At 46.9% G+C, this 284,147-nt stretch overlaps 2 long non-coding RNA genes and 1 pseudogene across 25 annotated transcripts; all 3 read left to right on the top strand.

The window, feature by feature from the left end:
- The first annotated feature begins 99,216 nt into the window (after window positions 1-99,216).
- On the top strand, window positions 99,217-101,779 carry Pcdha13-ps1 (protocadherin alpha 13, pseudogene 1; annotated as a pseudogene).
- A 47,103-nt stretch (window positions 101,780-148,882) lies between these two features.
- LOC120099204 (uncharacterized) lies at window positions 148,883-199,494 on the top strand. Of its 6 annotated transcripts, none has more exons than XR_010061371.1 (3): window positions 148,883-150,045; window positions 169,885-192,968; window positions 193,374-199,494. It is a non-coding gene; the product is annotated as an uncharacterized LOC120099204 (long non-coding RNA). The 6 variants fall into 6 exon arrangements; XR_010061366.1 differs by having other exon boundaries at window positions 169,885-193,535; window positions 196,629-199,494; XR_010061367.1 differs by having other exon boundaries at window positions 148,885-150,045; window positions 169,885-187,849; window positions 192,672-199,494.
- Window positions 199,495-212,761: 13,267 nt separating this feature from the next.
- LOC102551428 (uncharacterized) lies at window positions 212,762-278,360 on the top strand. Of its 19 annotated transcripts, none has more exons than XR_010061332.1 (45): window positions 212,762-215,966; window positions 220,954-221,100; window positions 221,505-221,658; window positions 221,885-223,779; window positions 223,873-223,982; window positions 224,234-224,336; window positions 224,623-224,684; window positions 224,936-225,062; window positions 225,501-225,606; window positions 225,873-226,020; window positions 226,342-226,389; window positions 226,464-226,494; window positions 227,135-227,216; window positions 227,675-227,790; window positions 227,890-228,608; window positions 228,706-229,342; window positions 229,440-229,594; window positions 231,403-231,450; window positions 231,626-231,783; window positions 232,223-232,338; window positions 232,611-232,716; window positions 232,970-233,095; window positions 234,087-234,819; window positions 235,046-235,155; window positions 235,248-236,179; window positions 236,275-236,491; window positions 238,015-238,141; window positions 239,128-240,182; window positions 240,843-247,219; window positions 247,303-253,835; window positions 254,125-254,233; window positions 254,486-254,614; window positions 254,688-254,796; window positions 254,893-257,774; window positions 258,016-259,981; window positions 260,080-260,590; window positions 260,701-260,794; window positions 261,036-261,134; window positions 261,228-261,360; window positions 262,220-262,297; window positions 262,378-263,636; window positions 263,869-268,783; window positions 274,928-275,049; window positions 276,021-276,209; window positions 277,350-278,360. It is a non-coding gene; the product is annotated as an uncharacterized LOC102551428 (long non-coding RNA). The 19 variants fall into 19 exon arrangements; XR_010061320.1 differs by having other exon boundaries at window positions 226,342-227,216; window positions 239,128-239,237; window positions 239,534-239,617; window positions 240,063-240,182; XR_010061331.1 differs by having other exon boundaries at window positions 226,464-227,216.
- Window positions 278,361-284,147: the final 5,787 nt, after the last annotated feature.

Below are 284,147 nucleotides of genomic sequence, written 5' to 3'. Positions count from 1 at the left end.
GTGACCACCAGTACTGCTCACTTTCCTGACCAAGAGGAAACGGCCTTGAGCCTTCTGGAATCAGGAACCTAGAAGCAGTCAGGGACATGATCCTACCGGTATTTGCCTGTAAAAGGAGTTGAAAGCCAGTCTCCAAAAGCAATGACAAACCTGAGTGCAGACATAAGACCACAATTTCTGCTTTGGGATATATTCCTGGAGTCCTCAGGACATAGGAAACCAGGAGCCATCTGGGAGAAGATCCGTCTTGTTCCTGCCTGTGCCTGGAACTTACCTGGTCCCACAGATCTCTGTATCCAGTTCCCCTGGAAAGAGATCGTGACTCTGAGAAGTGTGGACAATCCTGAGGGGACAGGAGAGACTACCTCCTCTGTTCATATACCTAGCCCAAGAGGAACCCACCTGGATCCCTCTGAAAACAGGGACCGAAGAGAAGACATGGACAGGATCCTTCTGGTTTCCAGCTGTGCCCTATGCTGACACATGCCCAAAGTTCTCTGTTAACAGATCTCTTGGGGAGAGCAATGGACACTCAGAAGTGATTCAATCAGTAGAGGACAGGGGAGGCCTCTTCTTGCTTCCCCTTTCAGGCCCAAGTTGAATCCACCTGAAGCCCTATGGACACAGGAAACTAAGAGCAGACTTGGACAAGATCCTTCTCGATTCCGGCTGTGTGTAGTGCTGACACAGGCACAAATCTCTGTTTCCAAATCCCCTTCAGTGAGACTGGGACTGTCAGAAGTGCGTTCAATCCTGAAATCTCAAGGAAGATCGCCAATACACTTCATATCCATGCCCCAAGAGGTACCAGTCTAGAGCCCTCTGGACACGGGGAACTAGGAGCTGTCAGGGACATGATCCTTCCAGTCTCTGCCTGTACTCATAGGTGAAAGCCAGTGTCCAGTATACATGACGCACATGAAAGCATAGGTAAGACCACCACTTCAACCCACTGCGCCAGTCCCACAGCTCTCTGTACTAAGATCCTGAGGGGAAAGAGCTGTACTCTCAGTAGTGCAGACAATCCTGAGAACACAGGGGGAGACCACAACATGTGCTCACACTCCTCGCCCAGAGGAACCCATCTGGAGTCCTCTGGACACATGAAAATAGGAGCAGACTGGGACAGGATTCTTCTGGATCTGCCTGGGCCTGTCACTACACACAAATCCCACAGGAGGGAGAGCTGGACTCTCAGAAATGCAGACAATCCTGAAAGCACAGGGGAGACCAACACTTCTGTCCATATCTGAGGCCCAAGACAAACCCACTTGGAGACCTGTGGTCACAAGAACCTAGGAGCACTCAGGGACAGGATCCTTCAGGACGTTGACTGTTTGTTGCACTGAAAGTAGATTGTGAATGGATCCTTCTGCATTCTATCTGTGCCCAGAGCTGACCCAGTCCCACAGCACTCAGTACACAGATCCCATGGGGTAGAGAAATGAACTCTCAGAAGTGCAGACAATCGTGAGAGTACAGAGGAAAAAACCACATTTGCTCACATCCTCGCCAAGAGGAACCCAATTGGAGTCCTCTGTACACAGGAACATCGGGGTTGTCTGGGACTGGATCCGTCTTGATTCTTCATGCACCTGCAGCTGACCCATTTCCACAGCCCTCTGTACCCACATGCTGTTGAAGACAGAGGTGAATTCTCAAATGTGCAGACAATCCTGTGAGAGTACAGAGGAGACCACCACTTCTGCTAAAATCCCTGGCCCAAAAGGAAACTGCCTGGAGCCCTCTGGACATAGGAACCTAAGAAAAAACTGGGTCATTATCCTTCTGGTTCTGCCAGTGCCCAGAGCTGACCAGGGTCCATTGCTCTCTGTACCCAGAAGCTCTGAGGAGAAAGCTGGACTCTCAGAAGTTGTGAAAATGCTGAGGGAACAGGGGAGAACACCTCCTCTGCTCGCAGGTCTGGTCTGTACACCTGAGAGCAGATGTAAGACCACCATTTCTGTGCCGAGGGACCAACCTGGAGCCCTCAGCACATAGGAAAACAGCATCCATCTGGGTCAGGATCCTTCTGGGTTCTGCTTGTGCCTGGAGCTGTTCTTGTCCAAGAGCTCACTGTACCCATGGGTGGTGAGTAATCATGATGCTAAGAAGTGTGGACAATCCTGTGAGCTCTGGTGACACCACCACTTCTGCTCAAATTCCTGGCCCAAGAGGAACCTACCTGGAGCCCTGTGGACACAAGAACCTAGAAGCATATTGTGAATAGATGCGCCATAATCCTGCCTGTGCCTGGAGGTAATCCAGTCCCACAGCTTTCTGTACACAGATCCTGTGAGGGATAGAGCTGGACTCTCAGAAGTGCATTCAATCCTGTTAGCTCAAGGAAGACCCCTGCTGCTGCTCACATACCTGGCCAAAGTGGTACCAGCCTGGAGCCCTCGAGACCCAGGAACCTAAGTACAGACTTGGACAGGATCCGTTTGATTTCTGGCTGTGTACAGCGCTGATTCGGACCCAAAGCTCTCTGTACTCAGATCCCCTGGTTAGAGAGAAAAAGAGATTAAGACAAGTGTGTTCAATCCTGAGAGTGCAGGGGAGACCACCACTTCCAGTATACCAGACACACCTGAAAGCAGAGGTAAGACCTCCACTTCTACTCCCAAGGGCCTGCCTGGAGATCTGACAACATAGGAAACAGGAGCCATCTGGGACAGGATCATTCTAGTTTCTGCCCATGCCCAGAGCTGACCCAGTCCCACATATTTCTGTACACAGATCACTTGGAGAGAGAGCAGGACTCTCAGTAGCACATTCACCACTTCTCCTGACATTCCTGGTCCAAGAGTAGAGTCTGGAGCCTTCTGGACATAGGCACACTGGAGCAGACTGGGACTGGATCCTTCTGGTTTCCATTTGCTGTCAGGGCTGAACTTACAGTTGCCATGAGGAACAGAGCTAGACTCACAGAAATGCTGACTATCCTGAGAGCTCGGGGGAGAACAACACTTCTGCTAACATTCCTGACCAAGTGGAACCCACCTGGAGCCCTCAGAACACGGGATCATAGGAGCAGTCAGGAACAAGATCCTTGTGGTCTTTGCTTGTGCATGGAGCTGAAAGCCAGTCTCCAAAAGCACTGACACACCTGAGAGAAGACGTAAGACCACAATTTTTACTCTGAGGTACCCTACTGGAGCCCTCAGGACATAGTAAACCAGGAGAAGAAAGGGACAGGTTCATTCTGTTCCTGCCCGTGCCTGGAATTGAACTGGTCCCAGGGCTCTCTGTACACAGATCCCCTGAGGGGAGAATAGGACTCTCTGAAGTGCGAACAATCCTGAGAGTACAGGGGAGCCCACCTCATGCTAACAAAACTGGCCAAGGAGGAACCTGCCTGGACCCTCAAGACACAGGAACCTAAGAGAAGTCTGGAACAGGTCCCTTCTGTTTTCTCCTTGTGCCTGGAGCTGACCCGGGCCCACAACTCTCTGTAACCCTGGGGAAAGCATGGGATTCTCAGATTGAGAACAATCCTGACAGCACACGGGAGACCACTACTAGGGCTCACATAACTGGCTTCCGAGGAACCCACCTGGAGCACTCTGGATTCAGGAAGCTAAGTGCAGACTTGTACAGGATCCTTCTGGTTTCTGGCTGTGCCCAGGGCTGACACAGGCCCAAAGTTCTCTGTACTCAGATGCCCTGGGGATAGAGTGGGACTCTCAGAAGTGCATTCAATCCTGAGAGCACAGGGGAGACCACCTCTTCTGCTCACATCCCTGACCCAAGAGTTGCCAGTCTCTGGAGCCTTCTGGAAACAGGAAGCTGACAGGGACATGATCCTTCCTGACTCTGTCAGTGCTCCTACCTTAAAGCCAGTCTCCAGTATATCTGACACAACTGAAGCCAGAGGTATGACAACCACTTCTACTCCAAGGGACCCACCTGGAAATCTCACAACATAGGAAATCAGGAGCCATCTGGGACAGGATCCTTCTGGCTTCTGCCTGTGCCTGAAATTGACCTGGTCCCACAGCTCTCTGTACCTTGACCCCCTTGGGAGTAAGCATGACTCTATGAAGTGTGAACAATCCTGATACCACAGGGGAGACCACCACTTTGGGTCACCTCCTGGCACAAGGAACCCCCATGCAACCCTCTGGACACCGGAACCTAGGAGCAGTCAATGATAGGATCCTTCTGGCCTTTGCCCATGCACAGACCTGAAAGCCACTACACAAAAGCACTGAAACACCTGAGAGCAGTGGTAAGACCACAACTTCTGCTACGAGGGACCTTCCTGGAGGCCTTACTAAATAGGAAACCAGGAGCCATCTGGGACAGCATAGTGCTGGTTTATTATTGCACCTGGAGCTGACCTGGTCCCTAGGTTCTTGGTACCCAGATCACCTGGGGAGAAAATGTGACCCTCATAAATTCGGAAAGTGATGAGAGAACAGGAGAGACCTCCTCTTGCCTCATCCTCCTTGCCCAAGTTGAACCTACCTGGAGCCCTCTGGACCCAGGAATCTAAGAAAATATATGGACAGGGTACTTCTGGTTTCCAGCTGTGTGCGGTGCTGACACAGGCACAAAGTTCTCCGAACCCAGATCCCCTTGGGAGAGAGAGGGACTCTCAGAAGTGCATAGAATCCTGAGAGTACTGGGGAGATCACCTCTTCTGCTCAACTTAGTGGCCCAAGAGGAACACACTGGAGCCTTCTGGCCACAGGATATTAGGAGCAGTCAGAGGCATGATCCTTCAGGTCGTTGCCTATGCAGAGAGTTGGAAGCCAGTCTCCGAAAGCACTGACACACCTGACAGAAGACGTAAGACCACAGTTGCTGCTAGGATATACATTCCTGGAGACCTCAGGACATAGGAAACGAGGAGTCATCTGGGACAGCATCCTTGTTTCTGCCAATGCCTGGAACAGAACTGGTCCCACAGCTCCCTGTACCCAGATTCTCTGGGAAGAGACCGTGACTCTCATAAGATTGGCAAATCCTGAGATTACTGTGGAGGCCTCCTCTTGACTCACCTTTAAGGCCCAACTTTAACCCACCTGCAGCCCTCTGGACATAGGAACCTAGGATCAGACTGGGATAGGTTCCTAGTAGTTTTTGCCTGCACTCTGAGTTGAAAAGATCATACAGCTCTCTGTATCTAGATTCTGTGAGGTATAGAGCTGGACTCTCTATACTCTATAAGGATAGACAATCCAGAGAGCTCAAGGGAGACAATGACTACTGCTCACATACCTGACACAAGAGGAACCTGTCAGGAACATTCTGGACACAGCAAACTAATAGAAGACTTGAACAGGATCCTTCTGGTTGCTGGCTATGGCCACTGCTGTCACAGGCCCAAAGTTCTCTGTACCCAGATCCGCTGGATAGAGAGGGTGAATGGAAGAACAATGGACAATCCTGAGAGGACAGGAGAGAGCACCTCTGAAGCTCTGTCCGTGGCCCAAGAGGAAACTGCCTGGAACCTTCTGAATACAGGATCCAAAGGTAGTCAGGGACAGTGACTTTACCTGTGCACTGAGCTGAAAGCCAGTCGCAAAAAGCACTGATATACCTGAGAGCAGATGTAAGACCACGATTTCTGCTCAGAGATACATTCCTGGATCCCTCAGGACATAGGAAACCAGTAGCCATCTGGGACAGAATTCTTCTTGTTTCTACATGTGCCTGGAACTGACCTGGTCCCACAGCTCTCTGTACCGTGATCCCCTGGGGAGAGAGCATGATTCTCAAAAGACTGTACCATCCTTCGAGGCCAGTGGAGACCACCACTTCTGTTCAGATTCCTCTCCCAAAAGGATCTGGTTTGGAGCCTTCTGGACCCAGGATCTTAGGGCAGTCAGGGACACAATCCTTCTGGTCTTTGCCTGTGCATGGAGTTGAAGGCCAGACACCAACAGCACTGAAACATTGAGAGCAGAGGTAACACCGCAATTTATGCTCAAAATACGTTCCTGGAGCCCTGAGGACATATATATCCAAGAGCCATCTGAGACAGGATCCTTCTTGTTTCTGCCTGTTCCCAGAACACAACTGGACCCACAAATCTCTGTATCCAGACTCCTTGGGGAGAAAGCATGACTCCAAGAATTACTGACCATCCTGAGCGGACAAGGGAGATCACCTCTTCTGCTCACATACATGTCCCAAGAGGTACCAATCAGGAGCCCTCAGGACACAGGAACCTAAGAGCAGACTTGAACAGGATCCTTCTAGTTTCCAAGTGTGCTCACTGCTGACACAGGCACAAAGATCTCTACACAGATCTGTCGGGAAGAGAGAATGACTGTCAGAACTGCATCCGATCCTGAGAGCACAGGGGAGACCACCAATTCTTCTTACATCCCTGCCCTAAGAGGTACCAGGCTGGGGCTTTCTGGACAGAGGCAATGAGGAGCTCTCAGGGACATAATGCTTCCAGACTCCTACAATGATTGTAGCTGAAAGCTAGTCTCCAGTATACCTTACAGACCTGAAATCAGAGTTATGTCCACCACTTCTACTACGAGGGACCCCTCTGGACATCCGACAACATAGGAAACCAGGAGTCGTCTGAGACAGGATCATTCTGGTTTCTGCCTGTACCCGGAGCTACCCCAATACCACAGATATTGGTGCCTAGATTCCTTGGGGAGGGAACAGGACTCTCAGAAATGTTTTCAGTACTGAGTACAGGGGAGACCACCACTTCTGCTCACATTCTTGACCCAATAGTAAACAGTCTGAAGCATTCTGGACACAAGAACCCAGGAAAAACCTGGGCCAGGATCCTTCTGATCTTTGTGCACTGGTCTGAAATCTAGACTCCAAAAGTGCTAACACATTTAAGAGTAGAGGTAAAACCACCATTCCTGCTCCAAGGGACCTCCTAGACTCCTCAGGACATAGGAAACCAAGAACGATCTGGAATAGGTTACTTCTGGTTTCTGCCTGTGACTGGAAATGATGCTGTCCCACAGTTTTCTGTACCCTGATCCCACGGGGACATAGCGTGACTCCCAGAAGTGCAGGCATTCCTGAAAGCTCTGGGTGGGGGGGAAGGGGAACCACCACACCTCACATTTCCCACCAAGTAGAACTGATGTGGAACCTTTTGGACACAGGATCATAGGAGCAGTCATGGACACGAAACTTCTGGACTTTGCCTGTTAAAGGAGCTGAAATTCAATCTCCACAAGTGCTGACAAATCTGAGAGCAGAGGTACCACCACAATTTCTGCTCGGAGATACACTCTTGTAGTCCTCAGGACACAAGAAACCAGGAGCCTTCTTGTTTCTGGAACTGAACTAGTCCTACAGCTCTCTGTATCCAGAACCCTGGGGAGAAAGCATGACTCTAAGAAGTATGGGCAATCCTGGGGGGCAGGGGAGGTCACCTCTTCTGCTCACATAACTGGCCCAAGAGGAACCCACCTGCATCACTCTGAAAATAGGGACCCAAGAGCCGACTTGGACAGGATCCTTCTGCTTTCTGGCTGTGCCCAGTACATACACAGGCCCAAAGCTCTCTGTAACCAGAAGCCCCAGGGAGAGATCATGACACTCGGAAGCTTAGACCATCATGAGAGGTTAAGGGAGATCACTGCTACTGTTCACATCCTTGCCCCAGTAGTTAGCATTCTAGAGCCCTCTGGACACAGGAAACTAAGAGCAGACCAGGACAGGATCCTTCTGGTTTCCTGGTGTGCCCACTGCTGACAAAGGCCCTAAGATATCTGTACCTTGATCTACTGGGGAAAGAAGTGGACTGTCAGAAATCTATTCAATCTTCACACTACAGGGGAGACCACCACTTCTGCTCAAAATCCCTTCCCTACTAGGTACAAGTCTGGAGCCTTGTGGACACAGGGAATGAGGAGCTGTCAGGGACATGATCCGTCCAGTCTCCGACTGTGATTGTAGCTGCAAGCTAGATTCCAGTATACCCGATAAACTTGAAAGCAGAGAGAAGACCACCACTTCTACTCTGAAGGACCCCCCTGTAGGTCTCAAAATATAGGAAACTAGGAGCTATCTGGGACAGGATCATTCTAGTCTCTGCCTGTGCCCTGAGCAGACCAGGTCCCACAGATTGAGATCCTTTGGGGAGAGAGCAGGAAAGTCAGAAGCGTGTTCAATCCTGAGAGCACAGGAGAGACACCACTGCTGCTCACATACCTGTCCGAAGTGGAACCTGCCTGGAGCACTCTGGATACAGGAACGTAGTGCAGACTTGGACAGGATCCTTCTGGTTTCCATCTGTGTGCAGTGCTCACACAGACCCAAAGTTCTGTACCCAGATCCTCTTCAGAGAGAGTGGGACTCTCAGATGTGGGGACAATCCTGAGAGCACAGGGGAGTCCTCCTCTTCTGCTCAACTTCCTGGCCCACGGGGAACCGTCAAGGAGCCTTCTGGACACAGGATGTTAGGGGCAGTCAGAGACACAATACTTCTGGTCTTTGCCTGTGCATAGAGCTGAACGCCAGTGTCCAAAAGCACTGACACACCTGAGAGCAGAGATATTAATAAGAATTATGTTCGAATGGCCCCTTCTGGAGCTTTCAGGACATAGGAAACCAGGAGCCATCTGGGACAGGATACTCCTGGTTTCTGCCTGTGCCCCAGAGCTGACCCAGTCCCTCAGTTCTTGGTACAAAGATTCTCTGGAGGAGAAACTGTGACTCTCATAAATTCAGAAAATCATGAGAGAATGGGGGAGGCCTCCTCTGGTCTCACCTTTCAGGCCCAAGTTGAACCCACCTGGAGCCCTCTGGAAACAGAAACCTAAGAGCAGACCTGGACAGGATCCTTCTGGTTTCCGGCTGTGTGCAGTGCTGACAAAGACCCAAAATTCTGTACCCAGAACCCTTTGGGAGAGAACTGGTCTCTCAGATGTGGGGACAATCCTGAGAGCACAGTGGAGTCCTCCACTTCTATTTACCTTCCTGGCCTATGAGGAACCCTCCTGGAGCCTTCTGGACACAGGATGTTAGGAGCAATCAGAAACACAGGTCTTTTCCTGTGTATGGAGCTGAAAGCCAGTCTCCAAAAGCGCTGATACCTGAGAGCAGACATAAGGCCACAATTTCTGCTAGGAGATACACTCCTGGAGCCCTCAGGACATAGGAAACAAGGAGCCATCTAGGACAGCATCCTTCTTGTTTCTGCCTGTGCCCAGAACTGAACTGGTCTCTGTACCCAGATTCTCTGGGGGAGAGACCACGACTCTCACAAGTTTGGGAAATCCTGAGATAACTTCGGAGGTCTCCTCTTGGCTTACCTTTTAGGACCAAGTTTAAGCCACCTGGAACACTCTGGACACAGGAACCTAGGGTCACACTGGGATAGGTTCCTAGTAGTTTTTGCCTGGACTCTGAGGTGACAAGATCGTACAGCTGTGTCCAGATCCTGTGAGGTATAGAGCTGGACTCTCAGAAATGCAGACAATCCAGAGAGTTCAGGGGAGACAATGACTACTGCTCACATACCTGGCATGAGAGAAACCCGCCAGGATCCCTCTAGACACAGGAAACTAAGAACAGACTTGGACGGGATCCTTCTGGGTTCTGACATTATGCAGTGCTGTCACAGGCCCAAAGCTCTCTGTACACAGATCCCCTGGGTAGAGAGGGTGAATTGAAGAACAATGGACAATCCTGAGAGGACAGGGGAGAGCACCTCTGCTGCTCTATTCCTGGCCATAAACATAACTGCTTGGAGCCTCTGCACACTGAAAACTAAGAGGAGACTTGGACAAGAACTTTCTGCTTTCTGGATAAGTGCAGTGCTGACACAGGACCAAAGCTCCGTGTACTCAGATCCCCTTGAGTGAGAGTGGGACTCTCAGAAGTGAAGACAATCCTGAGAGGACAGGGGAGACCACCACTTCTTTTCACCATCCTGGCCCAAGAGGAACCTGCCTGGAACCTTCTGGATTCAGGATCCAAAGGAAGTCAGGGACACTAGCTTTTGCCTGTGCACTGACCTGAAAGCCAGTCTCAAAAAGTGCTGATATACCTGAGAGCAGATGTAAGACCACAATTTCTGCTCAGAGATACTTTTATTGAGCCTTCAGGACATAGAAAACCAGGAGCCATAGACAGAATCATTCTTGTTTCTACTTATGCCTGGAACTGAACTGGTCCCACAGCTCTCTGTGCACAGATACTGAGGAGACAGCATGACTCTCAGAAAACTGGATAATCCTGAGAGGACAGCAGGGGCCACCTCTTCTGCTCACCTTCCTGGCCCAAGAGGATCCTGCTTGGAGCATTGTAGACACACGATCCAAGGACAGTCAGGGACTCGATCCTTCTGGTCTTTTCTTGTGCACAGAATTGAAAGCCAATTTCAAACAGCACTGACAAACCTGAGAGCAGAGTTAAGATCTGCTCAGGGATATACTCCTCGAGCCCTCATGCCATAGGAAACCAGGAGCCATCTGGGACAGGATCCTTCTAGTTTCTGCCTGTGCCTGGAACTCACACTCTCCCACAGCTCTCTGTACCCAGATCCTATTGGGAGAGAGTGTGATTCTCATAGGTGTTGACAATCCCGAGGGGACATGGGAGATCACTTCTTCTACTCACATACTAGGCCCATGAGGAACCCATCTGGATCCTTCTGAAAACAGAGACCTAAGAGCAGACTTGGACAGGATCCTTCTGGTTTCCAGCTGTGCCCACTACTGACACCAGTGCAATGCTCTCTGTAAACAGATATCTTGGGAGAGAGCAGGACACTCAGAAGTGATTTCAAATTTGAGAGGTCATGGGATGTCTCTTCTTGGCTCACCTTTCAAGTCCAAGTTGAACTCACCTGGAGCCCTCTGGACACATGAACCTAAGAGCAGACTTGGACAGGATCCTTCTGGTTTCCAGCTGTGTGCAGTACTGACACAGGGCAAAGCTATCAGTACCTATATCCCCTAAGGAGAGAGCATGACTCTCAGAACTGTGGACAATCCTGAGGGCTCAAGGGAGACCACCAATACTGCTCACATTCTTGACCAAGTGGAACCTGCCTAGAGCCTTCAAGACACAGGATCCTCGGAGCAGTTAGGAACACGATCCATCTGGTCTTTGTCTTTGCACAGAGTTGAAAGCCAGTCTCCACCAGTGCTGACACACCTGAGGACAGAAGTAAGACCACAATTACTGCTTGGAGATACATTCCTGGAACCCTCACGACTTAGGAAACCAGAAGCAAACTGTGGCAGGATCCTTCTGGTTTTTGCCTGTTCCCGAACTTAACTTGTCCCACAGCTCTCTGTATCCAGATCCCCTTGGGAGAGAGAGAGTGTGACTCTCAGAAATACTGACAATCATGAGAGGTCAGAGAAGGTCACCTCTTCTGTTCACGTAGGCCTGTGAGGAACCCACCTGGATCCTGTGAACACAGGAACCTAAGAGCAGACCTAGATAGGATCCTTCTGTTTTCTCAGTGTGCCCACTGCTGACACAGGCCCAAAGCTCTCTGTACATAGATTCCCTGGAGAGAGAGCAAAACTGTCAAAAGTGCAGACAATCCTTAGAGTACTGGGGAGGCCACCACTTCTGCTCATATACCTGGCCAAACATGAACTAGCCTAGAGCCCTCTGGATACAGGTTACTAAGAGCAGACTTGGACAGGTTCCTTCTGGTTTACATCTTTGTCCAGTACTGACAAAAGCTGAAAGCATGCCCTACCAAGATCCCCTGGGGAGACAGCATGACTCTCAGAAATGCAGACATTCTTGAGAGCTCAGGAGAGACCGCCAATGCAGCTCACATTACTGACCAAGTGGAAACCGCCTGGAGCATTCAGGACACAGGATCCTATGAGCAGTCAGGGACATGATCCTTCCAGTCTTTGCCTTTGCACGGAGTTGGAATCCAGTCTCCAAAAGCACTGACACATCTGAGAGCAGAGGTAACACCACAATTTCTGCTTGGAGATACATTCCTGGAGCACTCAGGACAAAGGAAATGAGGAGCCATCTGGGACAGCATCCTTCTTGTTTCTGCCAATGCCCAGAACTGAACTGGGCCCACAGCTCCCTGTACCTACATCCCCTGGGAAGAAAGCATGACTCAGAGAAGTGTAGACAATCCTCAGTGTTCACAGGAACCACTACTGTGACTCACATTCCTGGCCTACAAAGAATCAGCCTGGTACCCTTATGGAGTCATGTTACAAAGAGCAAATTTCAACAGGAACCTTCTGGTTTAAGTCTCTGTCCAGTACTGACAAAGAGGGAAAGCTCTCTCTACCAAGATCCCCTGACAAGAGAGCATGACATTCCTGAGAGCTCTGGGTGGGGGGAGGGATGAATGGCCAACACTACTCACATTCCTGACCAATTAGACCTATCTGGATCCTTCTGTACACAGGATCTTAGGGGCAGGCAGAGACACAGTACTTCCGGTTTTTGCCCATGAAACAAGCAGAAAGCCAGTCTCCAAAAGCACTGACAAACATGAGTGTAGAGCTATCACCAGTATTTCTACTCAAAGAAACTCTCCTGGAGCCCTCAGGACCTACAAAACCAGGAGCCATCAGGGACAGGATCGTTTTGGTTTCTGCCTGTTCCCGAACTTAACTGGTCCCACAGCTCTCTGTATTGAGATTTCCTGGGGAGAGAGCGTGACTCTCAGAAGTGCTGACAATCCTGAGGGGGACAGATGAGACCACCTCTTCTGCTCACATACCTGACCCAAGAGGAACCCACCTGGATCCCGCTGAAAAAAGGGACCTAAGAGCAGACTTTGACAGGATCCTTCTCGTCTCCGACTGTGCCCACTGCTGAAACAAGCCCAAAATTCTCCATACCCAGATCCCCTGGGCAGAGAACATGGCTCACAGAAGGGTGGACAATTCTGAAAGCTCAAGGGAGACCACCACTACTACTCATAGCCCTGCCCCAAGTGTTACCAGTTTGGAGCCCTCTGGACAAAGGAAACTAAGAGCAGACCTGGAGAGGATGTTTCTGGTTCCAGGTGTGCCCACTGAAGACACAGGCCCAAATTTCTCTTTTCCAGATCGCCTGGGCAAAGATCAGGACTGTCCGAAATGTGTTCAAACGTGAGAGCACAAGGGAGACCACCACTTCTGCCCATACCTTCCATAAGAGGTACCCATTCTGGTATTTGCCCATGCATGGAACTGAAAGCCAGTATCCAGTAGCACTGACACAACAAAGAGCAGAGGTTTGACCACCATTTCTGATCTGAGGGACCCTCCTGGAGCCTGTAGGACATAGGAAGCCAGGAGCTGTCTCGGACAGGATGCTTGTGGTTTGTGCCTCTGCCCGGATTTGACCTGATCCCACAGATCTCTGTACCCAGATCCCCTGGGGAGCAAGTGTGACTCTCAGTAGTGCACAAAATCCTGAGAAGACAGGAGAGGCCTCCTCTTGGCTCAGCTTTCTGAACCAAGTTGAATCTACCTGCTGTCCTCTGGACACAGGAACCAAGGAGCAGACCGGGATAGGTTCCTTGCAGTTTCTGCCTGCTCCCTGAGCTGACCTTGTCCTACAGCTTTCTATAGCCAGATACCCTGTGGTATAGAGCTGGACTCTCAGAAGTGCAGACAATCCTGAGAGCTCAGTGGAGACCACCAATACTGCTCACATACCTGGCCCAAGAGGAACCCGCCTGGAGCCTTGTGGACAAAGGAGACTTAGAGCAGACTTAGACAGAATTCTTCTGTTTTCCGTTTGTTCTGTGTTGACACAGGCCCAAAGCACACTGTACCCAGATCCCCTGGACAGAGAGTGATACTCTCAAAAGTGCAAACCAGCTTGAGAGCTCAGGGGAGTCCACCCTACTACTGTTCACATAGCTGGCACAAGAGGAATCCATCTGGAGCCTTCTGGACACAGGATCCTAAGAGCAGACTTGGATAGGATCATTCTGGATTACAGCTGTGACTAGTGCTGACTCAGGCCCAGAGCTCTCTGTACTCAGACCTCTGGGGAGAGAGAGGGACTATCAGAAGTACATTAAATCCTGAGAGCACTGTGGAGAACAAGAAACCTGCTAACATTCCTGCCCCAAGAGGAACCTGTCTAAAGCCTTCTGGTCACAGGAACCTAGGAGCAGACAGAGACAGGATCCTCTGGTCTTTGCCCATGCTAGAGCTGAAAGCCAGTCTCCAGGAGCACTGACACATTTGAAAGCAGAGGTAAGACCACCGTTTCTCCTCTGAGGGACACTCCTGGAGATGGAGACCTCAGGACATAGGAGACCAGGAGCCATCTGTAACAGGATAATTCTGGTTTTCACCTGTGTCCAGAGCTGACTGGGTTCCAGAGCTCTCTGTACCCAGATCCCATGAGAGACAGTGTGACTCTCAAAAGTGCAGACAATTCTGAGAGCACAGGAGATACCCCGACTTCTGCTCGCCTTCCTGGTCCAAGAAAAAGCTGCCTGGACCCCTGTGGACCCAAGAATATAGGAGCAGAATGGGACAGGATCCTTGCGGTTTCTGCCTGCTCCTGGAGCTCACCCGGTCACCCAGCGTTCTGTATCCAGATCACATGGGGGAGAAACTTGAACTTTCAGAAGTGTGGACAATCTTGAGAGCTCAGGGGAGAAAATATCTTCTGCTCACAGCTCTGTCCCGAGACGAACCTCCCTGGAGCCCTCTGGACAAATGAACCTAAGAGAATTCTGTGACTGGAGGCTTAAGGTCTCTGCCTGCATCCAGAGCTGACCCAGGTCCACAAATCTCTGTGCCCAGATTCCCTGCAGAGAGAGCAGGACTCTCAAAATGTGGACAGTCCTGAGAGCACAGGGGAGGGAAGAGCTTCTGCTCACATCCCCGACCCAAGAGGTACCTGCCTAGAGCACTCTGGGCACAGGAACCTAGGAGCAGTCAGACACAGGAACCTGATGGCCTGCACCTGCATTTAGAGCTTAAAGCCAGTCTCCATGATCCCTGAAACACATGTGAGCAGTTGTAAGACCACAACTTCTGCTCTGATGGGCCCGCCTGGGTCCCGCAGGACTTAGGAAACCAGGAGGAAGGAGTCTGGGACAGGATCTTTCTGGTTTCTATCTTTGCCCAGAACTGTCCTGATCCACAGCTCTCTGTACCCAGAACCCCTGGAAGAGAAATCTGGACTTTCAGAAATTGGGACAATCCTGAGTGCATAGGAGAAACCCCCATTTCTGCTCACATTCCTGTCCCAAGAAGAAACATTCTGGAGCATTCGGGACACAGGGAGCTAGGAGCAGTCTCACACATGATCCTTCTGGTTTCCATCTGCTCCCAGAGCTGACCTAATCCCATAACTTCCTGTACCCAGGTTCTGGGAGAGGTAGGACTGGGCTCTCCAAAGTGCATGCAATCCTTATATCACAGGGGAGATCACCAATTCTGCTCACATCCCTGGCCCAGTTAGAACCTCTCTGAAGCCCTCTGGACACAGGAACCTAAGAGCATTCTGGTACAGGATTCTTCTGGTTTCCAGCTGTGCACAGTATTGACACAAGTCCACAGCTCTCTGTACCCAGATCCCATGGGGAGATAGTGGGACTCTGAGAAGTGTGTTCAATCCAGAGAACACAGAGGAGACCACCACTTCTGCTGACATTCTTGGCCCAAGAAGAACCAGTCTGGATCCTTCTGGACACAGGGAACTAGGGAGCTGTCAGGGACGTGATCCTTCCAGTCTCTGCCTGTGCTCATAGTTTAAGGTCAGTCTCCAGTATACCTGACACGCCTGAAAGCAGAGTTAAGACCACCACTTCTATTCTGAAGGACCACCCTGGAGATCTCACAACATAGGAAACCAGGAGCCATATCGGACAGGATCATGCTAGTTTCTGTCTGTGTCTGGAGCTAACACAATACCACAGATTTTTGTACTGAGATCCCTTGGGGAGGGAATGGGACTCTCAGAAATGTCTTCAATCCTGAGAGCACAGGGGAGACCACCACTTCTAATCACATTCCTGACCCAGTCTGGAGCATTGTGGATACAGGAACCCAGGAGCTGCCTGGGACAGGATCCTTCTGGTCTTTGCCTGTGCACTGTGCTGAAAGCTCGTCTCCAAAGGTACTGACACATTTAAGAGCAGAGGTAAAAACTACCACTCCTTCTACAATGGACCCTCCTGGAATCCTCAGGACATAGGAAACCAAGAGCCATCTAGGACAGGTTAGTTCTGGTTTCTGCCCAGGCCCTGAGCTGACCCATTCCCTCAGTTCTTGGTACCCAGATCCCCCAGGGAGAAACTGTGACGCTCATAAATTCGGAAAATCATGAGTGAAAAGGGGAGGCCTCTTCTTGGCTCGACTTTCAGGCCCATGTTGAAACCACCTGGATCCCTCTGGACCCAGGAATTTAAGAGCAGACTTGGACAAGTTGCTTCTCATTTCCAGCTGTGTGCAGTGCTGACAAAGGCACAAAGCTCTCTGTACTCAGATCCCCTTGGGAGAGAGTGGGACTCTCAGAAATGCATACAATTCTGAGAAGACAGGGGAGACCACCTCTTCTGCTTTTCTTCCTGGCCCAAAAGGAACCCACATGGACACATTTGGACACAGGATATTAGGATTAGGAACAGTCATAGACAACATCCTTCAGGTCTTTGCCTGTGCTTGGAGATGAAAGACAGTCTCCTAAAGTGCTAACACACCTGAGAGAAGCCTTCCGACCATAATTTCTGTTCAGAGATACATTCCTGGAGCCCTCAGGACATAGGAAACTAGGAGGCATCTGGGACAGCATCCTTCTGTTTCGGCCTGTGCCCAGAACTGAATGATCCCACAGCTCTCAGTACCTAGATCCACTGGGAAAAGAGCTTGACTCCGAGAAGTGTGGACAATCCCGAGAGCTCAGGGGAACCACCACTAAGGCTTACATACCTGGCCAAAGAGCAACCAGCCTGGCACCCTTATGGAGTTACGTTACTAAGAGCAAACTTGGAGAGGATCCTTCCGGCTTATGTCTGTGTCCAGTATTGATAAAGACTGAAAGCTCTCTCTGCCAAGATCCACAGGGGACAGAGCATCACTCTCAGAAGTGTAGACATTCCTGAGAGCTCTGGGTGGGGGGAGGGATGAATGGCCAATACTACTCACATTCCTGACCAATTAGACCGATCTGGATCCTTCTGTACACAGGATCCTAGGGGCAGGCAGAGACACACTACTTCCGGGTTTTGCCCATGAAACAAGCAGAAAGCCAGTCTCCAAAAGCACTGACAAACCTGAAAGCAGATATAGCACCACAATTTCTGCCCAGAAATACACTCTTGTAGCCCTCAGGACATGAGAAACCAGGAGCCATGTAGGACAGGATCCTTCTTGTTTCTGCCTGTTCCAGAACTTACCTGGTCCCACAGCTCTCTGTATTCAGAACCCTGGAAAGAGAGTGTGACTACAAGAAATATGGGCAATCCTGAGGGACAGGGGAGATCAGTTCTTCAGGTCACATACCTGGCCCAAGAGGAACCTACCTGGATCCCCCAGAAAATGGGGACCTAAGAACTGACTTGGACAGGATCTTTCTCATTTCCAGCTGTGTGCCATGCTGAGAAAGGTCCAAAGCTCTCTGTACCCAGAATCCCCAGGGAGAGAACATGACGCTCAGAAGTGTAGACAATCACGAGACCTAAAGTCAGACCACCACTACTTCACACATCCCTGACCAAGAGTTCCCAGTCTGGAGCCCTCTGGATACAGGAACCTAAGAGCAGACCTGGAAAAGGTCCTGATTTCCGGGTATGCCCACTGCTGACACTGGCCCAAAGATATCTGTACCTTGATCTCCTGGGGAGAGAGGTGAATTGTCAGAAATCTATTCAATCTTGGCACCACAGGGGAGACTACCACTTCTGCTCACATCCCTGCCCAAGAAATACCAATCTGGAGACTTCCGGACACAGGGAACTAGGAGCTGTCAGGGACATGATCCTTCCAGTCTCTGCCTGTGCTCATAGCTCAAGGCCAGTCTCCAGTACACCTGACACACATGAAAGCAGAGTTAAGACCACCATTTCGACTCTGAAGGACCCCCATGGAGATCTCAAAATATAGGAAAAGTGGAGCCATCTGGGACAGGATTGTTCTAGTTTCTGCCTATGCCCAGAGCAGAGCAGATCCCACAGATTTCTATACTGAAATCCTTTGGGGACAGATCAGGACTGTCAGAAGTTCATTCAATCCTGAGAGTGCAGGGGAGTCCACCACTGCTGCTCACATATCCAGTCAAAGTGGAACCCTCCTGGAGCCCTCTGGACATAGGAACCTTAGTGCAGACTTGGACAGGATTCTTCTGGTTTCTGGCTATGACCAATTCTGACACAAGCTCAAAGCTCTGTGTGCCCAGATCCCCTGAGGAGAGAGAGGGACTGTCAGAAGTGTGTTCAATCCTGAGAGCACTAGGGCGACCACCACTTTCAGTATATCTGACATACCTTTAAGCAGATGTAAGACCACCACTTCTGCTCCAAGGGACTTGCCTGGTGATCTCAACATAGGAAACTAGGAGCTGTCTGGGACAAGTTCATTCTAGTTTCTGCCTGTGTCCTGAGCTGACCCAGTCCCAAAGTTTTCTCTACTGAGATCTCTTGGGGAGAGAGTAGGACTGTCAGAATTGTGTTCAATCCTGACAGCACAGGGGAGATTCTTCTGTTTTCTGACTCTGTGCAGTGCTGACAGAGGCCCCAAACTCTCTGTACCCAGATCCCCATGGAAGAAAGTGGGACTGTCAGAAGTGCAAGGGAGACCACCTCTTCGGCTTATTTTCCTGGCCCAAGAGGAACCAGACTGTAGCATTCTGGACACAGGATATTAGGAGCAGTCAGAGACACCATCCTTCTGGTGTTTGCCTGTGCATGGAGCTGAAAGCCAGTCTCCAAAAGCTTTGACACAGCTGAGAGCAGAGGTAACACGACAATTTCTGCTTGGAGATACACTCCTCAAGCCCTCAGGACACAAGAAACCAGGAGCCATTTGGAACAGGAACCTTCTTGTTTCTGCCTGATCCCAACAGAATTGTTCCCAGAACTCTCTGTATCCAAAACCCCTTGGGAGAGAGCATGACTATCAGAAGTGTGGAGAATCTTGAGGGGACAGGGGAGATCACTTGTTCTGGTCAGATACCTGGCCCGAGGAACCTACTTGGAGCACTCTGAAAACAGGAACGTAACAACCGACTTGGACAGGACCCTTCTGGTTTCTGGCTGTGCCCTCTGTTGACACAGGCCCAAAGCTCTCTGTACCCAGATCCACTGGGGAGAGAGCAGGAGTCTCAGAAGTGCATTCAATCCTGAGACCACAGGGGAAACCACCACTTCTGCTCATATCTCTGGCCCAAGAGGAACCCCACGTGGAGCCTTCAAAATACAGGATACTAGGAGCAATCAGGGACAGGATCCTTCTTGTGTTTGTTCTTCCATGCTTGAGAGCAGTGGTAAGAACAACACTTCAACTCTGACAAACTCTCCTGGAGCCCTCAGGACTTAAGAAACCGGAAGCCATCTGGGACAGGATACTTCTGGTTTCTGACTGCACCCAGAACTGATCCCTTCCCATAATTCTCTATACACAGATCACCTGAAGAGATAGTGAGACTCTCAGAGTGCGGAAGATCCTGAGAGAAGTGGGGAGGCCTCCTCTTGTCTCACCTTTCTGACCCAGGTTTAACCCATCTGGATCCTTTTGGACACAGGAACCTAGGAGCAGACTGGGATTGGTTCCTAGCAGGTTCTGCCTGCACCCTGAGCTGACCCAGTCCTACAGCGTTCTGTATCCAGATCCCGTGATTAGAACTGGACTCTCAGAAGTGCAGACAATCCTGAGAGCCCAGGGGAGACCACCACTGCTGCTCACATTCCTGGCCCAAGAGGAACCGGCCTGGAGCCCTCGGGACACAGGAAGTTAAGAGCAGTCTTGGACAGGATTCTTCTGGTTTCTGACTGTGGCCAGTGGGGACACAGGCCCAAAGATCCCATGGGGCGAAAGCTGGACTGTCAGAAATGCTTTTAATTCTGAGAGCACTGTGGAGACCAACACTTCTGCTCACATCCTTGCCCCAAGAGGTGCCTGTCTGGAGCCTTCTGGACACATGATCCTAGGAGCAGTCTGAACAGGATCCTTCTGCTCTTTATCTGTGCATGGAGCTGAAAGGCACTATCCAGGAGCTCTGACTCACCAGAGAACATAGGTAAGACCACAATTTCGGATAGGAAGGACCCACCTGGAGCCCTCAAGTCATAGGAAACCAGGAGCGGTCTTGGTCAGGATACTTCTGGTTTCTGCCTGTGCTTGGAGTTCACACGGTCCAACAGTTCTCTATTGACTCCTGGGTCAAAAGATCACCAGGGGAGAGAACATGACTCTTAGAAGAACAGAAAATCCTGAGAGAACAGGGGAGGCCTCCTCTTGACTCACCTTTCTGGTCCAAGTTCAAGCTGCCTGGAGGGCTCTAAACACAGGAAGTTAGGAACAGACTTGGATAGGATCCTTGCAGTTTGACCCTGCTACCTCAGCTGACCCCATCCAACAGCTTTCTTTACTCAGATGCTGTGAGGTATAGAGCTGGACTCTCAGAAGTGTACACAGTCCTGAGAGCACAGGGGAGGACTCCACTTCTGCTCACATCCCTGCCCTAAGAGATGCCAGTCTTGAGACTTCTTAACACAGGGACCAAGGACCTGTCGGGGACATGATCATTCCGGTCTCCACCTGACCTCAAAGCTAAAGCCAGACTCCAGTGTCCATGACACACCTGAGAGCAGAGGTAAGAGCACCACTTCTCCTCCAAGGAACCTGCCCGGAGCCTCATGAAAAAGGAAACCAGGATCCTTCTGTGAGGGAATCATTCTGGTTTCTATCTGTGCCCGGAGCTGTCACATCCCATAGATTTATGTGCCATGATCCCATTCGAGAAATCAGAACTCTCAGGAGTCAGTTCAATCCTGAGAGCACAGGGGAGACCAACACTTCTGCTCACATTTTTGTCCCAAGAAGTACCACTCTGGAACCTTCTGGACACAGAAACTCAGGAGCAGACCGGTTTCCCTCTGCTCTTGAATTGAGCCTGTCTAACACAATTCTGTACCAAGTTCTAATGAGGAATAGAGCTAAAGTCACAGAAATGCTGACTATACTGAGAGCTCAGGGGAGAACACCACTTCTACTCACATTCCTGTCCCAAGGGGATCCCTCCTGAAGTCCTCAGACTACAGGATCCTAGAACCAATCAGGGACAGGACACTTCCTGTCATTGCCTGTGTACAGAGTTGAAAGCCAGGCTCCATAAACACTGACACACTTGAGAGCAGAGGGAAGACCACACCTGCTTCAAGGGACCATCCTGGATCTCTCAGGACAATGGAAACCATGAGCTAGCTGGAACAGGATACTTCTGGTTACTGCCTGTGCCTGAAACTGACCTGGTCCCACAGCTCTCAGTATGCAGATCCCCTAGGGAGAGAGCTTGACTTTCAGAAGTGTGGATAATCCTGAGAGACAGGGAAGTCCACCACTTTGACTCACATTCCTGGACCAAGAGGAACCTGCCTGGATCCCTCTGGACACAGATATTAAGGGAAAGTCAGGGACAGGATCCTTCTGATCTTTGCCCATGCACGAAGCTGAAAACCAATGTCCAGGAATGGTGTGAAATTTCAGAGCAGAGGTAAGACCACCATTTCTACCATAGAGACCCTCCTGGATGACTCAGGATACAGGAAACCTTGAGCCAACTGGGAAAGGATACTTCTGGTTTCAGCCTGTGCCTGGTGCTCACCTGTTCCCACAGTTCTCTGTACAAAAATCCCCTGGAAAGGGAGTGGGACTGTCACAAGTGCATTCAGTCCTAAGTGCACATGGGAGACCACCACTTCTGCTCACATCCCTGTCACAAAAGGTACCTGACTGGAGCCTTCTGCACACAGGAAGCTATAAGCTGTCAGGACATGATCTTTCTGGTCTCAGCCTGTGCTCATAACTGAAAACCAGTCTGCAATATACCTGATACACCTCAAAGCAGAGGTAAGATCACAGTTTCTGCTCCAATGTACCCTACTGGAGTTCTAAGGACATAGCAAAGCAGGAGCCATCTGGGACAGAATCCTTCTGGTTTCTGCCTGTGCCAGGAACTGACCTTGTCCCACAGCTCTCAGTACCCAGATCTCCTGGGGAGAGAGCATGCCTCTCAGAAGACTGGACAATCCTGAAATGGCAGGGGACACCATCTCTTCTGGTCCCATTCCTGGCACAATGGAACCTGCATGAAGCCCTCTAGACACAGGAACTTAGGAGCGCTCAGAGACAGGATCATGCTGGTCTTTGCCAGTGCACAGAGCTTAAAGCGGGTATCCAGCAGCACTTACACAACTGAGAGCAGAGTTCAGACTACAGTAACTGCTCTAAGGGACCCTTCTGGAGCCCATAGGACATAGGAAACCAGGAGCTATTCTTGGACAGGATGCTTTTGGTTTCTGCTTCTGCTCAGATTTGACCCAGTCCCACAGTTTTCTGTACCCAAATCCCCTGTGGAGAGAATGAGACACTCAAATGTGGAGAAAATTCTGAGAGAACAGCATAGGCCGTCTCTTGGCTCAACTTTCTCAACCAAGTTGAATCCACCTGCATCCCTCTGGACACGGGATACTAGGAGCAGACCGGGATAGGTTCCTTGCAGTTTATGCCTGCACTCTGAGCTGGTCCTGTCCTACAGAGTTTTGTATCCAGATCCATGAAGTATAGTTCTGGACTCTCAGAAGTTCAGACCATCCTGAGAGCTCAGGGGAGACCTCCACTACTGCTCACATACCTGGTCCAAGAGAAACCCCAATGGAGTGCTCTGGACACAGGCAACTTAAAGCAGACTTCCACAAGATACTTCTGGTTTTCAGATGCGGCCAGTGCTGACTCAGGCCCAAAGCTTTCTGTACGCAGATCCCCTGTGGATAGAGCAGGACTGTTAGAAGTGCGTTCAATCCTGAGAGCATAGTGAATACCACCACTTTTGCTCCCATCCCTGCCTCAAGAAGTACCAGTCTGGATCCTTGTGGACACAAGATTCTAGGAGCTGTCAGGGACATGATCCTTCAGGTCTCTGCTTGATATTGGAGCTGAAAGCCAATCTCCAATATGCCTGACACATCTGAAAGCAGGTGTAAGACCATCACTTCTACTCTGAGTGACCCAGTCAGGTATCTCACAACAGAGGAAACCAGGAACCACTGGGACGAGATCCTTCTGGTTTCTGACTGTGCCTGGAACTGACCTGCTCCCACAGTTCTCTGTACCGAGATCCCCTGGGGGAAAGAACATGATGCTTGGAAGTGTGGACAAATCTGGAAGGACAGGGGAGACCTTTCCTTGTGCTTACATTCCTGGCCCAAGAAGTACCAGTCTGGAGCCTTCTGGACAAAAGAACTTAGGAGCAGACTTAGAGTGGATCATGTTGGTTTCTGTCTCTCTCAGAGCTGACCCGGTCTTATACCAAACCTTTCCTAGATCCCATGAACATTTGAGCTACACTCAAAGAAGTCAGGACAATCCTCAGAGCTCAGGGGGGACAACCACTTCTGCTCACATCCCTGACCCAAGAGGTACCACTCTGGAACCTTCTAGACACAGGAGCCTAGGAGCTGTCAGGACATGATCCTTCCTGTCTCGGACTGTGCTCATAGCTGAATGCCAGTCTCCAATATACCTAACACACCTGAAAGCAGAAGTAAGACCACAATTTCTGTTGCAATGTACCCTTCTGGGGCCCTCAGGTCATTGGATACCATGCCCCATCTGGAACAGATTACTTCGGCTTTCTGCCTGCAACCAGATGTGACCTGGTCCCAGAGATCTTTGTAACCAGTTCCCGTGGTGAGAGAGCATGGCTCTCAGAAGTGCGTTCAATCCTAAGAGTAGAGGGGAGACTACCAATTCTGTTCAAAGTCCTGGTACAAGCTGTCCCAGTCTGGAGCCTTCTGGATACAGGAACATAGGAGTAGACCGGGACAGAATACTGAATTCTGCCTAGACCTGGAGATGACTGGGGCCCTCAGCACTCTTTACCCTGATCCCCTGGGGAGAGAGCAGGACTCTCAGAAGTGGGCACAATCCTGAGAGCTCAGGGGAGACCACCACTACTGTTTGCATACCTGGCCCAAGAGGAACCCACCTGTACCCTCTGGACAAAGCAGACTTTGACACAAACCTTCTGGTTTCTGGCTGTGACCAATGCTGACACAGGCCCAAAGCTCTCCGTACACAGATGCCCAGAAAAGAGACCGGGACTCTCAGAAATGCTGACAATCCTGAGAGTTCAGAGGACAAGACCAATGCTGCTCACAGTTTTGGTGCAGGTAGAATCTGCCTGGAGCCTTCTGGAAGCAGGTTCCTAGGAGCATTCAGGAACATGATCCTTCCGGTCTCTGCCTGTTCACTAGGCTGAAAGCCAGTCTCCAAAAGTGCTGACAAAACTGAGAGCTGATATAAGAACACAATTTCTACACCAAGGTACCATTCTGGAGCCCTCAGGATGTAGTAAACCAGAAAGCCCCCTGGGACATGAAACCTCTTGTTTCTGCCTGTGCCCAGAACTGGCCTGGTCCCACAGCTCTCTGTACCCAGATCACCTGGGGAGAGAGTGTGACTCTCAGAAGCGTGGAGAATCCTGTGAGTGCTGGGGAGACCACCTCTTCTGTTCAAATATTGGCCCATGGGGAACCCACCTGGAGCCCTCTGAACACAGGAAACTAGGAGCAGTCAGGGACAGCATCATTCTGGTCTTTACCCATGTACGGAGCTGAAAGTCAGCACTCAGGAGCACGGACAAAACTGAGAGCAGAGGTTAGGCCACCATTTATGCCTGTTGGACCCTCCTGCACCCCTAGGACATAGGAAACCAGGCACCATTTGGGACAGGATACTTCTGCTTTCTGCCTGTGCCTGGAGCTTACCCAGCCCCACAGTTCTCTGTACACAGATCCCCAGGGGAGAGAGCATGACTCTCAGAAGTGGGGACAATCCTCTGAGCACAGGAGAAACCTCCTCTATGCTCAATTTCCTGGCCCAAGAGGAGCCCATATCGAGTACTCTGGACAAAGGAACCTAGGAACAGACTGGGATAGGAGCCTTTTGGATTCTGGATGAACACAGTGCTGTCACAGCCCAAAGCTATACAGGATCCAAAGACAGTCAGGGACACGATCTTTCCGGTCTTTGACTGTACATGGAGTTAAAGCCAGTCTCCAACAGTGCTGACACATCTGAGAGCAGAGTTAAGACCACAATTTCTGCTCAGAGATATATTCCTGGAGCCCTCAGGACATAGGAACCCTGAAGCCATCTGGGACAGCATCTTTCTTGTTTCTGCAAGTGCCTGGAACTGACTTGGTTCTACAGCTTTCTTTACCCAGATCCCCCAGGGAGAGAACATGACTCACAAAAGACTGAGCAATTGTGAGAGGACAGGGTAGACTACCTCTTCTGCTCACCTTCCTAGCCATAAAGGATCCCAGGTGGAGCCTTCTAGACACAGGATCCAAGGCCAGTCAGGAACACGATCTTTCTGGTCTTTGCCTGTGCATCAAGCTGACTGCCACTTTCCAACGGCACTGACAAACATGAGAGCAGTGGTAAGAACACAATTTCTGCTCAGACATACATTCCTCGAGCCCTCAGGACAATACGAAACCAGGAGCCATCTGGGACAGGATGCTTCTAGTTTCTGCCTGTGCCTGTAACTGAACTGGTCCCACAGCTCTCTGTACCCAGATCACCTGAGAGTGTGACTCTCAGAATTTTGGACTATCCTGAGAGCTCAGGGAAGACCACCACTACTGCTCACATATCTTGCCAAAGAGAAACACTCATGGAGTGCTCTGGACACAGGGAAATAAAAGCAGACTTGGACAGGATCCTTCTGGTATATGTCTGTGCCCAGTACTGACAAAGCCCGAAAGCTCTTTCTACCAAGATCCCCTGGGGAGAAAGTGCAACTCTCAGAATTAAGGACATTCCTGAGATCTCGGGGTGACAACCAATACTGCTCACATTCTTAAAAAGTGTAATCAGACTGGAGCCTTCTGGAACCAGGTTCCTAGGAGCAGTCAGGGACATCATACTACTGGTTTTTGCCTATGAAAGGAGTTGAAAATCAGCCCCCCAAATCGCTGACAAACCTGAGAGCAGAGGTAACTTCAAAACTTCTGCTCAGAAATATACTTCTGGAGCCCTCAGGACACAAGAAATCAGGTGCCATGTGGGACCTGATCTTTCTGGTTTCTGCTAGTTCCCGGAACTGAACTTGTCCCACAGCTCTCTGTATCCAGGTCCCCTGGAACAGGAGCATGACTCTAAAATTTATGGAAAATCCTGAGGAAAGATGGGAGATCACCTCTTCTGCTTACATACCTGGCCCAAGAGGAACCCACCTGGATCCCTCTAAAAACAGGGACCTAAGAGCAGACGTGGATAGGATCCTTCTGGTTTCCAACTGTGCTGTCTGCTGACACAGACCCAAAGCTCTCTGCTCCCAGATCCCCTTGGGTCAGAGTGGGACTGTCAGAAGTGCCATTCAATCCTAAGAGCCAAGGGAGACCACCATTTCTGCTCACATCCATGCCCTAAGAGGTACCATTCTGGGATAACTGGAACACAGGGAACTAGGAACTGTCAGGGATATGATCCTTCCAGTCCCTGTCTACCCTCATAGCTTAAGGCCAGTGTCCAGTACACCTGATATCTCTGACAGCAGAGGTAAGACCACCACTTCTACTCTGAAGGACTGCCCCCCTGGGGATCTCACAATATAGGAAACCAGGATCCATCTGGGACAGGATCATTCTAGATTCTGCCTGTGCCCATAGGTGACCTGGACCCACAGATTTCTGTTCCAAGATCCCTTGAGGGAGAGAGCAGGACTCTCAGAAGTGTGGACATTCCTGAGAGCTAAGGGGAGACCACCAATACTGCTTATATTGATGACCAAGTAGAACCCATGGAGAGCCTTTTGGACACGGGATCATATGAGAAGTCAGGGACACAATCGTTCTGGACTTTGTCTGTGGACCAAGTTGAAAGCCAGTTTCCAAATGCATGGAAAAATATGAGAGTAGAGCTATTGCCCCAATTTGAAATTGGAGATACATTGCTGGAAACATCAGTACATAGGAAACCAGGAGCCATCAGGGACAGCAACCTTCTTGTTTCTGCCTGTGCCCAGAACTGACCTGGTCCCACAGCTCTCTGTACCCAGGTCCCCTGGGAAGAGAGTGTAACTATCAGAAGACTGGACAATCCTGAGAGGACAGGGGAGACCACTTCTGCTCACCTTCCTGGCCAAAGAAGATCCCATTTTGAGCCTTCTGGACACAGGATCCAAGGGCAGTCAGGGACACCTCTTTCAGGTTTTTGCCTTTGCACAGAGTTGAAAGCCAGTCTCTACCAGAGCTGACACACCTGAGACAGAAGTAAGACCACAATTACTGCTCGAAGATAAAGTCCTGGAGTCATGATCACTTAGGAAACCAGGAGCGATCTGGGAAGGAATCATTCTGGTTTCTGCCTGTGCCTAGAACTGAACAGGTCCCACAGCTCTCTGTATCCAGGGCCCCTGGAAAGAGAGTGTGACACTCAGAAATACTGACAATCCTGAGGGGAGAGGGGGGATGACCACTTCAGTTCACATACATGGCCCATGAGGAACCTACCTGGATCCTCTGGACATAGGAACCTAAGAGCAGACCTGGAAAGGATCTTTCTGTTTTCCCTGTGTGTCCACTGCTGACACAGGCCTAAAGCTCTCTGTACAAAGATTCCCTGGGGAAAGAGCAGGATTGTCAGAAGTTCCTTCAATCCTGAGACCACAGGGGAGACCACCACTTCTGCTTACATTCCTGGCCCAATAGGTACCAGTCTGGTGCTTTCTGGACACAGGAACCCAGGAGCAGCCTGGGACAGGATCCTTCTGGTCTTTCCCTGTGCACTGTGCTGAAAGTTAGTCTCCAAACATGCTAACACACTTAATAGCAGGGGTAAAACCACAACACCTGCACCAAAGGAACCTCCTGGAATCCTCAGAACATAGGAAACCAGGACCCATCTGGCATAGTTTACTTCTGGTAACCTGTGACTGGAAATGAAACTCTCCCACGGCTCTCTGTTCACAGATCCCATTGGGAGAGAGTGTGATCCTCAGAGGGGTCAACAATCCTGAAAGGACTGGGGGACCAGCTTTCTGCACAACTTCCTGGCCAAAGAGGAACCTGCATGGTTCCTCTGGACACAGGATCCAGGGAGGAAATAGAAACATATCCTACTGGTCTTTGCCTGTGCATGGAGCTGAAGCCAAGTCTCCAAAATTACTGACACACTTGAGAGCAGATATAAGAATATAACTTCTGCTCATAGGGACCCTCCTGTGTTGTGCCCAACCTCGACCAGCAAGGAAGACACAACCAACGAAGATCTTCTTCAAGCAGTTTTACTCAAGAACCTTGATTCAATCTTCTGACCCTGGGGAGCCCCCGCACCACACTTAAATAGCTAGCGCTGGTCAATCCTAGCAAGCCACGTGGGTCATGCAGATAGGCTGTCACTATGCGGAAGCTAGCAGGCCAGGCAGGCATAGCCAAATAAGGACTTGTTTACTACAAGGAGCGCTCACTGTTGGGAGGGTGGAAGGCGGAAACTAGCGCCATCTTTGAGGCGTTGGGAGGGTGGAAGGCAGAAACCAGCGCCATCTTTGAGGCGCGGCACGTCGCAGCTCCCTACACTCCTGGAGCCTTCAGGACATAGGAAACCAGGAGCCATCTGGAACAAGATACTTCTGCTTTCTGCCTGTGCCCTGAGCTGATCATGTCCTGGGTTCTCAGTAAACTGATCCCCTGGGGAGAAACCATGACTCTCAGAAATTCAGAAAATCATGAGAGAAAAGGAGAGGCATACTCTTGGCTCAACTTCCAGGCCCAAGTTGAACCCACCTGGAGTCCACTGGACATAGGAACTTAAGAACAGACTTGAACAGGATCCTTCTCATTTCCTGCCGTGTGCAGTGCTGACAAAGGCCCGAAGTTCTCTGTATTCAGATCCCCTTGGGAGAGAGTGGGACTATCAGAAGTGCATACAATCCTGAGAGGACAGGGAAGACCACCTCTTCTGCTCACCTTCCTGGGTCAAGAAGAACCCACCTGGAGACTTCTGGAAACAGGATATTAGGAGCAGTCAAAGACATGATCCTTCCTGTCTTTGACTGTACACAGAGTTGAAAGACAGTCCCAAAAGCATTGACACACCTGAGAGAAGTCTTAAAACCACAAATTCTGTTCAGCGATACAGTCCCAGAGCCTTCAGGATACAGGAAACCAGGAGACACCTGGGACAGGATCCTTCTGTTTGCTGCCTGTGCCTGGAACTGAACTGGTCCCACAGCTCTCTGTACCAAGAGCTCCTGGGGAGAGAGGATGATTCTGAGAAGTGCAGATAATCCTGAGAGCTCAGGGGAAACCACCATTACTGTTCACCTACCTGACCAAAGAGAAACCAGCCTACAGCCCTCTGGATACAGGTTACTAAGAGCAGATTTGTATAGGATCCTTCTGGTTTATGTCTGTGCCCAGTACAGACAAAGACTGAGAGCTCTCACTACAAGATCTCCTCTGGAGAGACCATGACACTCACAAGTGTGGTCATTCCTGAGAGTTCTGGTGAGGTAGATAAGGAACCGCCAAAACTGCTCACATTCCTGAACAAGTAGAACCGAGCTGGGGCCTTCTGGAAACAAGATCTTAGGAGCGGTCAGGGACTTGATCCAACTGGTCTTTGCCCATGAAACGAGCTGAAATGTAGTCTCCAAAAGTACTGACACACCTGAGAGAAGTCTTAAGAACATAATTTCTGCTTGGAGATACACTCCTGGAGACCTCAGGACATAGGAAACCAGGAGCCATCTGGGACAGGATCCTTCCTTGTTTCTCCCTGTTCTGGGAACTGAACTGGTCCCACAGATCTCTGTACCCATATCCCCAGTGGAGAGAGCATGACTCTAAAAAAGTATGGACAATCCTGAGGGAACAGGGGAGATCACCTGTTCTGGTAACATACCTGGCCCAAGAGGAACCCACCTGAATCCCTCTGAAAGCAGGGACTTAAGAGCAGACAGGTTCCTTCTGGTTTCTGGCTGTGCCCAATGCTTACACAGGCCCAAAGCTCTCTGGATCCAGAACCCCTGGGGAGAGAGCATGACACTCAGAAGTATGAACAATCCTGAGAGACAGGGAAGACCACCTCTTCTGTTCACATTCCTGGCCCAAGAGGTACCTGCCTGGATCCATCTGGATGCAGGAATTTAGGAGCTGTCAGGGACAGGATATGTCCAGTCTCTGCCTATGCTCATAGCTTAAGGTCAGTCTCCAGTATACCTGACACACCTGAAAGCAGAGGTAAGACCACCACTTTCACTCTGAAGGACACCCCCTGGAGATCTCACAATTCAGCAAACCAGGAGTCATCTGGGACAGCATACTTCTAGTTTCTGCCTGTTCCCAAACTTGAACTGGTCCCACAGGTATCTATATCCAGATTCTGAGAGTAAAAATCTGAGAAATGTGGATAATCCTGAGATCTCAGAGGAGACCACAACTACTGCTCACATACCTGGCCCAAGAGGAACCCCAATGGAGAGCTCTGGACACACGAAACTTAGAGGAGACTTGGACAGAATTCTTCTGGTTTCCAGATGGGGCCAGTGCTGACCTTGTTTCACAGATTTCTATACTTAGATCCCATGGGGAGAGAGAGGGACTTTCAGAAATGCATTCAATCCTGAGAGCACAGGGGAAGCCACCACTTCTGTTCACATTCCTGGCCCACGAGGAACCACACTAGAACCTATGGCCACAGGAACCTAGGAGCAGACTGGGACAGGTTGCTTCTGCTTTTCATCTTTGCACAGAGCTGATGAGGTCTTATACCATACTGTGCCCAGATCTCATGAGGAAGTGAGCTGGACACACAGAAGTTCAGACAATCCTGAATCCTCAATGGAGACCACTACTTCTGCTAATATTTCTGGCCCAAGGGGAAACCACCTGGAGTCTTCTGGTCACAGGAACCTAGGAACAGTCAGGGACAGGAGCCATCTGGTCTTGACCTGTGTACGGAGCTGAAAGCCAGTCTCCAAAAGTGCTGACACACCAGAGAGCAGAGGTAAAATCACAATTTCTTTACCAAGATACCCTCCTGGAGATGTCAAGACATAGGAAACCAGGAGACAGCTGGGACTGGAGCCTTCTGGATTCTGCTTGTGCCAGGGATTGACCTTGATCCACCATTCTGTGTACCCAGATCCGCTTAGGTGAAAGCAGTACTCTAAGAAGTGTGGACAGTCCTGAAAGGACAGGGGAGACCACCTTTTCTGTTCACATTCCTGGCCCAAGAGGAATCCCCCTGGAGCCCTCTGGACAAAGGAACCTAGATGCCATCATGGACAGGATCCTTCTGATCTTTGCCCATGCACAGAGTTGAAATCCAGTATCCAGGAGCACTCACCCACCTCAGAGCAGAGGTAATATGACCATTTAGGCCAGAGGTACCCTCCTGGACCCCTGGGGACACAGGAAACCAGGAACCGTCTAGTACAGGACACTTATGGTTTCCGCATGGACCTCGAGCAGATCCCACAGTACTCTATGCAAAGGACCCATGGGGACAGAACAGGACTCTCAGAAGTGTGTTCAGTCCTGAGATTACAGGGGAGGCCACCACTTCGGTTCACATTCCTGTTCCAAGAAAAATCAGTCTGGAGCCCTGTGAACACAGGAACCTAAGAGAAGACTGGGGCAGGATTCTGGTCTTCGTCTGTGCCTGCAGCTGACCAGGTCTTACATCATATTCTACACAGACCCTGTGAGGAATAGAGCTTGACTCTCACAAGTGCATTCAATCCTGAGAGCACAGGAGAGACCACCACTTCCTGGCCCAAGAGGAACCTGCTTAGAGCCCTCTGTACACAGGAACCTAGGAGCAGCCTGGCATAGGAACATTTTGGTTTCTGGCTGAACCCAGTGCTGACACAGGTCCAAAGCTCTCAGTACACAGATCCCATGGGGAAGAGAGATGAACTCTCAGTATTTGGGACAGTCCTGTGAGCACAGGGGAGACCACCACTTCTGCTCACATCCCTGTCCCAACAGGAACGTTTCTAGAGTCTCTTGTCCAAGGAATACAAGAGCAGTGTGATATTTATGGTTTCTGTCTGAGCCCAGAGCTGACCCAGGCCCACAATATTTTTACCCAGATCCCATGAGGGTTAGAGTTGGACTCAGAGAAGTGCAGATAACCCTGAGGGCTCATGGGAGACAACTACTCCTGAACATATACCTGGCCCTAGAGGGACCCACGTGGATCCCTCTGCACACAGGAACCGAGGAGCAGCCAGGTACAGGATTCTTCCAGTCTTTGCTTGTGCACAGAGTTTAAAGTCAGTCTCCAACAGCACTGATACACCTGAGAACAGAGGTAAGACCACCACTTTTGCTCTGAGGGCCCCTGCTGGAGCCCTTGGGACATAAGAAACCAGGAGCATTCTGGCACAGGGTCATTCTGCTTTCTTCCTGGGTCGAGAGCTGACCCAGTCCCACAGCTCTCTGTACCCAGATCCAATGGCAGAGAGTGTGACTGTCAGAAGTGCAAACAGTCCTGAGAGCACAGGAGATACCCCTCCCCCACTTCTGCTCACATCCCTGTCCCAAGAGGAGCCTACCTGGAGCCCTCTGGACCCAGGAACCTAAGAGCAGTGTGGAACAGAATCCTTCCAGTTTCCACCTGAGCCTAGAGCTGACCAGGCCCAAGCAATCTGCTCCTAGATCCTGAAAGAGATAGAGCTGTATTCACAGAAGTGTGGACAATCATGAGAGAACAGGAGAAACCACCACTTCTGCTCACTTTCTGGGTCTGAGAGGAACCTGTCTGGAGCATTCTGGAAACATGAACATAGGAGCAAACAGGGGCAGGAACCTTCTGGTTTATATCTGCTCTGAGCTGCCCTGGTCCCACAGCTCTCTGTACCCAGGTCCCATGACTGACTCTCAGAAATACATTCAGGCCTGAGGGCACAGGGAACACCACCACTTCTGCTCACATTTCTGGCCCAAGAGGAACCAGTTTGTAGGCTTCTGGACATCCTAGAAGCAGACTGGGACAAGATCCTTGGGTTTTCCATCTTCTGGTGCTGACAGGGCCCACAGGTTTCTGGACCTAGATCCCATGAGGGATAGAGCTGGACTCCTCAAAGTTCAGACAATCCTGAGAGTTCAGGGGACCCACCACTTCTGCTCACATACCTGGCCCCAGAGGAACCCACCTGCAGCCCTCTGGACACGGGAACCTAGCAACAGTCAGGGACAGGAACTTTCCTGTCTTTGCCTGTGCTGGGCACTAGCTAACCTAAAAGCATAGGTAAGACTAACACTTCTGCTCCAAGGGACCCTCCTGGATACCCCAGGACTTAGGAAACAGGAGCACTTTGGGACAGGATCCATCTGGTTTCTGCCTGTGCCCAGAGCTGACAATAACCCACACCTCTGTGTACCCAGATCGCCTGGCAAGAGAGCGTGACTCTAAGAAGCCTGGATTATCTTGAGTGTACAGGGGAGACCACCCCTTCAGGTCACCTCCTGGCACAAGTGGATCTCACCTGGAGCCCTCTGGACACAGGAACCTAGGAGCAGTCATGGACAGGATCCTTTTGGTATTTGCCCGTGCATGGAACTGAAAGCCAGTATACAGTAGGGCTGACACAACTGAAAGCAAAGGTTAGCCCACAATTTCTGGTCCAAGGGACCCTCCTGGAGGCTGCAGGACATAGGAAACCAGGAACTGTCTCAGACAGGATACTTGTGGTTTCTGCCTCTGACCAGATTTGACCCAGTCCCACAGTTCTCTGTACCCAGGTCACCTGGGAAGAAACTGTGACTCTCAGTAGTGCACAAAATCCTGAGAAGACATGGGAGGCCTCCTCTTGACTGACCTTTCTGGACCAAATTGAATCCACCTGCCACCACCTGGACACACGAACCTAGGTGCAAATTGGGAGAGGTTCCTTGTTTCTGTCTGCACCCTGAGCTGATCCAGTCCTACAGTTTTCTGTATCCAGCTCACCTGTGGTATAGAACTGAACTCCCAGAAGTGGGGACAATCTTGAGAGCTCATGGGAAACTGCCATTAGTGCCCACACACCTGGCCCTAGAGGAACCTGCCTGGCACCCTGTGGATAAAGGAATCTTGGAGCAGACTTAGACAGAATTCTTCTGTTTTCCGGTTATTCAGTGTTGACACAGGCCCAAAGCACACTGTACCCATATCCCCTGGACAGAGAGTGAGACTCTCAAAAGTGCAAACTGGCGTTGAGACCTCAGGGGAGACCACCCTACTACTGTTCACATAGCCGGCACAAGAGGAACCCGGCTGGAGCCCTCTGGACACAGGAACCTAAGAGAAAACTTAGAGAGGATCCTTCTGGTTTCTGGTTTTGGCCAGTGCTGACTGATGCCCAAAGTTCTCTGTACTCAGATCCCCTGGTTAGAGAGAGGGACTGCAATAAGTGCATTCAATCCTGAAGGCACAGAGGAGAAAAACAATTCTGCGCACATCTCTGCCCAAAGAGGTACTATACTAGTCTGGAGCCTTGCAGACTTAGTAATTTAGTAGCTGTCATAGACAGGATCCTTCAGGTCTCTGCATGCAATTGGGGCTCAAAGTCAGTCTCCACTACACCTCACACATCTGAAACAGAGGTAAGACCATCACTTCTCCAAAGGACTCAATTGGAGATCTCACAACAGCGGAAACCAGAAACCACCTGGGACATGATCATTCTGGTTTCTGCCTATGCCCGGATCCGACCTACTCCCACAGCTCTTTGTACCCAGATCCCCTTGGGGGAAAGCGTGCCTCTCAGAAGAATGGGCAATCATGAGAGGACATGGGAAACCATCTCTTCTACTCACCTTCCTGGCACAGGTGGAACCTGCCAAGAGCCATCTTGATATAGGAACCTAGGAGGAATCATGGACAGGAATCTTCTGGCCTTAGCCAGTTCTTGGATCTGAAAGCCAGTATCCAAGAATGCTGACCCAACTGAAAGCAGAGGTAGGAACAAAATTTCTGATCAGAGAAACACTCCTGTAGCCTTCTTGGACAGCATCCTTCTGGTTCTGCCTGTGCCTGGAACTAAACTGGTCCCACAGCTCTCTGTAACCAGATCCCCTGGGGAGAGAGATTGACCCTCAGAAGTGTGGAGAATCCTGACAAGACAGGGGAGACCACCTATTCTGCTGAACTTTCAGGCCAAGAGGAACCCATCTGGAGCTCTCTGGACACAGGAACCTAAGGCAGACATGGTCAGGACACTTCTAGTTTCCTGCTGTGCCCAGTGATGACATAGGCCCAATGCTCTCTGTACCCACCCATATACTCTGGGGAAACAGCAGGACAGTCAGAGGTGCATTTAATCCTGATAGCACAGAGGAGACCACTCTTCTGTGCACCTTTCGGGTCCAAGAGGAACCCCACTGGAGTCCTCTGGACTCAGGAACCTAAGTGTAGACATGGACAGGATCCTTCTGGTGTCCAGCTGTGCCCAGTGCTGACACAGGCCCATAGCTCTCTGTACTCAGATCCCCTTGGGATACAGCGGGATTGTCAAAAGTATGTTGAATACTGAGAGCACAGGGGAGAGCACCACTTCTGCTCACATCTCTGACCCACCAGATACCACTCTGGAGCCTTCTAGGCACAGAAACCTAGGAGCTGCCAGGACATGACCCTGCCAGTCTTGGACTGTGGTCATAGCTGAAAGCCAGTCTCCAATATACCTGACACACCTGAATGTAGAGGGAAGACCACAATTTCGGCGCCAATGCACACCCCTGGTGTCTTCAGGACATAGGAAATCAGAAGCCATCTGGGACAGGATCTAACTGGTTTCTGCCTGTGACTGAAGCTGACCTGGTCCCACAGCTCTCTGTACCCAGATACACTGTGGAAAGAGCGTGCCTCTCAGAAGACTGAACAATCCTGAAAGGACTAGGGAGAAAACCTCTTCTGCTCACCTTCCTGGTACATGAGGAACCAACCTGAAGCCCTCTGGACACTGGAACATAGGAGGAGACACGGACAGGATCCTTCTGGACTTAGCCAGGTCACAGAGCTGGAAGCCAGTATTCAAAGGCACACAACTGAGAGCAGAGGTAAGACCACAATCTCTGAACTCCTAGAGACCTATGAACATAGGAAACCAGGAGCCATCTGGGACAGCATACTTCTGGTTTCTGCCTGTGCCCAGAACTGAACTGTTCCCATAGTGCTTTATACTCAGATTCCTTGGGGAGAGAGCTTGAATCTCAGAAGTGCTGACAATCCTGACAGGACAGGGGAAACCACCTATACTTCTCACCTTTCTTGCCCAAAAGGAACCCATCTGGAGCCCTCTTGACACAGAAACCTAAGAGCAGTCTCAGACAGGATGCTGGTTTCTGGCTGTGCCCAGTGCTATCTCAGGTCCAAAGCTCTCTTTACCTAGTTCCCCTGTGGAGAAACCATGACTTTCAGAAGTGCAGATAATCCTAATAGCTCAGGGATACCTGGCCAAAGAGAAACCCGCCTGAAGTGCTCTGGACACAAGAACTTTAGAGCAGACTTGGACAGGATCCTTCTTGTTTCCGGCTGTCGCCAGTGCTGACTCATGCCCAAAGCTCTCTGTGCACAGATCCTCTGGGGAGAGACCATGACTCTCAGAAGTGTGAACAATCCTAAGAGCTCAAGGGAGACCAGCACTGCTGCTCACATCCCTTCCCCTAGAAGTACCTACCAGCCTGGAGGCTTCTGGACACAGGAACCTAGGAGCAGACTTAGACTGGGTCCTTCTAGTTTCCATCTCTCTCAGAGCTGACCCAGTCTTACACCAGTCTTTACCCAGATCCCACGATGAACTGAGCTGTACTCAAAGAAGTGAGGACAATCCTGAGAGCTAAGTGGGAACCACCACTTCTGCTCACATTCCTGGCCCAAGAGGAACCCACCTGGGACACTCAGAACACAGGATCCTAGGAGCCCTCAGGGACAAAATCCTTCCAGTCTTTGCCTGTGCACAGAGTTGAAGGCCACTCTCCAAAAGCAGCAACAAACCTGAGAGCAGAGGTAGAACCAACATTTGTCCTTGGGCATACATGCCTTTAGCCCTCAGGATATAGGAAACCAGGAGTTCTCTGGGTCAAGATCCTTCTGGTTTATACCTGTGACTATAGCTGACCTGGTCCCACAGATCTCTGTACACAGATCCCCTGGGGAAAGAGCTTGACTCTCAGAAGTGTGGACAATCCTAACAGGACAGGGGAGATGACCTATTCTGCTGACCTTTCTAGCCCAAGAGGAGCCCATCTGGAGCCCTCTGGACACAGGATCCTAAGAGCAGGCTTGGACAGGATCTTTTGTGTTTCCATCCGTGCCAAGTGTTGACACAGGCCGGAAGCTATCTGTACACAGATCACCTGGGGACAAGGGGGGACTTTCAGAAGTGCATTCAATCCTGAGAGCACAGGGGAGACCACCTCTTCTGCCCACATACCTGACCAAAGAGGTACCAGTCTGGGGCCTTTTAGACACTTAGGAACCTAGGAACTGTCAGGACATGATCGTTCTGGTTGTGGCCTGTGCACATAGCAGAAATCCAATCTTCAGTATACCTGACACACCTGAAAGCAGAGGAAAGACCACAATTTCTGCTCCAATGTACCCTTCTGGTGCCCTCAGGACATAGGAAACAGGGAGTCATCGGTCGGGATCCTTCTGGTTTCTGCCTGTGCCAGAAATTGAACTGGTTCCACAGCTCTCTGTACCCAGATCCCCTGAGGAGAGAGCGTGCTTCTCAGAAGACTGGACCATCCTGAGAGGACAGGAGAGACCATCTCTGTTGCTCACAATCCCTGGCACAAGAGAAACCCACCTGGAACACTCTGGATACAGGAACCTAGGAGCAGTCATGGGCAGACTACTTCTGGTCATTTCCTGTGCACAGAGAGGAAAGCCAATAGCTAGTATCGCTGACACACCTGACAGCAGACTTTAAGACCACAATTTCTTCTTGAAGGTACCCTTGCATAACCCTCAGGACACAGGAAACCCGGACACTTCTGGAATAGGAGAACCTTGGTACCTGTGACTGGTACCTTCCCAGAGTTCTTTCTCACCAGATACCATGGTGAGAAAGCATGGTTCTCAAAGCTACATTCAATCTTGAGATCTCAGGGGAGCCCACCAACACGGATCACATTACTGACCAAGTGGAACCCACCTAGGTTCAGGACACAGGATCCTATGAGCAGTCAAGGACATGATCCTTTCTTTCTTTGCCTTTGCGTGGAGTTGAAAGCCAGTCTCCAAAAGCACTGACACACCTGAAAGCAGAGGTAACGCCACAATTTCTGCTCAAAAATACCCTCCTGGATTCCTCAGGACATAAGAAACCAGGAGCCGTCTGCTACAGGAACCTTCTGTTTTCTGTCTGTTCCCAAAATTAACTGTTTCCACAGCTCTGTGTGCCCAGATCCCACGGGGAGACAGTGTGGAGCTCAGAAGTATTGACCATCCTGAGGGGACAGGGGAGATCATTGGATCTGAACAAATAACTGGCACAAGAGGAACCAACCTGGATCCCTCTGAAAACAAGGAGGTAAGACCAGACTTAGACAGGATCCTTCTGGTTTCTGTCTGGGCCCAGTGCTGACACGGGCCCAAAGTTCTCCATACCCAGATGCCCTGGACAGAGAGCAGAACTGTCAGAAATGCAATTGATCCTGAGATCACAAAGGAGACCACCACTTCTGCTCACATGCCTGCCTTAAGATTTACCAGTCTGGAGACTACTAGACACGGGGACCTAGTAGCTGTCAGGGACATGATCCTTCCTGTCTCTTCTTGTGCTCACAGTTGAAAGCCAGTCTCCAGTATACCTGCCACATTTGAAAGGAGACGTAAGACCACCACGTCTCCTCTGAGAGATTCCCATGGAGACCTCAAAACATAGGATACCAGGAGCCTTTTGAGACAGGATCATTTTAGTCTCTGCCTGTGCCTAGAGCAGAACAGGTCATGGATATTTCTGTACCAAGATCATTTATGGAGAGACCAGGACTGTCAGAAGTGCATTCAGTCCTGAGAACACAGGAGAAACCATCACTTTTGCTCACATCCCTGCCCAATGAGTTCCCAATCTGGAGGCTTCTGGATCCAAGAACCAAGGTACTGTCAGGGACATGATACTTCCAGTCTCTGCCTGCACTCTGAGCTGAAAGCCAGTCTCCAGTATACTAGACACACCTGAAAGCAGAGGTAAGACCACCACTCCTACTCTGAGGGACCTTCCTGGTGATCTCACAACACAGGAAGCCATGAGCCTCTGGGACAGGATCATTCTAATTTCTGCCTGTGACCTGAGATGACATGGTCCCACAGATTTCTGTACCAGGACCCCTTGGGAAGAGAGAAGGACTCTCAGAAGTGTGTTCATTCCTGAGGGCACAAAGGAGACCACCACTTCTGCACACATTCCTGGCCCAAGAGAACCCTCCCTTCAGTCCTCAAAATACAGGATCCTAGGAGCAACCAAGGATGGGATCCTTCTTGTCTTTGCTCTTGCATGGAGCTGAAAGCCAGTATCCAGGAGCACTGACACACTTGAGAGCAGTGCTAAGAACAACACTTCTGCTCTGACAAATGCTCATGGAGCCCTCAGAACTTAGGAAACCAGGAGTCGGCTGGGACAGGATAACTCTGGTTTGTGACTGAGCCCAGAACTGATTTAGTCCCATAATTTTCTATACACAGATCCCCTGTGGAAATAGTGCACTCTCAGAAGTGCAGAAAATCCTGAAAGAAGAGGGGAGGCCTCCTCTTGTCTCTCATTCCTGGCCCAAGGTAAACCCATCTGGATCCTTCCTGACACAGGAACTTAGGAGCAGACTGGTATAGGTCCCTTGCACGTTCTGTCTGAACCCTGAGGTGGCCCAGTCCTATAGCTTTCTGTATCCAGATCCTATGAAATATAGAGGTGGACTGTAAGAAGTACGGACACTCCTGAGATCTCTGGGGAGACCACCACTACTGCACATTCCTGGCCCAAGAAGAACCTGCCTGGAGCACTCTGGACACAGGAATCTTAGAGCAGTCTTGGACAGGATACTTCTGGTTTCCCAACTGTGGCCAGGGCGACACAGGCCCAAAGCGCTCAGCACCACGATTCCCATGGGAAGAGAGCTGGACAGTCAGAAATGCTTTTAATCCTGAGAGCACTGTGGAGACAAACACTTGTGCTCACATCCTTGCCCCAAGAGGTGCCTGTCTGGAGCCTTCTGGACACATGATCCTAGGAGCAGTCCGAACAGGATCCTTCTGCTCTTTATCTGTGCACGGAGCAGAAAGCCACTATCCAGGAGCTCTGACTCACCAGAGAACATAGGTAAGACCACAATTTCTGATAGGAAGGACCCGACTGGAGCCGTCAAGTCATAGGAATCCAGGAGCGGTCTTGTTCAGGATACTTCTGGTTTCTGCCTGTGCTTGGAGCCCACATGGTCCAACACTTCTCTATTGACTCCTGGGTCAAAAGATCACCAGGGGAGAGAACATGACTCTTAGAAGAGCAAACAATCCTGAGACAACCAGGTAGGCTTCCTCTTGACTCACCTTTCTGGTCCAAGTTGAAGCTGCCTGTAGGGTCTTTTTTTTTTCTTTCATCGGTGACTCTATTGAAAACAAAACATTTTTTTAAAATTTTTCAGTTTGTTCCGTCTTTTTTTTTATATTAACTTGAGTATTTCTTATATACGTTTCGAGTGTTACTCCCCTTCCTGGTTTCCGGGCAAACATCCCCTCCCCCCTCCCCTTCTTCATGGGTGTTCCCCTCCCCACCCTCCCCCCATTGCCGCCCTCCCCCCATAGTCTAGTTCACTGGGGGTTCAGTCTTAGCAGGACCTAGGGCTTCCCCTTCCACTGGTGCTCTTACTAGGATATTCATTGCTACCTATGAGGTCAGAGTCCAGGGTCAGTCCATGTATAGCCTTTAGGTAGTGGCTTAGTCCCTGGAAGCTCTGGTTGCTTGGCATTGTTGTACATATGGGGTCTCAAGCTCCTTCTAGCTCTTCCAGTTCTTTCTCTGATTCCTTCAACGGGGGTCCTGCTCTCAGTTCAGTGGTTTGCTGCTGGCATTCGCCTCTGTATTTGCTGTATTCTGGCTGTGTCTCTCAGGAGCGATCTACATCCGGCTCCTGTCGGTCTGCACTTCTTTGCTTCATCCATCTTGTCTAATTGGGTGGCTGTATATGTATGGGCCACATGTGGGGCAGGCTCTGAATGGGTGTTCCTTCAGTCTCTGTTTTAATCTTTGCCTCTCTTCCCTGCCAAGGGTATTCTTGTTCCCCTTTTAAAGAAGGAGTGAAGCATTCACATTTTGATCATCCGTCTTGAGTTTCATGTGTTCTATGCATCTAGGGTAATTCAAGCATTTGGGCTAATAGCCACTTATCAATGAGTGCATACCATGTGTGTTTTTCTGTGATTGGGTTACCTCACTCAGGATGATATTTTCCAGTTCCAACCATTTGTCTATGAATTTCATAAAGTCATTGTTTTGATAGCTGAGTAATATTCCATTGTGTAGATGTACCACATTTTCTGTATCCATTCCTCTGTTGAAGGGCATCTGGGTTCTTTCCAGCTTCTGGCTATTATAAATAAGGCTGCAATGAACATAGTGGAGCACGTGTCTTTTTTATATATATGGGGGCATCTTTTGGGTATATGCCCAAGAGAGGTATAGCTGGATCCTCAGGCAGTTCAATGTCCAATTTTCTGAGGAAACTCCAGACTGATTTCCAGAATGGTTGTACCAGTCTGCAATCCCACCAACAATGGAGGAGTGTTCCTCTTTCTCCGCATCCTCGCCAGCATCTGCTGTCACCTGAGTTTTTGATCTTAGCCATTCTCACTGGTGTGAGGTGAAATCTCAGGGTTGTTTTGATTTGCATTTCCTTTATGACTAAAGATGTTGAACATTTCTTTAGGTGTTTCTCGGCCATTCAGCATTCCTCAGCTGTGAATTCTTTGTTTAGCTCTGAACCCCATTTTTAATAGGGTTATTTGTTTCGCTGCGGTCTAACTTCTTGAGTTCTTTGTATATTTTGGATTTAAGGCCTCTATCTGTTGTAGGATTGGTAAAGATCTTTTCCCAATCTGTTGGTTGCCGTTTTGTCCTAACCACAGTGTCCTTTGCCTTACAGAAGCTTTGCAGTTTTATGAGATCCCATTTGTCGATTCTTGATCTTAGAGGTGTTTTGTTTAGGAAATTTTTTCCAGTGCCCATGTGTTCCAGATGCTTCCCTAGTTTTTCTTCTATTAGTTTGAGTGTATCTGGTTTGATGTGGAGGTCCTTGATCCACTTGGACTTAAGCTTTGTACAGGGTGATAAGCATGGATCGATCTGCATTCTTCTACATGTTGACCTCCAGTTGAACCAGCACCATTTGTTGAAAATGCTATCTTTTTTCCATTTGATGGTTTTGGCTCCTTTGTCAAAAATCAAGTGCCCATAGGTGTGTGGGTTCATTTCTGGGTCTTCAATTCTGTTCCATTGGTCTATCTGTCTGTCTCTGTACCAATACCATGCAGTTTTTATCACTATTGCTCTGTAATATTGCTTGAGTTCAGGGATAGTGATTCCCCCTGAAGTCCTTTTATTGTTGAGAATAGTTTTAGCTATCCTGGGTTTTTTGTTATTCCAGATGAATTTGCAAATTGTTCTGTCTAACTCTTTGAAGAATTGGATTGGTATTTTGATGGGGATTGCATTGAATCTGTAGATCGCTTTTGGTAAAATGGCCATTTTTACTATATTAATCCTGCCAATCCATGAGCATGGGAGATCTTTCCATCTTCTGAGGTCTTCTTCAATTTCTTTCTTCAGAGTCTTGAAGTTCTTTTTGTACAGATCTTTTACTTGCTTGGTTAAAGTAACACCGACGTACTTTATATTGTTTGGGTCTATTATGAAGGGTGTCATTTCCCTAATTTCTTTCTCGGCTTGTTTCTCTTTTGTGTAGAGGAAGGCTACTGATTTATTTGAGTTAATTTTATACCCAGCCACTTTGCTGAAGCTGTTTATCAGCTTTAGTAGTTCTCTGGTGGAACTTTTGGGATCACTTAAATATACTAGCATATCATCTGCAAATAGTGATATTTTGACTTCTTCTTTACCAATCTGTATCCCCTTGATCTCCTTTTGTTGTCTGATTGCTCTGGCCAGAACTTCAAGAACTATATTGAATAAGTAGGGAGAGAGCAGGCAGCCTTGTCTAGTCCCTGATTTTAGTGGGATTGCTTCAAGTTTCTCTCCATTTAGTTTAATGTTAGCAACTGGTTTGCTGTATATGGCTTTTACTATGTTTAGGTATGGGCCTTGTATTCCTATTCTTTCTAGGACTTTTATCATGAAGGGGTGTTGAATTTTGTCAAATGCTTTCTCAGCATCTAATGAAATGATCATGTGGTTTTGTTCTTTCAGTTTGTTTATATAATGGATCACGTTGATGGTTTTCCGTATATTAAACCATCCCTGCATGCCTGGGATGAAGCCTACTTGATTGTGGTGGATATTTGTTTTGATGTGCTCTTGGATTCGGTTTGCCAGAATTTTATTGAGTATTTTTGTGTCGATATTCATAAGGGGAATTGGTCTGAAGTTCTCTTTCTTTGTTGGGTCTTTGTGTTGTTTAGGTATAAGAGTAATTGTGGCTTCATAGAAGGAATTCGGTAGTGCTCCATCTGTTTCAATTTTGTGGAATAGTTTGGATAATATTGGTATGAGGTCTTCTATGAGGGTTTGATAGAATTCTGCACTAAACCCGTCTGGACCTGGGCTCTTTTTGGTTGGGAGACCTTTAATGACTGCTTCTATTTCCTTAGGAGTTATGGGGTTGTTTAACTGGTTTATCTGTTCCTGATTTAACTTCGGTACCTGGTATCTGTCTAGGAAATTGTCCATTTCCTGCAGATTTTCAAGTTTTGTTGAATATAGGCTTTTATAGTAAGATCTGATGATTTTTTGAATTTCCTCTGAATCTGTAGTTATGTCTCCCTTTTCATTTCTGATTTTGTTAATTTGGACACACTCTCTGTGTCCTCTCATTAGTCTGGCTAAGGGTTTATCTATCTTGTTGATTTTTCTCAAAGAACCAACTTTTGGTTCTGTTGATTCTTTCTATGGTCCTTTTTGTTTCTACTTGGCTGATTTCAGCTCTGAGTTTGATTATTTCCTGTCTTCTACGTCTCCTGGGTGTATTTGCTTCTTTTTGTTCTAGAGCTTTAAGGTGTGCTGTCAAGCTTCTGACATATGCTCTCTCCTGTTTCTTTCTGCAGGCACTCAGATCTATGCGTTTTCCTCTTAGCACAGCTTTCATTGTGTCCCATAAGTTTGGGTATGTTGTACCTTCATTTTCATTAAATCCTAAGAAGTCTTTAATTTCTTTCTTTATTTCTTCCTTGACCAGGTTATCATTGAGTAGAGCACTGTTCAATTTCCACGTATATGTGGGCATTCTTCCCTTATTGTTATTGAAGATCAGCTTTAGGCCATGGTGGTCTGATAGCACGCATGGGATTATTTCTATCTTTCTGTATCTATTGAGGCCAGTTTTTTGACCAATTATATGGTCAATTTTGGAGAAAGTACCATGAGGAGCTGAGAAGAAGGTATATCCTTTTGCTTTAGGATAGAATGTTCTATAAATATCCGTTAAGTCCATTTGGCTCATGACTTCTCTTAGTCTGTCGACATCACTGTTTAATTTCTGTTTCCATGATCTGTCCATTGATGAGAGTGGGGTGTTGAAATCTCCTACTATTATTGTGTGAGGTGCAATGTGTGTTTTGAGCTTTAGTAAGGTTTCTTTTACGTATGTAGGTGCCCTTGTATTTGGGGCATAAATATTTAGGATTGAGAGTTCATCTTGGTGGATTTTTCCTTTGATGAATATGAAGTGTCCTTCCTTATCTTTTTTGATGACTTTTAGTTGAAAATTGATTTTATTTTATATTAGAATGGCTACTCCAGCTTGCTTCTTCTGACCATTTGCTTGGAAGTTTGATTTCCAGCCTTTCACTCTGAGGTAGTGTCTGTCTTTGTCTCTGAGGTGTGTTTCCTTTAGGCAGCAGAATGCAGGGTCCTCATTGAGTATCCAGTTTGTTAATCTATGTCTTTTTATTGGGGAGTTGAGACCATTAATGTTGAGAGATATTAAGGAATAGTGATTATTGCTTCCTGTTATATTCATATTTGGATGTGAGGTTATGTTTGTGTGCTTTTCTTCTCTTTGTTTTGTTGCCAAGATGATTAGTTTCTTGCTTTTTCTAGGGTGTAGCTTGCCTCCTTATGTTGGGCTTTCCATTTATTATCCTTTGGAGTACTGGATTTGTAGAAACATATTGTGTAAATTTGGTTTTGTCATGGAATATCTTGGTTTCTCCATCTATGTTAATTGAGAGTTTTGCAGGATATAGTAACCTGGGCTGACATTTGTGTTCTCTTAGGGTCTGTATGACATCTGTCCAGGATCTTCTGGCTTTCATAGTCTCTGGCGAAAAGTCTGGTGTGATTCTGATAGGTCTGCCTTTATATGTTACTTGACCTTTTCCCCTTACTGCTTTTAATATTCTTTCTTTATTTTGTGCATTTGGTGTTTTGACTATTATGTGACGGGAGGTGTTTCTTTTCTGGTCCAATCTATTTGGAGTTCTGTAGGCTTCTTGTATGCCTATGGGTATCTCTTTTTTAAGGTTAGGGAAGTTTTCTTCTATGATTTTGTTGAAGATATTTACTGCTCCTTTGAGCTGGGAGTCTTCACTCTCTTATATACCTATTATCCTTAAGTTTGATCTTCTCATTGAGTCCTGGATTTCCTGTATGTTTTGGACCAGTAGCTTTTTCTGCTTTACATTATCTTTGACTGTTGAGTCGATGATTTCTATGGAATCTTCTGCTCCTGAGATTCTCTCTTCTATCTCTTGTATTCTGTTGGTGATGCTTGTATTTACGGTTCCTTGTCTCTTCCTTTGGTTTTCTATATCCAGGGTTGTATCCATGTGTTCTTTCTTGATTGCTTCTATTTCCCTTTTTAATTCCTGCAACTGTTTGATTGTGTTTTCCTGGAATTCTTTCAGGGATTTTTGTGATTCCTCTCTGTAGGCTTCTACTTTTTTTTTTTTTTTTTTTGGAGCTGGGGACAGAACCCAGGGCCTTGCGCTTGCTAGGCAAGCACTCTACCACTGAGCCAAATCCCTACCCCAGCTTATACTTTTTTATTTATTTTTTCCTGTCTTTCTCTAAGGGCGTTCTTCATGTCTTTCTTGATGTCCTCCAGCATCATGATCAAATATGATTTTGAAACTAGATCTTGCTTTTCTGGTGTGTTTGGATATTCCGTGTTTGCTTTGTTTGGAGAATTGGGCTCTGATGATGCCATGCAGTCTTGGTTTCTGTTGCTTGGGTTCCTGTGCTTGCCTCTCGCCATCAGATTATCTCTAGTGTTACTTTGTTCTACTATTTCTGACAGTGGCTAGACTGTTCTATAAGCCTGTGTGTCAGGAGTGCTGTAGACCTGTTTTCCTGTTTTCTTTCAGCCAGTTATGGGGACAGAGTGTTCTGCTTTCGGGCGTGTAGTTTTTCCTATCTTCAGGTCTTCATCTATTCCTGTGGGCCTGTGTCTTGAGTTCACCAGGCAGGTCGCTTGGAGCAGGAAGGTTTGTCTTACCTGTGGTCCTGAGGCTCAAGTTTGCTCGTTGGGTGTTGCTTATGAGCTCTCCGCGGGGGCAGCAACCAGGAAGATCTTTGCTGCCCTTTCCCGGAGCTTCTGTGTACCAGGATTCCAGATGGCGTTTGGTGTTTTCCTCTGGCGTCAGAGATGTGGGCAGAGTGTAGTCTCTTCTGGTTTCCCAGGCGTGTCTGCCTCTCTGAAGGTTTAGCTCTCCCTCCCACGGTATTTGGTTGCAGAGAACTGTTTATCTGGTCGGTCCCTTCCGGCTCTGGCGGTGTCTCAGACGCAGTGGATTTGCTGTTCCTGTGCCCTTATCCAAGGGAACCCAGAGGCCATATACAGTTTCCTCTTGGGCCAGGGATGTGGGCAGGGGTAGGCAGTGTTGGTGGTCTCTTCTGCTCTGCAGTCTCAGGAGTGCCCATCTGTCTTGGCGGTGAGGTCTCTCTCCCACGGGTTTTGGGAGCAGTGAGCTGGAGGCAGGGAGCGTGAGCATGACTACCATTTCTTTACTGAAGTTCCCTGTTGGAACCCTCAGGACATAGGAAACCAGGAACAGTCTGGGACAGGATACTTCTTGTTTTCGCATGTGCCTGAAACTGACCCAGTCCCACTGCTCTCTACACCCGGATCCAATAAGGAGAGACCATGCCTCTAAGAAGTGTGGACGGTCCTGAGAGGACAGGGAAACTTCCTCTTCTGTTCACCTTCCTGGTTCACGAGGAACCTGTCTGGAGCCCTCTGGATACAGGAACCTTGGAGCAGTCAGGAACAGGATCCATTTGGCCATGCATGGACCTGAAAGCTGATATGCAGGAAAGATATCACGCCTGAGAGCAGAGGTAAGACCACCATTTCTGCCGGAGAGACCCTCCTGGACCCCTCAGGATGTAGGAAACCAGGAGCCGACTGGGACAGGATACTTCTGGTTTCTGCCTGTGCATGGAGCTACCCCTGCCTACAGGTCTCTGTATGCAGATCCCCTGGTGAGAGAGTGAGACTCTCAGAAGTGTAGCCAATCATGAGAGCACAGGAGCAACCTCCTTTTGGCTCACCTTCCTGACCTAAGAATAACCCACCTGGAGCCCTCTGGAAACAGGAACCTAGGAGCAGACTGGGATAAGAACCTTTTGGTTACTGCCTGTGCCCAGAACTGACCAGGGATACAGAACACTGTATCCAGATCCCCTGCAGGATGAGCAGGACTCATAGAAGTGTGGACAATCCTGAGAACTCAGGGGAGACCACCACTTCTGCTCATATCCCTGTCCCAAGAGGAAATAACCTGTAGCCCTCTGGACACAGTAACCTAAAAGCAGTTTGGGAAAGACACTTTCGGTTTCCTCGTGTGTCCCAACTGACCTGGTCCCATAAATCTTTGTACCCAGAACCAGAGGAAGAGAGCAGGAGTCTCTGAAATGTGGACAATCCTGAGAGCACAGGGAAGACCACCACTTCTTTTCACATCCCTGGCTCCAGAAGAAAATTCCGGGAGCCCTCTGGACACAGGAACCTAAGAGCACTCTGGGACAGGATTCCTCGGTTTTCCAGCTGTGCCCATTTCTGATCTGAGCCCACAGCTCTCTGTACCTTAATCTCTTGGGGGAGAGATTGGGACTCTCAAAAATGCATTCAATCCTGAGAGCAAAGGGGACACCACCACTTCTGCTCACATTCCTGCCTCAAGAGGAATGCACCTAGATCCCTCTGGGCACACGAACCTAGGAGCATCAGAGACAGGAATATTACACTCTCCAACTGTGCTTGGAACGGAAAGTCAGTCTCCAGGAGCACTGACACACCTGAGAGCAGAGGTAAGACCTCCAGCTCTGCTCAGCAGGACATGCCTGGATCCCCCAGGAAATAGAAAACCAGGAGACATGTGGGACCGTATCATTCTTGCTTCCACCTGTGCCTAAATCTGACCTGGTCCCACAGCACTCTGTTCACAGATCCTGTGGGTGAAAGAGCAGGACATTCTTGAGAGCACAAGGGAGACCACCACTTCTGCTCACATTCCTGGCCCAAGTGGAACCTTCCTGTAGCCTTCTGTACACAGGAACCAAGGAGCAGTCGGATGTGATTCTTCTTGTTTTCGGCTGTGCTCTGTGCTGACCAGAGCTCACAGCTCTCTATACATAGATAACCTGGGGAGAGAGTGGGACTCTCAGAAGTGCTTCAATCTTGAAAGCTAAAGGGAGACCACCATTTCCACTCACATTCCTGGCCCAAGAAGAACCAGTCTGGAGCCTTCTAGACACACGGTCCTAGGAGCAGGCTGAGACAGGATCCTTTTGGTTTCTATTTGCTCATGAAGCTGATTGGGTCCCACAACCGTCTGTATCTAGAGCCCATGAGGGGTAGAGCTGGATGCACAGATGTGCAGACAATCCTGACCCCTTAGGGGAGACCACCACTTCTGCTCACATAGCTGGCCATAGATGAATCCACCTGGAGCCCTCTGGATAAAGGAACCTAGGAGCAGCTATGGGCAGGAAGTTTCCGGTCTTTACCTGTGCAGGGAACTGAAGATCTGTCTCTAGTAGCACTGACACATCTGAGAGCAGAGGTAAGAGCACAGTTTCTGCTCGGAAGGACCCTCCTATAGCACCCAAGACATAAGAAACCAGGAGCCTTCTGGGACAAGATCATTCTGGTTTCTGCCTGTACCCAGAGCTGACCAGGTCCAACAGTTCTCTGTACCCAGATACAGTGGAAAAGAGCATGACTCTTAGAAGTGTGAAGAATCCTGAGAGCACAGGAGAGACCACCACTTCTGCTCATCTTCCTGGCCAAAGAGGAAGTCGCCTGGAGCCTCTGGATGCTGCAGTCTAGAAGACTGGGATAGTTTCCCTGCATTTTGCCTGCTCCTGGAGCTGAACCGATTCCCTGGCATTCTGTATCTAGATCCTTTGCGGGAGAAAGCTTGACTTCCAGAAGTGCAGAAAATCCTGAGAGCTCAGGGGAGAAAACATCTTCTTCCCCAGCGGGACCGTTATGCCTGGAGCCCTCTGGACAAATGAACCAAAGAGAATTCTGTGACTGGAGGCTTAAGGTCTCTGCCTGCATCCAGAGCTGACCCAGGTCCACAAATCTCTGTACCCAGATTCCCTGCAGAGAGAGCGAGACTCTCAAAGTGTGGACAGTCCTGAGAGACTAGGGGAGGGAACAGCTTCTGCTCACATCCCCGACCCTAGAGGTACCTGCCTAGATCACGCTGGGCAAAGGAACCTAGGAGCAGTCAGACACAGGACCCTGATGGTCTGCACCATCTAGTCTGAGTAGTTGTAAGAACAACACTTCTGCTCCGAGGTCCCAGCCTGGGTTCTGCAGGACTTAGGAAAGCAGCAGCAGTCTGGGACAGGATCTATCTGGTTTCTCCCTGTACCCAGAACTGACCTGATCCCACAGCTCTCTGTGCACAGATCCCCTGGGAAGACATCATGACTCTCAGAAGTCTGGACAATCCTGAGAGCTCAAGGGAGACCAGCACTGCTGCTCACATCCCTTCACCTAGAAGTACCAGTCTGGAGGCTGTGGACACAGAAAACTAGGAGCTGTCAGGGACATTATCCCTCAGGTCTCTGCATGCGAAAGGAGCTGAAGGGCAGTCTCCAGTATTCCTCACATCTGAGAGGAGTATCCTCCAATGGACCTGTGTGGAGATCTCACAACAGCAGAAACACTGAACCATCTGGGACAGGGTCCTTCTGGTTTCTGCCTATGCCCTGAATCAATCTGGCCTGAAAGCACTCTGTACCAGATACACTATGGAAAGTGTGTGACTCTCAGAAGACTGGACAGTCCTGAGAGGACAGGGGAGAAAACCTCTTCTGGTCACCTTCCTGGCAGAAGTGGAACCTGCATGGGGAACTTTGGACACTGGAACCTAGGACAGTCAGAGACAGGACCATTTGTGTCTTTGCCCGTGCATGGAGCTGAAAGCCAATATCGAGTAGTGCTGACACAATTGAGAGCAGAGGTTAGACCACTGCATCTGCTCCAAGGGACCCTTCTGGAGCCCACAGGACATAGGAAACGTGGAGCTGTCTTGGACAGAATACTTGTGGTTTCTGCCTCTGCTTGGATTTGACCAAGTCCCACTGTTCTCTGTACCCAGATCCTCTGGGAAGAGAGAGTGGGACACTGAAACATGCAGAAAATCCAGAAAGAACAGCAGAGGCCTTCTCTTGGCTCAACTTTCTGAACAAAGTTGAATCCACCTGCAGTCCTCTGGACACAGGCACCTAGGAGCAGACTGGGATGGGTTCTTGCAGTTTATGTCTGCAGGTTGAGCTGGCCCTGTCCTACCGCATTTGTTCCAAGATCCATGAAGTATAGTGCAGGATTCTGAGAAGTGCAGACCATCCTGAGAACTCAGGGGAGACCAACACTCCTGCTCACATACTGGCCCAAGAGGAATCTGCATGGAGAGCTCTGGACACATGAAATTTAGAGCAGACTTGGACAGGATTCTTCTGGTTTCCAGATGGAGCCAGTGCTGACCTTGTTTCACAGATTTCTATACTGAGATTCCATGGGGAGAGAGAGGGACTTTCAGAAATGCATTCAATCCTGAGAGCACAGGGGAAGCCACCACTTCTGTTCACATTCCTGGCCCATGAGGAACCACACTAGAGCCTATGGCCACAGGAACCTAGGAGCAGACTGGGACAGGTTGCTTCTCCTTTTCATCTTTGCACAGAGCTGATGAGGTCTTATACCATACTGTACCCAGATCCCATGAGGAATAGAGCTGGACACACAGAAGTTCAGACACTCCTGAATCCTCAGTGGAAACCACTACTTCTGCTCACACTCCTGGGCCAAGGGGAAACCACCTGGAGCCCTCAGAACACATAATTCTAGGAGCAGTAAGGGACAGGATCCTTCTGGTCTTTGCCTGAGCAGGGAGCTGAAAGCCAGGTGCCAAAAGCACCGCTACACCTCGTAGCAGAGGTACGACGAAAATTTCTTTATTGAGGTACCCTCCTGGGACCATCAGGACATAGGAAACCAGGAAAAGGCTGACACAAAATCCTTCTGGTTTCTGCCTATGCCTGAAACTGACCTGGTCACACTGTTCTGTACATCCAAATCCAATAAGGAGAGACAATGCCTCTAAGGAGTGTGGACAGTCCTGAGAGGACAGGGGAGACCACCTCTTCTGTTCACCTTCCTGGCTCAAGAGGAACCAGTTTGGAACCCTCTAGACAGGAACCTTGGACCTGTCAGGGACAGGATCTGTTTGCCCATGCATGGAGCTGAAAGCCAATATGCTGGAAAGCTATCACAGCTGAGAGCAGAGGTAAGAGCACCATTTCTGCAGGAGGAACCCTCCTGAACACCTCAGGACATAGCAAACCAGGAGCCCACTGGGACAGGATATTTCTGGTTTCAGCCTGTACCTGGAGCCACACAGTTCTCAGCATATAGATCCCCTGTGGGGAGAGCATGACTCTCAGAAGTGCAGACAATCAGGAGAGCCCAGGAGATACCTACTCTTGGCTCACATTCCTGGCCCAAGAGGAACCTGCCTGGAGCCCTCTGGACCCAGGAACCTAGGAGCAGTGTAGGACAGGATCCATCTGGTCTCTGGCTGAGCCTAGAGCTGACCCAGGCACAAGCAATCTGTTCCTAGATCCCGAGAGGGACAGAGCTGTCCTCAGAGAAATACACACAAGCATGAGAGAACAGGGGAAACCACCACTTCTGCTCACATTCTGGGTCCAAGAGACCTGTCTAGAGCATTCTGGAAACATGAACCTAGGAGAAGATTAGGACAGGATCTTTCTGGTTTATATCTGGTCCAGGAGCTATTGCGGTCGCACAAGCTCTCTGTACCCTGGTCCTGTGAGAAATAAAACTGGACTCTCAGAAATATGTTCAAGCCTGAGGGCACACGGGAGACCACCACTTCTGCTCACATTCCTGGCCCAAGAGGGACAAGCCTGGAGTCTTCTGGTCATGGAAACCTAGGAGCAATCAGGGACAGGATTCCTTGCTTCTTTGCCAGTGGTCAGAGCTGAAAGTCAGGCTCCAGGGGCAAAGACACATTTGAAAGCAGAGGTGGGACAATGACTTCTCCTCTGAGGGAAACCAGGACCTCAGGACATAGGAAACCAGGAGCCATCTGTAACAGGAAAAATTCTGGTTTTCACCTGTGTCCAGAGTTGCCCGGTCCCAAAGCTCTCTGTACCCAGATCCCATGAGAGACAGTGTGACTCTCAGAAGTGCGGACAATCCTGAGAGCACAGGAGAGACCCCGACTTCTGCTTGCCTTCCTGGCACAAGAAGAACCTGCCTGGACCCCTGTGCACAAGAATATAAGAGCAGAATGTGACTGAATCCTTGCGGTTTCTGCCTGCTCCCGGAGCTCATCTGGTCACCCAGCATTCAGTGTCCAGATCCCATAGAGGAGAGACATGAACTTTCTAAAGTGCGGACAATCCTGAGAGCTCAGGAGAGAAAACAACTTCTACTCACATGCCTGCCACAAGAAGAACCCACCTGGAGCCCTCTAAACAATGGGAACTAGGAGAAGTCTGGGACAGGAGCCTTGTGGTACCTGCCTGGGCCCAGAGCTGATCCAATTCCACAGTCCTCTGTACACAGATCCCATGGAGGAGAGAGCTGAACTCTCAGTATTTGGGACAGTCCTGGGAGCACAGGGGAAGCCACCACTTTCGCTCACACCCCTGTCCCTAGAGGAACGTTTCTGGAGCCCTCTTGCCAGAGGAGCTTAAGAGCAGTGTGGGACATGATCCTTCTTGTTTCTGTCTGAGCCCAGAGCTGACTCAGGCCCACAATTTTCTTTACCCAGATCCCATGAGGGTTAGAGTTGGACTCAGAGAAGTGCAGATAACCCTGAGGGCTCATGGGTGACAACTACTCCTGAACATATACCTGGCCCTAGAGGGACCCACGTGGATCCCTTTGTACACAGGAACCGAGGAGCAGCCAGGTACAGGATTCTTCTAGTCTTTGTCTGTGCACAGAGTTTAAAGTCAGTCTCCAGGAGTGCTGACACATCTGAGAGCAGAGGTAAGAACAGGACTTTTGCTCTGAGGGCCCCTACTAGAGCCCTCAGGACATAAGAAACCAGGAGCGTTCTGGGACAGGATCATTCTGGTTTCCTTCTGTTTCTGGAGCTGACCCGGTCCCACAGCTCTCTGTACTCAGATCCAATGGTAGAGAGAGTAACTTTCAGATGTGCATGGAATCCTGAGAGTACAGGAGAGACTACCTCTTCTGCTGACATCCCTGTCCCAAGGGGAGCCTACCTGTGGTCCTCTGGACCTAGGAACCTAAGAGCAGTGTGGGACAGGATCCTTGCAGTTTCTGCCAGAGCCTAGAGCTGACCCAGGCCAAAGCAATCTGCTCCTAGTTTCCGAGAGGGATAGAGCTGTACTCAAAGAAGTGCGGACAATCATAAGAGAACATGGGAAACCACCACTTCTGCTCACATTCTGTGTCCAAGAGGAACCTGTCTAGAGCATTCTGGAAAGATGAACCTAGGAGCAGACTGGGACAGGATCCCTCTGGTTATATCTGCTCCGGGAGCTGTTCTGGTCCCACAGCTTTCTGTACCCAGGTCCCATGAGGAATAGAACTGGACTCTCAGAAATATGTTCAAGCCTGAGGGCACAGAGGAGACCACCACTTCTGCTCACATTCTGGGACCAGGAGGAACCAGTCTGGAGCCTTCTGGTCACAGGATCCTAGGAGCAGACTGGGACAAGATCCTTGGGTTTGCCATCTGCTCCTGGCGCTGACAGGTCCCACAGCTTTCTGGACCTAGCTCCTGTGAGGGACAGAGATGGACTCCTAAAAGTTCAGACAACCCTGAGAGTTCAGGGGACCCAACACTTCTGCTCACATTCCTGGCCCTAGATGAACCCACATGCAGCCCTCTGGACACAGGAACCTAGGAGCAGTCATGGACAGAAACTTTCTGGTCTTTGCCTGTGCAGGGAGCTGAAGGTCAGTCTTTAGGGTGCTGACACATCTGAGAGCAGAGGTAAGAGCACAACTTCTGCACTGAAGGACCCTCCTATAGCACCCAAGACATAAGAAACCAGGAGCCCTTCTGGGTCAAGATCATTCTGGTTTCTGCCTGTGCCCAGAGCAGACCAGGTCCAACAGATCTCTGTACCCAGATACAATGGAAAAGATCATGACTCTTAGAAGTGCGAAGAATCCTGAGAGCACAGGAGAGACCACTATTTCTGCTCATCTTCCTGGTCAAAGAGGAATCCACCGGGAGTCCTCTGGATGCAGGAATCGAGGAGAAGACTGGGAAAGGATCCTGCATTTCGCCTGCTCCCAGAGCTGACCCGATTCCCTGGCATTCTGTATCCAGATCCTACGGGGGAGAGAGCTGGACTTTCAGAAGTGTGGAAAATCCTGGGAGCTCAGGAGAGACTATCACTTCTGCTCACATACCTGACCCTAGAGAAACTCACCTGGAGCCTCCTGGGCACAGGAACCTAAGAGCAATGTGGGATACGATCCTTTCATTTTCTGCCTGAGCCCAGATCTGACCAGGTCTCACAGCTTTCTGTTCCCATAGCCAGTGAGAAATAGAGCTGGACTGACAAAATTGTGGACAATCCTGAGAGCTCAGGGGAGACCACCTCTTCTGCTCATATTTCTGGCCCAAGAGGAACCCACCTGGAACCCTCTGGGCACAGTAACAGAAGAGCAGTTTGGGACAGGAGACTTCAGGTTTTCACCTGTGCCCAGATCTGACCATGTGACATAGCTCTCTTAACCCAGATCCCACTGTGAGAAAACCAGTCTCCCGGAGTGCTGATACACAGGATTACAGGACAGTCAAGCCACTGTCAGAGGCAGTAAGATGAGCTAAATCCAGAGACAATCAGATGGCGAGAGGCAAGCACAGGACCCTAAGCAACAGAAACCAAGACTATTTGGCATCATCAGAGCCCAGTTCTCCCAGCAAAGCAAATACTGTATATCCGAACACACCAGAAATGCAAGATTTGGATTAAAATCACATCTTATGATGATGATAGAGAACTTTAAGAAGGACATAAATAACTCCCTTACAGAAATACAGGAAACACAGATAAACAAGTAGACGCCCTTAAAGAGGAAACACAAAAATCCCTTAAAGAATTACAGGAAAACACAACCAACCAGGTGAAGGAATTGAAAAAAAAACATCCAGGATCTAAAAATGGAAATAGAAACAATAATCACAAAGGGAGACAACCCTGGAGATAGAAAACCTAGGAAAGAGTTCAGGGGTCATAGGTGCAAGCATCACCAATAGAATACAAGAGATTGAAGGGAGAATCTCAGTGGCAGAACATATCATAGAAAACATTGACACAACCATCAATGATAACGTAAAATGAAAACAGCTCCTAGCCCAAAACATCCAGGAAATCCAGGACACAGTGAGAAGATGAAACCTAAGGATAATAGGTATAGAAGAGAGCAGAGATTCCCAACTTAAAGGTCCAGTAAATATCTTCAACAAAATTATAGAAGAAAACTCCCCTAACCTGATGAAAGACAGGAAGATACAAGAAGTCTTCTGAACTCCAAATAGACTGGACTAGAAAAGAAATTCCACCCATCACATAATAGCCAAAACACCAAATGCACAAAACAAAGAAAGAATATTAAAAACAATAAAGGGAATGGGTCAAGTAGCACATAAAGGCAGACCAGTCAAATTTATCTGAGACTATGAAAGCTAGAAGATTCTGGGCAGATATCACACAGATCCTAAGAGAACACAAATGCCAGCCCAGGCTACTATATCCAGCAAAACTCTCAATTAACATAGATGGAGAAACCAAGATATTCCATGACAAAACCAAATTTACAGAATATATTCCCACAAATCCTGCCTTACAAAGGCTAATAGAGAGAAAACTTAAACACAAGGAGGGACATTACACCCTAGAAAAAGCAAGGAAGTACTCTAATTTCAACAAACCCAAAAGAAGGTAGCAACACAAACATAAGACCACTTCTAACAACAAAAATAACAGGAAGCAACAACCACTATTCCTTAATATCTCTTAGTATCAGTGGACAAAATTCTCCAATAAAAAGACATAGACTGACAGACTAGATACACAAACAGGACCAAACATTTTGTTGCATACAGGGAATGGAACTCAGTGACAAAGACAGACACTTCCTCAGAGTAAAAGGTTAGAAAAAAATTTCTAAGCAAATGGTCCCAAGATACAAGCTGGAGTAGCCATTCTAGTAGTTAATAAAATCGACTTTCAAACAAAAGTCATCCAAAAAGACAAGGAAGGACAAACACTTCATAACCATCAAAAGAAAAAATTTACCAAGATAAACTCTCAATTCTGAACACCTGAGCTCCAAATGCAAACCCACATTGATAAAGAAAACTTTAATAAAGATCAAAGCACACATGCACGCATTGCACCACAAACAGTAATAGTGGGGGACTTCAATACTCCATTCTCATCAATGGACAGATCATGAAAAAAACAGAAGCTAAACCGAGAAACTAACCGAAGTTATGAGTCAAATGGATTTAACAGATATTTATAGAACATTTCATCCTAAAACAAAAGAATATACCTTCTTCTCAGCACCTCATTGCAACTTGTCCAAAATTGATCATATAATCAGTCACAAAACAGGCCTAAACAGATACAAGAAGATTTAAATAATCCCATGCATCCTATCAGATCACCATGGACTAAGATTGGTCTTCAATAACATCAAAAATGAGAGAAAAATCCACATATACATGGAAGCTGGACAATGATCTGATCAATGATAACTTGGTCAAGGAGGAAATAAGGAAAGAAATTAAAGACTTTTAGAATTCAATGAAAATGAAGGCACAACATACCCAAACTTACGGGGCACAATGAAAGCAGTGCTAATAGGAAAATACATAGCTCTGGATGCCTCCAAAAGGAAACTGGAGGGAGCATACACTAACAACTTGACAGCACACCTAAAAGCTCTAGAACAAACAGAAGCAAATATACCCAAGAGGAGTAGAAGACAGGAAATAATCAAACTCAGGGCTGAAATCAACCAAGTAGAAACAAAAAGGACATACAAAGAATCAACAAAACCAGAAGCTGGTTCTTTGAGAAAATCAACAAAATAGATAAACCCTAAGCCAGACTAAACAGAAGGCAGAGGGAGAGAGTATCCAAATTAAGAAATCAAAAATGAAAAGGGAGACATAACATCAGAATCTGAGGAAATTAAAAAAAAATCATCAGATCCTACTACAAAAGCCTATATTCAACATAACTGGAAAATCTGGATGAAATGGACAATTTTCTAGACAGATACCAGGTACAAAAGTTAAATCAGGATCAGAGAAACCATCTAAACAGTCACATAACTCCTAAAGAAATAGAAGCAGTCGTTAAAAGTCTCCCAAACAAAGAAAGTCCAGGGCCAGGGTTTAGTGCAGGATTCTATCAGACCTGTGAAGAAAAACCTTATACCAACACTCTTCAAAAATATTTCACAAAATAAAAACAGAAAGAACACTATCCAACTAGTTCTTTGAATCCACAATTACACTTATACCTAAACCACACAGAGACCCTACAAAGAAAGAGAACTTCAGACCAATTTCCCTTATGAAGATCGATGCAAAATTACTCATTTCTCGCAAACTGAATCCAAGAACACATCAAAACCATCATTCACCATGATCAAGTAGTCTTCATCCCAGGGATGCGGGGATGGTTACATATACAGAAATCTATCAACATAATCCATTATATAAACAAACTCAAAGATAAAAACCACATGATCTCATTAGATCCTGAGAAATCATTTGACAAAATTCAACACCCTTTTATGATAAAAGTCTTGGAAAAAATCAGGTATTCAAGGCCCATACCTAAACATAGTAAAAGCCATATACAGCAAACCAGTAGCTAACATTAAACTAAATGGGGAGAAACTTGAAGCAATCCCACTAAAATCAGGGACTAGACAAGGCTGCCCACTCTCTCCCTACTTATTCAATATAGTTCTCAAAGTCCTAGCCAGAGCAATGGGACAACAAAAGGAGGTCAAAGGGATACAAAGTAGAAAGGAAGAAGTCAAAATATCACTATTTGCAGATGATATGATAGTATACTTAAGTGACTCCAAAAATTCCACCAGAGAACGCCTAAATCTGATAAACAACTTCAGCAAAGTGACTGGATATAAAATTAACTGAAACAAATCAGAAGCCTTCCTCTACTCAAAGGATAAACAGGCTGAGAAAAAAATTAGGGAAATGACACCTTTCCCAATAGTCACAAGTACTATAAAATTGATTGGTGTGACTTTGACCAAGCAAATGAAAGATCTGTATGACAAGAACTTCAAGTCTCTGAAGAAAGAAATTGAGGAAGATCTCAGAAGATGGAAAGATCTCCCATGTTCATGGATGGGCAGGATTAGTGCAGTAAAAAATGGCCATCTTGGCAAAAGCAATCTACAGATTCAATGCAATCCCCATTAAAATTCCAAGTCAATTCTTCACAGAGTTAGAAAAAGCAATTTGCAAAAAACTCAGGATAGCGAAAAATATTCTCAACAATAAAAGAACATTTCAGGGAATCACCATCCCTGACCTCAAGCTGAATCACAGACCAATATTGGTAAAAAACTGTATGGTATTGGTACAGAGACAGGCGGGTAGATCAAGGGAATAGAATTGAAGACCCAGAAATGAAACCACCTATGATCATTTTATCTTTGAGAAAGGAGCTTAAAACAAACAAACAAACAAACAAACAACAACAAAAACCCCAGCATTTTCGATGAGTAGTGCTGGTGGTCAGCATGTAGAAGAATGCAAATTGATCTGTATTTATCTTCTTGTACTAAGCTCAAGTCCAAGTGAATTAAGCACCTCCACATAAAGCCAAATCCACTGAACCTAATAGAAGAGATAGTGGGGAAGAGCTTTGAAAACATGGGCATAGGGGAAATTTTCCTGAACAGAACACCAATGGCTTATGCTCTAAGATCAATAATTGACAGATGGTACCTCATAAAACTGCAAAGCTTCTGTAAGGCAAAGGTCACTGTCAATAGGACAAAATGGCAACCAACAGATTGGGAAAAGATCTTTACCAATCCTACATCGGATGCAGAGCTAATATGTAATATATACAAAGAACTCAAGATGTTCTACTTCAGAAAACCAAATAACCCTATTATATATGGGGTATAGAGCAAACAAAGAATTTTCAACTGAGGAATACTGAATGACTGAGAAGCATCTAAAGAAATATTCAAGACACTTAGTTATCAGGGAAATGCAAATCAAATCAAGTCTGAGATTCCACCTCACACCAGTCAGAATGGCTAAGATCAAAAACTCAGTAGTAGATGTTGGTGCGGATGTGAAGAAGGAGGAACATTCCTCCATTGTTGGTGGAATTGCAAATTGGTACAACCACTCTGGAAATCAGTCTGGTGGTTCCTCAAATATTTGGACATAGTGCTACCTGAGGACAGAGCTATACCACTCCTGGGCATATGCCCAAAAGATGCTCTGACATATAACAAGGACACATGCTCCACTATGTTCGTAGCAGAGTTATTTATAATAGCTGGGAAAAAAACAGATGTCCATCAACAGAGGAATGGATACAGAAAATGTGGTACATTTATACAATGGAGTACTATTCAGCTATCAAAAACAACGACTTCATGAAATTCTCAGGCAAATGGATGCAACTAGTAATTATCTTGCTGAATTAGGTAATCCTGTCGCAAAAGAACACGCATGGTATGCACTCATTGTTAAGTAGATATTAGCCCAAAAGCCCAGAATACCCAATGTAGTATTCACAGACCATATGAAGCTCAAGAAGAAGGAAGACCAAAATTTGGATGCTTCAGTCCTTAGAAGGGGTAACAAAATACTCACTGGAGGGAATATTGGGACAAAGAGTAGGGCAAAGACTGAAGGAAAAGCCACCCAGAGACTGTCCCGCACTGGCCCACATGGGGATCCATCCCATATGCAGCTATCAAACCCAGTCACTATAGCTGATGCCAAGAAGTGCTTGCTGACAGGAGCCTGATATGGATGTCTCCTTAGAATCTTTGCCAGGGCCTTACTGATATTGATGAGGATGCTATCTGCCAACCATTGGACTGAGAATGGGGACCCCAGTGGAGGAGTTAGATAAAGGTCTGAAGGAGCTGAAGGGGTTTGCAATCCCATAGGAAGAACAACTATATCAATCGATCAGACTCCCCAGAGTTCCCAGGGACTGAATCACCAACCAAAGAGTACACATGGGGGGACCCATGGCTCCAGCTTCATATGTAGCAGAGGATGGACTTGTTGGGCACCAATGGGAGGAGAATCACCAACCAAAGAGTAGACATGGGGGGACCCATGGCTCCAGCTTCATATGTAGCAGAGGATGGACTTGTTGGGCACCAATGGGAGGAGAGGCCATTGGTCCTGTGAAGGCTCATTTCCTCAGTGTAGGGGAATGCCAGGGTGTTGAGGTGGGAGTGGGAACATCCTCATAGAAGCAGGGGTAAGGGCCTGGCAGAGGGGGTAACCAGGAAAAGTGATAACATTTGAAATGTAAATAAATAAAATATCCAATAAAATCATAAAAAGAAATGATGTTTAATAAAAGTTTAAAATTTTTTGAATAAGATAATCAAAATGAAGCAGAGACTTTGCTAAGTGTGAAGTTTAGAAATAGGTAGAGAGACAAACAATACCATGGGCACACTTAGTATACATAATCGGATTTCATAAATAAGATGAAAGAGACTTCACAAAAGCAATATAGTAAAGTTCTTCAAAATTTGGTAGAAGAATTTTATTAATCAGTTCTTCATGAGAAGGTGATGCAATCTCTCAGGATATGATAGTCAAGAAGATTTCCTTCCTGTGTTAGTTGCTGTGACGAAATACCCTGACAAAAGGAACTCTCAGAAAGAGAGTTTCTTTACAGTTCCAGGTTCCAGTCCATCATGGCAGGTAACTCCTGATGGCAGGGATTTCAGCTGTTCGCATTCCATCCACAATCAGGAAGCAGAAACTAATGATGACTATTCATGCTTAGCTTGTTTTCTCCTTTTTTATTCAGCCAAGGACCCCAGCACATGGAATGGTGCCACTCACCGCAGTCAACATAATACAATGGTCCCTCCCAGGCATATCTACCTAATGGCTTATCTACAGGTGATTCTACATCCTGTCAAATTGATGATGTTTAGCTGTAACAGTAATAATGATATAATGATGTGTGTGTGTGTGTGTGTGTGTGTGTGTGTGTGTGTGTGTGTGTGTTTGGGGGGGTTGTGGTTATATGAGGTTTACAAACAATAGTACATACAGAAACTTGTTCTCCTTTTTCCTTTCAATATCCATGCCCTAGCCCAGTATACATAGTGTCTTACAGAGGCTCTTTGTCACCCTTATTTTAGGTGGTAGTGTAATCAATTGGTTCCCATATTTCAATGATGCAAAAACTGATAGGCCTTTTGTATATCAAGTGATATACTTTAGGCTCCATGGCTATTACATTTCTGTAGATCATTAAACTACAGGTTCAAACAGTCTCACTAATGTATTGGATCAATGTAATAATAATGCACAACTATTAGACATGAGGAACTCCTTTCTCAAAACTGCTATGAGGAGCTCCTTGTTCTTTAATTCAGTTTCATTTCTATCCATGCTATCAATGTACATTTTCCTTGTGTGTGATTTCCAAAGCTATAATAACATGTCAGATGACTCTAAGCTTTATTATCATAGAGATTAAGTGTCCCACCAGACACCTTCATTTCCTGGCCTTCCACCTACATTTCATTCTCTGGTGATGAAATAAGTAGTAGTGATATAATTTCATGCAGTGAGTATCTTGTACTAAGTTTCTATTTAAAAAAAAGAATAGTGGTCAGAATGGCTAATGTGTGTAATACCAGCAATAGGGAGACCGAAGCAAAGGAATTGTCATGAATTTGAGAACAGCCTGGGCTATATAATGTGTTCTAGTACAGCCTGAGCTACTTAGTTAATATTATCTCAAGGAAACCAAAACCATATATAATATATGAACAAACCAATTTTAGACTTTATTCTGAGGGTCCACGTCCTTGGATTAGTCAGGGTTCTCCAAAGGAACAGAAATAATAGGACATAGGAATAGTGAACTTTGTCAGGGAATGTAACAAATTCAAGTGGTTTTCAACAAAAGTAACCAGAAAATTATGCATTTGGGATTAATACAAGTTGTTTATAGGAGGTAGTGCAACAATGGCTGTCTTCTGTCCTAAAGAAGAGTTATTCTGCAGTTGTTCATTTCATTAGACTGGAAGTCTTAGCTGCTCTGCAGTCTGCACCGAGATGTTCTTGGAAGAAGTAAGTTCTAATACAAGCAGAGGAATACCCTGAAGCAGGAGAGAAAAGCTTGCCCGTGAGAGTGGAACTGGATTGCTGAAAATAAAACCTGTCTTTTCCATGTCCTCTATGTGAGTTGCCACCAGAAGATGTGGGTTCCAGAAGATTTAAGGCGGAAATCCTTATCTCAAGTGTAAAAAAATGTAGCATGGTGAGTCTTCTCATGTCAAGTGATCCAGTCAAGAAAACCTCTCATAGGTATGTCCAGCTGCTTGGGTTTTAGTTGATTCTATATGTAGTCAAGTTAACAACCAAGATTAGCTGTCACAGAGCTACTAAAATCATACAAGTCAAGGGCTCAACAATGTATAGCTTGCCTAGCATGTACACTTCACTAAGTTCAATCTCAAGTAACAGAGAGAGAGAGAGAGAGAGAGAGAGAGAGAGAGAGAGAGAGAGAGAGAGGGAGGGAGTGAGAGGGAGAAGGAGAGGGAGAGAGAGAGAGAGCAAACATAGATAATTATTCTAAAATAGAGAGTAGTGCAGACTGGTTAGAGACAAAAAGTATAGTATAAATTAATCTGTATTAATGATCCCCCAAAACCCCTAAGAACCCCAAATGAAATGACTAAAATAAAACATATATTTGCACATTATAGTAAAGGAAAAATAAAAGGAAATGAAAAATCATAAAAGCATGCACTCAAAACAAGCTACTTCAATTACCTTTGAATCCTTTGAAGATTGAAACGTGAAGACTGTTTGACTTCCCACACAAACCACGTATTGGATTTCAAAAACTCCTTCGAAACGCAGAAACTTAGAATATTGATCTAGCAAACATATCCTTAAAATAAATATTAAATAAAAATTGTATGTAAGAAAACATGGAGAACATCAATTATAAGCAAGAATACTCTTCAAGGAACACCAAAATTTATGCTCTTGTCAAAAGCCAAATGATCCTAAGTAGAAATTTGAGCTACATAAAAACTGAGCAGCGAAAGAAGAAGGGGTAAATCTTTATATAAACAAATACCTTATAAAATATGAGTTTATAGTGTATACTAAACTAAAACACAGAAAAATAGAGCTTAGAAGTTGATACACAGATACATTGAATTAAATTATTGAATACCTTTTTCTTTATCCAGGAAATGGACAAAACTACCATACAATATTCAACCATGATTAGATAAAGGTATTTTAGGCAGGATAATCACCAGTGGGAAATAAGTGTCTAGCTACCTCAATAACAAAGTATGCAAATATAATGTTAAAAATACCCAACTGAGAAAAAGCCCCAAACACAGGTGGGGAGGAGCATAGGAAGCATAATACATGGGGAAATAATAGGTGGGTGTCTAATCTCAAGTATTATAATAATAATAAATACACACAGGTCATATGTTCCACTTACATGACCAAGGGCAGAACAAAAGCTATCCAGATATATGTAATTTATAAAAGTCACACACACACACACACACACACACACACACTAAAAATCAAGGCTGCAGAAAAATTAAAATGAAAGCCACAAAAAGATAAACCACTCCATTTATTTAAAGCTGCAGTATAACCGCACTTTTAGCTACTTTATTTGGTTCTTCTATGTACCTCTTTACTCCACTCTTATCCCTTCCAACTCCACATATTGGGTGGGAGAGAAAGAAGGTTAGAGGAGAAAGGCAGCATAGATCTCATTAGGCTACTTCCTATTAATTAGGGCCATGTCCCTTGTACCTTGGGGCAAGTGCAATATTTTTTAATTTATTTATTTATTTTTATACTCCAGATTTTATTCCCCTCCTGGTCCGCCCCCCTCCATCAATTCCACATCCCATACCTCCTGACCACCCCCTGCCACCTCCTCCAAGTCTCCATGAGGATGTTCCCACTCTACCCACCCCACCAGACCTCTAAACTGCCTGGGGCCTCCAGTGTCTTGAGGGTTAGGTGCATCTTCTCTGACTGAACCTAGACTCAGGAGTCCTCTGCTGTATATGTGTTGGAGGCCTCACCTCAGCCTGATGTATGCTGCCTGGTTGGTGGTCGAATGTCTGAGAGATCTCAGGGGTCCAGGTTAATTGAGACTGCTGGTCCTCCTACTCTCCTACTGGGTTGCCCTTCTCCTCAGCTTCCTCCAGTTTTCCCCTAATTCAACCAGAGGGGTCAGCAGCTGCTGTCCATTGGCTGATGCACATATCTGCATCTGACTCTTTCAGCTGCTTGCTGGGTCTTTTGGAGGGCAGTCATGATAGGTCCCTTTTTGTGAGTGCCCCATAGCCTCAGTAATGGTGTCAGGTCTTGGGGCCTCCCCTTGAGCTGGAACCCACTTTGGGCCTGTCACTGGACCTCCTTTCCTCAGGCTCTTCTCCATTTTCATCCCTGCAGTTTTTTCAGACAGGAAGAATTATGGGTCAGAATTTGACTGTGGGATAGCAACCCCATCCCTCACTTGGGCTCAATAAATTCAATCTTAATTGTCAAATTATCTCCAACCAGGACTCCAGCAACCCAGCGACTCAGCAAATCAACATCCTAGCAACCCAGCAACAGCAACAACAGAAAAAACAGCAGTGTGTGTGTGTGTGTGTGTGTGTGTGTGTGTGTGTGTGTGTGTGTAGGGGGGGTGGGGCAATGCAGCAACAGCAATAGTAGCAGCCTCTTGGGGGCTTTGGCAGTTTTATACCCTCAAGAGTCCCCAGAAGTCCAAACAAACAAGTTCAGTTGGCAAAGTCATGTCCCTGCCAGAGCATGAGAAATACAGTCAGCTGCTGTGGACAATCTGAAGCAACTCCAGACCCCACACTCAGGATTAAACAAAAACATTCACATAACATTTCTGTGTTTTTAAAGAAACCAAAACTCTGACTACACTGTAGGACAAAACTAGAAATAAACAAAAAACAACTACAGGAAAAGAGACGGGTTTTGTAATAATGTTTCAGTTCATTAGGTGGAAGTAATAGCCTCAAATTTTTGGTACGTAATGTGCTTCAAATTACGAGAAGTAGAAAGTAATAGAATCAAAAACCAAAATTGATAAATTCACAGTATTATGAGTCTTTTGGGGGAATAATTTTGCATATTATGAATTTCTTAATAAGCTTTTAAAAATAAGAGCCAACAAGAAATACTTCTTGATTACTTGAACTTGTATTCATGTCATAGTGTACGTGTGAAAATCAGAGGACAACTTGAGGGTGTTAGTTCTCTTTCCACCACGTGGGTTCCAGAGCTAAAACAAGGGTAGTGTCAAGTAATTTTACCTGATGAGCCATCTCACCAGTTCTAGTATGAGATGTTTTTAGTGACCTAATCTTAACAGGTAACAAAACAAGCAAGCCAAAATACATCAGAAAAAAATAAAGATTTGATCAGCATGATCATCAGATTTTATTTGACATGTAGAACTATGGATACAACAAAAGAAAACATATTTTTGAAGTACTAAAAGTTGTGCGAACTAGATTATCTTGCTAGAGAATTTAACCAGCTTTATTTTTATAAACATTTTCAATATAGTGGTAGGTAAGGCATTTGTTTTGTAGCCTTTCATTGTCAAACTATAAACATGTACATATTCCCATGCAAAATACAAAAAATATTCATTTTGCCTCAAGACTAGACATATTTTTTGTTTTAAATTTCTCAGAGCATTTCATACATTTGTACACTGTGTTTACCTCGTTTCTTTCCCTTCCTTTCTCCTTATAACTCTTCCATATCATCCCCTCTTTAGCTCATGACCTCTTCTATGATTATATTTGATGTTTACACAATAAACTAATAAGCTTCGTTTTTATTTGCATGTGGTCAGGGCTGACCACTTAGCATTGGTCATTGCTCCTAAGATAATTCTCCCCGCCTCAGCAGCTAGTGACTACTTGTAGCTGTGCTTCTCAGCCTTCCTAATGCTGAGGCCCTTTAATACAGTTCTGCATGTTGTGGCGATCCAACCATGAAATTACTTTCGTTGCTATTTCATAACTGTAATTTTTCTATATTTTTGGAGATGGAGGTTTGCCAAGGGGGTCACAAACCACATTTTGAGACCTGCTAACTGATAGCTACCCGACTATGCTGGGACCTTGTGAAAAGTTTCTCCATCCATATTGACCTGTTGACTGGTGTGATCCTTGCAGGTCTTATGCAATCAACATTGTCACTCAGAATTCAGGAGTACATCAACTCTGCCCTATTCAGAACAGTCTTCAGGCTGTTACGATGTTTTCACCTTCTCTTCCCTGATGTTCTCTGAGTTGTGGGTGCAGGAACTATGTTAGAGATGTCCCATTTGAGACTGGGCAACTTCACAGTCTCGCAGTCTCTGCATTTTGACCAGCTATTGTTCTCTCTAATAGGCTACCTCTGCTACAAAACTAACTTCTCTTATGAGAGAGAAAACAGCACTTATCCATGGCTATAAGGTTAAATACTTTCAAGGCAGTTAGAAAGCACACTACTTTAATAACATGGCAGTAGTGTATTCTGTTTTAAGGCCTATGACCTCTCTGGAGGGTAAGGGAAGGTAACAAAGAGGGAAAGAGAATGAATAAATAACACTGCGGATGTTTGAAAAAGTAATAGAGAAATCTATCATTTTTATGAGCTTTCTTATATATGTATATACTATATACATAAATATGTACATATATGAATATATTACATATGTAATTAACCTGATTTATTAACCTAAATGATGGAATAATGCCTGTACCAGAAATCATGGACTAGGGAATAGGTAAGGGATATTAGCCTTCAGGTTGTTGGTCAGATGTTCCAGGAGACCCCCAAGTAATTCTATTACCATTGCTCTTCGTTGCCTGCCACAACCTAAAGACAGCACATCCTTCAGTTCGAGGACTTGGAGTAACCACTGTGGTAACTTCTCATGGTGTTGGGAGGTGCTACCCAGCTATAAAGCCCAAGAACCACAACAATAATCCCACCGGCATGATAACCAATGATCTGGGGTTTTTGAGATAGGGTGTTATAGTGTAATAGCAGCCGGCCTGGAACTCAGAGTACATTCCAGGTTTGCTCCAGACTCATGTTAATCTCCCTACCTCAGCTCCCAAAGACCTGGAACACCAATGTGATCTACCATGCCCAAGTGGGACTCTTTATCTTTGAGAACATGGGTTCATTTATCAAGATACAAGGTACAATTTAAATAACTTGGGGTGTATTGTAGTTTGTTTTCTAGGTTTAGGGTTTTTGTTGTTACATTGGATTTTTTTAGGAAAGAATTTAAAGTTTTGTGGGTAGGAAGGAAGAGAGGATTTGGAAGGGCTTTGGGGAAGGGAAGAATACAATGAAAATACATTTAATTTAAAATATGCTTTAAATAACAAAACTGTAACAATAAAAAGAAATAAAAACATCCTATATTTGAGTGATATCCTTAAACTGTCACCACTCAGTTGGCCAAGGGGTCAACTTTATTTAGGCAGAACAAGCAGTTTAATTTGACTATTTTAGTTCCCTATCTGGCTGTATGCTTGTCTATCTATTTTGTATCTGTCTGTCTATCTGCCTATCTATCTGTCTGCCTGTCTGTCTGCCTGCCTATCTATCTATCTATCTATCTATCTATCTATCTATCTATCTATCTATCTATCTATCTATCTATCCATCCATCTATCCATCTATCCATCTCTATCTATCTATCTATCTATCTATCTATCTATCTATCTATCTATCCATCCATCCATCCATCCATCTATCTATCTATCTATCTATCTATCTATCTATCTATCTATCTATCTATCTATGTATCTATCTATCTGAGAGCATTGACCCTGAAATCTTGTCTGCTTTTGTGGAACTCTTCTGGCAACTGGGCCTGATGCTTTTCTTCTCTGTCTCCATACACCTTAAAAAATCATCTCTCTGGTCTTTCTACTTTTGCTTCCTCTTGTCCTGGCCACTCAAACACTGTTGAGTTGACTACAGTTGTGAGGCAGCTGGGGACTGATGTATTCCCCTATGCAGTGGCCACTAGGAGGAGAGCTTGGGATAGCTGCTCCTGTCATGAAAAGAGATGATGAGTTAAGGTGTGAACTGAGACACCTGTCAAGCTGCTCAGAAACTGGGCACCCAGAAGTGGCGGGCATCGCCTCAGCACAGGTGCCCATTAACTTGGTGGGATTGTCTGGGGACTGGTGGATACTCATGTGCTGATGGGATTCCTAGCAGGTACGTGATCCACAGGTAAAGGTTTTTTAATTGCCAAGCACCAGTTACCAACAGACTAGATGTTCAGAATCTGGGAAATAGGCTGGAAAACTGAATGCCTGGGGATGGTGATATAGTCCAGTTGATCAGTAATTCCTTAGCATGCATTGTAGTCTGCATCAACTGGGAGTGGTGGCACACACTAGTAACCCCAGCATTTGGGAGGTGGAAGCAGGTAGACCATGAGTTCAAGGTTCTCATCAGCCATGTAGAACTATAGAGTTAGAGAATATACTGGATTACACGAGATCCTTCCCTATTCTTGTGCCCTACTGCCACCACAAAAAAAGGAAAATAAGAGAAAAAGCAAACCTGAGTGCTGGAGGAAAGCGGTGATATTAGGGAGTACAGTGTGAGAGGGATTGGGAGGCAGGAGCAGGCCACATGTACCCTCTTCTGTTGCTAAGTAGCCAAAACCCAGACATTATTGGCAATGCCTATAACCATCAGCATTCTCTGCTACTTCTAGCATTTCTTTCTTTCTTTTGTTGGCTCCTTCTTACTACTGAAAGTGGTAGAGAAAAGATGATCACCCTACAGACGCCTTTATGGGGCCAACACCAGCAAATGTAGCATAGACGTGTGTCTCCTAGATCATTCTGAGTGTGAATAATGTGCTTATATGTCCAGGGAAGGACCATTTAAACCAGTAATGGCTATCTGTTTGGGCTAACAACAGTTTACTTGTTTCAGCTGATCACAGCCTTGCCTTGTGAACTAATCTGGGTCATTGAGGTTTGAGTTTTGGACCGATCATAGCCTTGCCACTTAACAGCCATAACAATCCCTCTGCTAAGCCCCGTGCCCATACCCAGCAGTTGATAGATAGAACACTAAGCTCAATGGTAAGTTTTAGAGGGTTTATTTATTTATTTTTTTGGTCTCACATTACTTTGGGCATTTAAAAGTCTTATTGGTCCTTTGCTTGTATATTATGATTTCTGATTTTGTGTTTTCATGGTGTGTGTATGTGTGCTTCTTGTTTTAAAATTCTAGTGTGTTTTATTTGCATGTTTGTTTCCTAATAGAGAGCAACAGCATAGAATTTGATTGGGGAGGTGGAGAGAATCTAGCAGGAGATGATGCAGGGGAAACTGTGTTCAGAATACAGAATATATTTTATGAGAAAATTTTATTTTCAATAAAAATACACTTAGTACGAAAACAAAACAAAACTGTTTCTCTACTAGAACCCTGGAGGAAATGCTCCCTCTCTGGACAAGCTAGAAACAGCAGGGTCATCTAGAGTTCACTATAGACCCATAGCAAGCACTCTGGTAGGAAGAGCTTCTAATAACCCTGGCTGGAGCTGTGCCTTCAGAGGCCCAGCAAATCAACTGCAGTCTTTTGCATATTTGTCTCAAAGAGTCCTTGGAGTGTTCAAGATGATTGATACTGGCATAAGGGTAGTCCAGCTGGCTGTTAGATTGATAGTCCTTTTGCTCAAGGCAGCCGAGGCAGCAAGAGAATTCAGTTGCTGCTAATTAGAAAAACAGGTTGCTTCATCCCTAGCTCCTTTGCAGGAATACAAGTACCAGACATGAGCTTACAATATAGACCTTAAAAGATTATCATTAATACTGACAGTGATTTCTTTTTACAAAGAACTGATGTGTGTGGATATTTTGCCTACATGTAGGTCTGTGAACAGATATACCTTTGCATGCATATCTCATGCCAGAAGAGGTTAAAAGATGGCATTGGATGACCTGGATTGCAAGTAGAAGTGATTGTGAGCTGCCAAGTAGGTTCTGGAATTGAACTTAAGTCCTCTGGAAAACCAACCAATACTTTTCAACCATGGAGCCATGTCTCCAGCCTCACTGGCAGTTATTTTAACAGTACTGAACATTGACCCAATGACCAAGAGGAGATGGGTCGCCTTTTTTGTCTTCAACTAGCAGTTATTAATTTAGTAGACTATCACATATTATGTCAATATTGATATTTTTCCAGTTTTAAATTCTATTATTTCCCTACAGGTTATGGCTCAGGTTGTCAGATTCTATAATCCTCCTGCTCTTTGGGTATTGGCTACTGTACTCAAGCCTTGCAGAGTATCACTGAGAGGCCAAACCTACTCCAGCTTGGAACCAGCCTCTATCTTAAAAGAAAAAGGAAGCCTGAGAACTTGACCTGCAGCAGAACCCAAGTTGCATTCAAGTACCAGGAAGGATCCCACGGCTTGTTCTTGGCCAGAGTCACTCCCTAGTTACTTCCTAGCAACAGTCAATCAAAGATTAGTTGACTGTTTCAGATGTACTTTCCGACCACTTGCAATTGTTCACTGTCTTGCTTCAGAGCACCCACCTGTGGGCTGACAATAGACATTCAGTTAGATGCTTGCCAGGCTGGACACCCCCTCACTTGCTTCTATTTTCTATAAAACCTTGTCCTGATGAGAGTTCAGGGCTGCTTCACCAAACCGTCCTGTGGGTCGGCCTTGAGTAAGCCCAGACTTCAGTTTGTAATAAAGAGACCCTAATGTGATTACATTCAAGTTGGCTCCTTGGTGGTCTCTAGGGGTTTACAAATGCTTCCTGGCACAACAATACCTCCACACCTTTCAAATATCTGGTCCCAATATGACAGAATGAGGTTTTTCCACTGCGCATAATCATTATTATAGAAGAGTTGCAAAGTCATGCAATTTTTCTAATACTCAAACCAATTATCAAGAGCAGAACACCAATTTCTAAATTGCCTGACTTAAGGAGAGCATGACTGAACAATGGAGAAGGAAGTAGAGGATATACATGGAACAGGAAGAAGCTATGCTGAGATGGGTTTTCTTCCATTTCTAAATGGCTAATCACTAATGGCAGTGTGGGAGGAGAAATGCCCTGACAATGAGTATTGCTGTGCTGCAGAATTAGTCTTTGGGGTACTGAGAAGAAAAAGATTGTAACCTTGACTGTAAACTGGAGTCAGGAGAGTTTTTTTGCAGGTCTATTCTAGGGATGAAGAGATGGCTCAGTGTTTAAGAGCACTTGATTCTCTAGCCAAGGACACAGGTTCCTAGTACCCAAATGTACCTTACTTCATAACAGACTGTTTCCGCTACCAGGGGAACAGAGACACTTTTATTTTTTTGCCTCTAGTGGCATCAGCATACACATGGTCCACAGACAAACATGGGGGCTAAACACCCACACATAAAATACAATAACTATTTAAGAGCTATTCGAAATCCTAGTTCCTAAGATTCTCTATCAGTAGTTTATTTTTATTATTATCTTCCCTGAATGAGTGATTATATATGCAGTCAGGGTTGAGACTCCTTGCTTATAATGAAACTTTTAAAGCATCTTTAGGGGAGACATTGGTGTTCAAAGCTGTATGAATAGTGGTGAACAAAAAACTATATAGGATATTTAGATCAAGATCCAAACGAAATCAAAGAAATAAAATAACTGAAACAATGGTTTAGAGGAAAGGAGTAAGGGCAAGAATGTTTGATGATTGAAAATGAAATGCTTTTGAGGTCAACATGTCAGGCAGGTGTTAGTCAACTTCTATTATTATTATTATTATTATTATTATTATTATATTTGTCTTCATGTCTTCTGTGGCTCTTTACTTTATGTTTTGATATGAGGGAGCAGAGACAGGTGAGTTCAAAGCCTAGCGTAAGATGGCATGCTTGGCATATCAGGTAAGAGAAGTTAAGTAGACACTGAGGGTTGCGGGGAGGGGGGGTGGAGGAAGAGAAGTTTCCCACCTAGGTTGATCCTTTCCCTTGAGTCTCAGGAGACATCTATCTGTATCCTTTCCTGTCCTCTTCTCTGCCATAAATTTTACTGTGACTTAGTATTTGTTCATGTAGGAAGGGGTGAAAGGACATTTCTGCCTCCAGCAAATTCTGCATGTTCACACAGTATAAATACATGATAAAAATAATAAGCATATCTTTAGCTAAGGTTTAGAGCTTTACCCAAATCATCATTTGTGTATATCTTTGTCCCTCATGCTTCTAATTTTTCTAAAAATAAAAAGTAAAAAAAGCTTTTTAAATTATAATTAAAATATCTTATAGCTATTATATGCTCTATCTCATACATACATTATATATTTTAAATGAATATCAAGACTCAGAGTATTTTTTCCTTTGAAGAAATAAAAACCTCCCCTTTCTATTTAGTGTCTGATTTTGAGTGGCAAGAAATGCTTTGACTCAGACTATACAAGCTGACCCCATTTGGCTATGATAGTTCTACATCATCCTGAATGGAACCACAAACCAATTGAAAAAAAATAAGTGTGCTGTATGAATCAGTTCAGTACTCTTCTGGGAAAAAGAACAGGTGCAAGGAGAACCATTTAGCCTCGCTCAGCACTTAATTTTTGTGATTCTTCCACCAAGCCTCATGAAGGACAATTTTTGGTCTTTTGGAAGAGATGGAGCAACGTATTTACAAGGATAAAATGGGTTCATTAAGTTGAATCATTCTGCTCATCAGAAATCTGCAGCTTTATGAGAGGAAATCAGTTACTGTCCAAGTTTATATGCTAATGACCCTCTTCATAGTCAAAGCACACTTAAAATACTTATTCATAGGCCAGATGAGGACTTAGAAACACTGAATTTTAAAACAAAGTGCCTTTTCCCCTCTTTTTTTGATGGGGATAAAAAGACTGAATTTGAACAAAATGAGCATTTCTGTCATGGTCTCCATACAATGGAAGCCCAGCCTTAATCATATATGCTTCTATAATACAGGCTGTAGCACTAGTTTCAAAATGCATAATCAAAGAGAAGCATACATCGATTGACCTCAGTTTATGTTAATGGGCTTCGTAGATTTCCATCCTAACAAGCATCATTGTGCCCTGTGTTCCATAGATAATGAATAGATACTGACTCACATGCTGAGGAAGCATGCTTAAACACTTCTGATTTCTAAATAAACCATTGTAAGATAAAATTTGGGGATGTGTGTTTACTGAAATGCTTGTCACCAAGGATCTTCCACACATAGACATAGAGAGGACTTGAAAAATAATACAAGTTCTTTAGGAGGTCTTTTCTGTCCAGTATAGCAATATGAGTCTGATCTCTACTTTTATCCCCCATTAATTCTTGGTGTAATGGAGGAGTTAGACTCTTGAGATTGCCAGGTATAGTTGCTCTTCACTGGGATCACCTCTTTTAGACTCATTGCCCTTTATTGGCTATTTTTTAGGAATCACTATAAAATGTGGAAAGGTAAAGACTTTCTGATTTGGGGAAAAAAATAGCCCTTCTGTGAGGCTTCTACTGGTCTCCATCTCCAGTGAGGTTCTTGGGGAATATGGGGTTACCTGATGATTAACTGATTAACTCATCTCTAATTTGTAGCCTTTTCAAATGCTCATTTATTTTTACAGCCCTTTAGCTCTAAAACATTCTTGTCACAATCAACCTATACCTTTCACTTTACCCAGAAACTGAACCTAACACATGTGGACTCTTGACTATCCTGTTTATGTTAACACAGAAGTGGCAATACTACAAATTATTTGACACCTATGCTTCCCCTCTCACCCAGAAAACAATACCAATTATTTTCCATCTTATTGCAAGGCAGCTCCTCCAGAGAACAGTGGAAAGTCTTTACTTGCATCAACAAATCTCTGATGCTACCAGCAGATTTGTTTGCATTTGCTTAACCATTCAAAGAGAGTTTATCTTGAGCGACTTGAAAGTGCCTAGGGACTGAGTGAAACATCTTTGAGCACATCTAGCCATGATGGCTTTTGAGGACAAGATTGATTTAGGAAGGAAGACTAGTCTTGCATGTGAGTGACCCTATCCCATCCACCAATGGCCCAAGTGAAGGAAAGGGGGAAGAGGAAAGACCCCAGAAGGAAAACTATTTTCTTTCACTCACAGCAGGTAATGAGGTGTGAGCTGTTTTGATTTAATATGCCCTCTCTCCATACTGAACCTAGTGAAGGAAATTGTTTGGGCTATGAACAAAAGAAATAATTTCCCCCTCTGCATTATTTCTTAGTTTATAGCTCTGGTCCCAAGTCTGATTAACATAATTCCAAACTCAATGCCTAGTCTATAGCTTCAAGTAGCGGTCAAGTTGAGGATCCTATTGCCAAGGGACTGCTAATGTGAAAATAATCTCTTTACTATGATATGTATCAGAGAGTTAAATATTAAAATAATTTTAAAAGGAAACTGTATAGGGAAAATTTCAATAGACTTTGGCTTACTCTATGTCATATATTGGAGCTTCCCTTTGTATATGTTAGTTGATGTAGATGTGGTTGAATTTAGGATGTTTTTGCAAAAGTGAAAGAATGCAACTGTTGATATAATAAATCAAAGTGTTGATATAATAAATCAAAGTGAACTAAGAAGGGGTCACCCCACAAGCCGTATCATATGCTTAGGCGGTAAAAGGCAAATTTAAGGTTCATCCTTCAGAGATTATATTTCAGGTTCATATTAAATTAATCATTCATTTTCAGATGGAACATATTATGTTATGACTCCTTCCTGACGAGGAACAGGAGGAAGAAGCAGTATAAAATCTGACCCTGTGTCACCTATTTACAGAGTCTGAAACGAATTTCAGTGTGACTGTTCAGTACACTAACCTTTACTGGCACAAAGTTGAACGTATGATAAACTTATTGAAAAATTCATTTCAGTACCTGATTTTGGTGGCCTGCTATGTTCTCTCTGTACTCTAGATTTTAAAAAATGGGAGGAGTTAGGAGGGGATGTTGGCATGGGCTGAATCTTGGAGGAAGGACAGGATAGTAACCAGAGTAAGGAAGGCAGAACTGCACAGAAGGGTAGCAATAGGAGCGAGTGTATGTAGCAATGAGAAGGTCCAGCATGTGTGAACGAGTGCGGCTGCTTCAGCCTGACATGGTGGCACATGCTTGAAGTCCTCAGAAAAGCAGGAGAATTGTTAGAGCCCAGGAGGAACATAGCGAGATTCTATCTACAAGAGTGAGGGAATATTTCATATTTTTCTAAAGTAAGGGATGGTAGTTATGAAGATTTAAATTGGGACACACACACACGCGCGCGCGCACACACACACGTTTCCACATATTCTAGACACAGAAATACACAGATAAAATAATTTACAAAGAGTTATAAACATAATGGCTGCCAGGAGGGGAAAAGATAGGTTTGTTTTGTTCCTGAGAACTAAGCAACACCAGATTGTAAATTTGTTGTGGTGAGTACTGAAACTTGCACGATTTCTCTACAAAGGCCTCATGATTCCTGCATTGAGGTAGGTGGAGAGTGGATGCTTTTCAGTGTGGAATGCTTCCATGCAGTGTGATGGACTGAAGGCCAAAGATAGTGAAAACCAAAGGACCACTCCAGGAAGAAGATGTGTGACTGCAGCTGGACAGACCAGCTATGGGCAGCAGAAAACCTTGCCATATAGATTTAAATAAGAGTTCAGTAGCCTTCCTTTATATAAACGATATACTGGCTGAGAAAGAAATTAGGGAAACAATTCTGTTCACAATAGTCACAGATAAAATATCTTAGGGTAACTCTAGCCAAACAAGTGAACGATCTTTATGATAAGAACTTCAAGTCTCTCAAGAAAGAAATCAAAGAAGACCTTAGAAAATGGAGAGATCTCCCATACTCATGGATTGGTAAAATTAACATAATAAGAATGGCCATCCTACCAAAGGCAATCTATAGATTCAGTGCAGTCACCATCAAAATCCCCACACAATTCTTCAAAGACATGGAAATAGCAATCTCAAATGCATCTGGAAAGGCAAAAAACCCAGATTGGCAAAAGGAATTCTTTTTTTAAAATTTATTTACTTATTTTACATATATGTATACTTTATGTATATGAGCACAATTCTTAACAATAAAAGAGCAGCTGGGGGAATCACCATGCCTGACCTCAAGCTCTACTACAGAGCAATAGTGATTAAAAACTGCATGGTATGGTACAGAGACAGACTGGTTGATCAATGGAATAAAATTGAAGACCCAGAAATAAAGCCACACATGTATGCACACTCGATCTTTAAGAAGCCAAAAATATACAATGGAAAAAAGAAAGCATCTTCAGTAAATGGTGCTGGTCTAACTGGATGTCTGTATGTATAAAAATGAAAATAGTCCCATATTTGTCACCATGCACAAATCTCAAGTCCAAGTGGATCAAGGACCTCAAAATAAAACCAGACACACTGAATCTAATAGAAGAAAAGGTTGGAAAGAAGCTTGAACTTATTGGCATAGGGGGAAATTTCCTAAACAGAACTCCAATGGCTCATGCTCTAAGGTCAAGCATTGACACATGGAACGTCATGAAACTTCTTCATGAGAAATCTTCACTAACCCCACATCCAATAGAGGGCTAATATCCAAAATATATAAAGAATTCAAGAAGCTAACCACCATAAAAACCAAACAACCCAATCAAACAATGGGGTATAGAACTAAACCAAGAATTCACAATAGAGGAATCTTGAATGGCTGAGAAGCACCTAAAGAAGTCCTTAGTGATCAGAGAAATGCAAATTAAAATAACCCCGAGATTCCACCTTATAACAGTCAGAATGGCTAAGATCAAACCCTCAGGTGACAACACAGGCTGGGTAGTATGTGGAGAAAGAGGAACACTCCTCCATTGCTGGTGGAATTGCAAACTGATACAACTACTCTGGAGATCAATTTGGAGATTCCTCAGAAAATTGGAGATAGACCTACCTGAGGACCCAGCAATACTACTCTTGGGAATATAGCCAAAAGATGCCCCACATGCCACAGGGGCACATATTCTACTGTGTTCATAACAGCCTTATTTGTGATAGCCAGAAGCTGGAAACAATCCAAATGTCCCATGGCAGAAGAATGGATACAGAAAATGTGGTTCATTTACACAATGGAATACTACTCAGCTATTAAGAATGAGGACATCCTGAGTTTTGCAGGCAAATGGATGGAACTAGAAAATATCATCCTGACTGAGGTAACTCAGATCCAAAAGGACGTGCACGGTATGTACTCACTAATAAGTGGTACAAAAAGGTACAGAATACCCAGGACACAACTCATAGGACTTAAGAAGGTTAACAAGTTTAAGGACTCAAGAGAGGATGCCTCAGTCACACTTGGGAGGGAGAAGAAAGTAACCACAAAGTGGGAGGGAGGGGGGGACAGGGAAGGGAGAGGAGATGGGGGTGGGGGAGGGAGGAACATGATCTGGTATTGGGTGGGGGGAAAAGGACTGAAGCCCTGAGGGCCAGCAGAAAGAATGGACACAGGAGACCTGGTGGGGGGAGGTTGAGAGGACCCTCTAGAATGTACCAGAGACATGGGGAGTGAGAGATCCTCAGGACTGAAAGGGGAGGTAGCCTAGATGAAATGCCCTACAGTGGAGAGAGGTAACTTATTGAACCCATCTCTAGCTGAAAGACAGGGCATCAAGTGAGGGATGGGGTTGCCATCCCACAGTCAAATTCTGACCCATAATTCTTCCTGTCTGAAAAAACTGCAGGGATGAAAATGGAGAAGAGCCTGAGGAAAGGAGGTCCAGTGACAGGCCCAAAGTGGGATCCAGCTCAAGGGGAGGCCCCAAGACCTGACACCATTACTGAGGCTATGGGGCACTCACAAAAGGACCTATCATGACTGCCCTCCAAAAGACCCAACAAGCAGCTGAAAGAGTCAGATGCAGATATGTGCACCAACCAATGAACAGAAGCTGCTGAACCCTCTGGTTGAATTAGGGAAAAGCTAGAGGAAGCTGAGGAGGAGGGCAACCCTGTAGGAGGACCAGCAGTCTCAATTAACCTGGACCCCCGAGATCTCTCAGACACTGGATCACCAACCAGGCAGCATACACCAGCTGAGACGAGGCCTCCAACACATAGCAGAGGACTCCTGGGTCTGGGTTCAGTCAGAGAAGACTCACCTAACCCTCAAGAGACTGAAGGCCCCAGGAAGTTTAGAGATCTGGTGGGGTGGGTGAGGTGAGGACATCCTTGTGGAGACGGGTGGCGGGATGGGGGCAAGGAGGTATGGGATGTGGAACAGTCAGGGGGTAGACCAGGAGAAGAATAAAATCTGGAGTGTAAAAATAAATAAATAAATAAATAAATAAATAAATAAATAAATAAATAAAATTTGAAAAATAAAAGTTGGTTTTTGTCATATGACAAAAATCCTGAAAAAGGGATGGATCTAGGTCATGTTGCAACTCTGTGATGTATTATTGTTACATCACTATGTCATCCTTCCTCCTCCTCCTTGTTATGTGCCTTGGATATTTGTTGTTGCATTACAAGCTCCTGGACAAGGGCATCCTCCCGCTGAGTTCTGAGAAGGAAGGAGGGAGGAGGATTCTAGGGCTTTCTCTTAAGAGGAAGGGGAGCCTTTCACAGGTGTTTCCCTAACCTCTTTTGACAGAGCCATGTCATATCACCTCTCTTGTTGCAAAAGAGAAATTCAGGTTTTATGTTTCTAGATACTCTAGTAAAGGGATACCAGAAAGGAAGTTGAGCAATGGGGTTAATAGCACAGTGACTGTTATAGAAGTGACTCCAAGGAATTGACATTTCAAGAAAAGGAGGAACTGTTACTAAAAGTAAATTTGGGGCTTATGTTATAGTCATGGAAAAAGTTAGTGCTATTAAGAAGCAGTAAGTCTTGTCACAGCTTATATGAATAGTGAAAGACAGTCCTGTTGCATATACTTAAAACCTGAAAAGGAAAAGAAATCAGGAAAGCTCCAGATGAAATTAGGCAACAGGTTCAAGAGAAAACAGTAACTGAATATCATTCATATATATATATATATATATATATATATATATATATATATATATCTGATCCTAAAATATCATGCCTCTAGTAACTACCATTTGTAAATTCTTCTGAGAAAGCTCTTAGTTGACTGGGTTTTCTGGGTTTTGCTAGTAGCTCTAGGCTCTGCTGACATCATGCAATTGATGTCAGCTGGCTAGTTATCTGGTGATGGTTGGTCTAAGACATTCTTGGTCTTTTAACATGGTCCCAGAATTCTAGGTTGAATTTCTTGTAATCTACAGGAAGGCATCCTAGTCATGCAAAATCTCTTGTAATCTAGGCATTGTAATAGAATTGAAACAATATAATAGCTTATACTTTGCTATTTGAGCAAAGCAAGTTATAAGGCTAGCCCAAATGCTAAAAGGAAGCAAAGGGACTCTGGTTGTTTGAAGAAGGAATAAATTTGAGTTATAGACACAAAGGGGGAAAATTGGAACCTTTTACTTATAATCTATCATATTGTCTGTTTCTTGAATAATTATTCAAATCATGATTATAGAAAGTCTGTCTGCTTCTTATAGATGGGTAATTAATGTCCGCAGCTCAACTTATCTTAAATCAGTTAAAATAAATGATTAAAAATATCAGGGATACTGGTAACTTTTCATCCTAGCACTTGGAAGGCAAAGGCCAGTGGGTTGTTGCAAGTTCAAGACCAGCCTTGTCTATAGCTTGAATTTCAGGGCAGCCTGGACTACATAGTGAGACTCTGTCTTAAAAATAGTGTCAGGCATAGGGTATGGAGAGGCATATTGTTTGGTGATTAAGAATACGTGTTGCGTTTGCAGAGGACACAGTTCCCAGCATCCATAAGACAATTAACAGTCATCTGGAGTTCCAGAGTATCTGAGGCCTTAGTCTGGCTTCCAAATGGCACTACAAATACACAGCTCATAGACAGGCAAAATACCCGGGCACATAAAATAAAAATCAAATTTAATAAGAGGTCATTGATCATAGTTGTAAATATGGGTGAACATAGGACACTTAGAATTTCATATGGTTCAATTCTTTTTTCATGTTGACATGCTAACTCTAGTATCACTGAGTTCTTGTCCTTTATTTGATGTTAATTTCCCCCACCTCTCCCTAGTCACATACCAAGGTACAAAGTACCAATTCATAATTGAATTGTTTGGTTCCGTGTGCCTTGTTTATCAAACAACAGAGAGCTCTGGTAAAGCTCAGGCATACGGTGATGTAGTTGAGTGTTGAGAGCTTTTTCGCGCATCCAATGCTCCTTAACACAGCTAAAACAAATAACATCAAATCTAGTTCTCAAAGCTGTGACTGTCAGTGCTTCTCCTGACTGGTTGTCCACATCCAGAGCACGCATCTCTCCATTTGTGGCAGCATAGATCATCTTCTTCCCTCTGCCCTTTCTAGTTACCTTTATATGAATGTACGATTAGAGGAGGGGAAAATGGGAACTCTAAACCTATGGTCTGAATGAGGACGTTTCTCAAACAATAATGTTCTCAAATACCACAATGACGCTATTATCAAGTTATGACATCTGAAGAACACATCTAACTCCCTTACCAGCTGTTCAGGAATGAGCCAGCACAGAAGCCATGAAACAAGCAGTTTAACTTTAAACTGCTCTTCATGCAGCTTAACAAATTATCCTTTGAATGTTGCTTCCTTTCCAGTGACACTTCTCATGCTAGTGTGTTAAAAAATGCCACCGACTCAGGCTTTTTATTAACTTGTCAATGCATCCAAAGTGTTTCACAGAACCCCCATGGGGATTTTTCTTGTCTATTAAGCCTCCATGGTACCACATAGGCCTTTCTCCCTAATTAACAGTGACAGGTTCTTTTTAGTGGAAATACCCAACTCGCACAGTACAAGAGGGAGCACGTGGGTGGAAATGGATTTGGATCATTTGCTACACAACCAAATGGAAGCCAGCAGTGCTAACAACCATAGGACTGCAGAGGGGGTATTGAGCAAAGGGCCCCAAACAGTGAAGTCAGACAAATCAACAGTGAATTGAAGTGACACAGACTGCTCGCTCTTAAGGAACTGAGCTATCTCAGAGTGAGTTTTTTCTCTACCTTGAGACCACATTACTGAGTCCACAATGCCAATCTGTCTATATTTCTGGTATGTGAGACTGTTCTGGGAGCTTTGGCATTGCCCTGTGGATCCATTCCCCATACCATAGGAGTCTTTGTTAGACAGAAGTTTTTTGTTTGTTTTTAAACTACCCCATAGTGTTTTTCTTCCTAGATTCCATTGGTCTGTATAGTTATGAACTGAACTGTAGATACCATTTTAGTTCCTGTCCACTTCACCATGGCAATAAATTCAGATTCCAGGGGAGCATAAATCTGTCTTAAGTTCACTACAAATCTACGAATATAACCAAAGATATGGCTCAGATTCATACAGCATCCATAAAAGGATGCCAAAAATTGCAGAGTGACTGTAGCAAGCCTTGAGAGGACACACCCTATCATCCAGATATTTATATGAAAATCTTGTTAAAACATCAGAAGTTCATACTTTACTCCAATAGGAGTAAAGAATTTGTTGGCAAATTCCAAGGTTCAAATAAAAGAATCCTTTGCAACTTTCATTGAAAGTTTCAATGGCATGCAATCATAATATTCAAGCATTGAGTGCTTTTGGACTTCCAGTTTTTTTATGTGGCATGTGTAGATCTTGGAAGTTTCCAGACCCATCTTTATGACAAGAAAATACAACCCGAAAAAAAAAGCCCCACAATCTTCTTTGATCTATTACAGAGCTGAGATGCTAGGGGAAGTGATATTGTGAGACTTGGAGAGTCACAGTCCAGCTTTGCTTATATGCAACAGAAACAAGCTGGCCATGCACTGGGAAGAACATTTAAATAGGGATTTTGAGAACTTGCTGGAAGCTGGCTGTAGACTAGGACGGAGAGAGAGAGAGAGAGAGAGAGAGAGAGAGAGAGAGAGAGAGAGAGAGAGAGAGAGTGTCTTCTGAGAAGGTATGTTAGTGAGGACACTTGTATTTTCTTTTTTAAAATTAATGTATTTATTTATATAACTTTTCTATTTGTGTGTATGTCTACATTATACAGAAGGACCTCAGATCCCATTACAGGTGGTTGTGAGCCACCATGTGGTTGCTAGGAATTGAACTTAGGACCCCTGGAAGACCAGCCAGTACTCTTAACTGCTGAGCCATCTCTCCAGCCCAACTCTTGTATTTTCTTAGAAGGCAAAAATAAATACAGGCAAGGCTTAGTGTATAACTCAGCGATAGTGTACTTACCTCATATGCATGAAACCCCAGGTTTCATCCCGAGCACTGCAAACATTAAATAAGTAAATAAATACCTTAAAAGATTTCATAAGCTCTGATACCCACAGTTATAGATAATATCAAACACAACTCAACTCCTAGCCAGATTAACATGGGATTTATAACAAAGGCCCATGTTTCTTTTAGCTAATATAGTGTGTTTGACTTTAAATAGATACTTTGAACCATTTTTAAAAGACATAAAAATCAGTACAGACCCTGGCTGTGGTAGCGTCTTGGGCTCAGACATGGGCCTCAGTGGCAGCTAAAACCTGTGGTCTACCAGAGCAGCCAGGGTGTGTGTTAATGTCTGTGCCCTATGTTGCTAAAAGATCATGTGGATTTCTGTGACATGTTGATGTCCATGGGGGGCCAAATTGATGTGAATAGCCTACACTGTGACCCGAGGTCATGGTGACGTCTGTGGTCCAGGCTGCTTTCAAGGGTCTTATCTGGGTCTGTGGTCCTATTGCAGCTGGAGGTTGTGTTCATGGTCTGTATTCTGTTGCCAGGAAGCATGTGGAAGCCCTCGTTCCCACTGACTGTAAAGAGCAAGGAAGCCAACTTCATAGTGACATCGATGACTTCAGTTGCACAGTTGAGAAACAAGGACATAAAGAGCTTCTGTGACAACCTTTATTCCCACGCCTCCCATCCCCAACAGTAGCAGTCTAAATAGGAAGCCACTGAAGAGAACTCTTTAGAAGCATGATGAAGATACTGAAGTTAGCTCTCTACAATTGGTGGCTTCTGGCAAGGTTGCAGGAGGGGAAGGAAGGGCTCAGTTCTATCTAAGAGCCAGGTCACTCAGAGTGTGGCCATGCTCCAGTGAGTCTAAAGGAAACATAAATTGGACTTGCTTTTTAATTTTTTTAATTTTAATTTTTATTCTTGTAGTTTTTGTGGGGTTCAACAAAGGGTTGGAAAATGGACATGGAAAGACTGAGAAATGAGTGCACGCAGGGCGAATGATATGAAATTCTCAAAGAATCAATAAAAGTCAGCAAAATAATAGTACAGGACTGGGAATGTATCTAAAGGGGTGGAATACATACTTAGAATGCGTGAGGCTTCATGTCTGTTTCCCAGCATTGCATAAACCTGATGTGGTGGATCATATCCATCTTGCAATCTTGACATTCAGGAGAAAAGGCAAGAGGATCAGAAGTTTAAGGTTATCAAGTATACAGGATTCCAATTCAGATTGGGTTTTAAGAGACCTGCGTTTAAAAAAAAAGGACAAAAGAAAGAAATGAAGAAAGAAAAGAAGAAGGAAGACAAAAGAAAAAAGGAAAGAATGAAATTAAACCTAGAAACCATTGTGGCAATTATGAAAAGTAGAGTTAAAGTAACTCTAAGTAGGTGACTGGAGAGATCAGTAGAGTAGTTGTTGCTCTTCCTGAGGTCCTGGGTTGGACTCCAACTACTTCCAAGTGGCTCACAACTACCAACAACTCTAGTTTTGGGAGATCTGTTCTGACCTCTGTGGGCACCAGGCACACATACGTGTGTTACATATGCACTCATGTAGGAAAAACATGCACATGCATACAATTAAAATCAGTAAATCTTCAAAAACTAGCTATTTAATGTATTAAGGACTGTAGTATCTAAAACAGACAGCATGTAAAAACAGATGAGAGTGGGAATTCTTCAAAAATAAAGAAATAATAGGAGTTAAAAAGTAAGTTCAACAAAAGTAAAACATACCTTTGATGGGATCATCATTGTACTGGACATGGCTAGGAAAAGAATCAGTGACCTAGAAGGCAAGTTGGTTGAAACTTTCCAAAATGAAATGAAAAGATAGAATATCAACAACAGCTTTCCAACAAGTGAAATAATAATTTTACTGTAATTCCCACAACTAAAACAGTATTTGGGGAGAGATATGAGATTGCATAAAAGATACAGATTTTTTTTCTGGAAAAAATCACACTGTTCTATAAAATGTTTCAACAAACTCCTTACTTGCAATCGATTTAATTCTGAAGGAGAGACTTTCTAGCAATGATATTGTTATCTTATTTAAAACTACTGGAATTAGTAAGGAATCAACATATGTACATTGATAAAGCTGTTTGAGGAAGATTTATTTCTCTTGCACAAGAAGGTTCAAGCTGCTGGTAGAAAGAGAAAGGTACCTGGACCCATAAAAATCACTAGAAGAACCGCACTCCTTTGTTCTTGTAATTTTGCCATCTTCTCTGGTATTTTGCTCATCTTCTGAGTCATAGTTGACTCATCGCCAGCATGTCTGTGCTAACAAATAAGGGAATGAGGGAAAGGAAATAAAGCCCACAGTTTGTCCTTTTAAGAATGAATAAATGATTGAACACATCACTGGCATGTGTTAGGTTTGTCAACATGCTCTTTTACTGAGTAACATTTGTGCTCAGTCCTTGTCTTTCCCCCCAGTTTTCTTTCCTGTGCATCCAAGAGTAACAGTGACTAACCTGAAGAACTGAAAACAGTGAGTTTTAGAGGGAAGGCAAAGCTTTTGTCTGAGCCTTTGTGCTGGTCTGGTCCTTGCAAGGTGGTCAAGAAAAATTATGTAAAATAGCCCTGAGAAAGACCTGATAGGCATTGGTACTACATGCCTGTAATTCTAGCTATTTAGAGGACTGAGGCAAAAGGATAGTAAGTTCAAAGCCTGTTTGGTTTATAGGGTAAAACTTAGAGCTACTGTTTTATCTACAGTGCAGAGAATATCAGTATTTTTGCTTATTTCACAAGTGCTAAAGAAATAACTCAGTATTTCTTGTATTAATTCAGACTCACTTCTGAGGGCAAATTCAATGTTGGCTTATTCAAATGTACTATCTAAAATTATGCACAATAAATATAAGGTTATGGGTATACCTTATGGAGGAAGCAGCAGGTTTTGTAGAGTCAGAAGACCAGGAAGTTGGCTGTAATAAGATCTCCTATAAACAAGGAAGCTATACCCATGATATCTCAACAATATGGCCACTTAAACAAGACTTGAAAAATGATAATAGCAATAGACATGTTAACATGGAAGGAGGAAATCTCACAGGGTCCCACTCATAGACAAAGAACTATGGGAGTGGGGGTTAGCTTTTCTTAGGGATGAGCTCCCTAAATGATTGTCCAATTCAAACTGGTAAACACTAAAATCATATGCACACAAACTACACTCAGTAGAATTAGCAACTTATATTTATATATTTATGTTATATGTTGCAAATAAAATTTATGTCACATACACACAAACACACACATTATATGTTACAACAATAATCAAAATGAGGGCACCATTTTGAGAAAGAGTAGGGTGCATTGAAGACTTTGGAGGAAAGGGGCATGAGTTAGGTTGGAGGGACAGTAAGGAAATGTAGAGGTGATATAATTATGTTTTGATTTATTTTTAATAAAAACGAAAATAATTTCTTGAAAGATAGTCAATTTCTTTTTTTCCTCGCAGACAAGCCTAGTTTGGGAGGCAGAAAGACATGTAGGACAACACGTTACAGAAGTCATCTGGTTTTCATCTCTCTTGTTGGCTAGACTGTTTCCTTCTCTGTTGTGTTAAAGATGCTCATTAAGATTTTATCTTCTTTTTTATTTGTTATTTTGTTTATTTACCATTCAAATGCTACCCCCTCTCCTGGATTCCTCCCAGAAAACCACCTACTCCATCTCCCCTCCCCCTGCCTCCACTAGGGTGCTCTTCCACCCAGTCGCCCACCCACTCTGGCCCCACAGCCCTAGCATTCCCCTCACTCTACATGTTACAGCTTTCTAAAACAATTTGTACATATCTTGAAGATTATTTTCTAGGTGTTAGTCTTAGTCTTCAATGGATAAACTTTTGAATAATAAAAACTTACTCGTTAATGGGAAATTTTTTTTATCTTCTGCATTCCAGAAACAATGTAAGTAGAAGGCAAGAGCATTCTTTCTAAGAATGCGGCATGAATTTTCCACTTAGAGGTATGCAGAATTTTCATTTATCAACTCTCTGAAGCATTTTTTCCATGTTCAAAGACCTGTGTGAGTGGATTAAATAAAGCCATTTCAAAACTAAATTCTATAAAATCATCATGGAACACATTTATCCTAAAAATGGGATAAACATTTGATATGTCTTTAAATTATTTTAGTTGTTTTTACTATTTATGCTACTGAGGGCATTTCCGTGTCTGTGGTCTGTATGGAAGGACTAGCATGTAATAGTATGCTGCTGGAAATCTCTTTCCAAGACTATATTCAGTGACATGGTTGCTTAAAAACAGAAATACCTGCATTATTTATGTCACAGAAACTGACAAGAAACTAGAAATCGTGCACCTAGTCCTGAGAATTGAGTGTTAACTCTAATTTCCATTGTATCCCATTGGCCAGAATTTGCCCCCATAGTCATACCTAGTTTCAGGAGAAGCTAGATTATGTAGTCTTTAGCTTAGGTAGAGATAGCTTATGTAGGGATAAAGTTAAAGATTGTGTTATCAAGAGCAAGGGGACTATGCACATTGCTAGATGATTAGCAGTACCGTGTTTAATATAAAGTTGATGAGTTTCTATCCCTGTGGATTTGCTCTGTATCTAGTTTATTAAGAGAGAGGACAATAAACTCAAACTACACATTTAGAAGCCTGCTCAATCTACAATCACAAAGTTGGTAAAATTTGGAGAATTTAGTTTATTATTCTCTAAATAGAACAACCTTCCATTCCTTGTGTTTATGCTTAGAAAATGCAAACACATAGAGATAAACCAACGGATGTGATGGAAAAAAGAAAGAGATATCTTTGTAGGTGAAATACAATGAAAAACCATCATGGAAAAACAAAGGAGATAGAATTTAAGAATATTGCAAAACAAAATGTTCCCAGAAGGATAGTGGAACCACAAAGGAAGACTCCATACCAGGCTCAACTTTCAGAGGGACTCAAGTAAATGTCTTGAATATATACACATGTAAAAGAATGTGTTGGAAACCCGCGGATCCCTGCCCGCAGCAGCTCGCTGCTCCCAAACCCCGTGGGAGAGAGCCCTCATCGCCTGGACAGGTGGGCACTCCTGAGACTGCAGAGCAGAACAGACCATCAACACTGCCCACCCCTGCCCACATCCCTGGCCCAAGAGGAAACTGTATACGGCCTCTGGGTTCTGAGACACCGCCCGAACCTGAAGGGACCTACCTGATAAACAGTTCTCTGCACCCAAATCCCGTGGGAGGGAGAGCTAAACCTTCAGAGAGGCAGACACGCCTGGGAAACCAGAAGAGACTGCACTCTGCACACACTACTGATTCCAGAGGAAAACACCAAACGCCATCTGGAACCCTGGTACACGGAAGCTCCCGGAAAGGGCGGCATAGATCTTCCTGGTTGCTGCCCCGACGGAGAGCTCATAAGCAACACCCCACAAGCAAACTTGAGCCTCGGGACCACAGGTAAGACCAACTTTTCTGCTCCAAGAGACCTGCCTGGTGAACTCAAGACACAGGCCCACAGGAACAGCTGAAGACTTGTAGATAGGAAAAACTACACGCCCGAAAGCAGAACACTCTGTTCCCATAACTGGCTGAAAGAAAACAGGAAAACAGGTCTACAGCACCCCTGACACACAGGCTTATAGGACAGTCTAGCCACTGTCAGAAATAGCAGAACAAAGTAACACTAGAGATAATCTGATGACGAGAGGCAAATGCAGGAATCCAAGCAACAGAAACCAAGACTACATGGCATCATCGGAGCCCAATTCTCCCACCAAAGCAAACATGGAATATCCAAACACACCAGAAAAGCAAGATCTAGTTTCAAAATCATATTTGATCATGATGCTGGAGGACTTCAAGAAAGACATGAAGAACTCACTTAGAGAAACACAGGAAAACATTAATAAACAAGTGGAAGCCTACAGAGAGGAATCGCAAAAATCCCTGAAAGAATTCCAGGAAAACATAAATAAACAAGTAGAAGCCCATAGAGAGGAGTCACAAAAATCCATGAAAGAATTCCAGGAAAACACAATCAAACAGTTGAAGGAATTAAAAATGGAAATAGAAGCACTCAAGAAAGAACACATGGAAACAATCCTGGATATAGAAAACCAAAAGAAGAGACAAGGAGCCGTAGATACGAGCTTCACCAACAGAATACAAAAGATGGAAGAGAGAATCTCAGGAGCAGAAGATTCCATAGAAATCATCGACTCAACTGTCAAAAATAATGTACAGTGGAAAAAGCTACTGGTCCAAAACATACAGGAAATCCAGGACTCAGTGAGAAGATCAAACCTAAGGATAATAGGTATAGAAGAGAGTGAAGACTCCCAGCTCAAAGGACCAGTAAATATCTTCAACAAAATCATAGAAGAAAACTTCCCTAACCTAAAGAAAGAGATACCCATAAGCATAAAAGAAGCCTACAGAACTCCAAATAGATTGGACCAGAAAAGAAACTCCTCCTGTCACATAATAGTCAAAACACCAAACGCACAAAATAAAGAAAGAATATTAAAAGCAGTAAGGGAAAAAGGTCAAGTAACATATAAAGGCAGACCTATCAGAATCACACCAGACTTTTTGCCAGAGACTAAGAAAGCCAGAAGATCCTGGACAGATGTCATACAGACCCTGAGAGAACACAAATGCCAGCCCAGGTTACTGTATCCTGCATAACTCTCAATTAACATAGATGGAGAAACCAAGATATTCCATGACAAAACCAAATTTACACAATATCTTTCTACAAATCCAGCACTCCAAAGGATAATAAATGGTAAAGCCCAACATAAGGAGGCAAGCTATACCCTAGAAGAAGCAAGAAACTAATCGTCTTGGCAACAAAACAAAGAGAAGAAAAGCACACAAACATAACCTCATATCCAAATATGAATATAACAGGAAACAATAATCACTATTCCTTAATATCTCTCAACATCAATGGCCTCAACTCCCCAATAAAAAGACATAGATTAACAAACTGGATATGCAACGAGGACCCTGCATTCTGCTGCCTACAGGAAACACAATTCAGAGACAAAGACAGACACTACCTCAGAGTGAAAGGCTGGAAAACAACTTTCCAAGCAAATGGTCAGAAGAAGCAAGCTGGAGTAGCCATTCTAATATCAAATAAAATCAATTTTCAACTAAAACTCATCAAAAAGATAAGGAAGGACACTTCATATTCATTAAAGGAAAAATCCCCCAAGATGAACTCTCAATCCTAAATATCTATGCGCCAAATACAAGGGCACCTACATACATAAAAGAAACCTTACTAAAGCTCAAAACACACATTGCACCTCACACAATAATAGTAGGAGATTTCAACACCCCACTCTCATCAATGGACAGATCATGGAAACAGAAGTTAAACAGAGACGTAGACAGACTAAGAGAAGTCATGAGCCAAATGGACTTAACAGATACTTATAGAACATTCTATCCTAAAGCAAAAGGATATACCTTCTTCTCAGCTCCTCATGGTACTTTCTCCAAAATTGACCATATAATTGGTCAAGAAATGGGCCTCAACAGGTACAGAAAGATAGAAATAATCCCATGCGTGCTATCAGATCACCACAGCCTAAAGCTGGTCTTCAATAACAATAAGGGAAGAACGCCCACATAAACGTGGAAATTGAACAATGCTCTATTCAATGATAACCTGGTCAAGGAAGAAATAAAGAAAGAAATTAAAGACTTCATAGAATTTAATGAAAATGAAGGTACAACATACCCAAACTTATGGAACACAATGAAACCTGTGCTAAGAGGAAAACTCATAGCTCCGAGTGCCTGCAGAAAGAAACAGGAAAGAGCATATGTCAGCAGCTTGACAGCACACCTTAAAGCTCTAGAACAAAAAGAAGCAAATACACCCAGGAGGAGTAGAAGGCAGGAAATAATCAAACTCAGAGCTGAAATCAACCAAGTAGAAATAAAAAGGACCATAGAAAGAATCAACAGAACCAAAAGTTGGTTCTTTGAGAAAAATCAACAAGATAGATAAACCCTTAGCCAGACTAACGAGAGGACACAGAGAGTGTGTCCAAATTAACAAAATCAGAAATGAAAAGGGAGACATAACTACAGATTCAGAGGAAATTCAAAAAATCATCAGATCTTACTATAAAAGCCTATATTCAACAAAACTTGAAGTTCTGCAGGAAATGGACAATTTCCTAGACAGATACCAGGTACCGAAGTTAAATCAGGAACAGATAAACCAGATAAACAACCCCATAACTCCTAAGGAAATAGAAGCAGTCATTAAAGGTCTCCCAACCAAAAAGAGCCCAGGTCCAGACGGGTTTAGTGCAAAATTCTATCAGACCTTCATAGAAGACCTCATACCAATACTATCCAGACTATTCCACAAAATTGAAACAGATGGATCACTACCGAATTCCTTCTATGAAGCCACAATTACTCTTATACCTAAACAACACAAAGACCCAACAAAGAAAGAGAACTTCAGACCAATTTCCCTTATGAATATCGACACAAAAATACTCAATAAAATCCTGGCAAACCGAATCCAAGAGCACATTAAAACAATCATCCCCAATGATCAAGTAGGTTTCATCCCATGCATGCAGGGATGGTTTAATATACGGAAAACCATCAACGTGATCCATTATATAAACAAACTGAAAGAATAAAACCACATGATCATTTCATTAGATGCTGAGAAAGCATTTGACAAAATTCAACACCCCTTCATGATGAAAGTCCTGGAAAGAATAGGAATTCAAGGCCCATACCTAAACATAGTAAACGCCATATACAGCAAACCAGTTGCTAACATTAAACTAAATGGAGAGAAACTTGAAGCGATCCCACTAAAATCAGGGACTAGACAAGGCTGCCCACTCTCTCCCTACTTATTCAATATAGTTCTTGAAGTTCTGGCCAGAGCAATCAGACAACAAAAGGAGGTCAAGAAGATCGGAAAAGAAGAAGTCAAAATATCACTATTTGCAGATGATATGCTAGTATATTTAAGTGATCCTAAAAGTTCCACCAGAGAACTACTAAAGCTGATAAACAACTTCAGCAAAGTGGCTGGGTATAAAATTAACTCAAATAAATCAGTAGCCTTCCTCTACAAAAAAGAGAAACAAGCTGAGGAAGAAATTAGGGAAACGACACCCTTCATAATAGACCCAAATAATATAAAGTACCTCGGTGTGACTTTAACCAAGCAAGTAAAAGATCTGTACAATAAGAACTTCAAGACTCTGAAGAAAGAAATTGAAGAAGACCTCAGAAATGGAAAGATCTCCCATGCTCATGGATTGGCAGGATTAATATAGTAAAAATGGCCATTTTACCAAAAGCGATCTACAGATTCAATGAAATCCACATAAAATACCAATCCATTTCTTCAAAGAGTTAGACAGAAAAAATTGCAAATTCATCTGGAATAACATAAAACCCAGGATAGCTAAAACTACCCTCAACAATAAAAGGACTTCAGGGGGAATCACTATCCCTGAACTCAAGCAGTATTACAGAGCAATAGTAATAAAAACTGCATGGTATTGGTACAGAGACAGACAGATAGAACAATGGTACAGAATTGAAGACCCAGAAATGAACCCATACACTTATGGGCACTTGATTTTTGACAAAGGAGCCAAAACCATCCAATGGAAAAAAGATAGCCTTTTCAGCAAATGGTGCTGGTTCAACTGGAGGTCAACATGTAGAAGAATGCAGATCATTCCATGCTTATCACCCTGTACAAAGTTTAAGTCCAAGTGGATCAAGGACCTCCACATCAAACCAGATGCACTCAAACTAATAGAAGAAAAAGTGGGGAAGAATCTCGAACACATGGGCACTGGAGAAATTTTCCTGAACAAAACACCAATGGCTTATGTTCTAAGATCAAGAATCGACAAATGGGATCTGATAAAACTCAAAGCTTCTGTAAGGCAAAGGACACTGTGGTTAGGACAAAATGGCAACCAACAGATTGGGAAAAGATCTTTACAAATCCTACAACAGATAGAGGCCTTATATCCAAAATACACAAAGAACTCAAGAAGTTAGACTGCAGGGAGACAAATAACCCTATTAAAAATGGGGTTCAGAGCTAAACAAAGGATTCACAGCTGAGGAATGCCGAATGGCTGAGAAACACCTAAAGAAATGTTCAACATCTTTAGTCATAAGGGAAATGCAAATCAAAACAACCCTGAGATTTCACCTCACACCAGTGAGAATGGCTAAGATCAAAAACTCAGGGGACAGCAGATGCTGGCGAGGATGTGGAGAAAGAGGAACACTCCTCCATTGTTGGTGGGATTGCAGACTGGTAAAACCATTCTGGAAATCAGTCTGGAGGTTCCTCAGAAAATTGGACATTGAACTGCCTGAGGACCCAGCTATACCTCTCTTGGGCATATACCCAAAAGATGCCCCAACATATAAAAAAGACACATGCTATGGTCATATCAGCCTTATTTATAATAGCCAGAAGCTGGAAAGAACCCAGATGCCCTTCAACAGAGGAATGGATACAGAAAATGTGGTACATCTACACAATGGAATATTACTCAGCTATCAAAAACAATGACTTTATGAAATTCGTAGGCAAATGGTCAGAACTGGAAAATATCATCCTGAGTGAGCTAACCCAATCACAGAAAGACACACATGGTATGCACTCATTGATAAGTGGCTATTAGCCCAAATGCTTGACTTACCCTAGATCCCTAGAACAAATGAAACTCAAGACGGATGATCAAAATGTGAATGCTTCACTCCTTCTTTAAAAGGGGAACAAGAATACCCTTGGCAGGGAAGGGAGAGGCAAAGATTAAAACAGACACAGAAGGAACACCCATTCAGAGCCTGCCCCACATGTGGCCCATACATATACAGCCACCCAATTAGACAAGATGGATGAAGCAAAGAAGTGCAGACCGACAGGAGCCGGATGTAGATAGCTCCTGAGAGACACAGCCAGAATACAGCAAATACAGAGGCGAATGCCAGCAGCAAACCACTGAACTGAGAATAGGACCCCCGTTGAAGGAATCAGAGAAAGAACTGGAAGAGCTTGAAGGGGCTCGAGACCCCATATGTACAACAATGCCAAGCAACCAGAGCTTCCAGGGACTAAGCCACTGCCTAAAGACTATACATGGACTGACCCTGGACTCTGACCTCATAGGTAGCAATGAATATCCTAGTAAGATCACCAGTGGAAGGGGAAGCCCTGGGTCCTGCTAAGACTGAACCCCCAGTGAACTAGACTGTTGGAGTGGAGGGCGGCAATGGGGGGAGGATGGCGAGGGGAACACCTATAAAGAAGGGGAGGGGGAGGGATTAGGGGAATGTTTGCCCGGAAACCAGGAAAGGGAATAACACTCGAAATGTAAATAAGAAACACTCAAGTTAATAAAAAAAAATGTGTTGACGGTGAGTGGATAATCCAGACCATTAATTTGGGGAGGAAGAGGCCAACAGATCTTTGAAAGTTTGAGGTTAGCATGAGCTACATAGTGAGGACATGTCTAAAAATAAAGTCTATAGTTATTCAAATGAATGGAAGTAGAAAATATCATCCTGAGTGAGGTAACCTAATCACAAAAATCCATACATGGTATGCACTCACTGGTAAGTGGATAGTAGTCCAAAAGCGCAGAATACCCAAGATACAATCCACAGACCACATGAAGCTCAAGAAGAAGGACTACTAAAAAGTGGATGCTTCAGTCTTTCTAAAAAGGGGGTTACAAAAATATTCATAGGAGGTGTCTTAGTTAGGGTTATTGCTGTGTACAGACATCATGACTAATGTAAGTTTTATAAAGGACAACATTTAATTGGGGCTAGTTCAGAGGTTCAGTCCAGTATCAACAAGACAGCAGCATAGCAGCATCACAGCATCCAAGCAGGCATGATGCAGGAGGAGCTGAGTTCTACATCTTCACCCAAAGGAAGCCAGGAACAGACTGATCATCCTCAGGCAGCTAGGAGAAAGGTCTCCAAGCCCACCCTCACAGTGGCACACTTCCTCCAACAAGGCCACACCTTCTAATAGTGCCACTCCCTGGGACAAGCATATGCAATCCATCACAGGAGGAGATATGGAGACAACATTTGGAATAGAGCCTGAAGGAATGGTCACTCAGAGCCTGCCCCATCTGGGTATCCAGCCCATATACATCCAGCCACCAAACCCAGACAATATTGCTGATGCCAAGAAGTGCATGCTGACAGGAGCCTGATATAGCTGTCTCCTGAGAGGCTCTGCCAGAGCATGACAAATACAGAGGCGAACGCTCACAGCCAGCCATTGAATTGAGAATCGGGTCACCATTGGAGGAGTTAGAGAAAGGATTGAGGAGCTGAAGGAGTTTGCAACCCCATAAGAAAAATAATATCAACTAACCAGAACTGTCAGGGTAAACCACTATCCAAAGGCTACAGATGGAAGGCCCATGGCTCCAGCTGCATATATAGCAGAGGATGGCCTTGTTGGGCACCAATGGGAGGAGAAGCCCTTGGTCCTGCCAAAGTTGGAGGGCCGAGTGTATCGGAATGTCAGGTCGGGGAGGTAGGAAGGAGTGGGTGGTTGGGGAGGAACACCCTCATAGAAGAAGGGGGAGGGGGATGGGATAGGGGGTTTATGGATGTGAAACTGGGAAAGGGGATAACATTTGAAATGTAAATAAAATATATCCAATGAATAAAAGTCAGTCATTAAAAAATAAAGACCTCTGAAGAAAAAAAAGTAAAGTCTATGGTTTTGATTTGATAAGAAACTTGATAATGCATGTAGGTCTTACTAAAAATAATGTCGCTTTAAGCTTTAGCTTCTTGAGCACTTTTTACCTGATAAATCAATCTTTGTAATTTAATACAATAGAGATAGTGAGGCAAGCAAAAATATGGCTAGGAACTAGATTTAATGTTTGAGAACTTGGTTGTAATATCAACGTTCAAGCTATCTTTTGTTCATCCCACGTTAGAATACAGTGATGTTTCCAGCATGTAATATGACCAGGGACTTGTTTTATGCATATATAATTATATGAAATGGGCAATGTGTCCAAATATTTTATCTTTCAAAATTATATCAGAACATTGAATAAAAATGCCAGAAGGAAAAATATTTGCAGTATGATACATGTTAAACCGCTTACATTCTTCTTAAAAAGTAAAATGGTACATTCTATTTTCATCGACATTTTTGTTCAGGATATCAAGAAAGCCATTAGAGAGTTATGGATGCAGATTTAGGGTTGGTGATATGAATGACTGATGTTTCTGTGTATTTAACATAGCTGGGGACTGCTGTGGAGATAAAAGATTCTTTAAGATGCTGGATATTTGACTTCCACAAACAAATACAACAAAAAGCAATGTTATATTTGAACTAGGTATGGTGGCACACTCCTATAATGCCAACATTCAGGAGACTGAGTAGGGTAAGTATAAATTCAAGGCCAGGCTAATAATTTGAGTTTCAGGCCAACCAGAGCTACAGAGGGAGCTCTTGTCTCAAGAAAATAACAACAAAAATTCTTAAATAATCTATATCTCATTTTTTGATAATTGGACACAAGTCTTAAATACTGTGTGTAAAATGCCACAAAATCCTAAAGCAAATACAATGCTGCCTACATACATGTCTGTGTAACATGTATACATGTATTACCTTCAGAGGTCAGAACATGTAATTGGATCTCTGTAACTGGAGTTAAGTTTGTTGTGAACTTCCATATAGGTGCTAAGAATCAAACTTGGGTCATCTGGAAAAACAAACAACCAAAAACCAACCAAACAAAGAACAAGTGCTCTTGTCTGCTGAGCCAAGCCACCTCTCCTTGCCTTATTTACTATTATTAACATCCTTGTTTGAATGTTGTGGTTGTTTAAATGAAAATGGCCCTCATAGGCTCATAGGGAGTAGCACTATAAGGAAGTGTGGCCCTGTTGAATAGGTATGGCCTCGATGGAGGAAGTTTGTCACTGAGGGTGGGCTTTGGAGTTTCAAATGCTCAAGCCAGACCCATTCTCCATCTCTCTGTCTCTCTCTCGTCTGCTGATCTAGATGCAGAAGTCTCAGCTATCTCTCCAGCACCACGTCTACCTAATGTTACCATGCCTCCTGCCGTGATAATAACGGACTCACCATCTGAAACTGTAAGTCAGCCTCAATTAAATGTTTTGTTTTATATGAGTTGTCCTGGTCATGGTCTCCCTTTACATTGAGAAAACCCTAACCAACACAAATGTCTTTAGGAAAATACTTTCCATTAGGCAATTTTGGCTTCATCAGTTGTGTTTAAATTTATAATTCTTCAGCAGGAAAGGCACCAGGAGACTTCCTTCTTTCTCGTGTATCCTTCATTTTAAAGCTGTTGTTGTTTATTTTAATCCTCCCTTTGTAATACAGAGGGAAATGAGAGAATTAATGCAACTGTTTTTAAAATGCCAAGGCATAGTATAGGTTTAGTGTTCTGTCTTTAAAACAGATTCTGTTACTCTTCCCAAATTGGTAACACTAGACAGGGGATCGGTAACTTTTCATTTCACTTCAGAATACATAGGGCATCATTTAAATACCATAGTGTAGAAGGGGATGATAACTCCATGATAACCCCATTTTCTCTCCACAGAGGCTGTCAGCAGAAAAGGAAGCCAGAATGAGACAAAGTTGCTAATTTTCCACAAATAACTTGCAATCCTGCTTTTCACTGTGGCAGGGACCAATGATAATGAGTCTTATTCCCAGCCCCTCTCCTTCTTTCACTGTTTGAAAATTTCAAGTCATGGAAGGTTCATGAGCAGGCGTTAAGTGGAGAGGAAAACGAGAGGCTGCAGAGGCAGCGTGTTAATTTACATATGAAAAGCCTATAGTGAGCTAGTCTCAGAAAAGAAACAAATTTGGAAAGGCTGCAGATTTATGTGAGAAGTACCAGGGAGAATTTTCAGAGAGGGGGGGGGCGTGGTTAAGGAAAGTTCCACAAATGAATGGCCTAGTGATGCAAAAGAGAGAATGCTAGACAAGTCTTGCTGAATGATCAGATGAACTTTAAAAAGCCCTTTTCATATTTGTAAATCGTGTGTGTGTGTGCGCGCGCGTGCGTGCGTGCGTGCGTGTGTGTGTGTGTGTGTGTGTGTGTGTGTGTGTGTGTGTGTGTGTGTTTTGCTTATCTGTTGGATACCACTCCACTCTACTATGGTCCTTAACTTTAACCAAAGGGCATGAACAGTCATGTTAATCCCCAAGTCATCCTGCCAGCACCCACCCCCAGTCTTTACCCTTTAAAATCATGTTTTCTTGCAGGTAAAACAGAAGAGTTTAACCTGTCTATGTAATCTAGGAGTTGCTACTAGGGCCTTGCATCAAGATGAATTCTGCAATCCCCCCCAAACACTCAGTGAACTTATTAATATTCCTTCCCAGTTTGTTTCCTGCTTGAAATAGAGTAGACCACAAAGTATGAGTTGTAGAACCAATCATATAAACACTCCTAAGGCACATCACGCCCACCAAGGGGCAAATCCAAGGCTTGAAGTTAGGTCTGACAGGACCATTTCATTTGGCACTTAACACCTCCTTGATCTCAAAGTCTTGGAAGATAAATCTGGGAAAGGTCTATTCCTGACCATTTCAGGGAACATTTGTATGCTTTCAGAAGCAGTTTCAGCATAGGTAAAAAGGCCACGACAGGAAGTGTGGGCCCAGTAAAAGGAATGGAGTCATGAAATTGGACTCTGAAGGTCTAGTAGAGGAAAATACGCACAGTACCATAAGTGAATGCATGAGAGACTTGATGGATGGGTGGGTTGGTGAGTGTACAAATGGATGGATGGACAGACAGACAGATGGATTCACGGAATTTCATTGCTTTGTCAGTACTGTCTTGAGGGGAACTTCAAATGACCTGGTTGACAAAGACAAGACCTTAAGCTGCCAGAAGACACTAAATTAATCACAGCAAAAGAGTAATAAGCAGCTGTCTCATGGCTGAACTATTTCTGTCTAGTTAATAAGTGAAGCTGCAGGTAACCCAGAAGCCACTCACTGTGGAGTGCTGAGAAAACTCTCCAGCTCTGTGTGACATCACATTGTAGCATTTTTTTTTCTTGCTGGAGAAATTTTAATGGGGTTAGACTCCCATGTGTTGTGTGGAATTATACTTCTCTGTAGAAGTCTTGGTACAGGAGAGGCATTTTCACGTTTGGAAACCGATGAAAAGCTATGAAGCAGTCCAGTGCAAACTTTGGGGGTCCTTTTGGAGGCTCATATTAATAAAGAAAAAGTTGACTTTGCTGATCTAGATATAAAACCTTGAAATATTTTATATATATTCGAGCATATGTTTTGTTGTTGGTACGGGTTGTTTGTTATTATTATTGTTGTTGACAAGGTTTCATTATATATTCCTAAGTGAATTAACTCTGTAGACCAGGCTGGCCTCAAATTCACAGAGATCTACCTGGTCTTTGCCTTCTAACTGCTGGAATTAAAGGTATGTGCCAGAAGGTCTTGATTTGATATAAAGGTTTTAATATTTCTGTAATGAAATCATATCAAGCCATATAAGTCTTCTTTGGGGGATGAGTTTCTATTCAGGCATAATTATACAATCATTAAGAAAAGATTTACTTATTTTTATGTATATTTATGTTTTGCTTGCACATATGCCTGTGCATCATCTGCATACACAGGATAGAGAAAACTATCCTCAACAGTAAAAGAATTTCTGGGGGAATCACCATCCCTAATCCCAAACAGTATTACAGAGCAATAGTGATAAAAACTGCATGGTATTGGTACAGAGACAGACAGATAGACCAATGGAACAGAATTGAAGACCCAGAAATGAACCCACACACCTATGGGCACTTGATTTTTGACAAAGGAGCCAAAACCATCCAATGGAAAAAAGATAGCATTTTCAGCAAATGGTGCTGGTTCAACTGGAGGTCAACATGTAGAAGAATGCAGATCGATCCATTGTTACTGTGCTGCCAGACTTCTTTTTTTTTTTTTTCAGGAACACAGTTTATTACTAACAGCTAGTGATGGAGGCAAACCGGAACTGACTGGCACAGTTCAGCTGCTGATCACCATCCTCGACGTGAACGACTGTGCTCCAGAGTTTGATAGGTTCGTTTATAGAGTTAGAGTGTTAGAGGATGCATTTAATGGAACATTGGTGATTAACTTAAACGCCACAGATCCCGACGAGGGTACAAATGGAGATATAATCTTACTCCTTCAGGCGGCCTGTATCCCCTGCGGTAGTGCATGCATTTAATATAGATCCCAACAGTGGAGAAGTTAGGACAAAAGGCCTACTGGATTTTGAAGAAATTAAACTGTATGAAATACCCGTGGAGGCAGTGGATAAAGGGAAGATCCCAATGACAGGCCATTGTACCCTTCTGGTGGAAGTACTAGATGTAAACGACAATGCACCAGAGGTCACGATCACTTCCCTGTCACTACCAGTCAGAGAAGATGCTCAGCCAAGCACTGTCATAGCTCTGGTCAGCGTGTCTGACCGAGACTCTGGTGACAACGGGCAGGTGACTTGTTCTTTGACACCGCACCTCCCCTTCAAGCTGGTGTCCACTTTCAAGAATTACTATTCATTAGTGTTGGACAGCGCCCTGGACCGTGAGACCACCGCTGACTATAAGGTGGTGGTGGTCGTGACAGCCCGAGACTGGGGCTCACCCTCTCTGTGGGCCTCAGCCAGCGTGTCCGTTGAGGTGGCTGACGTGAACGACAACGTGCCTGTTTTCCCGCAGCCTGAATACACGGTGTTCGTGAAGGAGAACAACCCGCTCGGCGCGCACATCTTTATGGTGTCTGCAGTGGACACAGATGCGCAGGAGAACGCGCTGGTGTCCTACTCGCTAGTGGAGCGGAGGGTATGCGAGCGCTTGTTGTCAAGCTATGTGTCTGTGCACGCTGAAAGCGGCAAGGTATTTGCTCTGCAGCCTCTGGACCATGAGGAACTGGAGCTGCTGCAGTTCCAGGTGAGCGCGCGGGATGCTGGTGTGCCAGCCCTGGGCAGCAATGTGACTCTGCAGGTGTTTGTGCTGGATGAGAACGACAATGTTCCCACGCTGCTGCCTCACAGAGCTGTCGGAGCTGGGAGCGCAGTGAGTGGGCTTGTGCCTAGGTCAGTGGGTTCAGGGCATGTAGTGGCGAAGGTGCGCGCAGTAGATGCAGCCTCTGGTTACAATGCGTGGCTGTCTTATGAGCTGCAGTTGCTGCCAGACTTCTTAACCACTGAGCCCTCTCTCTAGCTCTCCTGGGGAACATGCTCATAGAAGGGGGAGGGGATAGGGGATAGGAGGTTTATGGACTGGAAATTGGGAAAGGGTATAACATTTGAAATGTAAATTAAAAATTGAAAAGGAAAGTACAGGTTTCCCAAGAGCCCGCCCACTGGGAAAGAATTACTTTACCTTTCCCTGCTTACTTTAATCTTAGTCTTGACAAAATGAAGGCATTTTTTGGCAACTTAACAGCTCCTTAGCTTTTATCTGAAGGAAAGTTAATTAAATGGAATTCTGCTAATACTTAAGGAAAATGTGCATTCTTGTAGGACTGGAGTTAACTTGTTTTCCACATAGATAATGGTACAGCAAATGGGGAGTTGGGGTGGGGAGGTGGCTCATCAGATAAAAGTACTGGTTCCTTTTCTAGAGGACCTGGGTTCAATTCTCTCAGCACCTACACAGAAGCTCACAACTTCTGTAACTCCAGCTGCAGGGGATCCTAAGCCCTTTTCTGGCCTCCAAGGCACCAGGCACAACAGTGGAACACAGACATACATACCACAAAACACACATACAAATTAATAAATAAATAAATAGCACATGACTACATCTCTGAGGTTGCATTGTTATGGCTTTGTTCATGTTATGCTGATGCTTGAGAGCCCTAGATTTACTTCAATATTTGCTGTGACACCAGAGAAGTCTGAAATGGCCCTTTATCTCCTGTAAGTTTTACAGTTGTGTTTTGCTTTGTCTAAGGTTCATGCAAACACTGTGCAACTAAAAATGAGCACACCACTCCCTGAAGCTTTATAGACAGTTAACAGTTGCTGGGGGAGAGGGAAGAGGGAAACCGTTTTTTTTTCTGGTGCTAAAACCTTGTTCCAATAAAATCCCTTCACTACATTAATTAAGCAACAATATTAAAGTCTCTGGTTCTCTCTGTCTCTGTCTCTCTTTCACACACGCACGCACACACACACACACACATACACACACACACACACACACACACACACACACACACACACACGAAATTAGAAGAGGTACTAGTTAAGGAGAGGAAGGGAATCAGTGAGCCTGCAACAGAAACAAGACAGGTAATGGTAAATATGGTCAAATTATACTTATGCAAGAATATGTCATAGTAAAAGCCATTATTATGCATGATTAATGCATGCCAGTACAAAAGCATTAAAATAAAATATAACTTGCAACAAATAAGCATATCTAGGCAGGGTAACTTGTGCCTGTGGTCCCAGTGCTACAGAGGTCAGGAGTTCAAGGCCATTTTTGAAGGCCAAGTAAGACCGAGGGTAGCCTGGGCTTTGTGAAAGCATTAAAAACGTCAAACTCCAAATCGAATCAAAAGGAAAAGCATGAGCACTGAATCCAAGGCCTTTCTCTTAAGGAGCTGTATCTGTAGTCAAGAAATACATGAAAATTTGAAAAACTACAAATCAAAACTGCAATGATAACTGGGCAGAGTAGCACATGCCTTTAATCTCAGTGCTCATGGGATAGAGGCTGGCAGAGAGACATCTGTAAGTCTGAAACCTATCTGGTCTATGTTACAAGTTCCAAGTCAGCCAGGGCTACAGAATAAGGCCCTGTTGTGAAAAATTATAATATACAGCTTCATGTCAATACGAGCCCACACTACTAATAGAAACAAATGGGTTCTAGTATCTGTTGGTAAGCACCGGGGCAAACTGGAATCTTCACTGTCTAAACACAGGTACTCATATAATTCTGCAATTCTGCTCTTAAAAGTATGTCTAAGAAAATGAAAACATATTCACACAAAACTGTTGACTTAACAGTCATAGAAGCATTATTTAAAATAGCTAAAAAGGTAACACCATTAAATTGCATCAGGGAACAAATAAATGTGCTGGGCGGACACAATGGAATGTTGCTCAATGAAATTAATGTACAAAAATATGGTAATATACTAAATGTAAAAGCTAGTCACAAAGGCCACACACTGTACTATTCCATCTGTATGAAATGTCCAGGAGAAAAAAAATTCTGTAAGAGCAGAAAATAGATTAGTACTTGACTCAGCTGGAGTGTTGGGAAATAACGAGAAGTGATTACAGATGGTTATCTGGTTTCTTTTGGGAGAAGCTTCAGTGATCAAAATGTCCCTAAATTAATTGTAGTAATGATTGCACAACTAAGAACATTTCTAAATACCATTGAGTTGTGTACTTAAAATGCCCGAATTGCATGATATATCTCAGTGAGGCTGATATGCACACAGATATGATATGATATACGATATGGCCATGTGTATATATTCTAAAGGATTATTTTATGAGCGAATGTGACTTAAGACAAATGTCTGAGGTTTATCTGTGAAGAATATTGGTGGGATTCTCCTTATCTTTTCTGGGATGCTTAGCAATGCTTTCCATGTGTCATATGCCATTTTGTGGTCATTGAGTAGATGTAGGGAAAAGTGATGCAGGGAGCAGAGAATGCTTAGGGGAAAGAACATACATGCTAAACCTGCCTGCACTCTTCATTCTTTAAATAGATAAGGTCTATAGGAAATGTATAAAGAAACGTAGACTCCAGTTTAACTCCATACTTAGGTTTGAACTCCTTAATTATGTTTGAGGCAGGAACTAGGATAAAGCAAAGCTCTGTTGGAGAGAGGAATGGCTGTTAACCTGATTATCACTGCATAGATGATGGGAGGTCAGCTACTAATGTTCTCTATAAATCACAGATATGCCGCGGGTGAAGCAAACCTGTCAGCAGAGCAGTAAAGACCTTTTGGCTAAGTACACAACAATAAATGTATGTAAACTTATTTCATGAATGTAAGGATCCAGACACGTGAGAGAGCAATTTCTTATTCAAATCGATTTCCGGTATGCCTTGAAGGTTTGTTTAAACTTGTAGCAAGTGAAGGCAAACCATTTTCCTTCAATAAAAATTTTAAATATTTTTTGTTGTCTAGCATACATGTAATCCAACACATTACTCTTAACTATTATATACCTTAATAGAATTTGAGACCCTCACAATCCCAAGCCAGGTCACAGAGAATTCTTCCTACTTCAGACAGTCTTTCTTGCTGTCCCCTCAGAGATGTCCCTTTATCTCACACTGGTACCCACTAATGAATTTTACATCTTGAACTTCTTATAAATGAAAACACATCTTTCATCATCTTCTCACCCAGCCCTTTGATTGTCTTATACTCTACAGAACGAGCAAAGATGTCTTAGGGCATCATCTTGACGTTTTTACATAACAATAGAGCATTCTTCTTTCTTGTTCTTCAGTAATCCTTTGATTAAATACATTGAAATATACATGTACAGTCTGCAGGCAACAGATGTGGAGAGTTTTCAGCATCTATATTTTTGTAAGGCGATCCCTAAACATCACTTTCTCTGGGCTTCCATTTCTTTAGGTGTCCTTGTGCTTTTGTTACTCTGGAAAACCAAATATAGTGCTCCAAATCTTGTCAATGTCACCAGAAAAAAATGGCCAAACAATAATGCCACTTTCCAGAAGTTGCAAATAATATTCTCAAAAGTTTTGGCCCTAGTCCATATTTGCTAAGACTTGAGAAATTTTCTATTCTCTCAAACCTGGAGTCAATATGAAATAACACTTAATAACCTCTTGATCCTCGGTAAAGGATTTTCTTTTTTTCTTTGATGTTAGGTGAGAATAATGGCTTATACTCCATGGGACAAGCCTGTGGGTTTAATAATTGCTATACAGCAGCTAGTCAATAACTCTTAATGTACCTTTTCTTCTTTCTAGCTCCCTCTCTTTCTCTTTCTCCTCCCATTTTTCCTCCTTCTTATTTTCTTTCATACTGCCCCTTCCTTTCTTCCTATCTTTGACTCCCGTTCTCTTTTATATTTTTAGTGAATTTTTTATTTACATTTTAAATGTTAGCCCCTTACTCAGTTTCCCATCCATAATCCCCCTATCCCATTCCCCTCCACTTCTTCTATAAGGGTGTTTCCCCACCTAACCACCCACCCCTTCCCACCTCCCCACCCTCACATTCCCCTACACTGGGGGGAGTCCAGCCTTGATAGGACAAAGAGTTTTTTCCTCCCATTGATGCTCAACAAGGCCATCCTCTGCTACATAAGCAGCTGGAGCAATGGGTTTGTCCATGTGTACTCTTTGGATGGTGGTTTAGTCTCTGGGAGCTCTGGTTGGTGGTGTTGTTGTTCTTATGGGATTACAAATCCCTTCAGCTCCTTCAATCCTTTCTCTAACTCCTCCAATGGGGACCCTATTCTCAGTATAATCATTGGCTACGAGCATTCTCCATATCTCCTCCAGTGAATATTTTGTTCCCCCTTCTAGAAGGACTGAAACATCAGTACTTTGGTCCTTCTAATTCTTGAGCTTCATGTGGTCTCTTGGTTGTATCTTGGGTAGTATAAGCTTATGGGCTAATATCCACTTATCAGTGGTTGCATACCATGTGTATATTTTTGTGACTGGGTTACCTCATCAGGACATTTTTTAGTTCCATCCATTTGCCTATGAATTTCATTAAGTCATTTTTTAATAGCTGAATAGTACTCCATTGTGTAAATGTACCACATTTTCTGTATCCATTCTTCTGTTGAGGGAAGCCTGTTTTCTTTCCAGCTTCTGCCTATTATTATAAATAAGGCTGCTATGAACATAGTGGAGCATGTGTCTTTGTTATATGTTGGGGCATCTTTTGGGTATATGCTGGGTATAGCTGGGTCCTCAGGTAGTGCAATGTCCAATTTTCTGGGGAATCTCCAGACTGATTTCCAGAGTGGTTGTACCAGTTTGCAATCCCACCAAAAATGGAGAAGTGTTCCTCTTTCTCCACATACTTGCCAGCATCTGTTGTCACCTGAGTTTTTGATCCTAGCCATTCTGACTTGTGTGAGGTGGAATCTAGGTGGTGTTTTGATTTGCATTTCCCTTATGACTAAGGATGTTGAATAACTCTTTAGCCACTTCTCAACCATTCAATATACCTCAGCTGAGAATTATTTGTTTAGCTCTAGACCCCATTTCTTAATAGGATTATTTGATTTTCTGGAGTCTAATTTCTTGAGTTATTTATATATATATATATATATATATATATATATATATGATATTAGATCTCTATCAGATGTAGGATTGTCTTTGCCTTACAGAAGCTTTGCAATTTTATGAAGTCCCATTTGTCGTTTCTTGATCTTAGAGGATAAGCCATTAGTGTTTCGTTCAGGAACTTTTTCCCAGTGCCCATGTGTTCAAGGCTCTTCCCCACTCTTTCTTTTATTAGTTGAGTGTATCAGGTTTTATGTGGATGTTCTTGATCCACTTGGACTTGAGCTTTGTACAGGGAGATAAGAATGGGTCGATCTGCATTCTTCTACATGCTGACCTCCAGTTGAACCAGCACCATTTGTTGAAAATGTTATCTTTTTCCACTAGATGGTTTTAATTCCTTTGACCAAGATCAAGTGACAATAGGTATGTTGGTTAATTTCTGGATCTTTAATTCTATTATTCTATTTCATTGATCTATCTGTCTGTCTCTGTACCAATACCATACAGTTTTTATCACTACTGTTCGGTAATACAGCTTGAGGTCAGGAATGGTGATTTTCCCCAGAAGCTCTTTTATTTTTGAGGATAGTTTTGGCTATCCTGGGTTTTTGTTATTCCAAATGAATTTGCAAATTGCTCTTTCCAACTCTATGAAGAATTGAGTTGGAATTTTGATGGGGATTGCATTGAATTCATAGATTGCTTTTGGCAAGATGACTATTTTTACTATATCAATCCTGCCAATACATGAGCATGGGAGATCTTTCCATTTCTGAGATCTTCCTCAATTTCTTTCTTCAGAGACTTGAAGTTCTTATCATATAGATCTTTCACTTGCTTGGTTAAAGTCACACCAAAGTGTTTTATATTATTTCATTCATTTCTTTCTCAGCCTCTTTATGTTTGAGTAGAGGAAGGCTACTGATTTGTTTGAGTTAATTTTATATCCAGTCATTTTGCTGAAGTTGTTTATCAGGGTTAGTAGTTCTCTAGTGGAACTTTTGGGGTCATTTAAGTATACTATCGTATCATCTGCAAATAGTGATATTTTTACTTCTTCCCTTCCAATTTGTATCCCCTCGACCTTCTTTCGCTGTCTGATTGCTCTGGCTAGGACTTCGAGTACTATATTGATTAAGTAGGGAGAGAGTGGGCAGCCTTGTCTAGTCCCTGATTTCAGTGGGATTGCTTCAAGTTTCTCTCCATTTAGTTTAATGTTGGATACTGGTTTGCTGAATATGGCTTTTACTATGTTTAGGTATGGGCCTTGAATTCCAGATCTTTCCAAGACTTTTATTATGAAGGGGTGTTGAATATTGTCAAGTGCTTTCTCAGCATTAATTAAATCATGTGGTTTTTTTTCTTTGAATTTGTTTATATAGTGGATTACCTTGATGGATTTCAATATGTTGAATCATCTCTGCATCCCTGGGATGAAGCCTACGTGATCATGATGGATGATCATTTTGATGTGTTTTTGGAATCAGTTTGGAAGAACTTTATTGAGTTTTATTGCATTGATAATCATGAGGGAAATTGGTCTGAAGTGTCTTTCTTTGTTGGGTCTTTATGTGTTTAGGTATAAGTGTAATTCTGGCTTCATAAAAAGGAATTCGGTAGTACTCCATCTGTTTCTATTTTGTGGAATTCTTTGGACTGTATTTGTATGAGGTCTTCTATGAAGGTCTGATAGAATTCTGCACTGAACCCATCTGGACCTGGGCTCTTTTTGGTTGGGAGACTTTTAATGACTGCTTCTATTTCTTTAGGAGTTAAGGGACTGTTTAGATGAATTGTCTGATCCTGATTTAACTTTGGTACCTGTTATCTGTCTAGAAAATTGTCCATTTACTCCAGATTTCCCATTTTTATTGAATATAGACTTTTGTAGTAGGATCTGATGTTTTCTTTTTCTTTTTCTTTTTCTTTTTTTCTTTCCTCAGATTCTGTTGTTATGTCTCTCTCTTCATTTCTGATTTTGTTAATTTGGATATTCTCTCTGTGCCCTCTGGTTAGTCTGACTAAGGTTTTATTTATTTTGTTGATTTTCTCAAAGAACCAGCTTTTGGTTTTGTTGATTCTTTGTATAGTCCATTTTGCTTCTAATTCTTTGATTTCAGCCCTGAGTTTGATTATTTCCTGCCTTCTACTCCTCTTGGGTGTATTTGCTTCTTTTTGTTCTAGAGCTTTTAGGTGTGCTGTCAAGCTGTTAGTGTATGCTCTCCCCAGTTTCATTTTGGAGGTATTCAGAAATATGAGTTTTCATTTTAGCACTGCTTTCCTTGTGTCCCCTAAGTTTGGGTATGTTGTGCCTTCATTTTCATTAAACAAAAGTCTTTAATTTCTTTATTTCTTCCTTAAAATGTTATTGAGTGCAGCGTTGTTCAGCTTCCAAATGTATATGGGCTTCCTGTCATTTTTGTTGTTATTGAAGAGGCCTGTTTTGTTACCAATTATATGGTCAATTTTGGAGAAGGTAACCATGACGTGTTAAGAAGAAAGTACGTTCTTTCGTTTTAGGATGAAATGTTCTATAGATGTCTGTTAAATCCATTTGGTTCATAACTTCTGTTAATTTCTCTGTCTGTGTTTATTTTTTGTTTCCATGATCTGTCCATTGATGAGAGTGAGGTGTTGAAGTCTCCCACTATTATCGTGTGAGGTGCAATGTGTGCTTTGAGCTTTAGTAAGGTTTCTTTTATGGATGTAGGTGCCCTTGTATTTGGACGGTAGATATTCAGGATTGAGAGTTCATCTAGGGGGATTTTTTTGATGAATATGAAATGTTTTTCCTCATCTTTCTCAATAACTTTTGTTTGAAAGTTGATTTTATTTGATATTAGGATGGCTACTCCAGTTAGTTTACTGGGACCATTTGCATGGAAAATTGTTTTCCAGCCATTTACTCTGAGACTGTGTCTGTGTTTGTAACTGAGGTACGTTTCCTGTATGCAGCAAGATGCTGGGTCCTCTTTACCTATCCAGTCTGTTTGTCTATGTGTTTTTATTGGGGAATTGAGTCCATTCCTGTTAAGAGATATTAATGAACAGTGATTGTTGCTTCCTGTTATTTTTGTTGTTAGATGTGGAATTATCTTTGTGTGGCTCTTTTCTTTGGGATTTGTTGCAAGGAGATTACTTTTTTCCTTTATTTAGGGAATAATTTCCCTCCCTGTGTTAAAATTTCCTATTATCCTTTGTAGGGCAGGATTAGTAGAAAGCTATTGTGTAAATTTGGTTTTGTCGTGGAATATCTTGGTTTCTCCATCTATGTTAATTGAGCGTTTTGCTGGATACAGTAACCTGGGCTGGCATTTGTGTTCTCTTAGGGTCTGTATGACATCTGTCCAGGATCTTCTGGCTTTATAGTCTCTGGTGAGAAGTCTGGTGTAATTCTGATAGGTCTGCCTTTATATGTTACTTGACCTTTTTCCTTTACTGCTATTAATATTCTTTCTTTGTTTTGTGCATTTGGTGTTTTGACTATTATGTGATGGGAGGAGTTTCTTTTCTGTTCCAGTCTATTTGGAGTTCTGCAGGCTTCTTGTATGTTTATGGGCATTTCTTTCTTTTGCTTAGGGAAGTTTTCTTCTATGATTTTGTTGAAGATACTTACTAGCCCTTTAAGTTGGGAATCTCTGCTCTCTTCTATATCTATTATCCTTAGGTTTGATTTTCTCATTGTGTCCTGGATTTCCTGGATGTTTTGGGTTAGGGATTTTTTGCCTTTTACATTTTCTTTGACGTTTTTGTCAATGTTTTCTATGGTATCTTCTACCCCGGAGATTCTCTCTTCAATCTTTTGCATTCTGTTGCTGAGGCTTATGTCTATGACTCCTGATCTCTTTCCTAGATTTTCTATCTCCAGGGTTGTCTCCCTTTGTGATTTCTTCATTGTGTCTATTTCCATTTTTAAATTCTGGACAGTTTTGTTCAATTCCTTCACCTCTTTGGTTGTGTTTTCCTGTAATTCTTTAAGGGATTTTTGTGTTTCCTCTTTAAGTGCTTCTACTTGTTTACCTGTGTTGTCCTGTATTTCTTTAAGGAAGATATTTATGTCCTTCTTAAAGTTCTCTATCATCATCATAAGATGTGATTTTAAATCCAAATCTTGCTTTTCTGGTGTGTTCGGATATACAGTATTTGCTTTGCTGGGAGAACTGGGCTCTGATGATGCCAAATAGTCTTGGTTTCTGTTGCTTAGGGTCCTGTGCTTGCCTCTCGCCATCTGATTATCTCTGGATTTAGCTCATCTTGCTGTCTCTGACAGTGGCTTGACCATCCTGTAATTCTGTGTAACAGCACTCCAAAGACTGGGTTTCTCACAGTGATGGGAAGGATCCTGTCACTGACTGCTCTTATATTCCTGTGTCCAGAGGACTTTAGGCTGGTTTCCTCATCAGTCAGGGATGTAAGCAGACGTGATGGTCTTCCCTGTGTCTCAGGATTGTCACCATTTCTTGGAGTCCAGCTTTCTACCCCATGAGATCTGTGTACAGAGAGCTGTGGATCTGAGTCAGCTCCAGGAACAGGCACTGCTCCTAGGTTCCTGTACCCAGAGGGCTCCAGGTGAGTTTCTCTAGGGTCAGGAATGTGAGCAGAAGTGGTGGTGTCCCCTTCGTTCACAGGATTGTTTGCATCTCAGTGAGTCCAGCTCTATTCCTCATGGGATTTGGGTACAGAAAGTTGGGGGAGTAGGACAGCTCCAGGGGCAGATGGAAAATAGAAAGATCCTTTCTCAGTCTGCTCCTAGGTTCCTGTGTCCAGAAGGCTCCAGACTGGTTCTTCTTGGGATAGAAATGTGAGCAGAGGTGATGGTCTCCCCTGTGATCTCAGGATTGAATCCACTTCTGAGAGTTCCACTTTTTCCCCAGGGAATCTGTGTACAGAGAACTGTGGGCTCCTGTCAACACTGGGCACAGCCAGAAACCAGAAGAACCTTATCCCAGTCTGCTCTTAGGTTCCTGGGACCAGTGGGCTCTTCTAGGGTCAGGTATGTGAGCAGAAGTGGTGGACTCCCCTGAACTCTCAGTGTTTTCTACACTTGTGTGAGTCCAGATTCGGGTATAGAAAGACCGTGGGACCTGGTCAGCTCTGGGTGCATATGAAAACCAGAAGGATCCTGTCACACTCTGCTCCTATGTTCCTGTGTCCAGAAGGCTACAGACAGGTTCCTCTAGGGCAAAGAAAATGAGCAGAACTGTTGGTTTCCTTTGTTCTCTCAGGATTCTCCACACTTCTGAAAGTCCCACTCTCTCCCCAGGGGATCTGGGTACAGAGAGCTATGGGATTAGGTGAGTTCTGGGTACAGGCAGAAACCAGATAGATCCTGTCCCAGACTGTTCCTGGTTTCCTAAGTCCTGCAGGACCCAGACAGGCCATCAGAGCAGAAGTGGTGGTCTTAAAATTGCTCATATGTGTGTCAGCGATCATGGAGACTGGCTTTAAGCTCTGAATGCAGGGTCCTGTGTCTGACTGCTCCTAGGTTCCTGTGTCCAGAGTGCTCTAGGCAGATTCCTCTTGGGCCGGGGATGTGAGCAGAAGCTGTTCCCTCCCCTGTGCTCTCAGGACTTTTGACATTTTGAGAGTCCCCCTCTCTCTGCAGGGGATCTGGGTACAGAGATCTGTGGGCCTGGGTCAGCTCTGGATGCAGGCAGAAACCTTAAGCCTCCAGTCACAGAATTCTCTTAGGCTCATTAGTCCAGAGGGCTCCAGGCAGGTTCCACTTGGGGAAGAGATGTGAGCAGAAGATGTTTTCTCCCCTGAGCTCTCAGGATTTTCTGCACTTCTGAAAGTCCAGCTTTCTTCCCCAAAGGATCTGGATACAGAATGACAGGGAATCCTGTCAGCTCTGGGAGCAGGCAAAACCCAAGGATTATGTCCCAGTCTTCTCCTAGATTCTTGCACCCAGAGGACTCCAGGCGGGTTTCTCTTTGGCCAGGAAGATGAGCAGAAGTGGTGGTCTCTCTTGTGCTCTCAGGAATGTTCCCCTTCTGACATTCCTGCTCTCTCGCCCACAGGATATAGGTACAAAGAGCTGTGGGACTGGGTCAGATATAGGCACAGGTAGAAACAAGAATGATACTGTCCCATATGTCTCCTGGTTTTCTATGTCCTGGGGGATCCAGGCATGTCCTGCTGAGCAGAGCTGGAGGTCTTACCTCTGCTCTCAGGTGTGTCAGCGTTCCTGGAGACTGACTTTCCGTTCTAAGCACAGTTGGAGAGTGTAATATTCCTGTCTCTGATGCTCCAAGGTTCCTGTGCCCAGAGGGATCTAGGTTCATTCCTCTTCTTCCAGAGATGTGAGCAGAAGTGGTGGTCTCCCCTGTGCTCTCAAGATTGTCTGCATTTCTGAGAGTCCTGTTCCCTACCCAGGGTATCTGGGTACAAAGAAATGTGTGACTGGGACAGTTCTGGGCATAGGTAGAAACCTGAAGAATCGTGTCCCACACTGCTCTTAGATTCCTTTGTCCAGAGATCTCCTAGCTGTTTCCTCTTGGGACAGGGATGGGAGTAGGAGTGTTGGTCTCCCATGGACTCTCAAGATTGAAAGCACTTCTGAGAGTCTCAGTATGTCCACAGTGTATCTGGGTATAGAGATCAGTGGTCTTGGGTCAGCACTGGGCACAGCTGGAAACCAGAATGATCCTTTCCCAGATGGCTCCAGGTTTCCTATATTCTGAGGGCTCCAGGAGGGTGGAGCAGAAGTGGTGGTCTTACCTCAGCTCTCAGCTAGATTAGCGCTCCCAGATCCTGTCCCTGACTGCTCCTAGGTTCCTGTGTCCAGAGGTCTCCAGGTGGGTTACTTTTAGGCCAGGAATGTGAACAAAAGTGGTGGTCTACCCTGGGCTCTCAGGATTGTCTGCACTTTGGATCTCCTGCACTCTCCCTAAGGGATCTGCGTATCCCAGGTCAGCTCTCTGCACAGACAGAAAGCTCAATGATCCTGCCCCAGTCTGCTCATATGTTCCTGTGTCCAGAAGGTTCCAGTCAGTTTTCTCTTGAGCCACAAATATGAGAAGAAGTGATGGTTTCTCCTGTTCTCTCAGGATTGTCCGCACTTCTGAAAGTTCTGCTCTCTCCCGGGGGGCGGGGGGGATCTGGGTGAAGAGAGCTTGGGCCCGGGTTAGCTCTGTTCTCTGGCAGAATCCTGAAGGATCATGTCCCACACTGCTTCTGGGTTCCTGTGTCCAGAGAGACTCAGGAAGGTTTCTCTGGGCCAGGGATGTGAGCAGAAGTGGTGGCCTCCCCTGTGCTCTCAGGACTGAATGCACTTCTGAGAGTCCTGCTCTCTCCCCCAGGGGATCTGTGTACAGAGAGCTGTGGGACCTGGTCAGCTCCAGGTGCATGCATAAACCATAAGTATCCTGTCATAAACGGCTCCAGGTTTTGTCTGTCCTAAGGGCTCCAGGAAGGTACTGTGGAGCAGAAATTGTGGTCTTACCTTTGCTCTCTGGTTTGTCAGTGTTTTTGGAGACTGGCTTTCAGATATGTGCATAGGCAAAGACCAGAAGAATCCTGCCCCTTACTGTTCCTAGAATTCTGTGTCCTGGGGGCTCCAGGTGGGTTCCTCTTGGGCCAGGAAATGAACAGAAGTGGTGGCCTTCCCTGTGCTCTCAGAATTGAATGCACTCCTGAGAGTCCAGTTCTGTCCCCAGGGCATCTGGGAACAGAGAGATTTGGGTCTGTGTCGGCACTGGGTTCAGGCAGAAACCAGAAGGATCATATCACAGTCTCCTACTAGCTTCCTGTGTCTAGAGGGCTCCAGGTAGGTTCCTCTTGGGCCAGAACATTCAATCACAGTGGGGTCTCTTCTGTGCTCTCAGGATTGTCCACAATTCTGAGAGTCACACTCTCTCCCCCAGGGCTTTAGATACAAAGAACTGCTGGGCCGGGTAAGCCTCAGACACAGGCAGAAACCAGAAGTACCCTGTCCCAGATGGCTTCTGTTTTCTTATGTCCTAAGGGGTCCAGGAGTGTCACTTTAGAGGAAATGGTGGCCTTACCTCTGCTCTTAGTTTTGTCATTGCTACTGGATATTGGCTTTGAGCTCTGAGCATGGGAAAAGACCAGAAGGATCCTGTCGCTGACTGCTCCAAGGTTACTGTATCCAGTGGGATCTAGACGGGTTCCTCTTGGGCCAGGAATGTGACCAAAGAATTGGTCTCCCATGTCCTCTCAGGACTGTTCACACTTCTGAGAGTCATGCTCTCTCCTTATTTATTCTGGATATAGAGAGCAGTTGGACCAGGTCAGTTTCGGGCACATACAGAAACCAAAAGGACCATGTCCCAGACTGTTCCTGGTTTCCTATGTCCTGAGGGTTCCAGGAGAGTACCTCAGTAAAGAAACTGTAGTCTTACCACTGCTCTCCTGTGTGTCAGTGTTTTTATAGACTAGCTTTCAGCTCTGCACACAGGAAAATACCAGAAGGATCCTGTCCCTTACTGCTCTTAGAATTCTGTGTCCTGAGGGCACCAGGTGGTTTCCTTTTGGGCCAGGAGTGTGAGCAGAAGTAGTGGTCTCCACTGAGGACTCAGGATTGTCTGCACTTCTGTGTGTCCAGCTCTATTCCTCATGGGATCTGGGTACAGGATGGTGTAAGATCTGGTCAGTTTTATGGGCAGATGGAAACCAGAAGGATCCTGTCTTACGCTTCTCTTAGGTTCCTGTGTTCAGAAGGCTCCAGACTGGTTCCTCTTGGGCTAGAAATATGAGCAGAATTGTTGTTCTCCCTTGGGCTGTCAGGATTGAATGGACTTCTGAGAGTCCCGCTTTTTCCCCAGGGGATCTGTGTACACAGAGCTTTGGGCCTGTGTCAGCACTGGGCTCAGTCAGAAACCCAAAGGTTCCTGGAGTCTATTGCTAGTTCCTGTGTCCAGAGGGTTCCAGGCAGGTTACTTTGAGGCCAGGAAGGTGAGCCAAGTGGAGGTCTCTCCTGTGCTCTCAGCAGTGTCCACACTTCTGAGAGTCATGCTCTCCCCACGGAGGATCTATATGCCAAGAACTGTGTGGCATGGTAAGCTCCAGGCACAGGCAGAAATCAGAAGGATCCTGTCCCAGTTGGCTCCTGGTTTCCTATATCCTGAGGGGTCCAGGAAGGTCTTTCCTGCAGAAATGGTGGTCTTACCTCTGCTCTCACGTGTGATCGTTTTCCTGAATATATGCTTTCAGGTCCATGCATGGGCAAACAGATCCTGTCCCTGACTGCTCCAGAGGGCTCCAGACGGGTTCCTCTTGAGCCAGGAAGGTGAACAGAAGAGGTGGTCTCCCCTTGTCCTCTCAGGTCTGTCCACACTTCTTAGAGGCATGGACTCTCCTTATTTTATCTTGGTGTAGAGAGCAGTGGTGCCATACCAGTTTCAAGCACAAGCAGAAATCTTGTGCCAGACCTGGACCTTGTGCCAGACTTTTCCTGGTTTCCTACATTCTGATAGTTCCAGGAGGGCACCTTTGTAAGAAAACGGTAGTCATACTTCTTCTATGAGGTGTATCAGCGCTTTTGGAGAGTGGCTTTCAGCTCCGTGTACAGGCAAAGATTGGAGGGATCCTGTCCCTTAGTGCTCCTAGAATTCCATGTCCAGAGGGCTCCAGGTACTTTTCTCCTGGGTTAGCAGGTTAGCAGAAGTAGTAGACTCCAGGAGGATTCAGGATTGTCTGTACTTCTGTGAGTCTAGCTCTATTCCTCATGAGATCTGGGTACAGTATGGTGTAAGACCTCATCAGCTCTGTGGGCAGATGAAAAGCTGAAGGAACCTGTCCCAGCCTGCTCCTAGTTTGCTGTGTCCATAAGGCTCTAATGGGGTGCCTTTTGGGTCATGAATATGAGTAGAACTGGTGGTCTCCCCTGTGCTCTCAGGATTGAGTGCACTTCTGAGAGTCCCGCTCTCTTCCCAGGGGATCTGTGTACAGAGAGCCTTGGGTCTGAGTCAGCACCAACCACATCTGCAAACCAGAAGAATCCTGTCCAAATCTGCTCTAAGTTTCCTGTGTCCAGAGTGCTCCATGCAGGTTCCTCTTGGTTCACATATGTGAACAGTAGTGTTGGTCTCCGCTGAGCTCTCAGTTTTGTCTGCACTTCTGTGAGTCCAGATTTCTGCCTCCTGTTACCCAGATCCATAAAGCTGTAGGACCTGGTGAGCTCTTTGAGCATAACAATATTTCAAGTGTCCTATCCCAGTCTGCTCCTAGATTTCTGAGTGCAGCAGGCTCCAGACTCGGTCCTCATGGGCCGGGAATTTGTGTAGAATTGGTCGTCTCCCCTGTGCTATTAGGACTGATTGCATTCTGAGAGTCCTGCTTTCTCCAGAGGGGATCTGGGTACAGAGAGCTTTGGGCTACTCCAGAAACCAAAAGGTTCCTATCCCAGTCTTCTCCTAGGTTCCAGTGTCCAGAGAACTTGAGGTGGGTTCCTCTTGAGCCAGGAAATTGAGCACAGAGGAGGTTTCTCCTGCGCTCTTCTAATTGTCCGCACTTCTCAGAGTAATGCTCTCAGGGAATCTGTGTATAGTGAATTGTGAAGCAGGTAATCTCCAGGCACAGACAGAAACCATAAGTTTCCTGTCGAAGTTGCCTCCTGATTTTCTATGTCCTAGGGCTCCAGTAGATTCCATCAGGTAGAAATGGTTGCCTTACCTCTGCTCTCAGGTTTGTCAGTGCTCCTGGATACTGGCTTTCAGCTCTTTGCAAGTGCAAAGACCAGAATGATCCTGTCCCCGACTGCTCCTAGTTTCTTCTGTCCAGAAGGCTCCATGTGGGTTCCTTTTGGGGCCAAGAAGGTGAAAAGTAAAGGGAGTCACCCCTGTCATCTCAAGATGGTCCACACTTCTGAGAGTCACATTCTCTCCTCAGGGGTTCTGGGTATAGAGAGCCATTGGTCCAGATCATTTTCAGGCACATGCATAAACCAGAAGGATCCTGTCCCAGACTGGTTTTTGTTTCCTATGTCCTGAGAGGCCCAGAAGGGTTCCTTGGTAAAGAATTTGTGGTTTTACATCTGTTATCAGGCATGAGCGCTTTTGGAGACTGGCTTTCAGCTCCTAGTTTCCTATACCCAGAAGGGTACAGGTGGGTTCCTCTAGGGCCACGAATGTGAGCAAAAGTGGTGTCTTCCCTGTGCTCTCAGGAATGAATGCACTTCTGAGAATCACCCTCTCTCCCCCATGCCATCTGGTACAGAGAAAGAGCTTTGGGCCTATGTCAGCACTGGGCTCAACTGGAAACCACTGAGGATTCAGGATTGTCTGCACTTCTGTGAGTCCAGCTCTATTCCTCCTGGGATCTGGGTACAGTATGGTATGAGTTCTGGTCAGCTTCATGGGCAGATGGAAACCGAAAGGATCCTGTCTCACGTTTCTCTTAGGTTCCTGTGTTCAGAAGTCTCTGGACTGGTTCCTCTTGGGCTAGCAATATGAGCAGAATTGTTGTTGTCCCCTGTTAGGATTGAACACACTTCTGAGAGTCCCTCTCTTTCCCAAGGGGATCTCTATACACAGAGCTTTGGGCCTGTGTCAGCACTGGGCTCAGCCAGAAAACCAAATGTTCCTATTCCAGTCTGTTTCTAGGTTCCTGTGTCCAGCGGGTTCCAGGGAGGTTACTTTTAGGCCAGGAAGGTGAGCCAGGAGGAGGTTGCTCCTGTGTTCTCAGGGGTGTTCACATTTCTGAGAGCAATGCTCTCTCTCTCCAGGGGATCTGTGTACAGTGAACTGGGCATGGTAAGCTCCAGGCACAGGCAGAAACCAGAAGGATCCTGCCTTGTTCGGCTCCTGGTTTCCTATGTCCTGAGGGGTCCAGGAGGGTCTCTCCTGCAGAAATAGTGGTCTTACCTCTGCTCTCAGGTGTGATAGCTTTCCTGAATATTGGATTTCAGCTCCATGCATGGGCAAACGGATCCTGTCCCTGACTGCTCCAGAGGGCTCCACATGGGTTCCTCTTGAGCCAGGAAGGTGAACAGAAGAGGTGGTCTCACCTGTCTTCTCAGGACTGTCCACACTTCTTAGAGACATGGTCTCTCCTTATTGCATCTTGGTGTAGAGGACAGTGGGGCCTTGTGCCAGACCTGGACCTTGTGCCAGACTTTTCCTGGTTTCCTATATCCTGATGGTTCCAGGAGGGTACCTAGGTAAAGAAATGGTATTTGTACCTCTGATATGAGGTGTGTCAGTGCTTTTGGAGCCTGGCTTTCAACTCTGTACACAAGCAAAGACCAGAAGGATCCTGTCCCTACTGCTCCTGGAATTCTGTGTCCAGAGAGCTCCAGGTGGTTTCCTCTTGGGTTAGCAGGTTAGCAGAAGTGGTGGACTCCAGGAGGACTCAGGATTGTCTGCACTTCTGTGTGTCTAGCTCTATTCCTCATGAGATCTGGGTACAGTATGGTGTAAGGCCTTATCAGCTCTGTGGGCAGATGAAAAGCAGAAGGAACCTGTCCCAGCCTGCTCCTAGTTTGCTGTGTCCATAAGGCTCTAGTATGGTTCCTCGTGAGCCAGGAATGTGAACAGGAGTGATGGCCTACCCTGTGCTCTCAGGATTGAGTGCAGTTCTGAGAGTCCCGCTCTCTCTCCGGTGGATCTGTGTACAGAAAGCTTTGGACCTGTGTCAGCACTGGCCAAACCTGGAAACCAGAAGAATCCTGTCCAAATCTGCTCAAAGTTTCCTGTGTCCAGGGGGCTCCATGTAGGTTCCTCTTGGTCCAGGTATGTGATTGTCCAGGTCGGTGGTCTCCCCCGAACTCTCAGTTTTGTCTGTATTTCTGTGAGTCCAGATTTCTGCCTCATGTTACCTGGATACATAAAGCTGTAGGACCTGGTGAGCTCTGAGAGAATAATGAAACTTCAAGTGTCCTATCCCAGTCTGCTCCTAGGTTCCTGTGTCCAGCACGCTCCAGACTCGGTCCTCATGACCTGGGAATATGAGTAGAAGTGGTCGTCTCCCCCGTGCTATTAGGACTGATCGCATTCTGACAGTCGTGCTTTCTCCCGAGGGGATCTGGGTACAGAGAGCTTTGGGCCTGTGACAGCACTGGGCTCCTCCAGAAACCAAAAGGTTCCTATCCCAGTCTCCTCCTGGGTTCCAGTGCCCAGAGAACTTGAGGTGGGTTTCTCTTGAGCCAGGAAATTGAGAACAGAAGAGGTTTCTCCTGCGCCTTTCTGATTGTCCGCACTTCTGAGAGTCATGCCGTCTCCCCTGGGAATCTGTGCATAGTGAACTGTGGAGCAGGTAATCTCCAGGCACAGACAGAAACAAGAAGTATCCTGTGGACATTGTCTCCTGGATTTCTATGTCTAGGGCTCCAGTAGTTTCCGTGAGGCAGAAATGGTTGCCTTATCTCTGCTCTCAGGTTTGTCAGCACTCCTGGATACTGGCTTTCAGCTCCTTGCATATGCAAAGACCAGAACGATCCTGTCCCCGACTGCTCCTAGTTTCCTGTGTCCAGAGGGCTCCACATGGGTTTCTTTTTGGGCCAAGAAGGTGAACAGTAAAGCGAGTCACCCCTGTCATCTCAAGATGGTTCACACTTCTGAGAGTCACACTCTCTCCTCACGGGATCTGGCTATAGAGAGCTGGGGGACCAGGTCATTTCCGGGCACATGCATAAACCGGAAGGATCCTGTCCCAGACTATTTTGTTTCCTATGTCCTGAGGTGTCACGGAGGGTTCCTCAGTAAATAAATTGTGGTCTTACCTCTGTTATCAGGTGTGAACGCTTTTGGAGACTGGCTTTCAGCTCCTAGGTTCTTTTGTCCAGAAGGGTCCAGGCGGGTTCCTCTAGGGCCAGGAATGTGAGCAGAAATGGTGTTCTCCTCTGTGCTCTCAGGAATGAATGCACTTCTGACTGTCCTGCTGTCTCCCCAGGGGATCTAGGAACAGATAGCTTTGTGCCTGTGTCAGCACTGGGCACAGGTGGAAACCAGAGGATCCTGTCCAAGCCTGCTCTTAGGTTCCTGTGTCAAAAGGGCTCCAGATGGGTTTCTCTGGGGCTAGAAAGGTGAGCAGAATACGTAGTCTCCCTTGTTCTGTCAGGATTGTCTGCACTTCTGAGAGTTATGTTCTCTCCCCAGGGGATCTGGGTACAGAGAACTGTGGGATTAGTTCAGTTACACTCACAGGCAAAACCCAAAGGATCCTGTCCCAGAAAACTCCTGGTTTCCAATCTCCTGAGGGCTGAGGAGTTCATGTCCAAGGAGATATTTTGGACATAACTTTGCTCTCAGTTTTGTCGCTGCTTTTGGAGAGTGGCCTTCAAAACTGTGCACAGGCAAAGACTGGAAGGATTTTGTCCCTGATGTCTCCTAGGATCCTGTGTTCTGGGTGTTCCTGTTGGGTTCCCCTTGGGTCAGGGATGTGAACAGAAGTGATTGCCCCCCCTGAGCTCTCAGGATTGTCCTCACTTAAGAAGACTGGGTCAGCTCTGAGAGAGATGGAAACCAGCATGATCCAATCTAAGTTTGCTCCTAGGTTCTTGTGTCCAGAAGGCTCCAGACTGGTACTTCTTCCAGCAAGAATGTGAGCAGAAGAGATGATCTCCCCTGTCTTCTCAGGACTGTCCACACTTCTGAGAGTCATGGTCTCTCCCTAGAGGATCTCAGTACAGAGAGCTGTGGGACCAGTTCATTTCTGGGCACAGGTAGAAACCAGATAGATCCTGTCCCAGACAGCTCCTGGTTGCTTATGTCCTGAGGGCTCCAGGAGGGTCTCACAGAGCAGAAGTGGTGGTCTAACCTCTCCTCTCAGGTGTGTCAGAGCATTTGGAGACTGGCTTTCAGCTCCTTGCATAGTCAAAGACCAGAAGGATCCTGTCCCTGATTGCTCGTAGGATCCCGTAGTTTGAAGTCTCCAGGTGGGTTCCTCTTGGGCTAGACATGTGAGCAGAAGTGGTGTTCTCCCCTGAGCTCCCAAATTAAGTCTCACTCCTGTGAGTCCACCTGCATTCCTCATGAGATCTGGGTATAGAAGGGTATAAAGACATGCCAGCTCTGAGAGCAAATGGAAACCAAAATGATCCTGTTCCAGTCAGGATCCTGGGTTCCTGTTTCCAGAAGGCTCTAGATTGGTACCTCTTGGGCAAGGAATGTGAGCAGAGGTGTTGGACTCCCCTGTGCTCTCAGGATTGAACACACTTCTGAGACATCTGCTTTCTCCTCAAGGGATCTAGGTACAGAAATCTGTGGAACAGGGTCAGCTCTGGGAACAGGCAGAAATTAGAATGATCCTGTCCCAGATGGCTCCTAGTTTCCTATGCTGTGAGACATCCAGGCGGGTCCCTCGGTGTAGAAACGGTGGTCTTACCTCTTCTTTCAGGTCTGTCAGGTATCCTGGAGAAGGGCTTTCAGCTCTGAGCGCAGTCTGAGAGCTGATGGATCTTGTATCTGACAGCTCCTAGGTTGCTGTGTCCAGAAGGCTCCAGACTGATTCCTCTTGGGGGTAGGGATGTGTGCAGAAGGGGTGGTCTCCCTTGAGCTCTAAGGATTGTCCACACTTCTGTGAGTCCAAATCTCTCCTTGACTGGAAATGCATACAGAAATTTGTAGGACTGGGTCAGCTCAGGAAGCAGGCAGAAATTGTAAGGATCTTATCCCATTCTGTTCCCAGGTTCCTGTGTCCAGAGGGTTCCAGATTTATTGAACATGGCCCCGAAAATGTGAGCCAAGAGGAGGACTCCCCTGTTCTCTCAGGATTTTCTGCACTACTGAGAGTCTCACTCTCTCCTGAGGGGATCTGAGTATGGAGAACTGTTGGACTGGATGAGATCCAGGTACAGGCGGAAATGAGAAGTATACTGTCCCAGACTGCTCCTCCTTTCCTATGACCCGCGTGCTCCAGGAGGATATTTCAGAGCAGAGATTGTGTTCTCACCTCTGCTCTCAGGTGTGTCAGGGCTCTTGGATACTTGGTTCCAGCTTCATGAACTGTCTAAGACCAGAAGGATCCTGTCCTTGACTCCACCTACATTGCTGTGTCCAGAGGGCCCCAGGCAGGATCCACGTGTGCCAGCAAGGTGAGCAGAAGAGGTGGTGTCCCCTGTCCTATCAAGACTGTCTAATCTTCTCCCAGTCATACTGTCTCCCCAGGGGCTCTGGGTACTGAGAGCTGTGGAAACAGGTTAATTCTGAGCAGAGTTAGAAACCAGAAGGATCCTGTCCGCGATGGCTCATTGTTTCTTCTGTTGTGAGATCTCACATGGGTCCCTTGGAGGAGAAGTGGTGGTCTTACCTCTGCTTTCAGTTGTGTCAGGCATACTGGAGACTGCCTTTCCACTCCTGTCACATGAGGAGACCTGAGGGATAATATCCCTGACATCACCTAGGTTCCTGTGTCCACAGCCTGCAAACTGGTACTTCTAGGTGAAGGGATGTGAGCAGTAGTGCTGGTCTCCCTTGAGCTCTCAGGATTGTCCACACTTCTGAGAGTCATGATGTCTTCCCAGGGGATCTGTGCACAGAGAGCTTTGTTCCTGAGACAGCACTGGCAACAGCCAGAAACCAGAAGGATCCCGTCCAAGTCTGCTCTTAGGTTGTTGTTTCCACAGGGCTCCAGGCAGGTTCCTCTTGTGCCAGCTATGTGAAGAGTAGTAGGGTGGTCTCCCCTAAGCTCCCAGGACAGTTCCCGCGTTTGAGAGTCTCACTCTCTGTCCAAGGGATCTGGGTACAGTGTGCTTTGGTCCTGTGTCAGCACTGTGAACACCTGGAAACCAGAAGATTCCTGTCCAAATCTGTTCTCAGTTTGCTTTGTCCACAGGGCTCTACGCAGGTTCCTCTTGGGCCATGTATGTGAGCAGTAGTGGTGGTCTCCCATGAGCTGTCTGGATTATCTGCACTTCTGAGCGTCCAACTCTATACCACAGGGGATCTGGATAGAGGAAACTGTAGGACAGGGTCAGCTCAGGGAGCAAGCAGCAACTGCGGGGAACCTTTCCAAGTCTGCTCCTTGGTTCCTGTGTCCAGTCGGCTGCAGGCAGATTCAACGTTGTTCAGAAAGCTGAGCCAAGAGGAGGTCTCCCCTGTCTTCTCAGAATTTTTGCACTACTAAGAGTCAGCCTTTCTCCTCAGAGGATATGTATACACAGAACTGTGGGATCAGGTCAAATTCGGCCAGAGGCAGAAACAACAAGTCTACTGTCCCAGACAGCTCCAGGCTTCCTATGTCCTGCAGGCTCCAGGAGGATATCTCAGGCCAAAAATTGTGGTTTAACCTCTGCTGTCATTTGTGTCAGCGCTACTGGATACTGGCTTTCAGTTCCATGCATGGGCAAATACCAGAATGATCACTCCCTGACTGCTCCTGGGATTCTGTGTCCAGAGGGCTCCAGGTGGGTTCCACTTGTGTCAGGAAGGTGAACAGAAGAGGTGATCTCCCCTGTACACTCAAAATGGTCCAGACTTCTGCGTGTCACGCTCTCTCCCCAGGGACGGGGGTACAGAGAGCTGTGGGACCAGGTCAGGTCCAGGCACAGGCACAAACAAGAATGGTCCTATCTCAGATGACTCCTGCTCTGCTGTGTCCTGAGGAACCCAGGAGAGTACATTGGAGCTGAAATTGGGGTCTTACCTCTGCTTTCAGGTGTGTCAGGTATATAGGAGACTGGTTTTCAGTTATGATCGCAGGCTGAGACCAGAAAGATCATGTCCTGACAGCTCCTAGTTTCCTGTGTGCAGAAGGCTCCAGACTGGTATTTTTAATATCAGGGAGGTTAGCAGAAATGATTGTCTCCCATGTGCACTTAGGATTGAACACACTTCTGACAGTGCTGCTCTCTTTCCAGAGGATTTTTGTACAGAGAACTGTGGGACTAGGTGAGCTCCAGGCACAGGTAGAAACCAGAAGTATTCTGTGCCAGACGGCCCTAGGTTTCCTATATTCTGAAATGTCCAGGAGAATCCCTCTGAGAGAGATGGCGGTCTTTCCTCTGCTCCCAGATTAAACACCATTCCTGGACGTTGGCTTTAGGCTCTATGCATGAGCAAGACCAGAAGGATCCTGTCCCTCCCTGCTACTAAATTCCTGTGCCCGGAGGGGTCCAGGCAGGTTCGTTTTGGGCCAGGAAAGTGAACAGAAGAAGTGGCCTTCCCTGTCTCTCAGGATGGTTCACACTTCTGAGAGTCATGCTCTCCCCTCAGGAGATGTGCATACAGACTGGTGAGACCAAATCAGTTTCAGGCACAGGCAGAAACCAGAAGTATCCTGCTCCAGATGGATCATGGTTTCCTTTGTCCTAGGGCTCCAGTCGGGTCCCTTGGAGGAGAAGTGGTGCTCTTACCTCTGCTCTCAGGTGTGTCATGGACACTGGAGTCTGGCTATAGCTTTGAGCTCAGGTGGAGACCGGAATGATCATGTCCCGACAGGTACTTGGTCCCTGTGTTGAGAAGTCTCCAGACTGGCATCTCTAAGGGCAGGGATGTGAGCAGAAGTGGGGTCCTCCCCTGTGCTCTCAGGACTGTGTACACTTCTGAGAGTCCAGCTCTATACCTCACAGCATCTGAGTAAAGAAAGCTGTTGGATGTGGTCAGCTGAGGTAGCAGGATCAAACTGCAAGGATCCTATCCAAGTCTGTTCCTAACTTCCTGTGTTTAGAGCCCTCCAGGCAGCTTGAACTTGGACCAGAAAGGTGAGTCAAGAGGAAGCCTACCTGGTTGTCTCAGGATTGTTTGCTCTTCTAAGAGTCATGTTCTCTCCCCTGGTGATCTTTTGACCCAGGAGTCAATAGAGAAGTGTTGGACCGTGTGAGCTCCAAGCACAGGCAGAAACCAGAAGTATCCTGAACAAGACCGCTCCTGGTTTCCTATGACTTGAGGGATCCAGGTGGGTCCTTCCTATCCGAAATTGTGGTCTTACCTCTGTTCTCTGGTGAGTCAGAGCTCCTGGATAGTGGCTTTCTGCTCCGTGCACAGATAAAGAGCAGAAGGATCCTGTTCGGACTGCTCCTAGGATCATGTGTCCAGAAGGCTCCAGACAGGAACCTCTTGGGGGGCAAGGATGTGAGCACACATGTTTGTCTCCACAGTGCTCTCAGGATTAAAAGCATTTCTGACTGTCCAGCTCTCAACCCATGAGATCTTGGTGCTGAGAGCTTTGGGCCTGTGTCATCCTGGCCACAGTTGGAAACCAGAAGTATCCTGTTCAAGACTGCTCTAAGATTCCTGTGTCCAGAGAGCTCCAGGCAGGTTCTTCTTGGGCCAGGAATGTAAGCAGTAGTGGTGGTCTCCCCAGAGATCTCAGGAGTGTCCACATGTCTGAGAGTCCAGCTCTATAATTCATGGGATCTGGATACAGAAAGCTGTAGGACTGGGCCAGCACGCAGCTGTAGGACTGGGCCAGCTCACGGTGCAGACAGAACCTGCAAGGGACTTATCCCAGTCTGCTCCTAAGTTCCTGTGTTCAGAAGGATCCAGATGGGTTCACCTTGGGCCAGGAATGAGAGACAAGAGGAGGCCTCCGCTCTTCTTTCAGGATTTTCTGCACTTGTGAGAGTGCACTATTTCCACAGGTGATCTGTGTATAGAAAATTATGGGACCAAATCAGTTCTGGGCTCAGTCACAAACCAGAGTTATCCTGTCCCAGGAAACGACTCCTAGTTTCCCAAGTTCTGAGGGCTCCATGAGCATTTGTCAGAATAGAAGTGTTGTTGTTACCACTGCTCTCAAGTGTGTCAGTGCTCCTGGATACTGGCTTTCAGCCCCATGCAAGAGCAAAGACAAGAAGGATCCCATCCTTGGTTGCTCCTCAGATCCTGTATTTTGATGGCCAGAGGGAGGGTCCTCTTGGGCCAGGAATGTTTGCAGAAGTGGAGGTCTATTCTGTGCTCTCAGGAATGAACATACTTCTGAGAGTCCTCTCTTCCCAAGGGATCCTGGTACAAAAATATGTGGGAGCAGGTCATCTCAGGGCAAAGGCAAAAATTAGAATGATCCTGTCCCATTTTGCTCCTACATTCTCGTATCCAGAGGGGTCCACGCAGGTTCTTCTTGTGCCAGGAAGGCGAGCAGAAGTTGGGGTATCTCCTGTGCTCTCAAGATTGTCCACAATTCTGAGAGTCACATTGTCTCTCATGGCATCTGCGTAGTGAGAGCTTTGGTACCTGGCAGCTCTGGACACAGATGAAAACCAGAATTTTCCTGTTACAAATGGCTCCTGGTCTCCTATGTCTTCAGGTCTCCAGGAGTGTCCCTCAGAGGAGAAGTCGTTGTCTTACCTCTGCTTTCAAATGTGTCAGTGCTCCTGGAGCCTGACTTTCAGCTCTGACCATTGGCAAAGGACAGAAGGATCCTGTCCATGACTGCTCCTAGGTTCCTGTGACCAGAAGGCCCCAGGCTGGTCCCTCTTGGGCCAGGGACGTGAGCAGAAGCTGTTCCCTCCCTTGTCCTCTCAGGACTGTCAACACTTTGAGAGTCCCACTGTCTCTGCAGGAAATCTGGGTACAGAGATTTGTGGGCCTGGGTCAGCTCTGGATGCAGGAAAATACCTTTAGCCTCTAGTCACAGAATTCTCTTAGGTTCATTAGTGCAGAGGTCTCCAGGCAGGTCCTGCTTGGGGAAGAGATGTGAGCAGAAGTGGAGGCCTCCCCTGTGCTCTCAGGATTGTCTGCACTTCTGAGAATCCTGCTCTATACCTCACAGTATCTGAGTAAAGAAAGCTGTTGGACGGGGTCAGCTGAGGTAGCAGGATCAAACTGCAAGGATCCTATCCAAGTCTGTTCCTAGGTTCCAGTGTCCAGAGGCCTCCAAGCAGCCTCCAGTTGGGCCAGAAAAGTGAGCCAAGAGAGGCCTCACCTGTTCTCTCAGGATTATTAGCTCTTCTAAAACTCATACTCTCTACCGTGGTGATCTTTTGACTCATGGGTCAGTAGAGAACTGTTGGACTGGGTTAGCTCCAGGCAACAGGCAGTAACCAGATGTATACTGACCCCAACAGCTCCTGATTTATTATATCTTGAGGGCTCCAGAAGGGTCCTTCTGAGCAGAAATTATGGTCTTTTCTCTGTTCTCTGGACAGTGAGTGCTCCTGGGTAGTGGCATTCAGCTCCATGTACAGGCAAAGTCCAGAAGGGTCTTGTCCCTGACTGCTCCTAGGATCAAGTGTCCAGAGGGCTCCAGACAGGTCCCTCTTGGAGCAAGGATGTGAGCAGAAGTGCTGATCTCCACTGTGCTCTCAGGATTGAACGCATTTCTGACAGTCCAGCCCTTGCCCCAGGGGATCTCAGTGCCCAGAGCTTTGGGCCTGTGCTACCACTGGTCATAGTCGGAAACCAGAACAATCCTGTCAAGTCTGCTTTCAGGTTCCTGTGGCCAGAGGCCTCCCGGAGGGTTCCTCTTGGGCCAGGAATGTGAGCAGTAGTGGACGTCTCCCTAGAGCTCTGAGGATTGTCTGCACTTCTGAGAGTCTAGGTCTGCAACTCACGGGATCTGGATACAGAAAGCTGTATCACCGGGTCAGCTCCGGGTGCAGGCAGAACCCGCAAGGGACCCATCCCAGTCTGCTCCTGAGTTCCTTTGTGCAGAAGGATCCACAAGGGTTCAACTTTGGCCACAAAGGCGAGAGAAGTGGAAGCCTGTCCTCTTCTCTCAGGACTTTCCACACTTCTTTTTTTTTTATGACTTTATAGTTTTTTCCATCTTTATTAAATTGGGTATTTCTTATTTACATTTCAAATGTTATTCCCTTTCCTGGTTTCCATGCCAATATCCCCCTCACCCTTACCCCTCCCATTCTATATAAGTGTTCCCCTCCCAATCCTCCCCCCATTACTGCTATTCCCAGAAGACCCCCATTCACTGGGGGTCCAGCTTTGGCAGGACCAAGGGCTTCACCTACCACTGGTGCCCTTACTAGGCTATTCATTGCTACCTATGTAGTCAGAGCTCAGGGTCAGTCCATGTACAGTCTTGGGTAGTGGCTTAGTCCCTGGAAGCTCTGGTTAGTTCGCATTGTTGTACATATGGGGTCTCAAGCCCCTTCAAGCTCTTTCAGTCCTTTCTCTGATTCTTGCAACGGGGGTCCCGTTCTCAGTTCAGTGGTTTGCTGCTGGCATTCACCTATGTATTTGCTGTATTCTGGCTGTGTTTCTCAGGAGAGATCTATATCCGGTTCCTGTCGGCCTGCACTTCTTTGCTTCATCCATCTTATCTAGTTTGGTTGCTGTATATGTATGGGCCATATGTGGGACAAGCTCTGAATGGGTGTTCCTTCTGCCTCTGTTCTAAACTTTGCCTCCCTATCCCCTCCTAAGTGTATTATTGTTATTCTTGTTATTCTTGCTATTGAAGGCCAGATTTAGCCCATGATTGTCTGATAGGACGCATGGGATTATTTCTATATTTCTGTATCTGTTGAGGTCTCTTTTGTGACCGATTATATGGTCGATTTTGGGTAAAGTACCATGAGGTTGTGAGAAGAAGGTATATCCTTTTGTTTTAGGATAGAATGTTCTACAAATATCTGTTAAGTGCATTTGGATCGTGACTTCTATTAGTCTGTCTATGTCTATGTTTAATTTCTATTTTCATGTTCTGTCCATTGATGAGAGTGGGATGTTGAAATCTCCTACTCTTATTTTGTGAGGTGCAATGTGTGCTTTGAGCTTTAAAGTTTCTTTTATGTATGTAGGTGCCCTTGTATTTGGAGCATAGATATTTAGGATTGAGAGTTTATCTTGGTATATTTTTCCTTTGATGAATATGAAGTGCCCTTCCTTATCTTTTTTGATGACTTTTGGTTGAAAATTGATTTTATTTGATATTAGAATGGCTACTCCAGCTTGCTTCGTCAGACCATTTGCTTGGAAAGTTGTTTTCCAGCCTTTTACTCTGAGGTAGTGTCTGTCTTTGTCCCTCAGGTGTGTTTCCTGTGGGCAGCTGCTGGGTCCTCATTATGTATCCAGTTTGTTAATCTGTGTCTTTTTTTTTAAATTAACTTGAGTATTTCTTATATACATTTCGAGTGTTATTCCCTTTCCTGGTTTCCGGGCAAACATCCCTTCCCCCATCCCCTTCCTTACGGGTGTTCCCCTCCCCATCCTCCCCCCATTGTCGCCCTCCCCCTAACAATCTAGTTCACTGGGGGTTCAGTCTTAGCAGGACCCAGGGCTTCCCCTTCCACTGGTGCTCTTACTAGGATATTCATTGCTACCTATGAGGTCAGAGTCCAGGGTCAGTCCATATATACTCTTTAGGTAGTGGCTTAGTCCCTGGAAGCTCTGGTTGCTGGGCATTGTTGTACATGTGGGGTCTTGAGCCCCTTCAAGCTCTTCCAGTTCTTTCTCTGATTCCGTCAACAGGGGTCCTATTCTCAGTTCAGGGGTTTGCTGCTGGCATTCGCCTCTGTATTTGCTGTATTCTGGCTGTGTCTCTCAGGAGCAATCTACATCCGGCTCCTGTCGGCCTGCACTTCTTTGCTTCATCCGTCTTGTCTAATTGGATGGCTGTATATGTGTGGGCCACATGTGGGGCAGGCTCTGAATGGGTGTTCCTTCTGTGTCTGTTTTACTCTTTGCCTCTCTATTCCCTGCCAAGGGTATTCTTGTTCCCCTTTTAAAGAAGGAGTGAAACATTCACATTTTGATCATCTGTCTTGAGTTTCATTTGTTCTAGGCATCTAGGGTAATTCAAGCATTTGGGCTAATAGCCACTTATCAATGAGTGCATACCATGTGTGTTTTTCTGTGATTGGGTTACCTCACTCAGGATGATATATTCCAGTTCCTACCATTTGCCTACGAATTCCATAAAGTCATTGTTTTTGATAGCTGAGTAATATTCCATTGTGTAGATGTACCACATTTTCTATATCCATTCCTCTGTTGAAGGGCATCTGGGTTCTTTCCAGCTTCTGGCTATTATAAATAAGGCTGCAATGAACAGAGTGGAGCACGTGTCTTTTTTATATGTTGGGGCATCTTTTGGGTATATGCCCAAGAGAGGTATAGCTGGATTCTCAGGCAGTTCAATGTCCAATTGTCTGAGGAACCTCCAGACTGATTTCCAGAATGGATGTACTAGTCTGCAATCCCACCAACAATGGAGGAGTGTTCCTCTTTCTCCGCATCCTCGCCAGCATCTGCTGTCACCTGAGTTTTTGATCTTAGCCATTCTCACTGGTGTGAGGTGAAATCTCAGGGTTGTTTTGATTTGCATTTCCCTTATGACTAAAGATGTTGAACATTTCTTTAGGTGTTTCTCAGCCATTCGGCATTCCTCAGCTGTGAATTGTTTGATTAGCTCTGAACCTCATTTTTTAATAGGGTTATTTGTCTCCCTGCGGTCTAACTTCTTGAGGTCTTTGTATATTTTGGATATAAGGCCTCTATCTGTTGTAGGATTGGTAAAGATCTTTTCCCAATGTGTTGTTTGCCGTTTTGTCCTAACCACAGTGTCCTTTGCCTTACAGAAGCTTTGCAGTTTTATGAGATCCCATTTGTCGATTCTTGATCTTAGAGCATAAGCCATTGGTGTTTTGTTCAGGAAATTTTTTCCAGTGCCCATGTGTTCCAGATGCTTCCCTAGTTTTTCTTCTATTAGTTTGAGTGTATCTGGTTTGATGTGAGGTCCTTGATCCACTTGGACTTAAGTTTTGTACAGGGTGATAAGCATGGATTGATCTGCATTCTTCTACATGTTGACCTCCAGTTGAACCAGCACCATTTGCTGAAAAGGCTATCTTTTTTCCATTGGATGGTTTTGGTACTTTTGTCAAAAATCAAGTGCCCATAGGTATGTGGGTTCATTTCTTGGTCTTCAATTCTGTTCCATTGGTCTATCTGTCTGTCTCTGTACCAATACCATGCAGTTTTTATCACTATTACTCTGTAATACTGCTTGAGTTCATTGATAGTTATTCCCCATGAAGTCCTTTTATTGTTGAGGATAGTTTTAGCTATCCTGGGTTTTTTGTTATTCCAGATGAATTTGCAAATTGTTCTATCTAACTCTTTGAAGAATTGGATTGGTATTTTGATGGGGATTGCATTGAATCTGTAGATCGCTTTTGGTAAAATGGCCATTTTTACTATATTAATCCTGCCAATCCATGAGCATGGGAGATCTTTCCATCTTCTGAGGTCTTCTTCAATTTCTTTCTTCAGAGTCTTGAAGTTCTTATTGTACAAATCTTTTACTTGCTTGGTTAACGTCACACCGAGGTACTTTATATTATTTGGATCTATTATGAAGGGTGTCGTTTCCCTAATTTCTTTCTCTGCTTGTTTCTCTTTTGTGTAGAGGAAGGCTACTGATTTATTTGAGTTAATTTTATACCCAGCCACTTTGCTGAAGTTGTTTATCAGCTTTAGTAGTTCTCTGGTGGAACTTTGGGATCACTTAAATATACTATCATATCATCTGCAAATAGTGATATTTTGACTTCTTCTTTTCCGATCTGTATCCACTTGACCTCCTTTAGTTGTCTGATTGCTGTGGCCAGAACTTCAAGAACTATATTGAATAAGTAGGGAGAGAGTGGGCAGCCTTGTCTAGTCCCTGATTTTAGTGGGATTGCTTCAAGTTTCTCTACATTTAGTTTAATGTTAGCAACTGGTTTGCTGTATATGGCTTTTACTATGTTAGGTATGGGCCTTGAATTCCTATTCTTTCCAGGACTTTCATCATGAATGGGTGTTGAATTTTGTCAAATGCTTTCTCAGCATCTAATGAAATGATCATGTGGTTTTGTTCTCTCAGTTTGTTTATATAATGGATCACGTTGATTGTTTTCCGTATATTAAACCATCCCTGCATGCCTGGGATGAAGTCTACTTGATTGTGGTGAATATTTGTTTTGATGTGCTCTTGGATTCGGTTTGCCAGAATTTTATTGAGTATTTTTGCATCGATATTCATAAGGGGAATTGGTCTGAAGTTCTCTTTCTTTGTTGGGTCTTTGTGTTGTTTAGGTATAAGAGTAATTGTGGCTTCATAGAAGGAATTCGGTAGTGCTCCATCTGTTTCAATTTTGTGGAATAGTTTGGGTAATATTGGTATGAGGTCTTCTATGAAGGTCTGTTAGAATTCTGCACTAAACCCGTCGGGACCTGGGCTCTTTTTCATTGGGAGAACTTTAATGACTGCTTTTATTTCCTTAGGAGTTATGGGGTTGTTTAACTGGTTTATCTGTTCCTGATTTAACTTCGGTACCTGGTATCTGTCTAGGAAATTGTCCATTTCCTGCAGATTTTCAAGTTTTGTTGAATATAGGCTTTTATAGTACGGTCTGGTGATTTTTTGAATTTCCTCTGAATCTGTAGTTATGTCTCCCTTTTCATTTCTGATTTTGTTAATTTGGACACACTCTCTGTGTCCTCTCGTTAGTCTGGCTAAAGGTTTATCTATCTTGTTGATTTTCTCAAAGAACCAACTTTTGGTTCTGTTGATTCTTTCTATGGTCCTTTTTATTTCTACTTGGTTGATTTCAGCTCTGAGTTTGATTATTTCCTCCCTTCTACTCTTCCTGGGTGTATTTGCTTCTTTTTGTTCTAGAGCTTTTAGGTGTGCTGTCAAGCTGCTGACATATGCTCTTTCCTGTTTCTTTCTGCAGGCACTCAGCGCTATGAGTTTTCCTTTTAGCACAGCTTTCATTGTGTCCCATAAGTTTGGGTATGTTGTACCTTCATTTTCATTAAATTCTAAAAAGTTTTTAATTTCTTTCTTTATTTCTTCCTTGACCAGGTTATCATTGAGTAGAGCATTGTTCAATTTCCACGTATATGTGGGCATTCTTCCCTTATTGTTATTGAAGACCAGTTTTAGGCCGTGTTGGTCCGATAGCACGCATGGGATTATTTCTATCATTCTGTACCTGTTGAGGCCCGTTTTTTGACCAATTATATGGTCAATTTTGGAGAAAGTACCATGAGGAGCTGAGAAGAAGGTATATCCTTTTGCTTAAGATAGAATGTTCTATAAATATCTGTTAAGTCCATTTGGCTCCTGACTTCTCTTAGTCTGTCTATGTCTCTGTTTAATTTCTGTTTCCATGATCTGTCCATTGATGAGAGTGGGGTGTTGAAATCTCCTACTATTATTGTGTGAGGTGCAATGTGTGTTTTGAGCTTTAGTAAGGTTTATTTTACATATGTAGGTGCCCTTGTATTTGGGGCATAGATATTTAGGATTGAGAGTTCATCTTGGTTGATTTTTCCTTTGATGAATATGAAGTGTCCTTCCCTATCTTTTTTGATGCATTTTAGTTCAAAATTGATTTTATTTGATATTAGAGTGGCTACTCCAGCTTGCTTCTTCCGACCATTTGCTTGGAAAGTTGATTTCCAGTCTTTCACTCTGAGGTAGTGTCTGTCTTTGTCTCTGAGGTGTGTTTCCTGTAGGCAGCAGAATGCAGGGTCCTCGTTGCATATCCAGTTTGTTTATCTATGTCTTTTTACTGGGGAGTTTAGGCAATTGATGTTGAGAGATATTAAGGAATAGTGATTATTGCTTCCTGTTATCTTCATATTTGGATATGAGGTTATGTTTGTGTGCTTTTCTTCTCTTTGTTTTGTTGCCAAGACGATTAGTTTCTTGCTTCTTCTAGGGTATAGCTTGCCTCCTTATGTTGGGCTTTACTATTTATTATCCTTTGTAGTGCTGTATTTGTAGAAAGATATTGTGTTAATTTGGTTTTGTCATGGAATATCTTGGTTTCTCAATCTATGTTAATTGAGAGTTTTGCAGGATACAGTAACCTGGGCTGGCATTTGTGTTCTCTTAGGGTCTGTATGACATCTGTCCAGGATCTTCTGGCTTTCATAGTTTCTGGCAAAAAGTCTGGTGTGATTCTGAGAGGTCTGCCTTTATATGTTACTTGACCTTTTTCCCTTACTGCTTTTAATATTCTTTCTTTATTTTGTGCGTTTGGTGATTTGACTATTATGTGACAGGAGGTGTTTCTTTTCTGGTCCAATCTATTTGGAGTTCTGTAGGCATCTTGTATGCCTATGGGTATCTCTTTTTTTAGGTTAGGGAAGTTTTCTTCTATGATTTTGTTGAAGATATTTACTGGTCCTTTGAGCTGGGAGTCTTCACTCTCTTCTATACCTATTATCCTTAGGTTTGATCTTCTCACTGAGTCCTGGATTTCCTGTATGTTTTGGACCAGTAGCTTTTTCTGCTTTACATTATCTTTAACAGTTGAGTCAATGATTTCTATGGAATCTTCTGCTCCTGAGATTCTCTCTTCCATCTCTTGTATTCTGTTGGTGAAGCTAGTATCTACGGCTCCTTGTCTCTTCTTTTCGTTTTCTATATCCAGGGTTGTTTCCATGTGTTCTTTCTTGATTGCTTCCATTTCCATTTTTAATTCCTTCAACTGTTTGATTGTGTTTTCCTGGAATTCTTTCAGGCATTTTTGTGACTCCTCTCTATGGGCTTCTACATGTTTATTTATGTTTTCCTGGAATTCTTTCAGGGATTTTTGCTATTCCTCTCTGTAGGCTTCTACTTGTGTATTAATGTTTTCCTGTGTTTTTCTAAGGGAGTTCTTTCTTGAAGTCCTCCAGCATCATGATCGAATATGATTTTGAAACTAGATCTTGCTTTTCTGGTGTGTTTGAATATTCCGTGTTTGCTTCGGTGGGAGAATTGGGCTCCGATGATGCCATGTAGTCTTGGTTTCTGTTGCTTGGGTTCTTGCACTTGCCTGTCGCCATCAGATTTCTCTATTGTTTGTTTGTTCTGTTATTTCTGACGGTGGCTAGACTGTCCTATAAGCCTGTGTGTCAGGAGCGCTGTAGACCTATTTTTCTGTTTTCTTTCAGCCAGTTATGGGGACAGAGTGTTCTGCTTTTGGGCGTGTAGTTTTTCCTATCTACAGGTCTTCAGCTGTTCCTGTGGGCCCGTGTCTTGAATTCACCAGGCAGGTTTCTTGGAGCAGGAAGGTTTGTCTTACGTGTGATCCCGAGGCTCAAGTTTGCTCGTGGGGTGTTGCTTATGAGCTCTCCGCTGCGGCAGCAACCAGGAAGATCTGTGCCCCCTTTCCGGGAGCTTCCGTGCACCAGGGTTCCAGATGGCATTTGGTGTTTTCCTCTGGCGTCAGAGATGTGTGCAGAGTGCAGTCTCTTCTGGTTTCCCAGGCGTACCTGCCTCTCTGAAGGTTTAGCTCTCCCTCCCACAGGATTTGGGTGCACAGAACTGTTTATCGGGTAGGTCATTTCAGGTTCTGGCGGTGTCTCAGACGCAGCGGTCCTGCTGCTCCTGGGTCCTCCTCTATGGGAACCCAGAGGCCATATACAGTTTCCTCTTGGGCCAGGGATGTGGGCAGGGGTGGGCAGTGTTGGTGGTCTCTTCTGCTCAGCAGCCTCAGGAGTGCCCACCTGACCAGGCAGTGAGGCCTCTCTCCCACGGGGTTTGGGAGCAGAGAGCTGCTGCGGGCCGGGATCCACAGGTTTGGGACTCCCAGTAAACACAGGAAGTGCCAGGTCCTAGAGGAATTTTGTCACTGTGTGTCCTGAGTTCACCAGGCAGGTCTCTTGCAGCAGGAAAGTTGGTCTTACCTGTGGTCCCGTGGCTCAAGATTGCTCGTGGGGTGCTGCCTACGAGCTCTCCGTGGCGGCAGCCGACTTTCCACACTTCTCAGAGTCATACTATCTACTCCGGAGATCTGAATATAGAGAATTATGGGACCAGATCAGTTCTGGGCACAGTCAGAAAACAGAAGTATTCTGTCACAGATGGCTCCTGGTTCCCTAAGTCCTGAGCGCTCCAGTAGGGTTTGTCAGAGCAGAAGTGTTGTTCTTACCACTGCTCTCAAGTGTGTCAGTGCTCCTTGATACTGACTTTCGGCTGAGTAAAGAAAGTAAAGAAAGCTGTTGGATGGGGTCAGCTGAGGTAGCAGGGTCAAACTGCAAGGATCCTATCCAAGTCTGTTCCTAGGTCCAGTGTCATGAACCCTAAAGGCAGCTTCAACTTGGACCAGACAACTGAGTCACGAGAAAGCCTCCTCTGTTCTCTCAGGATTTTCTGCTTTTCTAAGAGTCATACTCTCTCCCATGGTGATCTTTTGACCCAGGAGTCAATAGAGAAGTGTTGGACCATGTGAGCTCCAAGCACAGGCAGAAACCAGAAGTATCCTGACCAAGACCGCTCCTGGTTTCCTATGACTTGAGGGCTCCAGTTGGGTCCTTCTGATCAGAAATTGTGGTCTGATCTCTGTTCTCTGGTGAGTCAGAGCTCCTGGATTGTGGCTTTCTGCTCCATGCACAGATAAAGAGCAGAAGGATCCTGTTCTGACTGCTCCTAGGATCATGTGTACAGAAGGCTCCAGACAGGCACCTCTTGGGGCAAGGATGTGAGCACACGTGTTTGTCTCCACAGTGCTCTCAGGATTAAAAGCATTTCTGACTGTCCAGCTCTCTTCCCATGGGAATCTTGGTGCTGAGATCTTTGGGCCTGTGTCACCCTGGCCACAGTTGGAAACCAGAAGTATCCTGTCCAAGACTGCTCTAAGGTTCCTGTGTCCAGAGGGCTCCAGGTTCTTCTTGGGCCAGTAATGTGCAGTAGTGGTGGTCTCCCCAGAAATCTCAGGATTATCTGTACTTCTTAGTGTCCACCTCTATATTTCATAGGATCTGGATACAGAAAGCTGTAGAACTGGGCCAGCTCAGGGTGCAGACAGAACATGCAAGGGACCTATCCCAGTCTGCTCCTAAGTTCCTGTGTTCAGAAGGATCCAGAAGGGTTTACCTTGGGCCAGGAATGAGAGACAAGAGGAGGCCTCCCCTCTTCTTTCAGGATTTTCTGCACTTGTGAGACTGCACTATTTTCACAGGTGATCTGTGTATAGTAAATTATGGGACCAAATCAGTTCTGGGCTCAGTCACAAACCAGAGTTATCCTGTCCCAGCCGACTACTGGTTTTCTAAGTTCTGAGGGCTCTATGAGCATTTGTCAGAACTCTCTCCCATGGTGATCTTTTGACTCAGGTTGTACTTACCACTGCTCTCAATTGTGTCCTGGATACTGGCTTTCAGCCCCATGCAAGAGCAAAGACAAGAAGGATCCCATCCTTGGTAGCTCCTAGGATCCTGTATTTTGAAGACTAGACAGAGGGTCCTCTTGGGACAGGAATGTGTGCAGAAGTGGTGGTCTATTCTGTGCTCTCAGGAATGAACACACTTCTGAGAGTCCTTCTCTCTTCTCAAGGGATCCTGATACAAAAATCTGTGGGACCATGTCATCTCAGGGCACAGGCAGAAATTAGTACGATCCTGTCCCATTCTGCTCCTACATTCTTGTGTCCAGAGGGGTCCAGGCAGGTTCTTCTTGTGCCAGGAAGGCGAGGAGTAGTTGGGGTCTCTCCTGTGCTCTCAAGATTGTCCACACTTCTGAGAGTCACACTGTCTCTCATGGCATCTGGGTAGTGAGAGCTTTGGGAAAAGGGAGCTCTGGACACAGATGAAAACCAGAATTATCCTGTTACAGATGGCTCCTGGTGTCCTATGTCCTGAGGTCTCCAGGAGTGTCCCTCAGAGGAGAAGTCGTTGTCTTACCTCTGCTTTCAAATGTGTCAGTGCCCCTGGAGCCTGACTTTCAGCTCTGACCTTTGGGAAAACAGAAGGATCCTGTCCCTGTCTGCTCCTAGGTTCCTGTGACCAGAAGGCTCCAGGCTGGTCCCTCTTGGGCCAGGAATTTGAGCAGAAGTGGTGGTCTCCCATGTGCACTCGGGCTTGAACATATTTCCGAGAGTCCAGTTCTTTTCCTCACAGGACCAGGGTACAGAGAGCTTGTGGGATCAGGATAGCTCCTGGACCAGATACAAACCAGAAATTTCCTGTTCTAATATTCTCCTAGGTTCATGTTTTGAGAATGTTCCAAACAGGTTCCTTTTGGACCCAGAATGTGAGCAGAATTGGTGGCTTCCCCTGTTCTCTCATGCTTGTGTTTATTTCTCTGAGGACAGCTCTATCCCTCTCGGGATCTAGGAACAGATTGCTTGTGCGTAGGTCAGCTCTAGGCTCAGCCAGAGACCTGATGGATCCTGTCCTACACTGCTCCTAGGTTCCTGGGTCCAGAGGGCTCCAGGCAAGTTCCTCTTGGGCCAGGAATGTGAGCCAAGAGTAGGTATCTCCTGGGCTCTCCTGATTGTCTGCACTTCTGAGAGTCATGCTCTCCTCACAGGGGATCTATATGCTGAGAACTGTGTGGCACGGTAAGCTCCAGGCACACGCTGAGACCAGAAATATCCTGTCCCATTGGGCTCCTGGTTTCCTATATCTTGAGGGGTACAGGGAGGTCTCTCCTGCAGAAATGGTGGTCTTACCTCTACTCTCACGTGTGATAGTTTTCCTGAATATTGGCTTTCAAGTCCATGCATGGGCAAACAAATCTTGTCCCTGACTGCTCCAGAGGGCTCCAGACGGGTTCCTCTTGAACCAGGAAGGTGAACAGAAGAGGTGGTCTCCCCTGTCCTCTCAGGACTATCCACACTTAATAGAGGCATGGACTCTCCTTATTGGATTTGGATGTACAGAACAGTACGACCAGATCAGTTTCAGGCATATGCAGAAACAAGAAGGATTTTGTGTCAGCCTTTTCCTGGTTTCCTATGTCCTGATGATCCCCAGAGGGTACCTCAGTAAGAAATTTTCTTTGAACCTCTGCTATGAGGTGTGGCAGCGCTTTTGGCACCCGGCTTTCAGCTCCCTGCTCAGGCAAAGACCAGAAGCATCCTGTCCCTTACTGCTCCTAGAATTATGTGTTCTGAGGGCTCCAGATGTTTTCCCCTTGGGCCAGGAGTGTGAGCAGAAGTAGTGGTTTCCACTGAGGATTCAGGATTGTCTGCACTTCTGTGTGTCCAGCTCTATTCCTCATGAGATCTGGGCACAGTATGGTATAATACCTCATCGGCTCTGTGTGAAGATGAAAAGGAGAAGGAACCTGTCCCAGACTGCTCCTAGGTTCCTGTGGCCATAAGACTGTAGTGTGGTTACTTGTGGGCCAGGAATGTGAACAGAAGTGGTGGCTTCCCCTGTGCTCTCAGGATTGAATGCATTTCTGAAAGTCCCTCTCTCTCCCCATGGATTTCTTCTGTGAAATCTGTGAAACAAGGTCAGCACTGGCCCCATCTGGAAACCAGAAGAATCCTGTCCAAATCTCCTCTAAGTTTCGTGTGTCCAGAGCTCTCCATTGGGGTTCCTCTTGGGCTAGTATGTGAGCAGGAGTGGTGGTCTCCTGAGTTCTCAGGATGGTCTGCACTTCTCAGAATCCTGCACTATACTTCACGGATCTGGATACAAATGCAGTAGGACAGGGCCAGCTCAACCTGCAGACATAAACTGCAAGAACCCATCCCAGTCTGCTCCTAGGTGCCTGTGTCCAGAGGGCTGCAGGTGGATTCAACTTGGTTCAGAAAGTTGAGCCAAGAGAAGGCCTCTGCTGTTCTCTCTGGATTTTCTGCATGTTTCAGTGTCCCACTCTCTCTTCCCAGGGGATCTGGGTACAGAGAACAGTGGGACTTGGTCAAATCCAAGCAGAGGCAGAAACCACAAGTATTCTGTCCAAGACAGCTCCACGTTTCCTATGTCGTGTGGGTTCCAGGAGGGTCCCTTGGAGCAGATGCAGTGGTCTAACCTCTGCTCTCAGTTGTGTCAGCACTACTTGATATTGGCTTTCAGTCCCATGCATGGGGAAAGACACAAATGGTCCTGTCTCTGACTGTCCTAGGTTCCAGTGTCCAGAGGTCTCCATGCAGGTTCCACATGTGCCAGGAAGGTGACAAGTAGAGGTTTTCTCCCCTGTCCTCTCAGGACTGTCCAGTCTTCTGAGAGTCACACACTTTCCATAGTGTATATGGTACAGAGTGCTTTCTGGCCAGATTGATTCAGGGCATAGGCAGAAACCAGAAGGACCCTGTCCCAGATGGTTCAGTGTTTCTGCTGTTGTGGGATCTCCACACAGGTCCATTGGAGGATACTCCTCTCAGATGTGAGGAATACTGGAGACTGCCCTTCAGCTCCTTTCACATGCAGAGACCTGAGGGATAATGTCCCTGACAGCTCCTAGTTTTCTGTGTCCACAGCCTCCAGACTGGTACTTCTAGGTGAAGAGATGTGAGCAGAAGTGGAGGCCTCCCCTGTGCTCTCAGGATTGTCTGCACTTCTGAGAATCCTGCTCTATACCTCACAGTATCTGAGTAAAGAAAGCTGTTGGATGTGGTCAGCTGAGGTAGCAGGATCAAACTGCGAGGATCGTATCCAAGTCTGTTCCTAGGTTCCAGTGTCCAGAGGCCTCAAAGCGGCCTCAAGTTGGGCCAGAAAAGTGAGCCAAGAGAGGCCTCACCTGTTCTCAGGATTATTTGCTCTTCTAAAACTCATACTCTCTACCATGGTGAACTTTCGACTCATAGATCAATAGAGAACTTTTGGACTGGGTTAGCTCCAGGCAACAGGCAGTAACCAGATGTATACTGACCCCGACAGCTCCTGATTTATTGTGTCTTAAGGGCTCCAGAAGGGTCCTTCTGAGCATAAATTGTGGTCTTATCTCTGCTCTCTGGACAGTGAGTGCTCCTGGGTAGTGGCATTCAGCTCCATGTACAGGCAAAGTCCAGAAGGGTCTTGTCCCTGACTGCTCCTAGGATCAAGTGTCCAGAAGGCTCCAGACAGGTCCCTCTTGGAGCAAGGATGTGAGCAGAAGTGCTGATCTCCACTGTGCTCTCAGGATTGAAGGCATTTCTGACAGTCCAGCCCTCGCCCCAGGGGATCTTGGTGCTGAGAGCTTTGGGCCTGAGTTACCACTGGTCATAGTCGCAAACCAGAAGGATCCTGTCAAGTCTGCTTTCAGGTTCCTGTGGCCAGAGGCCTCCCGGAGGGTTCTTCTTGGGCCAGGAATGTGAGCAGTAGTGGTCCTCTACCTAGAGCTCTGAGGATTGTCTGCACTTCTGAGAGTCCAGCTCTGCAACTCATGGGATCTGGATACAGAAAGCTGTATCACCAGGTCAGCTCCGGGTGCAGGCAGAACCTGCAAGGGACCCATCGCAGTCTGCTCCTGAGTTCCTTTGTGCAGAAGGATCCACAAGGGTTCAACTTTGGCCACAAAGGCGAGAGAAGTGGAGGCCTGCCCTCTTCTCTCAGGACTTTCCACACTTCTGAGAGTCATACACTATCTACCCAGGGGATCTGAATATAGAGAATTATGGGACCAGATCAGTTCTGGGCATAGTCAGAAAACAGAAGTATTCTGTCCCAGATGGCTCCTGGTTTCCTTAGTCCTGAGGGCTCCAGTAAGGTTTGTCAGAGCAGAAGTGTTGTTCTTACCACTGCTCTCAAGTGTGTCAGTGCTCCTTGATACTGAATTTCGGCTCCATGCAAGAACAAAGACAAAAAGGATACTTTGCCTGGTTGCTCCTAGGGTCCTGTATTTTGAGGACTCCAGGGTGGGTTCTTCTTGGACCAGGAATGGGAGCGCAAGTGGTGGTCTTCTCTGTTCTCTCAAGATTGAACACATTTCTGAGAGGCCTGCTCTCCTCCCATGGTATCTCAGTACAGAAGTCTGTGGGACTGGGTCATCTCAGGGAACAGGCACAAATTAGAATGATCCTGTCCAAGAGGATCCTGGTTTCCTGTGTTGTGAGATCTCCAGGGAAGGTACCTCAGAGTAGAAGTGGTGGTCTTACCTCTGCTTTCAGGTGAGTCTAGTATACTGCAGAGACTTTCAGCTAGGATATTAGGCAGAGATTGGAAGGATCATGTCCCTGACTGCTCCTAGGTTCATGGATCCAGAAGCCTGCAGAGTGGGAACTCTTGGGGCAGGGATGTGAGGAGAAGTGGTGGTATCCCCTGTGCATTCAGGATTGAATGCACTTCTGACAGATGTGCTCCCTGTCCAGGGGATCTGGGTTAAGAGAGCTTGTTCCTGTGTCAGCACTGGGTACAGCCAGAAACCAGAAGGATCCTGTCTAATTCAGCACTTAGGTCCCTGTTTCAGAGAGATGCAGGTGGGTTCCTCTTGGGCCAGGCATATGAGCAGAATCTCCCCTGTCCTTATAATTGTCAGTACTTCTTAAAATCATGCTCTCTCTCCCCAGGGTGTCTGGATAGAGAAAACTGTGGGACCAGTTAAGTATGGGAACAGGCAGAAACCAGAAGGATCCTTTCTCAGATGGCTCCTGGTTTCTTATGTTCTAAGGGCTTCAGGATCTTGTCAGAGTCTGCTTTTAGTGTGTCCAGAGGGTTCCAGGAGTGTTTCTCTTGGGCCAAGTGCATGAGCAGTAGCGTTGGTCTTTCCTGAGCTCTCAGTATTGTCCACACTTCTGAGAGTCCTGCTCTCTCCCTATGGGATGTGGGTCCACAGACCTGTGGGACCAGTTCAGTTCCAGGAACAGACAGAAACCAGAAAGATCCTGTCACAGACCTGTGGGACCAGTTCAGTTCCAGGAACAGACAGAAACCAGAAAGATCCTGTCCCACATGGCTCCTGGTTACCTACGTCTGAGGGCTCCAGGAATATATCTGTAAGGTGAAATTGTGCTGTTATGTTTGCTCTTAGGTGTGTCATCATTATAGGAGACTGGCTTTCAGCTCCATGCACAGGCAAAGACTGGAAGGATTGTGTCTCTGACTGTTTCTAATATACTGTGCCCAGAAGTCCCCAGGCAAGTTCCTTTTGTATCAGGATGGTGAGCAGATGGTGATCTCTCCTGTCTTCTCAGGATTGTCTTCACTTCTGAGAGTCTGACTCTTTCCAAACAGGATCTTAGTACAGAGAACTTTGGGCCTGTAACAGCACTGGGCTCATTTGGAAACTAAAATGTTGCTATCCCAGTCTGCTCCTAGATTTCAGTGTCCAGAGTGCTCGAGGTGGGTTCCTCTTGGGCCAGGAAACTGAGCACAGAAGAGATTTCTCCTGCGCTATCCTGATTGTGTGCACTTCTGAGAGTCATGCTCTCTCACCTGGGGATCTGTGTACAGAGAGCTATGGAGCCAGGTAAGCTCCAGCTGCAGGCAGAAACCAGAAATATCCTGTCCCAAATGGTGCCTGGTTTCCTATGTCCTAGGGCTCCAGTAGTTTCCATCAGGCAGAAATGGTGGCCTTACCTTTGCTCTGAGTATTCTCAGCACTCCTGGACACTGGCTTTCAGCTCTATGCATGAACAAAGACCAGAATGATCCTGTCCATGACTGCTCCTAGTTTCCTGTTTCCTGAAGGTCTGTCAACAGGTTCCTCTTGGACCAGGATGTTGAACAGAAGAGGGTGACACCTCTGCCTTCTCATGATGGCCCACACTTCTGAGAGTCACACTCTCTCTTCAGGGGACCTGGGTATAGAGATCCATCGGTCCAGGTCACTTCTAGGCACCTGCAGACACCAGAAGGATCCTGTTCCAGACTGTGTTGTGTTACCTATTTCCTGAGGTGTCACGGAGGGTTCCTCAGTAAATAAATTGTGATCTTACCTCTGTTATCAGCTGTGAACGCTTTTGGAGACTGGCTTTCAGCTCCTAGGTTCTTTTGTCCAAAAGGGTCCAGGCCGGTTCCTCTAGGGCCAGGAATGTGAGCAGAAATGGTGTTCTCCCCTGTGCACTCAGGAATGAATGCACTTCTGACTGTCCTGCCATCTCCCCAGGGGATCTAGGAACAGATAGCTTTGTGCCTGTGTCATCACCGGGCACACCTGGAAACCAGAGGATCCTGTCCAAGTCTGCTCTTAGGTTCCTGTGTCAAAAGGGCTCCAGATGGGTTTCTCTGGGGCTAGAAAGGTGAGCAGAATAAGTAGTCTCCTTTGTTCTGTCAGGATTGTCTGCACTTCTGAGAGTTATGTTCTCTCCCCAGTGGATCTGGGTACAGAGAACTGTGGGATTAGTTCATTTACACTCACAGTCAAAACCCAAAGGATCCTGTCCCAGAAAACTCCTGGTTTCCAATCTCATGAGGGCTGAAGGAGCGCATGTCCAAGGAGACATTTTGGACATAACGTTGCTCTCAGGTTTGTCGCTGCTTTTGGAGAGTGGCCTTCAACACTGTGCACAGGCAAAGAATGGAAGGATTTTGTCCCTGATGTCTCCTAGGATCCTTGGTCTGAGTGTCTCAGGTGGCTTCCCCTGAGCCCAGGGTTGTGAGCAGAAGTGATTGTCCCCCCTGAGCTTTCAGAATTGTCTCCACTTCTTGGAGTACAGCTCAGTTCCTCATGGGAACTGGGTAAAGATTGATATAACACTGTAACACCGGGTCAGCTCTGAGAGAGAGGGAAACCAGCATGATCCAGTCTAAGTCTGCTCCTAGGTTCTTGTGTCCAGAAGGCTCCAGACTGGTACTTTTTCCAGAAAGAATGTGAGCAGAAGAGATGATCTCCCCTGTCTTCTCAGGACTGTCCACACTTCTGAGTGTCATGGTCTCTCCCTAGGGGATCTCAGTACAGAGAGCTGTGGGACCAGTTCATTTCTGCGCACAGGTAGAAACCAGATAGATCCTGTCCCAGACAGCTCCTGGTTCCTTATGTCCTGAGGGCTCCAGGAGGGTCTCACAGAGCAGAAGTGGTGGTCTTACCTCTCCTCTCAGGTGTGTCAGAGCATTTGGAAACTGGCTTTCAGCTCCTTGTATAGTCAAAGACCAGAAGGATCCTGTCCCTGATTGCTCATAGGATCCCGTAGTTTGAAGTCTCCAGGTGGGTTCCTCTTGGGCAAGACATGTGAGCAGAAGTGGTGTTCTCCCCTGAGCTCCCAAATTAAGTCTCACTCCTGTGAGTCCACCTCCATTCCTCATGAGATCTGGGTATAGAAGGATTTAAAGACATACCAGTTCTGAGAGCAAATGGAAACCAAAACGATCCTGTTCCAGTCAGGATCCTGGGTTCCTGTTTCCAGAAGGCTCTAGATTGGTACATCTTGGGCAAGGAATGTGAGCAGAAATGTTGGACGCCCCTGAGCTCTCAGGATTGAACACACTTCTGAGACAAAAGCTTTCTCCTCAACGGATCTATGTACAGAAATCTGTGGAACAGGGTCAGCTCTGGGAACAGGCAGAAATTAGAATGATCCTGTCCCAGATGGCTCCTAGTTTCCTATGCTGTGAGACATCCAGGCGGGTCCCTCGGTGTAGAAACGGTGGTCTTACCTCTTCTTTCAGGTCTGTCAGGTATCCTGGAGAAGGGCTTTCAGCTCTGAGCGCAGTCTGAGAGCTGATGGATCTTGTATCTGACAGCTCCTAGGTTGCTGTGTCCAGAAGGCTCCAGACTGATTCCTCTTGGGGGTAGGGATGTGTGCAGAAGGGGTGGTCTCCCTTGAGCTCTAAGGATTGTCCACACTTCTGTGAGTCCAAATCTCTCCTTGACTGGAAATGCATACAGAAATTTGTAGGACTGGGTCAGCTCAGGAAGCAGGCAGAAATTGTAAGGATCTTATCCCATTCTGTTCCCAGGTTCCTGTGTCCAGAGGGTTCCAGATTTATTGAACATGGCCCCGAAAATGTGAGCCAAGAGGAGGACTCCCCTGTTCTCTCAGGATTTTCTGCACTACTGAGAGTCTCACTCTCTCCTGAGGGGATCTGAGTATGGAGAACTGTTGGACTGGATGAGATCCAGGTACAGGCAGAAATGAGAAGTATACTGTCCCAGACTGCTCCTCCTTTCCTATGACCCGCGTGCTCCAGGAGGATATTTCAGAGCAGAGATTGTGTTCTCACCTCTGCTCTCAGGTGTGTCAGGGCTCTTGGATACTTGGTTCCAGCTTCATGAACTGTCTAAGACCAGAAGGATCCTGTCCTTGACTCCACCTACATTGCTGTGTCCAGAGGGCCCCAGGCAGGATCCACGTGTGCCAGCAAGGTGAGCAGAAGAGGTGGTGTCCCCTGTCCTATCAAGACTGTCTAATCTTCTCCCAGTCATACTGTCTCCCCAGGGGCTCTGGGTACTGAGAGCTGTGGAAACAGGTTAATTCTGAGCAGAGTTAGAAACCAGAAGGATCCTGTCCGCGATGGCTCATTGTTTCTTCTGTTGTGAGATCTCACATGGGTCCCTTGGAGGAGAAGTGGTGGTCTTACCTCTGCTTTCAGTTGTGTCAGGCATACTGGAGACTGCCTTTCCACTCCTGTCACATGAGGAGACCTGAGGGATAATATCCCTGACATCACCTAGGTTCCTGTGTCCACAGCCTCCAAACTGGTACTTCTAGGTGAAGGGATGTGAGCAGTAGTGCTGGTCTCCCTTGAGCTCTCAGGATTGTCCACACTTCTGAGAGTCATGATGTCTTCCCAGGGGATCTGTGCACAGAGAGCTTTGTTCCTGAGACAGCACTGGCAACAGCCAGAAACCAGAAGGATCCCGTCCAAGTCTGCTCTTAGGTTGTTGTTTCCACAGGGCTCCAGGCAGGTTCCTCTTGTGCCAGCTATGTGAAGAGTAGTAGGGTGGTCTCCCCTAAGCTCCCAGGACAGTTCCCGCGTTTGAGAGTCTCACTCTCTGTCCAAGGGATCTGGGTACAGTGTGCTTTGGTCCTGTGTCAGCACTGTGAACACCTGGAAACCAGAAGATTCCTGTCCAAATCTGTTCTCAGTTTCCTTTGTCCACAGGGCTCTATGCAGGTTCCTCTTGGGCCATGTATGTGAGCAGTAGTGGTGGTCTCCCATGAGCTGTCTGGATTATCTGCACTTCTGAGCGTCCAACTCTATACCACAGGGGATCTGGATAGAGGAAACTGTAGGACAGGGTCAGCTCAGGGAGCAAGCAGCAACTGCGGGGAACCTTTCCAAGTCTGCTCCTTGGTTCCTGTGTCCAGTCGGCTGCAGGTGGATTCAACGTTGTTCAGAAAGCTGAGCCAAGAGGAGGTCTCCCCTGTCTTCTCAGAATTTTTGCACTACTAAGAGTCAGCCTTTCTCCTCAGAGGATATGTATACACAGAACTGTGGGATCAGGTCAAATTCGGCCAGAGGCAGAAACAACAAGTCTACTGTCCCAGACAGCTCCAGGCTTCCTATGTCCTGCAGGCTCCAGGAGGATATCTAGCGCCAGAAATTGTGGTTTAACCTCTGCTGTCATTTGTGTCAGCGCTACTGGATACTGGCTTTCAGTTCCATGCATGGGCAAATACCAGAAGGATCTCTCCCTGACTGCTCCTGGGATTCTGTGTCCAGAGGGCTCCAGGTGGGTTCCACTTGTGTCAGAAAGGTGAACAGAAGAGGTGATCTCCCCTGTACACTCAAAATGGTCCAGACTTCTGCGTGTCACGCTCTCTCCCCAGGGACGGGGGTACAGAGAGCTGTGGGACCAGGTCAGGTCCAGGCACAGGCACAAACTAGAATGGTCCTATCTCAGATGGCTCCTGCTCTGCTGTGTCCTGAGGAACCCAGGAGAGTACATTGGAGCTGAAATTGGGGTCTTACCTCTGCTTTCAGGTGTGTCAGGTATATAGGAGACTGGTTTTCAGTTATGATCGCAGGCTGAGACCAGAAAGATCATGTCCTGACATCTCCTAGCTTCCTGTGTGCAGAAGGCTCCAGACTGGTATTTTTAATATCAGGGAGGTTAGCAGAAATGATTGTCTCCCATGTGCACTTAGGATTGAACACACTTCTGACAGTCCAGCTCTCTTTCCAGAGGATTTTTGTACAGAGAACTGTGGGACTAGGTGAGCTCCAGGCACAGGTAGAAACCAGAAGTATTCTGTGCCAGACGGCCCTAGGTTTCCTATATTCTGAAATGTCCAGGAGAATCCCTCTGAGAGAGATGGCGGTCTTTCCTCTGCTCCCAGATTAAACACCATTCCTGGACGTTGGCTTTAGGCTCTATGCATGAGCAAGACCAGAAGGATCCTGTCCCTCCCTGCTACTAAATTCCTGTGCCCGGAGGGGTCCAGGCAGGTTCGTTTTGGGCCAGGAAAGTGAACAGAAGAAGTGGCCTTCCCTGTCTCTCAGGATGGTTCACACTTCTGAGAGTCACGCTCTCCCCTCAGGAGATGTGCATACAGAGACTGGTGAGACCAAATCAGTTTCAGGCACAGGCCGAAACCAGAAGTATCCTGCTCCAGATGGATCATGGTTTCCTTTGTCCTAGGGCTCCAGTCGGGTCCCTTGGAGGAGAAGTGGTGCTCTTACCTCTGCTCTCAGGTGTGTCATGGACACTGGAGTCTGGCTTTAGCTTTGAGCTCAGGTGGAGACCGGAATGATCATGTCCCGACAGGTACTTGGTCCCTGTGTTGAGAAGTCTCCAGACTGGCATCTCTAAGGGCAGGGATGTGAGCAGAAGTGGGGTCCTCCCCTGTGCTCTCAGGACTGTGTACACTTCTGAGAGTCCAGCTCTATACCTCACAGCATCTGAGTAAAGAAAGCTGTTGGATGTGGTCAGCTGAGGTAGCAGGATCAAACTGCAAGGATCCTATCCAAGTCTGTTCCTAACTTCCTGTGTTTAGAGCCCTCCAGGCAGCTTGAACTTGGACCAGAAAGGTGAGTCAAGAGGAAGCCTACCTGGTTGTCTCAGGATTGTTTGCTCTTCTAAGAGTCATGTTCTCTCCCCTGGTGATCTTTTGACCCAGGAGTCAATAGAGAAGTGTTGGACCGTGTGAGCTCCAAGCACAGGCAGAAACCAGAAGTATCCTGAACAAGACCGCTCCTGGTTTCCTATGACTTGAGGGATCCAGGTGGGTCCTTCCTATCCGAAATTGTGGTCTTACCTCTGTTCTCTGGTGAGTCAGAGCTCCTGGATAGTGGCTTTCTGCTCCGTGCACAGATAAAGAGCAGAAGGATCCTGTTCGGACTGCTCCTAGGATCATGTGTCCAGAAGGCTCCAGACAGGAACCTCTTGGGGGGCAAGGATGTGAGCAGAAGTGTTTGTCTCCACAGTGCTCTCAGGATTAAAAGCATTTCTGACTGTCCAGCTCTCAACCCATGAGATCTTGGTGCTGAGAGCTTTGGGCCTGTGTCATCCTGGCCACAGTTGGAAACCAGAAGTATCCTGTTCAAGACTGCTCTAAGATTCCTGTGTCCAGAGAGCTCCAGGCAGGTTCTTCTTGGGCCAGGAATGTAAGCAGTAGTGGTGGTCTCCCCAGAGATCTCAGGAGTGTCCACATGTCTGAGAGTCCAGCTCTATAATTCATGGGATCTGGATACAGAAAGCTGTAGGACTGGGCCAGCACGCAGCTGTAGGACTGGGCCAGCTCACGGTGCAGACAGAACCTGCAAGGGACTTATCCCAGTCTGCTCCTAAGTTCCTGTGTTCAGAAGGATCCAGATGGGTTCACCTTGGGCCAGGAATGAGAGACAAGAGGAGGCCTCCGCTCTTCTTTCAGGATTTTCTGCACTTGTGAGAGTGCACTATTTCCACAGGTGATCTGTGTATAGAAAATTATGGGACCAAATCAGTTCTGGGCTCAGTCACAAACCAGAGTTATCCTGTCCCAGGAAACGACTCCTAGTTTCCCAAGTTCTGAGGGCTCCATGAGCATTTGTCAGAATAGAAGTGTTGTTGTTACCACTGCTCTCAAGTGTGTCAGTGCTCCTGGATACTGGCTTTCAGCCCCATGCAAGAGCAAAGACAAGAAGGATCCCATCCTTGGTTGCTCCTCAGATCCTGTATTTTGATGGCCAGAGGGAGGGTCCTCTTGGGCCAGGAATGTTTGCAGAAGTGGAGGTCTATTCTGTGCTCTCAGGAATGAACATACTTCTGAGAGTCCTCTCTTCCCAAAGGATCCTGGTACAAAAATATGTGGGAGCAGGTCATCTCAGGGCAAAGGCAAAAATTAGAATGATCCTGTCCCATTCTGCTCCTACATTATCGTATTCAGAGGGGTCCAGGCAGGTTCTTCTTGTGCCAGGAAGGCGAGCAGAAGTTGGGGTCTCTCCTGTGCTCTCAAGATTGTCCACAATTCTGAGAGTCACATTGTCTCTCATGGCATCTGCGTAGTGAGAGCTTTGGTACCTGGCAGCTCTGGACACAGATGAAAACCAGAATTTTCCTGTTACAAATGGCTCCTGGTCTCCTATGTCTTCAGGTCTCCAGGAGTGTCCCTCAGAGGAGAAGTCGTTGTCTTACCTCTGCTTTCAAATGTGTCAGTGCTCCTGGAGCCTGACTTTCAGCTCTGACCATTGGCAAAGGACAGAAGGATCCTGTCCCTGACTGCTCCTAGGTTCCTGTGACCAGAAGGCCCCAGGCTGGTCCCTCTTGGGCCAGGGACGTGAGCAGAAGCTGTTCCCTCCCTTGTCCTCTCAGGACTGTCAACACTTTGAGAGTCCCACTGTCTCTGCAGGAAATCTGGGTACAGAGATTTGTGGGCCTGGGTCAGCTCTGGATGCAGGAAAATACCTTTAGCCCCTAGTCACAGAAATCTCTTAGGTTCATTAGTGCAGAGGTCTCCAGGCAGGTCCTGCTTGGGGAAAAGATGTGAGCAGAAGTGGAGGCCTCCCCTGTGCTCTCAGGATTGTCTGCACTTCTGAGAATCCTGCTCTATACCTCACAGTATCTGAGTAAAGAAAGCTGTTGGACGGGGTCAGCTGAGGTAGCAGGATCAAACTGCAAGGATCCTATCCAAGTCTGTTCCTAGGTTCCAGTGTCCAGAGGCCTCCAAGCAGCCTCCAGTTGGGCCAGAAAAGTGAGCCAAGAGAGGCCTCACCTGTTCTCTCGGGATTATTAGCTCTTCTAAAACTCATACTCTCTACCGTGGTGATCTTTTGACTCATGGGTCAGTAGAGAACTGTTGGACTGGGTTAGCTCCAGGCAACAGGCAGTAACCAGATGTATACTGACCCCAACAGCTCCTGATTTATTATATCTTGAGGGCTCCAGAAGGGTCCTTCTGAGCAGAAATTATGGTCTTTTCCCTGTTCTCTGGACAGTGAGTGCTCCTGGGTAGTGGCATTCAGCTCCATGTACAGGCAAAGTCCAGAAGGGTCTTGTCCCTGACTGCTCCTAGGATCAAGTGTCCAGAAGGCTCCAGACAGGTCCCTCTTGGAGCAAGGATGTGAGCAGAAGTGCTGATCTCCACTGTGCCCTCAGGATTGAACGCATTTCTGACAGTCCAGCCCTTGCCCCAGGGGATCTCAGTGCCCAGAGCTTTGGGCCTGTGCTACCACTGGTCATAGTCGGAAACCAGAACAATCCTGTCAAGTCTGCTTTCAGGTTCCTGTGGCCAGAGGCCTCCCGGAGGGTTCCTCTTGGGCCAGGAATGTGAGCAGTAGTGGTCCTCTCCCTAGAGCTCTGAGGATTGTCTGCACTTCTGAGAGTCTAGGTCTGCAACTCAAGGGATCTGGATACAGAAAGCTGTATCACCGGGTCAGCTCTGGGTGCCGGCAGAACCTGCAAGGGACCCATCCCAGTCTGCTCCTGAGTTCCTTTGTGCAGAAGGATCCACAAGGGTTCAACTTTGGCCACAAAGGCGAGAGAAGTGGAGGCCTGCCCTCTTCTCTCAGAACTTTCCACACTTCTTTTTTTTTTTTATGGCTTTATAATTTTTTTCCATCTTTATTAAATTGGGTATTTCTTATTTACATTTCAAATGTTATTCCCTTTCCTGGTTTCCATGCCAATATCCCCCTCACCCTTACCCCTCCCATTCTATATAAGTGTTCCCCTCCCAATCCTCCCCCCATTACTGCTATTCCCAGAAGACCCCCATTCACTGGGGGTCCAGCTTTGCCAGGACCAAGGGCTTCACCTACCACTGGTGCCCTTACTAGGCTATTCATTGCTACCTATGTAGTTGGAGCTCAGGGTCAGTCCATGTACAGTCTTGGGTAGTGGCTTAGTCCCTGGAAGCTCTGGTTAGTTGGCATTGTTGTACGTATGGGGTCTCAAGCCCCTTCAAGCTCTTTCAGTCCTTTCTCTGATTCTTTCAACGGGGGTCCCGTTCTCAGTTCAGTGGTTTGCTGCTGGCATTCACCTATGTATTTGCTGTATTCTGGCTGTGTTTCTCAGGAGAGATCTATATCCGGTTCCTGTCGGCCTGCACTTCTTAGCTTCATCCATCTTATCTAGTTTGGTTGCTGTATATGTATGGGCCATATGTGGGACAAGCTCTGAATGGGTGTTCCTTCTGCCTCTGTTCTAAACTTTGCCTCCCTATGCCCTCCTAAGTGTATTCTTGTTATTCTTGTTATTCTTGCTATTGAAGGCCAGATTTAGCCCATGATTGTCTGATAGGACGCATGGGATTATTTCTATATTCTGTATCTGTTGAGGTCTCTTTTGTGACCGATTATATGGTCGATTTTGGAGAAAGTACCATGAGGTGGTGAGAAGAAGGTATATCCTTTTGTTTTAGGATAGAATGTTCTCCAAATATCTGTTAAGTGCATTTGGATCGTGACTTCTATTAGTCTGTCTATGTCTATGTTTAATTTCTATTTTCATGTTCTGTCCATTGATGAGAGTGGGATGTTGAAATCTCCTTCTCTTATTGTGTGAGGTGCAATGTGTGCTTTGAGCTTTAAAGTTTCTTTTATGTATGTAGGTGCCCTTGTATTTGGAGCATAGATATTTAGGATTGAGAGTTTATCTTGGTATATTTTTCCTTTGATGAATATGAAGTGCCCTTCCTTATCTTTTTTGATGACTTTTGGTTGAAAATTGATTTTATTTGATATTAGAATGGCTACTCCAGCTTGCTTCGTCAGACCATTTGCTTGGAAAATTGTTTTCCAGCCTTTTACTCTGAGGTAGTGTCTGTCTTTGTCCCTCAGGTGTGTTTCCTGTGGGCAGCTGCTGGGTCCTCATTATGTATCCAGTTTGTTAATCTGTGTCTTTTTTTTTTAATTAACTTGAGTATTTCTCATATACATTTCGAGTGTTATACCTTTTCCAGGTTTCCGGGCAAACATCCCTTCCCCCCTCCCCTTCCTTACGGGTGTTCCCCTCCCCATCCTCCCCACATTGTCGCCCTCCCCCCAACAATCTAGTTCACTGGGGGTTCAGTCTTAGCAGGACCCAGGGCTTCCCCTTCCACTGGTGCTCTTACTAGGATATTCATTGCTACCTATGAGGTCAGAGTCCAGGGTCAGTCCATATATAGTCTTTAGGTAGTGGCTTAGTCCCTGGAAGCTCTGGTTGCTTAGCATTGTTGTACATGTGGGGTCTTGAGCCCCTTCAAGCTCTTCCAGTTCTTTCTCTGATTCCGTCAACGGGGGTCCTATTCTCAGTTCAGGGGTTTGCTGCTGGCATTCGCCTCTGTATTTGCTGTATTCTGGCTGTGTCTCTCAGGAGCAATCTACATCCGGCTCCTATCGGCCTGCACTTCTTTGCTTCATCCATCTTGTCTAATTGGATGGCTGTATATGTGTGTGCCACATGTGGGGCAGGCTCTGAATGGGTGTTCCTTCTGTGTCTGTTTTACTCTTTGCCTCTCTATTCCCTGCCAAGGGTATTCTTGTTCCCCTTTTAAAGAAGGAGTGAAACATTCACATTTTGATCATCTGTCTTGAGTTTCATTTGTTCTAGGCATCTAGGGTAATTCAAGCATTTGGGCTAATAGCCACTTATCAATGAGTGCATACCATGTGTGTTTTTCTGTGATTGGGTGTCCTCACTCAGGATGATATATTCCAGTTCCTACCATTTGCCTACGAATTTCATAAAGTCATTGTTTTTGATAGCTGAGTAATATTCCATTGTGTAGATGTACCACATTTTCTGTATCCATTCCTCTGTTGAAGGGCATCTGGGTTCTTTCCAGCTTCTGGCTATTATAAATAAGGCTGCAATGAACAGAGTGGAGCACGTGTCTTTTTTATATGTTGGGGCATCTTTTGGGTATATGCCCAAGAGAGGTATAGCTGGATTCTCAGGCAGTTCAATGTCCAATTGTCTGAGGAACCTCCAGACTGATTTCCAGAATGGATGTACTAGTCTGCAATCCCACCAACAATGGAGGAGTGTTCCTCTTCCTCCACATCCTCACCAGCATCTGCTGTCACCTGTGTTTTTGATCTTAGCCAATCGCACTGGTGTGAGGTGAAATCTCAGGGTTGTTTTGATTTGCATTTCCCTTATGACTAAAGATGTTGAACATTTCTTTAGGTGTTTCTCAGCCATTCGGCATTCCTCAGCTGTGAATTGTTTGTTTAGCTCTGAACCCCATTTTTTAATAGGGTTATTTGTCTCCCTGAGGTCTAAATTCTTGAGGTCTTTGTATATTTTGGATATAAGGCCTCTATCTGTTGTAGGATTGGTAAAGATCTTTTCCCAATCTGTTGGTTGCCATTTTGTCCTAACCACAGTGTCCTTTGCCTTACAGAAGCTTTGCAGTTTTATGAGACCCCATTTGTTGATTCTTGATCTTAGAGCATAAGCCATTGGTGTTTTGTTCAGGAAATTATTTCCAGTGCCCATGTGTTCCAGATGCTTCCCTGGTTTTTCTTCTATTAGTTTGAGTGTATCTGGTTTGATGTGAGGTCCTTGATCCACTTGTACTTAAGTTTTGTACAGGGTGATAAGCATGGATTGATCTGCATTCTTCTACATGTTGACCTCCAGTTGAACCAGCACCATTTGCTGAAAATGCTATCTTTTTTCCATTGGATGGTTTTGGCACTTTTGTCAAAAATCAAGTGCCCATAGGTATGTGGGTTCATTTCTTGGTCTTCAATTCTGTTCCATTGGTCTATCTGTCTGTCTCTGTACCAATACCATGCAGTTTTTATCACTATTACTCTGTAATACTGCTTGAGTTCATTGATAGTTATTCCCCATGAAGTCCTTTTATTGTTGAGGATAGTTTTAGCTATCCTGGGTTTTTTGTTATTCCAGATGAATTTGCAAATTGTTCTATCTAACTCTTTGAAGAATTGGATTGGTATTTTGATGGGGATTGCATTGAATCTGTAGATCGCTTTTGGTAAAATGGCCATTTTTAGTATATTAATCCTGCCAATCCATGAGCATGGGAGATCTTTCCATCTTCTGAGGTCTTCTTCAATTTCTTTCTTCAGAGTCTTGAAGTTCTTATTGTACAAATCTTTTACTTGCTTGGTTAACGTCACACCGAGGTACTTTATATTATTTGGATCTATTATGAAGGGTGTCGTTTCCCTAATTTCTTTCTCTGCTTGTTTCTCTTTTGTGTAGAGGAAGGCTACTGATTTATTTGAGTTAATTTTATACCCAGCCACTTTGCTGAAGTTGTTTATCAGCTTTAGTAATTCTCTGGTGGAACTTTGGGATCACTTAAATATACTATCATATCATCTGCAAATAGTGATATTTTGACTTCTTCTTTTCCGATCTGTATCCCCTTGACCTCCTTTAGTTGTCTGATTGCTGTGGCCAGAACTTCAAGAACTATATTGAATAAGTAGGGAGAGAGTGGGCAGCCTTGTCTAGTCCCTGATTTTAGTGGGATTGCTTCAAGTTTCTCTACATTTAGTTTAATGTTAGCAACTGGTTTGCTGTATATGGCTTTTACTATGTTAGGTATGGGCCTTGAATTCCTATTCTTTCCAGGACTTTCATCATGAATGGGTGTTGAATTTTGTCAAATGCTTTCTCAGCATCTAATGAAATGATCATGTGGTTTTGTTCTCTCAGTTTGTTTATATAATGGATCACGTTGTTGGTTTTCCGTATATTAAACCATCCCTGCATGCCTGGGATGAAGCCTACTTGATTGTGGTGGATATTTGTTTTGATGTGCTCTTGGATTCGGTTTGCCAGAATTTTATTGAGTATTTTTGCATCGATATTCATAAGGGGAATTGGTCTGAAGTTCTCTTTCTTTGTTGGGTCTTTGTGTTGTTTAGGTATAAGAGTAATTGTGGCTTCATAGAAGGAATTCGGTAGTGCTCCATCTGTTTCAATTTTGTGGAATAGTTTGGGTAATATTGGTATGAGGTCTTCTATGAAGTTCTGTTAGAATTCTGCACAAACCCGTCGGGACCTGGGCTCTTTTTCATTGGGAGAACTTTAATGACTGCTTTTATTTCCTTAGGAGTTATGGGGTTGTTTAACTGGTTTATCTGTTCCTGATTTAACTTCGGTACCTGGTATCTGTCTAGGAAATTGTCCATTTCCTCCAGATTTTCAAGTTTTGTTGAATATAGGCTTTTATACTACGGTCTGGTGATTTTTTGAATTTCCTCTGAATCTGTAGTTATGTCTCCCTTTTCATTTCTGATTTTGTTAATTTGGACACACTCTCTGTGTCCTCTCGTTAGTCTGGCTAAAGGTTTATCTATCTTGTTGATTTTCTCAAAGAACCAACTTTTGGTTCTGTTGATTCTTTCTATGGTCCTTTTTATTTCTACTTGGTTGATTTCAGCTCTGAGTTTGATTATTTCCTGCCTTCTACTCTTCCTGGGTGTATTTGCTTCTTTTTGTTCTAGAGCTTTTAGGTGTGCTGTCAAGCTGCTGACATATGCTCTTTCATGTTTCTTTCTGCAGGCACTCAGCGCTATGAGTTTTCCTTTTAGCACAGCTTTCATTGTGTCCCATAAGTTTGGGTATGTTGTACCTTCATTTTCATTAAATTCTAAAAAGTTTTTAATTTCTTTCTTTATTTCTTCCTTGACCAGGTTATCATTGAGTAGAGCATTGTTCAATTTCCACGTATATGTGGGCATTCTTCCCTTATTGTTATTGAAGACCAGTTTTAGGCCGTGTTGGTCCGATAGCACGCATGGGATTATTTCTATCATTCTGTACCTGTTGAGGCCCGTTTTTTGACCAATTATATGGTCAATTTTGGAGAAAGTACCATGAGGAGCTGAGAAGAAGGTATATCCTTTTGCTTAAGATAGAATGTTCTATAAATATCTGTTAAGTCCATTTGGCTCCTGACTTCTCTTAGTCTGTCTATGTCTCTGTTTAATTTCTGTTTCCATGATCTGTCCATTGATGAGAGTGGGGTGTTGAAATCTCCTACTATTATTGTGTGAGGTGCAATGTGTGTTTTGAGCTTTAGTAAGGTTTATTTTACATATGTAGGTGCCCTTGTATTTGGGGCATAGATATTTAGGATTGAGAGTTCATCTTGGTTGATTTTTCCTTTGATGAATATGAAGTGTCCTTCCCTATCTTTTTTGATGCATTTTAGTTCAAAATTGATTTTATTTGATATTAGAGTGGCTACTCCAGCTTGCTTCTTCCGACCATTTGCTTGGAAAGTTGTTTTCCAGTCTTTCACTCTGAGGTAGTGTCTGTCTTTGTCTCTGAGGTGTGTTTCCTGTAGGCAGCAGAATGCAGGGTCCTCGTTGCATATCCAGTTTGTTTATCTATGTCTTTTTACTGGGGAGTTTAGGCAATTGATGTTGAGAGATATTAAGGAATAGTGATTATTGCTTCCTGTTATCTTCATATTTGGATATGAGGTTATGTTTGTGTGCTTTTCTTCTCTTTGTTTTGTTGCCAAGACGATTAGTTTCTTGCTTCTTCTAGGGTATAGCTTGCCTCCTTATGTTGGGCTTTACTATTTATTATCCTTTGTAGTGCTGTATTTGTAGAAAGATATTGTGTAAATTTGGTTTTGTCATGGAATATCTTGGTTTCTCCATCTATGTTAATTGAGAGTTTTGCAGGATACAGTAACCTGGGCTGGCATTTGTGTTCTCTTAGGGTCTGTATGACATCTGTCCAGGATCTTCTGGCTTTCATAGTTTCTGGCAAAAAGTCTGGTGTGATTCTGAGAGGTCTGCCTTTATATGTTACTTGACCTTTTTCCCTTACTGCTTTTAATATTCTTTCTTTATTTTGTGCGTTTGGTGATTTGACTATTATGTGACGGGAGGTGTTTCTTTTCTGGTCCAATCTATTTGGAGTTCTGTAGGCTTCTTGTATGCCTATGGGTATCTCTTTTTTTAGGTTAGGGAAGTTTTCTTCTATGATTTTGTTGAAGATATTTACTGGTCCTTTGAGCTGGGAGTCTTCACTCTCTTCTATACCTATTATCCTTAGGTTTGATCTTCTCACTGAGTCCTGGATTTCCTGTATGTTTTGGACCAGTAGCTTTTTCTGCTTTACATTATCTTTAACAGTTGAGTCAATGATTTCTATGGAATCTTCTGCTCCTGAGATTCTCTCTTCCATCTCTTGTATTCTGTTGGTGAAGCTAGTATCTACGGCTCCTTGTCTCTTCTTTTCGTTTTCTATATCCAGGGTTGTTTCCATGTGTTCTTTCTTGATTGCTTCCATTTCCATTTTTAATTCCTTCAACTGTTTGATTGTGTTTTCCTGGAATTCTTTCAGGCATTTTTGTGACTCCTCTCTATGGGCTTCTACATGTTTATTTATGTTTTCCTGGAATTCTTTCAGGGATTTTTGCTATTCCTCTCTGTAGGCTTCTACTTGTGTATTAATGTTTTCCTGAGTTTTTCTAAGGGAGTTCTTTCTTGAAGTCCTCCAGCATCATGATCGAATATGATTTTGAAACTAGATCTTGCTTTTCTGGTGCGTTTGAATATTCCCTGTTTGCTTCGGTGGGAGAATTGGGCTCCGATGATGCCATGTAGTCTTGGTTTCTGTTGCTTGGGTTCTTGCACTTGCCTGTCGCCATCAGATTTCTCTATTGTTTGTTTGTTCTGTTATTTCTGACAGTGGCTAGACTGTCCTATAAGCCTGTGTGTCAGGAGCGCTGTAGACCTATTTTTCTGTTTTCTTTCAGCCAGTTATGGGGACAGAGTGTTCTGCTTTTGGGCGTGTAGTTTTTCCTATCTACAGGTCTTCAGCTGTTCCTGTGGGCCCGTGTCTTGAATTCACCAGGCAGGTTTCTTGGAGCAGGAAGGTTTGTCTTACGTGTGGTCCCGAGGCTCAAGTTTGCTCGTGGGGTGTTGCTTATGAGCTCTCCGCTGCGGCAGCAACCAGGAAGATCTGTGCCCCCTTTCCGGGAGCTTCCGTGCACCAGGGTTCCAGATGGCATTTGGTGTTTTCCTCTGGCGTCAGAGATGTGTGCAGAGTGCAGTCTCTTCTGGTTTCCCAGGCGTACCTGCCTCTCTGAAGGTTTAGCTCTCCCTCCCACAGGATTTGGGTGCACAGAACTGTTTATCGGGTAGGTCATTTCAGGTTCTGGCGGTGTCTCAGACGCAGCGGTCCTGCTGCTCCTGGGTCCTCCTCTATGGGAACCCAGAGGCCATATACAGTTTCCTCTTGGGCCAGGGATGTGGGCAGGGGTGGGCAGTGTTGGTGGTCTCTTCTGCTCAGCAGCCTCAGGAGTGCCCACCTGACCAGGCAGTGAGGCCTCTCTCCCACGGGGTTTGGGAGCAGAGAGCTGCTGCGGGCCGGGATCCACAGGTTTGGGACTCCCAGTAAACACAGGAAGTGCCAGGTCCTAGAGGAATTTTGTCACTGTGTGTCCTGAGTTCCCCAGGCAGGTCTCTTGCAGCAGGAAAGTTGGTCTTACCTGTGGTCCCGTGGCTCAAGATTGCTCGTGGGGTGCTGCCTACGAGCTCTCCGTGGCGGCAGCCGACTTTCCACACTTCTCAGAGTCATACTATCTACTCCGGAGATCTGAATATAGAGAATTATGGGACCAGATCAGTTCTGGGCACAGTCAGAAAACAGAAGTATTCTGTCCCAGATGGCTCCTGGTTCCCTAAGTCCTGAGCGCTCCAGTAGGGTTTGTCAGAGCAGAAGTGTTGTTCTTACCACTGCTCTCAAGTGTGTCAGTGCTCCTTGATACTGACTTTCGGCTGAGTAAAGAAAGTAAAGAAAGCTGTTGGATGGGGTCAGCTGAGGTAGCAGGGTCAAACTGCAAGGATCCTATCCAAGTCTGTTCCTAGGTCCAGTGTCATGAACCCTAAAGGCAGCTTCAACTTGGACCAGACAACTGAGTCACGAGAAGGCCTCCTCTGTTCTCTCAGGATTTTCTGCTTTTCTAAGAGTCATACTCTCTCCCATGGTGATCTTTTGACCCAGGAGTCAATAGAGAAGTGTTGGACCATGTGAGCTCCAAGCACAGGCAGAAACCAGAAGTATCCTGACCAAGACTGCTCCTGGTTTCCTATGACTTGAGGGCTCCAGTTGGGTCCTTCTGATCAGAAATTGTGGTCTGATCTCTGTTCTCTGGTGAGTCAGAGCTCCTGGATTGTGGCTTTCTGCTCCATGCACAGATAAAGAGCAGAAGGATCCTGTTCTGACTGCTCCTAGGATCATGTGTACAGAAGGCTCCAGACAGGCACCTCTTGGGGCAAGGATGTGAGCACACGTGTTTGTCTCCACAGTGCTCTCAGGATTAAAAGCATTTCTGACTGTCCAGCTCTCTTCCCATGGGAATCTTGGTGCTGAGATCTTTGGGCCTGTGTCACCCTGGCCACAGTTGGAAACCAGAAGTATCCTGTCCAAGACTTCTCTAAGGTTCCTGTGTCCAGAGGGCTCCAGGTTCTTCTTGGGCCAGTAATGTGCAGTAGTGGTGGTCTCCCCAGAAATCTCAGGATTATCTGTACTTCTTAGCGTCCACCTCTATATTTCATAGGATCTGGATACAGAAAGCTGTAGAACTGGGCCAGCTCAGGGTGCAGACAGAACATGCAAGGGACCTATCCCAGTCTGCTCCTAAGTTCCTGTGTTCAGAAGGATCCAGAAGGGTTTACCTTGGGCCAGGAATGAGAGACAAGAGGAGGCCTCCCCTCTTCTTTCAGGATTTTCTGCACTTGTGAGACTGCACTATTTTCACAGGTGATCTGTGTATAGTAAATTATGGGACCAAATCAGTTTTGGGCTCAGTCACAAACCAGAGTTATCCTGTCCCAGCCGACTCCTGGTTTTCTAAGTTCTGAGGGCTCTATGAGCATTTGTCAGAACTCTCTCCCATGGTGATCTTTTGACTCAGGTTGTACTTACCACTGCTCTCAATTGTGTCCTGGATACTGGCTTTCAGCCCCATGCAAGAGCAAAGACAAGAAGGATCCCATCCTTGGTAGCTCCTAGGATCCTGTATTTTGAAGACTAGACAGAGGGTCCTCTTGGGACAGGAATGTGTGCAGAAGTGGTGGTCTATTCTGTGCTCTCAGGAATGAACACACTTCTGAGAGTCCTTCTCTCTTCTCAAGGGATCCTGATACAAAAATCTGTGGGACCATGTCGTCTCAGGGCACAGGCAGAAATTAGTACGATCCTGTCCCATTCTGCTCCTACATTCTTGTGTCCAGAGGGGTCCAGGCAGGTTCTTCTTGTGCCAGGAAGGCGAGGAGTAGGTGGGGTCTCTCCTGTGCTCTCAAGATTGTCCACATTTCTGAGAGTCACACTGTCTCTCATGGCATCTGGGTAATGAGAGCTTTGGGAAAAGGGAGCTCTGGACACAGATGAAAACCAGAATTATCCTGTTACAGATGGCTCCTGGTGTCCTATGTCCTGAGGTCTCCAGGAGTGTCCCTCAGAGGAGAAGTCGTTGTCTTACCTCTGCTTTCAAATGTGTCAGTGCCCCTGGAGCCTGACTTTCAGCTCTGACCTTTGGGAAAACAGAAGGATCCTGTCCCTGTCTGCTCCTAGGTTCCTGTGACCAGAAGGCTCCAGGCTGGTCCCTCTTGGGCCAGGAATTTGAGCAGAAGTGGTGGTCTCCCATGTGCACTCGGGCTTGAACATATTTCCGAGAGTCCAGTTCTTTTCCTCACAGGACCAGGGTACAGAGAGCTTGTGGGATCAGGATAGCTCCTGGACCAGATACAAACCAGAAATTTCCTGTTCTAATATTCTCCTAGGTTCATGTTTTGAGAATGTTCCAAACAGGTTCCTTTTGGACCCAGAATGTGAGCAGAATTGGTGGCTTCCCCTGTTCTCTCATGCTTGTGTTTATTTCTCTGAGGACAGCTCTATCCCTCTCGGGATCTAGGAACAGATTGCTTGTGCGTAGGTCAGCTCTAGGCTCAGCCAGAGACCTGATGGATCCTGTCCTACACTGCTCCTAGGTTCCTGGGTCCAGAGGGCTCCAGGCAAGTTCCTCTTGGGCCAGGAATGTGAGCCAAGAGTAGGTATCTCCTGGGCTCTCCTGATTGTCTGCACTTCTGAGAGTCATGCTCTCCTCACAGGGGATCTATATGCTGAGAACTGTGTGGCACGGTAAGCTCCAGGCACACGCTGAGACCAGAAATATCCTGTCCCATTGGGCTCCTGGTTTCCTATATCTTGAGGGGTACAGGGAGGTCTCTCCTGCAGAAATGGTGGTCTTACCTCTACTCTCACGTGTGATAGTTTTCCTGAATATTGGCTTTCAAGTCCATGCATGGGCAAACAAATCTTGTCCCTGACTGCTCCAGAGGGCTCCAGACGGGTTCCTCTTGAACCAGGAAGGTGAACAGAAGAGGTGGTCTCCCCTGTCCTCTCAGGACTATCCACACTTAATAGAGGCATGGACTCTCCTTATTGGATTTGGATGTACAGAACAGTACGACCAGATCAGTTTCAGGCATATGCAGAAACAAGAAGGATTTTGTGTCAGCCTTTTCCTGGTTTCCTATGTCCTGATGATCCCCAGAGGGTACCTCAGTAAGAAATTTTCTTTGAACCTCTGCTATGAGGTGTGGCAGCGCTTTTGGCACCCGGCTTTCAGCTCCCTGCTCAGGCAAAGACCAGAAGCATCCTGTCCCTTACTGCTCCTAGAATTATGTGTTCTGAGGGCTCCAGATGTTTTCCCCTTGGGCCAGGAGTGTGAGCAGAAGTAGTGGTTTCCACTGAGGATTCAGGATTGTCTGCACTTCTGTGTGTCCAGCTCTATTCCTCATGAGATCTGGGCACAGTATGGTATAATACCTCATCGGCTCTGTGTGAAGATGAAAAGGAGAAGGAACCTGTCCCAGACTGCTCCTAGGTTCCTGTGGCCATAAGACTGTAGTGTGGTTACTTGTGGGCCAGGAATGTGAACAGAAGTGGTGGCTTCCCCTGTGCTCTCAGGATTGAATGCATTTCTGAAAGTCCCTCTCTCTCCCCATGGATTTCTTCTGTGAAATCTGTGAAACAAGGTCAGCACTGGCCCCATCTGGAAACCAGAAGAATCCTGTCCAAGTCTCCTCTAAGTTTCGTGTGTCCAGAGCTCTCCATTGGGGTTCCTCTTGGGCTAGTATGTGAGCAGGAGTGGTGGTCTCCTGAGTTCTCAGGATGGTCTGCACTTCTCAGAATCCTGCACTATACTTCACGGATCTGGATACAAATGCAGTAGGACAGGGCCAGCTCAACCTGCAGACATAAACTGCAAGAACCCATCCCAGTCTGCTCCTAGGTGCCTGTGTCCAGAGGGCTGCAGGTGGATTCAACTTGGTTCAGAAAGTTGAGCCAAGAGAAGGCCTCTGCTGTTCTCTCTGGATTTTCTGCATGTTTCAGTGTCCCACTCTCTCTTCCCAGGGGATCTGGGTACAGAGAACAGTGGGACTTGGTCAAATCCAAGCAGAGGCAGAAACCACAAGTATTCTGTCCAAGACAGCTCCACGTTTCCTATGTCGTGTGGGTTCCAGGAGGGTCCCTTGGAGCAGATGCAGTGGTCTAACCTCTGCTCTCAATTGTGTCAGCACTACTTGATATTGGCTTTCAGCCCCATGCACGGGGAAAGACACAAATGGTCCTGTCTCTGACTGTCCTAGGTTCCAGTGTCCAGAGGTCTCCATGCAGGTTCCACATGTGCCAGGAAGGTGACAAGAAGAGGTTTTCTCCCCTGTCCTCTCAGGACTGTCCAGGCTTCTGAGAGTCACACACTTTCCATAGTGTATATGGTACAGAGTGCTTTCTGGCCAGATTGATTCAGGGCATAGGCAGAAACCAGAAGGACCCTGTCCCAGATGGTTCAGTGTTTCTGCTGTTGTGGGATCTCCACACAGGTCCATTGGAGGATACTCCTCTCAGATGTGAGGAATACTGGAGACTGCCCTTCAGCTCCTTTCACATGCAGAGACCTGAGGGATAATGTCCCTGACAGCTCCTAGTTTTCTGTGTCCACAGCCTCCAGACTGGTACTTCTAGGTGAAGAGATGTGAGCAGAAGTGGAGGCCTCCCCTGTGCTCTCAGGATTGTCTGCACTTCTGAGAATCCTGCTCTATACCTCACAGTATCTGAGTAAAGAAAGCTGTTGGATGTGGTCAGCTGAGGTAGCAGGATCAAACTGCGAGGATCGTATCCAAGTCTGTTCCTAGGTTCCAGTGTCCAGAGGCCTCAAAGCGGCCTCAAGTTGGGCCAGAAAAGTGAGCCAAGAGAGGCCTCACCTGTTCTCAGGATTATTTGCTCTTCTAAAACTCATACTCTCTACCATGGTGAACTTTCGACTCATAGATCAATAGAGAACTTTTGGACTGGGTTAGCTCCAGGCAACAGGCAGTAACCAGATGTATACTGACCCCGACAGCTCCTGATTTATTGTGTCTTAAGGGCTCCAGAAGGGTCCTTCTGAGCATAAATTGTGGTCTTATCTCTGCTCTCTGGACAGTGAGTGCTCCTGGGTAGTGGCATTCAGCTCCATGTACAGGCAAAGTCCAGAAGGGTCTTGTCCCTGACTGCTCCTAGGATCAAGTGTCCAGAAGGCTCCAGACAGGTCCCTCTTGGAGCAAGGATGTGAGCAGAAGTGCTGATCTCCACTGTGCTCTCAGGATTGAAGGCATTTCTGACAGTCCAGCCCTCGCCCCAGGGGATCTTGGTGCTGAGAGCTTTGGGCCTGAGTTACCACTGGTCATAGTCGCAAACCAGAAGGATCCTGTCAAGTCTGCTTTCAGGTTCCTGTGGCCAGAGGCCTCCCGGAGGGTTCTTCTTGGGCCAGGAATGTGAGCAGTAGTGGTCCTCTCCCTAGAGCTCTGAGGATTGTCTGCACTTCTGAGAGTCCAGCTCTGCAACTCATGGGATCTGGATACAGAAAGCTGTATCACCAGGTCAGCTCCGGGTGCAGGCAGAACCTGCAAGGGACCCATCGCAGTCTGCTCCTGAGTTCCTTTGTGCAGAAGGATCCACAAGGGTTCAACTTTGGCCACAAAGGCGAGAGAAGTGGAGGCCTGCCCTCTTCTCTCAGGACTTTCCACACTTCTGAGAGTCATACACTATCTACCCAGGGGATCTGAATATAGAGAATTATGGGACCAGATCAGTTCTGGGCATAGTCAGAAAACAGAAGTATTCTGTCCCAGATGGCTCCTGGTTTCCTTAGTCCTGAGGGCTCCAGTAAGGTTTGTCAGAGCAGAAGTGTTGTTCTTACCACTGCTCTCAAGTGTGTCAGTGCTCCTTGATACTGAATTTCGGCTCCATGCAAGAACAAAGACAAAAAGGATACTTTGCCTGGTTGCTCCTAGGGTCCTGTATTTTGAGGACTCCAGGGTGGGTTCTTCTTGGACCAGGAATGGGAGCGCAAGTGGTGGTCTTCTCTGTTCTCTCAAGATTGAACACATTTCTGAGAGGCCTGCTCTCCTCCCATGGTATCTCAGTACAGAAGTCTGTGGGACTGGGTCATCTCAGGGAACAGGCACAAATTAGAATGATCCTGTCCAAGAGGATCCTGGTTTCCTGTGTTGTGAGATCTCCAGGGAAGGTACCTCAGAGTAGAAGTGGTGGTCTTACCTCTGCTTTCAGGTGAGTCTAGTATACTGCAGAGACTTTCAGCTAGGATATTAGGCAGAGATTGGAAGGATCATGTCCCTGACTGCTCCTAGGTTCATGGAACCAGAAGCCTGCAGAGTGGGAACTCTTGGGGCAGGGATGTGAGGAGAAGTGGTGGTATCCCCTGTGCATTCAGGATTGAATGCACTTCTGACAGATGTGCTCCCTGTCCAGGGGATCTGGGTTAAGAGAGCTTGTTCCTGTGTCAGCACTGGGCACAGCCAGAAACCAGAAGGATCCTGTCTAATTCAGCACTTAGGTCCCTGTTTCAGAGAGATGCAGGTGGGTTCCTCTTGGGCCAGGCATGTGAGCAGAATCTCCCCTGTCCTTATAATTGTCAGTACTTCTTAAAATCATGCTCTCTCTCCCCAGGGTGTCTGGATAGAGAAAACTGTGGGACCAGTTAAGTATGGGAACAGGCAGAAACCAGAAGGATCCTTTCTCAGATGGCTCCTGGTTTCTTATGTTCTAAGGGCTTCAGGATCTTGTCAGAGTCTGCTTTTAGTGTGTCCAGAGGGTTCCAGGAGTGTTTCTCTTGGGCCAAGTGCATGAGCAGTAGCGTTGGTCTTTCCTGAGCTCTCAGTATTGTCCACACTTCTGAGAGTCCTGCTCTCTCCCTATGGGATGTGGGTCCACAGACCTGTGGGACCAGTTCAGTTCCAGGAACAGACAGAAACCAGAAAGATCCTGTCACAGACCTGTGGGACCAGTTCAGTTCCAGGAACAGACAGAAACCAGAAAGATCCTGTCCCACATGGCTCCTGGTTACCTACGTCTGAGGGCTCCAGGAATATATCTGTAAGGTGAAATTGTGCTGTTATGTTTGCTCTTAGGTGTGTCATCATTATAGGAGACTGGCTTTCAGCTCCATGCACAGGCAAAGACTGGAAGGATTGTGTCTCTGACTGTTTCTAATATACTGTGCCCAGAAGTCCCCAGGCAAGTTCCTTTTGTATCAGGATGGTGAGCAGATGGTGATCTCTCCTGTCTTCTCAGGATTGTCTTCACTTCTGAGAGTCTGACTCTTTCCAAACAGGATCTTAGTACAGAGAACTTTGGGCCTGTAACAGCACTGGGCTCATTTGGAAACTAAAATGTTGCTATCCCAGTCTGCTCCTAGATTTCAGTGTCCAGAGTGCTCGAGGTGGGTTCCTCTTGGGCCAGGAAACTGAGCACAGAAGAGATTTCTCCTGCGCTATCCTGATTGTGTGCACTTCTGAGAGTCATGCTCTCTCACCTGGGGATCTGTGTACAGAGAGCTATGGAGCCAGGTAAGCTCCAGCTGCAGGCAGAAACCAGAAATATCCTGTCCCAAATGGTGCCTGGTTTCCTATGTCCTAGGGCTCCAGTAGTTTCCATCAGGCAGAAATGGTGGCCTTACCTTTGCTCTGAGTATTCTCAGCACTCCTGGACACTGGCTTTCAGCTCTATGCATGAACAAAGACCAGAATGATCCTGTCCATGACTGCTCCTAGTTTCCTGTTTCCTGAAGGTCTGTCAACAGGTTCCTCTTGGACCAGGATGTTGAACAGAAGAGGGTGACACCTCTGCCTTCTCATGATGGCCCACACTTCTGAGAGTCACACTCTCTCTTCAGGGGACCTGGGTATAGAGATCCATCGGTCCAGGTCACTTCTAGGCACCTGCAGACACCAGAAGGATCCTGTTCCAGACTGTGTTGTGTTACCTATTTCCTGAGGTGTCACGGAGGGTTCCTCAGTAAATAAATTGTGATCTTACCTCTGTTATCAGCTGTGAACGCTTTTGGAGACTGGCTTTCAGCTCCTAGGTTCTTTTGTCCAAAAGGGTCCAGGCCGGTTCCTCTAGGGCCAGGAATGTGAGCAGAAATGGTGTTCTCCCCTGTGCACTCAGGAATGAATGCACTTCTGACTGCCCTGCCATCTCCCCAGGGGATCTAGGAACAGATAGCTTTGTGCCTGTGTCATCACCGGGCACACCTGGAAACCAGAGGATCCTGTCCAAGTCTGCTCTTAGGTTCCTGTGTCAAAAGGGCTCCAGATGGGTTTCTCTGGGGCTAGAAAGGTGAGCAGAATAAGTAGTCTCCTTTGTTCTGTCAGGATTGTCTGCACTTCTGAGAGTTATGTTCTCTCCCCAGTGGATCTGGGTACAGAGAACTGTGGGATTAGTTCATTTACACTCACAGTCAAAACCCAAAGGATCCTGTCCCAGAAAACTCCTGGTTTCCAATCTCATGAGGGCTGAAGGAGCGCATGTCCAAGGAGACATTTTGGACATAACGTTGCTCTCAGGTTTGTCGCTGCTTTTGGAGAGTGGCCTTCAACACTGTGCACAGGCAAAGAATGGAAGGATTTTGTCCCTGATGTCTCCTAGGATCCTTGGTCTGAGTGTCTCAGGTGGCTTCCCCTGAGCCCAGGGTTGTGAGCAGAAGTGATTGTCCCCCCTGAGCTTTCAGAATTGTCTCCACTTCTTGGAGTACAGCTCAGTTCCTCATGGGAACTGGGTAAAGATTGATATAACACTGTAACACCGGGTCAGCTCTGAGAGAGAGGGAAACCAGCATGATCCAGTCTAAGTCTGCTCCTAGGTTCTTGTGTCCAGAAGGCTCCAGACTGGTACTTTTTCCAGAAAGAATGTGAGCAGAAGAGATGATCTCCCCTGTCTTCTCAGGACTGTCCACACTTCTGAGTGTCATGGTCTCTCCCTAGGGGATCTCAGTACAGAGAGCTGTGGGACCAGTTCATTTCTGCGCACAGGGAGAAACCAGATAGATCCTGTCCCAGACAGCTCCTGGTTCCTTATGTCCTGAGGGCTCCAGGAGGGTCTCACAGAGCAGAAGTGGTGGTCTTACCTCTCCTCTCAGGTGTGTCAGAGCATTTGGAAACTGGCTTTCAGCTCCTTGTATAGTCAAAGACCAGAAGGATCCTGTCCCTGATTGCTCGTAGGATCCCTTAGTTTGAAGTCTCCAGGTGGGTTCCTCTTGGGCTAGACATGTGAGCAGAAGTGGTGTTCTCCCCTGAGCTCCCAAATTAAGTCTCACTCCTGTGAGTCCACCTCCATTCCTCATGAGATCTGGGTATAGAAGGATGTAAAGACATACCAGTTCTGAGAGCAAATGGAAACCAAAACGATCCTGTTCCAGTCAGGATCCTGGGTTCCTGTTTCCAGAAGGCTCTAGATTGGTACATCTTGGGCAAGGAATGTGAGCAGAAATGTTGGACGCCCCTGAGCTCTCAGGATTGAACACACTTCTGAGACAAAAGCTTTCTCCTCAACGGATCTATGTACAGAAATCTGTGGAACAGGGTCAGCTCTGGGAACAGGCAGAAATTAGAATGATCCTGTCCCAGATGGCTCCTAGTTTCCTATGCTGTGAGACATCCAGGCGGGTCCCTCGGTGTAGAAACGGTGGTCTTACCTCTTCTTTCAGGTCTGTCAGGTATCCTGGAGAAGGGCTTTCAGCTCTGAGCGCAGTCTGAGAGCTGATGGATCTTGTATCTGACAGCTCCTGTGTCCAGAAGGCTCCAGACTGATTCCTCTTGGGGGTAGGGATGTGTGCAGAAGGGGTGGTCTCCCTTGAGCTCTAAGGATTGTCCACACTTCTGTGAGTCCAAATCTCTCCTTGACTGGAAATGCATACAGAAATTTGTAGGACTGGGTCAGCTCAGGAAGCAGGCAGAAATTGTAAGGATCTTATCCCATTCTGTTCCCAGGTTCCTGTGTCCAGAGGGTTCCAGATTTATTGAACATGGCCCCGAAAATGTGAGCCAAGAGGAGGACTCCCCTGTTCTCTCAGGATTTTCTGCACTACTGAGAGTCTCACTCTCTCCTGAGGGGATCTGTGTATGGAGAACTGTTGGACTGGATGAGATCCAGGTACAGGCAGAAATGAGAAGTATACTGTCCCAGACTGCTCCTCCTTTCCTATGACCCGCGTGCTCCAGGAGGATATTTCAGAGCAGAGATTGTGTTCTCACCTCTGCTCTCAGGTGTGTCAGGGCTCTTGGATACTTGGTTCCAGCTTCATGAACTGTCTAAGACCAGAAGGATCCTGTCCTTGACTCCACCTACATTGCTGTGTCCAGAGGGCCCCAGGCAGGATCCACGTGTGCCAGCAAGGTGAGCAGAAGAGGTGGTGTCCCCTGTCCTATCAAGACTGTCTAATCTTCTCCCAGTCATACTGTCTCCCCAGGGGCTCTGGGTACTGAGAGCTGTGGAAACAGGTTAATTCTGAGCAGAGTTAGAAACCAGAAGGACCCTGTCCGCGATGGCTCATTGTTTCTTCTGTTGTGAGATCTCACATGGGTCCCTTGGAGGAGAAGTGGTGGTCTTACCTCTGCTTTCAGTTGTGTCAGGCATACTGGAGACTGCCTTTCCACTCCTGTCACATGAGGAGACCTGAGGGATAATGTCCCTGACATCACCTAGGTTCCTGTGTCCACAGCCTCCAAACTGGTACTTCTAGGGGCAGGGATGTGAGCAGTAGTGCTGGTCTCCCTTGAGCTCTCAGGATTGTCCACACTTCTGAGAGTCATGATGTCTTCCCAGGGGATCTGTGCACAGAGAGTTTTGTTCCTGAGACAGCACTGGCAACAGCCAGAAACCAGAAGGATCCTGTCCAAGTCTGCTCTTAGGTTGTTGCTTCCCCAGGGCTCCAGGCAGGTTCCTCTTGTGCCAGCTACGTGAACAGTAGTAGGGTGGTCTCCCCTGAGCTCCCAGGCCAGTTCCAGCTTTTGAGAGTCTCACTCTCTGTCCAAGGGATCTGGGTACAGTGTGCTTTGGTCCTGTGTCAGCACTGTGAACACCTGGAAACCAGAAGATTCCTGTCCAAATCTGTTCTCAGTTTGCTTTGTCCACAGGGCTCTACGCAGGTTCCTCTTGGGCCATGTATGTGAGCAGTAGTGGTGGTCTCCCATGAGCTGTCTGGATTATCTGCACTTCTGAGCGTCCAACTCTATACCACAGGGGATCTGGATAGAGGAAACTGTAGGACAGGGTCAGCTCAGGGAGCAAGCAGCAACTGCGGGGAACCTTTCCCAGTCTGCTCCTTGGTTCCTGTGTCCTGTTGGCTGCAGGCAGATTCAACGTTGTTCAGAAAGCTGAGCCAAGAGGAGGTCTCCCCTGTCTTCTCAGAATTTTTGCACTACTAAGAGTCAGCCTTTCTCCTCAGAGGATATGTATACACAGAACTGTGGGATCAGGTCAAATTCGGCCAGAGGCAGAAACAACAAGTCTACTGTCCCAGACAGCTCCAGGCTTCCTATGTCCTGCAGGCTCCAGGAGGATATCTCAGGCCAGAAATTGTGGTTTAACCTCTGCTGTCATTTGTGTCAGCGCTACTGGATACTGGCTTTCAGTTCCATGCATGGACAAATACCAGAAAGATCTGTCCCTGGCTGCTCCTGGGATCCTGTGTCCAGAGGGCTCCAGGTGGGTTCCACTTGTGTCAGGAAGGTGAACAGAAGAGGTGATCTCCCCTGTACACTCAAAATGGTCCAGACTTCTGCGTGTCACGCTCTCTCCCCAGGGACGGGGGTACAGAGAGCTGTGGGACCAGGTCAGGTCCAGGCACAGGCACAAACTAGAATGGGCCTATCTCAGATGACTCCTCCTCTGCTGTGTCCTGAGGAACCCAGGAGAGTACATTGGAGCTGAAATTGGGGTCTTACCTCTGCTTTCAGGTGTGTCAGGTATATAGGAGACTGGTTTTCAGTTATGATCGCAGGCTGAGACCAGAAAGATCATGTCCTGACAGCTCCTAGCTTCCTGTGTGCAGAAGGCTCCAGACTGGTATTTTTAATATCAGGGAGGTTAGCAGAAATGATTGTCTCCCATGTGCACTTAGGATTGAACACACTTCTGATAGTGCTGCTCTCTTTCCAGAGGATTTTTGTACAGAGAACTGTGGGACTAGGTGAGCTCCAGGCACAGGTAGAAACCAGAAGTATTCTGTGCCAGACGGCCCTAGGTTTCCTATATTCTGAAATGTCCAGGAGAATCCCTCTGAGAGAGATGGCGGTCTTTCCTCTGCTCCCAGATTAAACACCATTCCTGGACGTTGGCTTTAGGCTCTATGCATGAGCAAGACCAGAAGGATCCTGTCCCTCCCTGCTACTAAATTCCTGTGCCCGGAGGGGTCCAGGCAGGTTCGTTTTGGGCCAGGGAAGTGAACAGAAGAAGTGGCCTTCCCTGTCTCTCAGGATGGTTCACACTTCTGAGAGTCACGCTCTCCCCTCAGGAGATGTGCATACAGAGACTGGTGAGACCAAATCAGTTTCAGGCACAGGCAGAAACCAGAAGTATCCTGCTCCAGATGGATCATGGTTTCCTTTGTCCTGAGGGCTCCAGTCAGGTCCCTTGGAGGAGAAGTGGTGCTCTTACCTCTGCTCTGAGGTGTGTCATGGACACTGGAGTCTGGCTTTAGCTTTGAGCTCAGGTGGAGACCGGAATGGTCATGTCCCCGACAGGTACTTGGTCCCTGTGTTAAGAAGTCTCCAGACTGGCATCTCTAAGGGCAGGGATGTGAGCAGAAGTGGGGTCCTCCCCTGTGCTCTCAGGATTGTCTGCACTTCTGAGAGTCCAGCTCTATACCTCACAGCATCTGAGTAAAGAAAGCTGTTGGATGTGGTCAGCTGAGGTAGCAGGATCAAACTGCAAGGATCCTATCCAAGTCTGTTCCTAACTTCCTGTGTTTAGAGCCCTCCAGGCAGCGTGAACTTGGACCAGAAAGGTGAGTCAAGAGGAAGCCTACCTGGTTGTCTCAGGATTGTTTGCTCTTCTAAGAGTCATGTTCTCTCCCCTGGTGATCTTTTGACCCAGGAGTCAATAGAGAAGTGTTGGACCGTGTGAGCTCCAAGCACAGGCAGAAACCAGAAGTATCCTGAACAAGACCGCTCCTGGTTTCCTATGACTTGAGGGATCCAGGTGGGTCCTTCCTATCCGAAATTGTGGTCTTACCTCTGTTCTCTGGTGAGTCAGAGCTCCTGGATAGTGGCTTTCTGCTCCGTGCACAGATAAAGAGCAGAAGGATCCTGTTCGGACTGCTCCTAGGATCATGTGTCCAGAAGGCTCCAGACAGGAACCTCTTGGGGGGCAAGGATATGAGCAGAAGTGTTTGTCTCCACAGTGCTCTCAGGATTAAAAGCATTTCTGACTGTCCAGCTCTCCTCCCCATGAGATCCTGGTGCTGAGAGCTTTGGGCCTGTGTCGCCCTGGCCACAGTTGGGAAACCAGAAGTATCCTCTCCAAGACTGCTCTAAGATTCCTGTGTCCAGAGGGCTCCAGGCAGGTTCTTCGTGGGCCAGGAACGTGCAGTATTGGTTGTCTCCCCAGAGATCTCAGGATTATCTGTACTTCTTACAGTCCACCTCTATATTTCATAGGATCTGGATACAGAAAGCTATAGGACTGGGCCACCTCAGGGTGCAGACAGAACTTGCAAGGGACCTATACCAGTCTACTCCTAAGTTCCTGTGTCAGGAAGGATCCAGATGGGTTCATCTTGGGCCAGGAATGAGAGACAAGAGGAGGCCTCCCCTCTTCTTTCAGGATTTTCTGCACTTCTGAGAGTGCACTATTTCCACAGGTGATCTGTGTATAGAAAATTATGGGACCAAATCAGTTCTGGGCTCAGTCACAAACCAGAGTTATCCTGTCCCAGCCGACTCCTGGTTTCCTAAGTTCTGAGGGCTCCATGAGCATTTGTCAGAGCAGAAGTGTTGTTCTTAGCACTGCTCTCAAGTGTGTCAGTGCTCCTGGATACTGGCTTTCAGCCCCATGCAAGAGCAAAGACAAGAAGGATCCCATCCTTGGTTGCTCCTAGGATCCTGTATTTTGATGGCTAGAGGGAGGGTTCTCTTGGGCCAGGAATGTGTGCAGAAGTGGAGGTCTATTCTGTGCTCTCAGGAATGAACACACTTCTGAGAGTCCTTCTCTCTTCCCAAGTGATCCTGGTACCGACATCTGTGGGAGCAGGTCATCTCAGGGCAAAGGCAGATATTAGAATGATCCGGTTCCAGAGGCTCTGATATTCCTGTGTCCAGAGGGGTCCAGGCAGGTTCTTCTTGTGCCAGGAAGGTGAGCAGAAGTTGGGGTCTCTCCTGTGCTCTCAAGATTATCCGCACTTCTGAGAGTCACACTGTCTCATTGGATCTGGGTACAGAGAGCTTTGGGAAAAGGGAGCTCTGGACACAGATGAAAACCAGAATTATCCTGTTACAGATCACTCCTGGTCTCCTATGTCCTCTGGTTTCCAGGAGTGTCCCTCAGAGGAGAAGTCGTTGTCTTACCTCTGCTTTCCCAATATGTCAGTGTTCCTGGAGCCTGACTTTCAGCTCTGACCTTTGGCAAAGAAGCAAGGAATCCTGTCCCTGTCTGCTCCTAGGTTCCTGTGACCAGAAGGCTCCAGGCTGGTCCCTCTTGGGCCAGGAATGTGAGCAGTAGTGGTGGTCTCCTGTGTGCCATCAGGCTTGAACATATTTCCGATTGTCCAGTTCTATTCCTCACTGGACCAGGGTTCAGAAACCTGAAATATCCCATCCCAGTGAGCTCCTGGTTTCCAATATGTGAGGGGTCCAGAAACATCTCCCCAACAGAAATGGTGATCTTACCTTTGCTCTCAGGTGTGATAGCTTTCCCTCATATTGGCTTTCAGCTCCATGCATGGGCAAATGGATCCTGTCCCTGACTGCTCCAAGGTTCCTGTATCTAGAGGGTTTCAGACTGGTTACTCTTGAGCCAGGAAGGTGAACAGAGGAGGTGGTCTCTCCTTATTGGATTTGGATGTACAGAGCAGAGCGAACGGGTCTGTTTCGTGCATATGCAGAAACCAGAAGGATTTCGTATCAGTCTTTTCCTGGTTTCTTTTGTCCTGATGGTTCCAAGAGGGTACCTCGGTAAAGAAATTTTAGTCTTACTCCTGCTATGAGGTGTGGGAGCGCTTTTGCAGACTGACTTTCAGCTCCATACACAAGCAAAGACTAGAGGGATCCTGCCCTTTACTGTTCCTGGAATCTGTGTCCAAAGGGCTCCAGGTGGTTTCCTCTTGGCTTAGGAGAAGGTTAGCAGAAGTAGTGGACTCCGGGAGGTTTCAGGAGTGTCTGCACTTCTGTGTGTCCAGCTCTACTCCTCATGAGATCTGGGTACAATATGGTGTAAGACATCGTCAGCTCTCTGTGCAGATGAAAAGCGGAAGCAACCTGTCCCAGTCTACTCTTAGGTTTCTGTGTTCATAAGACGCTAATGTGGTTCCTCTTGGGCCAGGAATGCGAGCAGAAGTGGTGGTATTCCCTGTGTTCTCAGGATTGAGAACACTTCTGAGAGTTTTCTTTCTCACTGGAGGTCTTTGTACAGAGAGCTTTGGGACTGAGGTAGTACTGCCCCATCTGGAAACAGAAGAATCCTGTCCAAGACTGCTCTGTTTCTTGTGTCCAGAGTGCCCCATGCAGGTTCCTCTTGGGCCAGGTATGGGTGCAGTAGTGTTGATCTCCCCTAAACTCTCACGATGTTTTGGATTTCTGAGAGTCCATATTTATGCCTCATGTTACCCGCATAAAGAAAACTGTATGACTTGGTGAGCTCTGTAGCATAACAAAACTTCCATTATCATTTGCTTTTCTGTTTCTAGGTTCATGTGTCCAGCGAGCCCCAGACTGTGTCCTCATGGGCCGGGAATATGAGTAGAAGTGTTCGTCTCCTCTGTGCTAATAGGACTGTTTGCATTCTGAGAGTCCTGTTTTCTCCAGAGGGGATCTGGGTACAGAGAGCTTTGGGCCTGTGACAGCACTGGGCTCCTCCAGAAACCCAAAGCTTCCTATCCCAGTCTCCTCCTGGGTTCCAATGCCCAGAGTACTCGAAGTTGATTCCTCTTGGGTCAAAAAATTTAGTCTAGAGGTGGTCTCTCCTGTTCTCTTAGAATTATTCACACTTCAGAGAGTCATGCTCTCTCCCTTTGGAATCTGTGTACAGTGAACTGTGGAGCAGGGTAAGCTCCAGGTTCAGGCAGAAACCATAAGTATCCTGTCCCATGTGGTTCCTGGTTTCCTATGTCCTAGTGGTATAAGAGGGTCCATCAGGCAGAAATGGTGTCCTTACATTTGCTCTCAGTTTTTCAATGATTCAGGATACTGGTTTGAAGCTCTGTGCATGGGGAAACACCAGCATCATGCTGTCCTGCCTGCTTCTAGCTTCCTGTGTCCAGAGGGCTCCAGTTGGGTTCCCCATTGGTCAAGAAGTTGAACAGAAGAGTTGGTCTCCCCAGTGTTCTCATGATTTTCCACACTTTTGAAACTCATACTCTCTCTTCTGGGGATCTGGGTATAGAGAGCTGTCGGTTCAGGTCATTTTGAGCACATCTAGAAATAAGAAGTTTCCTGTGCCAGACTGTTCATTGATTTCTATGTCCTGAGGGATCCAGGAGGGTTTCTTGGTGCAGAAATCATGGTCTTAACTCTGGTATCAGGTGTGATCACATTTGAAGGTTGTCTTTCAGCTCCTACGTTCCTTTGTCCAAAAGTGTCTAGGCAGGTTCCTCTAGGGCCAGGAATGTGAGCAGAAGTGGTGGCCTCCCCTGTCCTCTCAGGATTGAATGCACTTCTGAGAGGCCCTCTCTCTCCCCTTGTGATCTGGTACAGAGAACTGTGGGCCCGTGTCAGTACTGGGCTCAGGTGGAAACCAGAAGGATCCTGTCCCAGTCTGCTGTTAGGTTCCTGTGTCCAGATGCCTCCTGGCAGGTTCCTCATAGGCCAGCTCTGTGATCAGTCAGGTTCATCTCCCCTGAGATCTCAGGAATATCCGCTCTTCTGAGAGTCCATCAACATACCTCCTGGTATATGGATACAGAAGAAACCTGTACAATCTGATCAGCTCCATGTGCAGAAGGAAACATCAATGATGCTATCACAGTCTTCTCCTACATTCTTGTGTCCGGAAGGATGCAGGAGGTTTCCTCTTGGGCCATGACCCTAAACAGAAATGGTGGAATCCCTTTTCTCTCAGGAGTGTCTGCACTTCTGAGAGTCATGCTCTCTCCCCAGAAGATCTGTGTAGAGAGAGCTGTGGGACCGCTAAGCTCCAGGCTCAGGCAGAATGCAAAAGGATCCTGTTCCAGTCGGCTCCTTGTTTCCTATGTCTTGAGGGGTACAGGAAGCTCCATCAGGCAGAAATGGTGGCCTTACATCTGCTTTCAGTTTTGTCAGTGCTCCAGGATACTGGCTTTCAGCTCCTTAGACGGGCAAAGACCAGAATGATCCTGTCCCTGACTGCTCCTAGTTTCCTGTGTCCAGAGGGCTCCAGTCAGGTTCATTTTGGGCAAAGAAGTTGAAAAGAAGAGGGGGTTACCAGGATACCCCACACTTTATTCTGAGTCCAGAGCACTCCAGGCAGGTTCCTCTTGCACTCCTAATTGAACACAAGTGTCGTTCTCCTCTCTATCCCGGGATAGTCAGCACTTCTGTGAGTCCAGCTCTATTCCTCAAGAGATCTCTGTACAGAAGGGTGTAAGACCAGGTCAGTTCTGAAAGTCACACTCCCTTCTCAGGGGATCGGGGTATAGACAGCCATCGGTCCTGGTCATTTCCAGGCACATGCAGAAACCACACAGATCCTATCCTAGTCAGTTTTTTGTTTCCTAGGTCCAGAGTGGTCCATTAAGGTTTGTCGGTAAAGAAATTGTGGTCTTACTTCTGTGTAAGGTGTGAGCACTTTTGGAGTCTGGATCCATCTCCTACATTCTTATGTCCAGGGGTGCAGGCATGGTCCATTCTCCTACATTCTTACTGCCCAGAAGGGTCCTAGGTTCCTCTAGGGCCAGGAATGTGAGGAGAATTGGTGGTCTCCCCTGTGCTCTCAGGAATGAAAGCACTTTTCAAAGTCATGCTCTGTCACCATGGGATCTGGTTAGAAAGAACTCTGGGATCAGGTCACCTCTAGACCCAAGCAGACAACTGGAGTATCCTGTCCCCGATGGCTCCTATGTCCTGAGAAATCCAGGAGGATCCCACTGAGCAGAACTGGTGATCTTGATTCTCCTCTCAAGTATGTCAGAGATTTTGGAGATTGACTTTCAGCTGTGCACAAAGAACAGAGCGATCCTGTCCCTGACTGTTCCTAGGATCCTGTATTTTAAGGGCTCCTTGCAGGTTACTCTTGGGCTCCTAATGTGAACAGAGGTTACCTGGATAGTCAGAACTTCTGTGAGTGCAGTCTATTCCTCATGGGATCTCAGTACAGAAGGGTGTAAGAACAGGTCAGCACTGAGAGCAAATGGAAACTAGAATGATCCTGTTCCAGTCAGAACCTGGGTTCCTGCGTCCAGAAGGCCCTAGAATGGTACCTCATGGGCCAGGAATGTGAGCAGAAGTTGTGAAATCCCTTGTACTCTCAGGATTGAACTCACTTCTGAGAGTCCTGCTCTCTTCCCAAGGGATCTTAGTACAGAAATCCGTAGGACAGGGTCAACACTGGCACAGGCAGAAATTAGAATAATCCTGTCTCAGATGGCTCCTACTTTTCTATGTTGTGAGATCTCCAGGCAGGTCCCTCGGTGTAGAATTGGTGGTCTTACCTCTTCTTTCAGGTGTGTCAGGTATACTGAGAAGGGCTTTGAGCTCCAAGAGCTGGATGAGACCTGATGGATCTTGTATCTGACAGCTCCTAGGTTCCTGTGTCCAGAAGGCTCCAGACTGGTACCTCTTGGTGCAGGGATGTGTGCAGAATTGGTGGTCTCCCCTGAGCTCTAAGGATTGTCTGGTTTTCTGAGAGTCCAGGTCTATACCTCAGCGGATCTGCATACAGAAATCTCTAGGACTGGGTCAACTCAGGGAGCACGCAGATATTGTAAGGGACCTATCCCATTCTTTTCCTAGCTTCCTTTGTTCAAATGCACCCGGTTGGTTGACCATTGCCCAGAAATGTGATCCAAGAGGAGGCCTCACTGTTGTCTCAGAATTTTTTTGCACTACTGAGAGTCTCACTCTCTCCAGAGGGGTCTGGGTATGAAGAACTGTTAAACTAGGTCACATCTGGGCACAGGCAGAAATGAGAAGTACACTGTCCCAGACAGCTCCTGCTTTCCTATATCCCAAGGGATCCAGAAGGGCATAATGGAGCAGAAATTGTGGTCTTACCTCTGCTTTCAGGTGTGTCAGGTATATAGGAGACTGGTTTTTAGTTATGATCACAGGCTGAGACCAGAAAGATCATGTCCTGACAGCTCCTAGCTTCCTGTGTGCAGAAGGCTCCAGACTGGTTATCTTTTATATCAGGGATGTTAGCAGAAATGATGGTCTCCCATGTGCACATAGGATTGAACACACTTCTGACAGTCCTGCTCTCTTTCCATGGGATTTTTGTACAGAGAACTGTGGGACTAGGTGAGCTCCAGGCAAAGGTAGAAACCAGAAGTATTCTGTGCCAGACGGCCCTTGGTTTCCTATATTCTGAAATGTCCAGGAGAATCCCTCTGACAGAGATGGCAGTCTTTCCTCTGCTCCCAGATTTCACACGATTCCTGGACTTTGGCTTTAGGCTCTATGCATGAGCAAGACCAGAAGGATCCTGTCCCTCCCTGCTACTAAATTCCTGTGCCCGGAGGGATCCAGGCAGGTTCGTTTTGGGCCAGGAAAGTGAACGGAAGAAGTGGTCTTCTCTGTCTCTCAGGATTGTTCACACTTCTGTGAGTCACGCTCCCCTCTCAGGGTATGTGACTCTTTCCAAACAGGATCTGAGTACAGAGATTTTTGGGCCTGTGTCAGCACTGCACAGAGCTGGAAACCAGAAGGATGCTGTCCAGATCTGCTCTTAGGACCGTGTTTTAGAGGGATCCAGGTGGGTTCCTCTTGGCCCAGGTATGTGACCAAAAGTGGTGATCTCCCTGTCACATCAGGATTGTCAACACTTCTAAGAGTCACAGTCTCTTTACCATTTACCTGGATACAGAGAGCTGGGAGACCAGTTCAGATCCAGGAACAGGCAGAAACAAGAAGGATGCTGTCCCAGATGGCTCCTGGTTTACTATGTCCTGAGGGCTGCATGAGTGTATCTCTGAGCAGAAATTTTGGTCATAACTCTACTCTCAGGTGTATCAGCCCTCTTGGAGACTGGCTTCAACTCTGTGTACAGTCAGAGACTGGAGGATCGTCTTTCAGACTGTCTTTGGATCCTGTATACAGAGCACTTTGGGCCTGTAACAGCACTGGGCTCATTTGGAAACTAAAATGTTGCTATCCCAGTCTGCTCCTAGGTTCCAGTGTCCAGAGTGCTCGAGGTGGGTTCCTCTTGGGCCAGGAAATTGAGCACAGAAGAGATTTCTCCTGCGCTATCCTGATTGTGTGCACTTCTGAGAGTCATGCTCTCTCCCCTGGGGATCTGTGTACACAGAGCTATGGAGCCAGGTAAGCTCCAGCTGCAGGCAGAAACCAGAAATATCCGTTCCCAAATGGCGCCTGGTTTCCTATGTCCTAGGGCTCCAGTAGTTTCCATCAGGCAGAAATGGTGGCCTTACCTTTGCTCTAAGTATTCTCAGCACTCCTGGACACTGGATTTCAGCTCTATGCATGGACAAAGACCAGAATGATTCTGTCCCTGACTGCTCCTAGTTTCCTGTTTCCTGAAGGTCTGTCAACAGGTTCGTCTTGGACCAGGATGTTGAACAGAAGAGGGTGACACCTCTGCCTTCTCATGATGGCCCACACTTCTGAGAGTCACACTCTCTCTTCAGGGGACCTGGGTATAGAGATCCATCGGTCCAGGTCATTTCTAGGCACCTGCAGACACCAGAAGGATCCTGTTCCAGACTGTGTTTTGTTACCTATTTCCTGAGGGGTCTCGGAGGGTTCCTCAGTAAAGAAATTGTGATCTTACCTCTGTTATCAGGTGGGAACGCTTTTGGAGACTGGCTTTCAGCTCCTAGGGTCCTTTGTCCAAAAGGGTCCAGGCCGGTTCCTCTAGGGCCAGGAATGTGAGCAGGTGTTCTCCCCTGTGCACTCAGGAATGAATGCACTTCTGACTGTCCTTCCGTCTCCCCAGGGTATCTAGGAACAGATAGCTTTGTGCCTGTGTCAGCACTGGGCACAGCTGGAAACCAGAGGATCCTGTCCAAGTCTGCTCTTAGGTTCCTGTGTCAAAAGGGCTCCAGATGGGTTCCTCTGGGTTCAGAAAGGTGAGCAGAATACGTAGTCTCCCTTTTTCTGTCAGGATTGTCTGCATTTCTGAGAGTTATGTTCTCTCCCCAGGGGACCTGGGTACAGAGAACTGTGGGACCAGTTCATTTCTGCGCACAGGTAGAAACCAGATAGATCCTGTCCCAGACAGCTCCTGGTTGCTTATGTCCTGAGGGCTCCAGGAGGGTCTCACAGAGCAGAAGTGGTGGTCTTACCTCTCCTCTCAGGTGTGTCAGAGCATTTGGAGACTGGCTTTCAGCTCCTTGCATAGTCAAAGACCAGAAGGATCCTGTCCCTGATTGCTTGTAGGATGCCTTAGTTTGAAGTCTCCAGGTGGGTTCCTCTTCGGCTAGTCATGTGAGCAGAAGTAGTGTTCTCTCCTGAGCTCCCAAATTAATTCTCACTCCTGTGAGTCCACCTGCATTCCTCATGAGATCTGGGTATAGAAGGGTGTAAAGACATACCAGCTCTGAGAGCAAATGGAAACCAAAATGATCCTGTTCCAGTCAGGATCCTGGGTTCCTGTTTCCAGAAGGCTCTAGATTGGTACCTCTTGAGTAAGGAATGTGAGCAGAGGTGTTGGACTCTCCTGAGATCTCAGGATTGAGCACACTTCTGAGACAAAAGCTTTCTCCTCAAGGGATCTAGGTACAGAAATCTGTGGGACAGGGTCAGCTCCGAGAACAGGCAGAAATTAGAATGGTCCTGTCCCAGATGGCTCCTAGTTTCATATGCTGTGAGACATCCAGGTGGGTCCCTCGGTGTAGAGATGGTGGTCTTACCTCTTCTTTCAGGTCTGTCAGGTATCCTGGAGAAGGGCTTTCAGCTCTGAGAGCAGGCTGAGAACTGATGGATCATGAATCTGACAGCTCTTAGGTTCCCATGTCCAGAAGGCTCCAGACTGATTCCTCTTGGGGCAGGGATGTGAGCAGAAGTGGTGGTCTCCCCTGAGTTCTAAGGATTGTTCACACTTCTGAAAGTCATGGTCTCTCCCCAGGGTATCTGTGCACAGAGAGCTTTGGTCCTGAGATAGCACTGGCCACAGCTAGAAACCAGAAGGTTCCCGTCCAAGTCTGCTCTTAGGTTGTTGTGTCCAAAGGGCTCCAGGCAGGTTTCTCTTGGGCCAGGTATGTGAATAGTATTTGTGTTCTTCCCAGAGCGATTACGATTGTCTGCACTTCTGAGAGTCATGCTTTCTCCCCAGGGGAGCTGGGTAAACAGAGCTTTGGCCAGAGTCAGCCCTGTGCACAGCCACAAACCAAAAGCACCATGTGCGAGATTGCTCTTAGGTTCCTGTGTCAAGAGGGCTCCAGATGGGTTCCTCTTTGGCAAGAAAAGTGAGCAGAATACGTGGTCTCCCCTATTCTGTCAGGATTGTCTGCACTTATGAGAGTCATGTTCTCTCACCAGGGGATCTGTGTACAGAGATATGTGGGACCAGTTCAGTTCTGGGCACAGGCTGAAACAAGAAATATGCTGTGCCAGATGGCTACTGCTTTCTAATGTACTGACAGCATCAGGAGGATGCATTGGGGCAGAAATTGTGGTCTTACCTCTACATTCAAGTGTCTTAGGTATAATGGATACTGGCTTTCAGCCATGACAACAGGCTGAGACCAGAAGGATCATGTCCTGAGAGCTCCTAGTTTCCTATGTGTAGAAGGCTCCAGATTCGCACCTACTGGGTCAGGGATGTGAACAGAAGTGCTGGTCTCCTCTATGCTTTCAGGATCGAACACTCTTCTGACAGTCTCTCTCTCTCCCCAGGGGATCTGAGTATGGAGAACGTTGGGCCTGTGTCAGCACTAGCCACAGCCAGAAACCAGAAAGATCCTGTCCAAGTCTGCTCTTAGGTTCCTGTGTCTAGAGTGCTCCAAAGGGGGTTCCTCTTGTGCCAGCTATGTGAACAGTAGTAGCGTGGTCTCCACTAATCTCTCATTCCGTTTTGCACTTTTGAGAGTCTCACTCTCTGTCCAAAGGATCTGGGTACAGTGTGCTTTGGTCCTGTGTCAGCACTGTGAACACCTGGAATCCAGAAGATTCCTGTCCAAATCTGTTCTCAGTTTGCTTTGTCCACTGGGCTCTACGCAGGTTCCTCTTGGGCCATGTATGTGAGCAGTAGTGGTGTTCTCCTATGAGCTGTCTGGATTATCTGCACTTCTGAGCGTCCAACTCTATACCACAGGGGATCTGGATAGAGGAAACTGTAGGACAGGGTCAGCTCAGGGAGCAAGCAGCAACTGCGGGGAACCTTTCCCAGTCTGCTCCTTGGTTCCTGTGTCCTGTTGGCTACAGGCAGATTCAACGTTGTTCAGAAAGCTGAGCCAAGAGGAGGTCTCCCCTGTCTTCTAAGGATTTTGTGCACTACTGAGAGTCACACTTTCTCCTCCGAGGATATGTGTACATAGAACTGTGGGATCAGGACAAATTCGGCCAGAATCAGAAACCACAAGTCTCCTGTCCCAGACAGCTCCTGGCTTCCTATGTCCTGCAGGCTCCTGGAGGATATCTCAGGCCATAAATTGTGGTCTAACCTCTGCTGTCAGCGCTACTGGATACTGGCTTTCAGTTCCATGCATGGACAAATACCAGAAGGATCTGTCCCTGACTGCTCCTGGGATTCTGTGTCCAGAGGGCTCCAGGTGGGTTCCACTTGTGCCAGGAAGGTGAACAGAAGAGGTGATCTCCCCTGTACACTCAAAATGGTCCAGACTTCTGCGTGTCACGCTCTCTCCCCAGGGACGGGGGTACAGAGAGCTGTGGGACCAGGTCAGGTCCAGGCACAGGCACAAACTAGAATGGTCCTATCTCAGATGGCTCCTGCTCTGCTGTGTCCTGAGGAACCCAGGAGAGTACATTGGAGCTGAAATGGGGGTCTTACCACTGCTTTCAGGTGTGTCAGGTATATAGGAGACTGGTTTTCAGTTATGATCGCAGGCTGAGACCAAAAAGATCATGTCCTGACAGCTCCTAGCTTCCTGTGTGCAGAAGGCTCCAGACTGGTATTTTTAATATCAGGGATGTTAGCAGAAATGATGGTCTCCCATGTGCACTTAGGATTGAACACACTTCTGACAGTCCAGCTCTATTTCCAGAGGATTTTTGTACAGAGAACTGTGGGACTAGGTGAGCTCCAGGCACAGGTAGAAACCAGAAGTATTCTGTGCCAGACGGCCCTAGGTTTCCTATATTCTGAAATGTCCAGGAGAATCCCTCTGAGAGAGATGGCGGTCTTTCCTCTGCTCCCAGATTTCACACCATTCCTGGACGTTGGTTTTAGGCTCCATGCATGAGCAAGACCAGAAGGATCCTGTCCCTGACTGCTTCTAATTTCCTGTGTCCAGAGGAATCCAGGCAGGTTCCTCTTGGGCCAGGAAGTTGAACAGAAGTGGCCTTCCCTGTCTCTCAGGATTGTTCACACTTCTGAGAGTCATGCTCTCCCCTCAGGAGATGTGCATACAGAGACTGGTGAGACCAGATCAGTTTCAGGCACAGGCCGAAACCAGAAGTATCCTGCTCCAGATGGATCATGGTTTCCTTTGTCCTGAGGGCTCCAGTCAGGTCCCTTGGAGGAGAAGTGGTGCTCTTACCTCTGCTCTCAGGTGTGTCATGGACACTGGAGTCTGGCTTTAGCTTTGAGCTCAGGTGGAGACCGGAATGGTCATGTCCCCGACAGGTCCTTGGTTCCTGTGTTAAGAAGTCTCCAGACTGGTATCTCTTAGGGCAGGGATGTGAGCAGAAGTGGGGTCCTCCCCTGTGCTCTCAGGATTGTCTGCACTTCTGAGAGTCCAGCTCTATACCTCACAGCATCTGAGTAAAGAAAGCTGTTGGATGGGGTCAGCTGAGGTAGCAGGATCAAACTGCAAGGATCCTATCCAAGTCTGTTCCTAACTTCCTGTGTTTAGAGCCCTCCAGGCAGCTTGAACTTGGACCAGAAAGGTGAGTCAAGAGGAAGCCTACCTGGTTGTCTCAGGATTGTTTGCTCTTCTAAGTGTCATATTCTCTCCCCTGGTGATTTTTTGACCCACGAGTCAATAGAGAAGTGTTGGACCGTGTGAGCTCCAAGCACAGGCAGAAACCAGAAGTATCCTGACCAAGACCGCTCCTGGTTTCCTATGACTTGAAGGATCCAGGTGGGTCCTTCCTATCCGAAATTGTGGTCTGATCTCTGTTCTCTGGTGAGTCAGAGCTCCTGGATAGTGGCTTTCTGCTCCGTGCACAGATAAAGAGCAGAAGGATCCTGTTCTGACTGCTCCTAGGATCATGTGTCCAGAAGGCTCCAGACAGGCACCTCTTGGGGGGCAAGGATGTGAGCAGAAGTGTTTGTCTCCACAGTGCTCTCAGAATCAAAAGCATTTTTGACGGTCCATCTCTCTCCCCATGAGATCTTGGTGCTGAGATCTTTGGGCCTGTGTCACCCTGGCCACAGTTGGAAACCAGAAGTATCTTGTCCAAGACTTCTCTAAGGTTCCTGTGTCCAGAGGGCTCCAGGCAGGTTCTTCTTGGGCCAGGAATGTGAGCAGTAGTGGTGGCCTCCCCAGAGATCTCAGGAGTGTCCACATGTCTGAGAGTCCAGCTCTATAATTCATGGGATCTGGATACAGAAAGCTGTAGGACTGGGCCAGCACGCAGCTGTAGGACTGGGCCAGCTCACGGTGCAGACAGAACCTGCAAGGGACTTATCCCAGTCTGCTCCTAAGTTCCTGTGTTCAGAGGGATCCAGATGGATTCACCTTGGGCCAGGAATGAGACAAGAGGAGGCCTCCGCTCTTCTTTCAGGATTTTCTGCACTTGTGAGAGTGCACTATTTCCACAGGTGATCTGTGTATAGAAAATTATGGGACCAAATCAGTTCTGGGCTCAGTCACAAACCAGAGTTATCCTGTCCCAGGAAACGACTCCTTGTTTCCTAAGTTCTGAGGGCTCCATGAGCATTTGTCAGAACAGAAGTGTTGTTCTTACCACTGCTCTCAAGTGTGTCAGTGCTCCTGGATACTGGCTTTCAGCCCCATGCAAGAGCAAAGACAAGAAGGGTCCCATCTTTGGTTGCTCCTCGGATGCTGTATTTTGATGGCTAGAGGGAGGGTCCTCTTGGGCCAGGAATGTGTGCAGAAGTGGAGGTCTATTCTGTGCTCTCAGGAATGAACATACTTCTGAGAGTCCTTCCCTCTTCCCATGGGAACCTGGTACAGAAATCTGTGGGAGCAGGTCATCTCAGGACACAGGCAGAAATTAGAATGATCCTGTCCCATTCGGTTCCTACATTCTTGTGTCCAGAGGGGTCCAGGCAGGTTCTTCTTGTGCCAGGAAGGCGAGGAGAAGTTGGGGTCTCTCCTATGCTCTCAAGATTGTCCACACTTCTGAGAGTCACATTGTCTCTCATGGCATCTGGGTAGTGAGAGCTTTGGTACCCGGCAGCTCTGGACACAGATGAAAACCAGAATTTTCCTGTTACAGATGGCTCCTGGTCTCCTATGTCCTGAGGTCTCCAGGAATGTCCCTCAGAGGAGAAGTCGTTGTTTTACCTCGGCTATCAAATGTGTCAGTGTCCCTGGAGCCTGACTTTCAGCTCTGAACTTTGGCAAAAAACAGAAGGATCCTGTCCCTGACTGCTCCTAGGTTCCTGTGACCAGAAGGCCCCAGGCTGGTCCCTCTTGGGCCAGAAATGTGAGCAGAAGTGGTAGTCTCCCATGTGCCCTCGGGCTTGAACATATTTCTGTGAGTCCAGTTCTATTCCTCACAGGACCACGGTGCAGAGAGCTTGTGGGACCAGGTTAGCTCCTGGACCAGATACAAACCAGAAAATTCCTGTTCTAATCTTCTCCTAGGTTCATGTTTCGAGAATGTTCCAAACGGGTTTCCTTTGAACCCAGAATGTGAGCACAAGTCGTGGTTTCCCCTGTTCTCTCATGCTTGTGTGTATTTCTCTGAGGACAGCTCTGTCCCTCTCGGGATCTAGGAACAGATTGCTTGTGCCTGGGTCAGCTCTAGGCTCAGCCAAAGACCGGATGGATCCTGTCCTACACTGCTCCTAGGTTCCTGGGTCCAGAGGGCTCCAGGCAGGTTCCTCTTGGGCCAGGAATATGAGCCAAGATTAGGTATCTCCTGGGCTCTCCTATTTGTCTGCACTTCTGAGAGTGATGCCCTCCCCACAGCGGATCTGTGTGCCGAGAATGTGTGGCTCAGTAAGCTCCAGGCACAGGCCGAAACCAGAAATATCCTGTCCCAGTGTGGTCCTGGTTTCCTATATCTTGAGGGGTTCAGGAAGGTCTCTCCTGCAGAAATGGTGGTCTTACCTCTACTCTCAGGTGTGATAATTTTCCTGAATATTGGCTTTCAGGTCCATGCATGGGCAAACAGATCCTGTCCCTGACTGCTCCAGAGGGCTCCAGACGGGTTCCTCTTGAGCCAGGAAGGTGAACAGAAGAGGTGGTCTCCCCTGTCATCACAGGACCTTCCACACTTCTTAGAGGCATGGTCTCTCCTTCTTGGATTTGGATGTACAGAGCAGTGTGACCAGGTCAGTTTCAGGCATATGCAGAAACAAGAAGGATGTTGTGTCAGCCTTTTCCTGGTTTTCTATGTCCTGATGCTCCCAGGAGGGTACCTCAGTAAAGAAATTTTCGTCTTACCTCTGCTACGAGGTGTGGCAGCGCTTTTGGCACCCGGCTTTCAGCTCCCTGCTCTGGCAAAGACCAGAAGGATCCTGTCCCTTACTGCTCCTAGAATTATGTGTCCTGAGGGCTCCAGGTGGTTTCCCCTTGGGCCAGGATTGTGAGCAGAAGTAGTGGTCTCCACTGAGGATTCAGGATTGTCTGCAGTTCTGTGTGTCCAGCTCTATTCCTCATGGGATCTGGGCACAGTATGGTATAATACCTCATCGGCTCTGTGCAAAGATGAAAAGGAGAAGGAACCTGTCCCAGTCTGCTCCTAGGTTCCTGTGGCCATAGGCTCTAGTGTGGTTCCTTGTGGGCCAGGAATGTAAACAAAAGTGGTGGCTTCCCCTGTGCTCTCAGGATTGAATGCATTTCTGAAAGTCCCTCTCTCTCCCCATGGGATCTCAGTACAGAAATCTGTGAAACAAGGTCAGCACTGGCCCCATCTGGAAACCAGAAGAATTCTGTCCAAGTCTGCTCTAAATTTCATGTGTCCAGAGCTCTCCATTGGGGTTCCTCTTGGGCCAGTATGTGAGCAGGAGTGGTGGTCTCCTGAGTTCTCAGGATGGTCTGCACTTCTCAGAATCCTGCACTATACTTCACGGATCTGGATACAAATGCGGCAGGACAGGGCCAGCTCAACCTGCAGACATAAACTGCCAGAACCCATCCCAGTCTGCTCCTAGGTGCCTGTGTCCAGAGGACTGCAGGTGGATTCAACTTGGTTCAGAAGGTTGAGCCAAGAGAAGGCCTCTGCTATTCTCTCTGGATTTTCTGCATGTTTCAGTGTCCCACTCTCTCTTCCCAGAGGATCTGGGTACAGAGAACTGTGGGACTTGGTCAAATCCAAGCAGAGGCAGAAACCACCAGTATTCTGTCCAAGACAGCTCCACGTTTCCTATGTCCTGTGGGCTCCAGGAGGGTCCCTTGGAGCAGATGCAGTGGTCTAACCTCTGCTCTCAGTTGTGTCAGCACTACTTGATATTGGCTTTCAGCTCCATGCACGGGCAAAGACACAAATGGTCCTGTCTCTGACTGTCCTAGGTTCCAGTGCCCAAAGTTCCCCATGCAGGTTCCACTTGTGCCAGGAAGGTGACCAGAAGAGGTTTTCTCCCCTGTCCTCTCAGGACTGTCCAGTCTTCTGAGAGTCACAGACTTTCCATAGTGTATCTGGTACAGAGTGCTTTCAGGCCAGATTGATTCAGGGCATAGGCAGAAACCAGAAGGACCCTGTCCCAATGGTTTAGTGTTTCTGCTGTTGTGAGATCTCCACACAGGTCCATTGGAGGATACTCCTCTCAGATGTGTCAGGAATACTGGAGACTGCCCTTCAGCTCCTTTCACATGCAGAGACCTGAGGGATAATGTCCCTGACAGCTCCTAGTTTTCTGTGTCCACAGCCTCCAGACTGGTACTTCTAGGTGAAGGGATGTGAGCAGTAGTGTTGGTCTCCCTTGAGCTCTCAGGATTGTCTGCACTTCTGAGAGTCATGATGTCTTCCCAGGGGATCTGGGCACAGAGAGCTGTGGGATCAGGTCAGTTCTGGGTACAGGGAGGAACCAGATAGATCATGTCCCAGACTGCTGCTGATTTCCTTAGTCCTGCGGGACCCAGGCTGGGACCTCAGAGCAGAAGTCGTAATCTTACAACTGCTCACATGTGTGTCAGCAATCATGGAGACTGGCTTTAAGCTCTAAATGCAGGTGCAGGCCATCAGGGTCCTGTGTCTGACTGCTCCTAGGTTCCTTTGCCCAGAGTGCTCTAGGCAGGTACCTCTTGGGCCAGGGACATGAACAGAAACTGTTCCCTCCCTTGTCTTCTCAGGACTGTCCACACTTTGAGAGTCCCACTGTCTCTGCAGGAAATCTGGGTACAGAGATTTGTGGGCCTGGGTCAGCTCTGGATGCAGGCAAAGACCTTTAGCCTCCAGTCACAGAATTCTCTTAGGTTCATTAGTGCAGAGGCCTCCAGGCAGGTTCTGCTTGGGGAAGAGATGTGAGCAGAAGTGGAGGCCTCCCCTGTTCTCTCAGGATTCTCAGCACTTCTGAGAATCCTGCTCTATACCTCACAGTATCTGAGTAAAGAAAGCTGTTGGATGTGGTCAGCTGAGGTAGCAGGATCAAACTGCAAGGATCCTCTCCGAGTCTGTTCCTAGGTTCCAGTGTCCAGAGTCCTCCAAACGGCCTCAAGTTGGGCCAGAAAAGTGAGCCAAGAGAGGCCTCACCTGTTCTCTCAGGATTATTTGCTCTTCTAAAAGTCATATTCTCTACCATGGTGAACTTTTGACTCATGGGTCAATAGAGAACTGTTGGACTGCGTTAGCTCCAGGCAACAGGCAGTAACCAGATGTATACTGACCCCGACAGATCCTGACTTATTGTGTCTTGAGGGCTCCAGAAGGATCCTTCTGAGCAGAAATTGTGGTCTTATCTCTGTTCTCTGGACAGTGAGTGCTCCTGGATAGTGGCTTTCAGCTCCATGTACAGGCAAAGTCCAGAAGGGTCTTGTCCCTGACTGCTCCTAGGATCATGTGTCCAGAAGGCTCCAGACAGGTCCCTCTTGGAGCAAGGATGTGAGCAGAAGTGCTGATCTCCACTGTGCTCTCAGGATTGAACGCATTTCTGACAGTCCAGCCCTCACCCCAGGGGATCTTGGTAGTAAGAGCTTTGGGCCTGTGCTACCACTGGTCATAGTCGGAAACCAGAAGGATCCTGTCAAGTCTGCTTTCAGGTTCCTGTGGCCAGAGGCCTCCTGGAGGGTTCTTCTTGGGCCAGGAATGTGAGCAGAAGTGGTCCTCTCCCTAGAGCTCTGAGGATTGTCCTCTCTTCTGACAGTCCAGCTCTGCAACTCACGGGATCTGTATACAGAAAGCTGTATCACCAGGTCAGCCTCCGGTGCAGGCAGAACCTGCCAGGGTCCCATCCCAGTCTGCTCCTAAGTTCCTTTGTGCAGAAGGATCCACAAGGGTTCAACTTTGGCCACAAAGGCGAGAGAAGTGGAGGCCTGCCCTCTTCTCTCAGGATTTTCCACACTTCTGAGAGTCATAGTATCTACCCAGGGGATCTGAATATAGAGAATGATGGGACCAGATCAGTTCTGGCACAGTCAGAAAACAGAAGTATTCTGTCCCAGATGGCTCCTGGTTTCCTAAGTCCTGAGGGCTCCAGTAAGGTTTGTCAGAGCAGAAGTGTTGTTCTTACCACTGCTCTCAAGTGTGTCAGTGCTCCTTGATACTGACTTTCAGCTCCATGCAATAGCAAAGACAAAAAGGATACTTTGCCTGGTTGCTCCTAGGGTCCTGTATTTTGAGGGATCCAGGGTGGGTACTTCTTGGACCAGGAATGGGAGCACAAGTGGAGGTCTTCTCTGTTCTCTCAAGATTGAACACATTTCTGAGAGGCCTGCTCTCCTCCCACGGTGTCTCAGTACAGAAGTCTGTGGGACTGGGTCATCTCAGGGAACAGGCACAAATTAGAATGATCCTGTCCAAGAGGATCCTGGTTTACTGTGTTCTGAGTCTCCAGGAAGGGACCTCACAGTAGAAGTGGTGGTCATATCTCTGCTTTCAGGTGAATCTAGTACACTGCAGAGACTTTCAGCTAGGATATTAGGCAGAGATTGGAAGGATCATGTCCCAGACAGCTCCTAGGTTCATGGAACCAGAAGCCTCCAGAGTGGGAACTCTTAGGGCAGGGATGTGAGGAGAAGTGGTGGTATGCCCTGTGCATTCAGGATTGAATGCACTTCTGACAGATGTGCTCCCTGTCCAGGGGATCTTGGTTAAGAGAGCTTGTTCCTGTGTCAGCACTGGGCACAGCCAGAAACCAGAAGGATCCTGTCTAATTTGGTACTTAAGTCCCTGTTTCAGAGGGATGCAGGTGGGTACCTCTTGGGCCAGGCATGTGAGCAGAATCTCCCCTGTCCACAGAATTGTCAGTAGTTCTTAAAATTATGCTCTCTCTCCCGATGGTATCTGGATAGAGAAAACTGTGGGACCAGTTAAGTTTGGGAACAGGCAGAAACCAGAATGATCCTTTCCCAGATGGCTCCTGGTTTCTTATGTCCTAAGGGCTTCAGGAGAGTTTCTTTGAGCAGAAATTGTGGTGTTACCTCTGCACTCGTATTTGTCAGTACATTTGGAGACAGGCTTTCAACTGCGTGCAAAGGCAAAGACAGGAAGGATCTTATCCCTGACTGCTCATAGGATCCTGTGTCCTGAGTCCTCCAGGAGGGTTCCACATGGTCAGCAATGTGAGCAGTATTGGCGGTCTCCCCTGAGGTCTCAGGAATGACTGCATTTCTGAGAGTCATGGTCACTCCCCAGGGAATCTTGGTAGAGAGGTCTTCTGGACTTTGTCAGTACTGGGCACAGACATAAACCAGAAGGAGCTTGTCAGAGTCTGCTTTTAGTTACCTGTGTCCAGAGGGTTCCAGGAGTGTTTCTCTTGGGCCAAGTACATGAGCAGTAGTGTTGGTCTTTCCTGAGCTCTAAGGATTGTCCACGCTTCTGAGAGTCCCGCTCTCTCCCTACGGGATGTGGGTCCACAGACCTGTGGGAGCTGTTCAGTTCCAGGAACAGAGAGAAACCAGAAAGATCCTGTCACACATGGCTTCTGGTTACCTATGTCCTGAGGGCTCCAGGAATGTGTCTGTAAGGTGAAATTGTGCTGTTATGTTTGCTCTTAGGTGTGTCATCATTATTGGAGACTGGCTTTCAGCTCCATGCACAGGCAAAGACTGGAAGGATTGTGTCTCTGACTGTTTCTAATATACTGTGCCCAGAAGTCCCCAGGCAAGTTCCTTTTGTATCAGGATGGTGAGCAGACGGTGATCTCTCCTGTCTTCTCAGGATTGTCTTCACTTCTGAGAGTCTGACTCTTTCCAAACAGGATCTGAGTACAGAGATTTTTGGGCCTGTATCAGCACTGTACAGAAGGATGCTGTCCAGATCTGCTCTTAGGACCGTGTTTTAGAGGGATCCAGGTGGGTTCCTCTTGGCCCAGGTATGTGACCAAAAGTGGTGATCTCCCTGTCACATCAGGATTGTCAACACTTCTAAGAGTCACAGTCTCTTTACCATTTACCTGGATACAGAGGGCTGGGAGACCAGTTCAGATCCAGGAACAGGCAGAAACAAGAAGGATGCTGTCCCAGATGGCTCCTGGTTTACTATGTCCTGAGGGCTGCAGGAGTTGTATCTCTGAGCAGAAATTCTGGTCATAACTCTACTCTCAGGTGTATCAGTGCTCTTGGCGACTGGCTTCAACTCCGTGTATAGTCAAAGCCTCGAAGATCGTGTTTCAGACTGTCTTTGGATCCTGTATACAGAGCACGTTGGGCCTGTAACAGCACTGGGCTCATTCGGAAACTAAAATGTTGCTATCCCAGTCTGCTCCTAGGTTCCAGTGTCCAGAGTGCTCGAGGCGGGTTCCTCTTGGGCCAGGAAATTGAGCACAGAAGAGATTTCTCCTGCTCTATCCTGATTGTGTGCACTTCTGAGAGTCATGCTCTCTCCCCAAGGGATCTGTGTACAGAGAGCTATGGAGCCAGGTAAGATCCAGCTGCAGGCAGAAACCAGAAATATCCTGTCCCAAATGGCGCCTGGTTTCCTATGTCCTAGGGGTCCAGTAGTTTCCATCAGGCAGAAATGGTGGCATTACCTTTGCTCTCAGTATTGACAGCACTCCTGGACACTGGCTTTCAGCTCTATGCATGGGCAAAGACAAGAATGACTCTGTCCCTGACTGCACCTAGTTTCCTGTTTCCTGAAGGTCTGTCAACAGGTTCCTCTTGGACCAGGATGTTGAACAGAAGAGGGTGACACCTCTGCCTTCTCACGATGGCCCACACTTCTGAGAGTCACACTCTCTCTTCAGGGGACCTGGGTATAGAGATCCATCGGTCCAGGTCATTTCTAGGCACCTGCAGACACCAGAAGGATCCTGTTCCAGACTGTGTTTTGTTACCTATTTCCGGAGGGGTCTCGGAGGGTTCCTCAGTAAAGAAATTGTGATCTTACCTCTGTTATCAGGTGGGAACGCTTTTGGAGACTGGCTTTCATCTCCTAGGTTCCTTTGTCCAAAAGGGTCCAGGCCGGTTCCTCTAGGGCCAGGAATGTGAGCAGAAATGGTGTTCTCCCCTGTGCACTCAGGAATGAATGCACTTCTGACTGTCCTGCTGTCTCCCCAGGGGATCTAGGAACAGATAGCTTTGTGCCTGTGTCATCACCGGGCACACCTGGAAACCAGAGGATCCTGTCCAAGTCTGCTCTTAGGTTCCTGTGTCAAAAGGGGTCTAGATGGGTTCCTCTGGGGCTAGAAAGGTGAGCAGAATACGTAGTCTCCCTTGTTCTGTCAGGATTGTCTGCACTTCTGAGAGTCATGTCCTCTCCCCAGTGGATCTGGGTACAGAGAACTGTGGGATTAGTTCATTTACACTCACAGGCAAAACCCAAAGGATCCTGTCCCAGAAAACTCCTGGTTTCCAATCTCCTGAGGGCTGAGGAGTGCATGTCCAAGGAGACATTTTGACCTAACTTTGCTCTCAGTTTTGTCATGCTTTTGGAGAGTGGCCTTCAATACTGTGCACAGGCAAAGACTGGAACGATTTTGTGCCTGACAGCTCCTAGGATCCTGTGTTCTGAGTGTTCCCGTTGGGTTCCCCTTGGGTCAGTGATGTGGACAGAAGTGATTGTCCCCCTGAGCACTCAGGATTGTCCTCACTTCTTTGAGTACAGCTCAGTTCCTCATGGGATCTGGGTAAAGATTGTTGTAAGCTGGGTCAGCTCTGAGAGAGAGGGAAACCAGCATGATCCAGTCTAAGTTCGCTCCTAGGTTCTTGTGTTCAGAAGGCTCCCGACTGGTACTTCTTCAGCCAAGAATGTGAGCAGAAGAGATGATCTCCCCTGTCTTCTCAGGACTGTCCACACTTCTGAGAGTCATGGTCTCTCCCTAGGGGATCTCAGTACAGAGAGCTGTGGGACCAGTTCATTTCTGGTCACAGGTAGAAACCAAATAGATCCTGTCCCAGACAGCTACTGGTTGCTTATGTCCTGAGGGCTCCAGGAGGGTCTCACAGAGCAGAAGTGGTGGTCTTCCCTCTCCTCTCAGGTGTGTCAGAGCATTTGGAGACTGCCTTTCAGCTCCTTGCATAGTCAAAGACCAGAAGGATCCTGTCCCTGATTGCTCGTAGGATCCCGTAGTTTGAGGTCTCCAGGTGGGTTCCTCTTGGGCTAGTCATGTGAGCAGAAGTGGTGTTCTCCCCTGAGCTCCCAAATTAAGTCTCACTCCTGTGAGTCCACCTCCATTCCTCATGAGATCTGGGTATATAAGGGTGTAAAGACATACCAGCTCTGAGAGCAAATGGAAACCAAAATGATCCTGTTCCAGTCAGGATCCTGGGTTCCTGTTTCCAGAAGGCTCTAGATTGTTACCGCTTGGGCAAGTAATGTGAGCAGAAATGTTGGACACCCCTGAGCTCTCAAGATTGAACATACTTCTGAGACAAAAGCTTTCTCCTCAAGGGATCTAGGTACAGAAATCTGTGGGACAGGGTAAGCTCCGGGCACAGGCACAAATTAGAATGATCCTGCCTCAGATGTCTCCTAGTTTCCTATGCTCTGAGACATCCAGGCGGGTCCCTCCGTGGAGAATTGGGGTCTTACCTCTTCTTTCAGGTCTGTCAGGTATCCTGGAGAAGGGCTTTCAGCTCTGAGAGCAGGCTGAGAACTGATGGATCATGAATCTGACAGCTCTTAGGTTCCCATGTCCAGAAGGCTCCAGACTGAATCCTCTTGGGGCAGGGATGTGAGCAGATGTGGTGGTCTCCCCTGAGTTCTAAGGATTGTTCACACTTCTGAAAGTCATGGTCTCTCCCCAGGGTATCTGTGCACAGAGAGCTTTGGTCCTGAGACAGCACTGGCCACAGCTAGAAACCAGAAGGATCCCGTCCAAGTCTGCTCTTAGGTTGTTGTGTCCAAAGGGCTCCAGGCAGGTTTCTCTTGGGCCAGGTTTGTGAATAGTATTTGTGTTCTTCCCTGAGCGATTAGGATTGTCTGCACTTCTAAGAGTCATGCTTTCTCCCCAGGGGAGCTGGGTAAACAGAGCTTTGGGCCAGAATCAGCCCTGTGCACAGCCAGAAACCAAAAGCACCATGTGCGAGATTGCTCTTAGGTTCCTGTGTCAAGAGGGCTCTAGATGGGTTCCTCTTGGGCAAGAAACGTGAGCAGAATATGTCTCCCCTATTCTGTCAGGATTGTCTGCACTTATGAGAGTCATGTTCTCTCCCCAGGGGATCTGGGTACAGAGATCTGTGGGACCAGTTCAGTTCTGGGCACAGGCTGAAACAAGAGATATGCTGTCCCAGATGGCTTCTGCTTTCTAATGTACTGACAGCATCAGGAGGATGCATTGGGGCAGAAATTGTGGTCTTACCTCTACATTCAAGTGTCTTAGGTATAATGGATAGTGGCTTTCAGCTATGAAAATAGGCTGAGACCAGAAGGATCATGTCGTGAAAACTAGTTTCCTATGTGTAGAAGGCTCCAGACTCGCACCTACTGGGTCAGGGATGTGAGCAGAAGTGCTGGTCTCCTCTATGTTCTCAGGATCTAACACTCTTCTGACAGTCCCTCTCTCTCCCCAGGGGATCTGAGTACGGAGAACTTTGGGCCTGTGTGTCAGCACTAGCCACAGCCAGAAACCAGAAGGATCTTCTCCAAGTCTGCTCTTAGGTTCCTGTGTCTAGAGTGCTCCAACCGGGTTCCTCTTGTGCCAGCTATGTAAATAGTAGTATCGTGGTCTCCACTAAGCTCTCATTCGGTTTTGCACTTTTGAGAGTCCCATTCTCTGTCCAACGGATATGGATACAGTGTGCTTTGGTCCTGTGTCAGCACTGTGAACACCTGGAAACCAGAAGATTCCTGTCCAAGTCTGTCCTCAGTTTGCTTTGTCCACAGGGCTCTATGCAGGTTCCTCTTGAGCCATGTATGTGAGCAGTAGTGGTGGTCTCCCATGAGCTGTCTGGATTATCTGCACTTCTGAGCGTCCAACTCTATACCACAGGGGATCTGGATAGTAGAAACTGTAGGACAGGGTCAGCTCAGGGAGCAAGCAGCAACTGCAAGGAACCTTTCCCAGTCTGCTCCTTGGTTCCTGTGTCCAGGCGGATGCAGGTGGATTCAACTTTGTTCAGAAAGCTGAGCCAAGGAGAGGTCTCCCCTGTCTTCTCAAGATTTTGTGCACTACTGAGAGTCACTCTTTCTCCTCAGAGGTTTTGGGTAATTGAACTGTGGGATCAGGTCAAATCCAGGCAGAGGCAGAAACCACAAGTCTCCTGTCCAAGACAGCTCCTGGCTTCGATGTCCTGCAGGCTCCTGGAGGATATCTCAGGCCATAAATTGTGATCTAACCTCTGCTGTCATTTGTGTCAGCGCTACTGGATACTGGCTTTCAGTTCCATGCATGGGCAAACACCAGAAGGATCTGTCCCTGACTGCTCCTGGGATTCTGTGTCCAGAGGGCTCCAGGTGGGTTCCACTTGTGCCAGGAAGGTGAACAGAAGAGGTGATCTCCCCTGTACACTCAAAATGGTCCAGACTTCTGCGTGTCACGCTCTCTCCCCAGGGACGGGGGTACAGAGAGCTGTGGGACCAGGTCAGGTCCAGGCACAGGCACAAACTAGAATGGTCCTATCTCAGATGACTCCTGTTCTGCTGTGTCCTGAGGAACCCAGGAGAGTACATTGGAGCTGAAATTGGGGTCTTACCTCTGCTTTCAGGTGTGTCAGGTATATAGGAGACTGGTTTTTAGTTATGATCGCAGGCTGAGACCAGAAAGATCATGTCCTGACAGCTCCTAGCTTCCTGTGTGCAGAAGGCTCCAGACTGGTATTTTTAATATCAGGGATGTTAGCAGAAATGATGGTCTCCCATGTGCACTTAGGATTGAACACACTTCTGACAGTCCAGCTCTATTTCCAGAGGATTTTTGTACAGAGAACTGTGGGACTAGGTGAGCTCCAGGCACAGGTAGAAACCAGAAGTATTCTGTGCCAGACGGCCCTAGGTTTCCTGTATCCTGAAATGTCCAGGAGAATCCCTCTGACAGAGATGGCGGTCTTTCCTCTGCTCCCAGATTTCACACCATTACTGGACGTTGGTTTTAGGCTCCATGCATGAGCAAGACCAGAAGGATCCTGTCCCTGACTGCTTCTAATTTCCTGTGTCCAGAGGAATCCAGGCAGGTTCCTCTTGGGCCAGGAAGTTGAACAGAAGTGGCCTTCCCTGTCTCTCAGGATTGTTCACACTTCTGAGAGTCATGCTCTCCCCTCAGGAGATGTGCATACAGAGACTGGTGAGACCAGATCAGTTTCAGGCACAGGCCGAAACCAGAAGTATCCTGCTCCAGATGGATCATGGTTTCCTTTGTCCTGAGGGCTCCAGTCAGGTCCCTTGGAGGAGAAGTGGTGCTCTTACCTCTGCTCTCAGGTGTGTCAGGGACACTGGAGTCTGGCTTTAGCTTTGAGCTCAGGTGGAGACCGGAATGTTCATGTCCCCGACAGGTCCTTGGTTCCTGTGTTAAGAAGTCTCCAGACTGAGGTTCCTCAGAAAATTGGACATTGAACTGCTTGAGGATCCAGCCATACCTCTCTTGGGCATATACCCAAAAGATGCCTCAACATATAAAAGAGACACGTGCTCCACTATGTTCATCGCAGCCTTATTTATAATAGCCAGAAACTGGAAAGAACCCAGATGCCCTTCAACAGAGGAATGGATACAGAAAATGTGGTACATCTACACAATGGAATATTACTCAGCTATCAAAAACAACGAGTTTATGAAATTCGTAGGCAAATGGTTGGAACTGGAAAATATCATCCTGAGTGAGCTAACCCACTCACAGAAAGACATACATGGTATGCACTCATTGATAAGTGGCTATTAGCCCAAATGCTTGAATTACCCTAGATCCCTAGAACAAAGGAAACTCAAGACGGATGATCAAAATGTGAATGCTTCACTCCTTCTTTAAATGAGGAAAAAGAATACCCTTGGCAGGGAAGGGAGAGGCAAAGATTAAAACAGAGACTGAAGGAACACCCATTCAGAGCCTGCCCCACATGTGGCCCATACATATACAGCCACCCAATTAGACAAGATGGATGAAGCAAAGAAGTGCAGACCGACAGGAGCCGGATGTAGATCGCTCCTGAGAGACACAGCCAGAATACAGCAAATACAGAGGCGAATGCCAGCAGCAAACCACTGAACTGAGAATAGGTCCCCCGTTGAAGGAATCAGAGAAAGAACTGGAAGAGCTTGAAGGTGCTCGAGACCCCAAAAGTACAACAATGTCAAGCAACCAGAGCTTCCAGGGACTAAGCCACTACCTAAAGACTATACATGGACTGACCCTGGACTCTGTCCCCATAGGTAGCAATGAATATCCTAGTAAGAGCACCAGTGGAAGGGGAAGCCCTGGGTCCTGCTAAGACTGAACCCCCAGTGAACTAGACTATGCGGGGAGGGTGGCAATGGGGGGAGGTTTGGGAGGGGAACACCCATAAGGAAGGGGAGGGGGGAGGGTGATGTTTGTCCGGAAACCGGGAAAGGGAATAACACTTGAAATGTATATAAGAAATACTCAAGTTAATAAAAAAAAAAAAAAGAAGTCTCCAGACTGGTATCTCTTAGGGCAGGGATGTGAGCAGAAGTGGGGTCCTCCCCTGTGCTCTCAGGATTGTCTGCACTTCTGAGAGTCCAGCTCTATACCTCACAGCATCTGAGTAAAGAAAGCTGTTGGATGGGGTCAGCTGAGGTAGCAGGATCAAACTGCAAGGATCCTATCCAAGTCTGTTCCTAACTTCCTGTGTTTAGAGCCCTCCAGGCAGCTTCAACTTGGACCAGACAACTGAGTCAAGAGGAAGCCACCTCTGTTCTCTCAGGGTTTTCTGCTCTTCTAAGAGTCATACTCTCTCCCATGGTGATCTTTTGACTCAGGGGACAATAGAGAAGTGTTGGACCGTGTGAGCTCCAAGCACAGGCAGAAACCAGAAGTATCCTGACCAAGTCCGCTCCTGGTTTCCTATGACTTGAGGGCTCCAGTCGGGTCCTTCCTATCCGAAATTGTGGTCTGATCTCTGTTCTCTGGTGAGTCAGGGCTCCTGGATAGTGCCTTTATGCTCCATGCACAGATAAAGACCAGAAGGATCCTGTTCAGACTGCTCCTAGGATCATGTGTCCAGAAGCTCCAGACAGGCACCTCTTGGGGGGAAAGGATGTGAGCAGAAGTGTTTGTCTCCACAGTGCTCTCAGGATTAAAAGCATTTGTGACTGTCCAGCTCTCTTCCCATGGGAATCTTGGTGCTGAGCGCTTTGGGCCTGTATCACCCTGGCCACAGTTGGAAACCAGAAGTATCCTGTCCAAGACTTCTCTAAGGTTCCTCTGTCCAGAGGGTTCCAGGCAGGTTCTTCTTGGGCCAGGAATGTTCAGTAGTGGTGGTCTCCCCAGAAATCTCAGGATTATCTGTACTTCATAGCGTCCACCTCTATATTTCATAGGATCTGGATACAGAAAGCTGTAGGACTGGGCCAGCTTAGGGTGCAGACAGAACCTGCAAGGTACCTATCCCAGTCTGCTCCTAAGTTCCTGTGTTCAGAAGGATCCAGATGGGTTTACCTTGGGCCAGGAATGAGAGACAAGAGGAGGCTTCCCCTCTTCTTTCAGGATTTTCTGCACTTGTGAGAGTGCACTATTTTCACAGGTGATCTGTGTATAGTAAATTATGGGACCAAATCAGTTCTGGGCTCAGTCACAAACCAGAGTTATCCTGTCCCAGCCGACTCCTGGTTTCCTAAGTTCTGAGTGCTCTATGAGCATTTGTCAGAACTCTCTCCCATGGTGATCTTTTGACTCAGGTTGTACTTACCACTGCTCTCAATTGTGTCCTGGATACTGGCTTTCAGCCCCATGCAAGAGCAAAGACAAGAAGGATCCCATCCTTGGTTGCTCCTAGGATCCTGTATTTTGATAGCCAGAGGGAGGGATCTCTTGGGCCAGGAATGATTGCAGAAGTGGAGGTCTATTCTGTGATCTCAGGAATGAACATACTTCTGAGAGTCCTTCTCTCTTCCCAAGGGATCCTGGTTCAAAAATATGTGGGAGCAGGTCATCTCAGGGCAAAGGCAGAAATTAGAATGATCCTGCCCCAGAGGCCCTTATTTTCTTGTATCCAGAGGGGTCCAGGCAGGTTCTTCTTGTGCCAGGAAGGCGAGGAGAAGTTGGGGTCTCTCCTGTGCTCTCACGATTGTCCACACTTCTGAGAGTCACACTGTCTCTCATGGCATCTGGGTAGGGAGAGCTTTGGTACCCGGCAGCTCTGGACACAGATGAAAACTAGAATTTTCCTGTTACAGATGGCTCTTGTTTTCCTATGTCCTGAGGTCTCCAGGAGTGTCCCTCAGAGGAGAAGTCATTGTCTTACCTCTGCTTTCAAATGTGTCAGTGTCCCTGGAGCCTGACTTTCAGCTCTGACCATTGGCAAGGGACAGAAGGATCCTGTCCCTGACTGCTCCTAGGTTCCTGTGACCAGAAGGCCCCAGGCTGGTCCCTCTTGGGCCAGAAATGTGAGCAGAAGTGGTAGTCTCCCATGTGCCCTCGGGCTTGAACATATTTCTGTGAGTCCAGTTCTATTCCTCACAGGACCAGTGTACAGAGAGCTTGTGGGACCAGGATAGCTCCTGGACCAGATACAAACCAGAAAATTCCTGTTCTAATCTTCTCCTAGGTTCATGTTTCGAGAATGTTCCAAACAAGTTCCTCTTGGACCCAGATTGTGAGCAGAAGTGGTGGTTTCCCCTGTTCTCTCATGCTTGTCTGTATTTCTCTGAGGACAGCTCTATCCCTCTCGGGATCTAGGAATAGATTGCTTGTGCATAGGTCAGCTCTAGGCTCAGCCAGAGACCTGATGGATCCTGTCCTACACTGCTCCTAGGTTCCTGGGTCCAGAGGGCTCAAGAATGGTTCCTTTTGAGCCAGGAAGGTGAACAGAAGAGGTGGTCTCCCTTGTCATCACAGGACCTTCCACACTTCTTAGAGGCATGGTCTCTCCTTATTGGATTTGGATGTACAGAGCAGTGTGACCAGGTCAGTTTCAGGCATATGCAGAAACAAGAAGGATGTTGTGTCAGTCTTTTCCTGGTTTCCTATGTCCTGGTGGTCCTAGGAGGGTACCTCAGTAAAGAAAGTTTCGTCGTACCTCTGCTACGAGGTGTAGCAGTGCTTTTGGCACCCAGCTTTCAGCTCCCTGCTCAGGCAAAGACCAGAAGGATCCTGTCCCTTACTGCTCCTAGAATTATGTGTTCCGAGGGCTCCAGGTGGTTTCCCCTTGGGCCAGGAGTGTGAGCAGAAGTAGTGGTTTCCACTGAGGGTTCAGGATTGTCTGCACTTCTGTGTGTCCAGCTCTATTCCTCATGAGATCTGGGTACATTATGGTGTAAGACCTCATCGGCTCTGTGCAAAGATGAAAAGGAGAAGGAACCTGTCCCAGTCTGCTCCTAGGTTCCTGTGGCCATAAGGCTCTAGTGTGGTTCCTTGTGGACCAGGAACGTAAACAGAAGTGGTGGCTTCCCCTGTGCTCTCAGGATTGAATGCATTTCTGAAAGTCCCTCTCTCTCCCCACGGGATCTTGGTATAGAAATCTGTGAAACAAGGTTAGCACTGGCCCCATCTGGAAACCAGAATTCTGTCCAAGTCTCCCCTAGGTTTCGTGTGTCCGGATCTCTCCATTGGGGTTCCTCTTGGGCCAGGTATGTGAGCAGGAGTGGTGGTCTCCTGAGTTCTCAGGATGGTCTGCACTTCTCAGAATCCTGCTCTATACCTCACAGTATCTGAGTAAAGAAAGCTGTTGGATGGGGTCAGCTGAGGTAGCAGGGTCAAACTGCAAGGATCCTATCCAAGTCTGTTCCTAGGTTCCTGTGTTTAGAGGCCTCAAAGCGGCCTCAAGTTGGGCCAGAAATGTGAGCCAAGAGAGGCCTCACCTGTTCTCTCAGGATTATTTGCTCTTCTAAAACTCATACTCTCTACCATGGTGAACTTTTGACTCATGGGTCAATAGAGAACTGTTGGACTGGGTTAGCTCCAGGCAACAGGCAGTAACCAGATGTATACTGACCCCGACAGATCCTGATGTATTGTGTCTTCAGGGCTCCAGAAGGGTCCTTCTGAGCATAAATTGTGGTCTTATCTCTGCTCTCTGGACAGTGAGTGCTCCTGGGTAGTGGCTTTCAGCTCCATGTACAGGCAAAGTACAGAAGGGTCTTGTTCCTTACTGCTCCTAGGATCATGTGTCCAAAAGGTTCCAGACAGGTCCCTCTTGGAGCAAGGATGTGAGCAGAAGTGCTGATCTCCACTGTGCTCTCAGGATTGAATGCATTTCTGACAGTCCAGCCCTCACCCCAGGGGATCTTGGTACTGAGAGCTTTGGGCCTGTGCTACCACTGGTCATCATCAGAAACCAGAAGGATCCTTTCAAGTCTGCTTTCAGGTTCCTGTGGCCAGAGGCCTCCTGGAGGGTTCTTCTTGGGCCAGGAATGTGAGCAGAAATGGTCCTCTCCCTAGAGCTCTGAGGATTGTCCTCACTTCTGAGAGTCCTGCTCTGCAACTCACAGGATCTGGATACAGAAAGCTGTATCACCAGGTCAGCTCCGGGTGCAGGCAGAACCTGCAAGGGACCCATCCCAGTCTGCTCCTAAGTTCCTTTGTGCAGAAGGATCCACAAGGGTTCAACTTTGGCCACAAAGGCAAGAGAAGTGGAGGCCTGCCCTCTTCTCTCAGGACTTTCCACACTTTTTTTTTTGCCTTTATAGTTTTTTTCCATCTTTATTAAATTGGGTATTTCTTATTTTCATTTCAAATGTTATTCCCTTTCCTGGTTTCCATGCCAATATCCCCCTCACCCCTACCCCTCCCATTCTATGTAAGTGTTCCCCTCCCAATCCTCCCCCCATTACTGCTATTCCCACAAGACCCCCGTTCACTGGGGGTCCAGCTTTGGCAGGACCAAGGGCTTCACCTACCACTGGTGCCCTTACTAGGCTATTCATTGCTACCTATGTAGTTGTAGCCCAGCGTCAGTCCATGTATAGTCTTGGGTAGTGGCTTAGTCCCTGGAAGCTCTGGTTAGTTGGCATTGTTGTACATATGGGGTCTCGAGCCCCTTCAAACTCTTCCAGTTCTTTCTCTGATTCCTTCAACGGGGGTCCTACTCTCAGATCACTGGTTTGCTGCTGGCATTCACCTATGTATTTGCCGTATTCTGGCTGTGTTTCTCAGGAGAGATCTATATCCGGTTCCTGTCGGCCTGCACTTCTTTGCTTCATCCATCTTATCTAGTTTGGTTGCTGTATATGTATGGGCCATATGTGGGACAAGCTCTGAATGGGTGTTCCTTCTGCCTCTGTTCTAAACTTTGCCTCCCTATCCCCTCCTAAGTGTATTCTTGTTATTCTTGTTATTCTTGCTATTGAAGGCCAGATTTAGCCCATGGTTGTCTGATAGGACGCATGGGATTGTTTCTATCTTTCTGTATCTGTTGAGGTCTGTTTTGTGACCGATTATATGTTCGATTTTGGAGAAAGTACCATGAGGTGGTGAGAAGAAGGTATATCCTTTTGTTTTAGGATAGAATGTTCTACAAATATCTGTTAAGTGCATTTGGATCGTGACTTCTGTTAGTCTGTCCATGTCTATGTTTAATTTCTATTTTCATGATCTGTCCATTGATGAGAGTGGGATGTTGAAATCTCCTACTCTTATTGTGTGAGGTGCAATGTGTGCTTTGAGCTCTAAAGTTTCTTTTATGTATGTAGGTGCCCTTGTATTTGGAGCATAGATATTTAGGATTAAGAGTTTATCTTGGTATATTTTTCCTTTGATGAATATGAAGTGCCCTTCCTTATCTTTTTTGATGACTTTTGGTTGAAAATTGATTTTATTTGATATTAGAATGGCTACTTCAGCTTGCTTCTTCAGACCATTTGCTTGGAAAGTTGTTTTCCAGCCTTTTACTCTGAGGTAGTGTCTGTCTTTGTCCCTCAGGTGTGTTTCCTGTAGGCAGCTGCTGGGTCCTCATTATGTATCCAGTTTGTTAATCTGTGTCTTTTTTTTTTTAATTAACTTGAGTATTTCTTATATACATTTCGAGTGTTATTCCCTTTCCTGGTTTCCAGGCAAACATCTCCCTCCCCCCTCCCCTTCCTTATAAGTGTTCCCCTCCCCATCCTCCCCCCATTGCCGTCCTCCCCGCAACAGTCTAGTTCACTGGGGGTTCAGTCTTAGCAGGACCCACGGCTTCCCCTTCCACTGGTGCTCTTACTAGGATATTCATTGCTATCTATGAGGTCAGAGTCCAGGGTCAGTTCATGTATAGTCTTTAGGTATTGGCTTAGTCCCTGGAAGCTCTGGTTGCTTGGCATTGTTGTACATATGGGGTCTTGAGCCCCTTCAAGCTCTTCCAGTTCTTTCTCTGATTCCTTCAACGGGGGTCCTATTCTCAGTTCAGTGGTTTGCTGCGGGCATTCACCTCTGTGTTTTCTGTATTCTGGCTGTGTCTCTCAGGAGAGATCTACATCAGGCTCCTGTCGGTCTGCACTTCTTTGCTTCATCCATCTTGTCTAATTGGATGGCTGTATATGTATGGGCCACATGTGGGGCAGGCTCTGAATGGATGTTCCTTCTGTGTCTGTTTTAATCTTTGCCTCTCTATTCCCTGCCAAGGGTATTCTTGTTCCCATTTTAAGAAGGAGTGAACCATTCACATTTTGATCATCCGTCTTGAGTTTCATTTGTTGTAGGCATCTAGGGTAATTCAAGCATTTGGGCTAATAGCCACTTATCAATGAGTGCATACCATGTGTGTTTTTCTGTGATTGGGTTACCTCACTCAGGATGATATTTTCCAGTTACAACCATTTGCCTACGAATTTCATAAAGTCATTGTTTTTGATAGCTGAGTAATATTCCATTGCGTAGATGTACCACATTTTCTGTATCCATTCCTCTGCTGAAGGGCATCTGGGTTCTTTCCAGGTTCTGACTATTATAAATAAGGCTGCTATGAACATAGTGGAGCCCGTGTCTTTTTTATATGTTGGGGCATCTTTTGGGTATATGCCCAAGAGAGGTATAGCTGGATCCTCAGGCAGTTCAATGTCCAATTTTCTGAGGAAACTCCAGACTGATTTCCAGAATGGTTGTACCAGTCTGCAACCCCACCAACAATGGAGGAGTGTTCCTCTTTCTCCGCATCCTCGCCAGCATCTGCTGTCACCTGAGTTTTTGATCTTAGCCATACTCACTGGTGTGAGGTGAAATCTCAGGGTTGTTTTGATTTGCATTTCCCTTATGACTAAAGATGTTGAACATTTCTTTAGGTGTTTCTCAGCCATTCGGCATTCCTCAGCTCTGAATTCTTTGTTTAGCTCTGAACCCCATTTTTAATAGGGTTATTTGTCTCCCTGCGGTCTAACTTCTTGAGTTCTTTGTATATTTTGGATATAAGGCCTCTATCTGTTGTAGGATTGGTAAAGATCTTTTCCCAATCTGTTGGTTGCTGTTTTGTCCTAACCACAGTGTCCTTTGCCTTACAGAAGCTTTACAGTTTTATGAGATCCCATTTGTCGATTCTTGATCTTAGAGCATAAGCCATTGGTGTTTTGTTCAGGAAATTTTTTCCAGTGCCCATGTGTTCCAGATGCTTCCCTACTTTTTCTTCTATTAGTCTGAGTGTATCTGGTTTGATGTGGAGGTCCTTGATCCACTTGGACTTAAGCTTTGTACAGGGTGATAAGCATGGATCGATCTGCATTCTTCTACATGTTGACCTCCAGTTGAACCAGCACCATTTGCTGAAAATGCTATCATTTTTCCATTTGATGGTTTTGGCTCCTTTGTCAAAAATCAAGTGCCCATAGGTGTGTGGGTTCATTTCTGGGTCTTCAATTCTGTTCCATTGGTCTATCTGTCTGTCTCTGTACCAATACCATGCAGTTTTTATCACTATTACTCTGCAATACTGCTTGAGTTCAGGGATAGTGATTCCCCCTGAAGTCCTTTTATTGTTGAGGATAGTTTTAGCTATCCTGGGTTTTTTGTTATTCCAGATGAATTTGCAAATTGTTCTGTCTAACTCTTTGAAGAATTGGATTGGTATTTTGATGGGGATTGCATTGAATCTGTAGATGGCTTTTGGTAAAATGGCCATTTTTACTATATTAATCCTGCCAATCCATGAGCATGGGAGATCTTTCCATCTTCTGAGGTCTTCTTCAATTTCTTTCTTCAGTGTTTGAAGTTCTTATTGTACAAATCTTTTACTTGCTTGGTTAAAGTCACACCGAGGTACTTTATATTATTTGGGTCTATTATGAAGGGTGTCGTTTCCCTAATTTCTTTCTCGGCTTGTTTCTCTTTTGTGTAGAGGAAGGCTACTGATTTATTTGAGTTAATTTTATACCCAGCCACTTTGCTGAAGTTGTTTATCAGGTTTAGTAGTTCTCTGGTGGAACGTTTGGGATCACTTAAATATACTATCATATCATCTGCAAATAGTGATATTTTGACTTCTTCTTTTCCAATCTGTATCCCATTGACCTCCTTTTGTTCTCTGATTGCTCTGGCTAGAACTTCAAGAACTATATTGAATATGTAGGGAGAGAGTGGGCAGCCTTGTCTAGTCCCTGATTTTAGTGGGATTGCTTCGAGTTTCTCTCCATTTAGTTTAATGTTAGCAACTGGTTTGCTGTATATGGCTTTTACTATGTTTAGGTATGGGCCTTGAATTCCTATTCTTTCCAGGACTTTTATCATGAAGGGGTGTTGAATTTTGTAAAATGCTTTCTCAGCATCTAATGAAATGATCATGTGGTTTTAAACTTTCAGTTTGTTTATATAATGGATCACGTTGATGGGTTTCCGTATATTAAACCATCCCTGCATGACTGGGATGAAGCCTAGTTGATCATGGTGGATGATTGTTTTGATGTGCTCTTGGATTCGGTTTGCCAGGATTTTATTGAGTATTTTTGCATCGATATTCATAAGGGAAATTGGTCTGAAGTTCTCTTTCTTTGTTGGGTCTTTGTGTGGTTTAGGTATAAGAGTAATTGTGGCTTCATAGAAGGAATTCGGAAGTGCTCCATCTGTTTCAATTTTGTGGAATAGTTTGGATAATATTGGTATGAGGTCTTATATGAAGGTCTGTTAGAATTCTGCACTAAACCCGTCTGGACCTAGGCTCTTTTTGGTTGGGAGACCTTTAATGACTGCTTCTATTTCCTTAGGAGTTATGGGGTTGTTTAACTGGTTTATCTGTTCCTGATTTAACTTCAGTACCTGGTATCTGTCTAGGAAATTATCCATTTCCTGAAGATTTTCAAGTTTTGTTGAATATAGGCTTTTTTAGTAAGATCTGATGATTTTTTGAATTTCCTCTGAATCTGTAGTTATGTCTCCCTTTTCATTTCTGATTTTGTTAATTTGGACACACTCTCTGTGTCCTCTCGTTAGTCTGGCTAAAGGTTTATCTATCTTGTTGATTTTCGCAAAGAACCAACTTTTGGTTCTGTTGATTCTTTCTATGGTCCTTTTTGTTTCTACTTGGTTGATTTCAGCTCTGAGTTTGATTATTTCCTGCCTTCTACTCCTCCTGGGTGTATTTGCTCCTTTTTGTTCTAGAGCTTTTAGGAGTGCTGTCAAGCTGCTGACATATGCTCTTTCCTGTTTCTTTCTGCATGCACTCAGCGCTATGAGTTTTCCTTTTAGCACAGCTTTCATTGTGTCCCATAAGTTTGGGTATGTTGTACCTTCATTTTCATTAAATTCTATGAAGTCTTTAATTTCTTTCTTTATTTCTTCCTTGACCAGGTTATCATAGAGTAGAGCATTGTTCAATTTCCACGTATATGTGGGTATTCTTCCTTGATTGTTATTGAAGACCAGTTTTAGGTCGTGGTGGTCCGATAGCACTCATGGGATTATTTCTATCTTTCTGTATCTGTTGAGGCCCATTTTTTGACCAATTATATCGTCAATTTTGGAGAAAGTACCATGAGGAGCTGAGAAGAAGTAATATCCTTTTGCTTTAGGATAGAAAGTTCTATAAATATCTGTTAAGTCCATTTGGCTCCTGACTTCTCTTAGTCTGTCTACGTCTCTGTTTTATTTCTGTTTCCATGATCTGTCCATTGATGAGAGTGGGGTGTTGAAATCTCCCACTATTATTGTGTGAGGTGCAATGTGTGTTTTGAGCTTTAGTAAGGTTTCTTTTACGTATGTAGGTGCCCTTGTATTTGGGGCATAGATATTTAGGATTGAGAGTTCATCTTGGTGGATTTTTCCTTTGATGAATATGAAGTGTCGTTACTTATCTTTTTTAATGACTTTTAGTTGAAAATTGATTTTATTTGATATTAGAATGGCTACTCCAGCTTGCTTCTTCTGACCATTTGCTTGGAAAGTTGTTTTCCAGCCTTTCACTCTGAGGTAGTGTCTGTCTTTGTCGCTGAGGTGTGTTTCCTGTAGGCAGTAGAATGCAGGGTCCTCGTTGCATATCCAGTTTGTTTATCTATGTCTTTTTATTGGGTTGTTGAGGCCATTGATGTTGAGAGATATTAAGGAATAGTGATTATTTCTTCCTGTTATATTCATATTTGGATATGAGGTTATGTTTGTGTGCTTTTCTTCTCTTTGTTTTGTTGCCAAGACGATTAGTTTCTTGCTTCTTCTAGGGTATAGCTTGCCTCCTTATGTTGGGCTTTACCATTTATTATCCTTTGTATTGCTGTACTTGTAGAGAGATATTGTGTAAATTTGGTTTTGTCATGGAATATCTTGGTTTCTCCATCTATGTTAATTGAGAGTTTTGCAGGATACAGTAACCTGGGCTGGCATTTGTGTTCTCTTAGGGTCTGTATGACATCTGTCCAGGATCTTCTGGCTTTCATAGTTTCTGGCGAAAAGTCTGGTGTGATTCTGAGAGGTCTGCCTTTATATGTTACTTGACCTTTTTCCCTTACTGCTTTCAATATTCTTTCTTTATTTTGTGCATTTGGTGTTTTGACTATTATGTGACGGGAGGTGTTTCTTTTCTGGTCCAATCTATTTGGAGTTCTGTAGGCTTCTTGTATGCCTATGGGTATCTCTTTTTTTAGGTTAGGGAAGTTTTCTTCTATGATTTTGTTGAAGATATTTACTGGTCCTTTGAGCTGGGAGTCTTCACTCTCTTCTACACCTATTATCCTTAGGTTTGATCTTCTCATTGAGTCTTGGATTTCCTGTATGTTTTGGACCAGTAGCTTTTTCCGCTTTACATTATCTTTGACAGTTGAGTCAATGATTTCTATGGAATCTTCTGCTCCTGAGATTCTCTCTTCCATCTCTTGCATTCTGTTGGTGAAGCTCGTATCTACGGCTCCTGTCTCTTCTTTTGGTTTTCTATATCCAGGGTTGTTTCCATGTGTTCTTTCTTGATTGCTTCTATTCCCATTTTTAATTCCTTCAACTGTTTGATTGTGTTTTCCTGGAATTCTTTCAGAGATTTTTGCTATTCCTCTCTGTAGGCTTCTACTTGTTTATTAATGTTTTCCTGTGTTTCTCTAAGGGAGTTCTTTCTTGAAGTCCTCTAGCATCATGATCAAATATGATTTTGAAATTAGATCTTGCTTTTCTGGTGTGTTTGAATATTCCGTGTTTGCTTTGGCGGGAGAATTGGGCTCCGATGATGCCATGTAGTCTTGGTTTCTGTTGCTTGGGTTCCTGCGCTTGCCTGTCACCATCAGATTTCTCTAGTGTTCCTTTGTTCTGTTATTTCTGACAGTGGCTAGACTGTCCTATAAGCCTGTGTGTCAGGAGCGCTGTAGACCTATTTTTCTGTTTTCTTTCAGCCAGTTATGGGGACAGAGTGTTCTGATTTCGGGCGTGTAGTTTTTCCTATCTACAGGTCTTCAGCTGTTCCTGTGGGCCTATGTCTTGAATTCACCAGGCAGGTTTCTTGGAGCAGGAAGGTTGGTCTTACCTGCGGTCCCGAGGCTCCAGTTTGCTCCTGGGGTGTTGCTTATGAGCTCTCTGCGGCGGCAACAACCAGGAAGATCTGAGCCGCCCTTTCCGTGAGCTTCCGTGCACCAGGGTTCCAGATGGCATTTGGTGTTTTCCTCTGGCGTCAGAGATGTGTGCAGAGTGCAGTCTCTTCTGGTTTCCCAGGCGTATCTGCCTCTCTGAAGGTTTAGCTCTCCCTCCCAAGGGATTTGGGTGCAGAGAACTGTTTATTGCGTAGGTCCTTTCAGGTTCTGGCGGTGTCTCACACGCAGCGGTCCTGCTGCTCCTGGGCCCTCCTCTACGGGAACCCAGATGCCATATACAATTTCCTCTTGGGCCAGGGATGTGGGCAGGGGTGGGCAGTGTTGGTGGTCTCTTCCGCTCTGCAGCCTCAGGAGTGCCCACCTGACCAGGCAGTGAGGCCTCTCTCCCACGGGGTTTGGGAGCAGAGAGGGCTCTATGCAGGTTCCTCTTGGGCCATGTATGTGAGCAGTAGTGGTGGTCTCCCATGAGCTGTCTGGAGTATCTGCACTTCTGAGAGTCCAACTCTATACCACAGGGGATCTGGATAGTAGAAACTGTAGGACAGGGTCAGCTCAGGGAGCAAGCAGCAACTGCACGGAACCTTTCCTAGTCTGGTCCTTGGTTCCTGTGTCCAGTCGGCTGCAGGTGGATTCAACTTTGTTCAGAAAGCTGAGCCAAGAAGAGGTCTCCCCTGTCTTCTCAGGATTTTGTGCACTACTGAGAGTCACTCTTTCTCCTCAGAGGTTTTGGGTAATTGAACTGTAGGATCAGGTCAAGTCCAGGCAGAGGCAGAAACCACAAGTATCATGTCCCAGACAGCTCCAGGCTTCCTATGTCCTGCAGGCTCCAGGAGGATCTCTCAGGCCATAAATTGTGGTCTAACCTATGCTCTCAGTTGTGTCAGCACTACTGTATACTGGTTTTCAGTTCCATGCATGGGCAAACACCAGAAGGATCTGTCCCTGGCTGCTCCTGGGATTCTGTGTCCAGAGGGCTCTAGGCGGGTTCCACTTGTTTCAGGAAGGTGAACAGAATAGGTGGCCTCCCCTGTACACTCAAAATAGTCCAGTCTTCTGAGAGTCATATGCTTTCTCCCCAGGGGACCGGGGTACAGATTGCTGTGGGACCAGTTCAGGTCCAGGCACAGGCACAAACTAGAATGATCTTATCTCAGATGACTCCTGCTTTGTTGTGTCCTGAGGAACCCAGTAGAGTATATTGGAGCTGAAATTGGGGTCTTACCTCTGCTTTCAGGTGTGTCAGGTATATAGGAGACTGGTTTTCAGTTATGATCGCAGGCTGATACCAAAAAGATCATGTCCTGACAGCTCCTAGCTTCCTGTGTGCAGAAGGCTCCAGACTGGTATTTTTAATATCAGGGATATTAGCAGAAGTGATGGTCTCCCATGTGCACTTAGGATTGAACACATTTCTGACAGTCCAGCTCTCTTTCCAGAGGATTTTGGTACAGAGAACTGTGGGACTAGGTGAGCTACAGGCACAGGTAGAAACCAGAAGTATTCTGTGCCAGACGGCCCTAGGTTTTCTATATTCTGAAATGCCCAGGAGAATCCCTCTGACAGAGATGGTCGTTTTACCTCTGCTCCCAGATTTCACACCATTCCTGGACGTTGGTTTTAGGCTCCATGCATAAGCAAAACCAGAAGGATCCTGTCCCTGACTGCTTCTAAATGCCTGTGTCCAGAGGAATCCAAGCAGGTTCCTCTTGGGCCAGGAAGTTGAACAGAAGAAGTGGCCTTCCCTGTCTCTCAGTATTGTTCACGCTTCTAAGAGTCACGCTCCCCCCCTCAGGAGATGTGCATATAGAGACTGGTGAGACCAAATCAGTTTTAGGCACAGGCTGAAACCAGAAGTATCCTTTTCCAGATGGCACATGGTTTCCTTTGTCCTGAGGGCTCCAGTCGGGTCCCTGGGAGGAGAAGTGGTGCTCTTACCTCTGCTCTCAGGTGTGTCAGGGACACTGGAGACTGGCTATAGCTTTGAGCTCAGGTGGAGACCGGCATGATCATATCCCTGACAGGTCCTTGGTTCCTGAGTTAAGAAGTCTCCAGACTGTTATCTCTTAGGGCAGGGATGTGAGCAGAAGTGGGGTCCTCCCCTGTGGTCTCAGCATTGGGTACACTTCTGAGAGTCCAGCTTTATACCTCACAGTATCTGAGTAAAGAAAGCTGTTGGATGTGGTCAGCTGAGGTAGCAGGATCAAACTGCAAGGATCCTATCCAAGTCTGATCTTAGCTTCCTTAGCCCTCCAGGCAGCCTCAACGTGGACCAGAAAGGTGAGTCAAGAGGAAGCCTACCTGGTTGTCTCAGGATTGTTTGCTCTTTTAACAGTCATGTTCTCTTCCCTGGTGATCTTTTGAGCCACGAGTCAGTAGAGAACTGTTGGACCGTGTGAACTCCAAGCACAGGCAGAAACCAGAAGTATCCTGAACAAGACCGCTCCTGGTTTCCTATGACTTGAGGGCTCCAGTCGGGTCCTTCCTATCCGAAATTGTGGTCTGATCTCTGTTCTCTGGTGACTCAGAGCTCCTGGATAGTGGCTTTCTGCTCCGTGCACAGATAAAGACCAGAAGGATCCTGTTCGGACTGCTCCTAGGATCATGTGTCCAGAAGGCTCCAGACAGGCACCTCTTGGGGCAAGGATGTGAGCACAAGTGTTTGTCTCCACAGTGCTCTCAGGATTAAAAGCATTTCTGACTGTCCAGCTCTCAACCCATGAGATCTTGGTGCTGAGAGCTTTGGGCCTGTGTCACCCTGGCCACAATTGGGAAACCAGAAGTATCCTGTCCAAGACAGCTCTAAGGTTCCTGTGTCCAGAGGGCTCCAGGCACGTTCTTTGTGGGCCAGGAATGTGCAGTAGTGGTCGTCTCCCCAGAGATCTCAGGATTGTCTGTACTTCTTACAGTCCACCTCTATATTTCATAGGATCTGGATACAGAAAGCTATAGGACTGGGCCACCTCAGGGTGCAGACAGAACCTGCAAGGTACCTATCCCAGTCTGCTCCTAAGTTCCTGTGTCCAGAAGGATCCAGATGGGTTTACCTTGGGCCAGGAATGAGAGACAAGAGGAGGCCTCCCCTCTTCTTTCAGGATTTTCTGCACTTGTGAGAGTGCACTATTTCCAAAGGTGATCTGCGTATAGAAAATTATGGGACCAAATCAGTTCTGGGCTCAGTCACAATCCAGAGTTATCCTGTCCCAGCCGACTCCTGGTTTCCTAAGTTCTGAGGACTCTATGAGCATTTGTCAGAACTCTCTCCCGTGGTAATCTTTTGACTCAGGTTGTACTTACAACTGCTCTCAATTGTGTCCTGGATACTGCCTTTCAGCCCCATGCAAGAGCAAAGACAAGAAGGATCCCATCCTTGGTTGCTCCTAGGAATCTCTATTTTGAAGACTAGACAGAGGGTCCTCTTGGGCCAGGAACATGTGCAGAAGTGGAGGTCTATTCTGTGCTCTCAGGAATGAACACACTTCTGAGAGTCCTTCTCTCTTCCCAGGGGATCCTGGTACAAAAATCTGTGGGAGCAGGTCATCTCAGGGCACAGGCAGAAATTAGAATGATCCTGTCCCATTCTGTTCCTACATTCTTGTGTCCAGAGGGGTCCAGGCAAGTTCTTCTTGTGCCAGGAAGGTGAGCAGAAGTTGGGGTCTCTCCTGTGCTCTCATGATTGTCCACACTTCTGAGAGTCACACTGTCTCTCACGGCATCTGGGTAGTGAGAGCTTCGGAAAAAGGGAGCTCTGGACACAGATGAAAACCAGAATTACCCTGTTACAGATGGCTCCTGGTCTCCTATGTCCTGAGGTCTCCAGGAGTGTCCCTCAGAGGAGAAGTCGTTGTCTTACCTCTGCTTTCCCAATATGTCAGTGCTCCTGGAGCCTGACTTTCAGCACTGACCTTTGGGAAAACAGAAGGATCCTGTCCCTGTCTGCTCCTAGGTTCCTGTGACCAGAAGTCCCCAGGCTGGTCCCTCTTGGGCCAGAAATGTGAGCAGAAGTGGTGTTCTCCCATGTGCCCTCAGGCTTGAACATATTTCCGAGAGTCCAGTTCTATTCCTCACAGGACCAGGGTACAGAGAGCTTGTGGGACCAGGATAGCTCCTGGACCAGATACAAACCAGAAAATTCCTGTCTAATATTCTCTTGGGTTCATGTTTTGAGAATGTTCCAAACAGGTTCCTTTTGGACCCAGAATGTGAACAGAAGTGGTGGTTTCCCCTGTTCTCTCATGCTTGTCTGTATTTCTCTGAGGACAGCTCTATCCCTCTTGGGATCTAGGAACAGATTGCTTGTGCGTAGGTCAGCTCTAGGGTCATCCAGAGACCAGATGGTTCCTGTCCTACACTGCACCTAGGTTCCTGGGTCCAGAGGGCTCCAGGCAGGTTCCTCTTGGGTCAGGAATGTGAGCCAAGAGTAGGTATCTCCTGTGCACTCCTTATTGTCTACACTTCTGAGAGTCATGCTCTCCCCACAGGGGATCTATATGCCGAGAACTGTGTGGCACGGTAAGCTCCAGGCACAGGCCGAAACCAGAAGTACCCCGTCCCAGTGGGCTCCTGGTTTCCTATATCCTGAGGGGTTCAGGAAGGTCTCTCCTGCAGAAATGGTGGTCTTACCTCTACTCTCAGGTGTGATATTTTTCCTGAATATTGGCTTTCAGGTCCATGCATGGGCAAACAAATCCTGTCCCTGACTGCTCCAGAGGGCTCCAGACGGGTTCCTCTTGAACCAAGAAGGTGAACAGAAGAGGTGGTCTCCCCTGTCTTCTCAGGACTGTCCACACTTCTTAGAGGCATGGTCTCTCCTTATTGGATTTGGATGTACAGAACAGTGTGACCAGGTCAGTTTCAGGCATATGCAGAAACAAGAAGGATGTTGTGTCAGTCTTTTCCTGGTTTCCTATGTCCTGGTGGTCCTAGGAGGGTACCTCAGTAAAGAAAGTTTCGTCGTACCTCTGCTACGAGGTGTGGCAGCGCTTTTGGCACCCGGCTTTCAGCTCCCTGCTCAGGCAAAGACCAGAAGGATCCTGTCCCTTACTGCTCCTAGAATTGTGTGTTCTGAGGGCTCCAGGTGGTTTCCCCTTGGGCCAGGAGTGTGAGCAGAAGTAGTGGTCTCCACTGAGGGTTCAGGATTGTCTGCAGTTCTGTGTGTCCAGCTCTATTCCTCATGAGATCTGGGCACAGTATGGTATAATACCTCATCGGCTCTGTGCAAAGATGAAAAGGAGAAGGAACCTGTCCCAGACTGCTCCTAGGTTCCTGTGGCCATAAGGTTCTAGTGTGGTTCCTTGTGGGACAGGAATGTGAACAGAAGTGGTGGCTTCCCCTGTGCTCTCAGGATTGAATGCATTTCTGAAAGTCCCTCTCTCTCCCCATGGGATCTCAGTATAGAAATCTGTGAAACAAGGTCAGCACTGGCCCCATCTGGAAACCAGAAGAATCCTGTCCAAATCTGCTCTAAATTTCATGTGTCCAGAGCTCTCCATTGGGGTTCCTCTTGGGCTAGTATGTGAGCAGGAGTGGTGGTCTCCTGAGTTCTCAGGATGGTCTGCACTTCTCAGAATCCTGCACTATACTTCACGGATCTGGATACAAATGCAGTAGGACAGGGCCAGCTCAACCTGCAGACATAAACTGCAAGAACCCATCCCAGTCTGCTCCTAGGTGCCTGTGTCCAGAGGACTGCAGGTGGATTCAACTTGGTTCAGAAAGTTGAGCCAAGAGAAGGCCTCTGCTGTTCTTTCTGGATTTTCTGCATGTTTCAGTGTCCCACTCTCTCTTCCCAGAGGATCTGGGTACAGAGAACTGTGGGACTTGGTCAAATCCAAGCAGAGGCAGAAACCACAAGTATTCTGTCCAAGACAGCTCCACGTTTCCTATGTCCTGTGGGTTCCAGGAGAGTCTCTTGGAGCAGATGCAGTGGTCTAACCTCTGCTCTCAATTGTGTCAGCACTACTTGATATTGGCTTTCAGCTCCATGCACGGGCAAAGACACAAATGGTCCTGTCTCTGACTGTCCTAGGTTCCAGTGTCCAGAGGTCTCCATGCAGGTTCCACATGTGCCAGGAAGGTGACAAGAAGAGGTTTTCTCCCCTGTCCTCTCAGGAGTGTCCAGTCTTCTGAGAGTCACAGACTTTCCATAGTGTATCTGGTACAGAGTGCTTTCAGGCCAGATTGATTCAGGGCATAGGCAGAAACCAGAAGGACCCTGTCCCAGATGGTTTAGTGTTTCTGCTGTTGTGAGATCTCCACACAGGTCCATTGGAGGATACTCCTCTCAGATGTGTCAGGAGTACTGGAGACTGCCCTTCAGCTCCTTTCGCATGCAGAGACCTGAGGGATAATGTCCCTGACAGCTCCTAGTTTTCTGTGTCCACAGCCTCCAGACTGGTACTTCTAGGGGCAGGGATGTGAGCAGTAGTGCTGGTCTCCCTTGAGCTCTCAGGATTGTCTGCATTCTGAGAGTCATGATGTCTTCCCAGGGGATCTGGGCACAGAGAGCTGTGGGATCAGGTCAGTTCTGGGTACAGGGAGGAACCAGATAGATCATGTCCCAGACTGTGGCTGATTTCCTAAGTCCTGCGGGACCCAGGCTGGGACCTCAGAGCAGAAGTCGTAGTCTTACAACTGCTCACATGTGTGTCAGCAATCATGGAGACTGGCTTTAAGCTCTAAATGCAGGTGCAGGCCATCAGGGTCCTGTGTCTGACTGCTCCTAGGTTCCTTTGCCCAGAGTGCTCTACGCAGGTTCCTCTTGGGTCGGGGACGTGAGCAGAAACTGTTTCCTCCCTTGTCCTCTCATTACTGTCAACACTTTGAGAGTCCCACTGTCTCTGCAGGGAATCTGGGTACAGAGATTTGTGGGCCTGGGTCAGCTCTGGATGCAGGCAGAGACCTTTAGCCTCCAGTCACAGAATTCTCTTAGGTTCATTAGTGCAGAGGCCTCCAGGCAGGTTCTGCTTGGGGAAGAGATGTGAGCAGAAGTGGAGGCCTCCCCTGTGCTCTCAGGATTGTCTGCACTTCTGAGAATCCTGCTCTATACCTCACAGTATCTGAGTAAAGAAAGCTGTTGGATGGGGTCAGCTGAGGTAGCAGGATCAAACTGCAAGGATCCTATCCAAGTCTGTTCCTAGGTTCCAGTGTCCAGAGGCCTCAAAGCGGCCTCAAGTTGGGCCAGAAAAGTGAGCCAAGAGAGGACTCACCTGTTCTCTCAGATTTATTTGCTCTTCTAAAACTCATACTCTCTACCATGGTGAACTTTCGACTCATGGGTCAATAGAGAACTGTTGGACTGGGTTAGCTCCAGGCAACAGGCAGTAACCATATGTATACTGACCCCGACAGCTCCTGATTTATTGTGTTTTGAGGGCTCCAGAAGGGTCCTTCTGAGCAGAAATTGGTTTCTTATCTCTGCTCTCTGGACAGTGAGTGCTCCTGGGTAGTGGCTTTCAGTTCCATGCACAGGCAAAGTCCAGAAGGGTCTTGTCCCTGACTGCTCCTAGGATCAAGTGTCCAGAAGGCTCCAGACAGGTCCCTCTTGGAGCAATGATGTGAGCAGAAGTGCTGATCTCGATTGTGCTCTCAGGATTGAATGCATTTCTCACAGTCCAGCTCTCACCCCAGGGGATCTTGGTGCTGAGAGCTTTGGGCCTGTGCTATCACTGGTCATAGTCGGTCCAGAAGGATCCTGTCAAGTCTGCTTTCAGGTTCCTGTGGCCAGAGGCCTCCCGGACGGTTCCTCTTGGGCCAGGAATGTGAGCAGTAGTGGTCCTCTCCCCAGAGCTCTGAGGATTGTCCTCACTTCTGAGAGTCCAGCTCTGCAACTCACGGGATCTGGATACAGAAAGCTGTAACACCCGGTCAGCCTCGAGTGCAGGCAGAACCTGCAAGGGACCCATCCCAGTCTGCTCCTGAGTTCCTTTGTGCAGAAGGATCCACAAGGGTTCAACTTTGGCCACAAAGGCGAGAGAAGTGGAGGCCTGCCCTCTTCTCTCAGGATTTTCCACACTTCTGAGAGTCATAGTATCTACCCAGGGGATCTGAATATAGAGAATTATGGGACCCGATCAGTTCTGGGCACAGTCAGAAAAGAGAAGTATTCTTTCCCAGATGGCTCCTGGTTTCCTAAGTCCTGAGGGCTCCAGTAAGGTTTGTCAGAGCAGAAGTGTTGTTCTTACCACTGCTCTCAAGTGTGTCAGTGCTCCTTGATACTGACTTTCAGCTCCATGCAAGAGCAAAGACAAAAAGGATACTTTGCCTGGTGGCTCCTAGTGTCCTGTATTTTGAGGGCTCCAGGGTGGGTTCTTCTTGGACCAGGAATGGGAGCGCAAGTGGTGGTCTTCTCTGTTCTCTCAAGATTGAACACATTTCTGAGAGGCCTACTCCCTTCCCATGGTGTCTCAGTACAGAAGTCTGTGGGACTGGGTCATCTCAGGGAACAGGCACAAATTAGAATGATCCTGTCCAAGAGGATCCTGGTTTCCTGTGTTGTGAGATCTCCAGGGAAGGTACCTCAGAGTAGAAGTGGTGGTCTTACCTCTGCTTTCAGGTGAATCTAGTACACTGCAGAGACTTTCAGCTAGGATATTAGGCAGAGATTGGAAGGATCATGTCCCTGACAGCTCCTAGGTTCATGGATCCAGAAGACTCCAGAGTGGGAACTCTTAGGGCAGGGATGTGAGGAGAAGTGGTGGTATGCCCTGTGCATTCAGGATTGAATGCACTTCTGACAGATGTGCTCCCTGTCCAGGGGATCTTGGTTAAGAGAGCTTGTTCCTGTATCAGCACTGGGCACAGCCAGAAACCAGAAGGATCCTGTCTAATTCGGCACTTAGGTCCCTGTTTCAGAGGGATGCAGGTGGGTACCTCTTGGGCCAGGCATGTGAGCAGAATCTCCCCTGTCCACAGAATTGTCAGTAGTTCTTAAAATCATGCTCTCTCTCCCCAGGGTATCTGGATAGAGAAAACTGTGGGACCAGTTAAGTTTGGGAACAGGCAGAAACCAGAAGGATCCTTTCCCAGATGGCTCCTGGTTTCTTATATCCTAAGGGCTTCAGGAGAGTTTCTTTGAGCAGAAATTGTGGTGTTACCTCTGCACTCGTATTTGTCAGTGCATTTGGAGACAGGCTTTCAACTGCGTGCAAAGGCAAAGACAGGAAGGATCTTATCCCTGACTGCTCATAGGATCCTGTGTCCTGAGTCCTCCAGGAGGGTTCCACATGGTCAGCAATGTGAGCAGTATTGGCGGTCTCCCCTGAGGTCTCAGGAATGACTGCATTTCTGAGAGTCATGGTCACTCCCCAGGGAATCTTGGTAGAGAGGTCTTTTGGCCTTTGTCAGTACTGGGCACAGACATAAACCAGAAGGATCTTGTCAGAGTCTGCTTTTAGTTACCTGTGTCCAGAGGGTTCCAGGAGTGTTTCTCTTGGGCCAAGTACATGAGCAGTAGTGTTGGTCTTTCCTGAGCTCTAAGGATTGTCCACGCTTCTGAGAGTCCCGCTCTCTCCCTATGGGATGTGGGTCCACAGACCTGTGGGAGCAGTTCAGTTCCAGGAACAGAGAGAAACCAGAAAGATCCTGTCACACATGGCTCCTGGTTACCTATGTCCTGAGGGCCTCAGGAATATATCTGTAAGGTGAAATTGTGCTGTTATGTTTGCTCTTAGGTGTGTCATCATTATTGGAGACTGGCTTTCAGCTCCATGCACAGGCAAAGACTGGAAGGATTGTGTCTCTGACTGTTTCTAATATACTGTGCCCAGAAGTCCCCAGGCAAGTTCCTTTTGTATCAGAATGGTGAGCAGACGGTGATCTCTCCTGTCTTCTCAGGATTGTCTTCACTTCTGAGAGTCTGACTCTTTCCAAACGGGATCTGAGTACAGAGAACTTTGGGCCTGTAACAGCACTGCTCAGAGCTGGAAACCAGAAGGATGCTGTCCAGATCTGCTCTTAGGACCGTGTTTTAGAGGGATCCAGGTGGGTTCCTCTTGGCCCAGGTATGTGACCAAAAGTGGTGATCTCCCTGTCACATCAGGATTGTCAACACTTCTAAGAGTCACAGTCTCTTTACCATTTACCTGGATACAGAGGGCTGGGAGACCAGTTCAGATCCAGGAACAGGCAGAAAGAAGAAGGATGCTGTCCCAGATGGCTCCTTGTTTACTATGTCCTGAGGGCTGCAGGAGTGTATCTCTGAGCAGAAATTTTGGTCATAACTCTACTCTCAGGTGTATCAGCGCTCTTGGAGTCTGGCTTCAACTCCGTGTACAGTCAGAGACTGGAGGATCGTCTTTCAGACTGTCTTTGGATCCTGTATACAGAGAACTTTGGGCCTGTAACAGCACTGGGTTCATTTGGAAACTAAAATGTTGCTATCCCAGTCTGCTCCTAGGTTCCAGTGTCCAGAGTGCTCGAGGTGGGTTCCTCTTGGGCCAGGAAATTGAGCACAGAAGAGATTTCTCCTGCGCTATCCTGATTGTGTGCACTTCTGAGAGTCATGCTCTCTCCCCTGGGGATCTGTGTACAAGGATCTGTGTAAGACTGAACCCCCAATGAACTAGATTGTTGGGGGAAGGGCAGCAATGGTGGGAGGGTGGGGAGGGGAACACCCATGAGGAAGGGGAGGGGGGAGGGGGATGTTTGCCCAGAAACCGGGAAGGGGAGTAACACTCAAAATGTATCTAAGAAATACTCAAGTTAATATAAAAAAAAAGACGGAACAAACTGAAAAATTAAAAAAAATGTTTTATTTTCAATAAAGTCTCCGATGAAAGAAAAAAAAAAAAAAGAACCCTGCAGGCAGCTTCAACTTGGACCAGAAAGGTGAGTCAAGAGGAAGCCTACCTGGTTGTCTCAGGACTGTTTGCTCTTTTAAGGGTCATGTTCTCTCCCCTGGTGATCTTTTGACTCAGGGGTCAATAGAGAACTGTTGGACCGTGTGAACTCCAAGCACAGGCAGGAACCAGAAGTATCCTGACCAAGACCGCTCCTGGATTCCTATGACTTGAGGGCTCCAGTCGGGTCCTTCCTATCTGAAATTGTGGTCTGATCTCTGTTCTCTGGTGAGTCAGAGCTCCTGGATAGTGGCTTTCTGCTCCGTGCACAGATAAAGACCAGAAGGATCCTGTTCGGACTGCTCCTAGGATCATGTGTCCAGAAGGCTCCAGACAGGCACCTCTTGGGGCAAGGATGTGAGCACAAGTGTTTGTCTCCACAGTGCTCTCAGGATTAAAAGCATTTCTGACTGTCCAGCTCTCTTCCCATGGGAATCGTGGTGCTGAGCGCTTTGGGCCTGTGTCGCCCTGGCCACAGTTGGGAAACCAGAAGTATCCTGTCCAAGACTGCTCTAAGATTCCTGTGTCCAGAGTGCTCCAGGCAGGTTCTTCTTGGGCCAGGAATGTGCAGTAGTGGTGGTCTCCCCAGAGATCTCAGGAGTGTCCGTACTTCTTACAGTCCACCTCTATATTTCATAGGATCTGGATACAGAAAGCTATAGGACTGGGCCACCTCAGGGTGCAGACAGAACTTGCAAGGGACTTATCCCAGTCTGCTCCTAAGTTCCTGTGTCAGGAAGGATCCAGATGGGTTTACCTTGGGCCAGGAATGAGAGACAAGAGGAGGCCTCCCCTCTTCTTTCAGGATTTTCTGCACTTCTGAGAGTGCACTATTTCCACAGGGGATCTGTGCATAGAAAATTATGGGACTAAATCAGTTCTGGGCTCAGTCACAAACCAGAGTTATCCTGTCCCAGCCGACTCCTGGTTTCCTAAGTTCTGAGGGCTCCATGAGCATTTGTCAGAGCAGAAGTGTTGTTCTTAGCACTGCTCTCAAGTGTGTCAGTGCTCCTGGATACTGGCTTTCAGCTCCATGCAAGAGCAAAGACAAGAAGGATCCCATCCTTGGTTGCTCCTAGGATCCTGTATTTTGAGGACTGAAGGGAGGGTTCTCTTGGGCCAGGAATGTGTGCAGAAGTGGTGGTCTCCTTTGTGCCCTCAGGAATGAACACACTTCTGAGAGTCCTTCTCTCTTCCCAAGGGGTCCTGGTACAGAAATCTGTGGGACCATGTCATCTCAGGTCACAGGCAGAAATTAGAATGATCCTGTCCCAGAGGCTCATGGCTTCCTGTGTTGTGAGATCACCAGGAAGGTCCCTCAGAGTAGGAGTGGTGGTCTTACCTCTGCTTTCAGGTGTGTCTAGTATACTGGAGACTGGCTTTCAGCTCAGAGTGCAGGCAGAGACTGGAAGTATCATGTCCCTGGCAGTACCTTGGTTCTTGGATCCAGAAGCCTCCAGATTGGGAACTCATTGGGTAGGGATGTGAGCAAAAGTGATGGTTTCTCCTGTGTTCTCAGGACTGAATGCACTTCTGACAGTCCTGGTCTCTCCATAAATGATCTTGGTACAGAAATATCCATGACCTGTTCTGCTCTAGGCACAGGCAGAGACTAGAATGATCCTGTCTCAAAAGGCTCCTGGTATCCTATGTTTTGAGGTCTCCAGGGGAATCTCTCAGAGGAGACGCGGTAGTCTTACCTCTCCTTTCAAATGTGGCAGGTATACTGGAGACTGGCTTTCAACTGTGAGCACAAGAAGAGACAGGAAGGATCATGTCCCTGACAGCTCCTAGGTCCCCGTGTCTAGTAGTCTCCAGACTGGTAAATCTTAAGGCAGGCATGTGAGCAGAGGTGGTGGTCTCCTTTGTGCTCTCAGGATCAATTGCATTTCTGACAGTTCTGCTCTCTGTCCAGGGCATCTGGGTATGGAGAACTTTGGGCCCGTGTCAGCACTGGGCCCAGACAGAAACCAGAAGGATCCTGTCTAAGTCTGGTCTTACCTCCCTGTTTTCAGAGGGATCCAGGTTGGTTCCTCTTGTGCCAGTTATTTGTTCAGATCCAATGATCTCCCCTGTCCCCTCAGGATGGTCAATACTTCTAAGCTCCACACTGTCTCCCCGTGGGATCTGGGCACACAGAGCTGTGGAAACAGTTAATTTTGGGAACAGGCAGAAAACAGAAGGTTCCTGTAGCAGACTGCTCCTGGTTTCTTATGTCCTGAGGAATCCAGGAGGGTATTTTTGAGCAGAAATTGTGGCGTTACCTCTGCTTTCAGGTGTGTCAGTGCTTTTGGAGACTGGCTTTCAACTCCACGCAAAGGCAAAGAAAGAAAGTATCATGTCCTTGACTGCTCATAGGATCCTGTGTCCTGAACCTAGGTGGGTTCCACTTGGTCATTAATGTGAGCCCTGTTGGTGGGCTCCCCTGAGATCTCAAGATTGAATGTAGCTTTGAGAACCATGCTTTCTCACCATGGTATCTGGTGAGAAAGAACTCTGGGAAGGTACCAGTCACAGGTACCAAGGTTCTCCTATTCCAGAAGTGTCTGGGTTTCCTGTGTCCTGAGGGTTATGCACGGGTACCTTCAAGAAGAAATTGTGGTCTTAAAGTCTGCTGTCAGGTGTGTCAGCGATACTAGATATTGGCTTTCCTCTCTGTGCACAGGAAATGACCAGACATAGTCTGCCCATGACTGCTCCTAGGTTCCTGTATCCAGAGTGTTCCAGGTGGGTTTCTCTTGTGCCAGGGATTGTGAGCAACAGAGATGGTCTCTCCTGTCCTCTCAGGATGGTCCAGTCTTCTGAGAAGCACGCTCTCTCCTCAGGGGATCTGGGTACAGAGAGCTGTGGAACCAGTTCAATTTCTGGCACAGGCAGAAACCAGAAGGATCCCGACCGATGACTCCCTGTTTCCTATGTCCTGAGGGCACCAGAAGGGTACATTGGAGCAGAAATTGTGGTCTTTCCTCTGCTTTCAGGTGTGTCAGGTATACTGAAGATTGGATTTCTGCTATGTGCACAGGCCACAACCAGAACGATCATGTCCTGACAGTTCCTAGGTTCCTAAGTGTCTAAAAGGCCCCAGACTGGTACCTCTTTGGTCAGGTATGTGGGCAGAAGAGGTGGTCTCCCCTGTGCTCTCAGGATTGAATGCACTTCTGAAAGCCCCCCTTGTCCCCAGGTGATCTGTGTACAGATAGCTTCCAGCCTGTGTCAACACTTGGCACGGATGGAAACACAAAAGATCCTGTCCAAGCCTGCTCTTAGGATCCTGTGTCCAGAGGGCTCCAGATGGGCTCCTCTTGGGCTAGAAAGGTCAGCAGCATAGGTCATCTCCCCTGTCCTGTCAGGATTGTCCACACTTCTGAGAGTCAAGCTCTTTCCCCAGGGGATCTGTGTACAGAGATCTGTGGGACCAGGTCAGCTATAGTCACAGGTATAAACCAGAAGGATCTTGACCCAGAGAACTCCTGGTTTCCTATATCCTGAGGGCTAAAGGCATGTATGCCCAAGGACAAATGTTGTTTCTACCTCTGCTCTCAGGTTTGTCGCTGCTTTTGGAGAGTGGCCTTCAACTCTGTGCACAGGCAAAGACTGGAAGGATTTTGTCCCTGAGGGCTCCTAGGATCCTGTGTTCTGAGTGTCCCAGGTGGGTTCCTCTTGGGCCAGGAATGTGAGCAGAAGTGGTGGTTCCCACTTAGCTCTCAGGATTGTCCTCACTTCTTTGAGTACAGCTCAGTTCATCGTGGGATCTGGGTAAAGACTGGTGTAAGACTGGGTCAGCTCTGAGAGAGATGGAAACTAGAAGGACCCAGTCTAAGTCTGCTCCTAGGTTCTTGTGTCCAGAAGGCTCCAGTCTGGTACACCTTGGGCCAGGAATGTGAGCAGACGTGGTGGCCTCCCCTGTGCTCTTAGGGCTGAATGTACTTCTGAAAGTCCCCTACTCTCCCCATGGGATCTTGGTACAGAAATATGTGGGACAGCATTGGTACTGGCCACATCTGGAAAGGAGAAGAATCCTGTTCAAGTCTGCTCTCAGTTTCTTGTGTCCAGAGATCTCCAGGTGGGTTCCTCTTGGGCCAGAAATATGAACAGCAGTGGTGATCTCCCCTGAGCTCTCAGGATTGTCTTCACTGCTGAGAGTCCACCTCTATACTTCGTGGATCTGGATAAAAAATTCTGTAGGACAGGGCCAGCTCAGGGTGCAGGAATACTATCCCTGTCTGCTCCTAGGTTCCTATGTCCAGTGGGCTCCAGGAGGTTCCCTGGGAGGAGATATTGTGGTCTAACTTCTGCTCTCAATTGGGTCAGTGCTACTGGACACTGGCTTTAAGCTCTGTGCATGGACAAAGACCAGAATAATCGTGTCCCTCACTGTGCCTAGGTTCCAGTGTCCAGAGGGCTCCATGATGGTTCCACTTGTGCCTTGAAGGTGACCAGAAGAGATTTTCTCCCCTGTCCTCTCATGATTGTCCAGTCTTCTAAGATTCATGCTCTCTCCCCCAGGGAATCTGGGTAAAGAGCGCTGTGGGATCAGGTGAGTTACAGTAACAGGCAAAAACCAGAAGGATCCTGTCCCAGTCTGCACTTGGGTTCCTGTGTCCAGATGCCTCTAGGCAACTTCCTTTCGGGACAGCTATATGAGCAGTCATGGTGGTCTCCCCTGAGCGCTCAGGAATCTCTGCTCTCTGAGTGTCCAGCTTCATAGCACACGGGAGCTGGATACAGAAACCTGTAGCATCTGGTCATGTCCGTGAGGAGAAGGAATCTTCAATGATCCTATCCCAGTCTGCTCCTACGTTCCTGTGCCCAGAGAGCTCCAGGCAGGTTCCTTTTGGGTCCAGAAGCTGACTAGAAGAGGTGGTCTCCCCTGTCCACTCAGAATTGTCCTCAGTTTTGATAATCACAGTCTCTCCCCAGGGGATCTGGGTACAGAGAGCTGTGTGACCAGGTCAGTTCCAGGCACAGGTAGGAACCAGAGATATCCTATCCCAGACAGTTCCTAATTTCTTATGTCCTGAGGACTCCAGGATGGTCTCACAGAGCAGAAGTGGTGGTGTGCTTGCCCCTCCTTTCAGTTGTGTGAGAGTATTTTGTGTCTGGCTTTCAGCTCCATGCACAGTCAAAGACCAGAAGGATCCTGTCTCTGACTGCTTGTGGGATTCTGTATTTGGTAGGTTCCACGCGGGTTCCTCTTGGGAAAGGAATGTGAGCAGAAGTGGTGTTTTCCCCTGAGCTCCCAGGATAGTCTTCAATTCTGTGAGTCTAACTCTATTCCTCATGGGATCTGTGTACAGAGAGTGTGAAAGCATGTCAGCTCTGAGAGCAAATGGAAACCAGAACGATCCTGTTCCAGTCAGAACCTGGGTTCCTGTGTCCACAAGGCTCTAGATTGGTACCTGTTAGACCAGGAATGTGAGCAGAGGTGTTGGATGCCCCTGTGCTCTCAGGATTGAACACACTTCTGAGAGACCCGTTCTCTCCTCAAGGGATCTATGTACAGAAATCTGTAGGACAGGGTCAGCTCTGACACAGGCATAAATTAGAATGGTCCTGTCCCAGATGGCTCCTACTTTCCTATGTGCTGAGATATCCAGGCGGGTCCCTCGGTGTAGAAATGGTGGTCTTACCTCTTCTTTCAGATCTGTCAGGTATCCTGGAGAAGGACTTTCAGCTCTGAGAGCAGTCTGAGAGCTGATGGATCTTGTATCTGACAGCTCCTAGGTTCCTGTGTCCAGAAGGCTCCAGCCTGGTACCTCTTGGTGCAGGGATGTGTGCAGAAGTGGTGGTCTCCCCTGAGCTCTAAGGATTGTCTGCACTTCTGAGAGTCCAGGTCTATACCTCACCAGATCTGCATACAGAAGTCTGTAGGACTGGGTCAACTCAGGGAACAGGCAGAAATTTTAAGGTTCTGATCCCATTCTGCTCCCAGGTTCCTGTGTCCAGAGGGCTCCAGGTGGATTGAACACGGCTCAGAATTGTGAGACAAGAGGAGGACTCCACTGCTCTCTCAGGATTTTCTGCACTACTGAGAGTCTCCCTCTCTCCAAAGGGGATCTGGGTATGAAGAACTGTTGGACCCAGGTCAGATCCGGGTGCAGGCAGAAACGAGAAGTATACTGTCCCAGACGTGTCCTGCTTTCCTATGACCCAAGTGATCAAGGAGGACACTTCCTAACAGAAATTGTGTTCTCACCTCTGCTCTCAGCTGTGTGTCAGCGCTCCTGGATACTGGCTTTCAGGTACGTGAACGGGCTAAGACCAGAAGGATTATGTCCTTGACTCCACCTAGATTCCTGTGTCCAGAGGGCTCCAGGCAGATTCCACTTGTGCCAGAAAGGTGAGCAGAAGAGGTGGTGTCCCCTGTCCTCTCAGGATTGTCCAGTCTGCTGAGAGTCACACTCTCTCCCCAGGGGATCTGGGTACAGAGAGCTGTGGAACAGGTTAATTCTAGGCATAGGCAGAAACCATTGTTTCCTCTGTTGTGAGATCTCACATGGGTCCCTTGGAGGAGAAGTGGTGGTCTTACCTCTGCTTTCAGTTGTGTCAGGCATACTGGAGACTGCCTTTCCACTCCTTTCACATTCGGAGACGTGAGGGATAATGTCCCTGACAGCACCTAGGTTCCTGTGTCCAGAAGCCTCCAGGCTGGTAGGTACTTCTAGGGGCAGGGATGTGAGCAGCAGTGCTGGTCTCCCTTGAGCTCTTAGGATTGTTCACACTTCTGAGAGTCATGGTCTCTCCCCAGAGGATCTGTGCACAGAGAGCTTTGGGCATGAGTCAGCACTGGCGACAGCCGGAAACAAGAAGGATCCTGTCCAAGTCTGCTCTAAAGTTCTTGTGTCCAGAGCACTTCAGGCGGGTTTCTCTTTGGCCAGGTATCCCTGAGCTATTAGGATTATCTGCACTTCTGAAAGTCATGGTTTCTCCACAGGGGAACTAGGTAAAGAGAGCTTTGGACCTGAGATAGCACTGGGCACAGCCAGAAACCAGCATCCTCTCTGAGACTGCTCTTAGGTTTCTGTGTCAAGAGGGCTCCAGATGGGTTCCTTTTGGGCAAGAAAGGTGAGAAGTATAGGTGGTTTCCCCTGTCCTGTCAGGATTGTCAGCACTTCTGAGATTCAAGCTCTCTCCCCAAGGAATCTGAGTATAAAGCACTATGGGAACAGTTCAGTTCTGGGCACAGGCAGAAACCAGAAGTATGCTGTCCCAGATGGCTCCTGGTTTCCTATGTTCATAGGTCTCTAGGAGTTCAGAGATTGTGGTCTTACCTCTGCTCTCAGTTGTGTGCCTTTGAATACTGGCTTCCAGCTCTGTGACCTGGCTAAGTCCAGAAGGATCCTGTCCGTGACTCCTCCTATGTTCCACTGTCCAGAGGGCTTCAGGTTGGTTCCTCATGTACCAGGAAGGTGAGCAGAAGAGGTTTTCTCCCTAGTCCTTTCAGGATTGTTCAGTCTTCTGAGAGGCACGCTCTTTCCACAGTGTATCTGGGTACAGAGAGCTGTGGGACCAGGTCAGCTTCAGTCACAGGCAGAAACCAGTTAGATCCTGTCCCAGATGGCTCCTGATTTCCTATGTCCTGAAGACACCAGGGGTGTGCATTGGCGCTGAAATTGTGGTCTTCCCTCTACATTCAGGTGTGTCAGGTATATTGGAGACTGGCTTTCAGCTATGACCACAGTCCAAGACTGGCAGGGTCATGTCCTGGCAGCTCCTAGGTTTCTGTGCCTAGAAGGCTCCAGAGTGGTATCTGGTGGGTCAGAGATGTGAGCAGAAGTGGTGCTCTCCCCTGTGCTCTCAGTATTCAACATACTTTTGACAATCCCGCTGTATCCCAAGGGGATCTGGGTACAGAGAGCTATGGGCCTCTGTCAGCACTGGGCACAGCTGGACACCAGAAGGATCCTGTCCATGTCTACACTTAGGTTCCTGAGTCCAGAGGACTCCAGTGGGGTTCCTCTTGGACCCGAAAGGTGCACAGAAGAGGTGGTCTCCTCTGTGCTATCAGGATTAAATGCACCTCTGACTGTCCTGCTGTTTCCCCAGAGTATATGGGTGGGTACAGAGAGCATTGGGCCTATGTCATCACTGGGCACAGCAGGAAACTAGAAGTGTCCTGACCATGTCTGCCTTAGGTTCCTGTGTCCAGAGAGCTCCAGATGGGTTCCTCTTGGCCTGAAAGTTCAGCAGAATAGGTGGTCTCCCCTGTCTTGTCAGGATTCTCCACACTTCTGAGGGTCAATCTCTCTCCCCAGGGGATCTGGTTACAGAGAGCTGTGGGACCAGTTTAGTTCCAGGCACAGGCAGAACCAGAAGGATGCTGTCCAAGAAGGCTACAGGAGTGTTCCTCTCTGATCAGAAATTTTGTTCCTACCTCTGCTTTCAGTTGGGTCAGCATTCTTGGATACTGGCTTTCAGATCCAAGAACTGGCTAAGGCCAGAAGATTCCTGTCCATGATTCCTCTAGGTTCCTATATCAAGATGGCACTTGGCAGGTTCCACCTGTGCCAGGAAGATGAGTAGAAGAGATGGTTTCCCATGTCCTCTCATGATTGCCCATTCTTCTGAGAGGCACGCTCTCCCCGCAGGGGATCTGGGTACAAAGAGCTGTGGGAGTAGGTCAGATCCGGGCATAGGCAGAAACCAGAATGATCATGTCCCAGGTGGTTTCTGGTTTCCGCTGTTGTGAGATCTCCAATTGAGTCCTTTGGAGAAGTGATGGTCTTACCTCTGTTTCAGATGTGTGAGGTGTAGTGGAGACTGACTTTGAGCCCCAACTGCATGCAGAGACCTGAAGGATCCTGTCTATGACAGCTACTAAATTACTAAATCTGCAAGGCTCCAGACTAGTATAGTACCTCTTTGGGCAGAGATGTGAGCAGAATTGTTTTTCTCCTCTGTGCCTTCAGGATTGAATGCACTTATTGCAGTCCCTCTCTCTAATCAGGGGATCTGAGTACAGAGAACTTTGGGCATCAGTCAGCACTGGCCAAAACCAGAAACCAGAAGGATCCTCTCTAAGTTTTCTCTTAGGTTCCTGTGTCCAGAGGGCTCCAGCCGGGTTCCTCTTGTGCCGGCTATGTGAACACTAGTAGGGTGGTCTCCCCTGAGGTGTCACGCCAGTTTGCACTTTTGAGAGTCTCACTCTCTGTCCAGGGGATATGGGTACAGTGTGCTTTGGGCCTGTGTCAACACTGAATAACCGGAAAACAGAAGAATTCTGTCTAAGTCTGCTCCAAGATTCCTTTATCCACAGGGTGCCAGGCAGGTTCCTCTAGGGCCAGGTGTGTGGGCACTAATGGCAGTTTCCCATGAGCTCTCAAGATTGTCCCCACTTCTGGGAGTTCAGTTCTATACCACAGGGGAGCTGGATACAGAAAACTGTAGGACTGGATCAGCTCAGGGTGCAGACAGAAACAAGGAACCTCTCCCAATTTGCACCTAGGTTCGTGTGTCCAGGTGGCGGCAGGTGGATTCAATTTGGTCCAGAAAGGTCAGTCAAGAGGAGGCCTCCCATGTCTTCTCAGGATTTTGTGCACTACTGAGAGTCACAGTTTCTTCCTAGGTGACCTGGGTACAGAGAACTGTGGGACTGGGTCAAATCTGGTCAGAGGCAGAAACCACAAGTATCCTGTCTGAGACAGTTCCTGGTTTCCTATGTCTTGCAGCCTCCAGGAGGGTCCCTTGGACCAGAAATTGTGGTCAAACCTTTGCTTTCAGTTGTGTCAGCCCTACTGTATACTGGCTTTCAGTTCCATGCACGGGCAAATACCAAAAGGATCCTGTCCATGACTGCTCCTAGGTTCCTGTGTCCAGAGGGCTCCAGGTGAGATCCACTTGTGCCAGGAGGTGACCTGAAGGGGTGGTCTCCCCTGTACACTCAAGATAATCCAGTCTTCTTAGAGTCACGCTCTCTCGCCAGGCGATCTGGGTACACAGAGGTGTGGGTTATTGTCAGCTCTGGGCACAGGCAGAAACCAGATGGATCCTGTCCCAAAGTGCTCCTGTTTCCTAAGTCCTGGGGTATCCAGGAGGGTCCCTTGGAGCAGAAGTGTTAGTCTTACCTATGCTTTTAGGTTACCTAGTGCCCAGCACAGGCAAAGACAGGAAAGTTCCTGTCCCTGACTGTTGCTAGGTTCCCGTGTCCAGAGGGCTGCAGGTGGGTTCCTCTGGGGCCAGGTATGTGAGCAGAAGTGGTGGGTCCCCTGAACTCTCAGGATTGTCTGAACTTTGAGGAGTCCAGCTCTATCCCTCATGGGATCTAGGTCCAGAAACCTGTGGGCCCTGTCAGCACCAGAAGATGGAAAACCCAAGGATCTTGTCCCAGTCTGCTTCTAGGATGTCCAGAAGCCTACAAACTGGTTCCTCTTGGGCCAGAAATGTGAGCAGAAGTGGTGGTGTTCCCTGTGCCCTCAGGCCTGAATGTATTTCTGAGAGTCAGTCATGGGACCTGGGTACAGAGAGCTGTGGGACCAGGGCAGCTCAGAGCAGATATAAACCAGAAGGATCCTGCCCCTGTTTGCTCCTATGTTCATGTTTCCAGAATGCTCCAGACAGGTTCCTCTCAGACCCAGAAAGTGAGCAGAAGTGGTGGTTTCTCCTGTTCTCTCATGATTGTCCACACTTCTGTGAATACAGCTCTATCTCTTTCAGGATCTAGGAGCAGATTGCTTGGGCCTGGTCAGCTCTAGGCTCAGGTGGAAACTGGAAGGATCCTGTTCCACACTGCTCTTAGGTTCCTGGGTCCAGAGGGCTCCAGGTAGGCTCCTCTTGGGACAGGGATGTGAGCAGAAGTGGGGGGGTCTCTCCTGTGCTCTCAGGACTGTTTGCGCTTCTGACAGTCACACTCTCTGCCATTGGATCTGGGTACAGAGAGCTGTGGGACTGGGTCAGCTCTGGACCCAGGAGGAAAGCAGAATGACCCTGTGCCAGAATGCTCCTGGTTTCTTATGTCCCAAGGGCTCCAGCAGGGGCCCTCAGAGCAAAAGTGGTGGTCTTACCTCTGTTCTCAGGTGTATCAGTGCTGTTGGAGACTGACTTTAAACTCTGTGCACAAGCAAAGACTGGAAGAATCCTGTACCTGGCTGCTCCTCGGTTCCTGTGTGCAGAGGGATCCACGTGGGTCCCTCTAGGGCCAGGTATATGTTCAGGAGTAGTTGTCTCCCATGAGCCCTCAGGGTTATCTGCACTTCTCTGAGTCCAACTCTAACCCTCATGGGATCTGGGTAAAAATATTGTGGGCCTGGGTCAGCTCTGGGCTCAGACAGAAACCATAAATATCACACTGCTCTTGTATTCCTTGGACAAGAGACTCTAGAAACGTTCCTGTTGGGACAGGGATGTGAGCAGAAGTGGTGGTCTCCCCTGTGCTCACAGGACTGTCCCAAATACTGAGAGTTCATCTCTCTTCCCCATGGGATCTGTGTACTGAGAGCTTTGGACCTGTGTCAGCACTGGGTTCAGCCAGAAACCAAAATGTTCCTATGCCAGGCTGCTCCTAGGTTCCTCTGTACAGAGGGCTCTAAGCAGGTTCCTCTTGGGCCAGGAAGTGGTGGTCTCTCCTGTGCTCTCAGGATTGAATGCACTTGTGAGAGTCAAGCTCTATTCCTCACGGGGTCTGTGTACAATATGATGTAAGACCTGGTCAGCTGCAGGCACAGACGAAGACCAGAATCCTGCCCCAGTCTTCTCTTAGGTTCCTGTGTTCACAGGGCTCCAGACTGATTTTTCTTGGAACAGGAATGTGAACCGAAGTGGTGGCCTCCCCTGTAATCTCAGGACTGAACACACTTCTGAGAGTCCTTTCTCTCCCCATGGGTCCTTTGCATAGGGAACTGTGGGATCTGCTCGAGGTCCATGCGGAAACCATAAGTGTCCTGTACTAGACGGTTCCTGGTTTCCTGTGTCCCCAGGGGTCCAGGAGGGTACCTCTGGCCTAAATGGTCATATTACCTCTGCTCTGAGGTGGGTGAGTGCTCCTGGATACTGGATTTCAACTCTGTGCATGGGCAAAGATCAGAAGGATCCTGTCCATGATGGCATCTAGGTTCCTTTGTCCAGAGGGCTCCAGGGGGATTCCTCTTGGGCCAGGAATGTGAACAGAAAAGGTGGTCTCCCCTGTCCTTTCAGGACTGTCCACACTTCTTAGAGTACTGCTTTCACCTAAGCGGATCTGGGTACACAGAATGGTGGATCAAGGTCAATCCCTGGCACAAGCAGAATCCAGAAGGCTCCAGTCCCAGCTGTCTCCTGGTTTCCTATGTCTTGACATCTCCAGGAGGGTACCTTGGTAAAGAAATTGTGGTTTTACCTCTGCTCTCTGGTGTGTCAGCACTTTTGGAGACTGGCTTTCAGCTCCGTACACAGGTCAAGACCAGATGGCTCCTGTCCCTGACTGTTCCTAGGTTCCTGTGACCAGAAGACTCCAGGTGGTTTCCCCTTGGGCCAGAAATATTAGCAGAAGTAATGGTCTCCATTGAGGATTCAGGATTGTCTGAACTTCTGTGTGTCCAGCTCTATTCCTCATGAGATCTGGGCACAGTATGGTATAAGACCTCATCAGCTCTGTGCAAAGATGAAAAGCAGAAGCAACCTGTCCCAGTCTGCTCCTAGGTTCCTGTGGCCATAGGCTCTAGTGTGGTTCCTCGTGGGCCAGGAATGTGAACAGAAGTGGTGGCTTCCCCTGTGCTCTCAGGATTGAATGCATTTCTGAAAGTCCCTCTCTCTCCCCATGGGATCTAAGTATAGAAATCTGTGAAACAAGGTCAGCACTGGCCCCATCTGAAAACCAGAAGAATTCTGTCCAAGTCTCCTCTAAGTTTCGTGTGTCCAGAGCTCTCCATTGGGGTTCCTCTTGGGCCAGGTATGTGAGCAGTAGTTGTGGTCTCCTCTGAGATCTCAGGATTATCCACATTTCTGAGATTCTTGCTCTCAGAATCTGGATATAGATACCTGTGGGACCAGTTCAAGTTTGGGAACAGGCAGAAACTAGAAGTATGCTGTCCCAGATGACTCCTGGTTTGCTGAATTGTGAGATCTCCAGGGGGTGTCCTTCAGAGTGAAAGTGGTGGTCTTACCTCTGCTTTCAGGTGTGTCAGGTATACTGGAGACTGACCTTAAGCTATGAGCATAGGCAGAGACTGGACATATCCTGTCCCTGACAGCTCCTAAATTCCTGCATCCAGATGGATCCAGGCAGGTACCTCTTGGGCCAGGAATGTGAACAGAAGAGGTGGTCTTCCCTGTCTCTCAGGATTGTTCATACTTCTGAGTGTCATGCTCTCTCCCCAGGGGTTCTGGATCCAGAGAGCTTTGGGCCTGTGTAAGCATTGGGCACAGCCAGAAACCAGAAGGAACCTGTCTGCTCTTAAGTCCCTGCTTTCAGAGGGATTCAGGTGGGTTCCTCTTGGGCCAGGTATGTTACCAGAACAGGTGATCTCCCCTGTCCCCTCAGGATTGTCCATACTTTTTTAGAGTCATGCTCTCTCCACAGGGGATATGGGTACAGAGATCTGTGGGACCAGTTCAGTTCCCAGAACAGGGAGAAACAAGGAAGGATCCTGTCCCAGATGGCTCCTGGTTTCCTATGTCCTGAGGTCTCCAGGAGTGTATCTCCAAGCAGAAATTATGTTCTTAAGACTTCTCTCAGGTGTGTCAGTACTTTTGGAGACTACATTTCAGCTCGTTTCATTGGCAAAGACCAGTTGGATCAAGTCCCTGACCGCTCCTAAGATCTTGTTTCCAGAAGGCCCCAGCTCGGTTCTACTTGTTTAGGAATGTGAGCAGTTTTGGCGGTTCCTCATCTACCTCACCAGAACTCTCAGGAATGACCACACTTGTGAGTGTCATGGTCTCTCCAGAGGAGATCTTGTAGTGAGAGCTCTCAGTCTTTGTCTGTACTGGGCACAGACATAAACCAGAAGGATCCTATACAAATCTGCTCTTAGTAACCTGTATCCAGAGGGCTGTAGGCTGGTTTCTCTTTGGTCAGGTAGGTGAACAATAATGGTGGTTTCCCCTGAGCTCTCAGGATTATCTGCACTTCTCAGAATCATCCTCTCTCCCCAGGAGCTCTTGGTACAGAGAGCTGTGGGACCAGTTCAGTTCCAGGCACAGGCAGCAAACAGAAGGATCCTGTCCCAGGTGTCTCCTGGTTTCCTGTATCCTGAAGGCTCTGGGACTGTATCGCTGAGCAGAATTTGTGGTTTTAAGACTTCTCTCAGGTGTGTCAATACTTTTGGGACTGTCTTTCAACTCTGTGTACAGTCAAAGACAGGAAGGATCATGTCTTTGACTGCTCCTAATATCCTGTTTCCAGAAGTCTCCAGGTGGGTTCTTCTTGTCCCAGGAAGGTGAGCAGAAGAGGTGGTCTTCCCTGTCCTCTCAGGATTGTATGCACTTCTGATAGTCCCACTCTCTCCCAAGGGGATCTGAGTACAGAGAACTTCGGGCCTTTGTCAGCACTGCACACGGCAGGAAATGAGAAGGATCCTGTTCAAGTCTGTTCTTAGGTTCCTATGTCCAGTGGACTCCAGGTGGGTTCAACTTGGGCCTGGAAGTTGAGCCAAGAGTTTGCCTCTCCTTTTCTCTCATGATCTTCTGAATTTCTGAGAGTCATGGTTTCTCCCCAGGGGATCAGGTTACTGAGAACCCAGGACATGATTAGCTCAGGGCACAGGCAGAAACCAGAAGTATCTTGTTCCAGATGGCTCCTGGTTTCCTATGTCCTGAAGGCTCCAGGAGTGTAGGGAGCTGCGACGTGCCATGCCTCAAAGATGGCGCTGGTTTCTGCCTTCCACCCTCCCAAAGCCTCAAAGATGGTGCTAGTTTCTGCCTTCCACCCTCCCAACAGTGAGCGCTCCTTGTAGTAAACAAGTCCTTATTTGGCTATGCCTGCCTGGCCTGCTAGCTTCCGCATAGTGACAGCCTATCTGCATGACCCACGTGGCTTGCTAGGAGTGGCCAGCGCTAGCTATTTAAGTGTGGTGTGGGGGTTCCCCGGGGTCAGAAGATTGTATCAAGTTTCCTGAGTAAAACTGCTTGAAAAAGATCTTCGCTGGTCGTGTCTTCCTTGCTGGTCGAGGTTGGGCACGACACAGGAGGGTCCTTATGAGCAGAAGTTATGTTCTTATATCTGCTCTCAATTGTGTCAGTAATTTTGGAGACTTGGCTTCAGCTCCATGCACAGGCAAAGACCAGTAGGATCTGTTTCTATTTCCTCCCTGGATCCTGTGTCCAGAGGAACCATGCAGGTTCCTCTTTGGCCAGGAAGTTGTGCAGAAAGCTGGTCCCCCAGTCCTTTCAGGATTGTTGACCCCTCTGAGGATCACACTCTCTCCCAATGGGATCTGTGTACAGAGAGCCGTGGGAGAGTTTCATTTCCAGTCACAGGTTACCAGAAGTAAACTATGCCAGATGGGTCCTGGTTTCCTATGTTCTGAGGATTCCAGGAGGTTCCTTTGGTGCAGGTGTTGTGGTTTTACCCTTGCTATTAAGTGTGTTAGCATGTTTGGAGACTAACTTTCAGCACAGTGCACAGGGAAAGACCAGAAGGATCCTGTCCCAGGCTGCTCCTGGGTTCCTGTGTCCAGAAAGCACCAGACTGGTACCTATTGGGCCAGGAATGTAAGCAGAAGTGGTGGTCTCCCCTGTGGTCTCAGGATTGAAGGAACTTCTGACAATCCTGCTCTTTCCCCAGGGGATCTTTGTACAGAGAGCTTTAGGCCTGTGTCAGCAGTGGGCACACAGGGAAAACAGAAAGATCCTTTCCAGGTCTGCTCTTAGGTTCCTATGTCCAGAGGATCCAGGTAGGTTCCTCATGGGCCATGTATGTGAAGTGAAGTGGTCATCCCCTCTCCCCTCAGGATTGTCAGTATTTCTGAGTGTCACACTCTCTTTCCAGGGGACCTGGATACAGAGAGCTGTGGGACCTGTTCGGTTCTAGGCACAGGCAGAAACCAGAATGATTCCTTCCCAGATCGCTCCTGGTTTCCTAAGTGATCATGACTCCAGGATTGTATCTTCGAGCAGTAATTTGTGGTCTTACTTCTGTCCTCAGGTGTGTCAGCTCTGGTAGAGACTGGCTTTCAACTCTGTGCAAAGGAAAAACCTGAAAGAGGTGTCCCTGACTGCCCTTGGATCCTGTGTCCAGAAGGCTCAAAATGGGATCTTCTTCGGCTAGGAAGGTGAGCAGAAGTAGTCTCCCCTGTCCTCTCAGGATTGTCCAGTCTTCTGATAGTCACACTCTCTTCCCAGGGGACCTGGGTACAGAGAGCTGTGGGGCCAGGTCAGTTCTGGGCACAGGCAGAAACAAGAAGGTTGCTGTCCCTGATGGCTCCTGGTTTCCTATGTACTGATGTTTCCAGCAATGTATCTCCAATTTCAAATTGGGGCGATAGCTCTACTCTCATATTTTTCCATGCATTTGGAAACTGGCTTTCAACTTGGTCCACAGACAAAGTCCAGAATGATTGTGTCCCTGACTTCTCATAGGATCCTGTGTCCAAAAGGCTCTCCATGGGTTCTACTTGGTCATTAATATAAGCAGTATTGGTGGTCTCCCCTTAGCTCTCAGGAATGTCCACACTTCTGAGAGTCCTGCTCTCTCCCCTAAGGGATCTCGGAACAGAAATCTGTTGGTCCAGGTCACCTATGGGCACAGGCAGAATCTAGGATGATCCTGTCCCAGATGGATCCTGGTTTCCTATATTGTGAGATCTCCAGGGGGGTCCTTCAGAGTAGAAGTGGTGGTCTTACCTCTGCTGTCAGAGATATCAGGTGTACTCTGGCCTTAAGCTATGAGGGTAGACAGGGACTGGAAGGATCATATCCCTGACAGTTCCTAGTTCCCTGTGTTCCAGTTATCCCAGACTGGTACCTCTTAGGGCATGGATGTGAGCAGAAATGGTGGTCTCCCTTGGCTCTTAGGATTAAATGGCACTTCTGACAGTCCCACTCTGACCCAAGGGGATCTGGGAACAGAGAGCTTTGGGTCTGTGTCAGCACTGGTCATAGCCGGAAACCAGAACGATCCTGTCCAAGTCTGCTCTTAGCTTCCTGTGTCCCGAGGGCTCAAGATGGGTGCAACCTCAACCTAAATGTTCAGCCAAGAAGAAGGCTTCCATGTCCTCTCAGGACTGAAGCAAATCTGAGAGTCAAGCTCTCTCCCCAGGTGATCTTTGTACAGAGAGCTTTGGGCCTGTGTCAGCAGCCGGCACAGTTGGAAACCAGAAGGATCCTGTCCAAGTCTGCTCTTAGGTCCCTGTTTTTAGAGGGATCCAGGTGGGTTCCTCTTGGGCCAGGTATGTAAGCAGAAGAGGTGATCTCCCATGTTTCCTCAGGATTTTCCATACTTTTTAGAGTCATGCTCCCTTTCCAGGGGACCTGGATACAGAGAGCTGTGGGACAAGTTCAGTTCCGGGAACTAGCAGAGACCAGAAAGATCAGGTCCCACATGGCACCTGGTTTCTTGTGTCCTGAGGGCTCCAGAAGTATATATCTGAGCAGAAGTTTTGAAGTTACCTCTGCTTTCAGGTTTGTCAGCGATTTGGGGGGCTGACTTTCAACTCCTTTCATAGGCAAAAACCAGTAGGATGATGTCCCTGACTGCTCCTAGGAACCTGGTTCCAGAAGGCTCCAGTCTGGTTACACTTTTTAAGAATGTGAGCAGTATTGGTGGTCACCCCTGAGATCTCAGGAATGTCCTTAATTCTGAGAGTTGCACTTTCTCCCCAGGGGATCTTGGTAGAAAGAGCTTTCGGGCTTTGTCAGTACTGGGCACAGACATATACCAGAAGGATCCTGTCCAAGTCTGCTTTTATTTCCCTGTGTCCAGAGCACTCCATGAGTGTTTCTCTTTGGCAAGATATGTGAGCAGTAGTGGTGGTCTTCCCTGAGCTCTCAGGATAGTCCAAAATTCTGAGAGTCACACTCTCTCCTCAGGTGATCTGGGTACAGAGAGCTGTGGGACCAGTTCAGTTACAGGCACAGGCAGAAACTATAAGCATCCTGTCCCACATGGCTCCTGGTTTCATATTGTCCTGAGGGCTCAAGGAATGTATGTCTGAGCAGAAATTGTGTTCTTACCACTGCTCTCATGTTTGTCAGTGCCGTTGGAAAGTGGCAGTCAGCTTGATGCACAGGCAAAGACCAGAAAGATCGTGTTCCTGACTGGCCTTGGATCCTGTGTCTAGAAGGCTCCACCTGGGATCCTTTATGGCTAGGAAGGTGAGCAGAAGAGGTAGTCTACCCTGTCCTCTCAAAATTGCTCAGTCTTTTGTGAGTCATGTTCTCTCCCTGGGGGATCTGGGTAAAGAAAGCTGTAGGACCAAGTCAGTTCCAGGCACTTGCAGAAACAAGAAAGATGCTGTCCCAGATGGCTTCAGGGTTCCTATGTCCTGAGGGCTCCAGGAGTATATCTCTGAGCAGAAATTGTGGTCTTAACTCTGCTCTCAGATGTGTCAGCACTGTTGGAGACTGGCTTTAACTCCATGTACAGTCAAAGACCGGAAAGATCGTGTCCCTGACTGTCTTTGGATCCTGTATAGCTTTGGGCCTGTGACAGCACTGTGTTCATCCAGAATCCAAAAGGCTCCTATCTCAGTCTGTTCCTAGGTTCCTTTGTCCAGAGTACTCAATATGGGTTCCTCTTGGGCCAGGAAATTGAGCATAGAGGAGGTTTCTCCTGTGCTCACAGGATTGTCCACACTTCTGAGAATCATGCTCTCTCCCCTGGGGATCTGTGTACAGAGAACTGTGGGGCTGGGTAAGCTCCAGGCACAGGCAGAAAGCAGAAGTATCCTGTCCCAAATGGTGCCTGGTTTCCTATGTCCTAGGGGTCCAGGAGGGTCCAACAGGCATAAATGGTGGCCTAACCTCTGCTCTCAGTTTTTTCAGTGCTCCTGAGTGCTGACTTTCAGCTCCGTACATGGGTAAAGACCAGAATGATGCTGTCCCTGACTGCTCCTAGTTTCCTGTGTTCAGAGGGCTCCAGGTGGGTTCCCCATGGGCCAATATTTGAACAGAAGATGTGGTCTCCCCAGCACTTACAGGATTGTCCACGCTTCTGAGAGTCACACTCTCTCCCCAGGTGATCTGGGTACAGAAAGCTGTGGGACCAGGCCAGTTCTAGGCACAGACAGAAACAAGAGGTTTCATGTCCCAGGGGGCTTTCTGGTTTACTACATCCTGAGGGCTCCAGAATGGTACCTTGGTGTAGAAATTGTGTTCTTATATCAGCTCTCAGTTTTGTCAGCACTTTTGGAGACTGGCTTTCAGCCTAGTGAACAGGCAGAGACCGGAAGGATCATGTTCCTGAATGCTCCTAGGAACCTGCTTCCAGAAGGCTCCAGGCAGATTCTACCTGCACCAAAACTGTGAGCAGCATTGGTCTTGTCCTCTGAACTCTCAGGATTGTCAGCATTTCTGAGAGTCCCGGTCTCTTTTCTGGGCATCTGTGTACGGAGAGCTTTGGGCCTGTGTCAGCATTGGTCACAGTCAGAAACCAGAAGGTTTGTGTCAAAGTCTGCTTTGTCCAGAGGGTACAGGTGGGTTCCTCTTGGGCCAGGTATGCAAACAGTAGTGGTGGTCTCCCCTGAGCTCGCAGGATTGTCCCCACTTCTGAGAGTCCTGCTCTCTCCCCAGGGGATCAGGGTAAAGAGTGCTGAGGGCCCCAGTCATCTCCAGGTCTAGTAAGAATTCAGTATTCTGTCCCAGTCTACTCCTATGTTCCTGTGTCCAGAAGGCTCCAGACTGGGACAGCTTGTACCAGGACTTTGAACAGAATTGGTAGTCTCCCCTCTACTCTTAGGATTGAACGCACTTCTGAGAGCCATGCTCTCTCACCACGGGAACTGGTTACAAAGATCTCTGGGACCAGGTCACATCTGGTTGCAGGCAGAAAGCCGAAGTAATCTGTTCCAGATGGGGCATGGTATCCAATGACCTGAGGGCCCCAGAAGGGTACATTGCAACAGAAATTGTGGTCTTACTTCTGCTTTCACGTGTGTTAGGTATATTGGAGACTGGCATTCAGCTATGAGCACAGTCCGGGACTGGAAGGATCATGTCCTGACAGCTCCTAGGCTCCTGTGTCTAGAAGGTTCCAGAGTGGTACCTCTTGGGTCAGGGATGTGAGCAGAAGTGGTTGTCCCCCCTGAGCTCTGAGGATTGTCCTGACTTCTTTGAGTGTAGCTCAAATGTTCATGGGATCTAGGAAAGGTTTGGTATAAGACCAGGTCAGCTCTGAGAGAGACAGAAACCAACATGATCCACTCTAAGTCTGCTCCTAAGTTCTTTTGTCCAGAAGGCTCCAGACTGGTACTTCTTGGGCCAGGAATGTGAGCACAAGGAAAGGTCTCCCCTGTCCTTCCAGAATGGTCCACACTTCCAAGCATCATGTTCTTTCCCCCAGGGGATCTCGGTACAGAGATCTGTGGGAGCAGGTCAGTTCCAGGCACAGTCAGAAACCAGAAGGATCTCGTCCCAGTGGTTCCTGGTTTCCTCTGTTGTGAGATCTCCGACTGGGTCACTCAAAGTAGAAGTGATGGTCTTACACCTGCTTTCAGATGTGTCAGGTATATTGGAGATTGGCTTTCAGCTCCAATATCAAGCAGAGACCTGAAGGATCATGTCCCTGACAGCTCCTAGAATCTTGTGTCCACAAGGATCCAGACTGGTACTTCTTGAGGCAGGGATGGGAGCAGAAGTGGTGGTATTCACTATGCTCTCAGGATTGAACGCACTTCTAACAGTCCTGCTCTATCCACAGGGGATCTGCATACAGAAAGCTTTGGGCCTGAGTCAGCACTGGCCGTATCTGAAAACCAGAAGTATCTTGTGGAAGTCTGCTTTAAGTTGCCTGTGTCCAGAGCACTCCATTGGGGTTTCTCTTGGACCAGGTATGTGAGCAGTAGTGGAGGTCTCCCCTGAGCACTCAGGATGGTCTGAACTTCTGAGAGTCCAGAACTATACTTCATGGATCTGGATACAAAACTCTGTAGGACAGGACCAGCTCAGAGTGCAGGCATAAACTGCAAGGAACCTATCCCGGTCTGCTCCTAGTATCCCGTGTCCAGAGGGATGCAGGTGGATTCAACTTGGTTGAGAAAGTTGAGCCAAGAGACGGCCTATGCTGTTCTCTCAGAATTTTCTCCACATTTGAGTGTCTCATTCTCTCCACAGGGGATTTGGGTACAGAAAACTGTGGGACTGGGTCAAATCTGAGCAGAAGCAGAAACCAAAAGCATCCTGTCCAAGAATAGCTCCTGGTTTCCTATGTCCTATGGGCTCCAGAAGGGTCCCTTAGAGCAGATACTGTAGTCTGAACTCTGCTCTCAGTTGTGTAAGTGCTACTGGATACCCGCTTTAAGCTCTGTGCACTGGCAAAGACCAGCATGATCCTGTCTCTGAGCGCTCCTAGTCCTGTGTCTAGAGGGCTTCATGCAGGTTCCATTGTGCCAGGAATGGGACCAGAAGAGATGGTCTCCCCTGCCATTTCAGGATTGTCCAGTCTTCTGAGAGGCATGCTCTCTCCCCAGGGGATCTGGGTACTGAGAGCTGTGGGACAAGGTCAGTTCCTGGCACAGGCAGAAACCAGAAGGATTCTGTCCCAGATGGCTCCTGCTTTGCTATGTCCTTAGAACTCCAGTAGGGTACATTGGAGCAGAAACTGTGATCTTACCTCTGCTTTGAGGTGTATCAGGTATATTGCAGACTGGTTTTCAGTTATGAGCACAGGCTGAGACCAGAAAGATCATGTCCTGACAGCTTATAGCTTCCTGTGTGCAGAAGGCTCCAGTCAGGTACCTTTTGTGACAGGGATGTGAGCAGAAGTGGTGGTCTCCCATGTGCACTTAGGACTGAATGCACTTGTGACAGTCCCACTCCCTTTCCAGGGGATTTTTGTACAGAGAACTGTGGGAACAGGTGAGCACCAGGCACAGGCTGAAACCAGAAGTATCCTTTCCCAGTTGGCTCAAGGTTTCCTGTATCCTGAGTCATCCAGGAGGGTCTCTATGGTAGAAATGGTGGTCTTACCTCTGCTCTGAAATTTCACACCATTCCTGGACATTGGTTTTCAGCTTCGTGCATGGGCAAAGATCAGAAGGATCCTGTCCCTGACTTTCCCTTAATATCTGTGTCCAGAGGGATCCAGGCAGGTTCCTCTTGGTCCAGGAATGTGAGTCAAAGTGGAGGACTTCCCTGTCTCTCAGGGTTGTCCACACTTCTGAAAGTCAAGCTCTCTCCCTAGGGGATCTGCGTACTGAGAGCTGTGGGACCAGGTCAGTTTCAGGCACAGGCAGTAACCAGAAGTATCCTGTTCCAGCTAGCTCATGGTTTCCATTGTCCTGAGAGATCCAGGATGGTCCCTTGAAGCAGGTGTGGTCTTCCCTCTGCCCTCAAGTGTGTCAGTGTTTATGGAGCCTGGCTTTCAACTCTGTACACAGGCAATGACAGGAAGTGTCCTGTCCCTGATTGCTTCTAGGATCCTGTAGTCTGAGGACTTCCGGAGGGATCCCCTTGGGACAGGAATGTGAGTAGAAGTGGTGTTCTCCCCTGAGCTCTCAGTATAGTCAGCATTTCTGTGACTTTAGCTCTATTCCTCATTGGAACTTGGTACAGAATTGTGTTAGACAGGCTCAATTCAAGAGCAGAGGGAAACCGGTCTGCTCCTGAGTTTCTGTGTCCAGAAGGTTCCAGAGTGGTACTTCTTGGGACAAAAATGTGAGCAGAAGTGTTGGTCTCCCCTGTGCTCTCAGGATTGAACTGACTCCTGAGAGTTCTGATTTCTCGAATGGGATCATGGCACATAAATCTATGGGATGTGACAGCTCCGGGCACAGGTAGAAACCAGAATGATTCTCTCACAGAAGGATCCTGGTTTCCTTTTTCATGAGGCTCCGGGCAGGTTCCTTGGAGGAGAAGTGGTGCTCTTACCTCTGCTCTCAGGTGTGTCATGGACACTGGAGTCTGGCTTTAGCTTTGAGGTCAGGTGGAGACCGGAATGATCATGTCCCCGACAGGTCCTTGGTCCCTGTGTTAAGAAGTCTCCAGACTGGCATCTCTTAGGGCAGGGATGTGAGCAGAAGTGGGGTCCTCCCCTGTGCTCTCAGGACTGTGTACACTTCTGAGAGTCCAGCTCTATACCTCACAGCATCTGAGTAAAGAAAGCTGTTGGATGTGGTCAGCTGAGGTAGCAGGGTCAAACTACAAGGATCCTATCCAAGTCTGTTCCTAACTTCCTGTGTTTAGAGCCCTCCAGGCAGCTTGAACTTGGACCAGAAAGGTGAGTCAAGAGGAGGCCTCCCCTGTTCTCTCAGGATTTTCTGTTCTTCTAAGAGTCACACTCTCTACCCTGGTGATCTTTTGACTCAGGAGTCAATAGAGAACTGTTGGACCGTGTGAACTCCAAGCACAGGCAGAAACCAGAAGTATCCTGAACAAGACCACTCCTGGTTTCCTATGACTTGAGGGCTCCAGGTGGGTCCTTCCTATCTGAAATTGTGGTCTTACCTATGTTCTCTGGTGAGTCAGAGCTCCTGGATAGTGCCTTTCAGCTCCATGCACAGATAAAGAGCAGAAGGATCCTGTTCAGACTGCTCCTAGGATCATGTGTCCAGAAGGCTCCAGACAGGCACCTCTTGGGGCAAGGATGTGAGCAGAAGTGTTGGTCTCCACAGTGCTCTCAGGATTAAAAGCATTTCTGACAGTCCAGCTTTCTCCCCATGGGATCTTTGGGCCTGTGTCCCCACTGGCCACAGTCAGAAACCAGAAGAATCCTGTCCAAGACTGCTCTTAACTTCCTGTGTCCCGAGGGCTCCAGGCCGGTTCCTCTTGGGCCAGGAATGTGAGCAGCAGTGGTGGTCTCCCCTGGGCTCTCAGGATTGTCTGCACTTCTGAGAGTCCAGCTCTAATCACGGGATCTGGATACAGAACGCTGTAGGACTGGGTCAGCTCAGGGTGCAGGCAGAACCTGCTAGGAACCAATCCCAGTCTGCTCCTAGGTTCCTGTGTCCAAAAGGATCCAGACAGGTTAAACCTGGGTCAGAAAGGTGAGACAAGAGGAGGCCTCCCCACTTCTCTCAGGATCTTCCGCACTCTGAGAGTCTCACTATCTCTTCAGGTGATCTGTGTATAGAGAATTATGGGAAGGGATCAGTTCTGGGTGCAGTCAGAAACCAGAAGTATCCTGTCCCAGATGGCTTCCGGTTTCTTAAGTCCTGAGGGCTCCAGGAGAGTTTGTCAGAGTTGAAGTGTTGTTCTTACCACTGCTCTCAAGCATGGAAGAACAAACACAAGAAGGATCCTGTCCCTGATTGCTCCTAGTATCCTGTATTTTGAAGGCTCCACGTGGGGTTCCTCTTGGGCCAGAGATATGAGCAGAAGTGGTGGTTTCCCCTGTGGTCTCAGGATTGAATGCACTTCTGAGACTCCTGCTCTCTCCCCAGTGGATCTGGGTACAGAGAGCTTTGGGCCTGTGTCAACAGAGGGCACAGCCAGAAACCAGAAGGGTCCTGTCCAAGTCGGTTGTTACATTCCTGTTTTCAGAGTGCTCCAAGTAGGTTCCTCGGGCCAGGTATCTGACCAGAACAAGTGATCTCCCCTGTCCCCTCAAGATTCTCCACACTTCTGATAGTCATGCTCTCTCCCAAGGGGTTTTGGATACAGAGAGTTCTGGGAACAATTCTGTTGGGATCAGGCAGAAACAAGAAGGTTACTGTTCCAAATGGCTCCTGGTTTCTTGTGTCCTGAGGGCTTGAGGAGTGTATCTCCAAGCAGAAATTGTTGTGTTACCTCTGCTCTCAGCTGTGTCAAAGCTTTTGGAGACTGGCTTTCAGCTCCATGCACAGGCAAACACCAGAAGGATGGTGTCTCTGACTGCTCCTAATATCCTGTGTCCAGAATGCTACAGTCTGGTTCCTCTTGGGCCAGGAAAATAAGCCGAAGAGGTGGTCTCCCTTGCACTTCTGACAGTCCCACTTTCTTCCATGGGGATCTGGGTACAGAGAGTTTGGGGCCTCTGTCAGCACTGCACAGAGTCAGAAAACAGAAGAATCTCCCCTGTGCTGTCAGGATTGAACACAATTCTGACAGTCCTACTCTCTCCCCAAGGGATCTCAGTAGAGAAAACGTTGGGACTGGGTCAGCTCAGGACACAGGCAGAAACTAGAATGAACTTGTCCCAGACAGCTCCTAGTTTCCTATGTTGAGATCACCAGGCAAGTCCCTTGGAGCAGAAGTGGTGGTCTTACATCTGCTTAAAGGTATGTCAGATATACTGAAAGTGATGGTCGCCCTAGTGCTCTCAGGATTGAACACACTTGTGACAGTCCCTCTCTCTCCTCAGGGGATCTGGGCACACAGAGCTTTGAGCTTGTGTCAGAATTGGTCATAGCCAGAAACCAGAAGAATCCTGTCCAAGTCTGCACTAAGGTTCCTATGTCCAGAGGGCTCCAGGAGGGTTCCACTTTGACCGGATATGTGAGCAGCAGTGGTGGACTCCCCTGCACTCTCAGGATTGAATGAACTTCTGACAGTCCTGATCTGTCCCCAAAGGATTTCAGTATAGAAATCTGTGGGATCTGCTCTGCTCTGGGCATAGGCAGAAACTAGAACAATCCTGTCCCAGATGGCTCCACTTTTCCTATATTTTGAGATCTCCATGGGGGTCCTTCAGAGTCGAAATGGTGGTCTTAACTCTGCTTTCATGTGTGTCAGGTGTACTGGAGACTGGCCTTGAGCTATGAGCACAGGCAGAGACTGGAAGGATCATGTCCCTGACAGCTCCTAGTTCCCTGTGTCCGGAAGTCTCCAGATTGGTATTTCTTGGGCAGGGATGTGAGCAGAAGTGGTAGTCTCCCCTGTGGTGCCAAGATTGAATAGATTTCTGACAATTCACCTCTCTCCCCAGGAGATCAAGGTACAGATATCTTTGGGCCAGTGTCAGCAGTGGGCATACCCGGAAATCAGAAGGATCTTTTCCAGGTCTGCTCTTAGGTTCCTGTATCCAGAGGGCTCCAGACTGGGAACTCTTGGTCAGGGATGTGTGAAGTAGTGGTGGTCTGACTTTAGATCTCGTGATTGTCTACACTTCTGAGCGTCATGTTCTCTCCCTGGGGATTCTGGGTACAGAGAGCTTTGGACCTTTCTCAGCATGGCACACAGCTGGAAATGAGAAAGATCCTGTCCAAGTCAGTTCTTAGGTCCCCATTTTCTGGGGGATCCAGGTAGGTTCCTCTTGGGCCAGGTATGTGACCTGAAGAAGTGATCTCCCCTGTCCCTCAGGATTGCCCATATTTCTTGTAGTCACACTCTCTTTCCAGGGTTCTGAATACAGAGAGCTGTGGGACCAGGTAAGTTCTGGAACAGGCAGAAAGAAGAAGGATCCTGTCCTACATGGCTCCTGGTTTCTCATGTCCTGAGGGCTACAAGAGTGTATTTCTGGGCAGAAATTGTGGTGCTATATCTGCTTTCAGGTTTGTCAGTGCTTTTGGAGACTGGCTTTCTGCTTGTTTCATGGGCAAAACCCGGAAGTAGTGTGTCTCTGCCTGCCCCTAGGATCCTGTGTACAGAAGGATCCAGATCGGTCTAATTGGTCAGGAATTTGAGTAGTATTGGCCATTCATCCCTCCCCCCACCCAGAGCTCTCAGGAATGTCTACACTTCTGAGAGTGATGCTCTGTCCCCTGTGGATCTTGGCAGAGAGAGCTTTCAGTCTTTATCAATACTGGACACAGACATAAGCCGGAAGGATCCTCTCCAAGTTTGCTCTTAGTAACGTAACTCCATAAGGGTGCCAGGCTGGTTGCTCTTTGGCCAGGTATGTAAGCCTTAGTGGTGGTTCCCCTGAGCTCTCGGGATTGTCCACACTTCTCGGAGTCAAGCTCTTTTCCCAGTGGATCTAGGTACTGAGAGCTGTGGGATCATTCAGTTCTGGGCACAGGCCGAAACAGAAGGATGCTGTCCCAGATGCCTCCTAGTTTCCTATGTCCTGAGGGCTCCAGGAATGTATCTCTGAACAGAAATTATGGTCGGAAGGCTTCTCTCAGGTGTGTTAGCACTTTAGGAGACTGTCTTTCATCTCCAAGCACAGGCAAAGACCTGAAGGATGTTGTCTATGACTGTTCCTAATCCTAATATCCTGTGTCCAAATGTGTCCATGTGGGTTCCTTTTGGGCCAGGAAGATAAGCAGAAGAGGTGGTCTCCCCTGTCTTCTCAGAATTGTATGCATTTCTGAGAGTCCCACTCTCTCCCAAGGGGATCTGAGTACAGAGAGCTTTGTGCCTTTGTCAGCACTGCACACAGCTGGAAATGAGAAGCAACTTGTCCAAGTCTGCTCTTAAATTCCTGGGTCCAGAGGGATCCAGGTGGTTTCAACATGGGCCTGAAAGTCGAGCCAAGAAGAGGCCTCCCCTTTTCACTCATGATTTTCCGAATTTATGAGCGTCACAGTTTCTCCCTGGGGGATCTGGGTACCAAGAACTGAGGGAATGGGTCAGCTCAGGGCCTGGGCAGAAACCAGAAGTAACCTGTCCTAGATGGCTCTTGGTTTCCTATGTCCTGAGGATTCCAGGAGGGTCCATTGTAGAAGGAGTGGTAGTTTTTACCTCTGCTCTTAAATGTGTCAGTACCTTTGGAGACGAGCTTTCAGCACAGTGCACAGGCAAAGACCAGAAGGATCCTGTCCCAGGCAGCTCCTGGGTTCCTGTATCCACAATGCTCCAGACTGGGTCAGGAATGTGATTAGAAGTGGTGGTCTCCCCTGTGCTCTCAGGATTGAAGACATTTCTGAGAGTCCCATTCCCTCCCCAAGGGATCTCAGTACAAAAATCTGTGGTATTGTGTTAGCTCCAGACACAGACAGAAACTAGCATGATCCTGTCCGATATGGCTCCTGGTTTCCTATGTTGTGAGATCTCCAGGGTGGTCCTTCAGAATAGAAGTGGTGGTCTTAACTCTGCTTTCAGGCGTGTCAGGTATACTGGAGACTGACCTTAAACTATGAGCACAGGCAGAGACTGGAAGGATCACGTCCCTGACAGCTCCCTAGTTCCCTGTGTCCAGAAGGATCCAGACTGGTTCTTCTTGGGCCAAGAATGTCAGCAGAAGTGGTGGTCTCCTCTGTGATCTCTGGATTGAACACACTTCTGAGAGTCCCACTATCTCCCCACGGGATCTGGGTACAGAGAGCTGTGGACTTGTGTCAATACTGTGCACAGCTGGAAACCAGAAGAATCCTGTACCAGAATGCTCTTAGGTTCCTGTGTCCAGAGGGCTTCAGAGAGGTTCTAACTGGGCCAGGGATGTGAGCAGAATTGGTGATCTCCCCTGTGATATAAGGATTGCATGCACTTTGGAGAGTCCAGTCCTACCTCTCCCAGAACCTGGGTACAGGAAGTTATGGGATTAGGTCAGCTCTGGGAGCAGATGGAAACCAGAAGGATCATGTGTGAGACTGCTCCTAGCTCCCTGTGTCCAGAATGCTCCAGAATGTTTCTTCTTGGGACAGGAATGTGAGCAGAAATGGGGGTTTCTCCTATGCACTCAGGATTGTCCCAATTTCTGAAAGTCCAGATTTCTCTTCCAGGGGTTCTGGGTACAGAGAGCTGTGGATCAGGACAGTTCTGGGCAAAGACAGAAACCAGAAAGATCCTGTCCCAGACTCCTTCCTCCTGGTTTCCCAAGTCCTGCGGGACCCAGGCGGGCCCATCAGAGCAGAAGTTGTGGTCTTAGAACTGCTCACATGTGTGTCAGCAATCATGGAGACTGGCTTTAAGCTCTAAATGCAGGTGCAGGCCATCAGGTTCCTGTGTCTGACTGCTCCTAGGTTCCTGTGCCCAGAGTGCTCTAGGCAGGTACCTCTTGGGTCGGGGATGTGAGCAGAAGCTCTTCCCTCCCCTGTGCTCTCAGGACTGTCCACATTTTGAGAGTCCTGCTCTCTCTGCAGGGAATCTGGGCACAGAGATTTGTGGACCTGGGTCAGCTCTGGATGCAGGCAGAGACCTTAAGCCTCCAGTCACAGAATTCTCTTAGGTTCATTTGTCCAGAGGGCTCCAGGGAGGTTCGTCTCGGGACAGAGCTGTGAGCAGAAGATATTTTCTCCCCTGAGCTCTCAAGATTGTCCACACTTCTGAAAGTTCAGGTCTCTCCCCCATGTGATCTGGATACAGAACGCTGGGCGACCGGGTGAGCTCCAGGAGCAGGCAGAAACTGCAAGGATCCTGTCCCACTCTGCTCCTATATTCTTGGGCCCACAGGGGTCCAGGCAGGTTCTTCTTGGACCAGGAAGGCGAGCAGAAGTCGGGGTCTCTCTTGTGCTCTCAGAATTGTCTGCACTTTTGAGAGTCACACTGTCTCTCATGGGATCTGGGTACAGAGAGCTCTGGAACCCAGTCAGCTCTGGACACAGGTGAAAACCAGAATTATCCTGTTACAGATGGCTCCTGGTCTCCTATGTCCTGAGGTCTCCATCTCCAAGAGTGTCCCTCAGAGGAGAAACGGTGGTCTTACCTCTGCTTTCAAATGTGTCAGTGCTCCTGGAGACTGGCTTTCAGCTCTAGCATGGGCAAAGACCAGAGGATCCTGTCTCTGTCTGCTCCTAGGTTCCTGTGACCAGAAGGCTTTAGACAGGTTCCTCTTGGGGCAGGAATGTTAGCAGGTTTCTTGTTCTCCACAGTGCTCTCAGGATTTAATGTACTTCTGATAGTCCCTCTCTCTCCCCAGAGGTCTGAGTACAGAGAGCTCTGGGCCTGAGTCAGCACTAGTCACAGCTGTAATCCAGAATGATCCTATCCAAGTCTGCTCTTAGGATCCTGTGTCCAGAAGGCTCCAGATGGGTTCCTCTTGTGCCAGCTATGTGAACAGTAGTAGGGTGGACTCCCCTGAGCTCTCAAGCTGGTTTGCACTTTTGAGAGTATCACTCTCTGTCCAGGGGATCTGGGTACAGTGTGCTTTGGGCCTGTGTCAACACAGAACAAACAGAAAACAGAAGAATTCTGTCTAAGTCTGCTCTAAGTCTCCTTTGTCCACAAGGCTCCAGGCAGGTTCCTCTTGGGCCAGGTATGTGAGCAGTATTAGTGGTCTCCACTGAGCTCTCAGGATTGTCTGCACTTCTGAGAGTCCAGCTCTATACCACAGGGTATCTGGCTATAGAAAGCTGTAGGACAAGGTCAGCTCAGGGAGCAGGCAGAAACTGCAAGGAACCTATCCCGGTCTGCTCCTTGGTTCCTGTGTCCAGAGGACAGCAGGTAGATTCAACTTGGTTCAGAAAGCTGAGCCAAGAGGAGGCCTCTCCTGTCTTCTCAGGATTTTGTGCACTACTGAGAGTCACACTTGCTCCCCAGGGGATCTGGGTACAGAGATCTGTGGGATCGGGTCAAATCCGGGCAGAGGCAGAAACCACAAGCATCCTGTCCGAGACAGCTCCTGGCTTCCTATGTCCTACAGGCTCCAGGAGGGTCCCTCAGATCAGAAATGGTGGTCAAACCTCTGCTCTTTGTTGTGTCAGTGCTACTGGATACTGGCTTTCAGTTCCATGCATGGGCAAATACCAGAATGGGTACCTCTTATGGAAGGTATGGGCAGAAGTGGTGGTCTCCCTTGTGCTCTCACGTTTGAACACATTTTGGACAGTCCTGATCTTTGCCCAGGCGATCTGGAAAAGAGAAATTTGGGCCTGTGTCTTCAGTGGGCACACCTGGAACCAGAAACATCCTCTCCAGGTCTGCTCTTAGTTTTCTTTGTCCAGAGGGCTCCAAACTGGTAACACTTGGGGCAGGGCTATGAGTAGTAGTGGTGGTCTCCCTTGAGCTTTCAGAATTGTCCACCCTTCTGTGAGCCATGTTCTCTGCCCAGGGGATCTGGGTATGGAGAACTTTGGGCTTGTTTCAGCAGTGGGCACAGTCAGAGACGAGAAGGAACCTGTCGAAGTGTGTTCTTAGGTCCCTTTTTTCAGCGGGATCCAGGTGGGTTCCTCTTGGGTCAGGTATGTGAGCAGAAGAGGTGATCTCATCTGTCCCCCTCAGGATTGTCAGCACTTCTGAGAGTCACGCTCTCTCCCCAGGAAATCTCAATACAGAGAGCTGTGGGACCAGTTAAGTTCGGGAACAGGCAGAAACCAAAACGATCCTGTCCCTGATGGCTCCTGGTTTTGTAGGTCCTGAGGGCTCCAGGAGAGTTTCTTTGAGTAGAAATACTGGTGATAGCTCTACACTCATGTTTGTCAGTGCTTTTGGAGACTGGCTTTCTGCTTGTTTCATGGGCAAAAACCGGAAGTACTGTGTCTCTGCCTGCCCCTAAGATCCTGTGTACAGAAGGATCCAGATCGGTCTAATTGGTCAGGAATGTGAGTAGTGTTGGCCATTCATCCCTCCCCCCACCCAGAGCTCTCAGGAATGTCATGCTCTCTTCTCAGGGGATCTTGGTAGAGAGAGCTTTCCCTCTTTGTCAGTACTGGACAGAGACTTAAACCAGAAGGTTCCTGTTGAAATTTGCTCTTTGTAACATGACTCCATAAGGGTACCAGGCTGGTTCTTTGTAGGCCAGGAATGTGAGTCACAGTAGTGGTTCCTGGGAACACTCAGGATTGTCTACACTTCTCTGAGTCATGCTTTCTTCCCAGGGGATGTGGGCCCAGTTCAGTTCTGGGCATTGGCAGAAACAAGAAGGATGCTGTCCCAGATGGCTCCTCATTTCCTTTGTCCTGAGTGCTCCAGGAATGTATCTCCAAGCAGAAATTGTGGTGTAACCTCTGCTCTCAGATGTGTCAGTGCTTTTGGAGACTGGATTCCAACTCCGTGCAAAGGCAAAGACTGGAAGGATCATGTCCCTGACTGCTCATAGGATCCTGTGTCCTGAATGCTCCAGGCGGGTTCCACTTGGTCAGTAATGTGAGCTGCATTGGCGGTCTCTCCTGAGCTCTCAAGAATGTCTGCATTTCTGAGAGTCATGCTGTCTCCCCAGGGGATCTTGGTAGGGCATGCTTTCAGCTTTTGTCAGTACTGGACAGAGATGTAAACCAGAAGGAACCTGTCCAAGTCTGCTCTTAGTAACCTGTATCCAGAGGGCTCTAGGCTAGTTCATGTTTGGCCAGGTATATGAGCAGAAGTGGTGGCCTCCCCAGTGCTCTAAGGATTGTCTGCACTTTTGACAGTTTTGCTCTCTCTCCAGGGAATCTATGTACAGAGAGCTTTGGGCCTGTGTCAGCAGTGGGCACACTGGGAAAACAGAAGGATCCTATCTAGGTCTGCTCTTAGGTTCCTGTGTTCACAGGATCCAGGTGGGTTCCTCACAGGCCTACGTGAACAGAGGAGGTGACCTCCTCTGACCTCTCATGATTGTCAGTATTTCTGAGAGTCACACTCTCTCTCTCCCAAGGGGATCTGGATACAGAGAGCTGTGGGACAAGTTAAGTTCGGGAACAGGCAAAAACCAGAAGGATCCTGCCACAGTTTGCTTCTGGTTTCCTAAGTCGTGAGGGTTCCAGGAATGTATCTCCAAGCAGTAATTGTGGTCTTACTTCTGTCCTCAGGTGTGTCAGCACTGGTGGAGACTGGCTTTCAACTCTGTGCAAAGACAAAGACCAGATGGATCGTGTTCCTAACTGCTCCGAGGATCCTGTGTCTTGAAGGCTCTAAGCAGGTTCCACTTGGTCAAGAATGTGAGCAGTATTGGTGGTCTCCCTTGAGCCCTCAGGATTGTCCACAGTTCTGAGAGTCATGCTCTCTCCTTAGGGGATATAGGTACTGATAGCTTTGCCCTGTGTCAGTACTGCACACAGCTGGAAACCAGAAGGATCCTGTCCAAGTCTGCTCTTAGGTTCATGTGTCCAGAGGGCTCCAGGTGAGTTCAACTTGGACTTGAAAGGTGAGCCAAGAAGAGACATCCCATGACCTCTCAAATTTGAAATCACTTCTGAGTGTCCTGCTCTCTCCCAAGATATCTGTTTACAGAGAGCATTGCACTGGTGTCAGTAGTGGGCACAGCTGGAAACCAGAAGGATCCTGTCCAAGTCTGCTCTTAGGTCTCTGTTTTCAGAAGGATCCAGATGGGTTCCTCATGGGCCTAGTATGTGAGTAGAAGAAGTGATCTCCCATGTCCCCTCGGGATTGTCAACACCTATGAGAATCACACTCTCTCTCAATAGGATCTGGGTACAGAGAGCTGTGGCAGAGTGTGAGTTCCAGGCACAGGCAGAAACTAGAAAGATCCTGTCCCAGATGGCTCCTGGTTTCCTATGGCGTGAGGGCTCGAGGAGTATATCCCTGAGCAGATCTTAACTCTGCTCTCAGGTTTGTCAGTGCTGTTTGAGATTGGCTTTCAATTCTGTGCACAAGAAAAGACTGAAGGATCGAGTCCCTGACTGTCCTTGGATCGTGTGTCCACAATGCTCCAAGCAGGATCCTCTCAGGCCAGGAAGGTGAGCAGAAGAGGTGGCCCCTGCTATCCTCTCAGGATTATCCAGTTTTCTGAGAGTCATGCTGTCTCCTCAGTATCTGTGTACAGAGAGCTGTGGGACCAGTTCAGTTCCAGGCATAGGTAGAAAGAAGAATGATTCTGTCGCATATGGCTCCTGGTTTTCTATGTCCTGAGGGCTCAATGAAAGTATCTCTGAGCAGAAATTGTGGTCTTACATCTGCTCTCAGGTATATCAGCACTTTTTGAGACTGACTTTCAGCTCAGTGCACAGGCAAAGGCTAGTGTCCCTGACTACCTTTGGATCCTGAATCCAGAAGGTTCCAGGCAGGTTCCTCTTGGGCCAGGATGGTGAAAAGAAGTGGTGATCTCCCCTGTCCTCTCAGGATTGTCTTCACTTCTGAGAGTCCCACTCTCACTCAGGGGGATCTGAGTACATGGAGCTTTGGTCCTGTGTCAGCACTGCACTTATCCAGAAAGCAGAAAGTTCTTGTCCAAGTCTCCTCTTAGTTTTCAGTGTGCAGAGGCTCCAAGCAGTTATGTTTATGGCCAGGAATACAGCAGCAGAGGTGCTCTCCCCTGTCCTCTCAGGATTGTCCATTGTTCTTCAATTCACCCTCTCTACCCAGGGGATCTGTGTACAGAGAGCTTTGGGCCTGTGACAGCACAGCATAATGTCAGAACCCAGAAGGATCCCGTCCAAGTCTGTTCTTAGTTTCCTGTGTCTAGAGGGATCCTGGCGGGTTTCTCTCATGCCAGGTATGTGAGCAGTAGTCTTTGTCTCCCCTGAACTCTCTGGATTATCTGCATTTCTGAGAGTCCAGCTCTATACCTCACAGGATCTGGACACAGATAGCTGTACGATCTTGTCACCTCAGAGTCCAGGCAAAAAGTACTAGGAACCTATCCCAGTGTGACCCTAGGTTCCTGTGTCCAGAGTGTTCCAGGTGGCTTAAACTTGGTCCTAAAAGGTAAGCCAAGAGGAGACCTCCGAAGTTATCTCAGGATTTCCCAAACTTGTGAGAGTCGTGGTCTCTCCCCCAGAGAATCTGGGTACAGAGACCAGTTCAGTTCTGGGCACAGGCAGAAACAAGAAGGATGCTGTCCTAAATGGCTCCTTGTTTCCTATGTCCTGAGGGCTCCAGGAGTGTATCTCCTAGCAGAAATTGTGGTCTTATGTCTGCTCTCAGGTATCAGCGCTTTTGGACACTGGCTTTCAGCTCCATACACAGGAAAAGACCTGTGTTTCTGATTGCTCCTAACATCCTGTGTCCAGAAGGCTCCAGGAGGGTTCCTCATAGGCCAGGAAGGTGAATAGAAGGGGTGGACTCCCCTGTGCTCTCAGGATTGTCCCCACATCTGAGAGACCAGTTCTCTCCCAAAGGGTTCTGGGTACAGAATTTTGGGTCTTTGTCAGCACTGCACACAGCCGGAAACAAGAAGGATCCTGTCCAGGTCTGCTCTTAGGTTTCTGTTTCCAGAGGGCTCCAGGTGGGTTCAACTTGGGCCTGAAAGGTGAGACCAGAGGAGGCCTCCCCCATTCTCTCATGATTTTCTGAATTTATGAGAGTCACAGTTTCTCCTCCAGAGAATCTTTGTACCAAGAACTGAGGGACTGGGTCAGCTCTGGGGCACAGGCAGAAACCAGGAGTATCCTGTCCCAGATGGCTCCTGGTTTCCTATGTCCTGAAAGCTCCAGAAGGGGCCATTCGAACATAATTCTTATTAATATCTCTGCTCTCAGGTGTGTCAGTGATTTTGGAGACTAGGTTTCTGTTCAGTGCAAAGGCAAAGACCAGTAGGATTCAGTTTCTGTTTCCTCCCTGGATCCTGTGTCCAGAGGGCTCCAGGCAGGTTTCTCTTTGGCCAGGATGGTGAGCATTAGTGGTGGTCTCCCCTGAGCTCTCAGGACTGTCCACACTTCTGAGAGTCGTGTCTCTACCCAGGGTATCTGGATGCAGAGAGCTGTGGGCAGTTCTGGGCACAGGCAGAAACCAGAAGGATCCTGTCCCAGATGGCTCCTGGTTTCCTATGTTGTGAGATTTCCAGGAGGGTCCCTTGGAGCCAAAGTGGTTGTCATACCTCTGGTTCCAGTTGTGTCAGATATACTGGAGATTGGCTTTCAGATAGGACCACAGACAGAGTCAGGAAGGATCATGTCCCTGTCAGCTGCTAGGTTCCTGTTTCCAGAAGGCTCCAGACTGGTAACTCTTGGGTCAGGGATGTGAGCAGAAGAGGTGGTCTCCCATGTGCTCTCAGGATTGTCTACACTTCTGAGAGTCCCAATCTCTCCCCAGGGGATCTGGGTACGGAGAGCAGTGGGACCAGGTCAATTTCGGGCACAGGCAGGAACAAGAAGCATCCTCTCAGATGGCTCCTAGTTTCCTATGTTGTGAGATTTCCAGGTGGGTCTCTTGGAGTAGAAGTGGTTGTCATACCTATGGTTTCAGTTGTGTCATGTATACTGGCTTTCAGATAGGAGCACAGGCAGAGACAGGAAGGATCATGTCCCTGCTACCTGCTAGGTCCCTGTGTTCAGAAGGCTCCAGACTGGTACCTCTTGGGTCAAGGATATGAGCAGAAGAGGTGGTCTCCCCTGTGCTCTCAGGATTGAATGCACTTTTGACAGTCCCACTCTCTCCCCAGGGGATCTGGGTATGGAGAACTTTGGGCTTGTGTCAGTACTGGGAACATCTGGAAACCAGAAGGACCCTGTACAAGTCTGCACTTAGCTTCCTGAATCCAGAGTACTCCAGGCAGGTTCCTCGTAAGACAGTTATGTGGGCCTTAGTGGTGGTCTCCCCTGTGCTCTCAGGATGGTGAAATCCCATGCTTTCCCCAGGGTTACAGAGAGTTGTGGGCCCGGGTCAGCTCCAGGCACAAGGAGAAAACAGAAGGGACCTGTTCCAGACTTCTCTTAGGTTCCTGTGTCTTGAGGGTCCAGGCAGGTTACTCTTTGGCCAGTTTTGTTAGCAGATGAGGTGGTCTCCCCTGTACTCTCAGGATTGTTTGCACTTCAGAGAGTCCTATTCTCTCCTCAGGGGATCTGGGTACAGAGAGCTGTGGGAACAGTTCAGCTCCAGGCAGAGGCAAGAACAAGAAGAATCTCCTCCTAGATGGCTCATGGTTTCTTATATCCTGAGGGTTCCAGAAATGTGTTTCCTAGTCGTAATTGTGCTCTTATGCCTGCTATCAGGTGTGTCTGTGCTTTGGGAGACTGGATTTCAGCTCAAGGCACAGGCAAAGACTGGAAAGATTTTGTCCCTGACTGCTCCTAATATCCTGTGTCCAGAAGGCTTCAGGTGGGTCCTGTTGTGCCAGGTAGGTGAACAGAAGAGGTGGTCTCCCCTGTTCTCTCAGGATTGTTCGCACTTCTGAGAGTCCCACTCTTTCCCCAGGGGATCTGAGTACACAGAGTTTTGGTCTTTAGTCAGCACGGCACCCAGCTGGAAATGAGAAGGATCCCGTCGAGGTCTGCTCTAAGCTTCCTGTGTCCAGAGGACTCCAGGTGGGCTCAACTTGGCTCTTAAAGTTTTCTTTCATGATTTTCCGAATTTGTGAGAGTTACACTTTCTCCCCAGGGAAATCTGTAGTCCAAGAACTAAGGGACCTGGTCACCTCCAGACAGAGGCAAAAAACAGAAGTATCCTGTCTCAGATGGCTCCTGGTTTCCTATATTGTGAGATCTCCAGGAGGGTCCCTTGGAATACAATTTGTGGTTTTACTCTGTTCTTAAGTGTGTTAGCACTTTTGGAGACTAGCTTGTAGCACAGTGCACAGGCAAAGACCAGAAGGACCCTGTCCTAGGCTGCTTCTGGGTTCTTTTGTCCAGAGTATTCCAGACTGGTAACTCTTGGGCCAGAAATGTGAGTAGAAGTGGTGGTCTCCTGGAAGCTCTCAGGATTGAACACATTTCTGAGAGTCCTGCTCAGAAGTCCCCAAGGCATCTTGATACAGAGATCTTTGGGACAGAGTCAACTCTGGGCATAGTCAGAAACTAGAATGATTTTGTCTCAGACTGTTCCTGGTATCCTATGTTGTGAGATGTCCAGGGGCATCCCTCAGGGTTCAAGTGGTGGTCTTACCTCTGCTTTCATGTGTGTCACATATACTGGAGACTGGCTTTTAGCTATGAGTTCAGGCAGAGACTGGAAGGATCACCCTGGCAGCTCCCAGTTCCCGGTGTTCAGAAGGCTCCAGATTGATACCACTTGGTACAGGGATATGAGCAGTAGCGGTTGTTTCCCTTGAGCTCTCAGGATTGAATGTACTTCTGACAGTCACACTCTATCCCAAGGGGATTTGGGAACAAAGAAATCTGTGCCTGTGCCAGCACTGCACAAGGCTGGAAACCAGAAGGATCCTGTCCAAGTCTATTCTTAGCTTCCTGTGTCCTGAGGGCTCCAGGTGGATTCTACATGGACCTGAAAGATGAGCCAAGAGGAGGCCTCCCCTGTGCTCTCAGGATTGAAGCACTTCTGAGTGTCCTGCCCTATCCCCAGGAGAACTGTGTACAGAGAACTTTGGGCCTGTGTCAGCATAGGGCACAGCCAGAAAACAGAAGGATCCTGTCCACGGCTGCTCTTAGGTCCCTGTTTTCAGAGGAATCCAGGTGGGTTCTTCTTGGGCCAGGTATGTGACCAAAAAGTTTGATCTTTCCCTGTTCCTTCAGGATTGTCAATACTTCTTAAAGTCACCCTCTCTTTCCAGGGGACCTGGATACAGTGCGTTGTAGAACCAGTTAAGTTCCAGGAACATGCAGAGACAAGAAGGATCTTGTCCCAGATGGCTCCTGGTTTCCTATGTCCTGAGGGCTCCAGGAGTATATCTCTGAGCAGAAATTGTGGTCTTAGCTCTGCTCTCAGATGTGTCAGTGCTGATGAAGTCTGGCTTCAACTCCGTGCACAGGCAAAGACTGGAAGTATGGTGTCCCTGACTGTCTTTGGATCCTGTGTCCACAATGCTCCAAGTGGGATCCTCTGGGGCCAAGAAGGTGAGCAGAAGGGTTGGCCTGTCCTCTTGGATTATCCAGTCTTCTGAAAGTCATGCTCTCTCCTCAGGGAATCTTGTTACAGAGTGCTGTGGGACCAGTTTGGCTCTGGGCACAGGCAGAAACTAGATTGATCTGTCCCAGATGGCTCCTGACTTCTTATGTTGAGATCTCCAGGAAGGTCCTTTGGAGCAGAAGTGGAAGTCTTACCTCTGCTTTCATGTGTGTCAGGTATACTGGAAATGGTGGTCTCCCCTGTGCTCTCAGGATTGAACACACTTCTGACAGTCCCAATTACTGCTCAGACGATCTGAATACAGAGAGCTTTGGGTTTCTTTCAGCACTGGCCACAGCCGGAAACCATCAGGATCCTGTCCAAGTGTGCACTTAGGTCCCTGTGTCCAGAGGACTCCAATCAGGTTCCACTTCAACCAGGTATATGAGCAGCAGTGGTGGTCTCCCCTGTTCCCTCAGGTTTTAATGCACTTCTCAGAGTCCTAAACTCTCCCCAAAGGATATCGGTATAGAAATCTGTGGGACCTGGTCTGCTCTGGGCACTGGCAGAGACTAGAATGATCCTGTTGCAGATGGCTCTTGGTTTCCTATGATGTGAGATCTCCAGGGGGGTCCCTCGGAGTAGAAGTGGTGGACTAAACTGTGCTTTCATGTGTGTCAGGTATACTGGAGACTGGCTTTGAGTTCCAATTACAGTCGGAGGCTGGAAGCATCATGTCCCTGAGAGCTCTCATTCCTGTGTCCAGGAGGCCCCAGACAGGTACCACTTAGGGCAGGGATGTGAGCAGAAGTGGTGGTATCCCCTGTGCTCTCAGGATCATACATACTTCTGACAGTCCAGCTTTCTCCCCAGGGGATCTGTTTACAGAGATCTTTGGGCCTGTATTACCAGTGAGCACACCTAGAAACCAGAAGGATCCTGTCCAAATCTGCTTTTAGATTCCTGTATCCAGAGGCTTGGGACTGGTACCTCTTTGACCTGGTCTGTGAGTATAAGAGGTGATCTCCCATGTTCCCTCAGGACTCTTCATACTTCTTAGAGTCATGTTCTCTCTCCAAGGAATCTGGATACAGAGATCTGTGGCTCCAGTTCATTTCTTGGCACAGGCAGAAACAAGAAGGGTCCTGTCCCAGATGGGTCTTGGATACCTATGTCATGAGGGCTCCATTACTGTATCTCTGGGCAGAAATTGTGGTTTTACCTCTGCTCTTAGTTTGTCAGTGCTGTTGGAGACTAGCTTTTAACTCCTTTCACAGGCAAAGACCGGTAGGATCCTGTGCCTGACTGCCCTAAATTTCTGGGTCCAAAGGCCCCAAGTCAGACCCTTTTGGGCCAGAAATGTGAACAGAAAAGGTGGTCTCCCCTGTCCTCCAAGGATTGTTTAGTCTTCTGAGAATCACTGTCTCTCCCCAGGGGATTTCTGTACAGAGAGCTGTGGGACCAGTTCAGTTCTGGGCATATGTAGAAACAAGAAGGATGCTTACCTAGACGGCTCCTTCTTTCCTATGTCCTGAGGGCTCCAGGAATGTATCTCCGAGCAGATATTGTGGTCTTACATCTGCTCTCAGCTGTGTCCGCCCTTATGGAGACTGGCTTTCAGCTCCATGCACAGGCAAAGATCAGAAGAATGGTGTCTCTGACTGTTCCTAATATCCTGTGTCCAGAATACTACAGGCTGGTTCTTCTTAGGCTAGGAAGTTGAGCAGAAGAGGTGGTCTCCCCTGAGCTCTCAGGATTGTCTGCACTTCTGAGAGTCCTGCTCTCTCTCAAGGGGATATGGGTACAGTAAACTTTGGGGCTAGGTCAGCTCAGCACAGGCAGAAACTAATATGGTTTTGTCCCAGATGGCTCCTGGTTTCCTATGTTGAGATCTCCAGGAAGATCCCTCAGAGCAGAAGTGGAGGTCTTACCTCAGCTTTCAGGTGTGTGTATACTGGAAGTGGTGGTCTCCCTGGAGCACTCAAGATTGAATGCACTTCTGACAGTCCCACTCTTTTCTCAGGTGATCTGGGTACAGAGAGCTTTGGGCCTGAGTCAGCACTGGTCACAGCCAGAAACCAGAAAGATCCTGTTCAAGTCTGCACTTAAGTTCCTGTGTCCAGAGTGCTCCAGGCAGGTTTCAATTTGGTGAGGTATGTGAGCAGTACTGGTGATCTCCCCTGTGCTCTCAGTATTGAATGCACTTCTGACAGTCCTGATCTCTCCCCAAATGACCTCAGTACAGATATCTGTAACACCTGGTCTGCTCTAGACATAGGCAGAGACTAGAGTGATCCTGTCCCAGACAGCTCCTGGTTTCCTATATTTTGAGATCTCCGGGGGTCCTTTGGAGTAGAAGTGGTGGTCTTACCTCTGCTTTCAGGTGTGTCAGGTGTACTGGAGACTGGCCTTAAGCTATGAGCACAGGCAGAGACTGGAAGGATCATGTCATTGACAGCTCCTAGTTCCCCTTGTCCACAGCCTCCAGACTGGTAACTCTTGGGCAGGGATGTGAGCAGCAGTGATGGTCTCCCCTGAGCTCTCAGGATTGTCCACACTTCTGAGAGTCATGATGTCTTCCCAGGGGTTCTGGGTACAGAGAGCTTTGGGCCTGTGTAAGTAGTGGGCACAGCTGGAAACCAGAAGAATGCTAAGTCTGCTCTTAGGTCCCTGTTTTCAGAAGGATCCAGGTGGGTTCCTCTTGGGCTAGGTATATGACCAGAAGAGGTGACCTCCCCTGTCCCCTCAGGATTGTCAGCACTTCTTAGAGTCATGCTATCTCCACAGGGTACTGGATACAGAGAGCTCTGGCACCAGTTCACTTCTGGAACAGGCAGAAACCAGAAGGATCCTGTTCCAGATGACTCCTGATTTCTTATGTCCCGAGGGCTACAAGAGTGTATCTCTGAGCAGAAATTGTGGTGGTACCTCTCTTCTCAGATTTGTCAGTGCTTGTGGAGACTGGATTTCAGCTCCTTTCACAGACATATACCAGAAGTTTCCTGTGTAGGACTGCTCCTAGGATCCTGGTTCTAGAAGGTTCCAGGTTGATTCTACTTGTTCAGGAATGTGAGCAGAATTGGCAGTTCCCCCAGTACCTCAACAGAGATCTCAGGTATATCTGTACTTTTCAGAGTCCTGCTCTCTCCCCAGGGGATCTTACAGAGAGAGCTTTTGGTCTTTGTCAGTACTGAATACAGTCATAAACCAGAAGGATCCTGTCCAAGTCTGCTTTTAGTAACCTGTGTCCAGAAGTCTCTAGGCTGGCTCCACTTGGGCCAGGTAAGTGAGCAGTAGTGTTGGTCTCCCCTGTCCTCTCAGGATTGTCCACATTTCTGAGAGTCCCACTCTCTCCCAAGGGGATCTGGGTACAGAGAGCTATGGGACCAGATCATTTACTGGCACAGGCAGAAACAAGAAGGATACTGTCCCAAATGACTCCTAGTTTTCTGTGTCCTGAGGGCTCCAGGATTGTATCTCCTAGCAGAAATTGTGGTCTTATGTCTGCTCTCAGGTGTGTCAGTGCTTTTGGACACTGGCGTTCAGCTCTATGCACAGGCAAAGACCAGAAGTATTGTGTCTCTGACTGCCCCTAACATCCTGTGTCCAGAAGGCTCCTTGACGGTTCCCCGTGGGCCAGGAAGTTGAGCAGAAGAGGAGGACTCCCCTGTGCTCTCAGGATTGTCCCCACATCTGAGAGTCCCACTCTCTCTGAAGAGGATCTGGGTACAGAACTTTGGGTCTGTGTGAGCACTGCACACAGATGGAAACCAGAAGGATCCTGTCCAAGTCTGCACTACGTTCCTGTATCCAGAGTGCTCCAGGCAGGTTCCACTTCGGACAGGTATGTGAGCAGCAGTGGTGTCTCTCCTGTGCTCTCAGGATTGAACACGCTTCTGACTTTCCTGCTCTCTCCCCAAAGGATCTCAATCTGTGGGACCTGGTCTGCTCAGGGCACAGGCAGAGACTAGAATGATCCTGTCCCAGATAGCTCCTAGTTTCCTATATTTTGAGACCTACAGGGGGGTCCTTCAGAGTAGAAGTGGTGGTCTTCTCTCTGCTTTCAAGTTTATCGGGTATACTGGAATCTCGCTTTCAGCTACAATCACAGTCGGAGACTGGACGGATCATGTCCCTGACAGCTCCTCATTCCCTGTGTCCACAAGGCTCCAGACTTGTACCTAGTAGGGAAGGGATTTTGAGCAGAAGTGGTGGTCTCCCCTGTAGTGTGGAGATTGAATAGATTTCTGACAGTCCACCTCTTTCCCCAGTAGATCAAGGTACAGATATCTTAGGGCCTTTGTCAGCAGTGGGCACACCAGGAAACCAGAAGGATCCTGTCCTGGTCTGCTCTTAGTTTCCTGTGTCCAGAGGGCTCTAGAATGCTAACTACTGGGGCAAGGATGTGAACAGTAGCAGTGATCTCCCTTAACCTCTCATGATGGTCTAAGCTTCCGAGTGTCATGATCTCTCCCTGGGGCTTCTGGTTACAGAGAGCTTTGGGCCTGTGTATGTACTGGGCACAGCCAGAAAGCAGAAGGATCCTGTCCAAGTCGGCTCTTGGGTCCCTATTTTCAGAGTGATGCAGGTGGGTTCCTCTTGGGCCAGTTATGTGAGCAGAAGAGGTGACCTCCCCTGCCCCCCAGGATTGCCCATACTTCTTAGAGTCATGCTTTCTCCCCAGGGTTCTGGATACAGAGAGCTGTAGGACTAGTTCAGTTCCAGAAACAAGAAGGCTCCTGGTTTCTTGTGTCCTGAGGACTACAAGAGTGTATCTCCGAGCAGAAATTGTGGTGGTACCTCTGCTCTCAGATTTGTCAGCACTTGTGGAGATTGAATTTCAGCTCCTTTAACAGGCAAAGTCCAGAAGTTTCGTGTCCATGACTGCTCCTATGATCCTGTGTCCAAAAGGTTCCACATCAGTTCTACTTGGTGGGAAATGTGAGGAGTAGTGGTTCCCCTTCCCCCCCACCCAGAGCTTTCAGGAATGCCTGCACTTCTGGGAGTCACGCTATGTCCCCGTGGGATCGGGGTACAGAAAACTGTGGGACAGCATCATTTCCAGTCACAGGCAGAAACCAGAAGTAACCTATTCCAGATCGTTCTTGGTTTCCTATGTCCTGAGGAGTCTAGGAGGTCCCTTGGAGCAGGAATGGTGGTTTTACCTCTACTCTTAAATGTGTTAGCACTTTTGGAGTCTAGATTTCAGACCAGTGCACAAAGATCAGAAGGATCCTGGCCCAGGTTTTTCCTGGGTTCTTGTGTCCAGAATGCTTCAGACTGTTAACTATTGGGTCAAGAATGTGAGCAGAAGTGGTGGTCTCCCCTGTACTCTCAGTACTGAAAACATTTCTGAGAGTCCTGTTCCCTCCCCAAGGAATCTAGGCACCAATATCTGTGGTATTGGGGTAGCTCCGGGTACAGGCAGAAACCAGAATGATCCTGTCTCAGACGACTCCTGGTTTCCTATGTTGTCGGATGTCCAGAGGGGTCCCTCGTAGTAGAAGTGGTGGACATAACTCTGATTTCAGGTCTGTAAGGTATACTGGAGACTAGCTTTCAGCTACAATCACTGTAGGAGTCTGGAAGCATTATGTCCCTGAGAGCTCCTCATTGCCTCTGTCCAGAAAGCCCCAGCCTGGTACCTCTTAGGGCAGGGATGTAAGAAGAATTGGTGGTCTCCCCTGTGCTCTCAGGATCGGATGCAGTTCTGACAGTCATTCTCTCTTCCCGACAGATCTGTGTAGAGATCTTTGTGCCTGTGTCAGCAGTGAGCACACTTGGAAACTAGAAGGATCCTGTTCAAGTCTGCTCTTAGGTTCCTGTGTCCTGAGGGCTCCTGATTGGTACCTCTTGGGACATGTATGTGAGCAGAAGAGGTGATCTCCCTTGTCCTCTCAGGATGGTCAGTAATTCTTAGAGTCATGCTTTCTCCCCAAGGAGTCTGGATACAGAGATTTGTGGGTCCAGTTGTGTTCTGGGAACAGGCAGAAACAAGAAGGATCCTGTCTCAGATGGCTCTTGGATATATATGTCCTCAGGGCTCCAGGAACGTATTTTGAGCATAAATTGCGGTGTTACCTCTGCTCTCAATGTTTCAGTGCTGTTGGTGTCTGGCCTTCAACTCCATGCACAGGCAAAGACCAGAAGGATTGTGTCCCTGACTGCCCTAAGATCCTGGGTCCAGAAGGCTCCAAATCAGATCCTTTTGGGAGAGGAATCTGAACAGAAGTGGTGGTCTCCACTGGCCTCGAAGGATGGTACAGTCTTTTGAGAATCATGCTCTCTCCCCAGGGGATCACGGTACAGAGAGCTGTGGGACCAGGTCAGTTCCAGGCACATGTAGAAACAAGAAGAATTCTGTCCCAGATGGCTACTGGTTTCCTATGTCCTGAGGGATCCAGGAATGTATCTCTGAGCAGAAATCGTGGTCTTACATCTGCTCTCAGGTATATCAGTGCTTTTTGCGACTGGCTTTCAGCTCAGTGCACAGGTAAAGTCACTGTCCCTGACTACCTTTGGATCCTGTATTCAGAAGGTTCCAGGCAGTTTCCTCTTGGGCCACGGACAGAGCTTCAGAGGTGCTCTCTCCTGTCCTCTCAGGATTGTCCATTGTTCTTCCATTCACCCTCTCTATCCAGCGGATCTGGGTACAGAGAACTTTGGGCCTGTGACAGCAGTGGCCATAGCCGGCAACCAGAAGGATCCTGTTCAAGTCTTCTATTAGTTTGCTGTGTCCAGAATGTTCCTGACAGGTTCCTCTTGTGTCAGGTATGTGAGCAGTAGTCATTGTCTCCCTTGAGCTCTCTGGATTGTCTATCCTTATAGAGTATAGAGAGTCCAGCTCTATACCTCACAGAATCTAGATACAGAGAGCTATATGATCTTTTCAACTCAGAGTGCAGGCAAAAACTACTAGGAACCTATCCCAGTCTGATCCTAGGTTCCTATGTCCAGAGGGCTGCAGGTGGGTTAAAGTTGGGCCTTAAAGGTGAGTCAAGAGGAGGCCTCCACAGTAATCTCAGGATTTGCCAATCTTATGAGAGTCACGGTCTCTTCCCAGAGAATCTGTGGGACCAGTTCTGTTCCAGGCACTGGCAGAAACAAGGATGCTGTCCCAGATGACTCCTAGTTTCCTATGTCCTGAGGTCTCCAGGAATGTATATCCTAGCAGCAACTGTGGTCTTACGTCTTCTGTCAGGTGTGTCAGTGCTTTCGGAGACTGGCTTCCAACTCTCTGCATAGGCAACGACCTGAAGGATCATGCCTCTGACTGCTCCTAATATCCTGTGGCCAGAAGGCCTTCCAGTGTGTTCCTCTTGGGCCACTAAGTTGAGCAGAAGAGGTGATCTCCCCAGTACTCTCAGGATTGTATGCACTTCTGAGAGTCCCTCTCTCTCCCAAGGGGATCTGGGTTCGGAGAACTTTGTGCCTGTGTCAGCACCGCACACAGCTGGAAACCAGAAGTACCCTGTCCATATATTTTCTTAGATTCCTGGGTCCAGAGGGCTCCAGGTAGGTTCAACTTGGGCAAGGAGGATGAGGCAAGAGGAGGTCTCCCCTGTTCTCGCATCACTTTCCGAATTTATGAGGGTCACATTTTCTCCCCAGGTGATCTGGGTACCAAGAACCTAGGGACCAGGTCAGCTCCAGGTGCAATAATAACCCAGCACTATGCTGTCCCAGATGGCTCCTGGTTTCCTATTTAGTAAGGCCTCCAGGAAGGTCCCTCGTAGCAGAAGTTGTGGTCTTACCACTGCTCTCAGGTGTTTCAGTGCTTTTGTGTAGTGGCTTTCAGGTCTGTGCATGGGCAAAGGCCAGAAGGATCCTATCATTGACTGCTCCTAGGTTCCGGTGTCCAGAGGGTTGCATGGGGGTTCCTTGTGCCAGGAGGTGACCCAAAGTGGTGGTCTCCCCTGTGGTATCAGGATTGTCCACACTTTGTAGAGTCATGCTTACTCCCAAGGGGGTCAAGGTACAGAGAGCTGTGGGACCAGGTCAATTTCAGGCACAGGCAGAAACCAGAAGGATCCTGTCCCAGATGGCTCCTGATTTCCTATGTTGTGAGATTTCCAGGTGGGTCCCTTGGAGTAGAAGTGGTTGTCATACCTCTGGCTTCAGTTGTGTCAGATATACTGGAGACTGGCTTTAAGGTAGGAGCACTGACAGAGTCAGGAAGGATCATGTCCCTGTCAGCTTCCTGTTTCCAGAAGGCTCCAGAGACTGGTAACTCTTGGGTCAGGGATGTGAGCAGAAGCGGTGGTCTCCCCTGTGCTCTCAGGATTGAATGCACTTCTGAGAGTCCCACTCTATCCCCAGGGGATCTGAGTACAGAGAACTTTGGGCCTGTGTCAGCCCTGGGCACAGCCAGAAACCAGAAGGATCCTGTACAAGTCTGCACTTAGCTTCCTGAATCCAGAGTGCTCCAGGTGGGTTCCTCGGAAGCCAGTTATGTGAGCCCTAGTAGTGGTCTCCCGTGTGCTGTCAGGATTGTTCTCAATCTGAGAATTCCATGCTTTCCCCAGGGTTACAGAGAGTTGTGGGCCCGGGTCAGCTCCAGGCACAAGCAGAAAACAGAAGGGACCTGTCCCAGACTTCTCTCAGGTTCCTGTGTCTTGAGGGTCCAGGCAGGTTCCTCCTTGGCCAGTTTTGTTAGCATGAGGTGGTCTCCCCTGTACTCTCAGGATTGTTCGCACTTCAGAGAGTCCTATTCTCCCCTCAAGGGATCTGTGTACAGAGAGCCCTGGGACCAGTTCAATTCCAGGCACAGGCAGGAACAGAATGAACCTGTCCCTTTCTTCTCCTGGTTTACTATGTCCTGAGGGCTCCAGTAGGGTACCTCAGAGTAAAAATTGTGGTCCTACGTCTTCTCTCAGGTGTGTCAGTGCTTTTGGAGACTGGCTTTCAGCTCCATGCACAAGCAAAGACCACAAGGATCTTGTCCCTGACTGTTCCTATGATCCCGTGTTCTGAGGGCTCCAGGTGGGTTGTTTTTTTTTTTTTTTTTTTTTTTTTTTTTTTTTTTTTTTTTTTTTTTTTTTCCCGGAGCTGGGGACCGAACCCAGGGCCTTGCGCTCAATAGGCAAGCGCTCTACCACTGAGCTAAATCCCCAACCCCTCAGGTGGGTTGTTTTTGGTCAGGAATGTTAGCAGAAGTGTTGTTCTCCCCTGAGCTCTCAGGATAGTCAGCACTTCTGTGAGTCCAGCTCTGTTCCTCATGGCAACTGTAAGTTCAGCCCTGACAGCAAATGGAAACCAGAAGGATCCAGTCCCAGTCTGCTCCAGTGTGCCTATGTCCAGAAGGCTCCAGACTCTACTCTTGGACCAGGAGTGTCAGGAGAAGTGGTGAATGTGCTACTGAGAGTCCTGCTCTCTGTCCAAGTGATCTGTGTACAGAAATATGTGGGACTGGGTCAGCTCTGGGCATGGGCAGAAACTAGAATGATCCTGTCCCAGATGGCTCCTGGTTTCCTATGTTGTGAGATCTCCAGGCAGGCCCCTGGGAGTAGAAGTGGAGGTCTTACCTCTGCTTTCAGGTGTGTCTGGTATACTGGAAGTGGTGGTCTCCCCTGCACTCTCAGGATTGAACACACTTGTCTTAATCTCTCTCTCTCTCTCTCTCTCTCTCTCTCTCTCTCTCTCTCTCTCTCTCCCTCTCTCTCTCTGTCCCTCTCTCTCTAACGAGGGGATCTGAGTACAGAGTGTTTTGGGCCTGAGTCAGGACAGGACTGTACACAGCCAGAAACCAAAAGAATCCTGTCCAAGTCTGTACTTAGATTCCTGGGTCTCGAGGGCTCCAGGCTGGTACCACTTTGGCCAGTATGTGAGCAGCTCCCCTGTGTGTCAGGCTACTGGAGACTGGCTTTCAGTTCCGTGTCCAGGCAAGGACTGGAAGGATAATGTCCCTTACTGCTCCTAGGTTCCAGTGTCCTGAGGCTCCAGGCAGGTTCCTCTTGGGCCAGGCCTGTAAACAAAGGCCAGACCCGTGAGCAGAGGAGGTGTTCTCCCCTGTGCCCTCAGCATTTTCACCACTTCTGAGAGTTCAGCTTTCTCCTCAGAGCTTCTGGGTAGAAAGAACAGTGGACCCTGGTCAGCTCTGGGCACTGGCAGAACTGGAAGGATAATGTCCCCGTCTTTTCTTAGGTTCCTATGTCCAGAGGGCTCCAGGCGGGTTCCTTTTGTGCCTGGGATTACAGCTGAAGCTGTGGTCTCCTCTGTACTCTCAGGATTGTCTGCACATTTGAGAATCCACCTCTGTCTTCAACAGCATGTGGGTACAGAGGGCAGTGGAAATGGGTCAGCTGCAGGTGCAGGCAGAGGATGTGAGCAGATGTGGTTGTCTCTTCTGTACTCTCAAGATTGTCTGCACTTCTGAGAGTCCATTTCTCCATCCCATGGGATCTGTGTACTGAGAGCTGTGGGACTGGGCCAGCTTTGGGCACAAACACAATCCAGAAGGATTCATTCACAATGTGCTTTCAGCTCTGCAAACAGTCAAAGTCCGGAAGGATGGTGACTGTTCCTAGGCTCTTCCGCCCACAGGTCTCCTGGTGGGTTCCCCTTAGGCTTGGGATATGGACAGAAGTGTTGGTCTCCCCTGTGCTCTCAGGATTGTCTGCATTTCTGATAGTCCACCGCTCTCTCCCATAGGATTTGTGTATAGCAATGGGCCCAGGCATTATCCAGAAGAATCCTGTCCCAGTCTGCTCCTATTTTCATGTGTCCAGAGGATTCCAGAAGGGTTCCTCTTGTGTGAGGAATGTGAGCAGATGTGTTATTAGGATTGTCTGCACTTCTGAGAGTCCCCACAGGATCTGGGTACAGAGAGCTGTGGGACTGGTACAGCTCCAAGCAAGTGCAGAGACCACAAATATCCTTTCCCTTATTGCTCATGGGTTCCTTTGTTATGAGGGCTCTATGCGGGTCCCTCAGAACAGAAGTGGTAGTCTAACCTCTGTTATCAGGTGTGTCAGCACTCCTGAAGACTGGCTTTCAGCTCTGGGTGCAGGCAGAGAAGTGAAGAATCCTGTCCCTCACTGCTCATGTTCCTGCGTTGAGAGGGTGCAAGGCAGATTATTCTTGAGCCAGAAATGTGAGCAGACTTGGTGGTCTCCCTGTGCTCTCACGTTTTCCCACATTCCTGAGATTCCTGCTCTCTCCCCAGAGGATCTGGGTACAGATAGCTGTGAAGCAGGGTCACCTCTGGGAGCACCAGAAACTGGAAGGTTCTTGTCCCAGTCTGCTTGTATATTCTTTTGTCCAGCAGGCTCAATGCTGGTTCCTATTTGGCAGGGAATGTGAGCAGAAGTGGTGGTCTCCGATGTGCTTTCAGGATTGTCTGCACTTTTGAGAGTCCAGCTCTTTTCCCCAAAGTATCTGGGACAGGTGGTAACTGCAAAGATCCTGTCCCAGAGTGCTCCTTGTTTCCTGTGTCCTGAGGGCTCCAGTTGGTCCATACTAGCAAAAGTGATGGTCATCTGCTCTTGGGTGTGTCAGCACTCCTGGATACTGCCTTTCAGCTCCAGGTACAGTCACAGACTGGAAGAATACTGTCCAGGACTGCTCCTGGGTTCCTGAGTCCTAAGTGCTCCAAGCGGGTTCCTCTTGGGACAGGAATGTGAGAAGTGGTGGTCTCCCCTGAGCTCTTAGGATTGTTCTTACTTCTGAGGGTTCCGCTCTTTTCCCATGGGAGGTGGGTATAGAAAGTTGTTGGACTGGGTCAGCTCTGGGTACAAGCAGAAACTGGAAAGGCCCTGTGCCAGATTTCTCCTGGGTTTCTGTGTCCTGGGGGCACCAGGCATTCCCTCGGAGCAGACATGGTGGTCTTACCTCTGCTCTCAGGTCTGTTTGTGCCCTTGAGACTGGCTTTCCTCCCTTTCTCTTTTAAAAAAGATTTATTCATTTTATGTATTTGAGTAGACTATCTCTGTCTTCAGACACACCAGAAGAGGGCATCAGATCCCATTACAGATGGTTGTGAGCCACCATGTGGTTGCTGGGAATTGAACGCAGGACCTCTGGAAGAGCAGTCAATGCTCTTAACTGCTGAGCCACCTCTCCAGCCTTCCCTTCCTCTTTTAATGAGAGTTGACAAAAAGAGTGACAGCATCAAATCCTTATAATTAACATTATCTTAAACAAAAATTCTGTAGGGGTATAGAGGAAAGAGGTTGGCAGAGGACAGTTGAAAAAGGAAAAAGATTAAAATGCATAGGAAGATGAGACATCATGTTCTCATCTTTAAAATAAAGTTCTCCACACAGTGAGTAGATGAGATCACCTGATATGAAAATTAAGTCTTATTGTCCATCAGTGTAAAGCACGCTGAAAAAAATATAGACTGATTCACCTCTAATGATATATTATAAGGAGAACTGTGCTGAATTGAAGATGTGTCCATGAGACAGCATATAAAATTAAAGTCCTATTTGCATATATAATATCTGTTAGAGAAAATGTTCACTGCATGATAATGCTTCCTCTAGGGCAGCCACTAGGTTGATTTGCCCTCATTTCCATACCCACGTGGGATGTTGCTTTGGCTCATGGAATCACTAGCATAGTTAAGACACTGTCTTAGGGAAATGGGTAGGAAGAACACTGCACAGAAGCAGTGTCATGTAAACGTGGCCTTATTCCCCGAGTTAAGGAAAATGCCTTGCATTTAACCAACCCCAAACAATAAAAGCCCAGCATTCTACACATCTCTTTGCTGACTCCAGATCATTCTTGAGGCAAATAGTATTATTTGTATTATTAACTGTAGCAAATTATTCTTGTACTAAAGAATGTAGATCACTCTTTTGGGAATGGATGGAGTTACTTTTATAATAAGAACTAGACACTATGATAGAAGTGGTAGCGCATTTTAAATATGGGTCCAATTCCTTTCAACCCTTGCTTTCAAAAGCTTCATCATAACTGTTTTAGCGCCAATTCTCTTAGTTTATTTTCCAAATCCCTAACTCTATGCTGACCATACGTCTTAGTTTGGTTAATAAAATATTAAGAATTTCCAAGTACTACCTGATGAAGGCTTCCTGCTTTACTGCTCTTGGAACCCCGAGACCACCAAGTTCCCAGAGCCCAGGAAGCCTAATGGAAGTTGAGGAAGTTACTCAGAAGAGACAGAGACACCCCAGTTGACAGCCTACCAGACACTAGACATGTGAGTGAAGCTGCTTTAGATGATCTGATCAGCACTTGGCTCCCCAATGTATGAGCAAATCCAGAAGAGACAAGCCCAGACAGGCCAGATTAAGACATTTGCTTCTCCGGCCCTCAAAACCATGACCCAAGCAAAATGGTTGTTCCTTTCTTGTCTGACATATGATAGGAGCTAAGTGGTCTATGTGAGCTCTACTTTCTTCTATCCACAGCCTCAGTCCCAATGCTCTTAATAGAGAAGAATTCAGATGGGGCATAGTAGTAGTAACAAAACACTAGTGTTTAGTTAGAGCAAGCAAGGAAGAATACTCTTTAGAAAAACTGAGGGCTAGGTTGGTGGAATGTCTTAAGGAAGAAAGCACTTGCTATTCCAGCTTGACAAAAGGCCCAGAACCCACTCTGAAAGGAAAGATAAGAGTCTTCAAAATAGTTCTCTGCCATTTGCACAGATGCTATGACCCCCCCCCGCCCGGTCTCTCTTTCTGTCTCTGTCTATGTCTCTGTCTCTATCTCTCTCTATCTCTGTCTCTCTTTCTCTCTCTCTCTCTCTCTCACACACACACACACATACACACACACACACACATACAGATATATACACACACTGAGGGGAAAAAGGGGTGTGAGAGGGAGTAAGAGAGAGACAGAAAGACAGAAGCAGAGAAACAGGGACAGACAGAGACAGACAAAGGCAGAGAAACAGACTCAGAGACAGAGGATTATGAGATGCCAAAACCCCACAATCCCTTTTGAAAATATACAAAAGAATAGTTCTATACTTACAGAAATGGCTTTTCTATGTTATTAATTCTGTTGTATCTCTCTGGTGTGCACTTCCAGATAAAGACTTCCTCCCAGAAGTCCACTTTATCCCAAATTCATATATATATATATATATATATATATATATATATATATATATATGACACAATAATATGCAAAAAGAGTTTAAATATCCCCAAGCTTGAAAGTTTACTAGAAGAAAGGGTAATAGCTCTCTATACATACCCTACCCCAAGTAAGGAAATCTTCTGATTGTTTGTAGTTGACTCAGCTAGAGACCACTACCACCTGTATGATTTTCTTTCTTTTCTTTTTAATACACAGGGCCTCACTATTTATGTCTGGATAGTCTAGAATTCATTATGTAAACCAGGTTGATGTCAAACTCACTGAGATGTACCTGCCTCTAACTCTAAGCGCTGTAGTTAAAGGCATGAGTGTCACCTGTCATCTGTCACCTATTGTCCTTTGTATCCTGTTTTGGGGTCCTGAGCTGTTTTGGGCAGAAAAACTACCACAATATAGTCTTCGTATGCTATTTCCTTAACTCACACCATCAAATTATCTTTACGGCCCAGCCAGAGTGAACCTCATTCCCTATTGTCCATTATGTATTCTTTTAGGGGGTATCGATGGTCAGTCTGTACAGAAGCTCATGTCTTGCCTAACACGAGTACTGAAAGTTATGATTCTTGCACGGTATAGCAGACAGAGTGAAGGAGAACGAAGTGTGTGGGTGTGTATGGTGGGTATTGACATTTTAAATAACTTTATCAGTCAAGGCCATCTGAGAAGATAACATTTAAATATAATCTGAAGGGCATAAAGGACTGATTCATGATGCTATTTAAGAAACTGAATATGGATGGACACTAGAGAGATGACTCAGCAGTTAAAAGCACTGACTCCTCTTCCAGAGGACCTGGGGTTGATCTCCAACACTCAAAGGGTGGCTCGAAATGATCTCTAACTCCAGTTTAGGGGGATTTAACATATATGCAAGTGATGCCCAGACATACATGCAGGAAAATAAAACTTCATACAAATAATAAAATAAAATGGAAATTGACTATGCTTTGCCAAGAAAATGGCAAGCGAGAAAGAAGTTTCTGAAACAAGGACGTCAGAATATTGGCTCTCACAGAAGATGAAGACAGAGAGGCAACAAGGTGAAATATTTTCTAGGCAGCAGCAACATTTGGGAAGCCTCCTTCATGGCAGATGGTACTCCAATAGACTGTCATGCCTCAAGTGAGGCAAGGCTAATTAATAAATCCAGGGGCATAAGACAGATAAAAACTAGGCCGACCAAGTTATCACTACTAGAAATGGGAAACCTGGGAAACAGAGAAACCCAGAGAGTGAGAGCTATTGAAATGATTGGTTCCTTTTTCATTGCCAGCTTGATTGGTTTGGGCATCACCTAAGATATTAGAAGCATACCTCTGGGTATGCCTGTGAATTAACTTAGGAGTAAAGACTTAACCTTAATGTGAGTGGCACCATCCTTTGCCCTGAGCGTTTGGATGGAGTAGAGGTGGGAAAAGGAGAAAGGGAGCTGAGCACAGCATCTCCCTTTCTTTGTCCCTGGCCTGCTGAGATGTAAGCAACTGCTACAGAACTGCCCCACGTTGTGGTTCCCTAGACGTGATGGATTGTGTTCCCCCTAACCTGAGGCAGCACTACTCATTCTTCTTTTATGTTGGTTCTTGTCAGATACTTGGTCACAGCAGTGAGAAATGTATACAGAGGTGCGATCAGATCGCCAGTTGACTAGCAATCTTGGACTGTTTAGGCAGCTGGAAGAAAAGGAAACAAGTCAGCTTGAAGGCAACTGACGTTTATTGCTAACTAGTCTGAAGATTGGGAAGTCCAAGATCAAAGTGCATGCAGATTTGGATTCTGGTGAGGCTCACCTCTTAATTCACTGACAACTGTGTCTTTCTTTTGTTGTTTTGTTTTTGCTTTGTTGTTTGCGGTATTCTCAGGGCAGAGAAGACAAAAAGAGCTAGTTCCCTGGAGCTTTTTTTATGACCTATCATCTATCTCCAGTAGTGTGATTTTATTTTGTCTGCATGGCCCTTTAAAAGATCTCCAATGGCTAGTCAACTGACTCTGTAAGAATGCTTACTCCTTAGAACTGCTTGACCCTACGACCTTCAGTGTCTCTTGAACTTCTGGGAACAGGGATATTATATAAAAGTTGGCACACATGGAAAAAGATTGAGTAGGGTGCAGGAGATGGAGGAGTTAGGGTCCTAGTGGCAAAAAAGTGGAGTCAGAGAAGAGAGAAGACTAAGTAGGTTCTGAGAAAGGAAGAGTGAACATAGGAGAAGGTTGAAAGTGAATTGGGCTAGCAAAATGAGAAGACTGCTATGGCGCGTGAACCAGAAGCTGAACCAGAGACTATTGATAGGAGACAGGAGAAGAAGCCACACAAAGTAGGAAGGAAAAAAAAAGACAAAAAGCTACAATCTCCCAATATGATAATACTGTCATATTTGGATTAGGTCTCAATATACATTATTTTTGGGGAAAAACAAACATTCAGACCTCAACATTCCCTCAAGGGGCTCAGAACCCAAAGCAACATCTAGATACTGAATTTCAGAGCTTACCTGATTCTCGTCCTTGTCAAGGCTTCAGAGTGTAATTTATTAGTCTGGGGAATGCTCCTTACTCATTATGATGAATTTTCTGTAGTTCTCATTGTTTTCTTAAATAAGGAAAAGTTAGTTTTTGTTACTTACAAATAAAATAGCCTTAACTAATATTATTGTGGTTTTTCTCTAATTCTTTAATATATTCATTCCTTCTCTTCTGAAGTGGATTATTAGTTTCTTCAAGACAGAGATAATTCCCTCACTTTATTTTGTATCCTTCCTCTCCCCAGCTGTGCTTATAGAACAGGAGAATAACAGCAAAGCATTCATCCAGTGAATATTATGTGTCAAGTACCAAGCTAAGTGCTAATGTAGATCATCTTATTTAAGCTTTAAAGGAAGTCTGTGAATAACTACTCAAATTTTTCTCTGATTTTTGCAGATGAGTTACCAGAGGTCACAGGAGTGCTGGACAGCACCCCACGAGCGAACTTGAGCCTCGGGACCACAGGTAAGACCAAATTTTCTGCTGCAAGAAAGCTGCCTGGTGAGCTTGGGACACACGGAAGCAGAATTTCTCTAGAACCGGGCACGTTCTGTGTTTACCGGAAGTCCCACACCCGCGGATCCCGGCCCGCAGCAGCTCTCTGCTCCCAGACCCGGTGAGAGAGAGACCCAACCGCCTGGTCAGGTGGGCACTCCTGAGGCTGCAGAGCGGAAGAGACCACCAACACTGCTCACCCCTGCCCACATCCCTGGCCCAAGAGGAAACTGTATAAGGCCTCTGGGCTCCCGTGGGGGAGGGCCCAGGAGCGGCAGGACCCCTGCCGGAGACACCGCCGGACCCTGAAGGAAACAGACCGGATAAACAGTTCTCTGCACCCAAATCCCGTGGGAGGGAGAGCTAAACCTTCAGAGAGGCAGACAGGCCTGGGAAACCAGAAGAGACTGCTCCCTGCACACACATCTCGGACGCCAGAGGAAAAAGCCAAAGACCATCTGGAACCCTGGTGCACTGAAGCTCCCGGAAGGGGCGGCACAGGTCTGCCTGGTTGCTGCCGCTGCAGAGAGCTCGTGGGCAGCACCCCACGAGCAAACCTGAGCCTCGGGACCACAGGTAAGACCAAATTTTCTGCTGCAAGAAAGCTGCCTGGTGAACTCAAGACACAGGCCCACAGGAACAGCTGAAGACCTGTAGAGAGGAAAAACTACACGCCGGAAAGCAGAACACTCTGTCCCCATAACTGACTGAAAGAGAGGAAAACAGGTCTACAGCACTCCTGACACACAGGCTTATAGGACAGTCTAGCCACTGTCAGAAATAGCAGAACAAAGTAACACTAGAGATAATCTGATGGCGAGAGGCAAGCGCAGGAACCCAAGCAACAGAAACCAAGACTACATGCCATCATCGGAGCCCAATTCTCCCACCAAAACAAACATGGAATATCCAAACACACCAGAAAAGCAAGATCTAGTTTCAAAATCATATTTGATCATGATGCTGGAGGACTTCAGGAAAGACCTGAACACACTTAGGGAAGCACAGGAAAACATTAATAAACAAGTAAAAGCCTACAGAGAGGAATCGCAAAAATCCCTGAAAGAATTCCAGGAAAACACAATCAAACAGTTGAAGGAATTAAAAATGGAAATAGAAGCAATCAAGAAAGAACACATGGAAACAACCCTGGATATAGAAAACCAAAAGAAGAGACAAGGAGCTGTAGATACAAGCTTCACCAACAGAATACAAGAGATGGAAGAGAGAATCTCAGGAGCAGAAGATTCCATAGAAATCATTGACTCAACTGTCAAAGATAATGTAAAGCGGAAAAAGCTACTGGTCCAAAACATACAGGAAATCCAGGACTCAATGAGAAGATCAAACCTAATGATAATAGGTATAGAAGAGAGTGAAGACTCCCAGCTCAAAGGACCAGTAAATATCTTCAACAAAATCATAGAAGAAAAAAAAAAAAAAAAAAAAACAACCCGTGCATTGCTTCATGGAGAAATTCCACCTATTTCCATGAAGTCATTCCTGGGATAATTGCACGGAGCCATATTGGATTTGGGCCTAGCCGCTTTTTGAACTGCAGGGTTCAAAGTGGCTAGGTGACTCTGGGCTGTTTGGCCACAGAGACTCACCCCTAAGATGACTGCCTTAAGTCTTAAGATTGTTGAATGAAAGCCTCTCCCATGAATTTACAGCACAGGAAGATAACATTCAAGGGATGCCTCAGCTCCCTTAGCAGATACCTGTTACCTCCTGAATCAACACCCGGTGTCTCCACCGCCTGACCTCTTTGCCTCCAGCTATCACTACCTATATCCGCACCTCCCCCTCCTCTGTGTTTCACAAAGGACACTTCCCCTACCTGAAAGCCTTAAAAGCTGTAAAGTTCATCCCAATAAACGAGACCTTGACAACAGAACTTTTGCTTGGTCTCCTTCTTCTCTTCACCCCCATTTTGGCCCACAGGTAGAAAGCCTCTTCGGGACCATGAATAACTGGGTCCCCGCTGGCGGGGACAGATAATCAGGTAACTTTCACCTTCCAATTAGGTTTGCTTGAGCATTCCTTCATTATAGTAGGACAAGTTGGGTGGTATGTTATTGAGACTTTACAAACTGAGTCTTGTTCAGAAAATGTTCTTTCCTGATAGCAATTTCATAATAATAGCATCCCCTTCAGAGGCCCACTGTTCTTGCAACAAAATTTTAGATTTGAAAGGTCACTTGAGAAAATTGAAATCTTTTAGTAAAAGACCAGTAACATATCAAGAAAGAAAAGAGAAGCATTATACAAAGAATCAGTTATTCCTGACAAGAAAGGAAGAGGACAAAACTATTACTCATTTGGAAAGAATATTAGTTATATCTTTGGTATTTCTCCTAGCAATCTTTATCATGCTCATGTTACTTATAAAGAAATTGAGGCTAATTTTAATTTTTTCTCTACGGTAACTCCATACCTACATTCAGTGAAGAGAAATGCATGCTGCCCAGACCTGACTCCAGCTACCAGGTATAGTTCTACTTCTAAGCTCACAGCTCTTACTTGCTCCATGTTTTATTTGCCATTTAATTATGTGCTGCCCTGTGACACTGGTGTGCTACTCCATGATTACCATTGTGTTATTTCAACGCCATGAAGCCTCTTTATAAGTTTACTTTTCATTCATTGCCTTTTATTTCTAGCACTGATAAAACGGACTATTTCCATGACAAAACAAATTTATAGCTACCTTTTTTTGACCCAATTGATAAGATATAATTGCCCACTTAAACATACAAAACCCTGTGCCATCCATCCGTTGAGAACACGTCAGCCTCCACTGTCCTGCCAAGGCTTCTCTCTCTCTCCTCCTCCCTTCCTCTGTCTTCATTCCAGTCTCCTCCTCTTCCTTTAAACTTCTCTCCTGCCCATCCTTCCTTCTCCTCCAATGACAGGTCTCCTTCTATCCTGTACCTGCCCCTCACCTGTACTTTACAAATTCAATGGGGGAGAAGATTCTGGTGAAGTCACCTGATCCCTGAGTATGTGACTAGGCAGCTGTCCTTGGGGCAGTGGAATTAGCATCAAAATACAGATAACTCCAGGGCAAATCAAAACATTTCCCCTTTTTGTCCAGTTAAAAAGCCTTTTCACTTATATATAAATTGAGTACAATTATTATCATTCTACAATTTATAAAGCATATGATATCCTCAACACCCAGTCCACCACTATATCAGTTAAACAGAACATTTAGTTATTCATTCCAGCTTCAGAAAGGCTTGAAATCTATATTATATCTTGGCTAGCTTGTATACTATCAGATAACTATCCAATAAAATAGGTATATTCAGAGTTAAACAGCCTGATAGGCTATGAGACTATAATCAGTCTTCAATCCTGTCAGAAATCTGAGAATGACCAAATATCTATACACACAGAAAGCCTAACACAGCTTCCAGAACTGAGAGGTTGTAGAGACAAATCTCCACTAGCAGAGTCCTCTGTTAGCAACACGTGAGCGCAAGTCTTCAGCCTTCTGGCCCAAAATCAACTGACAGACTCTTGAAATGCAGATTTTGAAGGGCTGATCACCCTGTCTTGGCAGAGTTTATCAGTCAACTATTCTGCATAATTTGTCCTTTTCTGGACAGTATTAGTCTGCAGATGAAACAGGCAGTTTTGTCCAGTGGCTGCCTAACCACAAAATATTGCCTCATCTGGAGGTAGAGATGTTCAAATACTTCATTAAATCTGCCAAAGGGGAACTGTTAGGAGCAGATATATCTCAACAAAAGATAAATAACTTTAAATCTCAAATTTTGTGGATTTCTGACGTTTTTGAAAACCTTCTATCTATATAAGACAATCTGTACTGTTGTCTTTATATCTTAATAATATCTTGAAAGTACTCTCCCAAAGTCAGCAATATGTTTGCTATTTGGCTCTTAACTCACAGGTGTAATCAACTCAGAAGTTTGTAATGACATCAATAGAAGGACTGGCTCTAGACCTTGTACTTTTAAACGTTTAACAAATAAATTCTATATCAAAGCAAAGATATGATTTTAGCTTAGTTAACAAATGAGATTATGACTGTATAACTCAATCTAGCTAATTCCTCCCTGTTAAATTACAACCATTTCTAAATTCCTCATAAAAACAACTTTAGAATATCCACTTTCAGCCCCCCAAAGTCCAGGCAATTGGGGCGACGACTCCTCTATAACTTCTTCAAGCTGTACATGGGTGTTGAGATATCCTTGGGGGTAGGGGGTAGGAAGAATGAAGCAAATGCTGTAGCCCACGTGTCCTGACTGGACCCAGCTGAAAGTCCTTGAGACCAGGAATCCAAGTAGGCACACTCTGTAAAATGCAACTCTTTAGACAAAAGTTTAGAATCGATATCTCTTTTTGTTTGATTCTCCTGCATTAATTTTTTCAGGCGGTCTCCCTCTATCAAATCTGATCAGTATGACTCTGTGAGGTTTCCAGAGCCTAATCACACTTTTTAAAAACACAAAGACAAAAATCTTTCTCCCAAAATACTGTGTTCCTTAGTCTGTAACCAGAAAAGCTTGTATCTTGCACTCTCTCCCAGAGTAATAATATAACCATAAAACTCAAAGTCACACTCATCATGAAGACTAAACAATATTTAAAAAAGGAAGTAAGGTTGGGGATTTAGCTCAGTGGTAGAGCGCTTGCCTAGGAAGCGCAAGGCCCTGGGTTCGGTCCCCAGCTCCGAAAAAAAGAACCAAAAAAAAAAAAATAATAAAAAAAAAATAAAAAAGGAAGTAAGCTAAACAGTGAGCCTGATAGGCTTTTGTACTCTGTGATATCAGAAAATTAACCCAAAATTCCTGTGGAGCCCATGTTAAGAGAATCTGAGCTTCCTGTTGTGGTAGATATAAAAAATAACCACAAACCCTCGCTAGCCGGCATCAACGAGCCATATGACCTTTAGCGGGGTAATTCATAAAACAAACTAAACACCTTCTATCAATTCTAATATCAATAAGCAACATATCAAACCAGGACTTTTGCGCCCAAAATATCTCAATTTGTCAAGCTCTCTACCTGGAGCCACAGATTTTTCTTTAACCTTAATAACCTAAATATATATCCATCTATTAAGCTTTCTACCCAGAGCCATAGATGTTTACTTAACTTTAATAATGTGTAAATATCAGGAGCCACAGATTTTTCTTTAACCTTAATAACCTAAATATATATCCATCTATTAAGCTTTCTACCCAGAACCATAGATGTTTACTTAACTTTAATAATGTGTAAATATCACAATACTCTACTTGGAGTTAGTGACCACTTTTTTCCCTAACTTCCGAACCATAGATGAAAATCTCCACATGATTCGAGTAATCTCTTTACTCTCCTTAAAACAAACTTAAACACATTTTATCAATTCTAAAACCAATAAGTAACTTAAAACTCAAGACTTCAGCCCAAATTATATCCATCTGTTAAGCTCTCTACCTGGAGCCACAGATTTTTCTTTAACCTTAATAACTTCTATAATATATGTCTGCATTCACTCTCCCTGGTGTTACGGACATTTATTACAACTCTCTACTTGGAGGTAGTGACTAATTTTTCCGTATCTAAGTTCTGAACCGTGGATGAAAATCCCCACCTAATTCAGGTAATCTCTTTACTCTCTTCTTTCTAAAAACAATCACCTTTTAATTATACCTGTAATTAAGAAATAGTTTGTCTAACTAGGATTTTAACCCAAAATTCCCGTGGAGCCCACGTTAAAAAGAATATGAGTATCCTGAAAGACTTTCTAAACAACTTTCTTTAAAAAGCAGCTTTTAATCTCTAACTCTCTGAGCTGCCATTACTTATCACACAGCAGGGGACCTACAGCCTGCCAGCCCAGGTGTGAGAGATCACATGACTTAACATGGAGCTGGCCTCCTCTTAGAAAACTTTCTCTCAACTCTTAGGATTACTAGTGGATTCTTGGGTGTCATCTGTTGTTGTAAAAATATAAAAATTAAAAAAAAAGCAATGTTATCTTTTACCCTGCTAGGTCCTGCACCACGGTGCCCCAAGATATCTGCTAGATATCTTGGCAGAAACACATCCCAACTTTGCCACGGCGGCCCAGTGTCTCCAGCCGCCACACAGTTTCGTACACTCAAACCGTCACATAAAAGAACACACAACACAATAATCTTTGACCCAATTGATAAGATATAATTGCCCACTTAAACATACAAAGCCCGGTACCATCCATCCCTTGAGAACATTAATAAGAACCGGTAAATACACAGAGGGGAGGCTTTACATCAGCCTCCACTGTCCTGCCACAGCTTCTCTCTCTCTCCTCCTCCCTTCCTCTCTCTTCATTCCAGTCTCCTCCCGATTTATAGCTACCTTAATATAGCTTAATGCCACAATGTTATAAAATTACCTGCCAGTAAAGAAAAGGTTGAATTGAATCAGAATTAATGATCAATAGGCTTTTTAGATTTTTATTTAAAATCAAGGGCTGGAGAGATGCCTCAGTGGCTAAGAGTACGTGCTCTTTTAGAGGACCGGAGTCCAATTCTGAGTACTCACAGGGCAGCTTACATCTGTGTAAAACTCCAGCTCCAGAGGATTCAATGCCTCTCTGGCACCCTCAGTCAAATATGTAGGCATACATGCAAGCAAAACACACATACATGTAAAATAAAAAGAAAAAAGAATGAAAATCAAGCAACACATTAG

This window comes from Rattus norvegicus, chromosome X (genome assembly GCF_036323735.1).
Source record: "Rattus norvegicus strain BN/NHsdMcwi chromosome X, GRCr8, whole genome shotgun sequence".
In the NCBI taxonomy this organism is placed as follows: Eukaryota; Metazoa; Chordata; class Mammalia; order Rodentia; family Muridae; genus Rattus; species Rattus norvegicus.
This window is presented reverse-complemented; position numbering and strand designations above follow the sequence as displayed.